Raw genomic sequence first — 283,161 nt, 5'->3', positions numbered from 1 at the left:
ATGTAGCAAGAGCTGGACATAACTGAGTGACTAAACCACCGCCACTACTACCTTGATTAAAGTAGCAGCAGACTTATCTACCATTGCTTTAGAACCATCAATGCAAATGCTAACCCAGTGGAAAAAGCAAATTAACCTTAGTATTATTAGAAAAAAGTTGACCTTATGGGCTCCCTGAAAAAGATTCAGGGATCCTCAGGGGCCCAGGGACTATACTTTTAAACTTCTGTTCTAGATTTATGTGAGAGAAGTAAAGCCCTGCTTGTTTAAGGTACCATTAATTAGGTTTTAAAAAACAAGTTAACTTGTACTTCTAGTTTTCAAATTTTGTTCTGCAGACTTGCCAAAGAGTCGGCAGTAACACAAGAGATACTCTTATTTTTAAAAAATCCTCTCTTTTTTCCAGAGTTATTGAGATATAATTGAAAATTATGAAACTTTAAATAGAGATAAAATTGAAAATATAGGTAGAAATTGTATATATTTAAGGTGTATAATGTGATGTTTTGATACACACACACACACACACACGCACATTGTGAAATGATAACCACAATGAAGCTAAAATACCCATCACCTCACGTAGTTACCGTTTCTTTTTTGTGTGTGTGTGTGTCTTGGGGAGAGAAGAACACTTAAGATCTATTCTTTGAGAAAAATTTCAAGTATACAATACAGTATTATTAATTACACTCACCATGCTGTACCTTAGATCTCTAGAACTTTTTCCTTTTCTTCCTTTTTTTGCCATTTCCTCTTCCGAGGGATCTTCCTGACCCAGGGATTGAACCCGGGTTTCATGCATTGCAGATGGTATTCCACACTGCAGGGGGATTCTTTACTGACTGAAACATGAGAATTTTAAAATTATACTGCTGCTGCTGCTGCTAAGTCGCTTCAGTCGTGTCCGACTCTGTGCGACTCCATAGACGGCAGCCCACTAGGCTCCCCCGACTCTGGGATTCTCCAGGCAAGAACACTGGAGTGGGTTGCCATTTCCTTCTCCAATGTATGAAAGTGAAAAGTGAAAGTAAAGTCGTGTCTGACTCCTAGCGACCCCATGGACTGCAGCCTACCAGGCTCCTCCGTCCATGGGATTTTCCAGGCAAGAGTACTGGAGTGGGGTGCCATAAATTTATACTAGTTGACTTCAAATTCTGAGATAGGATAAGTATTAGAAGTTAGGAAACAACCAGTTTTCAGTGGCTTAAGTGTTTGCTGTTAATTAAGACCCAGAAATCACTTCTCTACCCACCATTGCTGCTCTGTTAAATAATACAGAACCTTGATATGTACTAGACTAGAGGAAACCATGGGCTTCCCCAGTGCTCAGTGGTAAAGAATCCGCCTGCAATGCAGGAGCTACAGGAGATGCAGGTTTGCTCCCTGGGTCAGCAAGATCCCCTGGAGAAGGGCGTGGCAACCCATGCCAGTATTCTTGCCTGGAGAATCCCATGGACAGAAGAGCCTGGCAGGCTACAGTCCATAGGTCTGCAGAGTTTTACATGACTGAGAATACATGCACAGAGTAAACCATATCACAGAACACAACCCCATCTGTAATAGAAACCACTATTTGCCATTAGGAGGAAAAAATGAGGTAAATTTATGTATGAAAGTGGAATCATCCTCAGGATATACCAAGTGAAAAGACCATGGTACAGAGCCATTCTTTAATTCTGCTTGCTTTTCTCTTTGCTATACCCATATATAATATTTCCTTTTAAAACATGCCTCATAGTCTCAGTACCTTCGTGTTGTGCTCAAAAATAGGGTAGCATGTCCTTCTCAGGCAATGTTGCTTAGAAATCAGCACAGTGTGCTCTCCTGTACCTCTCCTCCCTCATTCCAAATTGTTGCAAAGACAGAGAATATTCAGTCCACAAGTGGGGACAGTGGAAAGAACACCAGCTTCGGAGTCAGTTCAGACCTGTGTCTGCAACAGAGCTGAAATCTTGAGCAAGTAAGTCCCTTAATTTTCCTGATTCTGAATTTTCTCTTTTGGCATATGGCGATGAAAATATGTATATCTCATATTTACGCTGGGGATTAAAATAAAAGCGTATAAGCATCCAGCATAATGCTAGGTGCATAATAAGTGCTTTGTAAATGAGAGTTATCATTAATTTAGTTCCATGTCTATGGGAGTCATTTAGATTTTTAGAAGATCTGCTTTCCCAGTTTTCCTTCAATAAGTACGCTCTTAACACCTCAGCCTCTGCTGATAAGATGCTATGGAAAGTTAAGTAATTATGAGTGTCCTTCTGGTTCTTTTAGCACTTTTTAAGAGGAATGGGAGGGTGGGTGAGATAGGGATATAGGCTTAAGAGACACAACATAGTATGTATAAGTTGCTCAGTCGTGTCAGAATCTTTGAGACCCCATGAACTATACAGTCCATGGAATTCTCTAGGCCAGAATATTGGTAGCCTTTCCCTTCTCCAGGGGATCTTCCAACACAGTATGTATAAAATAAATAAGCGACAAGGATATATTGTACAGCACAGGGAAATATAGCCATTATTTTACAATAAGTTTAAATGGGGTAGAGTCTATAAAAATATTGAATCACTATTGTATACTTGAAAATATATAATACTGTAAATTAACTGTGGGCTTCCCTGATAGTTCAGATGATAAAGAATCTGCCTGCAATGTAGGAGACCCTGAGTTGGGAAGATCCTTTGGAGAAGAGAATGGCTACCCACTCCTGTACTCTTGCCTGGAGAATCCCATGGACAGAGGAGGCTGGCGGGTTACAGTCCATGGTGACTACACTAAAAAAAAAAAAGGAGAAAGAAAAGCAAAATTCCCTATTTCCATTTTTCATGACTAGAGAGTCGTTTAAAAAAGAATGAACTGTGTCCTTTTGGTTTCAAAATGGAGTTTACCTTTCTTTAGATGCTTTTGTGTGTTCAAGATTAAATGTATTACTGTATAAGTTGAGTGTTATATATAATATTCTTTATTATATAGAAGCCTAACTAGAAAAATAACCATAATTTAAAACAGTTCAATAGTATGGACTGAAAGCTGAAATCTGGGATAATGTCTATATTGGATTCTCTTCAGTTCAGTTCAGTTCAGTCGCTCAGTCGTGTCCGACTCTTTGAGACCCCATGAATTGCAGCACGCCAGGCCTCCCTGTCCATCACCAACTCCCAGAGTTCACTCAAACTCATGTCTATCAAGTCCGTGATGCCATCCAGCCATCTCATCCTCTGTCATCCCCCTCTCCTCCTGCCCCCAATCCCTCCCAGGGTCAGTCTTGTCCAGTGAGTCAGCTCTTCTCATGAGGTGGCCAAAGTACTAGAGATTATCTTATTGATGTAAATTACATTGTAGGAATGTAGCCTTTTCATCTTTTTAAGGTTTTTGTTTCTTTGTTTTCAGCTCCTTCGGTCTGACATGGCAGAAAAACCAATATGTCCCTCCACACAAATATCTGATGAAGAAGATACAGTTGAGTATCTCTTTCAAAGAGAACTGTTCGTTGTGTACTTTAACAAGATTGTGTATTTTCAAAATATTAATTCAGTAAACTAATATAGACCTAGCTGATAAAGGCTTGTCTTTCTTATTTTGGGGCATGAATTAACTTTGATGCTGATTGGGCTCAATCATTCCTCTATCAGTGGACATTTAGGTTGCTTCCATGTCCTGGCTATTGTAAACAGTGCAATGAACATTGGGGTGCATATATCCTTTCAGATCATGTTTTTCTCTGGATATAGGCCCAGGAGTGGGATTGCCGGGTCATATGGTGTTCTATTTCTAGTTTTTTAAGGAGCCTGCACACTGTTCTCCGTAGTAGCCATATTGATGTACATTCCCACCAGCAGTATTGGAGGGTTCCCTTCCCTCCACACCCTCTCCAGCATTTATCATTTGTGGATTTTTTGATGATAGTCATTCTGGCTGGCATGAGGTGATATCTCATTGTATTTTTGATTTGCATTTCTCTAATAATTAGCACTGTTGAACATCTTTTCGTGTGCCTCTTGGCCATCTGTATGTCTTCCTTGGAGAAATGTCTGTTTAGGTCTGCCTGTTTTTGGACTGGGTTGTTTGTTTTGATTCTGTTAAACATCACAAGCTCTTTGTAAATTTTGGAGACTAATCCATTGTCAGTCATATCATTTGCAAATATTTTCTTCCAATCTGCGAGTTGTCTTTTTGTTTTGTTTATTGTTTCCTTTGCTGTGTAAAAGTCCTTGAGTTTAGGTAGGTCCCATTTTTTTTTTTTTTTTTTGCTTTTATTTTCATTATTCTGGGAGAGCAATCAAAAAAGATATTGCTGTAATTTATGTAAGAGAATGTTCTGCCTATGTTTTCCTCTAGGAGTTTTACAGTGTCCAGTCTCACATTTAAAGTCTTTAATCCCTTTTGAGCTTACTTTTGTGTATGGTGTTAAAGAATGATAAAAATTCATTTTTTTACATGTAGCTGTCCAGTTTTCCCAGCACCATTTATTGAAGAGACTGTCTTTCCTACATTGTGTAGTATTGCCTCTTTTGTCATAGATTGTGAAGCTGTGAAAGTCGCTGAACTGTGTCCGACTCTTTGAGACCCAGGAATTCTCCAGGCTAGAATACTGAAGTGGGTGGCCTTTCCCTTCTCCAGGGGATCTTCCCAACCCAGGGATTTAATCCAGGCCTCCCGCATTGCAGGAGGATTCTTTATCAGCTGAGCCACAAGGAAAGCCCAAGAATATTGGAGTGGGTAGCCTATCCCTTCTCCAGAGGATCTTCCCAACCCAGGAATAAAACCAGGGTCTCCTGCATTGCAGGCGGATTCTTAACCAACTGAGCTCTCAGGGAAGTCTTGTCACAAATTAATTGACCATTAATCTATGACCAGGTGCATGGGTTTATTTCTGGGTTCTGATTGGAGTTAAATATCAATGAAGGTTTAAGTAATTGTTGTATACTCTTGCATCTGCAGACTTCTAATGTATTTATTTAATTTATTTATTTGGCTGCAGTGGGTCTTAGCTGCAGCAGGTAGGATCTTTAGTTGTAGCATGTGGGATCTAGTTCCCCAACCAGGGATTAAACCCAGGCCCCCTGCATTGGGAGCATGTAGTCTTAGCCACTGGACCCCCAGGGAAGTCTTGCAGACATTTTTAGTAGTGCAAAAGACTATTCCAGTTCTTTTGGGGGGAGGGCTCTGTTTTTAAATTAATTTTTCAGTGCAGTTCAATTCAGTCACTCAGTTGTGTCCGACTCTGCAGCCCCATGAATCACAGCACGTCAGGCCTCCTTGTCCATCACCAACTCCCAGAGTTCACTCAGACTCAACGTCCATCGAGTCAGTGATGCCATCCAGCCATCTCATCCTCTGTCGTCCCCTTCTCCTCCTGCCCCCAATCCCTCCCAGCATCAGAGTCTTTTCCAATGAGTCAACTCTTCACATGAGGTGGCCAAAGTACTGGAGTTTCAGCTTTAGCATCATTCCTTCCAAAGAACACCCAGGACTGATCTCCTTTAGAATGGACTGGTTGGATCTCCTTTGCAGTCCAAGGGACTCTCAAGAGTCTTCTCCAACACCACAGTTCAAAAGCATCAATTCTTCGGTGCTCAGCTTTCTTCACAGTCCAACTCTCACATCCATACATGACCACTGGAAAAACCATAGCCTTGACTAGATGGACCTTTGTTGGCAAAGTAATATCTCTGCTTTTCAATATGCTATCTAGGTTGGTCATAACTTTCCTTCCAAGGAGTAAGCATCTTTTAATTTCATGGCTGCAAACACCATCTGCAGTGATTCTGGAGCCCCCCAAAAATAAAGTCTGACACTGTTTCCACTGTTTCCCCATCTATTTCTCATGAAGTGATGGGACCAGGTGCCATGATATTCTGAATGTTGAGCTTTAAGCCAATTTTTCACTCTCTTCTTTCACTTTCATCAAGAGGCTTTTTAGTTCCTCTTCACTTTCTGCCATAAGGGTGGTGTCATCTGCATATCTGAGGTTATTGATATTTCTCCCAACAATCTGATTCCAGCTTGTGCTTCTTCCAGCCCAGTGTTTCTCATGATGTACTCTGCATATAAGTTAAATAAGCAGGGTGACAGTATACAGCCTTGATGTACTCCTTTTCCTATTTGGAACCAGTTAGGTACTGATAATAAATAATTTTTAAATGAAGTTATTTTAGAAAATGGCACGGTGGCTGCTTTTTAATTACTTTACCGAGTGGGAAATTGAACCAAGTTTAATTTTAAGATGAGCCTCTCTACTAGGGAAAACATAGTACCTCACTTAAAAGTTTGCACTAAAAGAGAGTAGCACGTCTGAATGAGTGAAAAATGGGTTTTAGAACTGTCTTTGGCAGGAGGAGAGGGGGACGACAGAGGATGAGACGGTTGGATGGCATCACCGACTCAATGGAGATGAGTTTGGGTGGATTCCAGGAGTTGGTGATGGACAGGGAGGCCTGGCATGCTGTAGTTCATGGGGTTGCAAAGAGTCGGACGCAACTGAGTGACTGAACTGAACTGAACTTGGTCAAAACATCTAATAGATCCATGAGTACTGAGCTACGTTAAGTAGTGGTTGCTTATGTGTGAATAATGGTTCTGTTGATGTTTTCCTCCAAACATGCATGTTTTTCCTAGATCTTAGTTTAAATCAAACTATCATATTTGTTTACACTGTTGTCATCTTGGATTGAGGTATGGTGCACAGAGCTTCTCCATACGGTGTACCAGATCGGGGTGTTGGGTGCAGTGGTCTGAGGCCAGGAACTCTAATCCTCTGCATTTGGCCCCCTTAGGCAAGCAAAACTAGACTAAGCACAAAAGAAGAGGACATCTTATTTGATTACCTAGATTCCATCTTACTTTTCCTGGAGACCCTAGTGGGCTTTGCTGTTGTCAAAACTGACTATTGTCAGAGTCCTATCTCAGTGAGTAAACCACTGGCTTATGCCCATTCCATTTTATCTTTGGCCTCTCTGATGCATTAAATCACAGTGAGTGCTCCTTTGTTAACATGTCATTAAAACAATAACATTTTAGAATAGGCGGATCCCCAAGGTCAATTAGTCAAACTTTAATCTGATATATAAATGTTTGCTACAAACACTTTAACAAGTAACCTTTCGACCTTTTTTTGAACCCCTTACAATTGGCAACTTAGTTTATTCTCCCTTTTGAAATTAAAAATACCATTCTCACATTATTAAAAGAAAAATTCAAACAGTAGGAAAGAGAAAATTCTCTTCTCAATCTAGCTTTTTACAGGCAATAACTAGTCTAATCTTTTGACAACTTTTTATGTCAGTACGTACAGATCAGTCTTATTCTTTTTAACAGCTCTATCCTTGTACTGTTGTAAACACTTTTCTTCAATAACCAGTCCCCTATTGGTAGCTATAAGGTAATTTCTGGTTTTGTTTTTGTTTTCTGTTATTCTATACAATACTGCTTTGAATATGCTTCTACATACCTTTTTATGTACATGATGAAATATTTTCCTAGAGATAAAATTGTTGCATCAGATAGTATACGCCATTTAAATTGATAGTAATTATCAAAATGCTCTATAAAGTTATGTTTACACTCCAGCCACCAACATATGAAGATGCCTGGTGCTTCTCTCTTAAATAGGAATTCAAGGCTCAAGTAGATCCATTTAATTTTTGCATAAATTTAATTATGAGAAAATCTTTCTCATATATTGTACAAAATTAGTCCTTTGGAATTTGTCCCCTTTGCCATTCCCTTGAATGCCACAAAATAATGTAATCCTTTTTCCATAGGACAGTCTTCATGTGTTTTCAGATCTGTCCCTCTAAAATGCTTCTTTTGCTCACCTTCAAATATTCAGTTTATTACATAGTTTTTTAGAAATTGAGGTATCATTGACATATACTATTGGATTAGTTTTGAGTGCGCAACATAATGATTTGATGTTGTATATGTTATATACGTTAGTCGCTCAGTCGTGTCCGACTCTTTTCGACCCCATGGACTGTAGCCCACTAGGCTCTGGGATTCTCCAGGCAAGAATACTGGAGTGGATCGCCGTTCCCTTCTCCAGAGGATCTTCCCGACCCAGGGATTGAACCCTGATCTTCATTGCAGGCAGATTCTTAACCCTTTGAGCTACAGGGAAGTCCTTATTGCAGGACAGCTACCATAATAGGTTAGTTAGCATCCATTACCACATGCTGTTCCATCTCTTCTCTTCTCACATAATGTTTTAAATTCTGTTATTCACCTAGTCAGTCTCCTTTGGATTCCTGTCTTCATTTCCCTCTCTCTCCTCTCTTTCCCCTTTTCTTCCTCTCATTCTTGCTTCCTCTTTTCCTTCTTTCTTCTCGACCCTTTCCTTCCAGGCTGTTTACAATGAGCACCAAAAATGCACCAGAAACTATGCAAAATGTGAGATGATGTGCAGTGTTCTAGTGCCCTGCTTAGACAGAAGATGAATTTCCAAAGACAGTTCCGGCAGAGATAAGTTCACTGCCCATCCTTTATCTGGATACACTGGCCACCCTAGGGTTTTTTTCTCTACAGTTATATTACAATGTTAAATTTTTACTGTTATAATCATCTGAGTTTCTTGCTGCTTCTTCCTCTTTATGCTTTTATCAAACTTCACTTGCCATTAAGCCATGGATTGTAAATGCAACATGATGTGTTTAATTCTTTTGGATTTTTTCATAGTTTTCTCATCTGTCACAATATTTTTATAGTTGACTCTATATTGAATCTTTTTTCTGTTTTCCTGTCTGGTCATTCTTCATCTTCTTTTTAGGCTTCTCTTTTCACCTTCTGAGAGTGGGCATTTTCCCATGTCTCATTCTTGTTCTTTTTTATCTTTTTTCAAGCCTCCATTGTGCTCAAATATATATAATTGCCTTCAGGGCATTTCTATATTTTCTTTAGAATTAAAATGTCAAAATTCAAACTTACCTTGTTCTCACACAAAAATGTACTAACTTCGCTTTCTGATTTTCCTATTACTGGTCATAGTATCGGAGAAGGCAATGGCAACCCACTCCAGGACTCTTATTGGTCAAGTTCTTTTGATTTTTTTTCCCCAGAAAGCCTCTTCGTTTTCTATATTTTTCATTCACACTAGTAATTTTATTACCATTCACTTTAGAAAAATGGATTTATTTCTGGCTGCATTGCCGTCTTCATCACTACACATGGGCTTCCTCTAGCTGCGGGGAGCTGGGGCTGCTCACCAGCTGTGGTGCATGAGCTTCTCATTGTGGTGGTTTCTCTTGTTGTAGAGCACAGGCTCTAGGCACAGGGCTTCGGTAGATGCAATGCACAGGCTCAGTAGTTTAAAAGCATAAAGAGGAAGAAATAGTTTAAAAGCATGAAGAGGAAGAAGCAAGTGGCATACGGGCTTAGCTGCCCTGAGGCATGCGGGATATTCCTTGACCAGGGATCGATCCTGTGTCCCCTGCATTGGTGGGTGGATTCTTAATCACCAGACCACAAGGGAAGCCCTACCACTCACTTTTATAAGGGAAGGTCTTCCCAACCCACGGCTCTAGTTTCCTCTCCAGTCCACTTTGCATGCTAGTGCCTCATTCATCTTTTTGAAATGTTTCTTCCTTCTCTTATTCTCTGACTCCAACCTCCAGCCACTGCCCATTACTAATTCGATAAAATCCATATTCCTTAGCCTCATATCCAAAGACTCCCTATTGTTAGGGCCCTTTTTATATTTTAAGTCTTCCAATTTAAGTCTTTTTCTTCAGTTTTCCCAATTTAAGTCTTTTCCTTAAGGTAGGCAAGTTCTTTACAACACAAGGACAAATAGTACATTGTTCATTTGCCATATTTCTCTCCTGCTCATAATATCTACTTCCTCTGTACAAATCTTATCCTATTTTCAAGAGCCAACCTGTCAACTTTTAAAATTATTTTTAACTACTCCACGTTAACAGTCATCTGTCGCACAGAGTCGGACACGACTGAAGCGACTTAGCAGCAGCAGCAGCATCCTTCTTCCAATTCCAATATTTTTAAATTGACTTTTCTAAAATTTTGGTACTTAGTGTGATATTGATAAATATTTTAATTTTTTCTGCATGGCTTTTATTCTCCTTGAAATTATCTGCTCTTCATAAATAAAACTCTCTGACTTATAGAACATTAGAGTGTGAAAGAATTTTAAGCTCACCTGGTCAAATGTTCTTATTGTATAGAACAGAAAACAGGCATCAGTGACTGTCCCAAAGGCTCACAATGACTAATGACTTTTTTAATTCAGCTACCTTTCCCCATATGACTGGGGAAAAAGCTCATTGATTACAGGGTAAACATCAGGGCTTCTCAGAGCTTGTAGAGTCCTTTGTAATTTATAGACTTTGCATGCGGTATCCCATTTTCTAGATGTAGTCTGTATGTCCTTGCTATCATGAGAGATTAAAATGATGTATGGTTAGCATTTCAGTTTCACTTGAACGCATATGAAATAATCCTTTTCATGGTAGGTTAAACCTTATATTTTCATATACTTACTTTATGTATACCTTATATACCTTCTTAATTTGCTTTACTGTGGATGATGCAAAGGTGAAATCAGGAAAGAGATTTACATGGTCATAAATGCCCAATTAGTAGAACCTGAAGTATTGAAGTTTTCTATATAAATTATATCAGAATTTTATAAAAAATATATATTATAAAAAAGAACTTTCAGCCTAACAGAAGACATTTTGTTAAGTAATTATGATGATTCAGAACTTTGCGTGTTCTATTTGTTCTGTGAGTAAAACCTCAGTGCTAATAAGGCCAAGGTTTCTGTCTTTTCCTGATAAGAAAATGGGCTGTGTTTTGTTCTATGGACATTTTGATCTGGTACCTCCCTGAATTGCAGTTTTTAAAAATGAGTGAACCCTATCACAAGGGAGTCTAGGACAGAGAGGACAGTAGAGCATCCAAATCTGTTATTGTTTCATATCACCTTCAGGTTTTATGGGTCAGAATGTTCTCTTTGAATAGAGAACTCAGAATTTGCCACATATATTAAACCCCACTAAGAGCACAAATAGTAACAAATTAAAATTTTTTCTTATTTGATTGTATTTTCAGTTTAGTATTGCTCAATATGCTCTCTTTAAATATGAAAATCCCTATGGAATTTTTATTAATTAATCCTTGGTTGATTAGGACTGGGTCCTATCCATACCCTTCATTGTTCATTTAGGATCCCATGGACGGAGGAGCCTGGTAGGCTGCAGTCCATGGGGTCGCTAAGAGTCGAACACGACTGAGCGACTTCACTTTCACGCATTGGAGAAGGAAATGGCAACCCAGTCCAGTGTTCTTGCCTGGAGAATCCCAGGGATGGGGGAGCCTGGTGGGCTGCAGTCTATGGGGTTGCACAGAGTCGGACACGACTGAAGTGACTTAGCAGCAGCAATTCAACTAAAGCTGAGCGCTAAAGTATTGTTACTTTTGAACTGTGGTGTTGGAGAAGACTCTTGAGAGTCCCTTAGACTGCAAGGAGATCCAACCAGTCCATCCTAAAGAAAATCAGTCCTAAATATTCATTGAAAGGACTGATGCTGAAGCTGAAACTCCAATATTTTGGCTACTGATGTGAAGAACTGATTCATTGGAAAAGACCCTGGTGTTGGGAAAGATTGAAAGCAGGAGGAGAAGGGGACACTAGAGGATGAGATGGTTGGATGGCATCACTGATGCAATTAACATGAGTTTGAGTAGGCTCCAGGAATTAGTTTTGGACAGGGAAAGCCTAGTATGCTGCAGTCCATGGGGTCACAAAGAGTCGGGCATGGCTGAACGACTGAACTGAGCTGAATTGAATTCAGCTAACAACTTTTGTGTATCATCATCTTTTGTGTATCCAAAATTACCTATTGGGAATTCCCTGGTGGTCCAGTAGTTAAGAATCCACACTTCCAATGCAAGGGGTATGGGTCCAATCCCTGGTCAGGAAACAAGATCCCACATGCCAAGTGATGTGGCCAAAAATAAAATAAAATAGCCCATCACTTAATCCGTTATATCCATCTTTTTCTGTCGATTCTTAAACATGTTCATCATAGTTATAGTGTTTATCTGCCAATTCCTCATTGTGTGGGTGTTTCTATTGATTGTGTTTGTCCTTGGCTGTGAGAGATTCTTTTCTGCTTCTTCATATCTAGTAATTTTGATTATACATTGTAGAAAGTCTAAATTCTATTATTATATTTCTCTAAAGAGTAGTGAATTTGTTTTAGCAGTTAGATTACTAGCAAGTCATTTGGACCCTGTTGAGTCACAGTATTCTTTGTAAAGGTGGATTTACCTTTGTTGTACCCTTCGACTTGGGAGTAACTGTTTAACTTAGAACATAATCCTTGATCCTATAGCAAGTCCTTTTACAAATTTAAATTAAAAATTCAAAGTGTTTATCTAAAGTGTTGATCAAACTTGTCTAACTGGAAAGAAGCTAAAACTCCAAACTCTGTCCCCTTGTGTCTTCCCAGTACCACTGCTAAGATACCAGCTCATCGTTTTTAGAATACCACTTCCTCTCTCAGTTTCTACTGGGCTCTTTACAGTCACGCCTGCACATATGGAGTGAGACTCAGCCAAGTGTTCTAAAGTCTGCAAATTTGGGTCTCCCCATGCTGTGGCTTGCTCTTCCAAGATTTCTTTCTCTGTATCCTGGTATTTTGGCAGCTCCAAATTCTAACCTGAGATTTCCCAGCTCAAAATTGTTGCTCTCTGCTTGAGCGCTACGTTTCAAGTTTCTCATTTACTGGGGAGTTGCTTCATGGGAGTACGTGGATAAATCTAGTTTCACCTATTATTCTAACTTGTTTCCACAATTTGATTTATTCTTGTTTCTGCCTCCTTTTCTTTCTGTTCCAGTGCCTTCAAACGGTTGTTCTCGTTGTTAATGCAAGGAAAGCTAAAATGCTGTTAAGTTACTCTGCTATCACCAAAAGTTAGGCATGTACACACAATTTTATATTTTACTCTTTAAAGAGTTTCATGTATTTTTCAATTTATTAAAGCATTTTTATAAATATCTGTAATGACTGAAGAATGCCCCAGTGTGTATGTGAATAAATATATTATCATTTACTTGGATATTCTATTACAAGGAGTCATATATTTAGATGTTAGAGAGCTACAGCAAACACTTTTCTGCATAAAGCATTTGTGAAAATTTCTAGTTGTTTGGGAGACAGATTTCCAGGGCTGAGACTAGTATAGATTAATAAGCCTTCTTTGAATTATTTTCCACTTTTAAAAATAATCAGTTGGTAAATTTATGTATAATAAAGTATAATAAATACATTATTAATGGATTTCTGAGTTTCTAGGTTTGTGGATTCCTTTAACAACTTGATACAACACAAGTTCTCAGAGGCATATCACAAATATGAAGTCAAAGTTTTTAGTTACTTTTTTAAAAATTCAAATACAGTTTGATTTCCTTGCATGTATTAACATATACTGGATCTCCTGAATATATTACCAAACTGAAATAGAATGAAACAATGTTGTTTTCTTTTTTCCACAAAAATAATTTATTATTGTAGAGTAACATACTGGGCTTTCTTGTGGTATGTCTTTAATTTCCTACTTTTAAACTTGGAAACATAGTCTATTTGTGTGTGAACAGAGATAGTCATTATTTATAAAAATAATGACAAAAATCTATATTTCTGGTTGTGATCTCTCTTCTTATAAATTTACTTCATTTGCATTTTGTCTGAAGTATGATAATCAAAAGATATTTAATCATTTGAATGATCATATGAAATGATATCATTTCTCAAATAATCATTTCCATTTCTTTGACATATTAATATAGTCATTGTCAAGTGATATCTTCTATCTAATCAAGATATTGTTTTTTTCTTTAAGCAAAAAGAAGATAATATACGTTGCTTAAATATGCATGGCCATTTTGGTTTCGATTGTTTGGCTCATCAGCTGGTGGACAGATCTGTTCAGCAGGGATTCGTTTTTAATATTCTTTGTGTGGGTAAGTGCCAAACCCCTCCCATGAATTATTTCTTAATTGTTCATTTCAAATTATTTTAAGCGGCATAACACTGGTGCTGTTTCTTTAAGACTATGTCTTTGTATTTGTATTGGTTTGCATTTTCTTAGCAGTGTTAGTTCGACATTTTTTCTCTAAGTGTTTCAGTGCTCTTCAAAATCTAATATACCTTTGTGTATTTTATCTTTCCGTATTATGTTAATGATGGATGGAGTCAGAAGTGTCATATATATTTCAAGGATATTCTAGTCTTTGAAGTATTTGGGACCATTCTAGGGAGGGGACCATACTAGGGAGGGGACAGGGTGTCATTTCACAGATATCTTTTGCCCCTATGATGTATCTGTTTCCATACAGGGGAAACTGGAATTGGAAAATCAACTTTGATTGACACACTGTTCAATACTAATTTGAAAGACAAAAAATCTTCACATTTTTACTCAAGTGTTGGACTTAAAATTCAGACATATGAACTCCAGGAAAACAATGTTCAGTTGAAATTAACTGTTGTGAAAACAGTGGGCTATGGTGATCAAATAAACAAGGAAGCCAGGTGGGTGTTTTCTTATTTTAATTTTAAAAGTTATTATTTCAAGGAATTTGCTTTTTTTCTCCATATATTAAAAAGTAATATTCTTCTAGAATATATGTAAAATTGAATCACTTTGCTGTATAGTGGAAATTAGAACAACACTATAAATCAACTATACTTCAATTAAAAAATAATAAAGTGGGTTTATTATAGATGGCATGTAGTTGGATTTTTTTTTTTAATCCATTCAGCCACTCTTTGTCTTTTGATCGGGGAGTTTACTCCTTTCAAATGGGCTTCCCTGGTAGCTCAGCTGTTAAAAAATCTGCCTATAATACAGGAGACCTCGGTTTGATTCCTGGGTTGGGAAGATCCCCTGGAGAAGGGAAAGGCAACTCACGTCAGTATTCCGGCCTGGAGAATTCAGGGTCTCAAAGAGTCAGATGCGACTTTCACTTTTCATTCTTTTCAAATAATTATATATAGTATATACTCTATAGTATATAGTAATACATGTGAGTAATTATTCACAAGGAATGACTTACTATTATTATTTTGCCATATGTTTTCTATCTTGTAGTTCCCTTGTTGCTCATTTCCTCTTTTTAGTTTCTTTGTATTTTGTTGATTTTTGTAGTGATGTGTTTTCTTCCTTTCTCTTTTTCTTTTATGTATCTTTTATAGGCACTTTCTTTGTGGTTATCATGAGGTTTATATAAAGCATTTTATAACAGTTTATTTAAGCTTATAACAACTTCAATCACTTGCACAATTTTACAGTTTTACGTGTTCTTCACTTTTGATATCAAACTTCATATTTTTATGTTATTCATCCATTAAAAGATTTTATTTATACTTTTTTCTTTTTACTTCGATGTTACAGGTAAAAGTGATTAACATACCTTTTTCATTATAGTGTTACAATATTCCCTATTTGTCTATATTTACCTTTATTGACCTCTACCATTGAGTTTTATACTCCTGTGTGCTTTTGTGTTACTATAACGAGTCCACTTGCTTCAACCTGAATAACTCCCCTTAGCGTTTCTTTTCAGGTAGATCTAGTGGCATTTCTTTTAAGGCAAATTTAGTGGTGATGAACTTCCTCAGTATTGATTTGTCTGGGAAGCATTTTTTTTTTCTTTCATTTCTAAAAGGCAGTTGGTAGGTTTTTTTCTTTATATCACTTTGACTATATTATCCCGTTCTTTTCTAGCCTGCCAATTTTATGCTGAGAAATTGGCTCATTGTCTTATGGGGGCTCCCTTATATGTGATGAGTTGCTTTTCTGTTGCTGCTGGCAAAATTTACTTTTTGTCCTTGACTTTTTAAAAGAAATTTTATTGGAGTGTAGCTGTTTTACAACGATGCCTTTGTGTCTATTGTGCAGCAAAGTGAATCAGCCACACACATCCATGTGCTGTGTGCTCATTTGCTCAGTCATGTCTGACTCTTTCCGATCCATGGACGGGCAGCCCACCAGGTTCCTCTGTTCATGGAATTTTCCAGGCAAGAATACTGGAGTGGATTGCCATTTCCTACTCCAACGCGTATATACACCCCCTCTTTTCTGGATTTCCTTCCTATTTAGGTCACCACAGAGCACTGAAGAGGGTTCCCTGTGCTAGACAGTAGGTTCTCATTAGTTATCCATTTTAGACATAGCAGTGTATATATGTCCATCTCAATCTCCCAGTTCATCCCACCCCTCCATTTCCCCCCTTGGTGTCCATATATTTGTTCTCTATGTCTGTGTCTCTATTTCTGATTTGCAAATAAATTCATCTGTACCATTTTTCTAGATTCCAAATATATGTGTTAATACACAATATTTGTTTTTCTCTTTCTGACTTACTTCACTGTATGACAGTCTCTAGGTCCATCCACTCCTCTGCAATTGGCACAATTTGTTTCTTTTTATGGCTGAGTAATGTTCCATTATATATATATATGGCACATCTTTACCCATTCCTCTGTTGATGAACATTTAGGTGGCTTCCATGTCTTGACTATTGTATATAGTGCTGCAGTGAACACTGGGGTGCGTGTATCTTTTGGAATTATGGTTTTCTCTGGGTATATGCCCAGGAGTGGGATTGTTGGGTCATATGGTAGTTCTATTTTTAGATTTTTAAAGCAACCTCCATACTATTCTCCATACTGGCTGTATCAATTTACATTCCCTCCAACAGTATAAGGGGATTCCCTTTTTTCCACACCCTATCCAGAATTCATTGCTTATAGATTTTTAAATGATGGCCATTCTGACCGGTGTAAGGTGATACCTCATTGATTTGCATTTCTCTAATAATTAGTGATGCTGAGCATCTTTTCATGTGTTTTTGATCATCTGTATGTATTCTTTGGAGAAATGTTTACTTAGTTCTTCCACCCATTTTTTGATTGGGTCGTTTGTTGTTTTGATATTGAGTTACATGAGCTGTTTGCATGTTTTGGAGATTGACCCCTTGTCAGATGCTTCATTTGCAAATATTTTCTCCCATTCTGAGAGTTCTATTTTTTCGTCTTGTTTATGGTTTCCTTCGCTGTGCAAAAGTTTTTAAGTTTAATTAGGTCCTCTTTGTTTATTTTCATTACTTTAGTTGGTGGGTCTAAAAAGATCTTGCTGCAATTTCTGTCAAAGAGTGTTCTGCCTATGTTTTCCTCTGAGAGTTTTATAGTGTCTGACTTACACTTAAGAATGCATTGAGCTGTATACCCACCACCTCAGCTGGGACCTTGAACAGTTGTATCACATCCAAAAATTATCTTGTGGTTTAGTCAGTTTATCTTTGTGCTGATACCATGCTGTAGTAATTAGTTCAGCTTCACAGTAAGTCCTAATATAGGAAGAATATATCTTCTTCATTTTTTTTTCCAGTATGTCTTGAGCATTCTTGGTTCTTTGCACTTATATATATGTATACATACAAAACACTTGGATTCTAATTGGGGCTTCATTGAACTGAGAGAGCATTTTGCCTTTTCTGTAAATAGTGGGTCCTTACAAAATTATTCATTTTTGACTGTGCAGTATCTTCCTTGCTGCTCATGGGCTTTCACTAGTTGTGACAAGTGGGGGTTACTCTTCCTTGTGGGTCACAGGCTTCTTGTGGTGGTGGCTTCTCTTGTGGTGGAGCATGGGCTCTAGGCATGTGGGCTCAGTAGTCACAACACTCGGACTCAATAGTTGCAGAACCCTGGCCCTAGAGTGTGGGCTCACCAGTGCACAAGGTTAGCTGACCCTCAGCGTGTGGAATCTCCCTTGATCAGGAATCTAACCCTTGTCTCCTGCATTGGTAAGCAGATTCTTCACCACTGTACCACCAGTCAAGTCCAATAATGGGCCTTCTTATTGGTTTATAATTGTTATCTTTGTAAGGACATGTTATGAATATTTTAATTGCTGTGGCAAGCTAGTGAGTGCACATATTCACTATATAGTAAATGATAAAATCACAGATGTCAGATGATATTAATCTGTTATGTTAAATGTTTGAATAATCTTTTTTTTTCCCAGCTACCAGCCAATTGTTGACTACCTAGATGCTCAGTTTGAGTCCTATCTTCAAGAAGAATTGAAAATTAAACGTTCCTTAGGTGACTACCATGATTCCCGCGTCCATGTGTGCCTTTACTTCATTTCACCTACAGGACATTCTCTGAAGTCTCTTGATATATTAACCATGAAGAACATTGACAGCAAGGTGCGTTTGGTAAATCCATCAGCCTATCAAGATTTGATACTTATTTTGAAACAATACAAATCTTGAACTTCCCTAGTGGTCCAGTAGTTAAGAATCCATCTGTGGGTGCAGAGGACATGGATTTGATTTCTAGTCCGGGAAGATCCCATATGCCATGGGGTAACTAAGCCCGTGTGCCACAACTCCTGAACCTAAGAAACAGTGCAGATCTTGAAGGCATTTGCACACAAGAACTTGACTTCCCCAGTGGCTCAGATGGTAAAGAGTCTGCCTTCAGTGTGGAAGACCAGCTTCGATTCCTGGGTTGGGAAGATCCCCTGGAGCAGGAAATGACAACCCACTCTAGTATCCTTACCTGGAAAATTCTGTGGATGGAGGAGCCTAGCAGGCTACAGTCCATGGGGTCACAAAGAGTCAGACACAACTGAGTGACTTCACATATATATCATTTTTTCTGTTAATCTTTAAAGCATTTGTGTTAGTTTTCTACAGATACCATTACAAAATGTCACTTAGTGATTTAACAATAGAAAGTGGTTTAAACAATAGACATTTATTTTCTTACAGTTCCAGAAAGTGTCACCAAGTTTTTTTTTTTTCTGAAACCTCTCAGTTCAGGAAGTAGATGGCCACTTTCTCACTGTCATCTCACATGATCTTTTGTTTGTACACACATGTGATGTCTCTGTGTGTCCAAGTTTCCCGTTTTTATGAGGACACTGGTGGAACTGGGTTAATGCTATTTTAATGGCCTTAGATGATGCAAATGAATGATAAGTAGAAGGAAAAAGTTGATCTGTTCTACAATGTTGATGTAAAGTCTCTTCTGACATTTAATACTCAATTGAATAAGAAATTAAATTGATCACACTTCATTTTGCTACTTACATTTTACCAAACCCAGATGCATTGGAAGTGTAAGAAAATTTGAGAAGAGAAAAAACTGAGCCTTCTAAACCTGATTTCTGATTAAAGTTTAATCTTCAAAAATACTGATGATTTTGGAAAGCAATTTTATGAAGAAGTCATGAAGCTAGGGGTTATTTGGTTACAAAAACGTGTTGTCAGATATTGTGAGGTTTTCACTGTAAAAATAACATTTAATAATTAATTCTCAATGGTGAGTTTTTCTTTTTTTCTTTCTTAATAGGTGAACATTATACCAGTGATTGCCAAAGCAGATGCAATTTCTAAAAGTGATTTACAGACATTTAAGTGTAAGATAATGAATGAATTGATTAGTAATGGCATCCAGATATATCAGTTCCAAACAGATGATGAAACTAGCAGTCACATGAACTCCTCGATGAATGTAAGCCTCTAACTATTGAATCTCAATTCTATTTGACGGGGGGAATGAAAATATAATTTATAAGTAACCTTATTAGCAATACAGAAGAAATTGGAAAACACCCTGATGGTGGGAAAGATTGAGGGCAAGAGAAGGGGGCAACAGAGGGTGAGATGATTGGATGGCATCACTGACTCAGTAAACATGAATTTGAGCAAACTCCGGGAGCTAGTGAAGGGAAAGAGTCGGACATGACTTAGCAGCTGAACAACAATGTTAGTGATATACTGTCACTTTTATCTGGCAAAGAGGCTATAAATACGGTATATTTCCCCAAAATCCAGTGTGGGAAAATGGTTCTTTTTCTTGATTTTGAAAAATATTTGCTGAGAATCAATTATTTTAAGAAGCATTTTATTCTTTAAAAAATCCTTTTAGAAAGATATAGTTCACGTACCATATGACTCACCCATGAAAGTATACAATTTAATGATTTTTAGTCTGTTCACAATGTGTGCAACCACCTCCACAACCAAACTGAGAACATTTTCATTATATAATAGAAATAGAAATATTATCTCAAAAAGAAGCCCCATACTCTTTAGCTTTTCTCCCCTACTGCCTGTCAGCCTTCCTCTCCACCAGCCCTAGGAAACCACTAATCAACATCTTTCTCTTCAGATCCTTCTGTTCTGGATATCATATGAATGGAATTATATAGTATTTGGTCTTTTCATGCTTTAATTGGCTCTTAGTATGTCTTCTCAGGGGAAAAATTTACTCAGATCCTTTGTGCATTTTTAAATGAGCTCTTTTTTTTTTTATAATTGAGTTGTTAGAGCTCTTTATGTATTCCAGATACCAGTTGCTTATGAGATATATGATTTGCAATTATTTCCCCCTAATCTATTAGTCATTCTTTCGTTTTATTTCTGGTGTCCTTTGAAACATGAGCTTTTAAAAAATATTGATGAAGTCTAATTTATTTATTTTAGTTGTTACTTGTGCTTTTGATGTCATTTCTAAGACTGTTTTGTCAAATCCAAGGTAATAAAGATTTTCTTATGTTTCCTTCTTAGAGGTTTTAAAATTGTGGTAAAATATACATTGAATGAAGTTTACCAACTTAAACTTTTAATTTTTTTTAATTAAAAATTTTTTTAATGTTTTTAATGTGGACCATTTAAAAAGTCTTTACTGAATTTGTTATGGTTTTATGAAGTCATTACTGAATTTGTTACGGTTCTGTTTTATGTTTTGGTTTTTTTGGGCTGTGAGGCATGTGGGATCTTAGCTCCATGACCTGGGGTCAAACTTGCAACCCCTGCTTTCGAAGGCAAAGTCTTAACCACTGGAATGCCAGGGAAGTCCCCAGCCTAAATCTTTTCGAAGTTCACAGTTGAGTGGCATTATCTGTTCATAGTATAGTTACTATCATCGCCACCAACTATATCCACAGAACTTTCTTCATCTTGAAAAACTGAGGCTCTGCAATAAATAATAATTCTCTGTCATTCCTTCCATCAACTTTATGAATTTGACTACTCAAAGTACTTCTAGTAGATAGAATTATAATATAATATTTGTCCTTATATAATATTTGTCAATATAATATTTGTCCTTTCCTACCCGTAAAAATATTTCTTTGAGTCTCTGCTTTCAATTCCCTTGGGCCAATTCTTGTCTGTGCCAAGAAGTGGAGTTGCTGGCTTGTATGATAATTGTAGGTTTAATTTCTTGAGGAACCGCCATACTTTTTTCCATAGTGGCTTCACTTATTTTTGCATTCCCACAAAAAGTGCACAAGGTTTCCAGTTTATCCACGTTCATACCAACACTTGTTATTTTCTATTCTTTTTTAAATGATAGCTTATCTTAATGGATATGAGTTGCTATTGCACTGTGGTGTTTTTTTTGTGTGTATAGTCATCTTTATTATAGTTTGTGAGTACTGACATGGATTTCTTTATTAAGACATGTAGATTGTTATGGGCAGCTGCTTTCTACTTTTACTTGAGAATGGTAAAGAAGCCAATATTAGTGTCATTACATCAAGTTTTCACCTGATAGGAAACCTGAACAGGTCTCTTGGGTCTTCTAGGTCACTGTTATACTGTCCCCAGACCTGCCTGCACCCAAGTGTCTCTGGAATTCCCTATACATTTCGAAAGGCACTTTGGCAACAGAACACTATTTCTCTGCTTGTTTTTAAGGTGCAATTCCTGGGTTAAATATTGTGCATATAGATCTCATAATTGCCCAGGCTTATCTTCTAAATAATGCATTACTCATTTTACTAATCTCCCTGCCAAACAAAGGACCCCAAAGCATTGTGTTAATCTCAAAGAAGTCAGGTGAGGCTCTTCTCTCCTCAAATCAAGTTATTTGAAATCCCAAATGAAATGCTGGTGCCAAAGCGCAAAACAGTAGCCTTTCCTGAAAAGCTGCATTATAATTTAAAAAAAAAATTATTTATATATTTCTCTGTTGGCCGTGCTGGATCTTCATGTTGCAGCCAATGAGCTCGAGGTGCTTCAGTAGTTGTGGCACAAGGGGCTTTGTTGCTCCGTGGCATGTGGGGTCTTCCTTGACCAGGAGTCAACCCTATCCCTTGCATTGGCGGGAAGATTCTTTACCACTGGACCACCAGGGAAGACCTGCCCTTTTTAAAAAATGGGTTGTTTGCTTTGATATTGAGTTGTATGAGCTGTTCATATATTTTAGGTAGTAACTCCTAATTAGACATGTCATTTCCAAATATTTTCTTCCATTCCGTAGGTTGACTTTTCATTTTTTGACAGTTTCTTTTACTGTGCGAAAGGTTTTGAGTTAAATTAGGTCCCATTTGTTTAGTTTTGCTTTTGTATCTTTTGCCTGAGAAGAAAGATCTAAAAACTATTGTGACCACTTATGTCAGTGTTCTGCCTAGAGTTTTCTTTTAGGAGTTTCATGGTTTCTGGTCTTACATTTAGGTCTTTAACTCATTTTGTATTTATCTTTGTATATCTTATGAGAAAAATTCAAACTTCATTCCTTTACATATTAACTGGGTAGTTATCATGTAGTTATCCCAGCACCACTTATTGAAGAGAGACTGTCTTTTCCCATCGTACATTTTCCCCTCTGTTGTCGTAGATTAATTGGCCATGTGTGTGTAATTTTATTTCTGGGTTCTCTGTTCTGTTCCACTGATCTGTGTGTCTCTTTGTGCTAGTACCATACTATGTTGTTACTGTAGTTTTATAGTATAGTCTGAAATTAAAAGTGTGATACTTACAGTTTTATTCTTTTTTCCTCAAGATTGCTTTGGCTATCTGAGCTCTTTTGCAATACCATACAATTTTATTTTGTATTATGTAACAATTCCATTAGTTTTATGGAAAATGTCATGTGTGTTTTGATAGGGATTACATTAAATCTGTAGATTACTCTGAATAGTATGAACATTTTAACTTTATTAATTCTTCCAATCCATGAACATGGTATGTTTTTTCACTAATTTGTGTCATCTTCATATCCTTCATTAGTGTCTGATATTTTTCAGAATATTGGTTTTTCATCTTGTCTTTTAAGCCAAATTCTAGGTATTTTATTCATTTTGATGCAATTTTAAATGGATTGTTTTCTTGATTTCTCTTTTTGATAGTTCGTTATTAGTAAATAGAAAAGCAACATGTAGAAATTTGTGTGTTAACCTTTATTCTTCAACTTTATTGAATTCATTTTTCATTTTTAGTGATTTTTTTGGTAGAGACTTAAAGTTTTCTGTATATAGTATCATATCATTGGCAAATACTGGCGGTTTTACTTTTTCCCTTCCAACTTGGATACCTTTTATTTATTTTTGTTGTCTGACTGCTGTGGCTTAGACTTCTAATATTATGTTAAATAGAAGTGGGATCTCACACAAATACTTGCAGAAATTAATCTGCACGTATTTAATGCTAAGTCATAAAATCTGAGGCAGGATAAATCACTTGTTTGAATAAACTTATTATGTATTCTTGTCTCTGTTATTTCCATAACAGAAATAAGAGTAGCAGAGTAAGTCATATTGGTATAAGAAAATATGATGAAATTCATTTTTACTTTCTAGAGCCTCTTACCTTTTGCTGTAGTAGGAAGTACGGATGAAGTGAAAGTTGGAAAAAGGACAGTCAGAGGACGTCAGTACCCCTGGGGAATTTTACAAGGTAAGCATAACAAACCTCCATAAGAAGGCTTGCTCTGGAGTGATTATGCTTAAATACATATAATTTTAAAATTATGTAAAATATAACTATAAATATATAACACAAAATATTTTAACTTGAATCAATATCGGTAACTCTCATTAAACAGCAAATTAACAGTTACTGATAAGGAGCACAGATTCTGTTTCATTTGAGATAGTGATTATTTTGACTATAATTTATTCTCATGGGGATTTTAAATTCAGAAACTGAGCAGAACCTTCTCATTTACCTCAGTCTGCCATATGCAGATTATCTCTGTGGTGCTAAACCATCATATTCAGAATGCTGAAAAGTTCTTTGAACAAAAGAACTTTGAACAATATGGAAGCATAAATATTGGTACTTGAAACATGTTATAAAAGTTCATTGCTACCCAATTCATAAAGCACTTTTAAGTGGTTACTAGTAAAAGGGATGGTAAACTATTTCAAAAATAAAGTAATATAATTTATTTTTGGATAAATTATACCTAGACATTTATATTCAGAGAAGGCAATGGCATCCCACTCCAGTACTCTTGCCTGGAAAATCTCATGGACGGAGGAGCCTGGAAGGCTGCAGTCCATGGGGTCGCTGAGGGTTAGACATGACTGAGAGACTTCACTTTCACTTTTCACTTTCATGCATTGGAGAAGGAAATGGCAACCCACTCCAGTGTTCTTGCCTGGAGAATCCCAGGGACGGGGGAGCCTGCTGGGCTGCCGTCTATGGGGTTGCACAGAGTCGGATATGACTGAAGTGACTTAGCAGCAGTAGGAGACATTTATATTAGTTATATAGCATCATGATAAATTAGAATATTGTCATAACAGTCATTTATTGTCTGATTCATATACTTGTGATACTAATTATTGAGGACTGGATTCTCTTTATCTGTAGAGATAATGTTCCAAATGTTATTTTCAATTAATGTATTATAAATTTTTCAATTTATTAAGTGTACATAAAGACAACATATTTTAATGAATATTATATTTGGTTACAATATCATACCCAATAACCAAAATATTGTGATCAGTCTTTTGGATATGACAGGCACAGGAGAGGGCCATGTGGATTTATTGAGTGATTTTGAAAAGTGACTAATTCATTCTCATACATATGGTATACAAATATGATTTAATAACTACATCATGTACAATTGTTAAGGCCTTTAAGTTAGCAGAATTTAATTAAATTACTTAGTTTAGTGAAATTATCTTCTTTAAAAGAAGATCATTTATAGTTTATTTATAGACCAGGAAATTTGCTTTAAGTTTGTTAACCAGAGACTAAATAGGAAACAGTGAAATAATATGTTACATTATATTAGTATATAGCATCAGTTCATCAGTTCATTTGAAAAATACTAAATTATTTAAAAAAACTTATGCTATATAAGGAGAAGGCAATGGCAACCCACTCCAGTACTCTTACCTGGAAAATCCCATGGACGGAGGATTCTGGTGGGCGGCAGTCCATGGGGTCCCTGGGAGTCGGACACGACTGAGCAACTTCACTTTCACTTTTCACTTTCATGCATTGGAGAAAGAAATGGCAACCCACTCCAGTGTTCTTGCCTGGAGAATCCCAGGGACAGGGGAGCCTGGTGGGCTGCTGTCTGTGGGGTCGCACAGAGTCGGACACGACTGAAATGACTTAGCAGCAGCATGCTACATAAGTTTCAAAACCACAAAATTGAAAGACTCTTGCTCCTTGGAAGAAGAGCTATGACCAACCTAGACAGCATATTAAAAAGCAGAGATATCACTTTGCTGACAAAAGTCCATATAGTCAAAGCTATGTATACATTCCATACATTCCATTAGTCATGTATGGATGTGAGAGTTGGGCCATAAAGAAGACTGAATGCCAAAGAATTGATGCTTTCAAATTGTGGTGTTGGAGAGGACTCTCAAGAGTTCCTTGGACTACAAGGAGATCAAATCAGTTAATTCTAAAGGAAATCAGTCCTGAATATTCATTGGAAGGACTAATGCTGAAGCTGAAGCTCCAATATTTTGGCTATGTGATGAGAAGAGCCAACTCATTGAGAAGAGTCTTTTCCTCATTGGAAAAGACCCTGATGTTGGGAAAGATTGAAAGCAGGAGGACAGGGGACAACAGAGGATGAGATGGTTGTATGGCATCACCAATTCAATGGACATGAGTTTGAGCAAGTTCCGGGAGATGGTGAAGGACAGAGAGGCCTGGTATGCTGCAATCCATGGGGTCCCAAAGAGTCAGACACAACTGAGCGACTGAACTGAACTGATGCTATATGCTAATATAATGTAACATATTATTTCACTGTTTCCTATTTAGTTTCTGGCTAATAAGTTTAAAGCAAATTTCCTGGTCTATAAGTAAACTATACTTATAATTGACATGTACCATGTAAGCATAGTTGCATGGTTAAAAGATTTATAGCTATTATTCAGAATGCTCTAAGCTCATTCAAGAATACTTATTGAGTGATAAGGATTGATAATAAGCTTTGTGGCTTTATTATTTTTCTGCCTAGTGGAAAATGAAAACCACTGTGACTTTGTTAAGCTCCGGGATATCCTTCTTTGTACAAATATGGAAGACTTGAAAGAACAGACTCACGCTTGGCACTATGAACGTTACAGGCGCAACAGACTTCACGTAATGGGATTTACTGATATGGGTCCAAATAACCAGCCAGTTAGGTGAGTGGAGATTTCTCTTGAACAAGATGAGAGGTGACTTGGAAATCCCCTACAACCGTGAGATGTGATTATTTTGGAATGAGAATAGCTCTGCTTCTCATGTTCTGGGCCAACTGAATCTTGTGGTTTTTCATTATCTTCAGACGTCAATGGAGGGTTAGTAGGAGCAACATAATGCAAGGGCTCATTTATATGCCTCCAATATGTACATGTCCCTGGAGGAGGGCATGGCAACCCACTTCATTATTCTTGCCTGGAGAGTCCCATGGACGGACATGACTAAGCAATTAAGCACACACAATATGTACTTGTCCTGAAACCCTCCATGTTAATCCCAAAGAGAGAATTTTTTATAGGCAAAATTTGGGAGGGAGGACTGTAGGGTGTGTACTCTTCCCTTATTGGTTGGTGGTGAGGTAACAAGATGGTGTTCAATCATCAGCCTTCTGGTTACAGCCAGTCTGGGGTCCATATGCTTGTGCTCAGCCTGAAGTTATCATCCTCCACCTGGGTAGGCGCCATGGTTCCTGTAGAACTCAGAGATCTGTTCCGGTGTCTTGGCTGTTGTGAATAGTGCTGCTATGAGCACAGGGGTCCAGGTATCTTTTTAAATTATAGTTTTGTTCTGGCATATGCCCAAGAATGGGATTGCTGGATCATATAGCAACACTATTTTCAGTTTTTAGGGGGAGTGTCTATACTGTTTTCCATAGTGGCTCTTCCACTTTACATTTCCACCAGCAGTGAAGTTTTGGTTTTTTTTGCTCACACCCTCTCCAGCATTTGTTATTTGTAGATTTTTTCATAATGGCCTTTCTGACTGATGTGAGGTGGCACCCCATTATAGTTTTGATTTGCATTTCTCTAATAATTAGAAATGAAAGTGAAAGTGAAGTTGCTCAGTCATGTTCGACTCTTTGCGACCCCATGGACTAACCTATCAAGCTCCTCTGTCCATGGGATTTTCCAGGCAATAGCACTGGAGTGAATTGCCATTTCTTTCTCCAGCGGATCTTCCCGACCCAGGGATTGAACCCAGGTCTCCCACATTGTAGACAGATGCTTTACCGTCTGAGCCACCAAATGCTGAGCATCTTTTCGTGTGCCTAATGGCTATCTGTATATCTTTTTTGGAGAAATGTTTATTTAGGTCTTCTGCTTGTATTTCATTTGGGTTGTTTGGTATTTTGTTTTCAAGTTATAGGAGTTGTTTATATTGGGTTGGCCAAAAAGTTCATTTGGGTTTTTCCATACAATGTTACATATTATTAATATACAATATATATTTTTATATGTTTATTTATATTAACATTTTAATATAAGAGCACACACATCTCTTTTTAGTTTTCAAGAGATCTATGAAGCCAAAAGGCAGGAGCTCTTGGAGCAATGTCAGAAGGAAGAAGAAGAGCTGAAACAGAAGTTTATGCAGCGAGTAAAGGAGAAAGAAACAGCATTTAAAGAAGCTGAAAAAGAGGCAAGTCCTGCTAGTTTGATATAATCCATATTCGAGTTTAGGTGTCCTATTAAATTGAGGGTTTTCATCTCAAGAGTTTAGATGATTTTGTTAAAGGATACTTTCTATTCTTCAAAAAGTAGCTATTTACCATGTAAGTTTTGGATGCAGCCTTTAAAAAAATGATTGCCTGTAATCTTATTTTTCCTAGAGCATTTGGACAATCAGCTTTTTTGAATTTTTTTAAACTGAAGTATAAATTGACTCACAATATTATATCAGTTTTGGGTATACAACATTGAGTCAATATTTTTATATATTAAATACCTCTGTCGATGAGGAGGGCATGGCATCCCACTCAATATTCTTGCCTGGAGAATCCCATGGACAGAGGAGCCTGGCGGGCTATAGTTCAGAGGGTTACACAGAATCAGACACGACTGAAGCGACTTAGCATGCATGCATGCACCATTTATCAGCAGAGAAAGTTATTACAATATTATTCACTATATTCTGTATGCCATACATTACATCCCCATGACTTATTATTTTATAACTGGAAGTTTGTATCCTTTAATCTTCTTCACCTATTTCATTCATCCCTCTCCTCTGGCAACCACCAGTTTGTTCTCTGTATCTGTGAGTGTGTTTCTGTTCCGTTATGTTTATTCATTTGAATTGTTTTCTTTAGATTCTCTGTATAAGTGAAATCATATGGTGTTTATCCTTCTCTTTCTTATCTATTATCTACCTCTGACTTATTTTACTTAGCATAATACCCTCCAGGTCCTTTCATGTTGTCTCAAAAGGCAAGGTCTCTCTCTCTTTTTCTTTTTTTTAAATGGGTAATGTTCCATTGTATGTATGTATATGTATACATATAGCATATTTAAGTAAAAAGTTTTCTCAGTGATTTTGCTATTGTTTATAAGTACCACAGTCTCACATCCCCAGCCTTTCCAGTCATTCTTCTTGCCCTTGTATGTAGATGCTCATTTGCCCTCGGGTCTGAAAATGTATTTACGAGCATATGACTCCAGCAGAGATACTTATTGAGACTACTATTAAGATCAAGTGCTATTCTAATGATTAGGGTAGGTTTGATAATCAGAAAGAAAAGAAACATGTTCCTGGGGATGTGCCCCCATAGGGTGCTTTAAGTCACAACTGCGGGTTTGTTTCACAGCTACAGGACAAGTTTGAACATCTTAAGAAGATGCAACAAGAGGAGACAACGAGACTTGAAGAGGAGAGGAGACAATTGGAAGAAGAAATCCTAGCATTTTATAAAATGAAGGCCTCCTCTGGAACCTTGCAGAGTCAGGTGTGTACCAGTATAAAGAAGGACAAAGAGCGTAAGAAATAATCCTTTGCCACTCTGTGTGTGGTAGAGCCCTTTCACTCTCTCGCTCATCCTTCTGTAAGATTTTCCTCATAGCACTTAATTCTGATTGAAATTATGCTAAGTTTTAAAATTTGTTTGCTGTGTATTTCCTCTCCCTAGAAGGTGAGCTCCTTGAGAACACATACCTTGATCATCTTGTTAGATGCTCTATCATCAGGGTTTAGAACTAGAGTAGCCGAGAATTCGTGCTCAATAAATATTTGCTAAAATGAGAGAAGATCAAAGATGTATGTAGCACAGTGTAAAAGTGTTGATTTGTGGAAATTCTCTTACCATAGCCCTACCTGTGACTCTGGTGACCAAGTATATGTATTATTTCATATCTAATAGAAGTAGGGGATTTGTTGGCATGCAGTATTACAAAAAGCGAATACTTATGCTCATATTCCTTATAAAATTCTACTGATAAGAATTTCTTAATAGTTTTTATTAAATAAAATGCTGTTTCTGATTATAACTCTTATACTTTTATGTTAGACCTTGTAAAACTAATATTGGAATAAAACTTGAGACGTGAAAGAGAGTCAGAGAATAATGGGAAACCAAGAGTAACATTTGGATGATAATATTATGCCTTACATACTAACATTTACTTAAAACTAAAGTTATCAAAGTTTTAGAAAATAAAGTAGATTTTTAAAACCATTTCCAGAGTTTCCTTCTGATATATATCCTGAATTTTCTGCATTTACAATGTCAGTTCATCTGATTGTGTGGCTGAACTTCACCGTGACTTATTCAGCAAAAGTACTACCCTTGAGGGTCTGTGTATATCTACTCCGAAATTTTTCTCATATTCCTGAAAGAATAAAAAATTTTTCTGTTGTAATTTTTTTTGCTGCTTTCATTTCAAAGGCAGCATTTTTTTCAGGGCATCAGGATATTGTGATTTAGGTTGGAAAGGGAAAACCTGAAATATTGAAAAAGTTGAGAAACCATGAAGAAAGAAATATCAATACATCAAAGCAATGTTAAAAAAAAAAGCAATGTTAGAAAATAAACAAAGCGTGGTATCATTGATTTAAGGGACATGGGGTAAAGAAAAAGGAAAAAAAAAAAGACATCTGAAGACAGCAAAAATATCAGGCTTTTTGGATGCCCATATTGTTCTTGGCTGCTTATGGGAACTTCTCCAGCCCCAAGGTAAACACTCCTGTCACTCATTGAAAGTGAGAGTGCTGACAAGACTTTTCAGAGCCCCTTTTATGTCCTTGTTCCTCAGAGAGTAAATAAATGGATTCAGCATTGGCGTGACCACAGTGTACATCACAGAGGCTATTGCGCTGGTTCTGGAATTTTGGGTAGTGGCAGAACTGAGGTACACCCCAAGACCTGTGCCATAAAACAAGCAAACGACTGAAAGATGAGACCCACAGGTGGAAAATGCCTTATACTTCCCCCTTGCTGATGTAATCCTCAGTATGGAGGAGATAATCCGAGAATAAGAAACAACAATGCCAGAGAGGGGAATAATGCCCATGAGCACAGTGGCAAAATACATCTCTATGACACTGAGAAGATTGTCAGAACAGGCAAGTTGGATAACCTGATTGATTTCACAGAAGAAATGGGGGATCTCCAAGTCAGTACAAAAGGACAGCCGCAACACCAGCAAAACGCGTAGCAAAGAGTCCAGGACACTCAATATCCAAGATGCCAGCAATAGCAAGCCACAGAGCTGGGGGTTCATCTTGATTGTGTAGCGCAGTGGATGGCAGATGGCTACGAACCGGTCATAGGCCATCGCAGAGAGGAGGAAAATGTCCAGTTCTGCAAAAAGGATGAAAAAATACAGCTGAGTGAGGCAGCCTTCATAGGTGATGTCTTTGTTCTGGATGTAGAGGTTCAGCAGCATCTTTGGGATGGTGGTAGAGGTGAAACAGATGTCTGAAAAAGACAGATTGGAGAGGAAGAAGTACATGGGTGTGTGGAGGTGGGAGTCATAGATGGTGGTCAGAATGATGAGCAGGTTTCCAGCAATAGTTATCAGGTACATGGAGAGGAAAAGCCAAAAGAGGAGAGGCTGCAACTCTGCCTCACCTGACAGTCCAAGGAGAAGAAACCCTGAAAACTGTGTGTGATTTTCCTGTTCCATATAGCAGGTGTGACTGTCTTGAAAGAGGCAATAAAAAAATACAAACAAATAAACATTATCAACCAATTGAACTACTACTGATTATATTTCTCATATCATATGCTGCTGCTGCTGCTGCTAAGTAGCTTCAGTCATGTCCGACTCTGTGCGACCCCATAGATGGCAGCCCACCAGGCTTCCCCGTCCCTGGGATTCTCCAGGCAAGAACACTGGAGTGGATTGCCATTTCCTTCTCCAATGCATGAAAGTGAAAAGTGAAAGTGAAGTCTCTCAGTCGTGTCCGACTCTCTGCGACCCCATGGACTGCAGCCTACCAGGCTCCTCCGTCCATGGGATTTTCCAGGCAAGAGTACTGGAGTGGGGTGCCATTGCCTTCTCTGCTCATATCATATAAATACAGTTAATATTACAGTTTACACATAATATAAATACATTCCTATGTTTTGTTAATGGATCAGAGTCAGTATAGCCCAAAAGTTCAGAGGATTAAAAACGTAGCCAATCTCCTGCCACTGTCCCCACTTCAGCATGCAAACTAGCCGTTCAACGAACGGCTATATTCCTCAAAGCCAGTGTTATTTCTACCATTTCTCTGAGATAGAATTATGTAGCTCCTTGCTCTTCATTGTCACTCATGTACTCACAGCATTAGCATCATCTGGAAAGCTTGTTAGAAATGCAGAATTATATAAGAAAACTTAGGGATTTCCCTGATGGACCAGGGGCTAAAACTCTGTGCTCCCAGTGCAGGAAGCCCAGGTTTGATCCCTAGTCAAGCAACTAGATTCCACATGCTGCAGCTAAGACCTGGCACAGCCAAATTTTAAAAAAAAAAAAAAATCTTTTTTTTTTTAAAGAAAACTTTTATGAAACTCATGGCTATTAAGAATGCAGCCATGGTTCTAACCAACTTGTTCGTCAATTCATTTGATCCTCATAGTGCTACGAGGTAGGCAAATTGCTGCTTACTGGCTGCTTAAAGCAACAGTGGCTCATCAGTAAAGAATCTGCCTGCAAAGCAAGAGACCTGGGTTCAACCTGTGAGTTGGGAAGAGCCCCCGGAGGAGGGCATGGCAACCCACTCCAGTATTCTTGCCTGGAAAATCCCATGGACAGAGGAGCCTGGGGGGCTACAGTCCATGGGGTCGCAAAGAGTCAGACATGACTGAGGTGGCTAACACAAAGCAACACCAGTGTATTTTCTTACAGTTCCAGAGTCTATACTTTTGAAATCAGTTTCACTGAGCTGAAGTCAAGGTGTTGGCATGGTTGGCTCCTTCTGGAGGCTTTATCGTGGAGTCTGTCTTTTCCAGATTCTGGAGGCTGTCTGGATTCTTTGATCCTTTTGTTCACATTACTCCAACCTCTTGTTTCCATCATCTCATGGTCTTCTGTCTCTTTGAGCTTCTGCCTCCTTTATAAGGAACGCTATGATTAAAATAAGTCCACCCAGATGAGCCTAACCCTAACCCTGCCTCTCGGACCTCCCTCCCACTCCCCTTATTCCACCCCTCTAGGTCATCACAGAGAAGCCAGCCGAGCTTCCTGTGCTTTATACCAGGTTCCCACTAGCTATCTATTTTACACATGGCAGTGTATATACGTCAATCCTAATCTCCCAGTTCGTCCCACCCTCCCCTTCTGCCCCTGTGTCTACATGTCTGTTCTGGACATCTGTGTCTCTATTCCTGCCTTGGAAATAAATGCATCTGTACCATTTTTCCAGATTCCACATATATGCATTGATACACTGCGTTTGTTTCTCTCTTTCTGACTTACTTCACTCTGTATGAGACTCTAGGTCCATCCACGTCTCTACCAATGGTCCTATTTCATTCCTTTTAGGGGCTGAGTAATATTCCATTGTGTATACACACCACATCTTCTTTATCCATTCATCTGTCGATGGACATTAGGTTGTTTCCGTGTTCTGGCTCTTGTAAACAGTGCTGCAATGAAACAGCCAAGACATGGAAACATCCCTGGTTCTGAAGTCTGGTTTCCCCACCATGAACAAATATTCAGAAAGAACTGGCTTATTCTTCTGCACTGTGTCTCTCAGATATTTCAGTTACTTCCCCACTACTTCTGTCCCATCTCTGTGGTCCCTCTATCATCTCTTCCTCTGAAATGCCAGGAGACTAGCATGTCTCCAGCACAATTATTGCATTGGCCCCAGAGAGATCTTTCTACAATGTAAACCTACTCATGTATCATAGTTTCCTTTCTCCAGATATTGGACGTGTTTTGTATTAAATTTAGAAATACCCTAATTGTATAACAGGGCATTTACTGATTTTTGTCTTGCCAAGCCAATTTCATCTTTTATTGTTCTTTATCTCCCCCACATTGTTCTCCAAGCATTTAGGATTATTTTTCATATCGTAAGTATGCAATGCACTTCTTAAAAATTGTGATAAAACTCACATAACATAAAATTCACGACTGTGATCATTTGAAAGTATACAATTCCATGGCACTTAGTATAGTCACAGTGTTGTATGAACATCACCAGTATTTAGTTCCAGAAATTTTTTGCTATCCTAAAAGAAAACCTTGTACCCATCAAGCAGTCACTCACCGTTTACCTTTCCTCTAATCTCTGGCAACCACTAATCTACCTTCTGTCTCTACATATTTGTCTATCCTGGATATTTCATGTAAATAAAACCACACAATACGCAGCCTTTTGTGTCTGGCTTCTTTCACTTATTATTACTCCACATTTTTACACCCCAATTTCTTCTGCCAGGAGAGCTCATACCTTGAAAATTCCAATTCCTCCATCAAGACTCATTCCAACATTTTTCTCAGGGTGCATACTCTGATTTACCCTAGGTCTTTATTGCCGCCCCCCACCCCTGCTCCCTAACAGAGCTGAACAGTTTTTATTGCACTCTGTCAACACTGTTTTGCCTACTGTGAGATTTTTTTAAAAAAATATTTATTTATCTGGCTGTACTGGGTATTAGGGGTGACATGCAGGATCTTTTCTTTTCTTTTTTTTTTTTTAGTTGCAGCATGTGAACTCTTAGTGGTGTCATGTGGGATCTAGTTTCTTGACCATGGATTGAACCCAGGCCCCCTGCATTAGGAGTGTGGAGTCTTAACCGCTGGACCACCAGGGAAGCCCCATATGCCCCTTTTAAAGAGATGGTAGCTGTCTGGCTCCAGCTACTTTTTGCCCAGTGGGAATATGGTCCTCCAGGTGTCTAATCTTTCAAACTGTCTAGAGAAACCATAAATCTAGGCTGTATATGAACCTTACCCCAATTTGGTAGGGAAGTCCTTATCATGGGATATTACTTTTAGTTTTTTGGTCTTAGTCCCCTCTTTGATGGAAGGAGTAACATCTTATCCCTTCCTTTATTCCAGAACACTGTTAAATGTTCAATTTAGAGTAATCCTTGCTAATTATTTCCTGAATGAAAGAGTTTGAATAGAAATTGTTGATAGTGGAAGATAAGAGAAACAGAAACAAAAGGGAAAGCTGAAGTGGATATGGAAGATAAACAGGAGAAAATTTGGGAGAGGAGGGAAGGGGCAGCCCATGCAACTGAACGAAAAGCCAAAGCAGATAAACCATATTAAGAAACAATAGGCCACAGTTGATGCTAAAACTGTTTCCAGGTTCTTAAAACTGGAAAGTCTTGGTTTTGCTGAACTTTTATTTCTTTATCTCTGTTAGGAACCTTGAAAGTTGATACCATTAATAGGGATCCTCCTTCCATAGCTCATTTATCTCATTTTTTTCTGCACTTACAAGGATTCTCTGGCTTCCCAAGTTGTATCACTAGAGTCAACTTACACTGACTCCTTTTCCGTTTCTCCTGTGAACAATTGTTAAAAGAAGCTCTGCCCCCAGGAAGGGCAGGGAGACAAAATCACTCATGAGATCTCTGGAAGATACAGTTGTGCTTCCTCTATCACTGATTAAGTCAAATTGCCAAAGATGTACCAAAAAAGAAACCTATTACAGCTTCGGAAGTTTCCAGGATCAAAGTCTCATTGTGCCTCATTAAATAAATTGTTACATTGTTACTCTGTTCTCTGAGGACTAGAATTATCTAGAAGCTAAGGAGCTAAATAAAAGTTGATTTTGTTTTGGCAGTCATGCCTCTTGGGACTAGCTATGGATCTCAATGTGTGTCTTCCAATCAAGTTTAGGATTATTCCCTTAGATGTGATCTGTAGGGAGCAGGGTATAAGGATGGTCCCCTTTATATCTCAGTGTAGTTAACTCATTATAGACCTAAAGCAAAGGGTTGGAGAAAGTCTGCTGAGCTCCCTAGGCTTTGACCAAGAAATTTGAAAATGATCAAAAAATGTAAAAATTACAAAGCTTCATTGTTTCTCTGCACAAAACATTATTATTGTTATTTCTAAACAGTTATCTGGACCTTTGCTGTTCCTTCAACTAAAAGATTTTATAACCATTGTTATCAGTAATCATTGTTTATACTTCATTTATCTTATTATATTACCTACATAAATTTAATAAAAATGAAATTTCTTATTACAGTCTAAATATAGACTCTCTTCAGTGTCTAATGTACATTTTTCATGTAAATGTCTAGTGTATTAATACATTTTCCATCAATCATTCTCAGCAAATCAAAATAGTCCACCAAATGGAAATGGGTCTTTAAATACTTGCCCATTTAGGGACATTTACTTGCTTTTTAAGTTTTCTTTATGACAATATTGATTGATTTTAAGTATGTCATTTTAGAACTATGGTAACTATATCTTTAGAACTATATCTTGCTCAGTTTTTAAAGATATTTCCTTGATCATATTATAAATGATCATCTATTCCACGATATTCAGTTCAATTCAGTTCAGTTCAGTCACTCAGTCGTGTCTGACTCTTTGCAACCCATGGACTGCAGCACGCCAGGCTTCCCTGTCCATCACCAACTCCCAGAGTTTACGCAAACTCATGTCCATTGAGTCAGTGATGCCATCCAACCATCCCATCCTCTGTCGTCCCCTTCTCCCACCTTCAATCTTTCCCAGCGCCAGGGTCTTCGCATCAGGTAGCCAGAGTATTGGAGTTTCAGCTTCAGCATCAGTCCTTCCAATGAATATTCAAGACTGATGTCCTTTAGGATTGACTGGCTGGATCTCCTTGCAGTCCAAGGGACTCTCAAGAGTCTTCTCCAACACCACAGTTCAAAAGCTCAAAATTTTTATGCTGTCAAATTTTTATTTTTTGTGCCATATTTTTATATATCTATCTGCATAAAATGCTTAAATAATGAGTGGAAAAATGTTATTTCTGTCTACAATAGTTTTATGTCAGGTGCCAGGTTACTCTTTCAAACAAACTTCAGAATCATCTAGCCTTGTTGCAGGAAAAATACTATGGGTTTATCCAATACTCGATTAAACTTCAAATTTAATTTGCAAACAATCGACATATTTATTGTATTCAGAATTCCATCCCAATAACAAGAATTTGCCTTTAGGTATCTCAGCCTCTTTTGGGATAAGCTTTCCTGTAGTTTGTAGATTATGCTAATTTACTGATAATAGTATTTTGATATATTTTAGGTTTACTTCCATTAAGGTATTTCCCCTATTATCTGATATATTAGGAAAACTTCTGATATTTCTGTATTTTTGAAGTATCATGTTAGTTTTCAGGATTTTTTTTCTTGATTTTAAGATTATTTGCAAAATTCAACTTTATACTAATAATGTGTGTTAGTATTTCAGTCTTGTCTGCCTCTTTGCAGTCCCATGGACTGTAGCTTGCCAGGCTCTTCTGCTCATGGAATTCTCCAAGCAAGAATACTGGAGTAGGTTGCCATCTCCTTCTCCAGGGGATCTTCCCAGCCCAGGGATCAAACCTGGGCCTCCCACATTGCATGCAGATTCTTTACCATCTGAACCACCAGACTTTTATAAAACCTATTTCACTTTTAGGTCTTATTGCATTGATTTGACTTTCCAGTGCACTATGAAAATTTATGGCAGGAGTTGGGAATTCTTGATGGCAAATTGAAGATGGTGATGTTTAAAGACCCTGACCTCATTTCCTTCCATGGGTACGCCAAAACTGCAACTATTTACAAAGCAACTAACTATGAGAACAATCTCCATGATAACAAGAACAACAATATTCCTTTAGACTAGTAGAAAAGATCTTCTACAGCTAAAGATATAAAGAAAGAACTACAGTGAGTCAAGTAGGCAGAACAGAGATGGAGCCCCACCCACCAGAGGCCAGCTGCTGTAGGACCCTCCTGAGCCCTGGTCACCCAAGACCTGGCCCCAATCACCAAAAACTCAGGACCAGCCACACCCACCAGCAGGCTGACAGTAGCCCTGCAGCCATCATGTCAAGACTTGGCTTACCCATTAGCAGGCAGGAATGAGACTACCCTGAGGCATAGCCCCACCAACCAGTGGCTGGCAGCCTTGGCACAAGACAGCCTGACAACCAACTAGACCTGCCATGCCCACAATGGACAGCTCACTACAACAGGAGGACTCATGCAGCCCACACAGAGGGCATCTCTAAACCATGTAGCTCTGGTGACCTGAAGGGAGTGGACTACTGGACCCCATAGGATATTTCCTACATAAGGCCACTTCTCCAAGATCAGGAAATATAACTAAACTACCAAATACATAGGAATAAAAACAACAAATTATGCAAAATGAGATAATGGAGACATATGCTCCAAATGAAGAAACAAGATTAAACCCCAGAAGAACTAAACTAATTGAAGTGGAAACAAGTGATCTACCCAATAAAGAATTTAAGGTAATGATCGTAAAGATACTCAAAGAACTTGGTGAAGGGATGAATAGAGTGAGAAGTTAGCAGTTTTTAATAAAGAGTTAGAAAATATAAAGAAACAAGGAGAACTGAAGAATACAATAACTGAAATAAAAATACACTAGAAAGAATCAACAGTAGATTAGATGATACGAAGAACAGACACACAAACTGGAAGACAGAATAGTGGAAATCACTATAGCTAAATAGAAAAAGAAATTTAATGAGAAGAGTTCAAGAGACCTCTGAAACAACAGTAAGTGTACTAACATGTTCTTATCATAGGGATTCCAGAAGAGAAGAGGAAAGGCAGAGGACATATTTGAAGACATAATAGCAGTAAACTACACTAACCTGGGAAAGGAAACAGATGTCTAGGTCTAGGAAGTACAAAGAGTCCCAGACAGAATCATCACAAAGAGGGCCACACCAAGACATCTTGTAATTGAAATAGCAAAAATTAAATATAAAGACAAAATATTAAAAGCAGCAAAGAGTAAGAAACGAATCGCCAGTCTATGTTCGATACAGGATACAGGATGCTTGGGGCTGGTGCATGGGGATGATCCAGAGAGATGATATGGGGTGGGAGGTGGGAAGGGGGTTCAGGATTGGGAACTCATGCACACCTGTGGCAGATTTATGTCAATGTATGGCAAAACCAATACAGTATTGTAAAGTAAAATAAAGTAAAAATAAAAATTAAATACATACATAAATAAATAAAAGCAGCAAAGGAAAAGCAACAAGTTGCATACAAGGGAACTCCTATAAGGCTATCAGCTGACTTTTTGGCAGGAAGTCTGCAAGCCAGAAAGGAGTGATGTGATATATTTAAAGTGGTAAAAAAGAGGAAAACCTACAACTAAGAATACTCTACTCAGTGAGGCTTTCACTTAGATTTGAAAGTGAGATAAAAATTTTACAGACAAGAAAAGCCTAGAAAAGTTCCAGCACTATGAAATCAGCTTTACAAGCAACCCTAAGCAGAAAAGAAAAGTCACAGCTAGACATGGGAAAAGTATGAAAGGAAAAAAATCTCATTGGTAAAGGCAAATATACAGTAAAGATAGTAGATCAACCACTTATAAATCAAGTAGGAAGGTTAAAAGGCAAACATAGTAAAGTCATCTATATCCACAGTAGGTAGATATTAAGGGATATGCAAAACAAAAGGATGTAAAATATGATGTCACAAACAGTAAACACAGGCAGAGGGACTAAAAATGTAATGTTCTAAAAGACATTTGAAGTTAAGCAATTAGCAATTTAACATAATTATTTTTATAAGTTGCTTATATATATATGTAGCTTGCTACATATAAACTTTATAATAAACACAAACTATACTCCAGTACTCTTGCCTAGAAAATCCCATGGATGGAGGAGCCTGGTAGGCTGCAGTCCATGGGGTCGCAAAGAGTCGGACACGACTGAGCGACTTCACTTTCACTTTTCACTTTCATGCATTGGAGAAGGAAATGGCAACCCACTCCAGTATTCTTGCCTGGAGAATCCCAGGGACAGGGGAGCCTGGTGGGCTGCCGTCTATGGGGTCGCACAGAGTCGGACACGACTGAAGTGACTTAGCAGCAAATAGATGTATTAGATACACACACAAAAAGAAAAGAAACCAAACATGGTAACAAAGATAGTTGTCAAATCGCAGGGAAGAGAACAAAGAAAAAGAAAGGAATGAAAGAGAACCACAGTTCAGTTCAGTCGCTCAGTCGTGTCCGACTCTTTGCAACGCCATGAATTACAGCACGCCAGGCCTCCCTGTCCATCACCTACTTCTGGAGTTCACTCACACTCACGTCCATCCAGTCAGTGATGCCATCCAGCCATCTCATCCTCTGTCGTCCCCTTCTTCTCCTGCCCCCAATCCCTCCCAGCATCAGAGTCTTTTCCAATGAGTCAACTCTTCACATGAGGTGGCCAAAGTACTGGAGCTTCAGCTTCAGCATCATTCCCTCCAAAGAAATATCAGGGCTGATCTCCTTCAGAATGGACTGGTTGGATCTCCTTGCAGTCCTAGGGACTCTCAAGACTCTTCTCCAACATCACAGTTTAAAAGCATCAATTCTTCGGCGCTCAGCCTTCTTCACAGTCCAACTCTCACATCCATACATGACCACAGGAAAAACCATAGCCTTGACTAGATGGTCCTTAGTTGGCAAAGTAATGTCTCTGCTTTTGAATATGCTATCTAGGTTGGTCATAACTTTTCTTCCAAGGAGTAAGTGTCTTTTAATTTCATGGCTGCAATCACCATCTGCAGTGATTTTGGAGCCCAAAAAAATAAAGTCTGACACTGTTTCCACTGCTTCCCCATCTATTTCCCATGAAGTGATGGGACCGGATGCCATGATCTTCGTTTTCTGAATGTTGAGCTTTAAGCCAACTTTTTCACTCTCCTTTTCACTTTCATCAAGAGGCTTTTAGCTCCTCTTCACTTCTGCCATAAGGGTGGTGTCATCTGCATATCTGAGGTTATTGATATTTCTCCCAGCAATCTTGATTCCAGCTTGTGTTTCTTCCAGTCCAGCATTTCTCATGATGTACTCTGCATATAAGTTAAATAAGCAGGGTGACAATATACAGCCTTGACGTACTCCTTTACCTATCAATAGTTACTCTAAAATCAAATGGACTAATTGCATCAATCAAAAGACATACAGTGACCAAATGGATACAGAAACAATACTCAAATACATGCTGTCAACAAAAGACTCACTTCAGATCCAAAGACACACACAGACTGAAAGCGGAATCTGTTCTCCATTGATTTCTATGTCTATCTTCACACTAAACTACAATGTCTTGATTTTTGCACATTTAGAGTAAGTTTTGAAGTCAAGTAGTATGAGACTTTCTCTTGTTTTCTTTCAAAACTCTTTCTGCTTTTATAGGTTCTTTGCATTGTTATATAAATATTACATAATGGTCAATTTCTATCAAGCAGTCCTAACAAATTTTAATTTGGATTTTACAGCATCCACAGAGCAGTTTAGGCAGACTTGCTCTGTATCGGGTCATTTCCCATGAGCTCTAAAATATTGCTTACTTCTAACATCAATTCATAATGTAGGTGAAATTTCCTGAGTTTATCAATAAAGAACTGAAGACCAAAATGTTTTACTTCCTGTCATTAAGGAAATATTCAACAGGGAGGTGTAAACTTGAGTATGCAGAGACTGAGCTACCAAGTCCCACATTTGACCACCTAATGTCAGACCTGAGGTGTGGAACGGTCCTTGGTAGAGAAGGTCTCAAAATACCTCCATCTGACTCTAACAGTAGACCACAATCTTGATATTCAAAGTGGTAAACAGAAGAGGACCAGCAGCACCAATATCAACTCAGAACTAGTTCCAAATATAGAATCTCTGGGCTTGCTTAAGCAGAATCTGCATTTGAACAAGATTCCCAAGTGATTCGTATACACATTAATGCTAGAGACATTTTGGTCTAAAATACTATTTCTCAAAATGTTGACTTTTGTGTTGGATAATTCTTATTTAAAGTTAGTTAATTGTTTTATTTTTTGGCTGTGCTGGGTCTTTGTTGCCGTGCACCGGCTTATTGAAATAGCTTCTCTTGTTGTGGAGCCCTGGTCTAGCATGCAGACTCGGCAGTTGTAGTGCATGGGCTTAGCTGCTCTGTGGCATGTGGGATCTTAGTTTCCCAGCCACGGATTGAACCCATGTCTCCTACTTTGGCAGGCAGATTCTTAACTGCTGGACCACCAGGGAAGTCCTTGGAAAATTCTTTGTGATAGGAACACCTTGTGCAGTATAGGATGTTGAGCAGCATTCCTTGCCTTAATCCAACAAATGGCAGTAGTACTTTCCCACTTGTGACAACTAAAATTTCTCCCCAAAATGCCAAGGGTGCCTGCAGGCAAAAATACCAGAGTTGAGAACCACTGGCTTTGAGCATGAGAACGAAAAATAACATAATGGGGCTCCAGTCAGACCTCATCCTTTAGTAACTTAAGGAAGATTACTTCACCCATCTAAGCCCAACTTCTGAAAATATAGAATGATATTCAAACAGTATGGACTCAGAGAGTGGGCTTTAGTAAAAATTAAATGAGACAATTTGTATGAGAATCTTAAGTTCAGTTTCTGGTGCATAAAAAGATCCAAATATATATATATATATATATATATATATATATATATATATACACACACACACAAACTAATGTTTTCTGAATGGCTGAATTTAACTCAGATGACCATTATATCTACTAATGTGGGAAGAATCCCTTAGAAGAAATGGAGTAGCCATCATAGTCCACAAGAGTCCAAAATGTAGTACTTGGATGCAATCTTAAAAATGACAGAATGATCTCTGTTTGTTTCCAAGGCAAACCATTCAATATCACAGTAATCCAAGTCTATGCCCTGACAAGTAATGCTGAAGAAGCTGAAGCTGAAAGGTTCCATGAAGACCTACAAGACCTTCTAGAACTAATACCCAAAAAGATGTTCTTTTCATTATAGGGGACTGGAATGCAAAAGTAGGAAGTCAAGAAACAGCTGGAATAACAGAAAAATTTGGCCTTGGAGTACAAAACTAAGCAGGACAAAGACTAATAGAGTTTTGCCAAGAGAACATCCTGGTCATAGCAAACATCCTCTTCCAACAACACAAGGGAAGACTCTACACATGGACATCACCAGATGGTCAATACCGAAATCAGATTGAATATATTCTTTGCAGCCAAGATGGAGAAGCTCTATACAGTCAGCAAAAACAGACCAGGAGCTGACTGTGGCTCAGATCATGAGCTCCTTATTGCCAAATTCAGACTTAAATTGAAGAAAGTAGGGAAAACCACTAAATCATTCAGGTATGACCTAAATCAAATCCCTTATGATTATACAGTGGAAGTGACAAGTAGATTCAAGGGATTTGATCTGATAGATAGAGTGCCTGGAAAACTATGGACAGAGGTTTATGACATTGTATGGAGGCAGTGATCAAGACCATCTCAAAGAAAAAGAAATGCAAAAAGGCAAAATGGTTGTCTGAGGAGGCCTTACAGATTGCTGAGAAAAGAGAAGCTAAAGGCAAAGGAGAAAAGGAAAGACATACCTATTTGAATGCAGAGTTCCAAAGAATAGCAAGAAGAGATAAGAAAGCCTTCCTCAGCAATCAATGCAAAGAAATGGAGGAAAACAACAGAATGGGAAAGACGAGATCTCTTCAAGACAATTAGAGATACCAAGGGAACATTTCACGCAAAGATGGGCTCGATAAAGGACAGAAATGGTATGGACCTAAAAGAAGCAGAAGATATTAAGAAGAGGTGGCAAGAATACATGGAAGAATTGTACAAAAAAGATCTTCACGACCCAGATAATCACGATGGTGTGATCACTCATCTAGAGCCAGACATCCTGGAATGTGAAGTCAAGTGGGCCTTAGAAAGCATCACTGTAAACAAAGCTAGTGGAGGTGATGGAATTTCAGTGGAGCTATTTCAAATCCTGAAAGATGATGTTGTGAAAGTGCTGCACTCAATATGCCAGCAAATTTGGAAAACTCAGCAGTGGCCACAGGACTGGAAAAGATCAATTTTCATTCCAATCCCAAAGAAAGGCAATGCCAAAAAATGTTAAAACTACCACACAATTGCACTCATCTCACATGTTAGCAAAGCAATGCTCAAAATTCTCCAAGCCAGGCTTCAACAGTATGTGAGCTGTGAACTTCCAGATGTTCAAGCTGGATTTAGGAAAGGCAGAGGAACCAGAGATCAAATTGCCAGCATCCGTTGGATCACAGAAAAAGCAAGAGGGTTCCAGAAAAACATCTATTTCTGCTTTATTGACTATGCCAAAGCCTTTGACTGTGTGGATCATGACAAACTGTGGAAAATTCTGAAAGAAATGGGAGTACCAGACCACCTTACCTGCCTCCTGAGAAATCTGTATGCAGGTCAATAAGCAACAGTTAGAACTGGACATGGAACAACAGACTAGTTCCAAATCGGGAAAGGAGTACGTCAAGGCTTTATATCATCACCCTGCTTATTTAACTTATATGCAGAGTACATCATGTGAGATGCTGGACTGGATGAAGCACAAGCTGGAATCAAGATTGCTGGGAGAAACATCAATAACCTCAGATATGCAGATGACACCAACCTTATGGCAGAAAGCAAAGAACTAAAGAGCCTCTTGATGAAAGTGAAAGAGGAGAGTGAAAAAGTTGCCTTAAAACTCAACATTCAGAAAACTAAGATCATGGCATCCGGTCCCATCACTTCATGGCAAATAGTTGGGAAAACAATGGAAACAGTGGCAGACTTTATTTTCTTGGGCTCCAAAAATCACTGCAGATGGTGACTGCAGCCATGAAATTAAAATATGCTTGCTCTTTGGAAGGGAAGCTATGACCAACCTAGACAGCATATTAAAAAGCAGAGACATTACTTTGCCAAAAAAGGTACGTCTAGTCAAAACTATAGTTTTTCCAGTGGTCACGTATAGATGTGAGAGTTGGACTATAAAGAAAGCTGAGTGCTGAAGAATTGATGTTTTTTAACTGTGGTGTTGGAGAAGACTCTTGAGAGTCCTTTAGACTGCAATGAGATCCAACCAGTCCATCTTAAAGGAAATCAGTCCTGAATATTCATTGGAAGGACTGATGCTGAAGCTGAAACTCCAATACTCTGGCTACCTGATGCGAAGAACTGACTCATTGGAAAAGACCCCAATGCTGGGAAAGATTGAAGGTGGGAGGAGAAGGGGACGACAGAGGATGGGATGGTTGGATGGCATCACTGACTCAATGGACATGAGTTTGAGTAAACTCTGAGAGTTGGTGATAGACAGGGAAGCCTGGCGTGCAGCAGTTCATGGGGTTGCAAAGAGTAGGACATGACTGAGCGACTGAACTGAACTGAACTAAATGTTTTCTAAATGGAGGGCCAAATGACAGATCTTAATCTGTGTTGAAAGCATAAAACTCCTGATTGACTTATCAAAGGCATCAGGAAGCTAATGGCTAGTACTTATGGTTTTATTTCAAAGGAAAACATCTCTCACCCTTGTGAGAAATTCTTACCTGAGAGAAAAACCAAACTAGCCCAGAGCCTAGAGATTATTTACTAGGTAGACTGATTAATGGATCATTAATTTATTTAGTATGTTAGAAGTATCCTTTGTACAGGATGCTTGGGGCTGGTGCATGGGGATGATCCAGAGAGATGATATGGGGTGGGAGGTGGGGGGGGGGCTCATGATTGGGAACTCATGTATACCCATGGTGGATTCATGTCAATGTATGGCAAAACCAATACAGTATTGTAAAGTAAAATAAAGTAAAAATTAAAAAAAAAAAAAGACAGCTTCAGTGTCTCCAGACTAGTTTCTCAGCCTCTTCTATCATGAGTAACTTGATTCTGTGTAATTACCTTTAAAAAAAGATGTACACCTGAAACTAATATGTTATAAATCAACTATTTCAATTAAAAAATAAAAATGAAGAAAAAAAAAGAAGTATCCTTTGGACTCAGAAATGTAAGAATCATTGCAACATTTAAATAATGGTAATGCAAGTCCTTTCAGAGGGGAATAAAGAAGGGAACAAAGGTGTAAAGTGGTTCCAATAAAATTATATCTGAAGCATTTTGCATTGAAGAGGAATAGCAAAATAGAGTATTAGGTGTGGAGGCCTGTGCAGTGAACTGAAAACATTTAAAAATATTTACTATGGGGTGTATTTGAGCATGTTCTGTATATATTAGAAATCCAAGACCATAATATAACTTTGCAACAACAGTTCTTAAGATGAATCTTTCGCATTGGTAGCACGCTGAATATTCACATGAAAAAACATCGTATTTAATATGAAAAAGAGTATGCTAAAGAGCCTTACTTTACAATCATTTTATTACCTATTTGTGAAAGTGATGGACACATTTGAGAGGTAGAATAAAAAATTTGGCCTCATTTCATCATCATCTTCATCCACAGGAAGGAATTACACTAAGCTTTTTACATATGTCACCTAAATCAGTACATAGATACCACTATCCCCATCATTTGAGTAAAGATTCCTGTGTTGAGAAGATCCCCTGGAGAAGGGATAGGCTACCCACCCCACTATTCTTGGGCTTCCCTGGTGGCTCAGCTGGTAAAGAATCCGCCTGCAATGTGGGAGACCTGGTTTCAATCCTTGGGTTGGGAAGATCCCCTGGAGAAGGGAAAGGCTACCCACTCCTGTATTCTGGCCTGGAGAATTCCATGGACTATATAGTCCATGGGGTCACAAAGAGTCGGACACGACTGAGCCACTTTCACTTCACTTTCACTCACATTTTAAAAGATTTTCTTGGCTCTCTATAGACCAACAGCTAATACATGGTTGATTTGATATTCTAAAGATGGTTTACTGATCTCAAAGTTTTGCATTTAAAACCATTTAGAAAGTCTTTTGCCATTTCATCTTTTACAATCCCCAGTATTGCATGTTGTAATTTTCTGTTGTAAATTGAGGGTTGATTCCCTTTGCTCATTTTTCTAGTGGCATGTTCAATTGATAAGATGTCTTAACATTGTGAGGTATCATTCCTTTCCCTTGAGGATAATTTCTTTTTCCTGCTTTAGTAGTTATTCTGCATGTCAAGGGGTTATAATGGGATTAGAATGCTGCCAGAACCAAAGGAGCTTTCTCCCTGTTACAATCTCTCAGAAATCTCCTGAGCATTTTGGATCTTTCTTTTCACAATAGGTAGTAAAATGATTGTATGTCTTTGTCTTTTCCCTCTCTCTGTTTTTGAAATGCTTCTTTTGTTTCCTTAAATATAAGACACAAACTGGTCATATAAATATGGAACCCCATGGCCATGTTAGCTTTCCAAATGGAATTGGGTTACTGTTTCTATATTCTTCAGGGTAAAAATAATCAGATGTCCACAGCTTCCCTTGTATCATTTATTTCCTAATCATTGTGGCAGAGGTGAGAAGATCCTGGTAATAACATGACCCCAGGAAATCATAAAGCGGTAACACGCTCTGTGTGTGTATGTGTTGTACGTTGGTTGTGTGTGTGCCCTTGTGTTTTGTGGGGCATGAGCAGTTCTCAGGGCAGTGGTACCCAGCCCATAAGCTCCAAAATCTGACCTTTAGTACAGATGCCAAAATGTTAACCGACAGATGGAAATAAGAGCATCATCACCACCCACAGGATTCCTTGGAAACAATATTGATGAAGTATGAGGGGTGGCATATGAATGAGGGCTCCCTGTGTCTTGAAGTTTCACTGCAGCAGAAAAGTCACCTGTTTTCTCCACATCCTCTGACAATATCTTTCATCACATTCCCTCTTGTTTCCTCTCAGCACACTGGCCTCATTTTGAGTTTTGGATATCTGAAACAAGCCCCCTTTTCAGAGTTTTTGCTAAGTCTCTCTCCCTTGTGAAAGTGTTAGTAGCTCAGTCGTGTCTGACTCTTTAATCCCATGGACTGTAGTCCTCTGTCCCTGGGATTCTCCAGGCAAGAATACTGGAGCAAGTTGCCATTTCCTCCTCCAGAGGAAACCCCAGCTCTCCGCATTGCAGGCAGGGTCTTTAACATCTGAGCCACAAGGGAAGCCCCTCTTGTCCTTGTAGGGCAACCATTTACCCCAGAAAACCTCATGTCTTATATTTAGTCTTCCTTGAGTTCCCTATTTTTATTTGCAGGGCTTTTTGAATTCCTATTAAAAAATAACACCCTTTCCACTATTTTTATATCTACTCTTTTTTTCTTCTTGACAGGTGATAGTACCTGTCACCATCTGACATGATATATAATATTTACTTACTTATATTTTCACTATCATTATATTCTAGGGAATTTTTCTCTCAGTGCCTATACCTTTTGCCTAGAAGATAGTTGGTACTCAGCATTTATTTCTCAAATTCATGAAAGCATTTCTCATTAAACTTTGCAATATATGACCTCTTTGGGGAAAATCTGAGTGTGGGATAGGAATCCCTTGTCAGAGAAGTCATGGGAGATCCCTTGAAGAGCATTCATGCCTGCTTGCTTAGTTGTTCAGTCATGTCCGACTCTTTGCAACCCCATGGACTGTAGCTCACCCGCTCCTCTGTCCATGGAGATTCTCCAGGCGAGAATACTGGAGTAGGTTGCCATTTCCTCCTCCAGAGAAACTTCCCAGCCCAGGGACTGAACCCATGTCTCCTGTCTCCTGTACTGCAGGCAGATTCTTTACCTGCTGGGCCATCCGGGAAGCCCTTAAAGAGGATAAGATCTGTATAAATAAATATGTTGATTTCTTGACTGCCTAATATAAATAGTAGCAATTCAAATGTATTAGCAATGTCTATTTGTGCGAAAATTAGTCATTACTTTTTGTTTCTTGGTCGTCACCACCACCATATGGTACCAGGCAACATCACATAATTTTCAAGATTTCTTCTGGGGCTATCAAAGGAACCAGAACTGCAGTCCCTCCTATTTGAGCTTTTTTTCCTCCATGTACATAATCACTGTGTTGGAGATTTGCTTAACATCCCAGCCATCAGTGCAGACTCCCACCTCCACACACCCACATGCTTCTACCTCTCTTATCTGCCCCTTGTAGCAATCTGTTTTTTCACCACCACAATTCCAAAGGTGCTAGTGAATATACAGAGACAGACAAAAGTTATAACCTATGAAAGTTACATCAGCCAGATGTATCTTTACATATACTTTGCACTAGTGGATATCTTTCTTCTGACTCTGATGGGCTATAACCACTTGTTAGTCATCTGCCACTCCCTGCGCTAAGTGATCATCATGGACAAGTCATCTTGCATCAAGCAGGATATCATTATACCTTTATTATCAATGAAATTGTACGCTGTAGTCTCTCCTGTGTTCTGAGTCTGTAGTCAGAGGTCAGTCTCTACACTGTTTTTAAGGCTCATCCATACTGTGTGTGGCTGAATGCTCTTCCAATTTATTATCAGTTTACTACATTCCTATGGGCTTTCCCTGGTGGCTCAGAGGTTAAACTGTCTGCCTGGAATGCGGGAGACCCTGGTTCTATCCCTGGGTTGGGAAGATCCCCTGGAGAAGGAAATGGCAACCCACTCCAGTACTCTGGCCAGGAGAATCCCATGGAGGGAGGAGCCTGGTAGGCTACAGTCCATGGAGTCGCAAAGAGTCGGACACGACTGAGCGACTTCATTCACTCACTCACTCACATTCCTATATTTAGGTTAATCTTCTATTTACAGTAAAATGACTTTATTATGTCAATTAATTAAAATCAGTTCCATTGTTTCTATGTCTATATATAGCAGTTGGCTTTCTGTCTAGTTAAAAGAGATATTTTCCACACTATAAAGTGAGAATCAGCTACGTGTGCTCCAGATGCTACCCTTAGCTATGCACCACGCATGTTTCCTTTTTATCTAAATTATTGGAGTTCAGTTCAGTTCAGTCGCTCAGCCGTGTCTGACTCTTTGCGACCCCATGAATCACAGCACGCCAGGCCTCCCTGTCCATCACCAACTCCTGGAGTTCACTCACACTCACATCCATCGAGCTGGTGATGCCATCCAGCCATCTCATCCTCTGTCGTCCCCTTCTCCTCCTGCCCCCAATCCCTCCCAGCATCAGAGTCTTTTCCAATGAGTCAACTCTTCGCATGAGGTGGCCAAAGTACTGGAGCTTCAGCTTTAACATCATTCCTTCCAAAGAAATCCCAGGACTGATCTCCTTCAGAATGGACTGGTTGGATCTCCTTGCAGTCCTAGGGACTCTCAAGACTCTTCTCCAACACCACAGTTCAAAAGCATCAATTCTTCGGCTCTCAGCCTTCTTCACAGTCCAACTCTCACATCCATACATGACCACAGGAAAAACCATAGCCTTGACTAGACGGACCTTAGTCGGCAAAGTAATGTCTCTGCTTTTGAATATGCTATCTAGGTTGGTCATAACTTTTCTTCCAAGGAGTAAGTGTCTTTTAATTTCATGGCTGCAATCACCATCTGCAGTGATTTTAGAGCCCAGAAAAATAAAGTCTGACACTGTTTCCACTGTTTCCCCATCTATTTGCCATGAAGTGATGGGACCAGATGCCATGATCTTCGTTTTCTGAATGTTGAGCTTTAAGCCAACTTTTTCACTCTCCTCTTTCACTTTCATCAAGACGCTTTTTAGTTCCTCTTCACTTTCTGCCATAAGGGTGGTCAAAACTACAGTGAGATATCTCCTCACACTGGTCAGAACGGCCATCATCAAAAAATCTACAAATAATAAATGCTGGAGAGGGTGGAGAGAAAAGGGAACCCTCTTGCATTATTGATGGGAATGTAACAGCCACTATGGAGAATACTACAGAAGTTCCTTAAAAAACCAAGACTAGAACTACAATATCCCTACTGGGCATACACCTTGCTGCTGCTGCTGCTGCTGCTGCTATACCTTGAGAAAACTACAGTTCAAAAAGGCACATACACCCCAGTGTTCACTGCAGCACTATTTACAATAGCCGGGACATGCAAGCAACCTTAATGCCTATCAACAGAGGAATGGGTAAAGAAGATGTGGTACAGATATACAAAGGAATATTACTCAGCCTGCTGCAACAAAAACAGAAATGAGTTGTTGTTTTTTTTTCCTCCTGAAAAACAAGGAAAATAAAGAGAACAGTGAACAGGCTAGAGAAGAAACATAAAATGGCCTGGAAGAGCTAACCAATCTAAGTTTTATTTTAACAGTTACTAATCTGTAGTGTGTATAACTAGATTTGTCCATCTCAAACCTTACCTCCTATCATCCCTAGTATTATATAAATTACCTCCTGCACCTGGTATTTCCTCTCCCTCACTCTCTAGCAGATCACCACTTATAGCTGTTTGCATTTCAGAAAGAAGGTTGCAGGCCAATAGGCCAGAGGTGAATGGACCCAATTACGGGGCTGTTGGACCCAAGTACCAGGCCACACGATTCCAAAAGTGACTGCTTTATAATAATGCCTGCAGAATGCAAAACCTTCACCACCTTGTTCCTTATCACATACCCTGGACTACAAGTTTCCACCTATAAAACCCCATGTACTTCCCCAGGAAGGAGGACACAGTTCTTGAGGTGCTAGCCTATCACGTCTCTCTTTTGCCAGGCAAAATAAAACTACTCTCTTCTATTTCCTCCAAACTCTATCTACATATTTCTATTTGGCCTCAGTAGACAGGTAGCCAAGATTTTTGGCAGCAAGCTATCAAAAGGAACAAAATTGGGTCCTTTGCAGAGACATAGATGGACCTAGAGACTGTCGTAAAGAGTGAAATAAGTCAGAAAGAGAAAAACAAATACTGTATATTAACACGTGTGTGGAATCAAGAAAAGTGGTACAGAGGAACCTATTTACAAAGCAGAAATAGAGACACAGATGTAGAGAACAAATGTATGGCTACTGAGAGGGGTGGGAGGAATTGGGAGATTAGGAATGACAAGGATACACTGCTATGCACGGAATAGATAATTAATAAGAGCCTGCTATATCGTGTGGGGAACTCGACTTGATGCTTTGTGGTGATGGGAAGGCAATCCAGAGGGGCGGGGATATATGCATACATATGGCTGATTCACTTCACTGTACTGCAGAAACTAAACGCTGTGAAGCAACTATCAACAATAAAAAAAGATCCTAGATGAGTCATCCAACATTTCATTTTTTCTTTTTAATTAATTTACTAGAGTATGCTGTGCTTAGTCACTCAGTCATGTCCGACTCTTTGCAACCCCATGGACTGTAGCCCACCAGGCTCCTTTGTCCATGGGGATTCTCTAGGCAAGAATACTGGAGTAGGCTGCCATGCCCTCCTCCAGGGGATCTTTCCAACCCAGGGATCGAACCCAGGTCTTCATAATGACATAAAATAAACTGCAAATATTTAAAATATACAGGCAATAGAAGAAGTAGAGGACTTTCTTGGGATGGTGTCAACAAGAAAACAGTAAGGAATTTTCTACCATCTGTCCCCACCCAGAAACAGCAAATTGATAATGATATAATTAAGATAATGATATCCATAATTATAACTACTATATATATGTATTTATATAATTTTGGTACATGAAAGAAAATGGCCATACCAATATGGAAGCCCAGATTTATCTATCATGAAAGGCTTAAAAAAAGTTGATTTACAATGTTGTGTTGGTTTCAAGTGTACAGAAAAGTGATTCAGTTATACATATATGTGTATATATATTTTTTATTTCAGATTATTTTCTCTTATAGGTTATTACAAAATATTGAGTATAGTTCCCTGTGCTAAACAGTAAGTCCTTGTTGGTCATCTACTTAATATATAGTAGTGTGTGCATGCGGAGAAGGCAATGGCACCCCACTCCAGTCCTCTTGCCTGGAAAATCCCATGGACGGAGGAGCCTGGAAGGCTGTAGTCCATGGAGTCGCTGAGGGTTGGACACGACTGAGCGACTTCTTCACTTTTCACTTTCATGCATTGGAGAAGGAAATGGCAACCCACTCCAGTGTTCTTGCCTGGAGAATCCCAGGGATGGGGGAGCCTGGTGGGCTGCCATCTATGGGATCACACAGAGTCAAACACGACTGATGCGATTTAGCAGCAGCAGCAGCAGCAGCAGCAGCAGTGTGTGTATGTTAATCTCAAACTTCTAATTTATCCCTCCCTTTTCCCCTTTGGTAACTATAAGTTTGTTTTCTATGTCTGTGAGTCTATTTCTGTTCTATATGGAAGTTCGTTTTTATCATTTTCTTAGATTCCAAATATAGGCAATATTATATGATTTGTCTTTCTCTGTCTGGCTTACTCCACTTATCATGAGAAGCTACTGAGTTGGGAATTCTGGGTACCATTTCTACATTCTTAGAGACAAGATAATACATCTGGCTGGTGTGAGTTGTATTTGTTGTTGTTGCTCAGTTGCCCAGTTGTGTCTGACTCTTTTCGACCCCATGGATGGCAGCACGGCAGGCCTCCCGGTCCCTCGCCACCTCCCAAGTTTGCCCAAGTTCATGTCCATTGCATCAGTGATGCCATCCAGTCATCTCATCCTCTGATACGATCTTATCTTTCGGCCCTCAATCTTTCCCAGCATCAGGGACTTTTCCAATGAGTCAGCTGTTCACATCTGATGACCAAAATACTGAAGCTTCGGCTTCAGCATCAGCCTTTCCAATGAATATTCAGGGTTGATTTCCCTTAAAATTTACTGGTTTGATCTCCTTGCTGTCCAAGGGACTTTTAGAAGTCTCATCCAGCACCACATTTCGAAGGCATCAATTCTTTGGCATTCTGCCTTCTTTATGGTCCAGCTCTCACAACCGAACGTGACCACTGGAAAGACCATAGCCTTGACTATATGGACCTTTGTCAGCAGAGTAACGTCTCTGCATTTCAACACACTGTCTAGGTTTGTCATAGCTTTCCTGCCAAGAAGCAATCGTCTTCTGATTTCTGAACTTCTGGAGTTGTATTTACTCCTCACCTAATCAGTAAACCTGGGAATGGAAAAGGCATGGTAGTAACAGCCCAGAAGACCATGGTTAGATGTGTGCGTGTGTTTGGGTGTTTGTGCACCTTGTGGGATGAGAAGGCAGAGTTGTTGTTGAGTTGCTAAGTTGTGTCAGACTCTTTGAGACCCCTGGACTGTAGCCCACCCGGCTGCTCTGTCCGTGGGATTTCGCAGGCAAGAATACTGGAGTGGGTTGCCATGTCTTTCTCCAGGGGATCTTCCCGGATTAGGGATTGAACTCGGGTCTCCTGTATGTGGCCTCATAATTCCAAGGTGACTCTTACATTATTGACACCATAAATAAACCAATAGGTGGTACTAAAGAGCCAATCAATTCAGGGGAGGCCCTTGCAACAAAATTAAAAGTGTGGAAGCGGACCATAGTGTGGATGAGGGATTTCCTCTGACTTCCTTTTAGCAGCAGCAGGGACGCCACCTGGTTCCTCAAATTTTTCTAACACCATCTCTCATCATGCACCTTCTTGCTCACACCTCTCTGACATACCTCGTTCCTTTGGAGCCTTGATTTTTCTGAAACGAGCACCTTTCTCAGAGATGTTGTGCTGGCCATTGCTGCATTGAAGCATACACTTCAGATAACTTCCTGGATCCAACCCTATCTTCTTTGAGATCTGTGTTCAAATGTGGGACTTCCCAGGGGGGTCTAGTGGTTGAGACTCAGCGATGCCACTGCAGGGGGCACTGGTTCCATCCCTAGTCGGGGAACTAAGATTCCGTATGCCTCACAGTGTGGCCAAAAAACAACAGAAAAAAGTCACCTTGTTTGCTGGTGTTACCTAAACACTCAGTAAAAAAAAACAAAAAACAAACAAACAAAAAAACCCCCCACACTCCTTGTCTACTGCCTCCTTTATAACTGATTTCTTCATCCTGGCAGCGCTCACCGTCTGACGTTATATGTAGTGTGATAATTAGTTAGTGTGATAATTTCTAGGTCAATCATATTTCCTTGATTTTTAAATAGCGTTTGTAGGTATGTGCCTCTGCTTTCTGCTTAGAATTCAGGTTACAAATAGCAGAAACCTCCTTAACTAAGCTTTGAAGTCTTCTCTTCTTAACAACTCAGCAGGCAGGCTGTTAGAATCCTTTCTTTTGTTTTCCAGAAGGTGGCGCTACAGCCCGCTTGTATTTTCCCCCTTGGCCTGAGCGCCCTCTGTCTACTAGGGCTCACTCTAGCGGAGGTGCCTGGGAGCCGGCCTCAGAGTACAAGGAGGTATGGGTTTAGCCCTTGGGGTTCTTGGGGTTCTTGGGGTGCCCACAGTTTGTAGGGGTTTCCTTGGGTGAGGTTCTCCAACTGGTTCATGGGCAGAGTTCTTGCGGAAGTACTGGAGCGGACAGCAGGAAACGAACCATTAAAGCCCGGGTTCTTATGTTTCCTCCCATGTTCCCCTCTCTCCCCCTAGTTATGGAGATCCCTCCTCAGAAACCTGGGTACTGCTGGAGAGAAATGGGTTTCTCCAGTTGGAAGGTGCGCAGCTAGGAATGGGAGGCAGTCACTCACCCCTCGCGCTTGCCACCCACTCTGTGAGAGGGGTCAAGGCTTTCCACTTCCTTTGCCTGAGGGGGGCAACCCTGCTGCTGTGAAAAGCTCAACCCTGGTGGAGTCGCCCTGGGGAGACCGGCCGCCTTGGCGAGTTCCTTCCTCTCGCCTCCAGCCTCATCCTTACCTTGATCTAAGGACATGCTGACGGCCCCTCCAGGCAGTCTGGACTTCCACAAAAGTCTCTCCAGAAGAGTCTTTTGGTCTCTTCCCAGTTTGCCATCTCCAGGCTTCACCCTTCCACCCCCTGCCCCCTTGTGACCAGTGGAGATAGAGGAGATTTGTATCTCCCTTGGATCTGCAGCCCTTACTGAGGTCCTATTTGTTAATTTTCAGATACACAGGTGGGTTAGAAACCTCCTGGGCTCCTTGATGGAGTGTGCAGAGGCACTTTTGTTCCCTTATGGATGTCTACTTAGTTGTTTGAAAAGGGAGAGGAGGGACTTCCCTGGTGGTCCAGTGGCTGAGACTCCGAGCTCCCTATGCAGGTGGACTGGGTTTGATCTCTGGTCAGGGAAATAGATCCTACATGCCACAACTAAGAGTTTGCATGCTGCAACTTAGACCTGGCGCAGCCAAATAAATAAACCTTTTTTAAAAAAGGAGGAAGGGGACAGGGAGAGAAAAGAGCAACTTAACCCACCGGCTATATGCCATCATCACACCATCTGTCTGTGCTGATATTTCTAACTCCAATCCATTACCACGTAGATTATTCTAACCACCCCCCAACCTTGCTTATCCTTAAATTCCCACTCTGACATTGAGAAACTCAACTCCCATTATCCACCATGTATGTACGCCTATCGTTCATTTCCAATGAGCATGTGCAACAGTATCAGAATTATTAACCAGCACTAGGGCACAGTGCTTGTATGCAGTTATCTGTGGCTTAGTCTTATAGATTCCGTCATTTCCACAGTCTGATACATTAGTACATTTCATTCCCCAACCCTCTACAGTGAGGCTGTCTCGTATTTTGTCATAGTTTGACTCTCTTGTCACATGCTGCAGTGTAAGATAAACGAGACTGGGAGGTTCCAAAAACTTTCTTCTAGACAGCATGTCACAGGACCATGCTTTCTGGTGAGCCTCTGTCTCCTTCTTTTTGTCCCCTTCCCTGTCCCTCAGCACTTACTGTTACGCTCTGTCAGCTGGCCCCTCCTTCAGGCTATTTTAGTACTTCCCAGTGCTTACTTAAGGCTGCAAACCTCTGCTCTAAGAAGTTTGATCTTCAAGACCATATTTAGGAAGCAGGGCTGAGGGAAAAGGGACCAACTGTCTTCATGATTCAGGGATCAGAACCAAAGAAGAGCCCACAAGCCAGGAAGACCACTACAACCAGAACTGGTCTTTATTGAGGTGTCAGGGTGCAGCAACACCATGAAGGAGCAGAGCCCGAGGACTAGAACACAGAGGCAGCGTTTAAGGGTTTCTTAGACTTGCAGCCTGGGTCTCTGGGCTAGGAGAAAGGCAGCGTGTGAGGGGCTGCTCACGAGGACTTCAGGAAGTTCCTATATTTCTCCAGGAAAGAGGCAGACAGGGTATCGAGCTCTTGCCGAAACTCCTGCAGAACCCTGTCCTGCTCCTGTTGCTCCCCCGACAGCTGCTTCTTGTAATAGTTGATGTAGAAGCTCACCCAGTCGTTCACCACAGTCACCATGGCTTCTTCGGAGATGGCAGGATCACTGAAGACCTGGAGGGGACATAGGGTGGGGTGGGGGTGGGGGGGCGATCAGAATTTGGCACAGGAGACCCGGCTCAGACATGTGACTCAGGAATAACCACAAACTCTGACCTCCTTTTTTCTCTGATTTGTATTCCCTGTCTCTCATGGTTCCCGTCTAATCCACCATTACCCTCCCCGCTCCAAGTTATTCTCCTTTTTCTGTCCTCGCCCACCTCCCAACACTTCAGGCCTGTCCTCTGAAACAGCACCAGGCTTACCTGCTGATTTAGCAGGATGTTGAATTCCTTTATTCCTTTGGAAATGAGATCCTTATTGGTCTGAATAAGGGCCATCTGCATGGTTAGAGAAAGAGATGAAATTTAAGTATCCTTTTCTCCCAATCTCCTCACTCCCCCCCCCCCCCCCCCCCCCCCCCGAGGATCCCTGGTGCCCTGCAGGGTCACTTCCCCTGCACCACCTTTCTGGCCCTGAACTGCCCTGAGATCACATTTCTCCCCGGCTGGCTCACCTTCAAGTCCAACGGTGCTGTGTAGGTCTCAGCCACACTTTTCAGGCTCTGGCTGTCCCTCTGTGCCAAGCTAGATGTAGACAAGGGGTTCGGTGTCAACCAAAGAGGGAAACGCCCTGCATTTCGGTCCTGAGGGAGGGTGATATGTCAACCAGGGGAGGGGAAGGAGGGAGAGGTTTCCCTGAAATTAGGAAGATAGCAAAGCCAAGAGAAGAGATAAGTGGGGAGACCCAGAAAACCACACCAGGGACAGCCTTGCCTTCCCCGCCACATCCCAGAAACCAGGTTCCAAAGGCTAACAAAATTAACAGTGACTGATCCCCCACTGCAAGACAAGAACTTTAAAAATCATCCCCCTATAAGTGATGGCAATTATTCTTCCAATTTGTAAATGATATATTCATAGCAGCTAACATTACAGTTATGATTTGTGTGAGGCATTGTTTCAAGCAGTATTAAGGTATTTTTTCTTGGGAGTTCCCTGGAGGCCTAGTGGTTAGGATTCAGGGCTTTCAATGCTGTGGCCTAGGTTCAATCCCTGGTCAAGGAACTGAGATTCTGCAAGCCACACAGCATGGCATTAAAAAAAAAAAAAATGAACACCTCACAAAGTATGTATTCTTATAAAAGCTTCCATTAGTCCAGTTCCAATAACAGTCATAATTTTGCAGATGAGCCATTTGTAAGATGGGAGGACTGGACGCTACCAGGCTGAGTTCCACTGGAATGGACACACATTATTCTTATTCTCTACCATATCATCAGGTACTTGACAAAGCAAAAATACCCTTTTTCATCTTTAAAAATATTTTCCTAATGTTTTCCATTTTAATAGATTTTTTCAAATTTCTAAATCACCGTATACTAATTGAAATAAATGAAACATTATAAAAATACACACTGAAAAAGTGGATCATTTTTGCTCCTTCCCCCAACAAAGTAGCCAGGATTAAAGAGATATGTATTTTCTGTCACATCTTTCTCCATTCAAAAACCAATGTTCAGGGACTTCCCTGGTGGTCCAGTGGTTAAGACTTTGCCTTCCAATGCAGGGGTTGTGGACTTCATCCCTGGTTCAATCTTTGGTGGGGGAGCTAACATCCCATATGTCTGGAGGCCAAAAAATGAAAATATAAAACAGAAGCAATTCAAAAACAATAACAAATTCAATAAAGATTTTAAAAATGGTCCACATAAAAAAATCTTAAAAACAAAAACCAATGTTGATATGCTTTTTGTTTATTCCATTATCTTAATTAACATACAGCAAAATTAACTTCCTTTTGGTATACAATGTATGGATTTTAATATATAGATTCATGTAACTACTACCACAATCAGGATACAGAACATTTCCATCACCCTCAAAACTCCTTCCTGCTACCCCCACTCTGATCTCTGGTGGTGTTTTAGTCGCTAGGTTATGTCCGACTCTTGTGACCCCATGGACTGTAGCCCACCAGGCTCCTCTGTCCATGGAATTTTTTAGGCAAGAATACTGGAGTGGGTTGCCATTCCCTTCTCCTGGGGATCTTCCCAACCCAGGCATCAAACCCAGGTCTCCTGCATTGCAGGCAGATTCTTTACTGATTGAGCTATGTGGTAGTCCCCTCTTATCCCTAAACCCTGCCAACCACTGATCTGTTTGCCATCACTACAGTTCAGTGTTTTTGAGGATGTCAGTGCAGGAGACCCACGTTCGATCCCTGGGTCGGGAAGATCTACTGGAGAAGGGAATGGCTACCCACTCTAGTACTCTTGCCTGGAGAATCCCATGGACAGAGGAGCCTGGCAGGCTACAGTCCATAGGGTTGCAGAGTTGGATATGACTGAGCGACTAACACACACTATGATGGAATCATATAGCGTGTAACCTTTGAGACTGTCTTTTTTCACTCAGAATAATGCCCTTAAGCTCCATACAAGTTGTTGCAAGTAACAGTGAGTTAGTTGTTCCATTCCATTGCTAAAGTGTGTACTGCAAGGATGCACTAGATCTTGTTTATTCATTGACCCACTGGAGGCTATTTGGATTGTTTGCAGTTATTGGTAAGCATCAATAGAATAGCTATAAATAGTTGTGTACAGGTTTTTGCGTGAATGTGTTTTTATTTATTTAGGGTAGAAAGGATTTTTTGCCACAAAGAGGAATAATCGCAATGCAACCTGACAAAGAACATGTATAGAGAATTTAAAATTAACTCTGATAATTCAATAATAAGATAATGCAGCCTTTTAAATGGCCAAAAGATTGGAACAGGCACTTCACAAAAAAGATATGCAAATAGCCAATAAGCACATAAAGAGATATTCAACTCACCAGGGAAATGCAAATAAAAGCTACAATGTGATACCACTACATACCAACTACAATGACTAAAAGTTTAAAAGACTGATTAAGTGTTGGTAAGGATCTGAGAGAACTAGAATTCTCATACATCGCAAGTGGGAGTGTAAAATGAAAAGTCTGAAAGATAATTTGGCAATGTCTTATAAAGTTCAGCATACACTGACCACATAACCCAGCAATCCCACTCCAAATAGAGTTAATAAGAAATGACCATACAAGTCTACAAAAGTACTTACATGCAAGTGCAAATGTTCATAGCAGCTTTATCACAATAACTCAAAACTGGAGACAACCCAAATGTCTAATAATCAGTGAGTACATATACAAATTGTGCCATAGTCATACAGTGGACTACTACTCAGCAAGAAAAAGAAACAGACTAATCGACAGACTACTCAGCAAGAAAAAGAAACATGCTGCACTCATGACAACATGGATGAATCTCAAAATCATTAGGCTGAGCAAAAGAAGCCAAGCATAGGAGACATATACAGTGGAATTCCATTTCTACGAAATTCTAGAATAAGCAAAAGTAATCTATAGTGGCAGAAAGCATTGTCCGTGGTTATCTGTGGCCAGAATACAAGAGTGGAGCTTAAAATGCAAATGTGCCGAAGGGAACTTTTTTAGATAGAAATACATATCTTCACTATGATGAGTGTTCTCATACACTGTTAGTAGGAGTGGCTTAGTAGCTCCAAGGCATGTGGGATCTTCCTGAATCAGGGATCAAAATGTTTCCCCCGCAGCAGATTCTTTACCACTGAGCCACCAGGGAAGCTCCAGTATGGCTTTTTTAGAGGGATAATTTAACAATACTTGTTCAAATTAAAAAACACATAGGCCAGGGAGGGGAGAGTGAGACGAATCAAAATAGTATCATTGACATATACACACTACCATTTGTAAAACAGATAGCTAGTAGGAAGCTGCAGTATAGCACAGGGTGCCCAGCTGAATGCTCTGTGATGACCTAGAAGGTGGGAGGGAGAATTAAGAGGGAGGGGATATACGTGTACCTATAGCTGATTCACATTGTTGTACAGCAGAAACTAACACAACATTTTAAAGTAATTATGGGGAATATTTATAGAAACTGGCACATTCATACCAAGCCATGACTTGCAACTATTAAAATAATGAGATAGCTACACATGTGCTGATATGAAAGGTATCGAAGTGTTAAATGAACTACAGTTAGAGCAGGCTACATCAGGCTGAAAGTATGGCAGTGGGCATTAAACATTAAACTATATTTCTCTCTCTCTCTCAAATGGCAAACAATGCTTACTTCTGGGCATTGACTGGTATTCGTTGAAAATGGAAAGAGGGATAAATGTCAAGGGAGAATTTGACCTTCTCCATCTATATTATCGTTTGAATTATTTTATAGTAAGAATGTATCCTTCCATTATTTTTATAATACTTAAAAAGAATACAAAATAGGGAATTCCTTCACGGTCCAGTGGTTAGGACTCTGCACTTTCACTGCAAACAGCCCAGGTTCCATCCCTGGTTGGGGAACTAAGACCCCATAAGCCATGTGGCCAGCCAAAAAAGAAAAAAAGATGATGTAGTTCTAAAACCATTAGCCTCCAGTTGGACTCCTGACTCAGAGCCCAGAAGACTAGCAGCTTCTTACTAAATAACTGTTGAATGACTAGGTGAACACTTGACGCTTTTCAGCTCTGTCTTCATCTGTTTGATGAAGCCCCATCAAACTCCAGTTTGGGTATGCAAACTCCAGTTTCCTTGTTCAAATTAGAAATAAAATAATACCTACAAGGGCTACTGAGAAAATAAATTCATTCATTTCACAAAAAGGTAGTTGGCGCCTGATCTGTGTTAGGCCCTGGGACAAAGACAAAGTTCAGTGCCAAAGACAAAGTTCTTCTCCCCTGGGAGTTTATATTCTAGCGGGGGCAGTGAGAGGATGAATCAGTAAACGGTAAAGTCTGAGCAATGGAACAGGGCCTAATCTACAGAGCTCTGTGGGTCATGACAAGAAGTTTATATTTTATTTTATCTATTTATTTGGAAGGCTGAAGGGCAGAAATTTTCCAGTGGAGGGTCAGAGACACCAGAAGGAAAACAAACAAAAAACCCACAAACCAACCATAAGGGAAGCTTAACGGGGCCTCAGCGATCATTTGGTTCAGGTTCTCAATACGCATGCATTCATTGATTCATAAATATCGTTCAGGCACCTACTATGTGTTGGGTACTAGGAACAGGAGTAAAATATAGTCTCTGGCTTCACAGCAGAGAAGTCACCTGAGGCCTAGAGGGGACATTGACTTGCCCAAGGCCACACAGCTAAAAATCCTGTGGCTGCATTGGGTCGCAACGCAATTCCCTAGGGACGCCCTCTTCCCTTGTCCCTATAACCGGAAGTCGCGGGTCACAGCAAAACCAGTACCTCCAGGGTCTGGCGAGTCAAAGGGCTCCCGCGGCCCCAGACAAGATGCTATAAAGAACCAGGACAAGGAACGACCAGCCCCGGGAGGTCGAGGCAGGGCCGGGAGGCTGGAAAGGAACCATGTCGCTGGTTGAAAGCAGACGCAGAAACAGGAGGCCCTTTCGCGGAGGAAGATTGTCCCTCTGCAGCCGCCGTAGTGGAGCCGGAAGTGTCCTGTGGCCACGTTTCCCATCGTGCAGGGCTGAGGGAGGGTTTCAGGATGGCTGATGTCTTGTGCTCCGAGCAATTCGGCTCCGGGGCGGCCCGGGGCTGCCGTGCCGCCCCCGACGGGAGCCTGCAGTGGGAGGCCTGGGGGCGCAGCTGGTGGGGGTTCTCCGGAGCCTTCACAGCGAAACCCGGAGGACGAGATGGGGGCGGAGGGGTGGCTCCCGGGACTGCCTCCCCACCTCTCTCCCGGCTGTTGGCCGTGTTCCTGCCTCAGGGCTTCCCCGATAGCGTCAGCCCGGACTACCTGCCCTACCAGCTGTGGGATTCCGTGCAGGTCAGCCTGGCCGACTGGGGAAAGGAGAGACGCGTAGCCGGGGCAGGGGAGACAGAGCGCCACCTGTCCCTTCCCACTTACAGACTGGACACTGAGACCCAGAGACGAGCTGTGACACGTCCCAGGCCACACATCCCGGTGATGTGGGGCTGACGGTAGATCTCAGACCTCCATGCACCTGCGTTTACTCCTCACCCCACTTATTTTCTTCTCCAGGCCTTTGCTTCCAGCCTCTCGGGCTCCCTGGCCACCCACGCAGTCTTGCTGGGCATAGGGGTAGGGGACGCAAAAGCTTCTGTTTCAGCTGCCACGGCCACCTGGCTCGTGAAAGGTGAGCTGGGCCCCTGGAGTCTCACCGACCTCTCGTCTCAGCCCTGCCATCATCTCTGTCCTCTTTTTCCTTCGACGGGGAAGCCGAACCCCTCCTTTTCCCTTCTCCTAGTGTTTTGACATCTAACTCTGAGCTGTGATGAGTATGTTTATGCATTTCTGTCTGATTAAATCCAGAAGCCAAGTCTCCCCGGTTCCTTGAAGAGTGCCTTGTACCGTTAAAAAGCAAAAATCAACTGAGTAAAACATTTGTGTTGTCTCTGTTGACAACTGGTGAATAACACAAGGCAGGAATACCCTTATCCCGCCCACCAGCCTTGAAGCTGCACTTTGTTCCACATACATGCTGTTCAGTGTCCCTTAATCATCGAGCCCAGATCCCTAAGCAAAACGTTCCCCTCCCCTTTACTCCTCATCTGTGGAGGACTACCTACAAGTTCAATTACTGAATAAAACTGCCAACTGCCTGGGGTGTGGGAAATTAGTTAATTCTAGAAAAAAAACAATTTTGTAATAGGTCCTGAGTAGCAGAGAGGCAATTTGGGTAAGAATGAAAGGTGTTTTGGATCCTCTGGGAAAGTAGATGATCTATAAATAATAACTATGGTAACCATCTGTTAAATGTATACTGCTTTTTGAAAAACCATTGGGTGGGGGTGGGTGGGGCGTGCACAGAGATACAGTTTGGTGCCATGCCCTCTAGAGAGTGAAGCAGAAAAGAAGGGGGGAACTGTTTTCCATGAGGAGGGCCCTTGGTTGTCTCTTCCATCCTTTGTCTTTCACTGTTGTTAAATCAGACCCAAGGCTCATTGCTCCTACCGTCAGCCTGCCGACAGCTCTGGTGAGCCTCCCTGGATCTTTTGAAGAATCTAGAGGCTCCTGCTTGTACCCTTAGCATTAACCAAACTGTCCAAATGTGAGTCATCTCTGGAAAGAAGCTCTTTCTCTGAGAGTACATGTCAGTGGAAAAGTGGTGGTGATCTGTGGCTCTTGTTTGAGTTGTCTCTTCTTTTAATAATATTAATAATAGTTCCTGCACGGTACTTTTTATGTACCAGTCTTTGTTTGTTTGTTTGTTTTTTTTTAATTTTGGCTGTGCTGGCTTTTCATTGAGATGAAGGCTTTCTCTAGTTGCCGAGCACAGACTCCAGAGCTTGAGGGCTCAGTGGGTGCAGCTCACAGGCTTAGGTTTGTGGGATACCAGTTCTCTGACCAGGAATCAAATTTGTGTCCCCTGCATTTGAAGGCAGAATCTTAACTGCTGGACCACCAGGGAAGTCTCAGTATACCAGTCTTTAAATGTATTGATTCAGCATTCACAATAGCTCTGAGATGGGTGTTGTCATTGTGTCCAATTTGTAGATGGGGAAACAGACATAGAACAGTAACTTGCCCAGGGTCACAGCCAGTAAGCGGTGGGGCTTGGATTTGAACCCAGGAGTTTTAGTTGTAGGGTACGTTTTCATACCTCCACACCGTTTAGTTTGGATCTTTTCTATTGCACTCCTGTTGCTTAAGTGTTTGGAATACAGTGGGTGCTGGGGTCAGTAGTTTCGTGTCAATTCTAAGCACTCTAGTCTAATCACCAACATATTTATATATGTCTTCAGCTCAGGCAGGTTATTAAGAAAAGACAAGACCATTTTAAGACGAAAAAATATTCCCTTACTATAAAGCCTGTTGTTGATATTAAAAGAAGCCAAATTCATTAGAAAGGATGTTACATACTTGTTTCCATCAAACATGAGAAATTTGCATGCAGAGCTTTACATAAAAAACTCCCTTGGAATTTTTTGATACGGTCATTTTTAGTTACAGGTCTCTTTATGGAACATAATGTTAACTGTCTTAACTAGTGATATTAATACTACAAGCAGCCAGTATTTTGACAGCCTGCTGTGTGCCAGTCATTTTGCACACTGACATGTAATATATAGCTTAATCTCTGCAACAGCCATACTGGGTAGATGCTGTTACGAATTCCTTTTCCAGAGGGAGAAGCTGAGGCACAGAGAGGTTTAGCAATTTGCCTATGGTCACAGGGCCAAGATTTGGACCCACACTGACTGACTCCTGTGTCCTACATTTTTAAAAAATTGAAGGATAATTGTTTTATGGAATTTTGTTTTCTTCTGTTGAACATCAACATGAATCAGCCATAGGTGTACATATGTCATCTCCTACTCTTTTTTTTTTTTAGCAGCTGTTTTTTAAAAAATCATTTATTTTTGGCTGTGCTGGGTCTTTGCTGCTGGCAGACTTTTCTCTAGTTGCGGCAAGCGGGGGCTACTCTCTAGTTCTGGTGCACAGACTTCTCTTTTTGCAGAGCATGGACTCTAGGCACACAGGCTCAGTAATGGGATCTTTCCAGACCAGGGATCAAACCTATGTCTCCTGCACTGGGAGGTGGTTTCTTTGCCACCGAGCCACCAGGGAAGCCCCTGTGTCCCACTCTTAACCGCCACACTCTTTTGCCAGTTAGAGTTTTCAGAGGGAGCCAAGTACAATTTGTGGACAGCTGATCCCTTACTAGGATTCAGAAGCTTTTAGATCTTGCAGCTCAGCCAATTGTAAGTGAGGCAAAGAGGACCAGGTGGGAACTAAGTTTCCTAGAGTGGTGTACAGTGCAGACTTTGAAAGACAGCGAGGATGTGTGTCATTATTGTACCCCAGAGCCAGCCTCCACAGCTGACAAGGGCTTCGCAGATGGCCTCCAAGAGAGTAGTCCCCTTGTCAGGTGTGTATGTCCTTCATCATGGTGGCTGTCTGCTTTTGAGCCTGGAACCATGACTCTCTGGTTCACTGTGGTCCGCTATACCCTGCCACACATATACCTCCCGGCCAGACCCTCACGTAGTGCCTGGCACACAGTGGGGAGCCAGTAAGCCCTTGTGCAAATGAAAGTCTAGTGGATTCCAGAAATTTCTCTGACTCACCCCAGCCTGAGGAAGCCTCTCCTTCTGCCCTATACTCCCAGCTCTCTTGTCCCCAACCTGCAGTTCAAATCCTTTTCATTTATTTATACTCTAATGACCGTCTGTGAACCCACTGCCCAACCTAATAGCTAGAATATCAACAATAACCTCTGAACTTTCCACAGAGCGTTTCCTGCTTTTATTAAAAAAATAGCTTTACCATATTGGTATATATACCTCGACACTATAGTGTTTAGTTTCAGTTGCGTTCAAGCTTTATGAAGAGCGTTTGTTCAGTCACTAAGTTGTGTTTGACTCTCTGCGATCCCGTAGACTGTAGCACACAGGCCTCCCTGTCCTTCACCATCTCCCAGAGTTTGCTCAGACTCATGTCTGTTGAGTCAGTGATGCCATCCTCTGTTGCCCCCTTCTACTCCTGTCTTCAATCTTTCCCAGCATCAGGGTCTTTTCTTTTACGAAAGCATCAGGGATTTTTTTCTTTTACGAACAGCATACTGTGCTGTATGTAGTCTTCATGACTGACTTTTTCATATAGGATGATGATACCAGGATCCATCCATGCTGAGTGAGTAGTTGTGGTCCATTGGGTTTTCAAAGCTGTCTAATATGCCCCTGAGTAAATGAGCCAGAATTCATTTATGCATTCTCCTATTGGTGAGCATTCGGTGTCTCAGTTTTTAGCTGTTATAAACAGTGCTGCAAAGAATCCTTCTGGTCCATGTCTCTTGATGTGTATGGGTACCTAGTTCTCTGGGGTACGTGCTGAGGGGCTACTAAGTCTAGGCACTTCTGACTCCATCATGCAGCTAGAACTTATTAAACCGGACTAAGCTCCCAAAGACAGTGACCCAAGATGGAAAGCCATCTTGGTGCCAGGCCCCACAGCACCCAAGGCTCTTGCTTGTTCCTTACCATTGCCTCTTTCCCCCAGATTCAACTGGTATGCTGGGCCGCATCGTCTTTGCCTGGTGGATGGGGTGAGTTTTTCTTCCTGATCCAGAGTCATGTCTGTCTCAGCCCTGGCTGTGTTTTCAGCTCCCCCTCTTTCCTACCCATCTCCAAGGGAGGGGAAATTTAGCAGGTACATCAGAGCTAATGAGTGTAATGAGTACCCAGTACAGGTGCCTTCCCGGGGTCACCAAGCAGTGAAGCCACAGAGCCACTGCCGGGATGAGATCTGCCTTTAAGAGCACTGATTGGCCCCTCTGCTGGCCATCATGGGAAAAACAGAGAGTCAGGATGCTCTGAGCATCCTTTGCTGGTTTGTTAAAAGAGATGCCTGGGTGGGACAGTGCTCAGCTCAAAAGGAATGACCCTCTTGCAGTGTAGTGGCCTAGACACGTGGTTGAATTGTGGAGAGTGGGCTTGGGGAGGTCATCAGAATCCCTGTCCCACGTGGGATACATGTCACCATCTATCCAGAAGGGACTGAGGGCCTTGTGCTGCCTGCTTCCTCTTCCGGTCAGTACTGGAGGACCTCAGGAATGATTTAATATCTGCCATCAGTCGTGGTTGTGAGGTGCAGTGAGCTAGTGTATCTAAAGTGCTTAGCATGTAATCAGTGCTCAGCAAACGCCAGCTGCAATTACCAACCCAAACTGGGTCTCACCAGCTCTCTGTATATCCTCTCTAATCCTTCTAACAACTGTGTAGAGTAGGATTGAATGTGTACCTTGTCCAGACGTAAAATAGACCAGGTCACAGAGCCTGTAACTGGTGAGATGGGATTTGAACCTAAAGCCTATGCTTTTTTGAGGCATCGGAGCCCCTGTGTTCTAGTCCTGCCTTTGTCATGTATTAGTTCCCTCAGGAGTTCCCCATGTGCACCCCATGCCTTACCCAGGAATGCTCTTTTTCTGTCTAGATTTCAAATTCAGGGTCAGTGTTAATGCTGTAAAGTCTGAGCTCGCCCGAGGGCTATAATGTCTCCTGCCACTGGGATCTTGGAGAAGGGGTCCCTGGGGGTTTGTACAAGGGTCCAGGAGTCACTCCACCTGCAGAAGAGGGAACCGTCCATGGTATCGCAAAATAGAGATGTTCTAGGCTGGGTGTCAGAGCCTGGCTCTTTCTCTTGGCCGTTCCATCCCCATTCTCCATGTGATCCGAGGGAAGTTGTACCCCTCTCCAGGCTAGTTGTCTGTAACACGCAGGGTAGCGTTTACGCTAAATGTAGTGCTTACAGAATATGCGGGCTTATTGCTGGGTACCCTCTGAAGCAGGAGGAAGAGAGGAGGGCAGATAGCAGAGGAACCCAAGGATGGCCTCTCTCCCGGGAGGGTCAGGGGATGGGGAGCAGCCACGGGACAATCAGTTTTTTCCTTCAGTGCCTCATGGGTTAGTAAGGGGGAAATGTGAGTGACTACTGAATGTGAGTAACCACTGAAGGTCCTCCCTGCTGATGGTGGCATTTCAGGCAGCAGTGACAGGGTGTGGGGACAGAAGTCTGGCTGGGGTGTGGGTTCTTCTTCTGAGCCCTTTGGACCTTCCCAAGTCCTGAGGATGGCCGCACGGCCCACAGGATGTTTTCCCCTTAAATCCAAATTGTTGACCAATGTCTTCTCCTCCACAGGAGCAAGATGGACTGTAATGCCAAGCAGTGGAGGTGAGAAGGGGCTGGAACTGAGGAGAGGGGAGTCTTCTAGCATGAAGGTCTCTGACCTCTGACCCCTTATCCCTTCCCCAGGCTTTTTGCTGACATCCTCAACGACATCGCCATGTTCCTCGAGATAATGGCTCCCATCTTGCCCTTCTGTTTCACCGTAACTGTCTGCATCAGCAACCTGGCCAAGGTACCCATCTTGGGGCACCCCATACCCAAGATTCCTGCCCTGGTGGTGCTTTGTGGGGGCTCACTCGGAGCCCCGAGGGCAGCCCAGCCTGGGCCCTGTGTTCAAGGCACTTATAGAAGAGTGAAAAAGTTAAGATATTTCTTCTCAGACCCAGCGGTATATTCTGATCCTCCTCTCCAGCCAGACTCCCTCTAGAGTCTGAGATGGTCTAAGGTGGTGTCTGGAGCTGGGGGTGGGTAAGGGACCTCTGAGCAAGAGATAGAACAGGGGATCCATTGTCAACACCGTGGGACCAGTCCTCTAGCCACCTTTCATTCTTTCCATGAAATATTTAGAGTGCCTGCTGCATGTTTGGCACAGAATACAGGCCCTGCCATCTTTGAAAGAAAGCTGCTGCTGCTGCTGCTAAGTCGCTTCAGTCGTGTCCGACTCTGTGCGAGCCTATAGACGGCAGCCCACCAGGCTCTGCCGTCCCTGGGATTCTCCAGGCAAGAGCGCTGGAGTGGGTTGCCATTGCCTTCTCCAATGCATGAAAGTGAAGTCACTCAGTCGTGTCCAACTCTTAGCAACCTCATGGACCACAGCCTACCAGGCTCCTCCGTCCATGGGATTTTCCAGGCAAGAGTACTGGAGTGGGTTGCCATTGCCTTCTCCATGAAAGAAAGCTACACGTAATTAAATATTTATTGAATGATAGCTATAGGTATTCCAGATGAGAAGTATAGGGGCTGCAGGAGGGTTCAGCAGGGACTCTGGCCTGCTCAGGGGATGTAGGAAGGTCTTCCCTGAGAGTGGGCCCTGAAGAATGAGTGTGAGTTGCAGGGTGAGCGTTCTGGGCAGAAAGAGCAGTGGCAAGACAGAGCGCAGACCAGATAGCGGGGCTGCAGGGGCAAGTGGGGTGAATCTGGGCTCCTCCTCTCTGCCAGGCTGCTCATCCTGGTGGTTTCTTCAGGTTGGCCTCATCCGAAGACAGAACCTGAGGCCCATCCTGTCTTCCCCACAGAGTTAAGTACCAGGCGCAGAGTAAAGAGTCAGGAAGACACGTAATTGATCTCCCTGGCAATCCAGTGATTAAGATTCCACACTTCCACCACAGGAGGCTTGGTGTTCGATCCCTGGTTAGGGAGGTTCTACATGACTTGTGGTGTGGCAAAAAAAAAAAAAAAAGATCTAAGATCTATCTACAAAGGCCCAACCATCCCTTCAAAATCAGGTGTGTTATTCCACATGGCACGACTGACATTTAGGAGCTGACAGCTCTTCAAGGTGGAGGCTGCTGAGCTCCCTGGCCCAGGACTGAACGCTGTGAGCACCCCGCCCCCTCGAGGGCAGGAAACCCTAGAGGAAAAACAGATTGTGACCTCTGCTGAAATATTACATTGAGCTCTGCTCTGAGGGCCTCAGTCTCTTCATCTGTTAAATAAGGGACTCCAGCACGGCTGTGAGTTTCCCCCTCCCCTCTTCCCACCCCTCTTCAGAGTTCCAGTCTCCAGTGACCAGTGGCACCTCCATCCCCCAGATGCAGCAACCAGAAGCCTGCCTGTCATCCATGCCTTCGCCTCCTCCCCCTGTCACCCTCCCACCTGTCACCCTCACCTAAGCCTGCATTCAAGACTGTATTTTCCCCTCTTAAATCTCTCCAGTCCTTTTATGATGCATTCCCATGTCACCTGGTGGGTCCTTGTTGCTTAAAAAAAAGCACAGTAATTTCATGAGGTCATCTCCCTGAATCTTTTCTCACCCCTCTTCAGTCCTCAGAGCAACCCCATAGTCCTTATTAGAGTGGAAATCAAATCAGGTCACCGCCCTGCCTGTTGCTCTTGGTATAAAGACCTTAATGAGGCTTTTGCAGTTCTGTGTGATCAGGTCCCCACCCATCACCGCAGCCTCCTTTCATACCACATTCCTCTTACCTTTGAACAGATGATGACCATGTCATCACTGGTTTATTTATCTGATGATTTCTAAGTTTCAGGAGGGTAGCAGTTGTATCTGAAGTCTACCACAGCACCGAAATGTTTATCTGACACCTAAGATATTTGACAAATGAGTGAAAGCCTTCAGTGGTCCTACTCGATGAGCTCTCCCATCTCAGAGGGAGAGCCCTAGGTGGTCAGGGCCACTGGTGTGGGTTTTGAACTGGCCGGGAAGGCTTGGCTAGGCCTCGACTGGGGCAGGAAGAAAATGGAGTTAGTTCCAGGCAGGGAGAATGTAAGCGCCAAGTTGCAAGCCAGACTGGGCCTGGGAGCTGGACCTGGAGCTCCGCCAGGGGAGGAGGCAGCTAAAGCAGACACTGGAGGCTGGGGAAGTTCTGGATTAAGAATGGCCTTCGGTCTCCACCTTGGGGGAAGAAAGTGAGTTTCTTGGAGCTGGGTCCACAGGGTGGCGCGGCAGGCACACCTTCAGTTTTCTCCTGGAACAAGACAGGGGAGGTGGGCCTAGTGGAAATGCGGGGTGAGAATGGACAGCATTCAGGGTTTCAGTGTGGGGTGGCCTGAGGCCTACATTTTTCAAACTGGTTTGAGCCATTTGTTTGCTCATCCCCAGAAACGCTTGCGTTGTCGCAGCTCACAGCCCCTCTGACTTTAACTCCCCCTTTCCCCACCTAGTGCCTCGTGGGTGTGGCTGGTGGGGCCACTCGGGCTGCGCTGACCATGCATCAGGCCCGGAGAAACAACATGGCCGACGTGTCAGCCAAGGATGGCAGCCAGGTGAGAGCTGGAATCCGAGGGAAGGGGCGGGGTGCACGGAGGGAAAGGGCGGGGCACAGTGTGGGAACAGGAAGTGACGCAGCTGAGGGCTTCGGGGGAGCGCTGGGAGACAGGTGGGAGGAAGCGTCGGTGAGTCTTCGGACAGGTCATCAGGTGTGAGGGCTCGGACTCTGTGGCAACAAGTCCAGGCCCTGCCTGCTGCCCTGTGGCCAGGAGTGAGTCCCTGCCATGGACCTCGTCCTCTTTAAGCAGAGCCTCACCCTGTGAGCTACGTGTTCTGACCACGTGAGGCCCACATGTTAAAGCTCCTGGCAAGTTAGAAAGTGAGGTGCCTAGAGTCACTGGCCTGAGGCCTCTGCTTGGCAGTGTAGCAGGCCCTTCCCGCCCAGCCCCTGGCCTGACCAGAGGAGCCTGGAGTGGGGATGGGGACATTCCTACGGCCAAACCCTTAAGGAATGGGATCTCTCTGTACTCCTGTGCTAAGTACTTGTGTGAATCCTTTAACTCACACCAAGCCTCTAAGATAGATACTATTACTGTCTCTGTTTTACAGGTGTGGAAAGTGAGGCCCAGGGAGGTCACAAGTATGACACGGTTTTGACACTGAAGCCATTTAGAAATATTTATTCTCGGGACTTCCCTGGTGGTCCAGTGGTTAAGACTCTGCACTATTACAGGGGGCGTGGGTTCGATCCCTGGACAGGGAACTCAGCTTCCACATGCCAGTGGGGTTGGGGGTGGGGGTGGAGGAGGGAGTCGGGGGTGTGTGGCAAAAAAAAAAAAGAAACCTCTGTTCTCTCCAGTCCTACTTTCTGGCCATCTCTTATATTATTCTGTGAAATAGAACTTCGTTTTTTAAAATATTTAAACTAACTCTTTTTAATATTAGTACAAGTTCTTTTTTTTTTTTTTGCCATGCTGTGCAGTGTTTGGGATCTTAGTTCCCTGACCAGGAATTGAACCTGTGCCCCTTACATTGGAAGCAGAGTCTTAACCACTAGACCACCAGGGAAGTCCCAACACAATTTAATATTTTTTAAGCATTAACCATGTGCCAAGTATTTCACTTGTCTGAACTCATGAAATCCTTACAATGGATTCATGCAGGGTGTCATTGTTGCTACTCTACAGCAGAGGCAAAAAAGACCCAGAAAGGTTGATTCTCTCTGGGTCCCCCTGGGCTTGTCCCTTCTCTCAAGAAATGGTTGAACGAGTTCTTCCCCATTGTCTCTTCCAAGGTTGTTAGGGAGTGAGTACACCAGGCCCTGCTTTTTAGGATCTCCCTGCCCCGTGCTTGCTGTCTTGCCTGCTCTCTTTCCAACTTCCAGCCCCTTCCACCCTCAGGCCTATTTTCCAGGGCCCCAGGGCTTCCTCAGTTCACAGAGGCGGTAAGGTCACTGGGGCACCCGAGGCCGGTGCTCAGCCCAGGACCAGGCCCCTGCTTTCTGAAGCTGTTGCTTTGCTGCCCACTCCATGTGGCTGCTGGAGATGACTGTTCCCACCCCGTGGAGGGCCCTCTGTTCCTGAGCTCCCAAGGCCCCTGATCCCCAGTTTACACCCACAGCCCACCCCTCTGCACCAGGACCACCTATCCCAGGGACCCCAATAGGCAGGAACCCCAGTTCAGACTTCTCCCTCCTGATGAGTCGGGGGTCATGGCCATGGGTCTTTTCCCCTAAGGTAGGCTCACTCAGGCCACCTTCGGCCATCAGTGGGGTCTGATAACATTGATTCTCCAGGGAGGTTGGGATTTTGTGCATTTCTTCCTAGGTGGTTCGTTGACCCCTTTGCAGAAGTGTCTGCCTGTTATTGCATACCGAGGGGCGGGGGGGATCGGCCTCTTTTTGTTGGCCACACCATGCAGCATGTAGATTCTTAGTTCCCTGACTAGGCATTGAACCCACGGCTCCTACAGTGTAAGCATGGAGTCCTAACCACTGGACCGCCAGGGAAATCCCAGATCGGCCTTTTTAAACCACCAAATAAAGTCTTTCTACTCTGTGGATGCTTACTTGCCTGAGTGTAGGGCTACACAAGTGATGTTTGCAAAACAAAGAAATGTTCCACGGGCATTGCATCTAGCTGGACAGAGAAGCAGATTGTATCTCAAAGGATGGCTCACTCATCGAAAATGTTAAAAATTTCCTAGGCACCCATATCGGTGTAGGGAGCGTCTGGGGCAGGGAGGACTATGGTGAAAGGCACTCAGGGATGTTCAGTCTGGCCTGGAGGGGAGCCCTGCAGCTCCAAACCCCTCTGCCATTTTCCAGGAGACACTGGTAAACCTGGCAGGGCTCCTGGTCAGCCTCTTGATGCTGCCCCTGGTGTCCGATAGCCCCAGGTAAGCCGGGATCCAAGGCAGGGAGGAGGCGCCCAGCTGGGCCTCTGCTCCCACAGACCACCTCATTCTCTCGCCCCAGCTTAAGCCTCGGCTGTTTCTTCTTCCTCACTGCCCTGCACATCTACGCCAACTACCGAGCGGTCCGGGCCCTTGTCATAGAGACCTTGAATGAACAGCGGCTCTGGCTGGTCCTGAGGCACTTCCTTCAGCGGGGAGAGGTACTGGGCCCCACATCAGCCAATCGGATGGAGCCACTGTGGACAGGTGACCCAACCCCTTGGGCTCAAGTCTTATGTCTCCTAGCTCCTTCCTCTGCCTGGGCATCCTGACTCCAGCTTCCCACAGGTTTCTGGTCGTCTGTGTCTCTATCCTTGGGGGCCCCCCTACACTGTGTGACGTCCAGGTGAGTGTCCCAACGTCTCCCACCCATCACCGCTGTCACCTTCCCGCCATGTGCTCCTGGTTCTTTTTGTTTTTAAAATAATTTTATTTATTTTTGGCTGTGCTTGGTTTTTTGGTCGTTGCTGCATGGGCTTTTCCCTAGTTGCAGAGAGCAGGGGCTACTCTCTAGTTGCAGTGCGGGGGCTTCTCATTGTGGTGGCTTCTCTTGTTGCAGAGCACAGACTCTAGGATTCGAGGGTGTCAGTAGTAGCGGCACTTGGGCTTAGCAGTTGCAACTCCCAGGCTCTAGAGCACAGGCTCAGTAGTTGTGGCGCACAGGCTTAGCTGCCCCATGGCATGTGAGCTCTTCCTGGATCAGGGATCGAACCCATGTTTCCTGCATTGGCAGGCGGATTCTTTACCACTCATCCACCAGGGAAGCCTGTGCTCCTTGCTCTGATTATCACTGGCCTCCCCTGACCAAGCCCTACCTCTCTGGTTCTTCATTTCCATTGGCGGTGGAGGGGGCGGGGGTGTCACTGTGGGTGCTTGAGGGCAGGCAGTGTATAACACGACTATGTGGGATCTTAGTTCCCTGACCAGGGATTGAACCCATGCTCCTTGTAGTAGCACTAGAGAAATCCCAGATCGGCCTTTCTGAACCACCAAATAAAGTAGTTCTGCTCTGTGGATGTTTACTTGCCTGAGTGTAGGGCTACTCAAGTGACTCTTGTAAGACAAAGAAGACACGTTTGTTGATGTGTTTGTTGGATGCGGGAAGAAAGGACGGGTTGATGTGGGGGAGGGTAACAGCTGAGGGGCGGATGGGAAAGAGGTGCAGGACAGTTTGGGTTAACGATTAGGTGGCTGTGCAGTGACTGGATGGTCGTGCCTGCTTTGTCTTCTCCCCCACCACCGACTGCACACTCTTGTTTCCTTCAGTGTCTCTGAGCTGCAGCACCTGGTTGAGGGGCACCAAGAACCCTACCTCCTTCACTGGGACCAGTCACGAAGTAAGTGTGCTGTGTTCTCCCAGCTTCAGACTCACCCTCCTGGGCTCAGCCTCTCATTCCTCTAGCCCCTGGGCCCCAAGCTCTGGATACATGCTGGACAGTTTGGAGTCTGCCTGCTGTCCTCAAGGGAGCTTGAAGCTGAGATTGAATCCATTCAAATTATATAGCTGCATGCCCCTATAGAGTTCCCTTGACCACTCTGTAAAGTGGAGCTAGTAATACCTGCCTTATTATCTGCAGGGTGTTTGTGAGGATCAAAAAAGGCAATTATATAAAAGCACTTTTACATTGCAGCACACACAAATGAGATTGTGACCTTTGGTTCTCCCTGAGGAACCTCTTTCATCTCCTATTCAGGTCACCTCTTGAGGAAGCAGGCACTAAAGTTTAATGGTCTGCTGGTAGTATGTTAAAAGATGCTTATTCTCACTAACTATTAAAGACATACAAAATAAGCCCACCTCAGGGAGCTGCCTTGAAGTCGTATCTTGGAAATTGGGCATTTTAGCTTGGTCAGAGCACTGGGGAGCGACAGGAGATGAAGTTGGAAAGGAAAGGGTGGGAGCTGGCCTTTCATGCCTGGCCAAGGCCTTTGGGCCAGACAGGGATGAAGCAGGCTGGTAGGCCTGAGAGAGTTTTGGAGTTGGCCCCTCCCTTGTACCAGTCTGTCCCTGGGTCTCTCCAGACCAGGTACAGGTTGTCCTGAGTCCGATGGCAGGACCTGAGGCCGTTCTAAGGGCTGCCACTCACGGGCTGGTGCTTGGAGCCCTGCGGGGAGATGGACCCCTCCCAGAAGAGCTGGAGGAACTGAGGAACCAAGTACGGGCAGGTAAATGCCTCACAGTCCAGGCTTCTTCTGACTAAAGCAGGGTGGAGAGGGGAAGGAGCCTTTTTCTGCTTGGGACACCTAGGAGCTTCTGGTTCTTCACCCCTGTCCAGGTCCTGAGAAAGAGAGCTGGGTTGTTGTCAGGGAGACACACCAAGTGCTGGACAAGCTCTTCCCAAAGTTCTTGAAAGGTAACATCCTTCTGCTCCACGGCTCCTGGACCTACTCCCCAGAGGCCCTGCCTAGCCCCATCCCTACCCCTCTATTTGGGAGGTGGAAGACCTGGATTTCTCTCTGTGATCTCAAGTCTGGGTCTCAGTTTCCCTGTCTGCAGGACGGGGAGGTTAGGACGGTCTGTGAGGCACTCAGTGTTGACAGACTATGGAAGCCCAGTTGGCACTGGAGAGCAGGAGTGGGGTGGTGGGTTCGGAGGGAGGGGGAAGGCTCACAAATTACCGATGATGATCTTTCATTTAGCCCCTACTCCATTCTAGCCCTTTTCTCTGCACTGCTTAATGAATCTATACGGCAACCAGATGAGGTTTTAGCCTCATTTTACACCAGAGATCACCCCGCAGAGGCAAGGGGATCCTGAGCAGTACACCCAGCCCTTGCTGCGCCTTACCCCTCTCCTCAGGGTTAGCCCAGAGTCTCACCACCCCTCTTCCCTCTCCCCAGGTCTACAGGATGCGGGCTGGAGCACTGAGAAGCACCAGCTAGAGGTGGATGAGTGGAGGGCCACGTGGCTCCTGTGCCCAGAAAAGAAGGTCTTGTGAGCAGCCCCGCTGGAGGCCCAGGTCTCAGGACAGGGGCCTGGAACAAGGACACTCTGGCTGCAGCAGGACTAAGCAAGGCAGCTTTATTTGTTCTTAGGGAAACCACAGTGGCCAGCTGGCCGAGGCCTCACAGGGTGTGGCTACCAGTCAAATGGACTGGGCCCAAGGCAGAAACAAGGCAGAGAGTAGGGGTCCTGGGGGCTCCCTGCTACTCTCTGGCCCCAGGCCCTTCTCACTGCAGCTGGCTCCCCATGCCCAGTCACCTCAAGGCTGTGACTCAGGGTATCCGACACAGTGAGCCTCAGGCATAAAAGCCCCAGAGGAACGTGGCCACGGCCATCATGAGCAGAGCATTGAGGTTGACCACGCGGGCCCAGCGTGGGTCCTCACTGATGTCCTCCAGCCGCCTGGCTGCAGCAGCTGTCTCCTCCTGGGTAGGGCGTGGGGGACTGCCCGCCCCACCCCTGCTCACGCCACAGAACCAGAGCAGGCACTGCCGAAACAGGCCTGGCCTTGGGGGCGGGGGCGCTGGGAGAAGATGAGGCCTGACAGTGAGTCTGAGGACACTCGGCTCCCACGGCGCCCCCGCTCCAACTCCCGGGGGCAGTGCCTTACCCTCCATCTCCACTGCGTGCTCAGGGCGCCCGTTCTGCACAGGGGCTGCGGTCGGACCTTCTGGCTCCTCAGCATCCAGGTCCTCCCTCTCCTCCTTGCTGTGCCGGAGACTGAAAACCAGGCGGTGGAGCTGGGGAAGGAGGGAGCAGGGGCCGAGTGGGAGTGCCGTCCCCACACCCTGCCCAGAGCAGGAGGTCTCCTGTCCATACCAGCACTCCCTCGTGTCTCTGTCCAGCCTGCACAGCAGCCCGGGACCACCTTCCATGGCTGCCCTCAGGCTAAACCCAAGCTCCTCAACTAAGTGTTCAAAAACTTTTGGCCCTGCTCTGCCCTCGGCTTCATCACCCCCATGTCCCCCGTCTACACTCACAATTCAGTTCTAGTACTTAGTCTTCCAGTCCTGCCAACACGGTGTTCCTCCCTGTGGGTGTTTGCTACGAAGGCTTCCTCTTGCTGCCTTTGCCCCTTCTGCACCTGTGGAGTCCTACCCCTCCTTCTGGGCCCCAATCAGCTCTGCTCTGGGGCACCCACCTTCCCGCAGCACAAAACCAAGCCCTTTGGGGGCTTTTGGGGTAGTACTCGGTCCCTCCCAGCCACCACCGAGGCCAAAACTCTGGGGGGCCCCAGATCTTCAGGCCACCTCAAAACCACCTCAAATAAACTTGATTTGAATCAAAACATTGTGCTTGCTTTGCAAGTAAAGCTTCAACCTGGACGCCTTGGTCTGTCCTCACCAAACCTCCTTACAGACATTCAGGTCCTCCCCACTGGGAGTCGTGGGAAGCAGACTGCAGTCTCAGGGTGGAGAGGGTCCACACCCACCCACGGGAGGCCTGCACTTACGTGTTTGCGTGGGATGGGTGGTGTGCACAGCGAGACCACGAGGGTGAGGAGGCCGGAGCAGACGAAGAGCAGGATGGCGAAGTAGAGGTAGTGGACGCGGCAGAGAAGCGCGGGGCAGGCCGAGGGGCGTACGCAGCTCCCAGAGCCGAAGGAGAACTCGGGAACCAGGCGTGCCAGACCCATCAGCAGGCCCCCGATCAGTCCCCAGAAGGCGCCCTGCGGGGCCGGAGAGCGCGTCAGCCTCCTCGGGCGTCCAAGTCCGGCCCCAGCGCCCGATGTGCACACACGCTCACCTTCTCGTTGACGCGGGGCACGAAGAGTGCCAACACGAAGACGGCCGACACCGGTGGCGCCAGGTAGCTGGAGACCGCCTGGATGTAATCGAAGAGCTGCCCGCCCTGTGCCGCCTGCACCACGGGCAGCCAGGCCACTGACACGGCCACGATGAACACCACCCAGAGCCTGCGGTGGGCGGCCATCAGGAGGTTTCACCCAGGACCCGGTCTCCCCCGTCCCTACTGCCCCTCCCCAGGGGCCGAGTCGTGGGGCCGGAGATGGAAAACCCAGGCCCACCGTCCTACTAGCAGCAGCTCGCGGTCGCCCGCGCGGGGCCGCAGGCGCGTGTAGATGTCCATGGTGAAGAGTGTGCTGCTGCTGTTGAAGATGGAGGCCAGCGAGGACATGAGCGCCGCCAGCATGACCGCCAGCATGAGTCCGCGCAGACCTGCGGGCGGACTGGAGCCGTGAGCCTGCGGTCGCGAGGGGGCGCCCGGAGGGTGCGGGCCGGGCGAGGGGTGACGCCTCACACTGGCGCCTGTGGGCATGGGGGGCAACCGGGGACCGCCCTCACCATTGGGCATGAGCTTCACGACGAGCCGCGGGTAGGCGATGTTGGAGCAGCCCACCTCGGTGCCGCACACGCGCTTACACACCTCGGGCACCACGCACGCCACCTCGTCTGCGGGAAGAAGGGCACCACGTGGCTAGGGCGGGGCGGGGTCTGGAACTTCGGATCGCCTAAGTGGGGACCGGGAATCCCAGCGGAGAGATGGGATCCCCAGGTGGAAGGCGGGACTGGGTGGCCCAAATCTTCGGACGGGAAGGGAAATGGGAGACGGGCACTTGTATCCTCCACTAAGAAAGGGGCTGGATGGGGCTCAGGATTCGGGGGCGGGGCGGGGTTGCTGACGTTACCCGGGTAAAGAACGCGGCTGATCATTCCCGGCATGACCATGAGGAACATGGGCATCAGCTTCAAGTAGCCACACAGGATGCATCCCGCCTTGATGTGGGTGAGATTTTTCCCAGCCAGGCAGCGCTGCACTATGACCTGCGACGAGGTGCTTTCAAACGGTCTGCGTCCAGTCCCGGGTAACTCGCCGTCTCTCTGGCCTTGCCCCAAGTCGCCTCTCTAATCCGGGCCCCGCCGCTGGCCCCTCGAGGCGGACAATTCAGTTCCAAGAACAGACCTTGCCCCTTGGATCCGCCTCCATCTGGGTAGGTCTATTTGGCAGGCCTCCCGCCCGCCCCCCACCTCGGACCACGCCTTCCACCTGGCTTCCCAGGTGGGTTCAGGCTCCACCCATCTCAGCTCCGCACCCCCGCAGGTTCTATCCGGGCCTCTCATCCCGCCTCAGCACCGACCCCTCACCTGGTCGCTGCACCAGTACCAGCTGGATACGATAGTAAGCCCCAGAAGCAGCGCGGGCCATGGCAGGTCCCCCGTCACAGGGTCCCGGAGCAGGTGATAGGAGTCCGGCCGGGGTCGATAGCAGGAGCTGGAGATGTTGCCCACGGCCGGGTCCTCGGATACCGTCAGGGACGTCACTGCCCGCAAGTATTTGTCGAAAAGCCCCGAATACCCTCCCACCTCGTGGAAGGCTGTGAGGGCAAGGCCGTCAGGGGACCCGGCGCCCGCGACAAGGCCCTCCCTCGGACCACCCCGGCCCAGACGCGGGATGTCCCTGCTCCCGGGAAGAGAGCTCTGAGAGCTGCGCCCTCCGCGCCCCTCCCCCATGGGCTGAGCCCGTACCGTAACCCATGAGGACGAAGGCCCCCGCGAGAATGACGAAGGTCTGCACCGTGTCCGTGTACATCAGCGCCGCCAGCCCTCCTGCAACCGGCCTGGGTCAGGGGGCACAGCCCAGACAGGCTGTCTCTAGTACATAGACTGTCTTTGCGGGAACTGGAAAAGGGTTCCCCTTTTCCAATTAATTTTCCTGGAGGGCAGATTTCAAAATGATGGCCCATTCCCCGAGCTCCTGCACTCTGACGTCAGGAGGCAGGGCTGGGTGAGCACAGTGGGGCTGAGTTTGGGGCTTCACGGATGCCAGGTGCACCCCGTGTAGGACCTCCACTACAGGCCCTCCTCTAAGTCCAGGTTTTCTCGTCTGTGTAACAGAAGGAGGTGATCCTGTAAGCTCCAGTTCTCAGTTCCATCCCATCCCGAGGGGCCGGGCTGTACAGTGGGCCTTGGCACCAGGCCCCGCCCACTCTGGGCCAGCGTCAGGCCTCAGACCCTACCCCGGGCTCCCTGGGCCAGCACTGGGATTGGTGAGTTATCCTGGAGTCTGGCCAAGTCCACTCTCCCCTCCCAGACGTTAATAAAAACTTAAATCTTCCTTGCTGTCCAGGCCCAAGAGGGGCTGGGAGCTATGAACTTTCGGACCAATGCAAGGAACGTGGGGACGGAAGGAGGGGGAGGGAGAGGGAGACTGTAGAGGATTGGGCTGGGGGAGGTGTAGTTTGCTTTCCAGAGATTTAGATCCTTCTGCTCACATCACACTTAACTTCTCCAGCCCTCTACCTTTGGTGACTCCTCTAAGCCCCGCCCACTCTCCACATCCCTAGGACGGTTTTCTTCCCTAAGCCCCGCCTACAGTCCCTGCCCCTAGCGCGGCTCCCTGCCCTAAGACCCCGCCCCCGCCACCTGTCACAGTGTAGATCATGGTGATGCCCAGGAGCGCGATGACGGAGGCATAGATGTTCCAGCCCAGAGCCTGTTGAATGAATACTGCCCCGGAGAACATGTCCACCTTGGGAGAAGGAGCGAGCGCGCAGGTCAGGATCCAGGGGCCAGGGTGGGGACCCAGATCCACCTCCTGCCGAGAATCAGTACCCAAAACTTTTGGGTCACTTTTGGGCCAAACTTTTGGCCACACCTCAAAAGCGCCCTCATTTTTTGATACCTCCCACTATGGTTGTAGCCTCAGAAACCGATTCCTTCCAGGCCCTGCCTCCATTACGGTTGTTACAGCGATTGTTCCTCAACTGGGGCTTTCTAGAGACCTCCACTGGGTGGTCCCACCCGTCCAGGGGCCCGTTCCGCCCACCACGCGTGCTTACCGAAATCTTGGTGAAGATGTACAGAAAAAGCGAGAGCACGGACAAGTAGAGGCGGATACGATGGCCGCCGAAGCGCTTGCGCAGGTACTGTGGCATGGTGATGACGCCCGCGGTCAGGTACACCGGCACGAAGAGCCAGCCAAGTAGCAGGACCACGAACAGCGCCTGCAGGCACAGCGCGACATCGGAGGGTGACTCCCCGCCCGAGATCCTGCTCTGAGCCCGTCCTCGCCCACAAGGGGTCTAAAGAACCTTCCTGTCTTGGGGAACATGCTACTCCAAGGCAAGGTTGCACCAGGGCCCCAGAGGACACAAATGCAGACAATGACCTTGGGCTCTGGGCCTTCTGGATAAGCTCTTGATACTTCGCTGGGCCCTTAACTACAGCCTTTCTTGCCTCCCCAGGCCATGACCCCTGGCCATCTCTCCCAAGATGACCCCTAGACTCCTCCTCCTCCCACCCCCAGCACCTGAATCCAAGTACAGACCCTTCAGCCCAACCCCAGCCTCTGCCTCCCTTCTCCTCTCCACCCACCCAAACCTGTCCTTCAAGGCTCAGCTCAGAGGCCTCCTCCTCCAGGAAGTCCTGAGCTCAAAGCCCTGATCTTTCCAAGTCTCCGAGGCAAGCCTCAGTCCCAGAGCTTCCTCTCCTGCCCTTTTCTGCGAGGGGCTTTCATTTGGCTTAAAGATGCTCACAGGCCACCGCTTTGGAGAGCGTCAGAAGAAGCCCTGTACCAACTTTGAGACTGTTCACCCCATTTCAGAGAGGAGTAAATCGAGGCCAATGAGGGTGTGGCTGGTTTAGGCTCACATAGCAAAAGCGAATCAAACCACCTGCTGTATCCTAGTATTGAACACTATCATTCGTGTGATCAGTTTTATTTACAGCCATACTATGATCAACTTTGTCATAACAACACTGCTTACTAACAGACTTGTTCCTATGAATTCAAGCATCTTACCCTCAATGCTGATATGATCAGCTAATACACCTCTAGACCTACCCTTGCCCTGATCCTAGGATCTCCCACCTGCTTCTGCCTCCAAGCTGGCTGCCTGAGCATCACTTGAAGGCTAGCCCCACGGCACAGTTGGGAAGTCCCAACTCTGGTCTCACACCTCCACCTGGAGCCTCTCCAGGTGTGACCCTTCCAGGTGTTTCCGGGGTGAGGGGGCGGTTATTGGCCAAAAGGAGGGACTCACATTCCACTCAAATCCAGCCACCGCCAGGCCGCTCGCTGCACCGGTCCCTGCCAGGCCCACGAAGTGGCCACTGCCAATGTTGCTGGCGAAGAGAGAGGCTCCAACCTGGGTGGCCAGTGGTGGGGGTGAGCCAGGCTGTTTCTCCAGGCCTCCTCCCGCTCCACAGCCCCGCCTCTCTCACCGGCCACCACACCATGTTCCGTCCCGCCAGGAAGTAGCCGCCGACGGTGCCTCTGTTGGTTCTGCACATGGACTGGGGGTTGGGAAGGAGGAGAGGCCTGGGTTCGGGGCACATCTTTGGACCTCATTAGCCTCCTCAACACATTCCTCAGCCTTGTTCCAGGCTGAATATTAACCAGCGTGCGGCTCCCCTGATGATTCCCCCCGACCCCACCCCCAGCCTCCTCCCAAGACACAGATCCACCCGGGCCCTAACCCAGCATCTAGCTCCCCAAGCCAGAGTGTGGCTAGATGGGGCCTGACTTTCCTGTGGGCCCTGGATACGGGTTTCTGCTCAGCCACCTGTTATGTAGACAGGGGAATAGAGACCTCATTTAGAATGCTGTCCTGATGAAAAGCCGCTGACCCCTTAAAACTAGTCCAGCCCCAAAGTGGGCAGACAAAGCATGAATGAGTGTGGCCTGGGCCGCCCTGAAGCTATCAAAAGAAGAATTACTTGTCCCACACCAGGTTTCTCCCTCAAAGATCCAGGCATCCTTCCCCTGCCACACACAGGGCTCCCTGAGACTTCCCCCCAGGCTCCAGAAGTGGCGCCCTAGCAGCATCTTCCAGCGTCTCACCCACAAGCCGACACCAATGACCAGCAGAAAATAAGCAGCGATGACTAGGATGTCAGCAGGATTGTCAATTAGAGCCTTCTGTTCCCCCAGCACTGGTGCTGAGCCTGCCTCTGTGTGCTCCTCCATTCTGCCCATGGTCTGCCCCTCAGGGCACTAGCCCCTGGATTCCCCCCTGGGAAGGATTAATGGTTACCCTGGGGGCAGTGAGCCGACAAGTTCCCCTGCTACCCGGCTTTGTTTAGCTGAATCAGGCCTCACAGAGGCTGAGGCTGTGGTCCTGGGGAGCTGGACACTTTCAAATTCAAGGGTATTCCCCTTCCTGGGCCTTAGCCCCTGCCTATTCTCCAGAGACTTGGGCTCAAAATGACTTCTTTCACTGGCTAAAAATGCCTATCCTTCAGCTTTGACCTAGGGAACCTGGCTGAGCTAGCCCCCCAGTTCAAACTAATTCAGAGGAATCATTTTCTTTTCTAAAAAATTGATTAAAAAATAATTTTATTTATTTATTTTCAGCTGTGCTGGGTCTTCGTTGCTGTGCAGACTTTTCTCTAGTTGCAGCAAGCAAGGGCTATTCTTTGTTGTGGTGCGCAGGCTTCTTGCGTCGGCTTCTCTTGTTGCAGAGCAGGGGCTCCAGGGTACTTGAGCTTTGGTAGTTGCGGTGTGTGGGCTCACTAATTGCAGCTCCCAGGCTCTAGAGCGCAGGCTCAGTAATGGTGGCGCACAGACTTAGTTGCTCCATGGCATGTGGGATCTTCCTGGACCAGGGATCCAACCTGTGTTTCCTGCATTGGCAGGCAGATTCTTTACCACTGAGCCTTTTTCTTTCTTTTTGAAATATTTATTTTTTTGGTTGTGTCATGGGATCTTCAGTTTTCCTTGCAGCATGTAGGATCTTCAGTTACAGCATTCGGGATCTAGTTCCTTGACCAGGGATCAAACCCAAGCCCTGAGTCCTGCCCCACTGGACTGCGAGGGAAGTCCCAAGGAATTATTTTCGGACTCAAATCTGACAGTGTCACTCCCCTGCTCAGGAAACCTCCAGAGCTCTCCATCACACCCGGGAGGAGGCAGGAGCCTCTTATCCAAAGGCTTAAGGCCTGCCACGCCCCGACCCCTGCCCACCCTTCTCCTCCATCCTCTACACCAAACCCAGAATGAAATCACATTCCTTCCCATGCCCTTGCCCTCCCCAGCCCCTGGATTCTCATACCCTCTGAACTTTTCTATAAGCTGTGCCTTCTGCCTGGGACACCCCCCTGCCTCCCAAATGGCCAGCCCCTACTCAGCCTTCAGTGCTCAGCCCACGGCATCTCTTCAGGAAAGACTTCTCTGACTTTCCTGACACAGTTCTGAGCACATTGTGTGGACCTTGCCTGGATCCAGATCTGTCTCCCCAATAGACCAGCGACTCCCTCAAGAGCAGGAGATGATTGGATTCATCCCTGGAGTCCCATTGCTCAGCACAGGGCTGGAGGCGAGAAGGGAATGGTTTGATAAATAGATACCTGCTGCTCTTTCTAGAAGAATTGACCAGACTTGGGTGTCTGATTATGGTAGTAGGGTTCATGGTGGAAATGAGAACAGAGAATAATATTTTAGGGGAAGGTGGTGAGTTGTTTAAGGAATGCCTTCATCATGGTCCCTTCAAAAACAGACTCTAAGACGAGAATTGGGGTGCAAGAACTGTATTGGGGAGCCGATCACAGTCAGGGCTGTGAAGGAATGAGGAGGAGAGACAAAGAAAGGAGAAAGTCAGTAAAGATGTGTTAATGAAAAGGTTACCACTATGGGACTTCCCTGGTGGTCCAGTGGCCAAGACTCTGAGCTCCCAATGCAGGGGATCTGGGTTCAATTCCTGGTCAGGGAACTAGATCCTGCATGCCACAACTAAGACCCAGTGCAACCAAATAAATAATTAACAAATAAAATATTTTTTAAAGAAGTTACCACTTTGACAATCCCAGTGGGGACCCTCTGAGACACTATGGGGAACTCATCTCAGAATTGACCCCCAGGAACCACAGAGCTGGGAGAATTATTCACCATTCCCTATCTCTAACTGGCTGGAGGTTCTGAGGTTACAGAATCCCACCCACCCACCCAGGCCCTCCTCCAGACAAAAACTCAGGAAGCATCTGGGGACACTGAGGGTCTGGGAAGTGTCTGCATATGACTTCCCAGATGGGCCAGGTGGATACAGGTAGGGCACCCACAGCATCTGCTTCAGCAGGTGATGAATTTGAAGTGTCTGGCCAAGTGGTCCAGTGGGTAAGAATCCACCTTGCAATGCAGAGGACTTAGGTTCCATTCCTGGTCAAGATCCCACCTGGTCGGGTGGCATAAGATCCCACATGCCACGGGACAGCAAAGCCCGAGCACCACAACTAGAGAGAAGCTCATGCGCCACAACCAAGCCCCGACACAGCCAAATAAAATAATTTTTAAAAGTGAAGGGTCAGGAAGAAATCTAGGGGCAAGTATCAGAGGACACATTAGGGTTGTAGGCACTTAAAATTAGATCTCTGTGGCTTCCCTGGTGGCTCAGTGATAAAGACTCCACCGGCAATGCAGGAGCCGCTGGAGACGTGAGTTCAGTCCCTGGGTAGGGAAGATCCCCTGGAGGAGGGCATGGCAACCCATGCCAGTATTCTTGCCAGGAGAATCCCATGGGCAGAGGAGCCTGGAAGGCTACAGTCCATGGGGTCGCAGAGAGTCACAGACTGAAGTGACTGAGTACGCACACACCTGCGCTCATCAGAGCCTGCAGAGCGCTGCGTGACGTGGCACCTTGTTCCTCTCTGACCACATCTCCTATGACTCTCCCCTGCTCGCTCTAATCAACCACATTGGCCTTCTTTCCTTTCTTCCAATACACCAAGCTCATTACTACCTCCTGGCCTTTGCACTTGCTCTTTCCTCTGCCTGGGGTGCTCTCCTCAGGCTCTTTGCTCAGCCTTCAGAGTCTCAACGTAGATATTACATATTCACAGAGGCCTTCTCTGATGCTGTGGTTCCTGTACCTCCTTCCCCACCTTGTCTTAGTTCTCTATTTTTTTCCTTCTCACCTTTCCTCCTTCCCTTCCTTCTTCATTCCTTCTTTCATTAGCAAACATTTTTCAAGTACTTACCACCTGCTAGCCAAAAAAACATCTATTTCTGCTCTATTGACTATGCCAAAGCCTTTGACTGTGTGGATCACAATAAACTCTGGAAAATTCTGAAAGAGATGAGAATACAGACCACCTGACCTGCCTCTTGAGAAACGTATATGCAGGTCAGGAAGCAACAGTTAGAACTGGACATGGAACAACAGACTGGTTCCAAATAGGAAAAGGAGTACATCAAGGCTGTATATTGTCACCCTGCTCATTTAACTTATATGCAGAGTACATCATGAGAAATGCTGGGCTGGAAGAAGCACAAGCTGGAATCAAGATTGCCGGGAGAAATATCAATAACCTCAGATATGCAGATGACACCACCCTTATGGCAGAAAGTGAAGAGGAACTAAAGAGCCTCTTGATGAAAGTGAAAGAGGAGAGTGAAAAAGTTGGCTTAAAGCTCAACATTCAGAAAACGAAGATCATGGCATCTGGTCCCATCACTTCATGGGAAATAGATGGGGAAACAGTGGAAACAGTGTCAGACTTTATTTTTGGGGGCTCCAAAATCACTGCAGATGGTGACTGCAGCCATGAAATTAAAAGACGCTTACTCCTTGGAAGAAAAGTTATGACCAACCTAGATAGCATATTCAAAAGCAGAGACATTATTTTTCCAACAAAGGTCCGTCTAGTCAAGGTTATGGTTTTTCCAGTGGTTATATATGGATGTGAGAGTTGGACTGTGAAGAAAGCTGAGCACCGAAGAATTGATGCTTTTGAACTGTAGTGTTGGAGAAGACTCTTGAGAGTCCCTTGGACTGCAAGGAGATCCAACCAGTCCATTCTGAAGGAGATCAGTCCTGGGATTTCTTTGGAGGGAATGATGCTAAAGCTGAAACTCCAGTACTTTGGCCACCTCATGCCAAGAGTTGACTCATTGGAAAAGACTCTGATGCTGGGAGGGAATGGGGGCAGGAGGAGAAGGGGACGACCGAGGATGAGATGGCTGGATGGCATCACTGACTCGATGGACGTGAGTCTGAGTGAACTCTGGGAGTTGGTGATGGACAGGGAACCCTGGTGTGCTGCGATTCATGGGGTCGCAAAGAGTCAGACACAACTGAGCAACTGAACTGAAATGAGACAGCAACTTGGATACTGGACAGATAACAGCAGAACAAATGTGTCATTTGACAGACAAGCTCCCAGGAGCTTGCCTTCATTTCAGAAATAAACAAGCATGGGACTTCCCTGGTGGCTCAGTGCTTGAGAATCCACTTTCCAAGGCAGGGGGCAAGGATTCCATTCCCTGGTCGGGTAACTAAGAGCCCACATGCCTAGGAGAACCTAAGCCTACTTGCTGCAACTACAGAGGCCAGCAAAAAAAATAAATAAATGAACAAGCAACAAATACCTGTTTGCATTAGTGATAAGTGAGGGACTAGGGAGGTGCTATGGGTGGAAACTAGGAAAAAGAACCAGCTTTACCTAGGCCATCAGGGGAGTTTCTGTACTTTATCACACTTGTCATTGCGGTTTTGTTCCCCCCCCCCCCCACAATCTGTCTCTCCTACGAGACCAGGAGTCCAAGGAACATGTTTCTCAGCACCCAGCATGGACCCTAGCACAATACGTAGTCAACGAACTCTTGGGAAATGAATGGCTCAAGACTAGGAGGCAGTTACAAGCCAAGGGATGGACAGCACTCTCCAGGGAGGATTTGTGAAAGAGGAAGAGCCGGAGGCTTAGGAAGATCCAGGAGGGGAGCTTCAGAAAGGAAAGAATCTGGGGAAGGTGGTTTGCCCAAAGCCAAGGCAGAGAACCTCACCTTTGGCTCTTGCCCACACCATAGCTGTTCTCCTTGGCTGTTAGCCCCTCTTTGAGCTGGAAGGGCCTTTGGGGATCCATTGTTTCTAGCCTCAAAGGTCCCTGTAGTTAGAGCAGGAATCTAGGCTTCCTTCCTAGGGAACTGTAGGGTCTAAGATACTGGGCTTAGAAAGACCACTGGTGTTTGGGGATTCAGATACAGCCTGAACCTCTCCACACCTAAGAACCCCTGGTCTCACCCTTCTCTGCAGGGCTTGGTTCGTGTGTCACCTCCTCCAGGAAGCCCTCCTTGACTTCCAAGCTGAGTTAGAAGCCTCTTTCTAGTTCATACAGCTCCCAGTTTCCCTCAGTCAGTGCCCTGACCACACTAAGTGCCATCTTCTGCCTAAAGCAGATGTTCTAAGTCAATACTAGTATGAGAGAAGCTGAAATTTAATGCTCAGATCCAAAGGGTGGGAATAAATTGGCACTTTTGAATGGAGCCCCATCTCTGAGGGTCTTTTAAGGAAGAGGGTGGGACTGCCTTGGTGGCCAGGTGGTTAAAACGGCACTTCCAATGCAGGGGGTGCAAGTTCGATCCCTGGTGGGGGAGCTAAGATCCCACATGCCGCGCAGTGTGGCCAAAAAGTAAAAAAAATTAAATTATTAAAGGAGGGGGGAAATCTGGAGACCAGACAAGGTGCCAAGGGTGAAGGGAGTGGGTACAGATTAACTGCTTATTTCAAGAGTACAGGGAACCGAAGGGTGGGACAGGAAGGTTTGATGGGGCTCCGCTTGAATTCCCATCCCGGCTGGCGGGCAGCCATCCATACAATCCTGCGCACTTGGCCGACCTTTCCAGCCTCAGGCTCATCTGAAGGGCTGAGGCTGCAGGTCCGGCTCCCGCCGCAATGCGGCGGCCAGAGCAGTACAAGGGGCGGGGCGTCGCGACGCGAGCCACTCCCGCGCAGAGACACAGAACCGATGTGACGTGGAATGTGTGTTTATGTAGATAGAAAAAAGTGCACAGAACAGTGAGGGGCGGGGGCAGAGGGACGTCTTGGCCAGGCCTTGGATTCGTGAGAATTGCAAGGGCCCTCCTCCAGTCGGGGGGCTCCCTCAAGGCTGGGAACAAAGTGAAGGGCTCACGTGGGATCGGTCAGTGTTCGGACCCACTTTGGGAGGCGCGTGGCCTTAAGGGTTTTCTGACTCGCCCACGGAGTACGTACAGTACCTTCGGGGCCAGTCCCTCCAGTGGGGTGGGGCCTCAAGAAGCCGGGCTGGTGGAGCCCGAAGCTCCAACAGCAAGGCCTTGGGGTCTGGAAAGCCAGGTCTTTCGAGGTGGGGCGAAGGGCGAGGTCTTTGGGGCTGCGCTCTCCGGGAGGGGCGAGCCCGGCAGGCGGTCAGCCGAAGAGCTTGAGGAAGCAGGGCTGGCAGTAGGGCTTGCCCGCGCGCTCCTGGAAGGAGCCCTTGGTGAGCGGGCGCAGGCAGAAGGTGCAGGTGAAGTGGTCCGGGTGGAAGCGGCGGCCCAGGGCCGACACGCATCGGCCAGTCACCGGGAGGCCACACGTGGCGCACAGAGACCCGCGCCGCGCGTGGAAATGGTTCTCGCACAGCGGGCGGCCCTCGTGCTCGAAAAAGCTGCCTCCCGAGAAGGGCGCGAAACATTCCTGAGGAAAGGCAACCACGAAAGGATGGGTCAGGGCCAACCTCCAGACCAAAAAATCCTCTTTTGGAACTGAATAGCCCCCAGAGACTCCCGCAGCCCCTCTCATCTCCAGCGAGCGTGAAGCCCCGCCTCCCCCGGGCCCCGCTCCGAATATTAACCCCGCCCCGACTCCTAGTCCCGCCCCCACTGGCCCCTCCCTCCAAGGTCCCGCCCCCCGTAAGTCGCGTACCCGGCAGACGAAACAGTCCGGATGCCAGAGCGCACTGAGCGCCGAGATGTAGTTGTCCAGAATGGGGCCTTGGCAACCTTGGCAGCGCGGCGCGAATAGCTGTAGGAAGTCCCGGCGGCAGTAGGGGCGGCCCTCCCGCTCGTGGAAACCTAGGAGCGGGAACAGAGTAAGGAGGAAGAAGGGTGCGAGGTGGCCCCGGGAGCCCACAAAGATCTGAGACTGGGGGGCCGGAAGCGGCGCAGTGAGAGGACGCAGTCCGTGGAGAGGGACAGGGTCTGGGTTGGGGGCAGAGCGGGAGCGAGTGGGATGGGAAACCGCAGATGGGATAGGCCTTGTCCAGGAGAGAGCAGGAGAAAAATCAGGCCCGCGAGGATTTCGGAAGTCCAGTGGGCGGGCCCAAAGGGAGCGGAGCGGGATGTCCAGCGGACCCGCGGCTTTCAAGATGGGAGTCAAGCTCTCACCTTCATCTCCGAAGGGCTCCCCGCAACTAACGCAGCAGAAATGCTCCGGGTGCCAGTGGGTGCCCAAGGCAGTAACCATCTTCTGCGGGGAATGAAAGGGAACACTCAGCGTGCCCTCCCCCCATTTCCTCTCCCCTTCCTCTTCCACCCTGAACCTAAATGAGTGGCTTGAAGTATGAGTTGAAGCTGCGGGAGACCTAAGCAGGAACTTGGGAATCAAAGAGCGCGGAGTCGAAAGAGCTGCGGAAGAGAACCCTGGAAGCGCCTGGGGTGGGGATGGGAATCGCGTAAGTGGATGAGGCTCATCCCACTGGCTCCTTGGGTGAAACAGAGGCGGGGCTTGTGGTCCAGGCGGGGCTCACGTGTCGGATGGGTTGATTGCAGAGGCCACATCGCGGAGAGAAGCGCTCGAAGTAGCACTCAGGACAGAAGGGAGCTCCATCCTTCTCGAAGAAGCTGCTGCCTCCCAGGGCGGTGGAACAGCCACCGCAAACGAAGTGCTCAGGGTGCCAAGCACGGCCAAGCGCAGTCACCACCTGCGAGTTGGGGGTTGAGGCGGGGATCAGAGTGGCCCTGGGGCTGCCAGATGTCCAGTGAGCCAAGGTTTACGTGGCACTTTTCACATCTTATCTCTGAGAAGTCAGGATGAAGTATCGAATGTCCAAGTAACTCAATCCCAAAGCGATGGAGATTTAAGCCGGCTTCCAGCACAGTACCTAGGGCCCACCATACTTTTTGTAGGCCACAAAAATGTTGTAATTTCTTTTAAAATTAGAAGAAAAAAAATTGCTAGAAGAAAATGACTAAATATGTAATATTAATGTATTCATCTTCACTCCAACTGCCATAAAATGCAATTTATATATTTTTTAGTGGAGGAAAGGGCCCATGAAGGTGAAAGTGCTTAGAAAATTCATAATGTCACCCTGCTCTGCTGAGATTGGAAATTCTCACCAAAATGGATGGCGGTAGGGCACTTTATCTAGCAGGAGGATCTAGATCAACCACTGGGCACAGTTGCCCATAACATCTGCTCAGTCAATAAGCCAAGAACTGGAGCTCCCAAACCAGACTGGTGGAGGAGAAACAGTCTTTGTGGGTCCTGAAGAGATGGTGGGTGGAGCCAATGAGGCTTTTGTGAAGATTAAATGAGAGGGGGGACTTCCCCCGTGGTGCAGTGGATAAGAATCTGCCTGCCAATGTAGGGGACACAGGTTTGATCCCTGCTCTAGGAAGATCCCACATACCTCAGAGCAACTTAGCCTGAGCACCACAACGACTGAGCACATGCTGTAAAGCCTATGAGCCTCAACTACTGAGCCCATGGGCTGCAACTACTGCAGTTCTTGTGCCTAGAGCCTGAGCTCTGCAACAAGAGAAGCCACCTCAATAAGAAGCCTGCACACCACAACTAGACAGTAGCCTGAATCTCTGCAAGGAGAGAAAGCCCACGCACAGCAATGAAGACCTAGTGCAACCAGAAATGAAATAAATTGATTAATTAAAAAGTTACATGGGGGTTTGTAAAGGAGCTAGCATAATGTCTGGCACACAGTAGGACTAGAATAAATAAAACCTGGGTTGGAATCCTTACTCTGCTACTCACTTGCTGTCTGACTCGCAGCTTCAATTTCCTCATCCGCAAAATATGAATAACAATAATACCCACTGGCTCTCAGTGAAATGAGTCTATAGGTCTCTGGGCTTCCCAGGTGGCGCTAGTGGTAAAAACTTGTCTGCCAAAGTAGAAGATATAAGAGATGCAGGTTTGATTCCTGGGTGGGGAAGATCCCCTGGAGGAGGGCATGGCAACCCACTCCAGTACACTTGCTTGGAGAATCCCATGGACAGAGGAGCCTAGTGGGCTACAGTCCATAGGATCGCAAAGAGTTGGACATGACTGAAGTGACTTGGCACACATGGGTCTCTACCCCCTTACTTGCAGAACTTCACTTACTTGCCCAGCAATGGGTTTATTGCAGGAGCCACAGAGGCCCTTGGCCTGGGTGGGAACGCCACGGCGGCTGAGGTCAGACTGAAGCAGCCCCAGCATGGTGTCCAGGCTGCCTTTGCTGGTAGGCCCTGGTGGGGAGGGGGCGTCCTCACTCATGGAGCTTGGCACTGGTGGTGGGGTGGGCCCTGAGGCTGGCAGCTGCAGTTGTGAGGACAGGAGAGTTGAGTCAGCAAGGCAGCATGTGTGAGAAGGTCTCAGATGGGTTGAGAGCCATAAATCCACAGCGGTCCACCCCGCACTCCCTGAGTGACTCACATGGTTCTGGACACGGAAGTCAGAGAGTGAGGCCATCAGTCTATCTAGCTCCAGGGTGGCTGAGGTGGCTGAAGGCTTTGGGAGAACAGGGGAGGGGCTGGGAGGGCTGTGAAGAACACAACTTGTGTCAGCTCAGAGTCTCAGGGTAATGCTTCCTCCAGTAACTCCAGCATCCAGAACTGACTACCTCTTTCCCAACCCTGCCAGCTATGCCAGACTCACGGGCTGGGCCTTTTCTTGTCCTCAGACTGGTCCTCCTTCTGCTCCGCTGCTGTCTCCTTGCTAGATGGGAACTGAGACATTATTTCATCTGCAGAGAGGAGAGAAGGGCACTGGGCATGGGGCCATGTGCTAGCCTCCTTCCCAGTTACGGCTCGCATCCCTTTAGCTGCTACCCTGGGAAGTCTATGGGCTTCCTTAGTGACTTGGACAGTAAAGAATCCATCTGCAAGGCAGGAGACCCTGGTTCAATCCTTGGGTCAGGAATATCCCCTGGAGAAGGGAATGGCTACCCCCCTTAGTCTCTGCCCAGCCCTGCCCCGCCCCCTATTCCATCAAGGCCTGTCCCAGTAACCCTGGTACCTGTTATGTTGAACTGAGTAGCGTTAAGTTCCTGAAGCAACCTGTCTAGCTCACAGAGCCCCGTGCCCAAGACACCGCAGGAAGAGGAGAATGGAGGGGTGGCAGGGGCTGCAGGCTTCGGGGACCGAGGCTTGCATACCGTGCTGGGAAAGAGGGTGGGAGCTTGGGTTCAGGGGTGGGGAATACAAGCCTGAGTCTCAATTGGCCACCCCATCCCCCCATACCCAGTCTTCTCACCTGTACAGATGGTCTTTGTCCCCAGAGGCTCCTGAAGATTCCCCAGGCCCCATCTATAGAGAAGGACATGTGTGTGGGATGATACGCCCGTACTCTGCCCTACTCAGGCCCAGGTTTCCTTTCCTTTCACCAAACCTGGCCCGAGTGGTTGTCCCTCTCCCCAGCATCTGAGCTCACCTGTGTCAGAGGAGACGTGAGGGGCTCTGGGGGCCGCTCTTTTAGAGCCCCTGACCTTGGCATGTGTGAGGTTGTGGTCTCCAGGTCAGAGAGCAGGGCATCTGCAGGGAGAGGCCGTCAAGGTGAGAGGTTGAGAGGTCAAGGTTAAGGCAGAGACAGGGCCTTAAGAGATCAGAGAATAAGTGTTCTAAGTGGGCAGTGTCTGAGGAGGACAGAAGCCAGTATTAAGAGTAGAGGTCAAGAATCAGAAGAAATTCAAGGCAGACCATGGCAGAGATGTGGAAGGGCAGCGCGGACTATTTACGGTCACAACATCCCACATGGCTTATCCTGAGAGTCATTTACAAGCTCAGCTACCTGACTCTTTAATTCTCTGAATCTTCGGTAATGCAGTCAAAATTGGCTCTTTACTGGAGGCAAATTTGGCTCCACCCCAAATTGCTCAATTGGCTGTATGCCTGACACCTGCTTTCTGATTGGATGCTCTTTCTGACACACCCCCTACACCTAAACAGGCCCCTCCCAGCCCTGGCCCTTCTCCAGATGCCACTGGGCTCCGCCCTATGCACCTCATTGGTGAGTCTGTTGGGACCTGCTTTCTGATTGGTTTTTTCTTCAGTACCAGTGCCCGTTACTCATTCTGAGCAGCACCCCCTACCGCAGGGTGCTGGAACTCCTTCTCTCCCACAGAGCGCACAGCCTTCCCGCCCCAGTTCCAAAAGACAGGGAGGATGAGATGCGTGAGTCCTCCTCTCTGCCCCAAGTCGGAGGGACAGACAGCAACCCCCCTCGACCCCAACACACACAACCCAACTCCCCCCGTCTCCATCCCCAGATCCAGAACCTTTGAACTCTTTACCTTTCAGAATTTAGAAGTCCCTGCCCCTTTACTCTGCATCTCTGAGCGCCTTGATGGAACCCTTAACCTCTCTCGCTGGCATCTCGGCACTCATCTATTATATTTACTTTCTGCCCCAGGACCTGACCCTACCATACTTAAGGGCCCTTAACTCTTTCGTTCCCCAAACCCTAGGGCAAACCCATTTTCTTCTCCAGAACTTACTGTCATTGTCTCCTTTCCCGACTACTTTCCCAGTCCCTGGACCCAAGGTCCTTTTAACTCCTCCCTTCCCAGAGCTCCCAAGCCCAGGCGCCTGCAGGCTCTGCACCTCCCAGCCCATCCGTATGCAGCCAGCGACGGGGGAGCAAAGTGAAGGAAGAAGGGAGGGAGCGACCAGTCTGGCAAAGGCAGGAAGGGAGCGGCAGGAAGGGGGACGTGGAGTCGGAAAGGAGGCGCCGGCAGAGACCAGAAGCGAGAAGACCGGGAGGCAGGGATGGAGAGATGCCGGGAGTGCTAGGGGGCCCCAGGATGGGGAAGCGGGTTCAAGCAGTGGTGAGGGGCTTGGGGACAAGGGGACCCGGACCCCACTCACCCAGGTCCTCCATGACGGGGCGCGGGCAGAACGCGCGGGGCGAGCAGGGCGGGGGCCGTGTCCGGTGGGGGCGGGGGGCGGGGGACGTCCGGGAGCAGGAGGCCCAGCCGTGACCATGTAAGGAAGCCGGGACCCGCTGGGATAAGGCTGGAGGGGGGACGGCGGGGGGGGTGAGAACGGGAGAACCCGGGGTGGGGGCCTGTAAGGGAGGGAGGGCCCCGGCCCACCCAGGCCCAGCCTGCCTGCCTGCTGCGCAGACGGCCACACCCCAGCCTTGGCCTCAGCTGTAGGGAGCCCCAGGCGGCCAGAGTCGGAGTAAGAGAAGTGGCTCTTCCAGAAAAAGCCCGGGATCCTCTGCTCAGTGAGACTCTTGGACACGGACTGAGGCCCCCAAGCCCACCTCCCCCCATCCCCAAAGTTAGTACCTTGAGTCCTAGACAGAACTCCTCTCCCACCCCCTGCTATTCCCAGAAGATTGCTCTAGACAGAATTTTGGAGTTGGAGGCGGTGGTGATGTTCTAAGGATCTGTCAGGTCCCAGGTTCAGAGATCTTTCCTAAGAGACTGTGACAATGACATAAACAGAGATCCCAAAAGGCACACAAACTTGATACAAAGAACTCTCCGAGAGACAGAGATGATGAACCCATCCACAGACTCTAAGCCATAGAGTTGGAAACAGACATACAGACACAGGTAAACAGAACTTGAGGCCCAAGTCCCACGCAGACTCAGGAGAAATGCTTCCAGGCAGCCAGACCTCAGCCAACTGTCCTCTGCACTGAGATGACCCAGACCTGTCCCCCAAGAGCCTTTTCCCAAGATACTGATGAATATAGAGAAGAAAGCAAGACAGACTCCGGCCACAAAGGAACAAGAGGCTTCCCTGGACTGAGAAATCAAGTTGGAAATGAGAAACTAGAGATAGGTGTGGACAGACACAGCAGTGGAGCAGACAGACTGTGGGTCTCAACTCAGACACAGGTCGACTGAGCACTGGAATGGCAACTCGGGGGCTTTTAAAAAAATAGATACGGGGGGAGGGGGCTCCGCTGGAAAGGAGAGGACATACGTATCCTTATGGCTGATATGCGTTGTATGGCAGAAACCAACACAGCATTGTAAAGCAATTATCCACTAATTAAAAATAAATTAAAAAAAATACTGATGCCCAAGGCACTCTCCCCTCAGTCCAATTCAGTTAGAAAGGGCCCGGGCATCACCACTTTTAAAAAAGTTTTCTGGGAAATTCCCTGGTGGTCCAGTGGTTAGGACTCCAAGCTTCCGCTGCAGGGGGCACAGATTGGACCTCTCGTCAGGGAACTGAGATTCCCACGAGCCGTGCCAGGCAGCCAAAAAGAAAGAAAGAAAGAAAAGCTGGAGAGAGAAATGAGTAAGTCCTTAAATAAATATTTATATATTCCATTAAAAAAAAAGCTCTCTGGGTGATTGTAAAGGACATCATGAGAACAAAGACCTGGATACTCTCAGAGGCAGCAAGGGGCCCCGTTGGCTTCCCAGAAGTTAGTGGACAGCCCCAGTCCAGGCCCTGTCCTCAAAGTCAGGGGTCAACGCCACCTAAGTGGTCAATGATCTGAGAGCCAGGTTGATGGAGACCCTGCCTGGGCAAACAAAGCAATGCCAGCCTAGGGTTCCAGCTCCCTCTGGGTATGACTAGTGGCCTCAGGGACTTGAAGAACACAATAGGTCTTCCCTCAGAACAGCAGGACGCTTGGTCCAAGAGATGAGAATGGACCCAGAGACAGAAGGTCCAAGATAGGTGATGGGTGATGAAACGATAGTGCCAAGGTCTTGGACATCCATCCCCACCCACACATCCCCTCAGCCCCGATCCAGGTCTGTGTCCAGCTGTGTGGCTGTCTGAGCAATGAAGTAGCCTGAGCAGGAAGCAGGCTTCCCCTGGGGCCCAAAACCACATCCTCAGGAGCAGCCTGGCAACTGCAGCATATCCCAGGGCTCCAGGAACCTGCACATTGTTACTTATTAAACTCCTACATGCCAGGGGTAGTCTGTACTGAGACACAATTGTTGTTGTTTAATTGCTAAGTCATGTCTGACTCTCTACAAGCTCCACCAGGGTCCTCTGACCATGGGATTTCCCAGGCAAGAATACTGGAGTGGGCTCTCATTTCCTTCTCCAGGGGACCTTCCAGACCCCAGGACTGAACCTGCGTCTCCTGCACGAGCAGCAGGTTCTTTACCGCTGCACCGCCAGGGAAGCCCACTGAGACACAGACACCTGGACACAACCCTGCTGGATGGGTTAAGACGTGCGGGTACTCCCACAGGAAAGGAAGCAGAGACACCACACAACAGGGGGAGCCGACTCCAAAGCTTTTAATTTCAACTCCATAAAGCTGGGCCAGGCCAAGTGCCTGGGGCCCTGGGCTGTTCTCCACCTCAAGGGCCCCATGCCCAGACCCTGGCCTTGGCTTCTCACTCCTGAGTCTTCAGATACCCGGGCTCCAGGTCCATCCTCTCATGGGCCCTCGACAGTGACTCCTTCTGCTCAGCCTCCTCTCGTTGAGAGAGACCTCCTCCTAGCTAACTCATCCCTGGGTCTCCTCCCAGGGTACATCAGTCTAGGTTGGGACCTTTGCCCCCCGATTCCACCCCCATCACCACAGCCAGTAAGGCCTCCGTCAGGGGCCCAGCCTCCTCGCCGGCTGCTTCCACAAGCCCCACCAGAGCCAGGGCCCGCTTCCGGGGGCACTGCCCCGGCCCCAGGGTCCAGCGTGCGCAGTGGGCAGCCAGCCGTGGCCGGCCCAGGCGGAACACCTCCCCCACTGACTCTGGGCCACCCTGGGGTCCCAGGTGGATGCGGCCCACAGCTTCTTCCAGCTCCTCCTCCAGCCCTGGCAGCAGGAAACGGCCAGCGGCCTCAAGAGCCTCCTCGGCTTCGGAGCCCAGCAGGGGCTGGCCTGGCGGAGGGACAGGCCCCAGGGCAGCCCCACAGCCCCGGCAGCCATGCAGGTGATGCAGGATGGGCCAGGCTGCGCTGGGCGACAGGCCCCGGAGGGGCACTAGGTCCATCTGGGCTTCGGCAAAGCTGCCAGCCAGCAGGGCCCGGAAGAAGGGGGAGGCAGTGGCTGAGGCGGCTCGCTGGGCAGGGAGCCGGAGGCCTGAGTCCAGCAGGAAGTGGAGGTCGGGAGCTGGCATGGGGGCTGGGCCCAGCAAAGGTTCATAGAGGCAAGGGGACGGTGGGTCTAGGTCCAAGGGGATTGCAGGTAGGACAGCTGGGCTCCCCGTGGGAGACACCAGGCCTTGGAGGCAGGAAAGGGAATCTGCGGCAAAAAAGAGGAAGAGCGGGTGCGGAGCGGGTCGAGTAAGCGCCGAGAGGAGGAGCCGGAGGCCGCCCTGGTCCAGAAGTAGCCGCCGCCACAGAGAGGGCTTCCTTTGAGGGAAAAAGAGAATCTTTAGAAGCTGGAAAAGGGCAGCGCTGGAGAACAGCAATCTTGCGCCCCCTGCCCCTGCGAGGTACCCACGTCTCCCTCACCGACAGATGAAGGGCAGGGTCAGGGCGCAGGCCACACGGTCCTCCGGGCTCCCAGAGAGCAGCAGGTGGGTGAGGGCCCCCACTCCGAAGGGCGACTCAGCCTGCACTGTCAGGTTCTGCAGCAGCATTTCACCTGCGCGGGCGGGCGGAGCAGGTCAGGTTGGCAGCTGGGGTGGGGGTAGGGGTGGGCAAGAGAGGCCCCTGGGTCCCTGAGAGGAAGGAGGGGGTGGCCTCAGGGCAAGGCAGAGGGTGATGACCGCAGGCCCTGGAGGGATGGCAACCCAACACTAGGAACTGGAAGGTTAAGGGCCAGAACAGGAAGTGGGATGGTCAGGGAATGACTCTGGGCCCTCAAGGGCCAAAACAGGGCACAGAGGACTGGGCAGTCCCTGGCAGGGTTGGAAGGGGACTTTCAGAGGATGTGAGCCTGGGAAGACGTGGTGCCTGAGCTGCCCAGTGGAGTCAAGGACAGAAGTTAGGAATACGGGGAAATGAGAAGAGACTGAGGAAGGAGAGGCAGATTCTAAACTGTTTGGGCCAAGCCTGGTGCTGGGGTCCCTGGGCCCCAATACACAGAGGTTGAAGAACTATGTGTGGGGGCAATGGAGAAGAGAATCCTTCCCGGCCGCCACTTGGTGGCTGTTGTTCCCAGGGATGGCGGTGAGAGAGCAGGTGAGGCGCAGTGGGAGGGGAAGGGTGAGAAGGGCGCAGGACCCACCCAGCTCCCGGTGCTGGTGCTGGCTGCGGCGGGCTGGCCGGGTGCGCAGCGCCGGCCAGTCGTCGGGGGCGACGCCGAGCACCAGCCAGGCGCGCAGTAGCGCCGCCCCGTAGCTGCGCACGAAGGCCTCCAGGCAGGCGGGGTTGCAGGTGAGCCGTGCCAGGATGCGCAGCGCGCGGGGGCTCGGCGGGCCCGGCGCGCCCGTCACGTAGGCCAGCAGGCCGCACAGGGCCGGGCCGGTCACCAGCGCCCCGCTGGGGTCGGGAGCCTGGGAGAAGCGCGACAGCAACAGCAGCGCCGGCCCCTCGCGGCCCCAGGGCTCCTCGGCGGCAGAGGCGGTGGGGCTGCGGCCAGGCGGGCGCAGGGCGCGGGGCGTCCGCAGCGAGGTGGGGCTGGTCAGATCTGCCGGTTCTGGCGGCGGCGGACAGCACTCCGGGGACCAGTCGGGAGAGATGTCTCCCGGGCCTGCAGCATAACCCTCGGAGATCAGCCAGGACCTGCAGTGGGGAGAAAGGATAAGGAACCTAGAGCCGAGGGGAGGGAGCAGGTCAAACGAGCGGTACTCCAAGAGGTGACTGAGGCCAGAAGAGAAGGCAGCCTGAGGGGGACAGGGGAAAAAGGGAATCCCAACACCCACCCACCCAGCCCCCATCCAGCAATTCCTGACTGCCTATTGGCTAGTGTATGCTAAGCGCGTTTCAGGTACTACAGAGAAGCAAAAGCAAAAAAAGATCAAGACCTTCTAGAGTTTCTATTCAGCGTGGTGTGAAGTGATATGCGTGCAGAAAAAATAAAAGGGAATAGAAACACAGGGTGGGGGGCTGAGCTTTCCAGGTGGTAAGGAAAGAGCTGATGTTTTAAATCAAGTCCCCATGAATATAAGATCTAATCAAGGCATCTCAGAGGAGTGCCCTGAGCACAAGGAACAGTAACCAAAGAGGCCCAGCACGCGGGCATGCACGCACGCAGGCTAAGTCCCTTCAGTCGTGTCTCTTTGCGACACTATGGGCCACAGCCTGCCAGGCTCCTCTGTCCATGGGATTCTCCAGGTGAGAATACTGGAGTGGTTGGCCACGCCCTCCTCCAGGGGATCTTCCTGACCCAGGGATTGAACCCAGGTCTCTTGCATCTCTTGCACTGGCAGGTGGGTTGTTTATCACTGTGCCATCTGCAGAGAGCCAAGGTCAAACAAAGGTGGCTCCAAGAGAGAAGAGGTGTATTTGGGGTCTGGAAGGCAGCCATGTTCAGTGAGAACAAGGTATTAGGAGTCAGAATCAAAGTCTTACAAAGACAGAATGGGTGGGGGCAGGGTGAGTGAGGGTAGTGAAGAGGCCTCACCCCACAGCATCAGGTGGGAACTCACTGGAGGCTTCGGAAGCTTCCGGCCTCTGCCCGCTCTGGGGTCCTCTCCTCAGGGAAGTCCCAGGAAGCAGCTTCTCTTCCCTCTTCTTCCTCATCACCAGCCTCACCACACAGCTGCCCAGCCAGGAGAGGTACCAATCCCAGAGCTTGAAGCCGGCCCAGGGCCCCTGTATCATACAAGAAGCCCACAAGGGCAGCCACCACACGAGGGTGCCAGGCGCTGGCACGGGGATCCCGCAGCAAGCCCATCAACAGCTCCAATCCCCCAGCATCTCGCAGCCGGGCCCGGTTGATAGCCTCCCGGCACAGCAGACACACAGCCCGCACCAGGGGCTGCTGGGAGGCTGGGCTTGCCCCGTTGAGGCCCCGGCGCCGCCGGAGTTCACCCAACAGCACCTCCACGCCCCCAGCATTGCCCAGGGCAGGCCGCACCAGGCCCTGGGCACACAAGTTGGCGAGGATCAAGATGGTAGCCTCACGCACGGCTCTTTTGGGATGGGAGGCCAGGCCGACCAGTGGGCCGAGTCCCCCACCCAGACTGAGCTGCTCAGCACAGGCCCGGGAGCAGCCCCGACTCAGCTCCAGGAGGGCACGGACCAAGGCCAAGGTCAGTGCAGGATCTGGCGCTGCAGCCAGAAGTTCAGCCAGTGGGCGCACCGCTCCCTGCTGGGCCAGGGCCAGGCGGTGCTGGGGTGAGTCCGCCAGGTTGCGGAGGGCACGGACCACACTCTGGCGGCACTGGGAGTCCTGGAAGGCCGTCAGGCTCTCCACGAGCAGGGGAACAGCACCTTGGGGTGAGGGAGGAGATGGAGGGTGAGTGAGGACAGACCCCTGCCCCCCCATCCCTTCTTTCATCCCCAAGCCCCAGCTGGCTCCACCCTCAAAGCCTGCTCACCAGCACAGTGGATGTCCCCGCAACTCTCAGGTTCCATGGCTAAGTTCCCCAGAGCACGGGCGGTTCGGTTCTGGATGCTGTCTGTCTTCACACACTGAAGAATAGTCACTGCAAGAGAGTTTGGCCTCTTGAGGGTTCTACTCCTTCTTGTTTCTCTCCTTAACCACCTCAAGAATGTGGCCTCAGGACAGGAAGCTCAGGGCCGGTGCACTGGGATGACCCTGAGGGATGGGATGGGGAGGGAGGTGGGAGGGGAGTTCAGGATGGGGGACGCATGTACATCCATGGCTGATTCATGTCAATGTATGGCAAAAACCACTACAATACTGTAAAGTAATTAGCCTCCAATTAAAATAAGTAAATTTTTTAAAAAAGAATGTGGCCTCAGAGAGTCAGGGAAGGCCTCCAGAACAGGCCTAACACTTGCGGGATCTGGAAGGTTCGATAGGTAGGTGTTTGCTAGGTGGATGGTGGATGGGAGTGTTAAGGGACATTTCGGGTTTGGTAGCACCCTTTGCAAAGGTCCAAAAATGAGATCTAGTGTTTATGTTATGACTTCACGAAGCGCCTTGTCAGGTCAAGAGATGAGGACTTGAATGTGAGGGCACTGGGAGCCATACAGGGTTCTAAGAATGGACATGACATGATCTAAACTGGCAGTCATGAGAATGGATTACAGGGGGAAACAGTAAGGCAGAGGGAGCAACCCAGAAGCTGTCGCAACAGCAAGAAGATGGGCTGACCCAGATACCAGCACAGCCCAGCACAGTCTCTGGGCATGTGATGGAAGAAGGCAAAGCAGTGGCATGGATTCAGGAGACATTTAAAGTACAGAACAGTGAATGAATGATGGGGTTATACACTAACAACAAAATGTGTGTTTATTGAGGACTTAATGCGCCAGGCCCCTTGTCAAATACATTATGGTCCAGATACATTTTATGAAAACTGAAAATAATGTTTTACTTTATCAAAAAAAATAAAGATTTCATAAAAATAGGCCTAAGTTTATAGCTGGCAGGCAATGAAGAAGAACGCTGTGTTCACAATGTTGCCACTAGAAGGCGCCAATTTAGCCGGTAAACAGAAAAGCTTGCTATCTTCTGGGTTTGTTCTTATTTGAAAAACTGAAATGAAGATAATGCACAATATTATATAAGTTGTGTGCTCTGTTGCTCAGTTGTGTCTGACTCCTTGTGACCCCAGGGACTGCAGCCTGACAGGCTCCTCTGTGCATGGGATTTTCCAGGCAAGGATACTAGAGTGGGTGGCTAGTTCCTCCTCCAGGGGATTTTCTGGGCCTAGGGATTGAACACACATCTCCTGCATTTGGGAGGCAGATTCTTTACCAGTGAGCCACCTGAGAAGCACTATTGTATAAGTTACAAATGTACACTGTATAAGTTACAGATGCACAATATCAGTTCAGTTCAGTTCAGTATAGTGATTCCCAAATTTTAAAGGTTACATTCCATTTGTAGTTATAACACTGGCTTAGGATTTGTTCTAGTTTTTGGCTGTGCCTGGAGGCTTGCAGTTCCCTGACCAGGTATGGAACCTGGGTCCCAGCAGTGAAAGCACCAAGTCCTAACCATTAGACCACCAGGGATTTCCAGGATTTGTTCTTAACGTGCTAGTTTTTAATAACTGGGAGTACCAGTTGAGTACCTGTGCTCCATCTTTGTATTTTATTTTCTCCCTATTCCAATTTTTTAAGGTAGTTATTATTACTCCATTTTATAATCCTAGTCTCTGATGGGTCTAGCTGACTGCAGAGCCCACTTTCTGAAGCACTACACCTGAAGTCTAGCTCATCAAATGGGATTTCAGAGCTCTGCACAAGGCTAGACACAGCAGGCACTGAGTGCCTGCTATGAACATGAAGACTAAGAATCATTTCAAAGTCACCAAATAACCTCTTGGCCTCCATTATCACTTCATGGGAAATAGATGGGGAAACAGCGTCAGACTTTATTTTTGGGGGCTCCAAAATCACTGCAGATGGTGACTGCAGCCATGAAATTAAAAGACGCTTACTCCTTGGAAGAAAAGTTATGACCAACCTAGATAGCATATTCAAAAGTAGAGACATTACTTTGCCGACTAAGGTGCGTCTAGTCAAGGCTATGGTTTTTCCAGTAGTCATGTATGGATGTGAGAGTTGGACTGTGAAGAAAGCTGAGCGCCGAAGAATTGATGCTTTTGAACTATGGTGTTGGAGAAGACTCTTGAGAGCCCCTTGGATCGCAAGGAGATCCAACCAGTCCATTCTAAAGGAGATCAGCCCTGGGATTTCTTTGGAAGGAATGATGCTAAAGCTGAAACTCCAGTACTTTGGCCACCTCATGGGAAGAGTTGACTCATTGGAAAAGACTCTGATGCTGGGAGGGATTGGGGGCAGAAGGGGACGACAGAGGATGAGATGGCTGGATGGCATCACGGACTCGATGGACGCGAGTCTGAGTGAACTCCAGGAGTTGGTGATGGACAGGGAGGCCTGGCGTGCTGCGATTCATGGGGTCGCAGAGTCGGACACGACTGAGCGACTGAACTGAACTGAACTGAGCCCAGATGCGAGAGAGGTGATCCTTAAGCAATACTCAGGTAATTAGCTGAATTATCGGATCTAGGAGGGCTAGCATATAATTTCTAGAAAGCGAAGTGACGTCACGTATCTCAACAACAAGAAAACGGAGGGCGCTGCACCGTCCTAAAGCACAATCCTTCAGGTTGCAGCACAAAGAACTCGAGACTCCGCCCAGGTCCAGACAGAAGTATGGGTGGAAACCTTCTAGGAAGTGAGGGCGGAGCACTTACCCAATGGGAGAATGCCTCCGAGTCTGCGCACTTCAGCTCGGCACGCCCCTTCAGTACAGCAGTTGGCTAGGATGCTGAGCGCCAAGTCCAGCGTCTTGCGCAGGCGCGCTGGTGGCGAGGGTGTCGCTGGTGACGCAGAAGAGGGGGCGGAGCCCGGTGAAGGGGCGGGGCCAGAAGAAGCCGCTGACTCGACCGACGAGGGGGCGGAGCCTGCGCCACCCTGGGACGGGGCGGGACCCGCTGTAGCCGCTCGCCGTAGCAGCGCGAGAAGGGGGCGGAGCCCGCCGCGTGCCCGGAAGCGCTCTATTCCCCCGGCTGCCTTGACGTGGCGCGTACGGAGGGCTAAGAGCGCACGGCCCAAGGGTGTCTCGCTGGTAGCTGTGTCCTTTCCCCCACCTAGACCCTCCCCGGCCGCCGCCGTGAGCTGCGCGAGGCAGAACGAGAGCGAGTCCGTGGGGGTTGACTTCGCAGCCGCCATCTTGGCTCAGGCCTAAGGCTCCGCCCCTCTCCTCGCAGCTCGTCCAAGGGAGCGGAACTGGAAAAGAGGGGCGTGGCCAGGCACCGCCTCTCTGACGCTTGTTAAATAGCGCCGCCGCTGTTCTGCAGGTTGGAAGTTGTAGTTCTCGATCCTGGTGCTCTGACTTGCACAGTCGCAGAAAAAAATGTGGAGAGTAGTGGTTATCTATCTAATCGTTGTGAGAAACCTAGAGGCGCGTGCGGTGCATGCTGGGATATGTAGTCTGCGCCAAGTTTAACACGTCTAGCTTAGGATCGATGGGAAACTAAAGGGCCTCAGGTGGACCAGTACCTCCGACCTTGGAGTCTCAGTAAGGTGCTACTCCAGGTGACGTGTCTACTCCGCCCCCAGCGTGTCCTTGGCAACGACAGCTCGGTTTGCCGCCCCCCAGCCGTGGCCGGGGCACTGAAGTCTGCGCCGATGGGGTCTGAACCTCGAGCCAAAAGGAAAGGGTCAAGTTCCTGATAGCGCCTGCAGATGGGACCAGTTGCTCCGCCAGGTGAACGAGAGGGTTAAACCCACAGAGACCGTTTGCTGCCACTTCCTAGAATGGCACGAGCTAGTGGACATTTCCGTTTCCGGTGCCGGATTCCTGGGTCCCGAGAGTCTTCAGCTCTGGTTGTGCTTGTGAGTTGAGTGATTGGTATCTAGGAAACGGGACGCTCTTCCGGCTATGGAGTCGCCGGCTCTAGAAACGGCACGGGAGGACTCCGACGGCGCCGCGCAGCGGGGGAACCGGTTGTCTGGATCCCAGGAAATCCCAAGGTCCGCTTTTGTTTGCGGAGTTGTTTCACGCAAGCGACCTTGGTGTCGCCGGGGCAGCCGGCCGCCTGGGAAATGATGCTGGGCCTGCGGTACCTAGGTAGGTCAGTCTCTGGCCCTGGGGAGAAAGAAACTCCTGCCAAGACCAACTCTCCTGCGGTCCCTGGAGCCTTCGAGTGCCAGCGGTGTGGATTGACTACCTCCCCGATCTCAATCCACCAAAGCAGCCACGGCGGTGATAAACCCTACTGCTGTCTCCAGTGTAGCAAAAGCTTCCGACGGGGCTCAGATCTGGTTAAGCAGCACGGGGTACACACCGGCGAGAAACCGTCCCCCTGTCCCCAGTGTGACTGTTGCTTCAGCCTGAGCTCTAACCTCATGCGACACCATCACTCTCACTCAGGCCTCCGGCCTCATAAGTGTCTGGCGTGCGAGGAGCCTGTTATTGGCCGCAGCTCGGACACCGGCGGGGCCACATGGGCGAGAAGCCTGACAGCTGTGCCGAATGTGGCAAGACTTCCTGTGTTAGCTTCAGCCTGATCCAGCACCAGCGCACGCGCACGTGGGAGAAGCCCTACAGCTGCGGGGGACTGCGGCAAGCGCTTCAGCCTCAGCTCCAACCTGGCGCAGCACCAGCGCTCCCACACCTGTGAGAAGCCCTGCCTCTGTGTCTGGTGTGGTGACCGCTTTGGGTGCAGCTCTTATCTGCTCAAGCACCAGCGATCGCACGCGGAGGAGGAGCAAGAACTTCACCCACAACTCCGACTGCCTAAGGCACCGACTCACCTACAGTGGAGAGTGACCCTTCAAGTGTCCTGAGTGTGGGCGTGGCTTTAAAGAGCGCACCCAGTTCACCAAGCACCAGCAAGTCCATGTGGGCGAACAACCCTGCCCAGAATGTGGCAAAACCTCTCCCACAAATCCAAGCTTCTTAAATACAGTGCTCGCACACGGGCAAGAAACAAGTGCACCAAACTCAGCTGCAGCAAGAGTTTTGTAGACAGTTCAAATCTGCTGCCGCACCAACACTCCTGGGCCAGAAACCTTGGGCTTTGAGCCAGTGTGACAGGAGCTTCCGCCAGAGCTCTCCCCTGCTCATCCACCGGGTGGCGCACCGCGGAGAGAAGCCCTCTGTCTGCTGGGGGCAAGGCCTTTGCCCCCAGGTCCATACCTGGGCCAGCACAGCGGACGCACCAGGGTGGAAGCCCCTGCCAACACTCCTGGCTTAAGTTGCAGCCCAAACTTCAGCTCTGACTTTGGTGCAGTCCTTCAGGAGACTGAGGGGACCAGGATTTCTCAGCAGGCCTCTTCTGCTCCTCTGGGGCTGCTGATGTGTGGGCTGAATCAGGGAAGCCCAGGCTGGAGGAATTGGGACAGAAAAGTGGGGTTGGGCATGTTCTCTGAGGCCCTGGAGATGGGACTCGAGAGGGAGGGAGAGTTTGGGGATGGACTGAACTGGCCAGGTTGCTTCAAGATGCAAAGCACCTTAGGCAGCCGCTGATCAGATCCCTTCACAGGTCCAGGGAGTGAGGGGGCGAATTACACAGGAGTTGTGGCCCCCTCCGCTTAGGAGATTGGGGCCAGATGCCAGGCAAACCCCTGTGAGGAAGACAGTGGAGAAGAAGGAGGTCAGGGAGGGCCTCACCCCCAGAGGGGACCAGAAGGAACGGTGTATCCTAGCACAGGGCTCAGAGAGGTTGAACTGGGGACCATTAGGTGAGCTCAGGGGTGTATGATCCCTTTGAAAGACAGCTGTCTACAAAGTGAAGCTGGTGGGGCCCAGGACCAAAGCAACAGACCAGGAAGCTTGGTGGCATTTCTAGGCGGGGGCAAAAGAGGTTGGTCATCTGCCCCTTCCTCTCCTTTAGCCTCTTCCCTCGAAGGTTTCCCAGGTTCTTTCTCTGACCCGTCAAAGAGGAGGAAATGATGACAATCTAGTGTGTCCAGACACTGGGGACTGCACACAGCACTGTAGTCTGACCACTGGGGTGGGCTGCCTATGTAAACAAATGTGTTTCTGTTGGTAAAACAGTCTATGGGAGCCAGAGGGAGGCTTCTCGAAGCACAGCACAATGTGCGCCCAGAGCAGAGGCTAAGCTGTGGGGCTCTGCTCTCCTCCTTGTAGCCGGCAGTATTCCTGGGAGGGGCACAGAACGTAGCCCTTTTAAGGTTGGGGGAGGCCTAGTGCCTGCCCCAAGGAATCATGAGACCCATGCCTCTGGTGCCTTGTCCCGAAATCTTGCCTCTTAGCAGCTCGGTGCTTGTAGAACTGTACCGCAGAGAATAAGGGCCAAAGGGAAGGGATGTGAGCTTCTAGCACAGAGTATCTCTTCCTAACTGTATGACCTTGGACAAGTCTGCCTCTTCTGAGCTTCAGTTTCTTCATTTGTAAAACTGAGGGTGATGGTTGCCTCCCAGGACGGTAGTAAGCTCCCATGGGATCACTGACTTGAAACACCTGGGTCAAGGAGGTAACTCGGCAAAACTCGGCTGCCAACTCTGCTTCCAGCAGATCACCCTGTCAGTGGGGGTGTCAGTCTGCAGGCATCACACCAGTGCACTTTTTGCCTCCTCCTGAAGGTTACAGAAATGAGGGAGATGGCCCCAGCCCCGGGGTAGTGTGGTGTCATGAAGGAGATGGACTCGAACCCAGTGCTGGCGCTGGAGAAAGGGCGTCACCTGCAGCGAGTCTAAGAGTCTTCATGAAGGTGCATCTAATGGATGCCACTTGCCTCCTCAATCTGGGTCTGTGATGAAGGGAAGGGTTCTGGAATGTTCCTTGTTGCCGACAGCATTTCAAAGAGCACAAGCCAGGGTTTGAGCGAGAGGCCTGAGCCGGGCACATCCATAGTGAGCGCTCAATAAATGGATGTTATGATCAGCTCCTGTTTTCCTCTTACTCGTGACCTTGAGGCTTCAGCTTCCTCAAATCTGGATTCTGTTCTCTGCCAAGTTGTAGGTGCAGATGGTCGTGAGGTTCATGGAGGAGATGGGCATGGGAGGGGGATCTGTTTGCAAAATCCCTTTCTGTCAACTGAAGCTGGTTCTCACTTTAATGTAAGTAGCCCTGCGCTCCATCCTCTCAGTTGTAGAAACGTTCTGCCTGGAGCAGGGAGGCAGACCGGACCTTGGAAACAGGAACTGGGGTTTATTCAGCATTCACTGTGCCCTGAGCTGGGAGGGAGGCAGTGATAATGCCCAGGCATGTCACCAGTGTTCAGGGCAGAGATGGCAAACACGTTAGCTTTGGCCTTCATGGTGTGTTTTTTTTTTGTGTGTGTGTGTGTGTGTGTGAACTATTGAGCCAACTTTGTGTGTGTGTGTGTACACATATGCGCACTTTTGCAGCGTGAGGGATCTTAGTTCCCTGACCAGGGATCGAACCCATGCCCTCAGCAGGGAAAGCAGGAAGTCCTAATCATTGGACCGCCAGGGAATCCCCATGAGCCAACATTTAAATCGGGAGACTTCACATCACAATCTAGATATCTGGTTTGGGGAGAGGGGAGAGGATCAGAAAATTCAGCAACACTGGTTCTCTCCAGCAACAGCTATTGACAGGGCTGAGTAATGTCTGCCTGGGACATGGACAGTCCACACTGCTCCCTGTATCCCTGAATCAGTGTGTTTCATTTGTATTACTTGCCTAACTGCTACAGAAAGGCATTTGGGGGTGACCTACATTTTCATGAGTGACCAAGACTCTTCATGCAGTGGAGGCAGTTTCTCTTTTTGTCACCCCTTCCTGCCCCCTCCCCCAATCATTTTTTCTCCTCTTCCCTCCTCTCCTGAATCCCCTGTCTCCCCATCTGAGATATCACCTTCCAATATTGACGCTCCTTTCCATATCTGCGAGGGAGTAGGGACAGAGCTTACAGATTCGGCAAGGCAAGGCAAACCCATGTGCCTTGGTCAGAGGGTGAGTACTGGACCCTGGGAGCCTCGGGGGGAGTTGCCCCGGCAGACATCCCTGGAAAGGCTATTTTGGGAAGCAAGAAAGTGTGGAGACACCCAGTGGGCTCAGAGGGAGGGGGAGTCAGTAATACCATTTCCCCTGGGCTGGCTCTGCTTCTGCTTAGTTCTGGACATGAGCTCGGACTCCATCCAGTTCTGTCTCTGATCTCATCCACTCCTGGGACCCAGGTTCCACCTCTGAGCCTGATGGGCGGTACAGAGGCTGGTGCTATGTACTGGGTGTGCCATAGGCTGGCAGCGAGAGTCCCGCCCACCTAGAAGCTCCACAGTGGCTGGTAAGTGCTTTGGACATGCGCTAGGGATGGGAACAGCACCGTAGCCGCAAGCCACAACCCCTCCTTCCCTCCCTTAGCTAGTCACACTCCGGGAGGACAGGAACTCCATGTCTGCTGAGTCCCCGCATCCCAGATGGGACAGGGGCAGATCAACTTTAGGAAGGGCTGATCACTGCCCAGGTGATTTGCCGACTTTCTTCCGTAGGATTCAGGATACCCTGGCCCTTTCTCTTATTTCCTCCCAGTTCAAAATGCTAACATCGCTCTATATTCCTAAATAATGTGTATTTTCTAAAAACAAGGACATTATCAAAGTCTGGAAATTATCCATGCTCCGGTACTATCATCTAATGAACGGACCTTATTACACCAGTGATTCCAGTAATAGACTGTATAGCAAATGAAACAAAAGCGCGCGATTGGGACGCCCAGGAGAGCGAGCCCTGGCCAAGGTGATATGGCTTAACGTGGTGCGGTGACATCTACAAATCTCTCGCTTGAGGAGAAACCGCTCCTAGCTGTTTCCTTTCACATTCTAATTAGGGACTGGGATGCCGTTTCTCCGCGATTCTTTGTGTTGCGTTCATTGCTCTGACCGTTTCAGCAGGTCTTGGGAAGGTTGGGGGACAGGTGGGGCGTTTTGGGGGGAGGTGCTAAGCAAGCAGGGCGGCCTTGGGTGGAGCGCCCCCTGCCGGAAGCTGAGTAAGGATGCCCGAGGCCCTCCGCATCCGGGTCTCGGGGTTTTTGGGGCTAGGGGGTCAACGCACCTCGTTTTCCCAGGGCACCTTGCGGACTACATTTCCCAGCAGGCCCGGCGGAGGCTGCCGGCCTTGAGAGTTGGCGGCGCGCCTCGCAGCCTTCGCCTCCCGCTCGCCTCTGGGTTCTGCCATGTGGAGTGGGGGCCCTTGCTACTCAGCGGGTGGCTTTCCTTGAGCTGGGGTCGAACAACCCTAGCTCATTGCACCCTCGGGAGTCATGCAGGAGACACGTGGGTGCGGGGTCTCCGTGGATAAGAGCTGGCGACGATCAGCCTCTCGGGCAGCCGTCTCTTCCCGGAGCAGGGGGGCGACTCTGAACACTCGCCTCCGCCGAGCCCCATTGATGCTGCGCGCCTTGAACCCTGAAAGCCCATGGATGTTATCAGAGGCGGGACGAGCACCTCCACGGCCCTTTTCAGCTTCCCACCCTCCATTCTCTTCCTGGAGTTTAGTTATTCCATTAGCTCATCTCCCAGTAGTCCCTCAAGCAACTCCAGCTACCCCCGCCTTATAATCCGGGCATCTACTACCGTTCCAGATGTTCAAGCTGGTTTTAGAAAAGGCAGAGGAACCAGAGATCAAATTGCCAACATCTGCTGGATCATGGAAAAAGCAAGAGAGTTCCAGAAAAACATCTATTTCTGCTTTATTGACTATGCCAAAGCCTTTGACTGTGTGGATCACAATAAACTGTGGAAAATTCTGAAAGAGGTGGGAATACCAGACCACCTGACCTGCCTCTTGAGAAACCTGTATGCAGGTCAGGAAGCAGCAGTTAGAACTGGACATGGAACAACAGACTGGTTCCAAATAGGAAAGGAGTACGTCAAGGCTGTATATTGTCACCCTGCTTATTTAACTTATATGCAGAGTACATCATGAGAAACGCTGGGCTGGAAGAAACACAAGGTGGAATCAAGATTGCAGGGAGAAATATCAGTCACCTCAGATATGCAGATGACACCACCCTTATGGCAGAAAGTGAAGAGCTAAAAAGCCTCTTGATGAAAGTGAAAGAGGAGAGTAAAAAAGCTGGCTTAAAGCTCAACATTCAGAAAACGAAGATCATGGCATCTGGTCCCATCACTTCATGGGAAATAGATGGGGAAACAGTGGAAACAGTGTCAGACTTTATTTTTGGGGGCTCCAAAATCACTGCAGATGGTGACTGCAGCCATGAAATTAAAAGACGCTTACTCCTTGGAAGAAAAGTTATGATCAACCTAGATAGCATATTCAAAAGCACAGACGTTACTTTGCTGACTAAGGTCCACTAGTCAAGGCTATAGTTTTTCCAGTAGTCATGTATGGATGTGAGAGTTGGACTGTGAAGAAGGCTGAGCGCCGAAGAATTGATGCTTTTGAACTGTGGTGTTGGAGAAGACTCTTGAGAGTCCCTTGGACTGCAAGGAGATCCAACCAGTCCATTCTGAAGTAGATCAGCCATGGGATTTCTGCTGAAGCTGAAACTCCAGTACTTTGGCCACCTCATGCGAAGACTTGACTGAACTGAGAAGTTAAAGATTTAAGGAACGTTGTAAAGTTAGCATATTTTACTATAGCTTATCAGTTCAGTTCAGTCACTCAGTCGTGTCCGACTCTTTGCGATCCCATGAATTGCAGCACGCCAGGCCTCCCTGTCCATCACCAACTCCCGGAGTTCACTCAGACTCACGTCCATTGAGTCAGTGATGCCATCCAGCCATCTCATCCTGGGTCGTCCCCTTTCCTCCTGCCCCCAATTTCTCCCAGCATCAGAGTCTTTTCCAGTGAGTCAACTCTTTGCATGAGGTGGCCAAAGAACTGGAGCTTCAGCTTTAGCATCATTCCTTCCAAAGAAATCCCAGGGTTGATCTCCTTCAGAATGGACTGGTTGGATCTTCTTGCAGTCCAAGGGACCCTCAAGAGTCTTCTTCAATACCACAGTTCAAACGCATCAATTCTTCGGTGTTCAGCCTTCCTCACAGTCTAACTCTCACATCCATACATGACCACAGGAAAAACCATAGCCTTGACTAGATGGACCTTAGTCGGTAAAGTAACGTCTCTGCTTTTGAATATACTATCTAGGTTGGTCATAACTTTTCTTCCAAGGAGTAAGCGTCTTTTAATTTCATGGCTGCAGTCACCGTCTGCAGTGATTTTGGAGCCCAAAACAATCAAGTCTGACACTGTTTCCACTGTTTCCCCATCTATTTCCCATGAAGTGATGGGACCAGATGCCATGATCTTCGTTTTCTGAATGTTGAGCTTTAAGCCAGCTTTTTCACTCTCCTTTTCACTTTCATCAAGAGGCTTTTTAGTTCCTCTTCACTTTCTGCCATAAGGGTGGTGTCATCTGCATATCTGAGGTGACTGATATTTCTCCCTGCAATCTTGATTCCACCTTGTGTTTCTTTCAGTCCAGCATTTCTCATGATGTACTCTGCATAGAAGTTAAATAAGCAGGGTGATAACATACAGCCTTGATGTACTCCTTTCCCGATTTGGAACCAGTCTGTTGTTCCATGTCCAGTTCTAACTGCTGCTTCCTGACCTGCATACATATTCCTCAAGAGGCAGGTCAGGTGGTCTGTATTCCCATCTCTTTCAGAATTTTCCACAGTTTATTGTGATCCACACAGTCAAAAGCCTTGGCATAGTCAATAAAGCAGAAATAGATGTTTTCTGGAACTCTCTTGCTTTTCCATGATCCAGCAGATGTTGGCAATTTGATCTCTGGTTCCTCTGCCTTTTCTAAAACCAGCTGGAACATCAGGGAGTTCACGGTTCATGTATTGCTGAAGTCTGGCTTGGAAAATTTTGAGCATTACTTTACTAGCATGTGAGATGAGTGCAATTGTGCAGTGGTTTGAGCATTCTTTGGCATTGCCTTTCTTTGGAATTGGAATGAAAACTGACCTTTTCCAGTCCTGTGGCCACTGCTGAGTTTTCCAAACTTGCTGGCATATTGAGGGCAGCACTTTCACAGCATCATCTTTCAGGATTTGAAACAGCTCAACTGGAATTCCATCACCTACACTTGCTTTGTTCGTAGTGATGCTTTCTAAGGCCCACTTGACTTCACATTCCAGGATGTCTGGCTCTAGGTGAGTGATCACACCATCGTGATTATCTGGGTCGTGAAGATCTTTTTTGTACAGTTCTTCTGTGTATTCTTGCCACCTCGTCTTAATATCTTCTGCTTCTGTTAGGTCCATACCATTTCTGTCCTTTATCGAGCCCATCTTTGCATGAAATGTTCCCTTGGTATCTCTAATTTTCTTGAGGAGATCTCTAGTCTTTCTCATTCTGTTCTTTCCCTCTATTTCTTTGCATTGATTGCTGAGGAAGGCTTTCTTATCTCTTCTTGCTATTCTCTGGAACTCTGCATTCAGATGCTTATATCGTTCCTTTTCTCCTTTGCTTTTCGCCTCTCTTCTTTTCACAGCTATTTGTAAGGCCTCCCCAGACAGCCATTTTGCTTTTTTACATTTCTTTTCCATGGAGATGGTCTTGATCCCTGTCTCCTGTACAATGTCACGAACCTCATTCCATAGTTCATCAGGCACTCTATCTATGAGATCTAGACCCTTAAATCTATTTCTCACTTCCACTGTATAATCATAAGGCATTTGATTTAGGTCATACCTGAATGGTCTAGCGGTTTTCCCTACTTTCTTCAATTTAAGTCTGAATTTGGCAATAAGGAGTTCATGATCTGAGCCACAGTCAGCTCCTGGTCTTGTTTCTGTTGACTGTATAGAGCTTCTCCATCTTTGGCTGCAAAGAATATAATCAATCTGATTTCGGTGTTGACCATCTGGTGATGTCCATGTGTAGAGTCTTCATAGCAAACACTATAGCTTATAGAAGTTAGGAATTTTTAGAGACACTATAGCTAGAAGCATTTTTAAGAGATAGTGAGCTCAGGATGTTAGGGGCAAACAAGGCTTAGGAAGATAAGTAGTAAACTGAGGAATGTATCATGAGTAACAATGTAATCACAAGTTAACTATAGGACACATTAGAAGAGGTAGATAATAGATGATAAGGCTGATTCCGAGAGAATCATTGAAGCAGGAACTCTGAAGAGCAACAATGATTTATGGAGACAATAAATCTGGAAGAGGGGAACTGAAAATGTCAAACCTCTGGCCTAATGTTTTTGTAAAAGTATAAAAGAGAATCTTAAACTTGGAATAAACAGGCAGTCCATAGAAAAATGAGAGGCTGTCTCATTCGCTGACACCGTTCAGCTCTTCAGGCTGAATCTCTGGCTGCTGGAGTTGGACTCCGGCAGACACTTACTCCTTGGAAGGAAAGTTTTGACCAACTTAGATAGCATATTAAAAAGCAAAGACATTACTTTGCCATCAAAGGTCCGTCTAGTCAAGGCTATGGTTTTCCAGTGGTCATGTATGGATGTGAGAGTTGGAATATAAAGAAAGCTGAATGCCGAAGAATTGATGCTTTTGAACTGTGGTGTTGGAGAAGACTCTTGAGAGTCCCTTGGACTGCAAGGAGATCCAACCAGTCCATCTTAAAGGAGATCAGTCCTGGGTGTTCATTGAAAGGACTGATGTTGAGGCTAAAACTCCAATATTTTGGCCACCTGATGCAAAGAGCTGACTCATTGGAAAAGACCTTGATGCTGGGAAAGATTGAAGGCAGGAGGAGAAGGGCATGATAGAGGGTGAGATGGTTGGATGGCATCATCGACTCAATCGACATGGGTTTGGGTGGACTCCAGGAGTTGGTGATGGACAGGGAGGCCTGGCGTGCTGCGGTTCATGGGGTCACAGAGTCGGACATGACTGAGCGACTGAACTGAACTGAACTGAACTACTGTTCCTAAGGTCTCCAGCCGGGTACCGCCTTCACCCACCACACCCCTCACACCGACCTAAACACCCGCCTTCTGGCAGGACCTGCTTTCTCAACTTTCCACAAGGCCACTGGGTACCCTCAGCCGGGAGACAACCATTTAGATTTAGACTATTTGGTGAAGTTAAATTTTATCATCATGTGGCCTTGAATCCAGCTACTGAGAGCTGTGCACACCCAAGTTCAGGACCATGATCTTAGTTTCTTAATACCCTGGACCTGTGGCTCAGAAGGGAAGCACTGCAGTGAGGGCCAATATATACTCCTTTAGTTCAAAGGTTCTCAACCTTATGTGTGTGTTAGTCGCTCAGCTGTGTCCAGTTCTTTGCGACCCATGGTCTCCCGTCAGCCTCCTCTGTCCATGGGATTTCCCAGGCAATAATACTGGAGTGGGTTACCATTTCCTTCTCCAGGGGATCGTCCCGACCCAGGGATCGAACATGGGTCTCTGCACTGTCGGCAGATTCTTTACGGTCTGAGTCACCTGTGTGTCATTGTGATCTCTCGGTGCAATGTACGCAAAAGAATTTTGCAAAACTTCTGGGTAATTCTATTGTGCAGCCAGAGTTGAGACCACTGCTTTATCTCCTAGGGCAGATGGGTGGGGCCTGGGATGGCCAGAAGCACTGGGCCAGGCACCTCCAGCTGGGAGCAGCCTCCACCCTTTATCCCAGTGTGGTTCACAAATCACTGTTCACATTTTGTAGGTGTCCCAGGCTGTGCGAAAAGGAAGCTCTGCCCTGTAGTAAGAAATATATTTGACAGCTTTATGTAAGGCAATTGGGAGGAAGGCCAAGTAGGAAACAAACTAATCCCAGCAAGGGGGAAGGAAAGCCTGAGCTAGATGGGGAATGTAATGAGTTTGTCAAAAAGTTCAATCAGTTTTTTCTGTAAGATGGTACAGAAAATCCCTAATGATCTTTTGGCCAACCCAATAGGAGGAGACAGCTGGGATAGTCACAAAGTAACGGATTAAGGTGGCTAACTAGATCAAAGTTCTTGCAAACCTGTAACACTTTTTATTGTCAGAAGAGCTGACTGCACTGGCTATGTCCCTGCTGACTCAGGAGCATTCCCAGCGCTGCTGAGCTTTACCTAGGGCTCCCAAGACCATGAACAGACTAGGGTCATCAAGCTAGGCTCAGGCTCAGACATGAGCAAATTGAACTGCAGCCATTCATATTTTTATAAGAAAATCTGCCTTATGAAGACCAAAGGCCCTTGCCTACATGGGGCATCAGCTGTGCTCCTGACGATGATTCCTATGTGAGCTTCAAAAAATAAGCTCTGTGCATGGTGTGAAGATGCTCATTTCAGCATTTTCTATAGTAGTGACATATTTCAATAATAAAAGAGATGAATAAAATGTGGTCTTTTAAATGAAAGAATTGTAAGTAGCCATTAAAATATCGTGATGAAAGAATATGAATGAGCCAGAAAATGTTCATGAGTTAAAAAAACAGAGTGCACAAGGACTTCCCTGGTGGGGAAGATTCTGTGCTCCGAATGCAGGGGACTCAGGTTTGATCCCTGGTGAGAAAACTAGATCCCACAGGCCACAACTAAAGATCCCACATGCAGCAAGGAAGAGTAAAGATTCCTAGGGCTGCTGCTAAGACCTGGTACAGCTGAATTAAAAATAAAAGGAGTGCACATATCCTTTTAGGAGAGCAAACTTGGACTCATCTCTTGCTTGGGGTGGTTTTCTCTTGTTCAGTAGCTAAACTGTGATTGTAGAGTAGTCTAAATATGCAGGTGTGTTGGCAAAGCCTGAATAAGCCTGCTGAGTGCTAAACGTGCTGAAGAAAATGTGGAGGTATTAGTCTTAGAATTGGTGGACTTATGGACAAAAGGAAGTTTCTATTTCAAAAGTGTCCTAATGAGACAGGCATTTGTAGCAGAGGAATTAGGAGGAAGCTCTCTTGAGCCAGACCCTTTGGGTCCCAGTTCTGCCATTTATCATAGGAATGATCCACTGGCAAGGTTAAGACCTTTCAGTGCCTCAGTTTAGTCATCTGTAAAGTGGGAAAGCCTCTCTCTCGGTTAATTGTCAGAACAGCCCCTGGCCCATAGTAAGTACTCACTATTTTATTTTATTACTTAAAAAAATACATGTTTATTTATTTGGCTGAGCCGGACATGGGATCTTTGATCTTTGTTGCACTTGTGGTACATGTGGTACATTTTATTTTTTTTTTAGCTGCGGCGTGTGTAATCTTTATTTGCAGCACGCGAACTCTTAGTTGTGGCATGTGGGATCGAGATCTCTCACTCTGCATCGAGCCCCTCCCCCCTGCATGGGAAATGTGAAGGCTTAGCCACTGGACCACTATGGAAGTCCCGAGGTCTAACATCATTTTGAGATCGAAAAGGAACAACTTCTCTCTGGTCCCTCAAACTTCACAGTTTATAGAAGGATTTGGAGAGGCGGTAGGCAAAGGTAAGTTACTGAAACCGTGTCTTCTTGGTATGGACAAACATAATACTAAACGATGTCTCAACATCAGTGATAAATGACTTCCCTTATGTTTTATACAAATTATTTGTTGGTTTTCCTAACAATGTGCTGTTAGCATAAAAAAAAAAAAAATGTCCAGTTAGCCAGTGAGAATTCAGACTGCAAAGAAATACTTCATTGCATTGCCCATCTCATTTCCAGGCTTACTAGCCGAGCCCTTGATTCCTCTTTCTCCCGTAGCTCTGCAGCTGCAACTCAAGTGCCTTCAGGCACCACATCCTTTTTATTTTATTGATTTATTGTTTTGGCTGCGCTGGGTCTTCAGAGCGGTGCTCCGGCTTTCTCTAGTTGCAGTGCTCAGGGGCTTCTCTAGTTGTGAGGTGCGGGCTTAGTTGCCCCACAGCATGCGGGATCTTAGTTCTCCAACCAGGGATCGAACCCATGTCCGCTGCATTGGAAGGCAGATTCTTGACCACTTGACCACCAGGGAAGTCCCCAACCTTTTTGTTCTACTCAGGGAAGATTTCTCAAGTCCATCCTTTCCTTGCTGTTGCCAGTACTACTACCTTACATGCCTATTGTTGTCATCACCTGCCCGGATTATTGCAGAAGACTCCTCATCAGCCTCCCCTGCCTCTAGTCCTTGCGTTCTAGTTCATCATCTGTATAATCCACCAATGATAGTGCTCCCTTAAACCCCAGGCTCCAACATCAAATCTGATGTCACTCCCCTGCTTCAAAGCATCTGTGTCCTAAGCCCCACCCCCAGCGTGGCCTGCACAAGAGTCAAATGCTCCAGCACGAACATCAGAGATCCTCACCCTAGCTCTGCCCTATCTCTGCAGCTTTACTGGCTATGGCTTTTCATGCTTTTGTACTTATTTTATTTCTGACTTCCCAGAATGCCCTTCCCCCTTTTCTATCACCTGAAGTCCTAATTATATGAGCCCCAGCTCCACTGAAAGTTTTCCCAAACTCTCCTATCACACTCGATGTGGCGTCTGCTTCAGCGGCATTAGATTTCATCACGACATCAGGTCACTTGTGTGACTCCCCCAGAGTCTCTGGCCTAGTGTGTGACACAGTAGGCGCTCAATAAATATTAACTGAATCAAGGAATCACTTCTGGTTGCTCAGGTTTTTTAATGCTAAGACTCAGGTTCTTTCTCTCTTTTTCACTGGCTGCACTGGGTCTTAGTTGCGGCAGGCAGGATCTGTTTAACTGTTGCACATGAACTCTCAGTTGTGGCAAATCAAATCTGTAGAATGTAGAATCCAGCTCCCCAGTCGGGGCTCAAACTCAAGCCCCCTGCATTGGAAGCTCACAGTCTTAGCCACTGGACCACCAGAGAAGTCCCCAAACTCAGATTCTTTTATCCTTGTCTTCTTTCCAATGTGGACACACTTGGCAAGTTAACCAAAGTGACCAAGGAAGTGACCACACCCAATTTAAGTCTTCCCAGTGGCTTTGCCTGCCAGTCAATGAGATCGTGGTTATTTCTGTAGCAATAACATAGAAAAGCAACTAAACAATGCTTTTTATTTGGGTCCAGTGCCTTTCCCCCACACATCTGTGTTTAGTTGCTCAGTCGTGTCTGACTCTTAGTGACCCTGTGGACTATAGCCCACCAGGCTCCTCTGTCCATGGAATTTTTCAGGCAAGAATACTGGTGTGGATTGCCATTTCCTCCTCCAGGGGATATTCCCAACCCAGGGATCAAACCCACGTCTCCTGTGTCTTCTGCACTGCAGGCAAGTTCTTTACTCACTGGGCCATCCAGGAAGCCCAGAATCTGTAGTAATGAGATTATCACAAATTGCCAGGATGGTCTCATCAGTTTCTGCAATAGGTGTACTTGAGCATGTGCGCCACAAGAGGGCGACAACAGCAGAGGATGCTAGCAGCCCTTGGGCCATTGGCCAAGCACCAGGCAGAAGAGCTCTTAGTGGGATCGTCCAGGGTGAGACTAAGGGATGGGAATCCCCAGGGAATTGTTTGGTGATGACCAGCAAAACTCTGAGGGGAGAGAGAGGCACCTAGGACCTTTTCGGGTAAAAATACTACATTTTTGTTTCTACCAAGAGCCATAATCTTGAGTAGGGAGGAGGTTTAAGATTTGGACTGCCTGTGGACAAAGAAATCAAGTAATTGTAACTGAAATAAGGCCCTGTCTTTTCAGTAGCAATTCCAAAGTCCGATTGGGAAAAAGCAACTGTAGGAAGAATTCCATTATAGCTCAGTGAGGGCCCCAGAATAATTTAGCAATACTATATATAACATTTAACTGTTCAACAAGTTACTAAAACTTCCTCTGTTACATTACTTAAACTTCACTGAGATCATCTAAGGTACAAATTATTATACAGTATACACCTGAAAAAAACCTGAGATTCAAAAGGACACTTCATTCATTCTACAAATATTTATTAAAGGCCTACTGTGTGCCAATCACGGGGTCTAGAGTATTGAGCAAAATTACTTCCCTCCAACTAAGAAAAGCACGGCTTATTGTACTTTAAATGTCCCCTTACCAAAATAAGAGGCACAGTAGAGCAAGCTGCCTGGAGAGAAAGACCTCTTGCCAGTCAGGCCTCATTTTAAATATAGAAACCCCCAAAAATAGCCACCCATGCAAGGGACTCAACAGGTGATTGGCAGGAACAGAGGGGAGGGGAACCGAGGCCTCACTGAAGGAGAAGGAAAGGACAGTGCCCTTGTCCCCAGCTTCTGCCACCGACATGGCTTTGCCTCTGAAGTCCTTGAGTCGGGGCTTGGCCAGTGCGGCCAAGGGAGAGCATGGCGGGACAGGAGGTGAGTGCAGCTGGGGCCTGACCCTGTGGCTTCCTGACCTTGTCCCTCGGTTCCCCCCCAATCCCCTGCCCCTGGGGCCTTCCAGGGTCCTGGCGACCCCCCTATCTCTCTCTCACCCCTGCCTTCCTCCCCCGCCCTCCGCTGCAGCCCGCACCTGGCGCTTCCTGACTTTCGCGCTGGCGCTCCCGAGCGTGGCCCTCTGCACGCTCAACTCCTGGCTCCACTCGGGCCACCGCGAGCGCCCGGAGTTCATCCCCTACCATCACCTCCGCATCCGCACCAAGGTACACCGACACCCTTGCGGACGCGAGCGGGCGGGTGAGTCAGGGGATGGGGGACCCCCAAACTGACATCTCGCTCCCCTTCCCTCTCTCTCCGCAGCCCTTCTCCTGGGGAGACGGCAACCACACTTTTTTCCACAATCCCCGGGTCAACCCTCTGCCCACGGGCTATGAAAAGCCTTGAGGCTTGGCTGATGCCTCCAGATACAATAAAATTGTGGAAGCTGTGTGTCCGCGGCTCCTTGGGGACCACGGGGCGGGGCTAGTTCGAGCTGGGCGCATGCGCACAGTGCAGCGGGTGCTCCACGTGCTCTTCCGGAGATCCTGACTCCCCAGGGACTCGCAAGAGCATCCTTGATGGACAGGTAGGAGATAGCCCCTCCCCTTTCACCTATTCATGGTTAGGGCTCTAGGTTGTAAAAGGCTTTCGCATACGCTGATTTCTCATGATAACCCTGGGAGCAAGGCATAATTTCGGTTCTCTCTTCTCCAGAGGAGGAATTTGAGATGCTCAGAGATTAAATGACTGAAATTCAGGCGGCTCACAGAGGCCCGGTGGAACTCAGGGCTGCAGGCCCTGAAGTACCACAGGTTGCCTGACACGCCCTTAGGGCCTCTCTGAGTTCCCGCTGTGTGGAGACAACAGTGATTTCAAACACTGTCTACAGCCCCATGTGAGAGGCTTCTTGAGCTAATTCCGGACTTGGAATATTTCAGTCATGCTCTACACCACCGTTCACTGGTCTTCTGTATTATTTGGGGGAAGTTAGATGCTCCCTTTCTGGAAGTCTGATTCTCCTAGCTTCTGGGGACCCCGTTCAAGGGTTCAAGCTCTGGATATTTCATTCACCTTCTAGGACAGTCAGCTCACTTGTCATTACCAGGGAGCCTGAGCGGAAACCCATGACCAACACATACACACACACACACGCACACACGCACACACACAGAACTACTTTTGGCCTCCTCTCCTAACACTGCTTACAGTGCACTTATGCTCACAGGTCCCAGTCAACTGAGAGAGTAAGAAACATCTCTACCCACGAACAGCCCCACCCTTCTAAAACAGCGCTGCTGCTGCTGCTAAGTCACTTCAGTCATGTCCAACTCTGTGTGACCCCATAGACGGCAGCACACCAGGCTCCCCCATCCCTGGGATTCTCCAGGCAAGAACACTGGAGTGGGCTGCCATTTCCTTCTCCAATGCACAAAAGTGAAAAGTGAAAGTGAAGTCACTCAGTCGTGTCCGACTCTTAGCGACCCCATGGGCTGCAGAACAGCACTGAGGTTCCTGAATTAGAGCTCTTCCTTACAGCATAGTTATCATATAAGCATCCTCATTTAATGTGACAGTTCTTATACATAAGAGAATTCACGCTGGCATCATGCCCGCTTCTGTGAAAAGTGGGTCATCACTGAAGAAGTCTGGTGGATATGGGAAAACACAAAAATCTTTTGACCCCTTGGGAAGATGTCTTGGTACCTGGTAAGCTGCTCGGGCCTGTCCCCGCAGATTGGTAGGTGAAGCCAAGGTCAGCCAATGGAAATAGAAATAAATGGGAAAGTGGATTATTCGGACAGAAGTGGACCTGGAGCCTCACTGTGGATATCTTCCCCATTGAATGCAGCAGTGTCTTCAGGCTTGTTATCCATCATTTCTTTGTACTGACGTTTGAAGAAGCCACACTATGAAGGGAAATAAATCAGAAAATCTGGATAAGAGGGCAGAATGGGAAGTTGGGAGTAGGAGGAAGCTGAGACAGAAGGGAACTAAGTAGCCTTGTATTTGTGTGTTAGGATACTTATGTGAACAACAGCTACCACCGATTGAGTGTTTGCTGTGTGCCGAGCTCTGATCTGTACACATCATTCATAGATTCTGCATACGCTGGCCTCATGTCTCTGTTGTTTCAGCCATTCTGTGATATAGGCATTATTATCATTTCAAAAATTAGGAAACAGGCTCAGAGAGGTTGGGCAACTTGCCTGACATTAAACAAGGAGTAAGAGCCTGACTCCATTGTCTGAGTTCTTCCCTCTATACGATCCTGTCTGTGGGAGGGCAGGGCCGGATGCTGGTGGTCTCAGGAGTGAGATGAAAACACTCACCTTGTACAGTAAGGCTGTGATGAGGGCCAGGAGCAGCAGTCCTCCCATGGAGCTGCTCACAAGGAGGGGCATGGGGCTGTAGACCTCATACTCTTCTAGCACCATCTCTACCTGATTTGGGGATTTCAGGGTCAGAAAGTATCAGGCCTCCCACATTCCCTTTTTTTTTTTTGACTGCATCATACAGCATGTGGGATCTTAGCTCCCCGACCAGGGACTGAACCCTCTCCCACTGCATCCTTGCATTGGAAGTGTGGAGTTTTGACCACTGGACCACCAGGGAAGTTCCTCAGTTTCCCAGTCCTTAACTCCCTTCCTTCTTTCATCAGGCTCTGCCTCAAGAGGTGACATACAGAAGCTCTCATGGGCTTAGGGACGATTGTCCCATCCAGGGGCCTCCATCCATTCTTCTTCTCTCCAAACTTGCAAGCCCTTCCCCGCCCCTCAACCACTCAGCATCACAGATTTAGCATCCAGAGCTCCCTGACCAGCCCGGCCACTGCCTACCACATGGTCACTACCTGGGCTCTCAAAAATGCCTCCTGTCCTGAAATCTGGGTGTACACAGATCTGTTGAATGTGACTTCAGCCATACTCACGACCAACGTCTTCTTCTGCAGCAACTGCAAAAGAAAAGGGGAGATCTGGGAACTAGCTCTATAGGGGGTAGGGGGGCACGCAGGCAGCTCAGGGATAGAGAAACACCCTGGCTTGAGGGGGGCAGACACTTCAAGCCCCATCTGAGTCAAGGAAGGACGTACCTGGCTGGCCCAGCCAAAGCTGAGGTTGCCCTTCAGGATGAAGTCAAGTTCCTCCTGGACGCCGAAGGAAGGGATGTCACAGCGGAACCTCAGGCAGTCAGCGATGGAGCAGTCCTGGGAACAGGAGAGGAGTGAAGTTGGAGAGGATCTTCACTTAAGCAGGAACCACAAGAGAGAATGGAATCTAGCTGATTTGGGGATGAGGAATAGATAAACCATCAGAGGACATAAACATGGCTCTGAAGCTTAGCAGTCTATTTCCTGGGAGCCTCCAGTGCCCAGCTGGTCCAGCAGTGGGACCTTTCTCACCAGCACGAGACTGCTTGGCATCTGGGTCTGGAAGTCCGGCTGCTGGGGAGGTTCCCTCTCTGACACACAGGGGAGACTCTAGGGAAAGAGAGAAATAGCTACAGGATGATCCGCTGGTTGGAGGGTATGGGCATTGTGGGATCAGACTCTGGGGAGTGGTGAAAGGCAGGCAGGCACCTGTGAAGGGGCCACCAACACCACATCCCACACGACCACACCGTTCAGCAGGACGGGGACCCAGAAATGAACGCTGATGGCCAGTTCACGCTGACTCAGGTTATTCACCTGCAGAAAACAGAGACAAAACATGACTGTGGTCCCTGGAGCATCCCAAGTCCCACCGCTTTCCTGGCTCCAGCTTCCAGCTCTTCTCCATCCTTCCCCCACCGGCTCCCTACATCCCCACGGTAGGGACAGACGTGGGCACTCCCTGGTCTCGCACGCGGTATCGATGCTCAGCTTCTTTTCTGCTCTTCTGGTCCGAAGCTGAAAAATTGAAGTACTTGGTGGATTCTTCTTGCCTGGAGAGAGAGAGGGCTTATGGGTGAAAAACAGCCCGGGGACCATCCTTGGTTGCACGTGCTGGGGAAGGGGCCCAGCATGTGACCCAGGGGATCGGTGATGGTCCCCACGGGCCTGTGCGGCCTCAACTTTAGCCTGTCAGGGAACTAGATCTCACAAGTGCAACTGAAAGATCCTGCATGTCACAACTAAGACCCAGTGCAGCCAAATAAACAAATATTTAAAAGGAGGGTATAACAATAACCGTATCCTAGACCTAGTAGGAGGATTGGGCTTCCCTGGTGGCTCAGATGGTAAAGGACCTGCTGGCAGTGCAGAAGACCCCTGGCTTGGGAAGATCCCCTGGAGAAGGGAATGGCTACCCGCTCCAGTATTCTTGCCTGGAGAATTCCATGGACAGAGGAGCCTGGTGGGCTACAGTCCTTGGGGGCTCACAGAGTTGGACATAACTAAGCGACTAACATTGCCATTAATAGAAGGGTTAAATTATGTAAATACATGTAAAGTACTTCAAACAAGGCCTGGCATGTCATAAGTATATAAAAGTAAGCTCTTATTGTGAGTTTTAGTGCTTTCCCATGGACAGAAGGGGAAATTCACACATAGAGTTTGGAAGGGCAATGACACTGCTTGACCCCCCTCTCTAGTTCCCCTAAAAATTGGTACATCAGCAGCAGCAGCAAACTCTGTCCCACGGCAATATTATAAGCTTATGGCCAACTCTAAAGTCTCTGGAGTTTAGCCAGGTAGGTGAGGCTCTTTGTCTTGCTTCCGGCCTGGCCCGTCGCTGCTCCCTCCACCATTTTCAGAGCCCAGAGCAGCAGCCCTTCACCTGCCTTTCCTGTGGCCTGCTGAGGCTTGTGCTCTTACAAACCATCCCTACAGTTTCGCACATCTCTGCTCTCCCCTGAGTTTTGAGAAAACCTGACCTTTCTCTGCTCTGTGTGGTGACAGACCATATCCTGTTGGCGACAAGCTCCCCACTTCAGAGTATTCAGAAAAGCCTCAGTTCTTAATCTAGTAGATCCAGTCCAGCGTCTTTGTGTTTGGCACAAAGGCTAGAGTTGGCTTCATGTTAAAGGAAGTCTGCACCTTGGAGAGAGAAGAGAGGATGCACAGGGGTGGCAAGGTGTGTGTGTGTCCCACCAGCAGGTCAGTTCATCAGAGGAGAATTATGGGATATGGTGGTGCAGTGGATAAGAATCCGCCTGCCCACGCAAGGGACATCCCTGGTCTGGGATGATCCCATATGCTTTGGGGCAACTAAGCCCGAGCACCACAATTATTGGGCCTGCCCTCTCGAGCTCGTGAAGTACAACGACTGAAGCCTGCACGCTCTAGGGCCTGTGAGCCCCTGTGTGTCAGCTACTGAAGCCCATTTGTCTGTGCTCTGCAACAAGAGAAGCCGCAGCATCTAGAGAGTAGCCCCTGATGTCCAAAACTAGAGAAAGCCTGCAGGCAGCAGTGAAGACCCAGTGCAGACAAAAAGAAATAAAAAGCAAATAAATATAGCAGTAAAAAAAAAAAAAAGAATTATGGGACATGGTGTGCTTAACTCAGCTGTGCTGGACTCTTTTCGACCCTATGGATCATATCCCACCAGGCTCCTCTGTCCATGAGATTCTCCAGGCAAGATTACTGGAGTGGGTAGCTGTTCCCTTCTCCAGGGGATCTTCCCAACCCAGGGATCAAATCCTGGTCTCGTGCATTGCAGGTAGATTCTTTACCGTCTGAGCCACCAGGGAAGCTATGGTGCTATGCTGTAAGTACATGGCTGATCAACAAGAATTCTCATGTGAGAAATCAGAGGGGCTAGCTTAAATATTCATCCTCAAAAGTGCAGGCTGGCTTGCAGGAGGAGGTACTAGGTTTGGAAGAAGGTCCAAGGGGAGGACAGGGATTAAGTACCTGCTGATCACTGTGTAGACAGCATATTTCACTGGGAGCTCCAGCTGGGAGGTAGTCTTGTTGGATGTAGGTTTATTATTTTCACTGGAAGGAGAGAAGGGTGCCTGGTTGGGAAGGTATCCAGGAAGAGTCTCCAGCTAGAGCATGGAACAGGAGAGAGAGGGACACACCCTACCTGGCCTGAGCTCACCTGCTTATGTTGGCTCTGAGATGAAACTTATCTCCTAGGGTGGCCTTGTAGGAGACATCAAATGTGACTATGAAGATGCCCTGAGGGAAAAGAAAGAAGGGTTGGGGATGGGGAAGGCCGTGGTGGAGAGAGGGAAGGAAAGGGGGTCAGGAAGAGGGAGAAGAGCAATGAGAATTGGGGGGAGCTCTGACCATAATGCCCTCGCGGAAGATGGGGTGGTTGATGCTGCAGCTGCTGCTCCTCAGGCCCTCGTTGCCGGTGGGCAGTGCCTCACATGCCAGGCGCAGGGGACGCTGACCAGGTTGCTTCAGAGGAGAAGGAATTTTTAAAAACTTAGCCACATGCATATACAGGCCTGATGCAAAACAGTGGGGGCATTGCAAAGCTGTAGGGGAAGCTCTCAGTAAATGGTTCTGGGAAAGCTGGCCCATACAAAACAAGCAAACACATGAACAAGCAAACACTGGATCCCTACCTCACTCCATACATTAGAATAAATCCCAACTGAATGAAAGACTTAAATGTAAAACGCAAATTATAAATCTCTTAGAAGATAACAGAGGGGAAGGTCTTTATAACCATAGAGTAAGGAAGTACTTCTTAAATATGATACACATATAAAATACTAAATACAAAGGAAAAGTTTGATAAAAATCAACCACAATCAAATTAAGGCCATCTAGGGAAGGAAAGCCAGTTAATGCTAGAGGAAATCAACCCTGAATATTCACTGGAAGGACTGATGCTGAAGCTCCAATACTTGGGGCACCTGGTATGACAAGCCGACTCATTTGGAAAAGACCCTGATGCTGGGAAAGCAGAAGGGGGTAGAAGAGGATGAGATGGTTAGATAGCATCACCAAGTCAACAGACATGAATTTGAGCAAACTTCCAGAGATAGTGGAGGACAGAGAAGCCTGGTGTGCTGCAGTCCACGGGGTCACAGAGTCAGACACGCTGCAGTGACTGAGATGTAGAGAACAAACGTGGTCACCAGTGGGGAGAAGAATGAAGGGAGGAGCAAACAGATCAGGTGTCAGAGGTGCAGACTACTGCTTATAAAATAAATAAGATGCAAGGATATATTATGTAGCACAGGGAATATAAGCAGTGTTTTATAACAATTTTAAATTGAATGTAATCTATAAAATACTGAATTGTTATCTTGTACACCTGAAATTGATATCAGATTGTAAATCCACAGTACTTTAAAAGTTTCAGAAAAAAGGAACATACAAGATATTTCCTCACGGCAGAACACGAGGAGCCTCTTGAAAATGAAAGAGGAGAATGAAAAGGCTGGCTTAAAACTCAACATTCAAAAAACAAAGATCATGGCATTTGATCCCATTACTTCATGGCAAACAGAAGGGGAAACAATGGAAACAGTGACAGACTTTATTTTCTTGGGCTCCAAAATCACTGCAGATGGTGATGCAGCCACAAAATTAAAAGACACTTGTTCCTTGGAAGAAAAGCTATGACCAACCTAGACAGCATATTAAAAAGCAGAGACGTTGTTTTGCTGACAAAGGTCCATATAGTCAAAGCTATTCTTTTTCCAGTAGTCATGTATAGATGTAAGAGTTGGACCATAAAGAAAGTGGAGTGCCGAAGTATTGATGCTTTTAAACTGTGTTGTTAGAGAAGACTCTTGAGAGTCCCTTGTACTGCAAGGAGATCAAACTAGTTAATCTTAAAGGAAATCAGTCCTTAATATTCATTGGAAGGACTGATGCTGAAGCTCCAATACTTTGGCCATCTGATGTGAAGAACTGACTCATTGGAAAAGACCCTGATGCTGGGAAATATTGAAGGCAGGAGGAGAAGGGGATGGTTAGATGGCATTACTGACTCAATAGACATGAGTTTGAGCAAGCTCTAGGAGTTGGTGATGGACAGGGAAGCCTGGTGTGCTGCAGTCCATGGGGTTACAAAGAGTCGGATACAACTGAATGACTGAACTGAACTGAACTGAACTGAACACGTTTCCATTTATATAAAGTTCAAATATTGGCAAAACTCAACAGCATAATCTAGGGATATATTTATGAGTGGTAAAGAAATTCAAGGAATTGAGTATTATAAGGCAGAATAGTGATTACCTTTGCAGAGAGTATGAGGTTAGGATGAGGAAAGTTATATAAAGGGCTTCTGGAGGTGCTAGAAGTGTTTTATTTCTTTTCTTTTCCTTCTTTTTCTTTTTATTCATCTTTGGACTTTGCCACGCGGGATGTAGGATCTTAGTTCCCCGACCAGGGATTGATCCCCTGCCCCCGCATTGGCAGCGCAGAGTCTTAACCACTGGACCACCAGGAAAATCCTCCCCATCTTTTAAATTTATTATTATTTTAAAAAATCCTTTGCAGTGCTTTATTTCTTCATCTAGATGTTAATTGCATAGATTTTTGCTTAATATTTTGTTATTAAACTATACATATGCCCTGTGCACTTCTCTCTTTGTGTGTGTTGTATATTTCATCATAGAAAAAATGAAAGGAACCTATTATAACCCGGAGCAGGAGAGAGGTCCCAGCCACTGAAGCCCGAGGGAGCTGTTTACCTGGATTGCTAACGTGCGTCGATAGGACAGCCCTGCTGGGTAGTGGAAGCTGATCACCGTGCCATAGGAATCCTCGCCCTCATTGGACACCACCACTGTCACATTGAGCTCCAGGGAGCTCCCCACCACCAGGGTCTCCAGCCTGAACAGGAAGGACAAGATTGGGAGAGAGACTCCAGGGAAATAGGTTGGAATTGTTTCAGGAGTGGGGGCAGGGCTGTGGGAACGCATGAGCTACGTGCTGATGACCATCCAATCCAAAGCACTTCTTTGTTAGAAGGAGAGGCAAAGGGAAACACAGGGACTTCCCATCGCATGAGGATGGGAGCCTCCAAAGCTTTAGTGTATGGCTATGAAAGGAGACAGAGCTCACTCACCCTGAGAAGCTCAGGCTGACACTGAGGTCCCCTTCACAAAGGTGATCTTGCCCACAGTTCTTCTCAAAGGGGAGCTGCAGCAAAACAGTACATTCTCTTCCCATCCGTGTCTCAATCCATCCCCAGTCTCATTAGGAACACCCGTCAACACTGAGCATCACTGAGCGCCCACCCTGTGCCAGACGCTGTCCTAGCACTCACTGTCCTAGACTCTGGCAAGGAGGTGGGGCAGACAGTGTGAGAGGGGCAGTTAGAACATAAGAGAAAGAGAAGACAAGATCCTTGGCTTCAAAGAATGTAACGTTTAGTTGAGGAGTCAAATTCAACTGGAACAAGCATTCAGCACACATTATTAACAGTCGCTAATGAGACAAGTTCTGCACTCGGAAGGTGGCAACTGCAGGTGAATCAGACATGGTGGTGCTTACATTCAAGGAACCTACAATCCCTGAGGGGTCCACAGAAGTGGAGGCAGATGGCTATCAGTCCAGTCACGTGGTATTTGGCCGGGTATCACCATGACACAGTAGGAGGCCAGAGAAGAAGTAACAGGTGCTGAGCAGTGGTTTTCAAAAGAGAAGGAGATAAGACTGGGCTCTAGGGATGAGAGGAGATCTTTGAGGTGGAGAGAAGATGTTTTTCCAAATAAGAAATATGACACGCAGGAAAGATATAGAAATCAACTGCCAAACCATGTCTTCATCTGTTTATTACGCTGCCCTTACTAGGAACACTATGAGCAATTACAGGTACCTGTAGTCACTTGACAGGGCCTCTTCTTGAAAACAGAAAGGAACTGCAACATGAAAAAGAAAGACAGACAACATGGACAAAGACATAGAGGTAGAAATGAGAAAAGCTGGGGGACTTCCCCCGCAGTCTAATGGTCGAGACTCCATGCCTCCTGTTAGATAACACAGGGGGCTCAGCTTGGTGCTCTGTTGCTCTGTGATGACCTAGAGGGGTGGGATGGGAGGGCTGGAAGAAGGCTCAAGAGAGAGGGGATATATGTATATTTATAGCCGATTCATGTTATACAGCAGAGATCAACACAACACTGGAAAGCAATTATCCTCCAATTTCAAAAGTTGCATCTGACTGGAGACGGTCGTGAAGTCACTCAGAAAAAGACAGACACCACCTGATATCACTTATATGTGGGGTTTAAAATATGACCGGAATGAACCTATGAGACAGAAACAGAATCAAGATTATAGAGAACAGACTGGTAGTTGCCAAGGGGGAGAGAAAGGAGAGGGTTGCACTGGGAGTTTGGGATTAACAGATGCAAATTGGTATATACAGAATGAATAAACACCAAAGTCCTACTGCATAGCACAGGGAGCTATACTCAACATCCTGTGATAAACCATAGCGGGAAAGAAGATGAAAAACATGTGCATGTATGTATAACTGAGTCGCTTTGCTATGCAGCAGAAATTAACACAACATTGTAATTCTACTATGTGTGTGTGTGCGTGCTAAGACACTTCAGTCGTGTCACACCCTTTGTGACCCCATGGACTGTGGTCCTCCAGGCTCCTCTGTCCAAGGGATTCTCCAGGCAAGAATATTGGAGTGGGGTGTCTTGCCCCCCTCCAAGGGATCTTCTCAACCCAGGGATTGAACCCTCGTCTTCCACATCTCCTGCACTGGCAGGCAGGTTCTTTACCACCAGAGCCACCTGGGAAGCCCAATTCAACTATACCTCAAAAAAAAAAAAAAAAAAAAGATCCTGTACTCTGCTGCAGGGGGTGCAGGTTTGATCCCTGGTCAGGGAACCAAGATCCCATGGGCCAAGTGACACAGTCGAAATTAAAAAAAATTGATAAATAAATTAAAATGTGGGTTTAAAAAAATAAAAGAAATAGTTCGAAGGGTCTGCAGAATGAGAACCAGAGAGTTTATGTTGGGGCAAAGTGGATAATCAGCCGAGATGTGGGTAGGGCTCCAAGCTGGGCCAGGCTGTGAGAATGGGGCGGAAGCATGTTAGATGTGATGTGGTTTCGTGGGCACCTGGGAGCCAGCCTAGGTTCTTCAGCACACAGAGACACAGCAAGAGTCAGCACGTCCCTGGGACTTCCTAGGAAGACTCACGGAGGCCGTGAAGAGGTCCTGGGAGCCCACAGCCAGCACGGGGCGGAGGTTCTGAGATGAGGCGATGGGTTCCCCAACCAGGGAGAAGTTGAGTCGCAGGATAATGGGGTTCACTATGTCCTCCACACAGTCCTGGAGAAGAAGGGGCTTTAAAGAACCTGCTTTCCTCCTCCTTACCGGCTACCCTGGTGGGATTTCTCCTCCACCACATCCACGCCGTGGAAACCCGATTCCCCAGCCTCAACTTTCTCCTCTCCTGCCCCAGACTCCCCGCCTTTCCTGCCTCATTCAGGAGGGAGTGGAGGTGTCAGAGGCTGGCCCTGGGCTCCTTCCTCCCTCTCCCAGAGCCCACAGTCCTCACTGGTAAAAGCAGCTTCATGGAGTCACAGTGCTCTCCCAGCCCCAGGGTTTTTCTTCGAGTCAAAGTCCAGTTATCGGTCTCATCAAAAACAGCACGAGAAATCAGCCGACCTGGATCCAACGCCAGATCGTATGTGACAGAGCTTTGGACGTCACCTGAAGCAGAAGGGACGGAAGACGAAAAGTGAGAGAAACGTGAAGGTTCTGTTTTCATTTTTTCATGCAATGGAGATTTGCTGAGCACTTTCTGTGGGCCACGAACTGTACCAGGTGCTGGGATACAGGTGGAGAAGATGGATAAATATGGTCCCTGCCCTCCTGAGCTCGCAGCCTAGAAATGGAGATCAGCGTGAAGGACATAACATCACAGCTTGATCCCTGCAAGGGCCAGATCCTCAGTGGTACCAGAGAGGGCTTGCTAACTCAGATCTGGCGATCAGAGATGCCTTCCAGGTTGGACCTTGTCTGAGCTCTAACCTAGAGGATGAGCAGGAGTCAGGTGAAAAGTGGGGAGGGGAAAATCCCATATCTGGGGAACAGTGGCTAAGACCAGAAGGGAGAGGGAGGCTGGTACATTAATTAAAAATTATACTGAGGAGGGCTTCCTGGGTAGATTAGTGGTGAAGAATCTGCCTGTCAATGCAGGACACACAGGTTTGATCCCTGATCTTGGAAGATCCCACATGCTTTGGAGCAACTGACCTCATTGGCTACAATTTCGGAAGCCCTTGCGCCCTAAAGCCTATGTTCCACACCAAGAGCAGCCTCTACACTGCAGCTAGAGAAAAACCCACGCAGCAAGGAAGACCCAGCACAGCCAAATATAAATTAAAAAATTTTAAGTGTATGGATGGAATTCCCTTGCAGACCAGTGGCTAGACTCCATGCTTTCACTGCCGGGGGCCAGGAGTTTGACCCCTGATCAGAGAACTAAGATCTAGCAAGACCCTTGGTGTGGCCAGAAAAAAAAAAAGGAGGGGGAGTGCTTGGAGTAAGGGAGGCTGGAGAGGCAGAGGGGCCAAATCATCGGTGTCACAGTGGGCAAGAGTTTTAGTCTTTATAAATACAACATGGGTGAGGAGTGGTGAACTGTGTTCAGGACCAATCAAGGTAACTACACCTGGTGTAGAGTGGGTGGGAGGGAGCAAGAATAGCTGTGGACACAGCTCAAAGAGGGTGGGATGGAGAAGCCTTGTCCTCTGGGAAGGTGGAAAAGAGGGCAGACCTCCCATGAATCCTGGAGAAGGAACCTAAAGGCCTGGGTGTGGGAAGAGGAAGGGAGAAGGGCAGTTGGGTGGACGTGGAGGTGAGATCTGGGTTCCTGGCTCCATTTGGCGCTGAGGAGAGGGCTGGGTAGGGCGCCTCTGGGAGGTAAGGGTCTGCTCTACCAGGAGGAAGCTCACCTAGGTGATCCTGTGAGCTTTTGTGGATGGTGAGACAGACTGTGGCTTGCCCAGCTTCCACGGTGGTGGTCAGCTCATCCCAGCACTGATACACAGCCTTTGTCACCTCCGGGGGTGTGAATTTCATAGTCACATTCACCTTCAGCACTGGCAGGGTCCTGAGGGTACATGAGGGGCTGAGGACCGGCTTCTGGCCTCCGGCAGGGAAAACGAGGGAGGGGGCAGCTTGGTGAATCAGACACAAGGGGCAGGCAAGTGAGGGGGGTTGTCACCTGAGCAGTAGTGCGTGCCCCCGGGCCCCCACAGCAAGATCCACCAGTCCATCCTGCGTGAGGTCCTGACCCCCACTCAGCGAATGCCCGAAATACTGGAGCTCCAGGGAGAGCTGGGAGCCTGCGATCCGCTGGCCGGAGAGAGGAAAAAAAAGTGCAAGTCAGGGGAAGGGGATGGGAAAGGTTTGAGAAGGAAAATTTGGAAAGGACACTGAGTAGAGTAGTTGAAGAGAAGGGAGGGGACATCCCTGGTGGTCCAGTGATTAAGATTCCATGCTTCCAGTAAAGGGGGCACAGGTTTGATCCCTGGGTGGGGAACTAACATCCCACATGTCACAGGGCACAGCCAAAAAATAAAATAATAATAAAAAATAAAATTTTAAAAAAGGAGAAGAGTGGAGAGCAAACAAAATGAGGTCCCCAGGGTCCCCAGACAGAGATCGGAGCACTTTTGGTCCAATGAGGACCTTGAGGATGCAAATTAATGACAAAATCAAAGCATCATGAAGAGAGCATAACAGATTCATTTACTCGTCCTCTGTAAGTTCATTCATAAATATTGGAGGAATGGACAGCTTAGTGCTGTCCTCGAGTTATCTTTACATGAAGTCAATGGAATTTGCTCATCCTTTTATGTTTCACAGAAGGAAATCAAGGTTCACAGAGGCTAAGTCAGTCACTTGCATAAAGCCACACAGACCACAGGGCTGGTCAGGCGTTTGACCTGGGGCCTGTGATCTCTTAACCACTAAGCTGCCCACACAGTTTGAAGTCTGTTTGGAGTCAAAGGAGAGAAGAGAGAGCATTTGCGCTTAGCTGGGCCAGGAGCAATTCAGGGAAATAAACCACTAAAAGGAGCAGAGGAATGGTCACTGCTGAGACTGGGACAGGAGGTGGCACCAGGTGAACCTAAGACATGGGAAAGGAGGTGAAGGCTGGGGGGCCTCACCTGGCTGTGGGAGGGGCTGATGCCCAGTTCTGAGGTTCCATGGAACAGGTAGACAGCACCCCGGTTCTCCTGCTCTCCCGGGGCCCCAACGGCCACATCCGCCAGCCTGTCCCCATTCACATCCCCCAGCGCGGTCAGGGCTGCCCCAAAGCGGCCCCAGGGGTGGCCCGGCTCCCCTCGCAGGACAGCATCACACTTCCACTTAGTCCTCTGCAGAATGAGAATGGTGTCAGGGCTCACCCACACCCAGACCCCACCCAGCCCGGGTCTCATCAGCTACTCACCCCCCGGGGAAAGGGGCACACGGACACCTGGCCCCCCTGGGTCTGCTCGTAGAAATGAGGGGCCCCGATGAGGACCAGGTCAGAGCTACTATCTCCATTCACGTCCACAGAGCAGAGGGAGGCCCCGAAGTAGGAGCCGATCTGGAGGGCAGAGTCAGGAGTCACCCTGTTTGCCCGCTGCCAGGGGCATACCCTGGGCCAAGTCCCGCCTCTCCCCAGACACCAACACCTCCCCCAGAGGCCCTGCACCCCTTCCTCTCCTCCTTCTCTGCCCCTGGAGACCCCCTCCACACTCAACCTGGGTCCCTGTGACTTCAGCCTTCGGCCTCCATTGCCTGGACACCTGGGTGAAGAGGACCACCTTCCCGGTGTGCTGATGGCGGGGGGCCCCCAGGATCAGGCTCTGGACCCCCTTCCAGAGGGCCAGCTCTGTGGAGTAACCTGAAGGGACCAGGGTCAGCACCAAGGCTTCCCCACCCCTGTCCCCTCATCCCCCACCCCCGGGCCCCTGTCCTTCCCAGGCAGCCCATCTCCTGCCCAGCCCCCAACCACAGCCTTGTCTCACCCAGGTAAGAGTCCCTCATGTCCACATGCTCCTGGGACATGTTGATGAAGGTGGGGTTCTTATTTTGGGGGTACAGGAAAGCACCTCCAGACCAGCTGAAGCTCCCCACAGCCCCCAGAACTGGTCCATCCTGGGAGAAAAGAAAGGATTCCAGGGTGAGCAGGTGGGAAGAAGACAGCCTATTCTGAAGAAATGCCTGCCGCTGACTCCGCCACTCATCTGGAAGTCTCTCTTGTCATTTCTAGCTCTCATCAGCAGCCTCGTGTCCCTGACTCCTACATCTCTCAGTCCATCCCCACTGCCACTGCCAGAGTCACCCCAGCGCCTCTCAGCCACTGTCCTTTCTGCCTCCTCGCTTGTTCTCCTCTGCTTCATCTACTGTCCCAGAGCTGGGCTTTTTAAACCCAAATGTGAGGCCACTACCCTGCTGGCAAACCAAAGAGACTTCCTGTCATCAAACCCCCGAGGGTGGCACTTAGTAGCCTTCGCAATCAAGTCTATGGAGTTACCCGGTGTTCCAGAACACACCAACCCTCTGACCTGGACACTCCTCTCTCCTTTTTCTGGGACTCAGCTCCTCTCTCTGGAGGAGTCAACCTCAAAGTTACGTCTGTGAGATGTTCCTGGCTCCCTCAGAAAGTACTAGGCATTTCCTCTTCTGAATACTTTGTTTATTGCCTTTTCAAACTCTTGATTATGGCTAATTTAGGACATATACAAAAGTCAAAAGGAACGTGTAATGAACCCATTAGTACCCGTGACCTAGCATCACTGATTACCTCATGACAAACCTTGTTCCATTTCTCGGTCCCCCTCAATTGCCCTCAAAATTATTCTGGGTAAGGGGCTTCCCTGGTGGTCTAGGAGCTAAGACTCTGCACTCCAAATGCAGGGAGCCAGGGTTCATTCCCTGGTCAGGGAATGAGATCCTACCTGCCACAGCTGAGACCTGGTGCAGCCAAATAAATATATCAATAAAAATTATTCTGGATAATATCCTTCTGAATATTTTGAACATGTACTTCCTTTCAGACCGCTGTCTGTCTCTATCATTATTTTGAACTGAACTGATCGTCACTTCTCTGGTCTTCGTGGTCTGGTCTTTCTCAACTCTCCAGCTCTCTCTCAACTCTCCAGCTCTCTCTCCATGCTGCCCCTAGCTCCCCTGGCTCCGGCTGCGCTGGCCCTTCTCTCACTCTAGCGTAGGAACCCCATTCCTGCCTCAGGACCTTTGCACCTGCTGTTTCCTCTACCTGGAGCAATTTCTCCCTAGATATTTCCAGGCCTCACCCTTGCTCATCATTCAGCCTCCGTGGTTATTCCTTAGCCCTCCTCTGATCACCTCTCTTCTTCTACTGCAGTGCTTAGTACCATCTGAAAGTCTTTCATTTCTTCGTTTTTTTATCATCCCCTCCCACTAGTTACACATTCCAGGAAAGCAGGGACCTCAGCTATCCCATTCTCTGCTGTGCTTCTAGCACCTATATTCATTGCCTGCGTGTCTCTCCCAGACTAGACAGTGAGCTTGAGGGTTGAGTCCGCTTTCTTATTTATTCTGAGTCCCGGCTCCCAGCCCCAGGCTGGTGCCTGAGACTCTTAATCAAGCACACGCTCCACGCACCATTGTGAGGATGGAACTGAAGCCTTCTTGAGACATCTCACGCTGGAAGGAGCTACTTGTCCCCGACTGCGTTCCTGTGGGGGAAATGGGTCATTTAGGCTCCCAGAGACCTAGAGACAGTGAGGATTCAGAGCAGAGAGAGGAGAATGTGGTTTGGGGCTTGAGTTCTGGGTAACGATTTGGGGCGAGCTGGAGTAGGGATCCAGAAAGAGGACTCTTGGACTGCAAGGAGATGGAACCAGTCAATCCTAAAGGAAATCAACCCTGAATGTGCACTGGAAGGCCTGATGCTGAAGCTCCAGTACTTTGGCCACCTATGTGAAAAGCCGACTCATTGGAAAAGACCCTGATGCTGGGAAAGATGGAAGGTGGGAGGAGAAGGGGGCGACAGAGGATGAGATGGTTGCATGGCATCACCGACTCACTGGACATGAGTTTGAGCAAGCTCCGGGAGACAGTGAAGGACAGGCAAGCCTGGAGTGCTGCAGTCCATGGGGTCGCAAAGAGTCGGACACAATGGAACTACTGAACAACAACATGAGTAGGGACAGATCCTGGGGACTGTGGGGGACAACTGGATCTCGGCTCTTTCAGTTCCGACACCCAAACTCACTCCCCATTTACCCTCAACAGCAAAGATCTTCTCCTGAAGCCGCTTTAGGATGCTGCTGAGTGCTGCAAAGTTGTCCACCTTGAACACGTGGTCCTCCGAAGGCATGGAGCCAATGATGTTCAACTCCTGCCTGGCAGCGGGTGCCTGGAAAGCATCTCCCACCTGCAGCAGAGAGGCACATGAGGAGGAGGGGCCCGCCAGCCCTTCTGCCTGGGGGAGGTGAAGGCTGAGTCTGGGGGAGCCAGGAGCAAAGGACGCACCCCAATAGCGTAACGGATGATGTTGGCTTTCTCTGCCTCGGGGATGACGTCGGTGTATTTCAGGGGGTCTTTAAATTTCTCCCCGTCTGTGATGACAATGATGATTTTCCTGGCACTCTTACGGGCCCCATTCTTACTGTGAAATAGTTCTCTCCTGTCAAGGAAGAAAGAGGGGGTAACTCTACTGAGATTCTGGGAAGCAATCATTTGCAGCACTAGAAGCTCCTCTGGAGAGACTGGGGAGGCCTGGTACCCTGAGACTCAGGCATGTTAAGTCATGGCTTCATAACATTACTGACAAAAATTACTGGCCCCAGCACCTAAGCCATTTTCGTCCTGGGCCACCTGGCCTCCAGTATTGGGCAGGCACGTGGTGGTATGTAGAGAGCGAGAATGGATGAGGGATGGGGAAGAGAAAGGAGCTGAGTGGGGAGAAAAGCACAAAGAAGACACTTGGCAATAATTCCTGAGTCCCTTCCAGGGAGGTAAAGAGGAGCTGCATTTTTTTTTTTTTTAATTAAAATCCACAGCCGTTTATCTCAGACTTCTTGGGCAGAAGCACTGCGCTCATGTCATCTCGTTTAATCCTTCCAACCAAGTTGTGAATTTATCCTCATTTGACAGTTTTCCAAGACTTAGAAAAAGCCGATTACTCCAACGGTGACCCAGGTAGCAAGCCGGGAGCCAGGATGGGAACCGAGAAGCAAACCCAAGTGGGCTCAGAGTCCAGCCAATCCAAAGCCAGGCAAAGGGGAAAGGAGTCTGGCCCTCGCCCTGGCTCAGGGGATTGCAACCAGTGAGGGGACCAGAAACACTCCAGGAAGACTCTGCCTACGGCCTCCTCGCTTCCCCGTGAGCCCTTTCTCCAGATCCTCGACCCAGCGCCAGACAGTGGCAGGGAAGCATTTTATCTGCAGGTAGCAGGGGTCGGAGCTTACACCACTCTCAGGATACCGGTGGCTGTGAATGTCAGACCATTCAGCTGGGCGATGGGATCCACCAGGCTCCGAGAGCTCCGGATGGTCCGAAATTGGTTGAAGGTGAAGTGGGTCTTCATAAGGTTTGAATATTGCATCAGCGAGAACTGTGAAGGCCAAGAAAAGGGCCCTGGTGTTCAGGAGTTGTTTTTGTGTGTGTGTGTGTTTTTAGTAAGCTTTAAATTTTTGAATAATTTTGCACTTACAAACCATGTTCCATGTGATTTTGAGGCCTGACAAGTATATACTGAAACCCAGAAAAAGAAAACTGGGAAATCAAAGCTAAATATTGCTTCTTTCATGGTTTACAAAGAATAACCTTGCCAACTACCATATTTGTTAAATTTAGATTAAAAAAATTTTTATAATATACAAAATCAATTTGAAGTCTGTATTTCCTTGTTTCTCAAGAATTTATGGACTTCCTAGGTGGCTCAGTGGTAAAGAATCCACCTGCCAAAGCAGGAGACTCAGGAGACGTGGGTTTGATCCCTAGGTTGGGAAGATCCCCTGGAAAGGGAATGGTAACCCACTCTAGTATTCTTGCCTGGGAAATCCCAAGGACAGAGGGGCAACAAGAATTTATACACACACACACATATATATATACACACACACTGGTTACTGGGAAATAAAATAATAAGAAAAAGAAATCATGAGTTATATGGAAAACATGATAAAGAAATAATCAATTATTTGGCCAAGTTACCTTCAGTCAAATTTCACAGCAAAATTATTTTATATTCCTTTCAATGTATTTAAATAGCAAAAACCTATTTCCTGTGGCGCATGGGGACATAGTAAATGTGATGGGGAAACCTCCTCCCAGGTCAGGTCTCCAATTGGCCCTGCATGGGAACCATGCCTTGACCTTGGACCCTAGCTTCCTCAAGGCACAGGCCTATTGATCCAGCCCCCAGTGATGCCAGGCAGCCTCCCAAGTTGACCTTCCCAGAGGTAGACCCTCCCCCACCCCACTCCCCAGGTCTCAGAGGGCCTAGTCTTCACCTGCGTGTTGGTGCGCTTGAACAGGTCCATCACAGCTCTGACAAAGTTCTTCATCCGTTTAAAGTCGGTTTGGTCAATGCTGCCGGAGCCATCAATCAAGAAGGCGATGTCCATCTCTTGATTTGGACACTCTGTCCAGAGGGAGAGAGGAATCAGAAACATATGTTTGCGGGGACTTCCCAGGTCGTCCAGTGGCTAAGAATCCTGCCTGCCAATGCAGGGGACATGAGTTTGATTCCCGATCCGGGAAGATTCCATATGCCTCGGGGCAACTAAGCTGTGCACCACAGCTACTAAGCCCATGCACCCTAGGGCCTGTGCTCTGCAACAAGAAAAACCACTGCAGTGACAAGCCCGCACACCACAACGGAGAGAAGCAGCTGCTTGCTGCAGCTAGAGAGAGCCCGCGCGCAGCAAGCTTGCTGCAGCTAGAGAGAGCCCGCGCGCAGCAACAACGGCCCAGCTTAGTCAAAAGTAAAGAAATACATGTGTGGGTCCCAGCCACTTCCTGGGGCCCAGAAGCCCTTTCTGCTCCACAGAGTTGGGGAGCCATTCTTGGCACAGGGACCAATCCCCACACTATCCACAGAGGAGGTCCAAATTTGCTGTCTCAGCCCCTTTCCCTTTAGCAGAGTCCCTGTTTCTCCCCTCCTCCCACAAGGCTTACAGAAGGGGAGAAAGAAGTAGAGTATGGGGGCCGGGTGGGCTCCTCACTCTGTTAGTCAACAAATTTTTATTGATTACACATGTCAGGGATACTGCGGCCTGCGTGCATGTGTGTGTGTGTGTGTGTGTGTGCACACGCGCGCTAAGTCGCTTCAGTTGTGTCCAACTCTTTGTGATCCTATGGACTGAATGTAGCCCACCAGGCTCCTCTGTCCATGGTATTTCCCAGGCAAGATACTTAAACATTGCCATTTCCTCCTCCAGGCGACATTCCGGACTCAAGGATCGAAACCCTGTCTCCTGCTTGGCAGATGGATTCTTTACCATGTAGCCATCTGGCCGCCCATACAGAATTATGGCAAGGATGAAAACAATGAGCATGTCAGCGCTCCTCCCTCCATTTGTCCACCCTCTCCTTCCCATGCTGTGTGCTAGACAGTACAGGGAGCTCCGCTCAGTGCTCTGTGATAACCTAGAGGGGTGGGATGAGGGGGCGGGAGGGAGGCGCAGGAGGGGGGGATATATGATTACGTGTAACCGACTCACTTTGTAGTACAGCAGAAACTAACACAACAGTGTAAAGGAGTCCTACTCCAATTTGAAAACGGAATGAATATGTACGTAAAGTACTTAAGACAGGGCTTGGTGCCCCATAAGGGCTAGTTGTTATCACCATCATCACCATTTACCAGGCATTTTTCTGTGCCCAAGGACACACCTGGAACAGATGCTAAGGTGTGCTCCCAAGACCTGTCCCCCATCAGGATGGACGTGCTCATTCCCAGCTGTAGGGAGTTGGCTGTCAATGGCTCCCAGTGGAGTTCCTCCCTAGGTGTCACCCTACTCAAAAGGGAGGTGTCTTGCCCAAGGTTACCCTTTCTGCTCCAGGGGGCAACCTGTACCCAGCCATGCTCCAAGCTCCTGGTGGGGCGACTGAGGCCTCTCCCTGTCTACCCTGTCCATCTCTCAGTCCTGCTTTCCTCATACTCTCATGGGGGTTGCTCCTGAGAATATTTTCAAGGGAGCCGCAGAGCCCGTCTCTAGGGAAATCGGATTGAAGACCAAAGTTTTATAAAAAATCTCATTCCTGCCCTTGCGGAGTCCACACAGTAGAAGAGAGACACAGCATATGCGTATGAAGAAATAAGACATTTCAGGCTGTCCCCAAACTTATGTAGGGGGTTGTGGTCTCGGTGCAAAACCCAGCTGATGCCTCTACCAGCACCCCACATCCTGTGTTGGTCTCGGGGTGCTGGGAGGTCAGGCCACCACATTGAGGTGTGAGGCTGAGCTGCGGCAGCCGGCCTCAAGTCACTGAAGCAAAAATGCCTTCTCCCAGCTCCTCACTCCTCCCCCACCCTGCCTGCTCAACCAGTATCACCAGTGCTGAGAAGAAATGGAAGAATAGAAGGTCACTTTCCTCCCTGCTTTCTAGTCTTCCTAGGAAATCCAGCCATCCACATGGCAGGCTGAGCGTGTGCTCAGGTGCTCCCAAGCTGGGTAGCTGGTGTTCTCTGTAACCATATCTTGTGCTCGTACCCACTTTTTTAGCTCCATGACAAAATCACCCTCCCTCTCCACATGCTCTCTCAGACCAGGCCTGTGGCCAGTGCCCTTGCAATGTCACTTCTGTTTCTTGCTGTTTTTATTGTATCCCACAGCAGGCACCTGGCTGAAGGTGATTGCCTTCTGAAAAAAGAACCAAGACAATCAGGCAAGGTTGGTTCAAGCTCTGGGCTCTGCCACTTCCTAAAGTGGAAACTCATCTCTCTGAGCCTCAGTCTTCTCATCTATAAAACGGGGATCATCCTGGCCTCCACGAGGATCTCATGAGGACCTAGAAGGGGATGCACACCCAGCACCCAGTACCCAGCACTGCCTGGCGCACAGTCTTTCCATATCTATTCAAACCTGCCTTATCTGCACCAGTTTTACACATGTATGTCCCATTTTCATCAGACATCACATCTCAGGAGCCCCAGAAACATCTAAGAGAAGACATTTACCACTTAGTGTTCAAAGCTACCTCTCCTGCCCTGCTGCACAGACATCCCCGGTGGGGCCTGGGACTCACTAGAGTCTTTGCCACTCTCCCTGTCCCCTCTGTAGACTCTGCTCTCACAACTTTGTCTGGGGGCTATTTCTGCTGCTGCTTCACTTCTGGCTAAAAGCCCACGAAGTCTGGGTTTGTATTTTCTCTGGGCCAAAACACATGCCTTGGGACTCCCCTGGTGGTCCAATGGTTAAGAATCTGCCTGCCAATGCAGGGAACATGGGTTTGATCCCTGGTCAGGGCAGTAAGACCCACATGCTGTGGGGCAACTAAGCCTGTGTGCCACAGCTACTGAGCCCAAGCTCTACAGCCCATGCTCCGCAACAAGAGAAGTCACTGAAGGGAGAAGCCCACACACCACAACTAGAGAGTGACCCCTACTCACTGCAGCTAGAGAAAGCCTGTGTAGCAATGAAGACCCAGTACAGCTATGAATAAACAGATAAGTAAACAACAACAACAAAACATGTGCCTTGTGCAGTCCCTGGCTCTCCCTGGGGGCCCATTTTTTCCTTTGATGCCACACACGGGGTTGTTTATCTCCTTCCTGTGCCTTCCTCCTGGTCCAAACAGATAATCTTCAGTTAGAAAATTAGTCATAAAGGCAATCACATACACATGCCAGGCTGGAGTCTAAGCACTTAGATACGTATATTAAATCTTTTAAATCCTAATAGCCACCTCAATTATTGAGTTCCATTTTACCAATGAGGAAACTGAGGCCCAGGGAATGTAGCCACTTGCCCAAGGACACAGAAGATGAACTTGTAAAGACTGACCCTCAGAGGACTTCGCTGGTGGCCCAATGGTTAAGAATCTGCCTTGAAATATAGGATATTTGAGTTCGATCCCTGGTCTGGGAAGATTCCACATGCCTCAGATCAATTAAGCCCATACACCACAATTAGTGAAGCTCATACGCTCTAGAGCCTGGGAGCTGCAACTACTGAGCCCGTGTGTGCTCTAGAGCATGTGCTCTGAAACAAGAGAAGCCCCCACAGTGAGAAGCCCTCCCACTGCAGCTAGAGAAGTAGCCCCTGCTCATCACAACTAGAGAAAGTCTGTGTGCAGCAATGAAGACTCAGCACAGCCATAAATTTTTAAAAAAGAAAAAAAAAAAAAAAGAGGAAAGAAAGAAAAAAAAAAAAAAAAGAAAAGACTGACTCTCAGAGAGAGAGACAGCTGCAGGGCCCGCCTAGGCACCATTCTCTGCGGGAGACATCAGTGCTGGCAAAACTGTGCCTCACACTCGCCATGATCGGGTCCTTTTCTGCCCTTGTAAGGGGAAGTGTGAGTTTGGGGGTATCTTGGCAGACTAGCAGAATGCCCCAGGACTGCCTCCCTCTTGGATTCTCGGATCTATGGTCCTCACCTCACGTTTTCACCACCCAAAACCCTTCCTCTGGAAACCAGGAGGCACCCCAACACCTGTTGGCTGATGTGGGACCCTCATGCCTCCTGCAGCAGCACCCCGAGGCTCCTTCCTGCCCCGTCAGTCATCACAGCTCCCCAGCTTAGGGGGTCCTGCTGTGACTACTCTTCCTGTTGGGCCAGACTGTGCCCCCAGCCCCTGCTGAGCTTGCCGAGCCCTCTGGGAGGGGGCTTGGGGCACAAGAGGCCCAGGAAAACAAAGACCCAGAAGGTGGGGACCCAAGTTTCATGCTCTGCTCGCATGAGTGGTTCCAATACGTGCTCCACCCAGAACTGGCGTCTCTGGGGGACCTACCTGGTAGGGCAGTGGGGATGGTCCGGATGACCTGCAGGTGGGAGCCCAGCAGGAGGCAAGTGCCTTTTATGTACATGTTATCCCCACAGGCTTTGTGCACAGTCGGGCCGCAGGCCTGGGGGCAGAGGCCCGTGTGGGTGAGGGGACCCCCAGAACACTCCCCCTCCTTTTCCCTCCGCCCCAGCCTCCTCTCCCTCAACCCCGTCAACCTCTTTCTCCCTCAAGACCCTCCAGGGACCCAGAAACACTCACCAACAGCTGGGAGAGATGGGTGGAGGCCGCCAGGGACAGGCCCAGGGACATGTCCACAGCCTCTGAGGGGGCTGAGAGGGCAGACACACAGGGTTACACCCATGGGTATGCCTTCACTTGGGGGGGCAGTCCGGGCTGGAGGCTGAGGAGGGGGCAGTCCTGTGTAGGAGGTTGAAGGACCCAATCCCTGGGGCGAGTCACTCACTGTTCAGCGAGATGGGCTGACACCGACGGGTGGCAGGCATGCAGTCGTACAAACGTCCTGTTTTGTTGACTGTGACCACCTCCAAGGGGGCTCCCACCACGAGTCTGGAGGTACAACCAGGACAGACAGCGGCAGGAGGGGTGGGGGCATGGGGCGCTTTGGGTGAAGAAGTGTCATGGGGAAGTGAGATTTCACGATGGGAGCCCTCGGCCTTGGCCTGTGTGAGGCTACTCAAAATCAGGGCCTGAGTCTAACCCACAGAGGCTGAAAGGCCATGCTGGGCTTTCTGTTTGTCTGTTTGGGTACATGTGTGCGTATATAAATATACATGTATTTGTATATGCAAATAGTTTTGGAGATTGTGTGTGCGTGTTTTAACATTCACTCAGAATAAAACTATTCAGAACAAAAAATAGCATTTCCCAACCACAAGTCAGTGCAGTTTGTCTCCTAAGAGCCCTCATTCTGAGAGAGCCATTATTCCAAAAAATAGGTCACCTCAAGTTAAATGGAAAAATGTTCTGAAGCCAATAGATAATTCTGTAATTAATTGGACTATTTATTTATTTACAATTACAATTTTATTTATTTATGTGGCTGCTCCGGGTCTTTGTTGCAGCAATGTGGGATCTAGTTCCCTGATCAGGGATTGAACCTGGGCCCCCTGCATTGGGAGCATGAAAGTCTTAGCCACTGGACCACAAGGAAATTCCCAAATTGGATAATTTAAATATGATAAACAATTTAATTTAAAGCAGCTGTATCAGAAACTGCTTCATATCATTTCTATTCATTTATAAATGCAACTGTTTATTTGCAAAACACCTTGAGAGGGGAGAATTTTTTAATTTCTCATTGAGAAAAATGTTCTCATTACCAACAAGCTCGCTATTCAGGTGAGGGAACTAGACAAATACTAATATATTTTAACTGATTAGCCATGCAAGATTTGTTGAACTGGCCTTTAAAGATTCATTCTAGAGGACCATTCCCTTATGGAAACCTGAAATCCTTGTTTGTCTAAGACTTGAGGATGACACTGAATCAGGTGGTTGGAGATGTAGCCATTTGGTGTCTTCTGGCACAATCGGGTAAATAAACTTTTAGTTTTAAACTATTGACCTACAAGGGTTTTTTTTTTTTTTACCCCAACCCATTCCTTACATGTCAGCTCAACCTTTTCATTATCACTCAGCAGAAACCAGGAAAAACAGTAGCTTTGTAGCAATCAGAATGTCATCCAATATATATTATATACTTGGTTGGAAAGTCACTCAGTTGTGTCCGACTCTTTGCGACCCCATGGACTAAAGCACTGGTGAACAGCAGACAATCAAGAGTTTCATTTTTGAAAAAAATAGGGCCTGAACACAAATTGACGGTAAGTGGGACAGAAGCTGTTGGATTTGTTGGGTGTTGTGTGGTCGTGTGGGGCTCCAGGGAAGCCAATGGGGGGAAGTGGTGGAGAGATTCTACACCTTGTTCTAGGTGGTTGTTACCTGGATACACATATGTGGAAAATTTATTGAGTTGGACCTTCTAGATTCGTGCATATCAATCTCTGTGTTATATTTCAAAACAAAGAAAATAAAACTCTAGGGCCTGACATCTGCTTCCATGTCCTCAGCCTGCCAGTCGAGGGAGAAGGAAGGGATGTACATTTGGGACTCAGTGACCTCTGTGTGCTCTGTCTTGGCTAACTGAAACTTCCTGTGCTCTCAGGGTCATTGCCAGTGCCACCGCCTCCGTGAAGTCCTCCTGGAGTTCTCTCCTGGGTTTGATGTCTCCCTTCCTGTGGCTCCCAGACTTTGGTTATGCTTGCATCACACTGTGACTTCAACTCCTTGGGTCCCGGTCTCTGGGACCCAAGAATGTGCCCTTCTGGAGGCAGCGTGGATACATAATTTGCCGATCCCAATGCAAAATAAAATTATGAGGCCTCCCTCCTGTTCTTGGAAAAAAGACTTTATCTCCCTTTCTTCTACAGGCCCTCCCTCTCTGCTGTCCTGGTGTTTCCTATTTGCTATTTAGTGTCACACTCCTTCATACACCAGGAATACAGCACAGATCCTTAGAGGCTGGGCAAGCCAGGTACAGCAGACCCTAACCTCGCCCGCCTCATGCAGGTGTGGTGGACAGGTTTGTAGCCCATGCTGCCCTTCCTCCAGGTGGTAGCAATCAGAATGCCAGCCTGCAGGCCAAGGGGGCGGAGTTGGGGAAAGTGGGCGGGGCCTACCTAGATCTGTCAAACTGGACCACGCTCTGGCCAAAGCTGGCTATGTCCTCTCGGAAGACCAGGGGCTCCTCCACATCCAAGTTGAATCCGTGATAAGAAGCCAGGCCTGAGGAATATGGGGAGGTGGGGAGAACAGTCAGAGAAGCCCCTTCTCCTTTGAACCCCTGACTTCTCGGGGTCATGACACCCACCACGCTCAGCCTTGCTTCCCCATCTGCCCGAGAGAAAGGCATTCTTATTATCGCCACCTGTGTGGTTCCCATGTCTCCTCCTCCCTTAAAAATAGTCTAATCACAATACAGAGGGCAACCATCCAGAGAAATGCCCCTCACCCACAGTCTGAAATTAGGCCAGTCACCTCCTGGTAGGTTAGATAGAGCAGGAATATCCCTTAAAGATAAAGTGACCGTACAATATATTGTCTAAACTTGGACCTTCCAAGAGGGGAGGGGGCACCATTAATAATTACACCAGGAACATTGGTACTGGCTCCAGGCAACTAGGGTGTGTGGTCATCCCACTTAAAACTGTCCTACTGCATCTTCCCATTAGGCTTAGGAAACAGACTTAGAATTCTGTGATTTATTACTTGTCATTTTGTATTCTCCGTGTCCTCGTTCCTGGTGCCAGGCTCTAGGAGGACAAGGACAGCTCCACCTGCCTTGTCTTGGTGCCTGGAACAGTGCCCAGCCCTTAGCAGGTGACTCTAGCATTTACTGAATGACTCTGAACCACACAGCTGGTCACTGGCACAACCAGGATTCCAACTCACTCTCCCGATTCTTTACTCATCCCAGTGGCTAAGCTAGAAAGCCCCAGGGGAAGACACTTTACATTTCAAGAGCTTTTCCCAATCCCTTCTCTCCTAACCAATCACCTTTCCTCTCCATTCCTCCAAGAAGCCTGGTTGTCTCTGGATGGAGGCGCTGACTCCAACCCCAAGAGTAGGAAAGCTTTAAGGAGACCAGGCATCAGGCCAGGCAGTGACAAGGAGGGTCCAGACACCTGAACCCTGGGGCTCTGGGCAGAGGCCAGATGTTTAGGATGCTGGTCCTTACTGGGTCCACATGCAAGGAAACCTCACGTCCGACATCTTTCTCACAAAGATTGATTCTATTCCTAGTCTGGAAGCAGCCCCTGTGATCTGACAGGTAGAGGATACCAAGAGACTCAGACCCAGATGCCTCAGGGGCCAGGCAGGTGACATCAAAGAGTGAAGTGGGCGGGTCTGAGCCCCAGGTGGTAAAGGCGGCATCCATTCCCAGACTCTGGTACCCAGAGCAGCCAGACCTTCCCATTTCTCAAGAGAAGCTGGAAAGACTCAGGAGATGTGCAGGACCAAGGAAGTGCTGTCTAAACTAAAGTCTTGCCATCTCTTGTGGATGGTGTGGCCTCCCCTCCCAGGGGCCCTGGGGCAGACGCCCCTCACTCCCAGCACCCACCCCAGGGCCCCCAGGAAAGGAAGGGAGAGAGAAGCCATGGGCAACCTGGAGAGCAGCTCACCTTCCACCCAAGCATAACCCGTGAACCCACATCCCTCAGCTTTGCCCAGCTCCTGCCCCTCCCCAGATTCCAGGCCATTCCTCCCACCACACCAGACTGGACAGGAGTCCTCTCCTTTTCCTTCAGCTCCTCCTGCCTGCCCTACCAGGCAGAGACCACCGCTCCCCCAACCCACAGAAGGCCTCTCACAGCCCCGAGGACCCCCACTCACCAGTCAGGAACAGCACAGCTGCAAAGGCCATCCCCAAGCAGCTCATCAGAGAAAAAGAGGAGGGCTGGGCAGCAGAGCACTGGAGGGTGCTCAGTGTCTCCGGGGGAGTTAAAATAACGAGTCAGGGCTTGACGTGGCAGGAGGAAGGCTCGGTGAGGAAGTACTTGGTTATTTACAGAAAGGCGGGGGCAAAGACACCTTGGGGAAAAGGCCCTATACTCCTTCCCATTCTACGTCCATGGAGTTGGCTTCCCTGGCTGCCCCAGACCACCCTCCCCCGGCCCTTGAGACCTGCTTGATGCCAGGGTCCTGGGAGCTCTCTGGGGCCTCAGGAATCAGGCTGCATATGAGTGGAAGAGGCAGGACAGAAGGCCGCAGAAGGCCCCCTGCATGGACATGAGCCTGGAGAGGAGCAGACCACTGCCTGGGTACTTGGGGGGGCTGGAGCATGGCTGAGGGTGTTGTTTAAAGAATCAGAGCCCAGGGACTTCCCTGTGGTCCAGTGGTTAAGACTTCACACTTCAAATGCAGGGAGTGAGGACTTGATCCCTGGTTGATGAACCAAGATCCCACATGCTAGGTGGCACGGTTAAAAAAGACTTAAAAAAAATTTTTTTTTTAAAGAATAAAGAAGCAGAGCCCAGCAAGAGGAGAATGGACAACTAAACTGGTAAATTCCTACAGAGCACTTACTAGTCAGCAATAAAAGAGAACAGACCAAAGATATGGGTAACAACGTGGATGGATTTCAACTTTGTCATAAGTGGAAGAAGACAGACACCAGAACTGTATAATATGAATCCTTTCATAGGAACAGGTGACATTAATCTAGGAAGCTGGAAATCAGAAGAGCAATGGCCTCTCGAGGGGTGGGGATGTCGAACGTGTTAAATTTAACATTCAGCACACAAAATTTTAACATCTGTTTCACTGCTACTGCTGCTGCTGCTGCTGCTGCTAACTCGCTTCAGTCATGTCTGACTCTGTGCGACCCCATACTGGGGAGGGTTAAATACATGGGTGGTTGTTATTTTCTCTGTAGGTTTCTCTCCCTCTCTGGTGTGTTTTCATTGAAGTATAGTTGATCTACAATATTATGTTACTTTCAGGTATAGCAAAATGATTCAGTTATACATACATAGATATCTATTTTTTTAGGTTCTTTTTTCCTTATAAGTTATTATGAAATATTGACTATAGTTCTCTATAGGTCTCTGTTGGTTGGTTAGCTATATTATATATAGTAGGGTGTATATGTTAATCCTGAACTCTTAATTTTATTGCTTCCCCTCCTTTCCCCTTTGGTAACCGAATCTGCGTGTGTGTGCGTGTGTTTGTATTTTGGCCAGGCTGTGTTCCCCATCCAGGAACTGAACTCATGCTTCTGCAAAGAAAGTACCAAATCCTAACCACTAGGTCACCAGGGAACTCCCTGTGTGTGTCTTTAATATTCCACAATAAATGAATATCTCTCAAAAGGTACAATGTGTAAAAGCCCAGGAGGAGACCTAGAAGGTTAAAATATGTGACAAAAATCCCTAACTGGGGCATACTATCTCATGTATATATGTGACAGGCATTTGAAGCACTTAAAATGTAGACTGAATGTCGAGTACAGTAGTACATCCTTTACCTTTGGTTCGATTTCCAAGAAAATAGGAAATAAGAAATTTCAGAAATAATTCTTATGTTTGAAATTGCACCCTTTTCTCCTACCATCTACCGCAACCCGCAAAGGACGTGAATCATCAGTGGTCCAGCATATCTTGCCCATTAGTCACTTACTAATAGTAGCCAGCTCGGTTATCAGATTGATGAGGTATCCCAGGGCTTGGGTTCAAGTGACCTTTTTTTTTTTTTTTACTAAAAATGGCCCCATTGTGCAAGAGGAGTGACACTGGCAATTCAGATGTGCCAAAGAGAAGCTGTAAAGTACTTTTTTAAGTGAAAAGGTGAGCATTCTTGACTAAGTAAAGGAGGAAAAAAAAATCATATGCTGAGGCTGCTAAAACCTACAAGTACACCTCTTCTACCTGCGAAATTGTGAAAAAAGAAAAAAAAATCTGTTAGTTTTGTTGTTGCACCTCCAACTGCAAAAATTACGGCCATGGTGCATGGTAAGTCCCTAGTTAAGAGGAAAAGGCTTTTGAAAAACTCTGCAATTAGGGTCTTCCCTGGTGGTCCGGTGGCTAAGATTCCAATGCTCCCAGTGCAAGTGGCTCGGGTTTAATCCCTGGTCAGGGAACTAGATCCCACATGCCACAACTAAAGACCAGGTGCAGCCAAATAAATTAAATAAATAAAAAGAATTTTAAAAATTGCTTTACCATTATGTTTTCTTTATAAAAGCTATGTTCCAAAAAAATGACTCCAAAAGACTTATAGGAAAGAAATTGGTAAGTGGAAACAAACAAATATAAGTTCTGTTACCGTAGGAGAAAGCATTGTGTGCCTAGTCCCTCAGTCGTGTCCAGCTCTTTGTGAGCCCGGGGACTGTAGCCCACCAGGCTTCTCTGTCCATGGGATTCTCCAGGCAAGAATACTGGAGTGGGTTGCCATTCCCTCTGCAGAGGATCTTCCTGACCCAGGGATCGAATCCAGGTCTCCTGCATTGCAAGCAGATTCTTTATCATGTGAGCTGCAGGGAAGTTCTAAGACAAAGCATTAATATGGGACAAAAGTGATCATGAAGATGAAAAGTGTAAGCCACAATAAAGAAGTTACACTCACCTTTGCAGGATAAGTGACATTGCAGTAAACATTATCACTGGGAATATAAGGCATTAAATCTTAATAATAAGGTATTTTGAGAGAGGGAGGGAGACCATATTCACATAATTTTTATTACAGTAAACTTAAAATTGTTCTGTTTTATTATTAGTTACTGTTGTTAACCTCTGTTTGGATGGCAATAAAATACAGTATTTCATTTGCATTGCATGACAAATGGTTAACATCCTCAGTCATAAGTGGGACTTATGGGACTTCTCTGGTGGTCCAGTGGTTAAGACTTTGCCTGCCAATGAAGGGGGTGAGGGTTCAATCCCTAGTCGGGGAGCTAAGATCCCACATGGCTCGCTGCCAAAAAACCAAAGTATAAAACATAAATAATATTGTAACAAATCCAATAAAGACTTAGAAAATGATCCAAATAAAAAAAATCTAAAAATAAATAAATGAGTTCTTAGAAACCAGTAACAAAGATATTGCTATTCCAAGAAAAATGGAAAAAAAAAAAACAGAAGAAAATGAAATAACACAAATGACTAGTGTGCTTTAAGCATATGTGAAGATGCCTGAGCTCAACAATAACAGAAGAAAAGCAATTTCTTTGTAATATCATACTATCAAAGATTAAAAATCTAATGTTTGGACAGACCCCCATAAACACTGGGCACAAGATTGATGAGGTCCTGTCTATATAGTAGGGGAAACATTGTTAATCTTTTACTGGGCCTAATTTATAAATTAAACTCTATTGCAGGTACGTAAAGTGAAAGTGAAAGTCTGTCAGTGTCTGACTCTTTGCGACCCCATGGACTGTAGTCTGCCAGGCTCCTCTGTCCATTGGATTCTCCAGGCAAAAATACTGGAGTGGGTAGTCGTTCCCTTCTCAGGGAATCTTCCCACCCCAGGAACAGAACCCAGGTCTCCTGCATTGCAGGTGGATTCTTTACCATCTGAACTACCAGGGAGGCCCAACAAGTTATGTAAGCGTAGGAAAAGCTTATAATACAGGTAACTCAGAACTCTACAAGGTTGCAGGCAACCATGGGGGGGGTCTTGGAACAGAACCCCCAGGGATATGAGGAATCCTGTAGAGACAATATCAAATAGTTTTCAAAACAAAAATATTAGCTTTATTTACTTGAGCTGACATTTAACAGTCAGAAGAAATTAATTAGATGCTGAGAAGGGCATTGGTGATGCCCTTGTCGGGAATGGGGCTGAAGATCATGAGTGCTGACTTTGAGGCTTGACTTACTTACTTCCTACAAAGATGGTCAAGGCCAAGTTGAGCAATAGCCTTCTCCCTCTTGTTCTGAGGGGGTCAGTAATAAACAGCTCCCTGTCATCACTTCTGCAGATCTGGGAACTTCTCTCTGTGTTTGGAACCACAAAAATAATTTAATTTTTTTTTAAGTTTTTCAGATGAATTTATTTATTTATTTTTGCCTGTACTGAGTCTTTGTTGCTGCTCAAGGGTTTTTCTAGTTGCTGTGGGCAGGCTTTTCATTTCGGTGACTTGCTGCAGAGCATGTGCAGGCGCTGTCGTTTAGTTGCCCTGCACAGCATGTGAAGTCTTCTGGGACCAAGGATCGAACCTGCGTCCTCTGCATGGGCAGGCAGATTCCTAACCACTGCACCACCAAGGAAGTCCAAAGATGATTTTTTGACAATTCTCCTCAATCCAAAAATCTAAAGTTCTCTTCATTTCCCCTACCTTCACCACACCTCATGTTTTAGAAACATTCTTGAATGTATCGCATTTTATATGTCACCTTTACTTTCAGACTTCTCTTCACAAGCAAGGCTTGAGGTTAATTGACTGTTCCAACAACTGTAAAATTTCCAATTTTGCTTCAATTGTATTCTCACTTGTATCAGCAGAAGTCTTTTGTTTTTCACTCAGTTTTAAACAACAATTAGGGCAACTGGCAAAAAGATAGTCAAGTATTTGTTTGAGTTGCCACCCACACGTTGCCATGGAAGTACTTTCTGCCAGGCCTGATGCTGTGGGTGCTAAGATAGTGAGAGATAAAGATAGTTATGTTACTGAGGCATCTTTTGGAAAGCAACTAAATATGGGGGCTGGTAGCCAGTGGAGCCAACCACGTGATTATATGTTTGGAACTTCCAGCCCCATCCCTCAGCTTCAAGAGGGGAGAAGAGCTGGAGATTGAATTCAATCACCAATGGTTAATGATTTATCCATCATGTCTATGTAATGAGATGGTGAGGTGAAGTCGTTCAGTCGTGTCCGACTCTTTGCGACCCCATGGACTGTAGCCTACCAGGCTCCTCCGTCCATGGGATTCTCCAGGCAAGAATACTGGAGTGGGTTGCCATATCCTTCTCCAGGGGATCTTCCTGACCCAGGGATCAAACCCAGGTCTCCCACATTGGAGGCAGACGCTTTAACCTCTGAGCCAACAGGGAAGTAATGAGATGGTGGCTCAGTGGTAAAGAATCTGCCTGCCAATGCAGGGGACTCGAGAGACATGAGTTCCATCCCTGGGTGGGAAAGATCCCCTGGAGGAGAAAACAGCAACGCACTCCAGTATTCTTGCCTGGACAATCCCATGGACAGAGGAGCCTGGTTGGCTACAGTCCATGGGATTGCAAAGAATCAGACATGACTGAGCAACTGACCACACAAGTCAGCTGACCACATTAGCCTTCTGCTCAAGCAAGACTAGCTGCAAATGAGGGTAAAACTCCAGATACAGAGAACAAACTAATGGTTACCAGCGTGGGGGACATGGGAATGGCAATACAAGGGTGGCAGAGTGGGAGGTATAAACTACTAGTTATAAGGCTGCAAGAATGTATTTTACAACAGCAGGGAATAGAGTCAATATTTTGTAATAGCTGTAAATGGAGTGCAACCTTTAAAAATTGTGTTTTAAAAAAAGTAATAGTTCTTAAATCAAACAGAATATAATACCTATTTTAACTGGTATACAGACGCTCCCAGAAGAATACTTTGAAATCCTCAAATAGCTTCCTTGAAAGTTTTGTTGCAAGAAACTAATAAAATATTGAAGAAATGAGACGTACTTAAAAGACTATGAGATGGATCCTACTGTTCCCCTTTTCCCTCCTTTAATTTTTTTTTTCTTTTGGCCAAGTGGCATGTGGGATCTTAGTTCCCTGACCAGTGATCTAACCCGTGTCCCCTGCTGTGGAAGCATGGAGTCTCAAGCACTGGACCATCCCGGGGAGTCCCTTTCCTCCTTTAATTTGCTATCTCATTCTAATCCTCTATCTGAATTGTCTTTCCATTCTGAAGAGACTACAAGGCCATAAGCAAAAATCCACCAAGCTAATGGTGTTGAAGGAGGGCTCCTATCCAGAGTTGATAAGACCCTGAGATTTTTCTGCTACATTATTCTCTTAAACAGCCAAGTGGGAACTAAAATTAAAAGTAATATGTTTTTAAAATTGCCAGAGATTGGAAGCTGATATTCAGAGGCTGATAGGAATCTTTTTTAGGCCTTCTCCCCTAAACTAAAATAAAGCTATATAGCCAGAGGGAGTAGAGCAAGTTGGGGATAATGTAGTTGGGTGGGCTTATCAAGCTATGATGTCATTTAAGTGAAGTGAAGTGTTTGTCACTCAGTCGTATCTGACTCTTTGCGACCCCATGGACTGTAGCCCACCAGGCTCCTCTGTGCATGGAATTCTCCACCAAGAATACTGGAGTGGGTTACCATTTCCTTCTCCAAGGGATCTTCCCAACCCAGGCATCGAACCCTGGTCTCCTGCATTGCAGGCAGACTCTTTACCGCCTGAGCTAAATCCTTGATAAACTGAAAGAAGCTGTCTTTATCTTACACATCTTTATAAAACTGTGAATGCAACTCTAGAAAACTTTACCATCCCTCAAAGTCTTCTTTTTCATTTTTATTTATTTATTTTTAATTTTTTAGACCTTTTGGCAGTACTGAGTGGTCCATGGGATTTTAATTCCTGGGCCAGGGACTGAATGTGCACCCCCTGCAGTGGAAGTGTGGAGTCTTAATCACTGGACCATCAGGGAAGTCTGTCATCTTTATTTAAATGCTTACAAATACTGTGAAAGATTGGGACACTGGAGACAGAATGTGTCCTACACTCAAGAAAAGAAGGAAAGTTTACATAATAATTACTCTAGGACTTTGATAACAGGGAAATAAATCCCAAGATTTCTTGAAGAAAACTTGGACGTTTTTTCTATGCCTTTGTAATATAAATTTGCGGCCCCATTTTCTCTAGGACCAGATAGCCAATTCTTTGAAATAAAAACTGGGGAGAAACTTCTTATCAGAGAGAGAACAGAATGAAAAAGAGGTAATTAAAAAATCTTTTAAGTGTTTCTCCACAGATACTATTGAAAGGCGTTAGTCATCTCAGCTGGTAATCTTAACTTACTCTATCTGATAGAAAAATGACTTAGATCTCACTTGTTTTATAACTAGTACATTTTATATTCTTATGCCTGTTTCATGACTAAAATATTAAACTGAAACTGCAAGATCTCTCTTTGCATGTCTGTGTGTTCATAAATATCTATGTATATGTGTTGTAGATATATGCTATTTTTCGCCGGCAGTTGGTATTACTAAAATTAATTTGTAAAAGAGCTCTATTTAATTGGTTTAAAAACAAACAAGCACTAACATGAGTTTAAATTTAACAGAAACTTGCCCAAATGACTTTCGAGTTTACATGATCTGGGATTAATCTTGAATAAATAAAAGCTGGTTTATGGTTTTTGGTTAAATTAAAACAAACATGGCTTTAGAGCGATCAACAATGATCAACATGTATCATGTAGACATACAACTTTTATTCCAACCGGATTTATTAATCAAAAAAGTTCATGTTTCTCTGTCACAAAATTTGTCAGCAAGAAAAATAACTTGGTACGACAATATTTGCATAGATAATCTAAACAAATGAACTAAATGGTTGTCAGACAAAAAGTTTCTAGGTGAACTTTTAAAATAGTTTCCCCAAATCTTTATGGTAACCTGAAACCTTAAAGATATGCTAAGCTAAATCAAATGATGGATGCATGCAAAATCGCTTCAGTTGCGTCTCACTCTTTATAACCCTATGGACTATAGCCCACCAGGCTCCTCTGTCTATGGGATTCTCCAGGCAAGAACACTAGAGTGGGTTGCCTTGCCTTCTTCAAGAGGATCTTCCTAGTTCAAAGATGGAACTCCTATGGCTCCTGAATTGGCAGGTGGGTTCTTAACACTAGTGCCACCTGGGAAACTCTAAGTGATGGTTTGTCATTGACTAGATCATTCTCAAGTAAGATAAAATTCTGAAACACTGATTATCGAACACTGGTTTATATACTTTTGGCTTCCTTTTACATAAAAACTTATGATATTTGGATGCCATGCTGAGAACTTTTCTATGAGAAAGCACCTGTTTCTAGAAATTATAAAAAAGTATTTATAAGTCCGCCAATTCACAAAATGCTAACGGAGAAGACAGTTCACGATTGCTTACTTTTTCATTTTCAGTAAAAATTAAAGATTTGTAAAGGTTAGAAAATTTAATATATGTGATTAAAGCTAAAAGAAGCAATAAAGAAAACATCTCTGTATGCAAGAAAAGTAGGATGTGTGTTTTGAGAAAAAAAAAAAAGATTTATGAAAAAGAAATCTTTGAAAAGAGATTTTATGTGTGGTCAGGACTGGCTAAGATTGGAATGAAATAAAGTAAATGTGGCCCAGGTCCACCTTGCTTCTGCCCACTCCTCCTCCCTGGCCCCCACGCGGTCCTACTCCTTGGTGACCTCCTCCCATTTCTGCCTCCTCCCCAGATCACCTTCACGGTCACCTTTCACATCTCCCCCACAGCCACCCTGGGAGACAAGCTGCTTCTTGCCACCAATGCGAGCAGGTGAGCTGGGCCAGGCCCAGGGCAGCACCCGCTCCCTCTCAGTCTCCTCCCCTGGGGGACTTGCCAGCTGGGATCCTCGTCTTCTTCCAGTGAGAATAACAGCCCCAAGCTACCTTCCAGCTGGAGCTGCCCGTGAAGTATGCCGTCTACACTGTGATCAGCAGGTGCCACACCATGACCTCCAAGGGGTCCTTGCCCATCACGCTGTGGGGCCTGGGGAATTCTTTCTCTCCGTAGGAGCTGAACATCGGCCAAGTTTAAGTCTTATCGCCACCCTCTCAATTGGTAGAGGACACTACTAGGAGCACTTATCAATCGAGTGCTTATTGTGGGCTATTGATGATAATAATAATTGTGAAATTATTGTCAATAGAAAGTGAAAGTGAAGTCGCTCAGTCATGTCCGACTCTTTGCAACCCGTGGACTGTAGCCCACCAAGCTCCTCCGTCCATGGGATTTTCCAGGCAAGAATACTGGAGTGGGTTGCCATTTCCTTCTCCTGGGGATCTTCCCAACCCAGGAATCGAACCCAGGTCTCCCACATTGCAGGCAGATGCTTTAACTTCTGCACCACATCCTACATTTATTAGAGGCTGAAGTTCTCAGAAGCCTTTCTTAAAAGCCTCAAGATGAGACTTCCCTGGTGGTCCAGTGGCTAAGACACTGTGTCCCGATGCAGAGAACCCAGGTTGGATCCCTGGTCAGGGAACTAGATCACACATGGTGAGCACCTTCTGCAACGTAGACCTGGTTCAGCCAAATTAATAGATCAGTGTTGTTTAAAAAGCCTCAAGATTGTCCCAGGTCCCCTAAGACACATGAGATGCGACCTTGCTTTCAAGGTTCTTATAGCCTTATTGGGGGAGCAGTGTTACCCTGATACAAGGCAGAACCTCATCAGGGGCTTCCCCGAGGTTCTGTGTCCTGAGGCTGTGTGAGTTTCCAAGGAGGCAGAAAGGGGGTCCCTGGGCCTCCTGTCATGGAGGTGGGGAGGCTTCAGCTACACATTGACAGGTCCGTGGTTTTGGGCTTAACCCTTGGCATCCGGGCAGGATGATTCCTCATCCCAAGAACAGATTGACACCCTGTGGGGCATTTATAACCACCAGAAGGAGATGACCTGCTCGTTGCAGAGGCTGGGGATCAGGGAAAAGTTGGATGAAAGGAAAAGGGCTTTTGTGCTGCCCAGGGAGGGGCGCACATGGTGTGTGACACTAAGGAGTCAAGTCAGAGGCTTGAGCAGACACCTTCCTTCAACAAATACCTTCCTAGCAGCTGCTATGTTCCAGGCAGGGTGCTGTGATGACTTTCTGTAAATTCACTTGTCATTCAGCTAAGAGTTATTGGGCCCCTATTGCGTGTCATCAACACTAGATGCAAACCCCTGCTTTTGTGAGATCTATGCACTCGTGACTTGAAAGAGGCCCAGGTGGCTTAACCCGGGTCCCCCCACCCCGACCGCTGGTCCCACCCACGGGCCTCCTGGGTGACATCCTCCTGCCCAGGGCTTCACACTCTCCTTCAGTCCTGCACACCCCTTCAGCCCAGGCAGGTGCAAGCTGGGAGCCTGCTTGCTGGTGTGTGCACTGGGGTTGTCACACTTGCTTGCAGGGGACCCATAAGCAGGACACACCATGCCTGTGACTCTGTGGCTCAGTGGTATTGTTCAGTTGTGACTCTGGGTGGGGCCACTCAGGGGACAAGCTGAGGTGTCTGGGGGAGCCCTTCTGAGGGTCTAGAATTTGGATAATGCTGGCAAAGGAGTGAGTGGAGCAGAAGTGAGACCAGCCACCCAGGGAGGGGCCAGGCTGGTCACTGGGTCTCCAGATGGGCCTGGGCAGCCTCAGGTGGGGTTCCTACACTGACCCCAGCGATTTTCTTTCTCCTTCCTCCCTCAGCAGGCTGGCTTCTTCAAACGTCAGTGCAAGGAAATAACGAAGGGAGCAAATGGACAGACTGTCCTAGAAATGAAACAGGAGACCGCCAAGTTGTACAAAAAGAAACTATCTCCTGTTGTCATTTGGATCTGCTCTGCCCTGAGAGGTTCCCTGGCCTTCATACTCTCATCCCAGGCAGGCCTGATGGGGAAGAAGCATTCCAAGCAAGGGGAGCTGGGATCAGCCGCTTTCTGCCTTTGGGAGGATGCAGTGTGTTTGCACAAATCACCTTGCCAAGGAAAGGGCATTGGTCTTATCAAGGCTCCAACTGGAAATCCCAGGACAGGATCCTTGCTGTGCAACCTGAGGACTTGACTTGGAATTTCTACCTAGAAATCCATGGATGAGAGCCTCAGTTTCCACTGTCCGTTTGTCTGCTAACCACTGATGACCTCCCAAATACAGTACTGAGCCAGACGCACATCTTCATCCATCTTCAGTGGCTCCCCATCACTTGAAGTGTAACTTCTGAACTCGCCAGCTTGATGTTAGAAATCCAGTTCCCTTTCTAAAAGTCTGGCTTTGGAGCACACAGCATAAGCTTCTCTGTGCCTCTCTGTCACCTTCATTTCCACAGGTGAAAGGAAGCGGTACAGCTGAGAATCTGAGTCCAGATTTCCAGAATTGAGTTGAGAATGAAATGTCTGCATGTTGGAACTCGTGAACATGAACTGGTCAGCATTGGAGGGATGAGTGCCCCTCCCCCAAGAAGGGGCATGGCCTTGATGCCACTTGGGCTCAAACAGCTCCAGAATTTCCCAGAGATTAAAAGAGGCTCAGGGTTGGCCAGCCTGCAGTACCTTCTAAAGTTAGCCCTTCATTCTGACCTCAGACTCCATGCTGGGAACTGCTGGCAGTTTAGTCTTTAGTTCCCCATTTGTCTGGAATCTGTTTGCAGTCCCCATTCTTTGAAGACTGCTAGTTCAACCCTTTCCCCAGTCCCTATCTTTTTTTTTTTTTTTTTTTAAGAATCCTTCTTTTAAAAAAATGGCTATACTGGGTCTTCTAGTTGCAGCAAGTAGGCTTAGTTGCCCCTTGGGAGGTGGGATCTTAGTTCCCTGATCAGGGGTTGAACCCGTGCTCCCTGCCTTGGAAGGCAGATTCTTAACCACTGGACCACCAGAAAAGTCCCCTCCACCAGTTCCTAATCTTTTGACTACTGGTGGTGTCCACAGTTCTAGGTCTTCAGTTACCGTCAGTTTCTGTTAGTGAGCACAAGAGATAAAGACTGATGGGAATCTCAGAAGCCAAAAAGTTGCAAAAAAAAAATGGTGGGAAAGGTCAAGCAGTTTCCTGCCGCCTAACTCAAAGATCCCAGTGTCACAAGGAACACACATAAGATGGTCACAGAATGAGTTAATTTGACAGTAGGTCACCTGCCAAAACATCCAGAAAATTTTTATGCAGTAAGGCAAACTGTTAAATACTGTCTGATCTCCAACCAAGTGACATATCCTTTTAGGTACTCGTGTGGCTCTGAGACACCCAAAGGCTTAGTTAATAAATAAGTACACTTGAGAGAGAGATGCATAGACTCAGCTGTGGCCCAGTATAGGCTCAGCTGTGACCCGATAGCTTGAAGGACTACTTGGACTTTGTCTTGACCTTCCTGACCTCGAGAGTTTTTTAAAGTCCATTTGCGGTTCCTTATAAAAAGTTCCAGCGAAGCAGTCTTAAACTTACATGATCAGTCACTACTGTTTCATTCATTCATTTTTGGCTATGTTGGGCCTTCGTTGCTGCACCCGGGCTTTCTCTAGGTGTGGTACTCGGGTTTCTCACTGTGGTGGCTTCTCTTATTAAGGAGCACCAGCGCTAGGGCATGTAGGCTCCCGGGCTCTAGAGCACAGGCTCAGTAGTTGTGGCGGGATCAAACCCACATCTCCTGTATTGGCAGGCAGATTCTTTACCACTGAGCCTCTTGGGAAGCCCATGGATGCCAAACAAACACCCCAAATGAAGCAGCTGATATATATGAATGTAACCCATGTGGGGTGGGCTTTGTGATGACTGAGATACCTACCTGATGAACATGCCCATTACCTAGGTCATGGTAAATGCTGTGGTTAGAAGGGACCCTTTCACATGGGCACCCCATATAATGCAATTGTTGCAAAACCGAAAAACAGTGCAGGAAGCTTTATTGAATTTCCTGTCTCAGCTTTCCCTCATAGGTCTTACAGATGCAACCAAGTAAAGGGCTCAGGTACCCACAGCGCAGAAAGCCAAGCTGTGACAACAGGCGTTTGCAGCAAGGTAAGGATTTATTGCTTGGGAATGACAGACAAGCCTCGGATCTACTCCAATCTGGTCTTTGAGTTAAAGGTGTTTTTTTTTTTTTCCTAATGTAAGGAACAAAGAGGCTGGGATCGATCATTTCTTATGACATTTCTTTTTTAAAAAATAATTTTAAAAATTTATTTATTTTTGGCTGTGTTGGGTCTTGGTTGCTACACGTTCACTTTCTCTAGTTGTGTGTGAAGCCCTCTCATTTTGGTGACTCCTCTTGTTTCTGAGCAGGCGCTCTAGAGTGCGGGTTTCAAGAACTGAGGCACACGGCTCCGCAGTTTCAGCTCCCAGGCTCTAAAGCACAGGCTCAGCAGTTGTGGCGCCCTGGCTTGATTGCCCCATGGCATGTGGGATCTTCTCAGACCAGGGATCGAACCCGGGTCTCCTGCAGTGGCAGGTTTCTTACCATTGAACCCTTGCGACCCTTCTTAATCATAGCTTTGGAAGTTGGGATGTCTCTGGTGTAGGATTCTCTGGTCAGGAGGTCCATATGACTCGGGAGTCTGTTAGCTTATCTTGCCCTAGAGAAACAACCGGAGTTTGTACATTGATGATTTTATCTACAATAACAATTTAAGTACATGAACGACATTATCGACGGCAGCCAAATTTTAGTCATGTGACTCTGGCTGATTTGTGTTCAGTTAGCACAGAATTGAGGTTCTCTACTAAGTCCTAGAGGGCACGAAACGGGGAATAAAGTTTTGCATTAAGCGATTAATTGGTAAGGGAATTTGGAAGACTCAGTTTCACAGATGGTAATAAAAATATCAAGTTAATTAACAAGAGAATGAGAAGAGGCCAAGGGGAGATTCAAGGGACTTCCCAACAGAGTGAAAAGTTTTAAATGGTTATTAAGAATTAAGATGAATAAGCAAATATTGATAGGAAACAAATGAAGAGGAAACAGAAAGGGGAGAGTCACGAGACTCGTCCCAGCAGAAGGAAATCCTTAGGAGATTTTGGAGAAATTGAAAAAGTCAGCAGCCATCTGGCCTAGAAACATTAAACATAAAATTTTCCATCTGTATTAAATATGTAAGGTCTTATCTACATGGATTTGATTACAGAAACTAACAAAGTATTCTCTAAATAATGAAAAGAGAAAAGAGGGAAAAAGGCAAAAGTCAGATTGCAGAAATGATGATGAGAAACCTGACCAACCGTTGCTTGGTACAGTGGTTAGATGGGTTTATCAGGTTAAAGATTGACAAAAGGGCCTTGGTTCAATCCCTCACCGATGACCAAAAGCCTTTGGCACAAGACTGGGCCAAGTGGTCAGAGGGTGGAGAAGTTTCCAGGGCTCCTTGAGAGGGAAGCCACATCCATTAGTGAAGCCCCTACACAGGCAGCAATTAGATGATGAAGATGTAAGCATGTAATGATTGATAGGATTATGAAAGTTGGAATGCTGAAACAGGCTTTACATAAAGAAGTTGTGTCTCCCTCTGTGGCACTGGATACTATCTTTGGCAGGAGAGCGCTTTCCCGATCTAGTATTGTGGATGAAGTCCTAATGGAGGCTGCAGTTAGGAATGTAAGGCAGACACAAAGTGAGCAAATGCTGTTGGGAAAACGATGCCGATAAACATATACCACACAGGGTTACCACAAACCTTCAATTTTTTAAAAAAACCAACCAAACAAACAAAAAAAACTTTCAATATTTGCAATGCAAAGTGAAGTACAATAATAATAAAACAAAAGGAACGTAGGGTAGAAGTTTGTAGGAGAATTGCTGGGTTTGAACAGTCTTTATAGTGATTACTCTTTTTTTCCCCATTTTTGGCTGTGATGGGTCTTTGTTGCTGCCCCCAGGCTTTTTCTAGTTGCGGTGAGTGGGGGCCACTCTCTAGTTGCGGCTCACAGGCTCTAGAGCACGGGCTCCGTAGTTGTGACGCATGGACTTAGTTGCTCCACAGCATGGGGGATCCTCCCAGAGCAGGGATCAAACCCATGTTCCCGGCCTTAGCAGGTGGAGTCTTAACCGCTGGACCACCAGGGAAGTCTTCTTGTTTAAAAAAAAAAAAAAAATGTATGTGTTTGGCTGTGTCAGGTCTTACTTGCAACAAATGAGATCTTTGTTGAAGTGTGCAGGCTTCTCTGATTGTGGCCTATGGCCTCCAGAGTGTACAGGCCCTGTAGTTTTGGCTGGCAGGTTTAGTTGACCCGCATGTGGGATCTTAGTTCCTCTACCTGGGATTGAACTAGCATCTCCCGAATCGAAGGTGGGTCTTTAACCACTGGACCACCAGGGAACTTTCCAGTTGCATTTCTTATACTTGATTATATTCCAGGGTGGTATTCCCATGTTGAATCTCATGGGAGTATTTCCCCTACCTAGTATCGTGTAAAATAGAAGACATGTAAATCTTCCCTTGAAGCAATGCTAATTGGACATACTAAATGGAAACCGGGAAGATTCCCTGAGCCCAAACATCGTATAATAGAAGCCAGAGTGTGGGTGGGGACAGATTCTCCCTATGATAGCCCTGTGTGAGATAACCCTACATGAAACCTAGCTGGGGCTTATGGCAAAACGCTATGAGCAATGCCTACTGGGACTTAGGCCTAGAGAGTTAAAACAATCTGATGAACGTGGCTGTGCCCAGGACAGTTTCCTCTGCTCAGTTCAGTCGCTCAGTCGTGTCTGACTCTTTGTGACCCCATGGACTGCAGCATGCCAGGCTTCCCTGTCCATCACCAACTCCCAGAGCTTGCTCAAACTCATGTCCGCTGAGACAGTGATACCATCCAACCATCTCGTCCTCTGTCGTTCCCTTCTCCTCCCACCTTTAGTCTTTCCCAGCATCAGGGTCTTTTCCAATGAGTCACTTCTTCACATCAGGTGGCCAAAGTATTGGAGCTTCAGCTACAGCATCAGTCCCTCCAATAAATATTCAGGACTGATGTCCTTCAGGATGGGCTGGTTTGATCTCCTTGCAGTCCAAGGGACTCTCAAGAGTCTTCTCCAACACCACAGTTCAAAAGCATCAATTCTTCAGCACTGAGCTTTCTTTATGTCCAACTCTTATGTCCATACATGACCACTGGACCACAAAACCATAGCTTTGACTAGATGGACCTTTGTTGGCAAAGTAATGTCTCTGCTTTTTAATATGCTGTCTAGTTGGCCATAGCTTTTCATCCAAGGAGCAAGCGTCTTTTGATTTCATGGCTTCTGTCACTATCTGCAGTGATTTTGGAGCAGAAGAATATAAAGTCTGCCACTGTTTCCATTGTTACCCCATCTATTTGCCATGAAGTGATGGGACCGGATGCCATGATCTTAGTTTTTTGAATGTTGAATTTTAAGCCAGCTTTTTCCCTCTCCTCTTTCAATTTCATCAAGAGGCTCTTTAGTTCTTCTCTGCTTTCTTCCACAAGGGTGGTGTCTCTACATATCTGAGATTACTGATATTTTTTCTGGCAATCTTGATTTCAGCTTGTGCTTCATCCAGGCTGGCATTTCGCATGATGTACTCTGCATAAAAGTTAAATAAGCAAGGTGACAATATACAGCCTTGAGGTACTCCTTTCCCAATCTGGAATAGTTTCATAGTGAAATGGAAGTTGCTTATCTGGGGTCAGTTTGGGGGAGAATGCAAGGAAGAAATAGATACTCACCAGCAGGGAGACTTTCCCCCACCCCTCCTGCTCCAGGATTGACTCTGGAACTGTGTGAGGAGCTGATGGATTCCACTGTCACTTGGTCAGTGCCCCATACACAGCCCTCCACTGACAGACAAAGAGCTCTTTGGTTTGTGGGTGTCCATTCCGAGGTAAATGGACAAGATTCTTGTTGGAAGGCTACCAGTCTGATTGAAGAAGGTAAAAAGAGATCAGTGTGGTATGTTGAATTGCATGCTGTTTTCCAGGCAGTGATGGAGGAGTTGACCCATGTTAAAAGTCCCTATGTTTGGGTTTTTGTTTTGTTTTCTTAAATATTTATTTATTTATTTGGCTGTGCCAGGTCTTAGTTGTGGCCTGTGAGATCTAGTTCCCTGACCAGGGATTGAACCCAGGCTCCCTGCACTGGGAGCACAGAGTCTTAGCCACTGGACCATCGTTCAGGTTTTTAATGCCTCAAAGGCAGTGGTCAATGGCCTGTCCATTTGGTCAGGTGGTAGGTTAAAGGAAAGCTGGACTATTAAAGGGATGTTCCTAAGGGGTGGGGAGAAGGCAATGGCACCCCACTCCAGTACTCTTGCCTGGAACATCCCATGGATGGAGGAGCCTGGTAGGCTGCAGTCCATGAGGTCGTGAAGAGTCAGAAATGACTGAGCAACTTCACTTTCACTTTTCACTTTCATGCATTGGAGAAGGAAATGGTAACCCACTCCAGTGTTCTTGCCTGGAGAATCCCAGGGATGGGGGAGCCTGGTGGGCTGCGGTCTATGGGGTCGCACAGAGTCGGACACAACTGAAGCGACTTAGCGGCGGCAGCAGCAGCATAAGGGGTGTGATCCTATGAAAATTGGAGGAATGAATTAAATCAGGATATGTCTATGCCCACTGGAAGAACTACTTTCCAAGTTTGGAAAGTGACTGTAATTGACAAGCAGATATCCCCATGTGACCTCTTGATATGGCCACTGGATCCAGAAATGAGGGGACGTGAGGGCACAGTATCAATGCAGAGATGGGCTGAATCTAGACCTGTTTTTGTGCCTGTTCAGTAACAAAAATTCCAACAAGAAAAATTTAAAGATCTAAATGACTTTATAAAGTGATTCATGAGTCTCTTCCCTTCTAAGTCCTCACTAAAATGGCCAAAATGAAGTTCAATCCCTTCGTGACTTCTGACAGAAGTAAAAACTGAAAAAGGCATTTCAGTGCACCTTCCCACATTCTCAGGAAGATGATGTCTTCTCTCTCTAAGAGCTGAGACAGAAGTACAACGTTCGATCCATACCCATCAGAAAGGATGATGAAGTTCAGGCTATAGAAGGGCACTACAAAAGGCAGCAAATTGGCCAAGTAGTCCAGGTTTACAGGAAGAAATACAACATCTATACTGAACAATGCAGTGGGGGAAGGCCAGTGGCAGGACTGTCCATGTGGGCATTCAGCCCAGCAAGGTGGTTATCACCAGTCTAAAACTGGCAAGGACCACACAAAGATCCTTGAACATAAAGCCAAATCTTGCCAAGGGGCAAAAAAAAAAAAGGGGGGGGGTAAATATAAGGAAGAAACAATTGAAAAGATGCGGGAATAAAGTCACCTTGTCTATAGCTTTCATTAAAAACTGTTAAAATGGAAAAAGATTCATGAATCAGTCAGCATCTCGTCTAGCAATAGAAAGGAGCTCCGTCAAGCTGCAGATAAGAAAAGGTTTCAAAGTCAGAGAGGGAACAGAAAAAAGGAAATTGTCATCAGAAAAAGCCTTGTTTTAGGCAAGGTCATCCTTCTAAGGGGGAACAGAAGGAGTTTATCAGCAGATTTATTCCTAATGCTGACCAGGAAATTCCAGTTTGGCTGGTTAAAGGTTAAATTCCTGAGGAAGATTGAAACTGTAATTAGTTATGTATTAAGTCTTGGTTTGCTGATGTGGGAACCTGACAAAGATGACTCCATTTGGGGACTCCTTTGTATCACACCTTCTAAGGCATAAAATGTCAAAAAGATTGTTCTGTCTACCAGCAAAGGAGACAAGAGACCGCTGATAGTGTTGCGACAACTTCCCTGGTGGGAAGGTGCTAAACATAGCTGGTAAATCAGATGAATGCTGGTAACCCTGGGGACAGCAGGTGGGTCCTGACAAGAATAGACTCTGATTCTGGACTGGGCTTTGCTTACTCGGTGGTAGATGAAAATGCTTGCAGCATTATGAAAGAACTGGAAGAGAAAGTATTGCATCAGTATGGATGGCCAATTGTCATTTCCTCAGACCAAGGAACTCACTCTGGAGCCCATGATGTCCAACAATGAGCAGAGAGATACCCATCTTGGAGTACTAGCTTGACAGAGAATTGGAGCTGGCAATTAAAACATTGGTGATCAGAAATTTCCTGGTGGTCCATGGTTGAAACTTTGCTTTCCAATGCAGGGGGCATGGGTTTAATCCCTGGTCAGGGAGCTGAGATCCCACATGTCTTGTGACCAGAAAACCAAAATATAAAACAGAAGCAATATTGTAACAAATTCAGTAAAGACTTTTAAAATGGCCCGCATCCAAAAAAAATCTTTTAAAAAAGTTGGTTGTCTAAAAACACCTGGTCTCGTCACTTCATGGCAAATAGAAGGGGAAAAGTGGAAGTAGTGAGATTTTCTCTTCTTGGGCTCCAAAATCATTGTGGACAATGACTGCAGCCATGAAATCGAAAGACACCTGCTCCTTGGGAGAAAAGCTATGACAAACCTAAACAGTATTAAAAAGCAGAGACATCGCTTTGCCAATGAAGGTCTGTATAGTCAAAGCTATGGCTTTTTCCAGTAGTCATATACAGATGTGAGAGCTGGGTCATAGAGAAGGCTGAATGCCAAAGAACTGATGCTTTCACATTGCGGTGCTGGAGAAGACTCTTGAGAGTCCCTTGGATAGCAAGGAGATAAAACCAATCAGTCCTGAAGGAGATCAACCCTGAATATTCGTTGGAAGGATTGATGCTGAAGTTCCAATACTTTGACCACCTGATATGAAGAACTGACTCGTTGGAAAAGATCTGATGTTGGGAAAGGCTGAGAGCAGGAGGAGAAGGGGACCACAGAGGATGAGATGTTTGGATGGTATCACCGACTCAATGGACATGAACGAAACTCTGGGAGATAGTGAAGGACAGGGAAACCTGGCATGCTATAGTTCATGGGGTTGCAGAGGGTCAGACACAACTTAGCAACTGAACAGCAACAAAACAGAGTGGAGGGTGGGGATAAAGGCATGAAAAGCTAGCTAACATGCCTTCACCAGCGTGTACTCACATTCAACACGAATATGAGTGGGGCTAAAGTTGCGTCCCCACTGGATAGATTTCTCTGCTCATCCAACACACAGCAAAGCCAGTCTGTTGACACTGCGTTGTGGTGGAGGGAAAGTACAGCATTTATTGCAGGGCATCAAGCAAGGAGAGTGGACAGCTTGTGCTCAAAAGACCTGAACTCCCTAATGGCTTTCAGGGAAGGGTTTTAAAGGCAACAGCTGGGGCGATGGGTGCAGCTCCTGCACTTTCCTCCAACTGGTTGGTTGTGAGGTAGCAGGGTGATGTTTCAGGAATCTTAATCATCAACCTTCTGGTTGCAACCAGCTGGAATCTACATGCTTCTAGTCAGCATGTGGTCACCGTCCTCTACCTGAGTGGATGTCTTAGTTTCTGCAGAACAACTCAAAGATATGTGTCAGACCATTAGGTATATTCCTTGAGGAGAGACAAGGACTCTGTCTTATTACTGAACGATTGTTTTACTGTTGTTGTTGATTTTTAAGATTTATTTATTTGGTTGTACCAGGTCTTAGTCGTGGCATGTGGAATCTTTTAATTGGGGCATGTGGGATCTAGTTCCCTGATCAGGGAGTGAACCCAGGCCCCTTGCATCGGGACCACAGAGTCTTAACCACTGGACCACTAGGAAAGTCCCTAAAATATGATATATATAATGGAATATTATTCAGCCTTTAAAAGGAAGGAAGTTCGGACAGTTGCTACAACATGGGTGAAGCTCAAGGATATTATCCTAAGTGAAATAAGCCCAGTCACAGAAAAGACAAACACTGCTGTGACTCCACTTATGGGAGATACCTACAGTAGTCAGAGCCACAGATACAGAAGGCAGAATGTTGGTTGCCAGGGTCTGGGGAGAGGGGGGTTATGGGGAGTTGTGGTTAAATGGCTATTGAGGTTTGATTTTACAAGATGAAAAGAGTTCTAGAGATGGATGGCGGTAACAGTTGCACAGCAAAGAGCGAGCACTTTGACACCGCTGAACTTTACACTTAAAAACGGCTAGAGGGCAAAATTGACCTTCTGTGCATTTTACCACAATTTAAAATAAAAACAAGACTTCCTGGTGGTCCAGTGGTTAAGAGTCTGTCTGTAGGGGACACAGATTTAGTCCCTGCTCTGGGAAGATTCCACTGGTTGAGGAGCAGCTAAGTCCGTGTGCCACAGCTTCTAGAGCCTGAGTGCCCTAGAGCCCGTGCTCCCCGACGAAGGAAGCCACAGCAAAGAGGCAGCTAGACAGTTGCCCCAGCTCACTGCAATAGAGAATGTCCAGTTGCAGCAACGAAGGCCCAGGGCAGCCAAAAGTTAAAAAATAAAATAAAATCTCAAATGACTATACTTCTCCCTGACGTCACTTTAATATGAAATACCCATCTCTCCTCGCAGCACTGCAAAGATGAACACAGTGGCCATGACTTGATCAGATTCGCAATTCTCTTTCCTTTAGCACCAAATCAAGGTCGAAAGGTGTCTTGTTAACTTCATCCCCTCTCCGGCCTCCCCCCACCCCCGACTCTCTGCCAGCCAAGTGCACATAGACCACCTGCTTCAGGCCAGCACTCCATCAGAAGTGATCCTACATTAGTTAATGTTTTAAAGGAAACATTAATTAACAAGATGAATATTAGTTACAAACAAATGAATCTCATTTTCAGTTACTCAGGTATTCAGTGATACAAATTTAGCAGGCACATCTCCCCCATAAATGCACTGCAGAAAAGCCCAGGGCTGATTCAGACTTTCCACATCAGTGACTTCATCCAAGTATAAAGTGATACGGTTCCTAGGTCACACACGAGTTAGTCATTGCTACCTCACTGTACAGGCTTCCCACGTGGTGCAAGCGGTAAAGAACCCTCCTGCCAGTGCAGGAGAGGCAAGAGACTTGGGTTCAATCCCTGAGTCGGGAAGATTCCCTGGAGTAGGAAATGGCAACCCACTCCAGTATCCTTGCTTGGAAAATTCCGTGGACAGAGTCACTGGTGGGCTAGAGTCCATGGGGTCACAAAGAGTTGGACACAACTGAGTATGCATGCAAGCACCACTGCATATAAAATAGATTAAAAAAACAAGGATTTACTGTACAACTCAGGGAACTATATTCAATATATGGCAATAATCTATATGGAAAAGAATCTAAAAATATATGCTGCTGCTGCTAAGTCGCTTGAGCCGTGTTCGACTCTGTGCAACCCCATAGACGGCAGCCCACCAGGCTCCCCCGCCCCTGGGATTCTCCAGGCAAGAACTCTGGAGTGGGTTACCATTTCCTTCTCCAATGCATGAAAGTGAAAAGCGAAAGTGAAGTCGCTCAGTAGTATCTGACTCTTTGCGACCCCATGGACTGCAGCCTACCAGGCTCCTCCATCCATGGGATTTTCCAGGCAAGAGTACTGGAGTGGGGTGCCATTGCCTTCTCCACTAAATATATATATACCTACATAAATAACTGAATCACTTTGCTGTACATCAGAAGCTCACACACTGTTGTATATCAAATATACTTCCATAAAAAGGAAAAGAAAAGAGCACTAGTCCTGGCTTGTCCTTCCTTAATGAACTGCTTTCGGGCCTTCCAATCCCCTCCCTGGAGTGGTGATACTCACCATGCCAGTCTTGACAAGCTGAGAGGGGCAGCTGCCCACATATCCACCAAGCAGATTGATTCCTTTGCCAGGTATCAAGAGGGCCCATGGTAGAAAGGTATTTCCATCAGGTGCCCATCCCATGACCGGAAACCACAGGAGCAGCAGAAGACTAAAGTCAAGAAGACAGAAACGCAGTAGGAACTGACATGGGGAGGCCTTCCTCTTCTCTGAGAACTACACCTGTGGCCTGAGCCTGGGATGTTAATGTGGCTGCAGCTTTAGGAACTTGAGCAGGAGGAGGAACTTGCCGGGGGAGGCAGCACAGTCAGGTGTGAGGAGATGGATGGGCTGGGTGGGTAATGCCAGACCAGGACCCCACCTTCTCCCCTCTTTCCACGGTGTACATTCCATGCCAGGGAGGGTGCATTTCAACTGGTCCAGCTTGCAGCAGGACGACAGGATTCCAGCGGAGAAGCAATCCACCCATCCCAGTGGGGCATCCCATCACAAACTCTAGTAGATAACACCTCTCTCTGGAGCGATGCGGCTTGGTGGTCCCAGCAGTGCCCCATGATCCATGGTGAGAATCGGGGTGATGTCCATCTCTCATGACTCCCATACACTGAAGGCGTTGGGTGTCTCAGCAGGGTTCTTCAGTTTGGCAGATGGGGTGACAGTCCCTACTGGTTGTTATTCAAATGTATTAAAGGCTGGAACAGTCCTTTAATCACGTGACCAAGGTGGTTTTCAGTTCAGTTCAGTCTCAGTCGTGTCCAGCTCTTTGTGACCCCATGAACCACAGCATGCCAGGCCTCCTTGTCCATCACCAACTCCCGGAGTCCACCCAAACCCATGTCCTTTGAGTCAGTGATGCTATCCAACCATCTCATCCTCTGTCGTCCCCTTCTCCTCCTGCCCTCAATCTTTCCCAGCATCAGGGTCTTTTCAAATGAGTTAGCTCTTTGCATCAGGTGGCCAAAGCTTCAACATCAGTGCTTCCAATGAACACCCAGGACTGATCTCCCTTAGGATGGACTGGTTGGATCTCCTTGTAGTCCAAGGGTACTTGTTAGTAATTTAATCTGCTATTTTAATATTTCATTCTTCCATTTCTACCAACATTTCTGCCTGCAGTTTGTAAAGGAGACAGAACCTTCATTCAGTGTCATGTTCCTTCGCCCAGTCTTACATTTCATGACCTTTGAAATGTGACCCCCATCCCTGCCTACTCAGTGAGGGTACCTGTCCCTGGTACTCAGCCTCTCTAATTCCATAACTTTCTGGTTTATGTGGCCGCCAGGGAAAGCTCGGGTCACATTAGATGCAGTGTCCACACAAACCAAGTCATGTTTAGACCTCACTCAGAGGGAGGGGCCAATATAATCAATTTGCCAATTCCTCACCAGCTGGGAGCTCCCTCCAGTGGATGGCCCCAGGATCCTTTGGTTATTTAAAACATACAAGAAGTGTTGTTTCTGCATTAACCAAGTCAGTGTATTTCAAGGGCAATCCAGCATCATTGACAACACACCATTCCACGCGGGCACCACAACTGATTGTGCGTTGCTAGGGCTCATATCCGGGCTATAGCATCAGCTTCCTGATTGCCAGGGGTGTCAACATCCTCTGAGCCGGGACGTGGAGGACAGTGAGAACTGACTCAGGCTCTTGCAGGCAAACCCAGATGTCTTTCCACATATCCTGACCCCACCAGTGCTTATTCATGATCATCCACCCCCAGCTTCCCATTTTCTAAGCTGTAGGGTGAATTTCTTTAAAACAGTCCAACTGTCAGTGCAAAGTGTTAACATCCAGAGCTCACGAGCTCTCTGAGTTCAGCCCCCTGGTAGCTGTGGTTCATGCCTGTTTCCGTCCAGATGGTGTCAGTGTTGAGCTGAACAGTGACTGTAGACCGGTCACCCCAACCAGTACACCAGGCCTCAGAGGGAATCTCTCCCACTTCCTCCCTACAGGCCACAGGGGCAGAATTAGGGGCAGGGGAGTTTGGAGGGCAGGGTCTCCTCTGCTGCAGAGGGGTAAGACCCTTAGTCAAAGTGGGAGTTAGTGCTACAGCAGACATGGGTAGGTGACACATAGTTATCAACCGGTCCCTCAATAGGAAGGGAGGGTCTTACCATGATTGCTGATCCTTCATGAGAGACTTTACCTGGAGGAACGCTGTGTGCAGTGCTAGGAACTGCTGCTCTCTGCGGGTTTATGGGGTTTGTGCCTCCTTTCAGAACCAGGACCAAAATCCTAGGGGTACTCCCTCTTGCTGTCTCTGTGACTGTCCCCACCTCATACCTTCCAGAGTCACAGAGGCATCTGCCTCCCAGGAAGCCCTGCTTGGGGGACGCCCAGAGCTTTAATCTGCTTCACTAGTGTCTTGCCTTCTCAAAGGCGGCTCATCCCTCTGATCCCCAGTCCCATACGTGCCCTTACTTTCAGTTCAGTTGCTCAGTTGTGTCCGAATCTTTGTGACCCCGTGAACTGCAGCACGCCAGGCTTCCCTGTCCATCACCAACTCCTGGAGCTTGCTCAAATTCATGTCCTTTGAGTCAGTGATGCCGTCCAACCATCTCGTCCTCTATTGTCCCCTTCTCCTCCTGCCTTCAATCCTTCCTTTACCAGGCAGTATAAGAGATGGAAGCACTGTGCCAGGTGGGGAATATAAGTCCTCCAAACCTCAAACCCCCACAAAGTCTTGCACCTCCTTTGTATTCTTAGGGGTTGGAAAGGGTTGCTCCCCATCAATCACAGCTTCTGGGACAGTATGCACCTTACCTGACCAAAGTGAAAGTGAAAGTAACTTATTTGTGTCCTCCTCTTTGCCACCCCATGGACTTTATAGTCCATGGCCCTGGAATTCTCCAGGCCAGAATGCTGAAGGCTTTCCCTCCTCCAGAGGATCTTCCCAACCCAAGGATCGAACCTAGGTCTCCCGTACTACAGGGGTATTCTTTACCAGCTGAGCCACAAGGGAAGCTTACCTGACTAAAGGACTCCCCAAAACTACATGTTGATGCCTGGCCTTGACTTTTCTGTGGGTTCACCACCTATCGTCTTTCTCAAACATGTTCCAGCAGAATCTGCAGAGTGTCCTGAGCAGAGACAAGTCTTCCTCTGTTAATACTCTATCCTCGGTACTTCCCTGTTGGTCCAGTGGATAAGAATCTGCCTGCCAGTGCAGGGGACATGGGTTTGATCCCTAGTCTGGGAAGATCCCACATGCCTTGAGGCAACTAAGCCCATGCACCACAACTACTGAGCCCTCAAGCTACAACGAGAAAAAGCTGTATGCAGCAATGAAGACCTAGCGCAATCAAAAACTTTAAAAATAAGCAATAAAAAGATAGTCTATCATCAGTGTAATGAGCCCATTTTACTAATGTAGGGAAGGAGAACAGGAACAGACCTTGGGCTACCAAAGACATACAGTGAGGCGGTGCAGGCAGCCTTGGGGAGCACTTGAAAGGTGCACTGTGGCCCCTCCTATGTGACATCAAATTGATTTTGAGACTCAGTGGCCAGGGGTCTACTGGACCTCTTATGTGAAGGCCTTTTATCAGTATATGCCTTTATGCACTTTGTGGGCTCCTGTTACTTGCAGCCAAAAGCAACTTTCTGATACAGACGTTAACCTCACAGGTTGGTTTTATAAGCTTCTTGGAAATTACATTACTCGCACATGCTTTTGCTACATCAGCAACTTTGATTTATGCATCTGGGGTTTTTCTGTCTTCTGTATCTTCAGATGAAATTAATTGATCTTAGATGGGGCATATGTTGCAGTCATTCTAAGAAATCTCTGTGGCTCTATGTGAGAGGCCATTATACTTTGTTTGAAAATGACACAACAGCTTTGATAAAATTATGGTCCTACTATGGTAGATGACTATCCAGCAGTCAAGACTTGGAGCTTCCAATTCAAGGGGTGCAGGTTCGATCCCTGGTCAGGGAACTAAGATCCTACGTGCCACTCAGGCAAAAAATAAAATTAGTAAATAAATAAAACTAATTCTTGGTTGCTTAAAAAATCCTTTAAAAATAATGGTATGACTAGACAAAGTTTCATAATGGACAACAACCTAGGAACAAATAGATACCTGATCCAATAAAATCCAATTTTCAGATGCTATATTTCCTAGACACAGTTTAATTTCTCAGCTCACAATCACTCAACCCAGCACTCATACACGTCTATAGTAATGTGAAGTGCAATCTCGCTCAGTATTGATTTTGATGACATTGTTCTAGTTGCACCAATTCTTTTTTATTTTTTAATCACAATATTTATCCCTTGATGAATAATTTTTGAGCCATTGATCCATTTTTGTGATTTGGGGATAGAACACAACACAATGGAAACCATGAAAATTGCACATATAATGAAGGGAAACAATCACACACACAGGAAAATTAAATGAAAATAGCACCATTGCCTGAATGTTAAACTACCGTCCTTGGAGCCCAGGGACAAGCTTTAGGAGCACAATTTTAAGGATATGGCAGGATTTCTGTGAAAGTCACTGGGATCAAATGTGTGAGATGCACGGGTTTAAAATTGTTTCTTGTCTTTTTTTCCCCCCTCTAAACTAGCATTTAGGAAACCTTTGGAGGTTCGTGGCACATTTTGAAAAACAGCACTCTAAAACCCAGTTCTCATAAGGTCTAAATTGGAGCCCAGCTTAATGAATTTCATCATAACTGGTCCTTCTGGAGATCCCCAAACTTCCAAATTCAAAAGGGTTTGGGACCCTATGGTGGATGGGGTGATAATTTGGGGTGGAGGTGAAGGAATGGCTTCCCCTCAAATCACATGGTCAACTGCCTCCCCTTCTGTTTTTCTAATTAAAACATCCACGTGGCCCAAGCACCTTATTGGAGGCAGCAGTAGGATCTGTCCAGTGAATGGCCTGCTGTGTGTTGACTCCCAGCTCGGCACCAGGCACCACATTGACCGTTATGCTGAGATAGGTGGCATTATAATAAGAGTGACCTTATTTGGGGGCAGCAGGTGCCTGAGAGAGGACTTCAAAGTGCCAACGATATGCAAACGATGTCATCTTCAGTACATCCCAGGGTTTGTAAGAAGCATCTGTGTATTGTTTCACAAGCTGGGGAGTTCCGAAGTTACGCTGTGAGTAAGGGGGAACCACCGAGGATGGATGAGGATGTGTGCCAGGTTTAGTACTGTATTTTAGGAAGATCATCGGTGGTTAGTGGAGGAACAGAGACTGGAGCCTGAGGCTTTTGTCCATGGATTTCTAGGTAGAAATTCCAAGTCAAGTCCTCAGGTTGCACAGCAGGGATCCTGTCCTGGGATTTCCAGTTGGAGCCTTGACAAGACCAATGCCTCCTCCCAGGCAAGGTGATTTGTGCAAACACATTGCATCCTCCCAAGGACAGAAAGCAGTTGATCCCAGCTCCCCTCGCTTGGAATGCTTCTTCCCCATCAGGCCTGACTGGGGTGACAGTAACAAGTCTAGGGCATCTCTTAGGGGAGAGCAGGTTCAAAGGAGAACAGGAGGTAGTTTCTTATCGGGCAAAAGTGAGAAGGCCAGGGAACCTCTCTAAGACAATGGGAGGTAGTATCTTATTGGGCAACTTGGGGGTCTCCTGTCTCATTTTCTGGGACAGTCTGTTTGTTTGCTCCTTCCATCATTTCCCTGTACTGACGTTTGAAGAAACCAACCTGTTAGGGAGGAAGGAGAAAAAAAATCAGGAAGTCCAGTGGACGGGAAGAAAAGAGATGATGGAGGGGATCAGTGATCACCATCTCTGGAACCCTATGTTCCAGCACTATACTAGGAACTTTAAATAAACAGTATCATTTAGACTCTGCCATAGTTCTGTGAGCTGGGTAGCACCACCTTCAGAATGAGAAACCAAGACCCATCATGAACCAAACACATGCCGATGGCCAAGGAAAGAATCAGTGGTGGCATCAACATTAAATCCAGGGCTTTCACGTTCTAATTTGCCTTCCAGGGAAACATGTAAAGAGGTGAAGAAGAGCGGAAAAGAAATAGAGACAGATTAGAGGAGGCTTGAGAATCAGACAGAAAGACATGGAGTCCACTGGGGACAGGTGATGTCACCGGCGGCTTCCCTGGTGGCTCAGCAGAAACGAATCCACCAGCAATGCAGGAGATATGGGTTCGATCCCTGGGTTGGAAGGATCCCCTGGGAGAAAAACTTGGCAACCCATCTCAGTATTCTTGCCTGGAAAATCCCGGGGACAGAGGAACCTGGTGAGCTGCAGTCCATGGGGTCGCAAAAGAGTCAAACACGACTTAGCAACTAAACAACAACAGATGTCACGGGGGGAAGGGATCTCTTTAGGAAGAATTGGGGTCACAGGATTGACTCCACGGTGAGCTCTTTCTTACACTGTAGAAAGAGTGGGATCAAATGCTGGTGGTCTCGGGAGTAGGATAAAGACACTCACCTTGTACAGTAGGGCTGTGATGAGGGCCAGGAGCAGCAGTCCTCCCACAGAGCTGCCCACAATGAGGGGGATGGGGTTGTAGATCTCATACTTCTCCAGCACCAGTTCCGTCTGGAGTGGAGATGACCCCATCAGAAAGGCTCAGGACTCCTGAGGCCCCAGACTCCTCCCAGGTCCCCTTGAACTCCCTCCCCTCCTTCATCAGGCTCCGCTCCAAGGGGTGGGATACAGAAGGACTCATGGGCTTAGGAACAACCGTCCTGCCTGGGGCTCTCCATCCATCCTGCCTCTCTCCAGGCTTGCAAGCCCCCCACTCAGCATCATGGATTTAGCAACAGGAACTGTCTGACCAGCCTGGCCACTCCCTGCCACATGGTCACTACCTGAGCTCTCAAAAATATCTCCTGTCCTGGAAGCTGCGAATACACAAGTCTGTTGAAGGTGATTTCAGCCACGCTCACGACCAGCACCTTCTTCTGCTGTGTCTGCAAAAGAGAAGGGGAGAGCTGGGAACTAGCTGTAGTTGGATGGGCAGGAGGGCTCAGGGATAGAGAAACACCCTGGCTTGAGGTAGGCACAGACACGTCAGGCTACACCTGAGTCTGGGAAGGGACTCTGCTCTTAGAATTACACACCTGGCTGACCCAGCGGAAGCTGAGGTTGCCCTTCAGGATGAAGTCAAGTTCCTCCTGGATGCCGAAGGAGGGGATGTCACAGCGGAACCTCAGGCAGTCAGCAATGGAGCAGTCCTGGAGACAGAGAAGTGGCATCAGGCCAGGGAAAGATGGGTTTGAAGGTAGAAGGCAGCGTTCAACTGTCTGATTTGAGAGGAGCTGCCACCCTGGAGCTCAAGCAGGTTGTTCAGCAGACATCCATCTGATATAATACGTATTCCCGAATCAAATCCCTCTGAAGTGTGGCTTCCAGTGGGGGACCGCCCAGGGCCATCTCACCAGGACAGGCTTCTTCTTAAAGTGGGTCAGGAAGTCAGACTCTGTGGGTGCTGTTCTCTCTGAAGAGCACTGAATGGAGGGGTTCTAGGGAAAAGGCACAGGGAGAAAGCATGTGAGGGGTCATCAGGGACTCACGAAGACCGAGGAGTCGAGGCAGGGCCTCCCTGATGGCCCAGTGGTAAAGGATCCGCCCGCCAATGAGGGAGATGCGGGTTCGATCCCTGCATTGGGAAAGATCCCCTGCAGGAGGAAATGGCAACCCACTCCAGGATTCTTGCCTGAAAAATCCCACGGACAGGGGAGCCCGGTGGGCTACAGTCTATGGGGTCGCAAAGAGTAGGACACAAGTGAGCCGTTAAAGAATAACAACAAAAAAGCCACAGGGAGTCCAGGGAGAGGGCGTGAACGGAGCGCCCATAGAGCCTTCTGAGTACCTGGGGGCTGAGGACCTCTATGTCTTTCCACACGGCCACCTGGTTCAGCTCCATGGGCACTGAGATGTCGATGCTGACAGGCAGCTCCCTCTGCCCCAGGTTATTCACCTGCATGGAGGACAGTGAGGGCCAAGATCACGCTGAGCCTCCTGCCCTCCCGGATCTCTGGCTCCTGGGCCCCCCGCCCCAGGCCATGTTCCCAAGTCACCACACGTGCCTGGTATCTGTGCTGGGCCTCCCTGCTGCCCTCCTCCTGTGAGGCCGAGAAGTTGAGGTACTTGGTGGATTGTTCGTGGCTGTGGGGAGAGGAGGCAGGGGCGGATGAGAAGACTTAGGGCCTCCTGAGGAGACTCGGGGTGGGAGTGTGACAGGACGGGTGGTCAGAGGGCCCCGGGGCTGATCGGGAGTGACTTGGGGTAACAGGATGGTTCAGGGAGCCGGGCTGGGCTGCAGGCTGGGTGCAGGCTTCCTGCAGAGGCTATCCAGAGAGGAGACTGCCAGGGCAGCCAGGCAGTGGGGTGGGGTCACAGGAACTGCTGAGAACTCTGTCTGTCCCGGAGGGAGGGGGCCAGGGCCTGCCCTCTCTGTGCCTGGGTCTTCCTTTCAGGCCTCTGTGGACTTGGAGGCCAGATGGGCAGGTGGGACACGACGAAGGTGCAGGGAGATTCAGGCTGATGCTGCTGACAAATGTCTACTGGACTCACCCCTTCTGGCTCCCTAAGGCCTTCCCTGGGGCCCTTCTCTCCTGTTTCCTCAGTTTTTCTTTCTTTCTTCCTTCCTTCCTTTATCCCTCCCCCCCCCACCCCCTCTTTCTTCCTTTCTGCTTGTGAGCTCTTAGTTCCTTGACCAGGGATCAAACCTGCAGCCTTGGCAATGAAACCTCAGAGCCTTAGCCACAGGACCACCAGAGAATTCCCTCCTCAGCTTTTCTGGGCCTGGAGTTTGGAGGTGGTGGGGGGCCCAACATGGACTGTCCACTGGGTATCAGTGTAACCACACCTCAAGGCTGCCCTAGGTCCCCAGCCTGGCCCCTGACCAGGGGCCTGCTCTCATTTCCCTGCCCCCTCCGCTGCCCCACTCCACTCCTTACACACCTGCCCTTCATCTGCACCACAGAAATTCGAACCCCGACTCCTACCCTGAAGTGTCATCCTTCTCTAAGAAGGGCCCCTCCAAAACACCCCAGCTTGTCCTGAGGCCTCTATTAAATGTGGGCTATAACGATAATTACATCATAATTATTGTTATCAATAGCCACAAAAAGCACTCGATTGATTAGTAAGTGCTGCTAGTGGTGTCATCTACTTATTGACAGGGTAGTGATAAAACTTAAATTTGAGGGCCTTCCCTGGTGGTCCAGTGGGTAAGAATCCACCTTCCAATGCAGGGGACACAGGGAACTAAGATCCCACATGCCATGGGGCCACTAAGCCCGTGAGCTGCAACTAGAGGAAGCCTGAGCACTGCAATGAAGACCCAGCACAGCCAAAACAAAACAAAACAAACAAACAAACAAACTCAGCAGAGGTTCAGCTCCTACAGAAAGAGAGAATTCCCTACGCCCCACAGCGTGATGGGCGAGGACCCCTTGGAGGTCGTGGTGTGGCACCTGCTGATCACGGTGTAGACAGCATACTTCACGGGCAGCTCCAGCTGGAAGGTGGTCTTGCTTGTCTTGGGGCTGTTATTCTCACTGGAAAAAGAGGAGGATCCCAGCTGGCAAGTTCCCCAGGGGAGGAGACTGAAAGGGAGCGGGCACTGCCCTGAGCCTGGCCCAGCTCACCTGCTCACATTGGCGACAAGAAGCAGCTTGTCTCCCAGGGTGGCCGTGGGGGAGACGTGAAAGGTGACCGTGAAGGTGATCTGGGGAGGGGGCAGAAATGGGAGGAGGTCACCGAGGAGTGAGACTGCATGGGGCCCGGGGAGGAGCAGTGGGCAGAAGTGAGGCTGACCTGGGCGCCCTCACGGAAGATGAAGTGGCTGACGCTACAGCGGGTGCTTCGTGTGCCCTGGGTCCCGGCGGGGGCGCTGTCACAGGTCAGGCGCAGGGAACGTGACTGCAGATGGTTCTGGGGAAGCACAGATGGACCAAGGCAGCTGAGAACTTGCTGGTGTCCCGACAAAACTCTATACAGAAGTGACAGTTACCTGCAATTTACCTTAAGGTTATGTTTTGTTTTAAATTTTTGGGCTTCCCTAGTGGTCCAGTGGTTGAGAATCTGCCTTGCAATGCAGGGGACATGGGTTTGATCCCTGGTCCTGGAAGATTCCATATGCCTCGGGGCAACTAAGCCCATGCAATACTGAGTCTGTGCTCCGGAGCCCAGAAGCCACAACTGCTGGGCCCTGGCGCCCTAGATCCCATGCTCCACAACAAGAGAAGCCACTGCAACGAGAAGCCCAAGCACCTCAACCAGAGAGTAGCCCCCGATCACCATAACAAGAGAAAAGCCCTCCCACAGCAACGAAGCCCCAGCACAGCCAAACATAAAGAAATTGGTGTGACTTAAATTTTTTTTTTTTAATCCTTAAACACTATCTGGTCAAACTTCATCCTAAGGTAGAAATCCCAGATTTATTGTTAATAGCATTTCCCCTTTTTTTAATTCACAGTTCTTTTTAAAAGATTTGTATTATGAAAATTTCAAATCTCCTCAAAAGTGGAAAGACAAGGTAAATCCACCCCATATCCCCATCACTCAGATTAAATTACCAACATTTTTCTACTCTGTTTTGTTCACCTGTTTTCCACTTTTTCTCCCCTGAATTATTTAAAGCACATTCCTAAGATCACAGGGCTTCCCTGGTGGCTCAGAGGGTAAAGCGTCTGCCTGCAATGCAGGAGACCTGGGTTTAATCCCTGGGTCAGGAAGATCCCCTGGAGAAGGAAATGGCAACCCACTCCAGTACTCTTGCTTGGAGAATTCCATGGACAGAGAAGCCTAATGGACTATAGTCCATGGGATCGCAAAGAGTTGGACACAACTGAGCGACTTCATTTTCTTTCTTTCACTTTCCTAATATCACATACTTTCGATCTGGAAAGACTTCAGTGAATACCACCAACAGATAAGGGTATTTTTTAACATAAGCACAAGACTCAACAAAATTAACAATAACTCCTTAAGATCAGCTGATATCCAAGTCATGTTAAGTCGTTCTAAATTGAATCCAAAAATGTGAATGTTATAGCTCATTTTTAGAAGCAGTATCTGGTACTTCCCTGGTGGTCCAGTGATTGTGACTCTGCACTCCCAACGCAGAGGGCCTGGATTCAATCCCTGGTCAGGGAAGTAGAGCCCATATGCCACTACTGAGAGTTCCCATGCGTCAACTAAGAGATCCCACATGCCACAAATAAGACCCCGCCTAGCCAAGTAAATAAATATTTTCAAAAAGTAAATAAAAGCCGGATCCAAAGAAGGTCCGCACATGGCATCCAGTTGGTGTGTCTAGAAGTACCTCCAGTGACAGGGTGTTCACCCTCACAAGGCAGCCGGAGTTTGTCATTCCTAGACAAACTCCTAGACAAACATTCCTAGAAATACATTCATCACGTATTTCTTCATGCATTGATCAAAGTAAGCTTCCATTGGGAAGACTGGCTTAAGAGACACATGGGAGAACAACCAAGCATACAATGTGGATCTAGTTTAAATGCTGGTTCAAATAAACCACTTAAAAGGATATATTTGAGACAATTAAGGAAATTTGATTATAGTCTAAATACCAAGAAATTATTCATTTCATTGGGTGTGATCAGGGCTATAGGGTCATGTAAGACAGTTCTACTGTCCAGAACAGTGAAACAGGAAGGTGTATGATGATAGGGTGTCTGGGATTGGTTTTAAAATATTTAAACCAAGGGAGGGCAAAAACAGGTGAAACAATGTAGCAAATGCTGATGATTGTTGAATCTGGGCAATAATTTAGGAGGAGGTTTGTTGAACCACTCTCTTCTTTTGTAAATGTTTAACACAATTTTTCATAATAAAATGTTCGTTAAAAATCTCTGTTTGACTCCTTGTGGCCCTGGTTCTGTCTTCTAGAACGGGGATTACCATATGGCAGCCCAGCACCAATTTGTGTAAATAAAGTTTTATTGGAGCACAGCCATGCTCATTCATATACATATTGTCAATGGCTGCTTTCACTTTAGATCAGCAAGAATGAAGACACTGTGTGGCCCACAAGACTGAAATATCTACTCTCTAGTCCGTTATGGATTGGAGAAGGCAATGGCACCCCACTCCAGTACTCTTGCGTGGAAAATCCCATGGACGGAGGAGCCTGGTGGGCTGCAGTCCATGGGGTCGCTAAGAGTTGGACATGGCTGAGCGACTTCACTTTCACTTTTCACTTTCATGCATTGGAGAAGGAAATGGCAACCCACTCCAGTGTTCTTGCCTGGAGAAACCCAGGGACGGGGGAGCCTGGTGGGTTGCTGTCTCTGGGGTCACACAGAGTCGGACACGACTGAAGCAACTTAGCAGCCCTTTATGGATAAAGTATGCCAAGCTCTTATCTACAGTAACCAATAAATCCAACTCACTCTTCTACAGGACAGTATTTTATTTAATTTTTTCTTTTCTATTTTATTTTCTAAGCCACAAGGCTTTTGGAATCTTAGTTTTCCTCGACCAGGGATTGAACTTGGGCCATGGCAGTGAAAATCCTGCACTGTAACCACTGAACCACCAGGGAATCCCCCAGAACAGTGTTTTAAAATATTTGAAGGCTGAGATATGTTCTCCTTTAAAAGAGAAATAGTTATACCATGCATAATACAAAAAAATAGAAGGCAGGGTCCCTGCGGTTCTCACATTAGCATCCTCCTGGGAATTGATTCCTGACTGTCATTCTTAAAATGCCAAGCTCAGAGCTGAACACAGAATGAGTTGAGGCATGACACAGCAAACACAACCACATCCATCTAACCATGATCAGTCCAGCCCTCTTGGCTTTCAAGAATGCTAAACAGATGAAGACCTGCCTGAGCACTGAACCCAACACAGGAGTCTCTGCTGGCCCCTTGCCATCAGCCTTTCCTTCCCCAAAGGGGACAGTACCTGGCCCCCGGTCACACGTCGGTAAGACAACCCTGGAGGGTAGAAGAAGGTGACTGCGGTTCCGTAGGAGTCCTCGCCATCATTCCACACTCTCACTTTCAAGTTCAGCTCCAGGTTACTCCCCACCATCAGGGTCTTTAAGCTAGCATTGGGGCAGAGGAGAGAAGGTGATTCTGTGACTGAGGCTGAAAATGGAGTGGGGGTGAAATGCAGAGCGGGGTAGTGGGGAGAGAGACAGGGACAGTGTGTCTGGGTCCAGAGCCCTGGGTAGAGACATTAGGAAGAGCCAGGGACAGGAGCCCTGGGTTCCAGGAGGGGGCCTGGGGAACCAGGGTGGGTCTAAGGGCTGGACACTCACTCTGAGACCCCAAAAGAGATGCTGAGGTCGTCCTGGCAGACGTGATCCGCACCACAGTTCTTCTCAAAGGGGAGCTGAGAGGGAAGGCAAAGCAGGGTTTTCCCTCAAGATCTAAAGTCCACCCCCTCCAACCCCTCTGGAAAAGGCCAACCCCAGGACTCACAGAGGTTGTGAAGTATCTCTGGGCGTCCACTGCCAGCATAGGCTGGAGGTTTCTTAGGCTAGAGATGGGCTTGCCCACGAGGGAGAAGTTGAGACGCAAGATGATGGGGGTCACCGAGTCCTCCACACAGTCCTGGGGGATGGATACAGGAGGAAGCAAGAAATGCACCCTCACAGCCACCAGCTGGGTCCTGTCTCCTCATTCGTAAAATGCAGTAACAATGGTACCAACCCACAGCCCCTCGTAAACGCTCATCGCTAGGATCTGCATGTGAAACTGCTGCTGTGATTGTCCTTTATGTTGAGTATCCTTCCCCCAGCCTCCCACGGGCTCCCTCACTCTACTCAGGGTCTCCCCAGACTGTTCTCCATAGCCCCCTGAAACCCTCTCTGTTCTCTCTCCAGCTTTATCTCTCTTTCATCACTATTATCTGTTATCTAGGAATATTATCAACATCTATTATCTAGGAATTTGATTTGCTTCTGGTCTTCCCCCATAGCTCCCCGTGGCCATGATTATTTTGTCCTCTGCTGGCTCCCTGGTGTTGGGGACAGGACCTGCCTCAGAGCAGTGGCTGGATAAAAGAATCCCAGCCCAACGCCCCATGGCTCTCCGAAGCAGCCTCAGGCTTCTACCTGAAATCCAGCCATGTAGCCTCCTGCTGATGCAGCCAACCTCATCCATCCTTCACTCCCTCAGTCATTCAGCTAACCTGTGTTAAGCCCCTCCTGCTTTCCACTTGCCATTTGGGGGCGGAGCCAAGGCGAGGACCAGAACACATCCCTGCGTCCCTGCCCAGCCACCACCCCCCACCAGCCTCAGAGTCGCCTCCCTCCCCAGGACCCCTCACCGGAAGGAGCAACCTCACAGCCTCGCAGTGCTGCTTCAGCCCCAGCTCTTGAACACGGGTCAGATTCCGAGTCCTCGTCTCTTGGAAGATGGCACGAGGACTCAGGCGGCCAGGGTCAAGGGTTAAGTCAAATGTCACAATGCTTTGGAGGTTAACTGTAGGGGAAAGTGGGGGATGGAAAAGGCTGAGAGAGAAAGAGGAACTCCCCAAGTGGGAAAGGAGCAAGGGAGGAGACAGGAGCCCTGGGCCTGGGGACTCCCAGGGGCAGGTCATCTTGGATTGGGGGCAAACGACTCACCCAGCTGGTTCTTGGGACTTTGGGAAACATGCAGGCAGACAGTGGCCTTGCCCAGATCTTGGGGAAAGGTCGCCAGTGGCTCACACTCATACACAGACCTGGCGATCTCCGCGGGTGTGATGTGAATGTTCGCCCACATCCTGAGCACAGGTCTGGTCCTGTGGGCAGAACACTGAGCTGAGGACAAGCCTCTGGTTCCGGGATGACAACCAGGGAGGATGGTTAGAGAGGCTGGTGTCCTCGCAGACCTGGGACCACCCAGCGGGTATGTGTTCTCACCTGAGCAGCAATGCGTGCCCCTGGGCCCCCACGGCCAAATCTGCCAGTCCATCCTGGGTGAGGTCCTGACCCCCGCTCAGCGACTGCCCGAAATACTGGAGGCTGGGGGAGAGCTGGGCGCCTGTGACCCGCTGGCCGGAGAGGAAGCAGCAAGTCAGGTTGTTATCGTTTAGTCACTCGGTCGTGTCTGACCCTTTCGCGACCCCATGGGCTACAGCCCACCGGGCTCCTCTGTCCATGGGATTTCCCAGGCAAGAAGAGTGGAACGGGTTGCCATTTCCTTCTCCAGGGGATCTTCCTGACCCGGGGATCCAGCTCGCCTCTCCTGAATTAGCAGGTGAGTTCTTCACCACTGAGCCACCAGGGAAACCCAAGTCAGGTTGAGGGAGAGAAAAGCTGAACAGAAGCAACAAGAGGAACAGGGAAGAGGGGATGAGGGAGACAGAATGAAGGAGTGAGCCGTAAAAAAGAAGTACCTAAAAAGAGGGAGTGGGAGTAGAGAAATAGTGAGTAGAGACAAAAGATTTCTAGGACATAAATGAAGAAGGGAGCTGGAAAGGCTGGGCTGGCGACCTGACTTTCAGTCATTCACTTGGCTAGTTCATCTCGGGTTCCTATTCTGGCTCCTTCACTTATGAGCCATGAGATCTTAAGCTAGGAGTCAGTCTTTCTGTACCTCAGTTTCCTCATCCCTCATCTAGGATGATAACACCTCAGAGCACTAAATGAACTAATTCATGGAGTTCTTAGAACAGCACCTGGCGTATGATCACTACTCAGTAACTTTATCATGGTATCAGGGCTAGAAGGGCCCCTTAGCAGTCACCCCCATGTCCCTCATTCTCCTCCACCCCTTGCCCCTGACAACCAATAATCCACTTTTTGACTCTGTGGATTTACCTATTCTGGGCATTTCATGTAAACAGTATGACACAATATGTGGTCCTTTGATGGATCTAGCTTCTTTGACTAAGCATGTTTTCAGGGTTCATCCATGTGGTAGCATGTTATAGCATGTTGTGTTGACACATGTAACATGCGTCAGTGTTTCATTCTTTTCACGGCTGAATAATATGCCACTGTGTGGGTATACCACATTTTCTTTATCTGTTCATCACGGGATGGGCATTTCGATTATTTCCCCCTTTTGGTTGTTACATATAACACTAATACAAACAAGCACGTGTAATTTTTTTGTGTATGGACCTGTTTTTAATTCTCTTGGGTGGAACTTCCGGGTCACCCAGTAACTCTAGTTTAACCTTCTGAAGAGCTGTTTTCCAAAGTAGCTGCATCATTCTACATTCCCACGTATAGTGGTTGAGTATGCCACATACTTTCACATCCTTATCAACACTTTGTTATCACCTGTCTTTCTGATTTCAGCCATCCTAGTAGGTGTGAAGTGATGTCTCATTGTGGTTTTGACTTCCTGATGACTGATAACTAGTGATGCTGAACATCTTCTTACGTGCAAATTGATCCTTTGTATATCACCTTTGAAGAAAAGTCTTTTCAGATCTTTTGCTTATTTTTTTAATTGAGACTTCCTTAACTTTTGCCCTCCTTTCTCAGCCTCCCTCATCCAGTGAAGGGCTCCTGCCTATGGGTATCTGGTAGGATTACTGATGGCAGGAGACAATAACGTCATGACATCCAGGGAGACGAGGGGGTAGGTGGACAGGCAGGCTGAGGCTCCCAGAACTAAACCGACTGGCAAAGCGAGCCAGATAGAGGTGGAGCACCTGGTCAGAGACAAGAGGTTGGAACCTCCCTCACCACGATTCTTGATCCACTATAAACCTTGACAGGTCAAGGCACTTCTCTTCTCCATGCCCCAGATTTCATCTTTAAAATGTCTTTGCTAATGCCTGGTGTATGTACAGGGTAAAACTGCTAGGGGATTAGAAGACTTGGATGGAGAAAGTATCAAGTCACCATACAAAGTAATGTTAGTCGCTCAGTCATGTACAACTCTTTGTGACCCAGTGGACTATAGCCCACCAGGCTCCTCTGTCCATGGGATTCTCCAGGCAAGAATACTGGAGTGGGTTGCCTTTCCCTTCTCCAGGGGATCTTCCTGACCCAGGGATCAAACCCAGGTCTCTTGCATTGCAGGAAGATTCTTTACCATCTGAGCCACCAAAAATCCGTCTATACAAATTAAAGAATAACCAATGTTTCCATTTCTGAAGCTCCACAGATTTTGCTTGATGCCTACTAGGTGCCCAGTTCTAGGCAAAAGAGGTAAGATGAGGGAAAGAAGAATTTTCCAGGTGGCAGTGTCGAAGACAGAAAGGTGCCAGGAGGAGGTTTTGTGGCAAAAGGGACTGTGACCAAGCCTCACCTGGCTGTGGGAGGGGCTGATGCCCAGTTCTGAGGTTCCGTGGAACAGGTAGACAGCACCCCGGTTCTCCTGCTCTCCCGGGGCCCCAACGGCCACATCCGCCAGCCTGTCCCCATTCACATCCCCCAGCGCGGTCAGGGCTGCCCCAAAGCGGCCCCAGGGGTGGCCCGGCTCCCCTCGCAGGACAGCATCGCACTTCCACTTAGTCCTCTGCAGAATGAGAATGGTGTCAGGTCCTACCCCAGGGACCCCTCCATCCCACAGCCAGACCCCACCCAGCCCGGGTCTCATCAGCTACTCACCCCCTGGGGAAAGGGGCACACGGACACCTGGCCCCCGTGGGTCTGCTCGTAGAAATGAGGGGCCCCGATGAGGACCAGGTCAGAGCTACTATCTCCATTCACGTCCACAGAGCAGAGGGAGGCCCCGAAGTAGGAGCCGATCTGGAGGGCAGAGTCAGGAGTCACCCTGTTTGCCCGCTGCCAGGGGCATACCCTGGGCCAAGTCCCGCCTCTCCCCAGACACCAACACCTCCCCCAGAGGCCCTTCACCCCCTTCCTCTCCTCCTTCTCTGCCCCTGGAGACCCCCTCCACACTCAACCTGGGTCCCTGTGACTTCAGCCTTCAGCCTCCATTGCCCGGACACCTGGGTGAAGAGGACCACCTTCCCGGTGTGCTGATGGCGGGGGGCCCCCAGGATCAGGCTCTGGACCCCCTTCCAAAGGGCCAGCTCTGTGGAGTAACCTGAAGGGGCCAGGGTCAGCACCGAGGCTTCCCCACCCCTGTCCCCTCATCCCCCAACCCCAGGCCCCTATCCTTCCCAGGCAGCCCATCTCCTGCCCAGCCCCCAACCACAGCCTTGTCTCACCCAGGTAAGAGTCCCTCATGTCCACATGCTCCTGGGACATGTTGATGAAGGTGGGGTTCTTATTTTGGGGGTACAGGAAAGCACCTCCAGACCAGCTGAAGCTCCCCACAGCCCCCAGAACTGGTCCATCCTGGGAGGAAAGGATTCCAGGGTGAGCAGGTGGGAAAAAGACAACCTATTCTGAAAAAATGCCTGCCACTGACTCCGCCCCCTCATCAGATATCCACTCTTGCCTTCCCTCCTCCGTCTCTGCCTAACCCTACATCAACGGGCTGAAAGGGGCCCCACTCACAGGCATGAACACACCACTGAAGCCCTCCTGAGACATCTCCAGTTCGAAGGAACTACTGCTTATGGTCTGCGTACCTGAGGAAAGGTATGACACCTAGGTTCTATGGGGGAAAGACAAGCTTTGCCAGGTTCAAGGAGAATCTCAGCTTTAAGAGGATCTCATGTGTGTGCTATGTGCTAGATCGCTTCAGTCATGTCCGACGCTATGGGACTCCATGGACTGTAGCCAGGCTCCTCTGTGCATGGGATTCTCCAGATAAGAATAGTGGAGTGGGTTGCCATGCACTCCTCCAGGGGATCTTCTTGACCCAGGGGTCAAACCCACATCTTCTGTGGCTCCTGCACTGCAGGCGGATTCTTTCCACTGTGCCACTGAGGAAGCCCAAGAGGATCTCATGTTGGAGACTAAATACCCAAAGAGAGGAACTGGCCCATGACAAAGGAGCCCAGGCTCTAGAAGAAAAAAGGATATATAGGTGAGGGCTTCTGAAACGAGTAGTTCCATCTCTGACTTACCCTCAATGGCAAAGATCTTCTCTTTCAGTTGTTTCTGAATGTCTCGCAAAGCGTCAAAGTTCTCCACTTGAAATACATGCTCTTTAGAGGGTGTGGAGGCAATGTCGATTAATTCTTGCAAGGAATTTCTGTATCGAAATGCTGATCCCACCTGTCCCCAGCAAAGACCAACTCAGTGAAAATAATCCGAACTATAACATGCCTGCTGGATGCTGGGCTCCTCCAGTAACCCTGCAAGGTTAATATAATTACAGCCAGCGAACAGGCAAGAAAAATGAGGCTCAGACAGCATGGAGGCTTTTAAGGAAAAGGATGAAAGTCCCCCAGGCTGGGACAAAGCTTTCATCCTGAAGGCAAAAGAAAGCTAAGAGAGCTGGGGGCTTCTGTCCTAAAAGGGAAGGTGCCTTAAGAGGACTTGAAGGGACGAGGTAGAGTAAGGGCATCCCCCCATCCTACCCCAATTGCATATCGGATGATGCCGGCGGCCTCAGCCCGGGGAATGACCTCCTTGTAATCCACCTTTTCTGTTTTCTCCCCATCAGTGATGACAATGAGGATTTTGGAGGCGTCTTTTCGGGCCCCGTAGGCGGCACTGAGCAGTCGATCTCTGTCAGAGAAGATGAGGGTCCAGAGGCCAGTGAACAGAGCCGCTGCTTGGCCCCTGATGCCTTTGTGAGAACGAGGGGATGCTCTGTCCCACCCAGAGGCCCCTGGCTTGGTCAGGAGACCACGGACTGAATTTCAGTGCCCACCTCTCCCTTCCTCACCGAGACAGATAGGGCCCTCAAGGAAGACTCAGATGCTTTAGGGGAGGACCGGAGAGGAGTCAGGACTCACGTGACGAATCGGATGGCTGAGGCCGTGAACGTCCACCCTCCCAGCTGCCAGACGGAATTCAGGAGGTTTAGTGGGTCTGAGCTGGTAGCGAAGTCTTTGAAAGTGAAGTGCTCTTGGAACCGGTCTGAGAACTGCACCAGGGAGAACTGGGAGAACCAAGCAGCGTTGGGGGTCAGGCCGAGGCAAAGCCACCTCGAGGCTCCTCCCACAAGCCTCTCCGGGGCGGGGCGGGGCGGGGCGGGGCGGGGCTACACCCCGGCCTTGCCGCCCTTGAGGGCACACCTGGGAGCTGGGCCGCTGGAACTGGCTCATCACGGCCTTCACGAAGCTCAACATTTTGTTAAAATCTCTGGAGGAGATGCTGCCTGAGCCGTCGATCAGAAAGGCGATGTCCTGATCCTGCCTTGGGCACTCTGGGGGAGGAGATGGCACCAGTCCCCAGAGGGACACTCACAAAGCCCGGGTCTCCTGGCCACAAGATGAGGAGTTTCCCTCCCAGGAGCTGCCCTGACTCCTGCCTAGAACAGGATCCCTCGGTCTCCCAAAGTCTCTAAAGAGGCCACATCTGTGATTCAGCTGCTCACACCTGGTTGATAAAAAAGTGACAATTCGTCCAGTCCAGATGGTGAGATGCTGGGGCCCCGCCTTCTACCTCGACTGTCCGTGCCCCGCCCCCTGGCCTTTCTCCACCTTCTCTCCCACCGTCCCCACTGTCCAGCAATAAAAGGACACTGCTCCAGCCCCTGGCTCGGGGTCAGCACCAAACTACTTTTGTTAAATATTTAAACAAAATCCATCCTCAGAAGAGACAGCTCGGGGACTTCCCTGATGGACCAGTGGTTAAGAATCTGCCTGCCAATACAGGAGACACGGTTAGATCCCTGGTCCTGGAAGATCCCACATGCTGTGGGGCGACTAAGCCTGCACACCGCAGTTACTGAAACCGGTGCATCCTACAGCCCTTGATCCACAAGAGAAGCCACTGAAACTGAGAAGCCTATACACTACAACAGAGGGTAGCACAACCCTCCGCCCCCGCCACGCCCCCGCCACGCCCCCGCCACGCCCCCACCCTCCCCGCCGCCGCCACGTCCCCGCCCGCCACAACTAGAGAAAGTTCTTGAGCAGACACAGGGCAGACAAAAATAACAAATACTAAATCAATATTTTTTTTAAAAAAAGAAGAAGGAGTCCCGCTTGACTTGGCTCTCTGATGGAGATTCCTGTCTAGCCCCTAGCTTCCCCCTTCTGCCCCTGAGGCTTCCCAGCAGAAAGAAGGGTGTCCTGGTGGATGCCCAGGGGCCTAGGAGGTGCTGGGAGGGGCGCCCCAGTCAAGGTCCCGGATGTCAGTCTCCGCAAGGGCCTGAGTGTGAATGTGGAACCAGGAAGGGGCCTTGGTCTGCCCCAGGTGGTGTCTGAGAAGCTTGCTGTTTCACCTCCTTATCCCCCATCCCCATCAGCACAGGGGAAGCCGGGTCCTCAACCTGTCCTCACACACACATGTATACGTATACACATATACCACACACACACAACACAAACATACATACAACATACACAAACACACATACACACTCGTGCACACACATATCAACACACACAAACGTACACAACATGCACAAACATATACACATGCATCACATTTATACACACAAACACACATGCAGACATGCACACAACATGCACAAATACGTATACACATACGCACTCGTACACACACATATCAACACACACAAACACACAACATGCACAAACACACACACACAGACACATGCAAACATACACACAACATGCACAAATACATGTAAACATCACACATACATATACACACAGAGACGAATAAACATACATACAACACACACAAATACATAGATACATTACACACATACACACACATACAAACACACACATACACACATACACACACATAAATATATATATATACACATCACTCTCATACACATACATATGCATATACACACGTACACATATATACACACACACACACATACATGCACACTGCTCAGACTGCCTGTATCCTCATCTCCCTTTCCCAGCCTGCTGCACAAATCAATTGGTTATATACCACAGGGTACAATGGGTGAAAATAAATGTCCTTCACTCTAAAAATTGTAGCAGCTGGCATAAACTGAGCCCTCGCCACTGAGGCACTGTGCTAAACCTTGGCCGTGGACCATCTATGTTATTCACAGTGTCTGGTGTGCTATTATTCCCATCAAACAGACAAGGGCATTGAAGCTCAGAGAGAGAAAGGCCCTAGAAACCCCCTGCACTGGGATAGTGATGAGGCAGGTGTAAAAGCAGGTGGCGACCTCTCCAGGCATGTTTGGAATCACTGTGCCCTCCAGCGAAATTTTTTTTTCCAGATCCCTCTGGTTTATCCACTCTGGTAAGAGTATTCCTGGCCCCACGGCAAGCCCCTGTCAGATGTGTGTAGGTTCCTCAAAGGACTCAGTGGCCCCAAACACTCACCCTGCAGGGCAGCTGGGATCCTCTTGACCTGCTGGAACGGGGAGGCCAGCAGGAAGCAGATCCCAGTCAAGTGCATGTTCTCCCGGCATGCGTGGTGCACAGTGGGGCCACAGGCCTGGGGACAGAGGGGCTTGGTGGGAAGGGCTGTCCCTGCTACTGTCGCACCCTCCCGTCCCAGTACCTCCACCCTCCATGAGACCCCCAGCACCAGAGCCCTAGATCCCCATGCATTCTCTCAGGATGCTCCCGTGACCCAGGGCAACTCACCAGCAGCTGAAAGGGGTCGGTGGTGGCTGCCATGGACAGGCCCAGGGACATGTTCACAGCCTCTGGAGGCACTAGGACACAGGTGTATGCATGGTTACCTTCAGGTCAGAGGAGGCGGGGGCACCTCAACTCTGGGAGATGAGGAGGTCTGACAGGTGAAGGGAGATTTCAGGTCTTGATGGAGCTATGGGGGTGCAGGGGTGGGATGGGAGGGGAGACTGGGAGGGTCAGGAGGCCTGTCTGAGGCTCAGGGTCTGCAGACAGAGCTGAAGCCAGGGAGTGAGTCTCCTGTATTCCCCACAGACCCTCAGAGCATGGGATCCTGAGCCTGGGTGCCAGCCATGGGCAGCCACTCACCCTTCAGGGGGATGGCCTCACACCTGCCCATGCTGTAGTCGCACCAGTAGAGGCCGCCTGTTTGGTTGGCAGCCTTTACCTCCTGGGGGGCTCCAACCACCAGCCTGGGGGGAGAAAAGAACACGGCAGCTAAGATCATGGATGCTGGAGCCAGACTGCCACTTGGCCAGTTTGCTTTCCCTCACTAAGCCTGTTTCCTCAGCTGTAAAGTGGAGATTCATAACAATTTAAATTCCACATGAGAGAGATTTTGGTTTCTTTCATTCTCTAGTGTATGTCTGGCTCCTGAGACATATAGTAATAGGTGCTCAGTAAACATTTGTTGAGTGATGGCTTCCTACATCATATGGTTGCTGTGAGGATGAAATCAGTGCCCATCCACAGGTGCCTGGCACTTAGTGATTGCTCAATTAAAAAATGAAGTTAGCTGTGGTCATTGACATGGCAAGGTAGCCCTTCTTCAGTCCAGTCCTTCATAGCCTTAGGGGAAATTACCATGGTAGACAGAGGAACGGAGAAGGCACTGGCACCCACTCCAGTCCTCTTGCCTGGACAATCCCATGGACGGAGGAGCCTGGAAGGCTGCAGCCCATGGGGTTGCTAAGAGTCGGATACGACTGAGTGTCTTCACTTTCACTTTTCACTTTCATGCATTGGAGAAGGAAATGGCAACCCACTCCAGTGTTCTTGCCTGGAGAATCCCAGGGACGGGGGAGCCTGGTGGGCTGCTGTCTATGGGGCTGCACAGAGTCGGACACAACTGAAGCGACTTAGCAGACAGAGGAAAGTTTGTGAATAGAGGGAGGGATGTGGGGAGAGACCAGTCTTGTGCAGGGAAGGAGTTGATAAAAGCCAGAGGCACCACGCTGTCCTCACCATTGGGCATACTGGACCACACTGTGTCCAAACCCAGGGCTGTCCACACGGAAGGTTGTCGGTTGCTCCATGTCCAAGTTGAAGCAGAGAGAGGACACCGGGGCTGGGAAGGAAGGCGAGGAGATAAGCTTTGAGGAAGGGTCTCCCACCTTCTCCATCTTCCTGGCTCCCAGGCTACCTCCCCCCCCATCCCCTCCAGGCATAATGCCCCAGCATCTCCTGGGCTTCTGGACCCCCAGGCTCAGGCCTCTCTCAGCTCGGTTTGCCTCCTTCAGATGGTCCAGAGATAGCTGTTCCTCCACTAGTCTACTACCAAGTTTCATTTCTCCATTGCACAGAGCAACGCCCAAATAGACCTCTTTCCCCATACCTCCCTCAGGGCTCCCTTGAAGGAGAATTCAGGAAAACTTGGGGCTGAACAGATGTGGCAGACAGAGTACACGATTGACTTCTTCTGCCTACTTGAGACACCTCTGCATTGTCCAGGCAACTGGCCTCTCTTCCAGCATTTTCTCTTGAACACCCCTAAAATTGATTCAGTATCCTCTTGACCTCCACAAACCCCAGATCCTCAACCTGGTATAACTCCAGATCCCTCCCCTAAAGTCTGAGTTCGAAAAGTGCATTCTTGGCTCTCTCCCTAGCTCTACCCCCATCCTCTCCTCCCCATCATGACCCTTGGCTTACCCATCAACAGGAAGAGAAAAACCTGGGTCACCGTCATGATAAGAAGGTCAGACATAGGCATCAGAGCACTTGAGCCCCAAAGGGAAGAGCTGGACCAAAATGCCAAGGAAGCCAGTGAGCAGAGAGAGGCTCAGGAGGCCAGACGTAGAGAGGGAAGTCGTCAGCGTGACTCAGAGGTTGGGGGTGGAGAATACAACTGAAATAAGCAGAGAAAGGTTCAGGCAGCCCACACACACTGTGTCCAGGAGTCTTTCTAAGCAGAGATGATATGACTCGCTTCTCTTGTCTCTGCAACCTAGGCTGGGGTGGATGCAAATCTCCTGCCCCACCCCACCTCTCCCATGTTCCCTTATTGTACAGAAGAAAGTTACCCCCTGACCTTGAAATGTCAGTGAACCAGGGGATGGGAAAGGGTAGATGCCAGGGTGTCTTTAGACCCCTAAGAGAGGCTCTGGGAAGAATCTTCCACTTTGGACCTAGAAACCTCTGGGCCCAGGATTCAAGCCCCTGGACCCTAGGAGGAAGGCAGAGTGGGTATTCATTCATCATTTGTTTATCACTTAGTCAACAAATCGAATTTGAGGCTGATTGTGCGAGCCATCTCTCAGCAGAATGGGAAAACACAAGCCACAAGGCCCCAGCTTTGGTGTCAGTGGAGAAGGCAAACATGTAAACAGCCAAGACATTGCTATGAGAGGAGAAGATACTTATTGGTCACAAAGTATCATATTCAGATTGGAAGGGTGTGAAGTTTCAGGAAAACTTCCTGGAAGAGGTGACACTTGATCTGAGTCTTGCAAGCAACTTAAACAGAAGGGAGCATATTTCAGAAGGAGTGGCCAAATGTAGAAGAGACACAAGATAAGAGGCCTTCTTAGGACATCAGTGGTAGAAACCAGAGAGTAGGAGGTGGGAAGTGGCAAAAGATGTGGTCAGTCGGGGAGGTGGGGGAAGCGGAAGCAGGCCTCAGGCCTGGAAAGCCCCCTTAAGGCCTGTCAGTTTTTTATCTTGAGGACAGAGGAAGGCATAGAAGCAAATTGCAAAGACTGAGATCTTCAAATTTGAGCTTTAGAAAACTAGAAAAAGGGGCTGTGTGGGGCATGGATTCCTTGGGAGCTGGTTGAAGACGGGTTGGTCAGGAGAGAGGTGATGAGGGCTTCTGGGTGAGCTGGTGGCCGTGGGGACGAACTGAAGGCTGACTGGTCCGTAAGGCGTGGACGCTGATGACAGTCCCTGAGCTGGAGGGGGAGGGGTGGGGGGGTGCAGCCAACTTCCGTGTTAAGGGAACCAAAATATGTTGTTCTAAGAGTTTGGGTTTATAAAAAAGAAGGAAATGTCATTTGCAGCAACATGAATGGACCTAGAGATGGTCAGACTGAATGAAAGAAGTCAGACAGAGGAAAGCAAGTATCATGTGCTATCACTCATATAATGGAATCCAAAAAAAAAAAAAAAGGTACAAAGGAACTTAATTGCAAAACAGAAATAGAGTCTCAGATGTAGAAAACAAACTTAGGGTTACCAAGGGTAAAGGAAGGGGTGGGGAGGGATAAACTGGGAGTCTAGGATGGACATATACACACTACCGTATATAAAATAGATAACTAATAAGGGCCTACTGTTTAGCACAGGGAACTCTTCTCAATACTCTGTAATGACCTATGTGGGAAAAGAATCTTTTAAAGAGTAGATATATGTATAACTGATTCACATTGCTGTACAGCCGAAACTAACACAACACTGTCAGTCAACTATATGCCAATACATTTTTGAAAATCATAAAAGCAAATTAAAATTTAAAAATAAAAGTTTGGCCTCTTTCATTGAAAATGACTACTCCCAGAGAGGAAGGTGTGGAGGGGAAGGATAAAGAACAGCTATTTTTCATAGCAAAGCTTGTGAAACAATTTGACTGTGCCTATGAATAACTTTGATAAAAATACAAACTAAAAAAAAATAAAAATTTTTTAAGTTGAAAGAAGTTTAGGTTCTTCTGACCTCTCTCTGACCATTTCCTCCTCTGCAAAACGAGGTGATAATAAAAATACACACTTCCTATTGTTGTTGGGGCAGTTGAGTTAGTAAGTGTGAAAATGCTCAGAAGAGTATTTGTGAACTTTTATTATTGATGGTTAACTTACTGTTCGGAGAAGGCAATGGCACCCCACTCCAGTACTCTTGCCTGGAGAATCCCAGGGACAGGGGAGCCTGGTGGGCTGCCGTCTCTGGGGTCACACAGAGTCAGACATGACTGAAGCGACTTAGCAGCAGCAACTTACTGTTGCATGAGTGATAAGTCACTTCAGTTGTGTCCGACTCTTTGCAACCCAATAGACTGTAGCCTGCCAGGCTCCTCTGTCCATGGGGAGTCTCCAGGTGAGAATACTGGAGTGGGTTGCCATGCCCTCCTCCAGGGGATCTTCTCAATCCAGGGATTAAACCTGCTTCTCTTAGGTCTCCTGCATTGACAGGCGGGCTCTTTACCACTAGCGCCCCCAGGGAAGCCTTAGCTTACTATGCTATGATGATTACTGTGTTAGGTAAGCAGGCTTCCCAAGTGGAGAAGCCGCCACATCATGAAGGGTGTGTGGGCCTGGATCTGGGAGAAAAGCCTGGGCTGGAAACGAGTTCTGGAACCATCAGCAGAAGTGCTGGGTGAGATCCTGATGGGAGTGAAAATGAAGGAGAAAAATGGGCCTGGCCTGGGTCCCAGGAAAACACCCTTGATGGCCACAAGGAGCTGAAGAAGGTTGGGAAGGAAAGTGTCCAAAAAGGAGAAGAGGGACTTCCCTGGAAGTCCAGTGTTTAACGGAAGGTGTGCAGATTCAGTCCCTGATCAGGGAGCCAAGATGCCACATGTCTTGCAGCCAAAAGATCAGAATGTGAACAACAGAAATAGGACTTTCCTGGTGGTCCAATGTTTAAGAATCCTGCCAATGCAGGGGACAACAGGTTCGATCCCTGGTCCGGGAAGATCATGCCGTGGGGCACCTAAGCCCCTTGGGCCACAGCTACTCAAGCCCATGTGCCACAACTACTGAGCTACTGAGCGCGCATGCTCCAGAGCCCGTGATCCACCAAAAGAGAAGCCACCACCCCGAGAAGCGCCTGCACCGCAGCTAGAGAAAAGCCCGCTCAGCAACGAAGACCAAGCACAGCCAATGAATAAATAAATAAACAAATCTTACAAAATAAAACAGAAATAATATTGTAGCAAATTCAACGAAGACTTTTAAAATGGTCCACGTTAACAAAATCTTCAGAAAAGAGAGAGAGAGAGAGGGACACAGCGAAAAAGCAGCCTGGAGAGGAGGAGTGTGAACAACTTCGCAGGCTGCCGTCAAGGGACACGAGCGAGGTGAGAAATGAGAAGTCTCTGAATCTGGCTACAGAGGCTGTTGGTGACCCTGCAGTGAGTGGTCCCAGGGCAAGGGGGAGGGACCGGGGGCAGCAATATCACCCAGAGAGAGGAGCAGCCCTGGGGAGACCTCAGACAAAATATGGCTGGAGAAGGGCCCTGGAATTCTTGGCGATGAAGAAAATTTGAGAGTGAGTGAGTGAGGGTTGTTGTCATTTATTCACTTAGTCGTGTCTGACTCTTGCAACCCCACGGACTGTAGCCCGCCAGGCTCCTCTGTCCATGGGATTTCCCAGGCAAGAATATTGGAGAGAGTAGCCGTTTCCTTCTCCAAGGGGTCTTCCCTACCTAGGGACTGAACCTGAGTCTCCTGCATTGGCACATGGATTCTTTACCACTGAGCCACCAGGGAAGCCCCCTGGAATTTTTTGCCATGAACGAAATTTGAGAGCAAGTGAGCAAGGGTGCGGGGGTTCAATTCCAAGAAGGAAATGGTGGCAGAAAAACCCAACAAAGAGAAAAGAGAAGTGGCCCAGATCCTGAAGATGATAAAAGACAACCGGAAATGACTCAAACCAGAAGTCTGGGAGACTCCGGGCTAGTGTTATGGACAGAGGCCACCAGCCTTCAAAGAAGGCTGGCCTCTTTGAAGTGAGGTAAGTGAGTCCCTCTCCCACTGCCCTGGGACCACTCACTCCAGGGTCACCAACAGCCTCTGTAGCCAGATTCAGAGACTTCTCATTTCTTACCTCACTCTTGAACCTGACCTTACTGTCCCTCTCTTTCCTTAGACATGGATTTCACCCTGGACAGGTGAGGATGGATAAGATAAGAATCCTGGACCAGTAAGACTCCATCCCCTCTCTCACTCTGCTCACATACTTCCATGATGCTTCAGAGAAGAGCCAAGATAAGGTACCTTGCCTTTGGTAAGGAAGACTTGGATCATAAAACTGTAGGACAGAATGCGTCTTTAATTCAACCCACCCATTTTACAGATGAGGGCTATGAGACTCCAGCCAAGACCTTAGGGTGTCTAAAACTCAAAGCCCCATTTCAATGATTCATGACTTTGACATTTCCAGAAAAAAGGATGACCATAAAGGGGATGATATAAGCAAGGAAGGGGTGGGCAGCCCAGTTACTCATCTCTTCAGTGCAGTCAGTCACATCCAGCTTTGTCCACTTGGCTCCCCCAGGGTGTTCAGAGTCCTGGTCAAACTTAGGGCAGGCAGTCAAGGGCAGAGGGGTGGTCTGGGGAGGTTTGAAGAATAGCCAGCCTTCCCACTGCTGACATTTCTGACTCCATAAGTTTCTGCTCTGTCTCTGAGCTCAGAGGGGCTGAAGAAGATTCCAGAAGTATGGTAGGGTAGGAGAGGCTGCATCTGATCTATCATGTATGGGTGGGGGATGGAGGTGGTTGTGGGGAGTGGGTTAGAGAAACCAGGACAAAAGCTGTTTTAATTCAGGTCTGATTTGTCCGAGCTAAGTGGAACTGAATAATCTGCAGTCTGTCTCCTGAGTTTTTTTTTTTTTCCCATGGAAATAAGAGAACAGAAATGTAGTGGGCAGAAACCCTCAGATTTCTCATGTGTTTCTACCCTATGCTCGCCCACAGGGTTTGACCGGATTTTCCATAGTTTCAGTCTTTCCTCTTGCTGCAAACAATCCATCTCACTTCTCTGTCTTCAAAAGAACACCTGTCTACCTCACTCCTGAGTTTTCTCAGAACAGAATTTATTTGAATTCTGTCGTGTGGAAACACACACAGGCACGTAGCTACTCAGGAAGGTGTATTTGTGTGTACATATGCTCAATTGCTCAGCCGTGTCCAACTCTTTGTGACCCCATAGACTATAAGCCCAACAGGCTCCTCTGTGGAATTTTCCAGGCAAGAATACTGGAGTGGGTTGCCACTTCCTACTCTAGGGGACTTCCCAACCCAGGGATCAAACCCACGTCTTCTGTATTAGCAGGCGGATTCACCACTAGCGCCAACTAGGAAGCCCCGTCAGGAAGACGCTTCTCTTCAAAAGCCTCTGGTTCTCCCTACACTCCTGGATCCCTGGGCATGGAGTTCCAGTGTGATGGAAGATTTGGATCAATGGAGGATTTTAGCCAATGCCTGCAAAGCGTGGGACGTAGAAGAGAGAAGCAGGCATAGGGTAGTAACATCTTGGTTGTGCTGGGTCTCCGTTGCTGTGCTTGGGCTTTCTCTAGTTGTGGTGAATGGGGTCTGCCCTTGCTTGTGGTACACAGACTTCTCATTGTGTGGCTTCTCTGTTGCGGAGCTCAGGCTCTGCAGTGTGGACTCAGTAGTTGTGGTGCACAAGCTTAGTTGCTCCACGGCATGTAGGAGCTCCCTGGACCAGGGGTAGAACCCGTGTGCCCTGCATTGGCAGGTGGATTCTTAACCACTGAACCACCAGGGGAGTCCCAGGTAATAACATCTTGATGGCAGAACAAAGGAACTCTGATAATCCTAACATTTCTATCAGTGTGAACTGGACATGGAACAACAGACTGGTTCCAAATAGGAAAAGGAGCACGTCACGGCTGTATATTGTCACCCTGCTTATTTAACTTATAGGCAGAGTACATCATGAGAAATGCTGGGCTGGAAGGAGCACAAGCTGGAATCGATTGCCAGGAGAAATATCAATAACCTCAGATATGCAGATGACACCACCCTTATGGCAGAAAGTGAAGAGGAACTAAAAAGCCTCTTGATGAAAGTGAAGGTGGAGAGTGAAAAAGTTGGTTTAAAGCTCAACATTCAGAAAACAAAGGTCATGGCATCTGGTCTCATCACTTCATGGGAAATAGATGGGGAAAGAATGGAAACAGTGTCAGACTTTATTTGGGGGGGGCTCCAAAATCACCGCAGATGGTGATTGCAGCCATGAAATTAAAAGATGCTTACTCCTTGGAAGAAAAGTTATGACCAACCTAGATACCATATTCAAAAGCAGAGACATTACTTTGCCAACAAAGGTCCGTCTAGTCAAGGCTATGGATTTTCAAGTGGTCGTGTATGGATGTGAGAGTAGGACTGTGAAGAAGGCTAAGCGCTGAAGAATTGATGCTTTTGAACTGTGGTGTTGGAGAAGACTCTTGAGAGTCCCTTGGACTGCAAGGAGATCCAACCAGTCAATTCTGAAGGAGATCAGCCCTGGGATTTCTTTTGGAGGGAATGATGCTAAAGCTGAAACTCCAGTACTTTGGCCACCTCATTGGAAAAGACTCTGATGACTGTGATGCTGGGAGGGATTGGGAGCAGGAGAAGAAGGGGACGACAGAGGATGAGATGGCTGGATGGCATCACTGACTCAATGGACGTGAGTCTGAGTGAACTCTGGGAGTTGGTGATGGACAGGGAGGCCTGGCGTGCTGCAATTCATGGGATCGCTAAGAGTCGGACATGACTGAGCGGCTGAACTGAACTGAACTTTTTTCCCAGTTTTATTGAAATATAATTGACCCATAGCACTGTGTGAGTTTAAGACATACAGTGTAATGATTTGACTACTGTACATCATGAAATGGTGACCATAAGAGGCTTAGTGAACATCTATCATCTCATGTACGTACATCATTAAAGATGTAGAAAAAAATTTTTCCTTGTAGCGAGTACTCTTAGGATTTACTCTCAACAATTTTCATTTATAACATACAGCAGTGTTAATTATATTTATCACATTGTACGTTACATCCCTAAGACTTGGTCCAGTGGTTAAGACTCCACAGTTCCAATGTAGGCGTCACGGGCTCAATCCCTGGTTGGGGAACTAAGATCTCATATGCCCTGCTGCAGGACCAAAAAATAAAATCCCATAATACTTATGTGAAAGTTTGTACCTTTTGACTACCTTCATCTGATTCCCCAGCCCCTACTCCCTGCCTCTAGTAGTAGCCACAAATCTGATCTCTTTTTCTGAGTTTATCTGTTTCTTTTTGGAAGTGTAATTGACCTATAATACTATCCTGCCTGGAACAAAACATAATGATCTGATATTTCTATACATCAAAATAATCACCATGAGAAGTCTAGTTGTCATCTGTCACCATAAGAAGATATTACAAGGTTATTGATTATACCACCCGCACTGTACATTTTACACCCATGACTCGGTTAGTTTGCAACTGGAAGCTCACACCTCTTAATCTTTCTCACCTATTTCTCTCTCTCCCATTTCCTTCCCCTCTGCCAACCACCTGTTTGTCCTCTGTGTTTAGGACTCTGTTACTGTTTAGTTATGTTTGTTCATTTGTTTTTTAGATTCCACATACAAGTGAAATCACCAAGTTTTTGTCTTTGACTTATTTCACTTAACATAATACCTTCTAGGTCCACTGGTGTTGTCACAAATGACAATATTTCATTATTTTTATGGCTAAGTAGCATTCCATTGCAGGGAAGGCAATGGCACCCCACCCCAGTACTCTTGCCTGGAAAATCCAATGGATGGAGGAGCCTGATGGGCTGCAGTCCATGGGGTAGCTAAGAGTCGGATATGACTGAGCGACTTCACTTTCACTTTTCACTTTCATGCATTGGAGAAGGAAATGGCAACCCACTCCAGTATTCTTGCCTGGAGAATCCCAGGGATGGGGGAGCCAGGTGGGCTGCCGTCTATGCGGTCACACAGAGTCGGACACGACGGAAGTGACTTAGCAGCAGCAGCAGCAGCAGCAGCAGCAGCAGCAGCAGCAGCAGCAGGCCACTGGCATTATATACATATATATATATGCCACTTCTTTATCCATAAATCTGTTGGTGGACACAGATTGTTTCTGTATCTTGACTATTGTAGATAATGCTTCAGTGAAAGTAGGGATGCTTTTTTTTTTTAATTAGTGTTTTTGTTTTCTTGAGATAAATACCCAGAAGTGAAATTTCTGGATCACCTAGTAGTTCTGTTTTTAATTTTCTGAGGAACCTCCATAGTGTTTTCCAGGTGTCAATATACCTTCCCACCACCCACAATAAGAGCAAAAACACTGCATGAAGCTCCCTTTTCTCCACATCCTGCTCACCACTTAATTGTTGTCTTTTTAGCAGTAGCCATTCTGACAAGTGGAAAGTGAAATCTCACTGTGGGTTTGATTTGCATTTTCTGATTATTAGTGATGTTGACTATCTTTCCACATGCCAGTATTCCATTTATATATCTCCTTCAGGAAAATGTCTACTTAGGTCTTCTGTGCAGTTTTCCAGTGGATTATTTATACCACTGAGCACTTTCCATCTATTAGTTCACTGAATCTTCACAGCAGTCCGAAGTGAACGGGGCTGCTATTACTCCATTTCACAGATGCAGAAGTGAGGCAGAGAGAAGCTGAGTCATTTGCTAGTGTTTGCCCAGCTAGTACAAGGTGAAGACAGGTTTCAGGATGCTGAAGGTTTCCCCACATTGCTGATAATGTCACTTCCCTTCTCTCTCCCCGACCTCCAGCCTGGGTAGCACTGTTTCACTCAGCCATTCATCCCATACATCAGAGCTGCTCATGTGATTCAGGCTGCAGGTCGGCTGCTGGGGAAGCAAAACACACAGGAAAGAGAGCCAGCCTTCAAAGAGATCATACCCTACAGGGGAGATAGTAGTCTGATGCATTCAAATAGAAGTTTTGCTAGACTTCAGAGTGACCTGGAGAAAGTGGTTAATTCTGCTTCTCAGAAGAAGAAGCTTAGATCAAAAAAAGGAATAATTTGATGTGCCAGGGACTGAAATGGGGACTTTAGACCTCTTCAATGAAGGGATTGTGCTCTTCCAGGAAGTACCCCATCAATGTCTGATGCATGCATGAAGTTAAAGAAAGGCAGTGCTGGGCCTTGCCCAGCATTCCAGTGTTTAAGCCCTCACCTTCCAGTGCAGAGGGTGTGGGTCCAATCACTGGCCAGGGGATGAGATCCTACATGCTTGGTAGCCAAAAAACCAAAACAGAACAATATTATGACAAATTCAACAAAAACTTTTAAAAAATGGTCCACATTAAAAAAAATCATTAAAAAGAAGAAGCGGCAGCACTGATTCTCAGCAAGGGAAAAGGGAATGAGTTCCCTTGAAAAGAATCTGTAGCAGTTCCCCTTCTAGGCTTCCCTTGTGGCTCAGCTGGTAAAGAATCCGCTTGCAATGCAGGGGACCTGGGTTCGATCTCTGGGTTGGGAAGATCCCCTAGAGAAGGGAAAGGTTACCCACTCCAGTATTCTGGCCTGGAGAATTCCATGGACTGTATAGTCCATTGGGTGGCAAAGAGTCGGACATGACTGAGCGACTTTCGCTCATTCACTCACTCTCATCCTCACCCAAACCCTAACCCTAACCCTAGTCACTGCTGCAGCTCAGTTATATGAGAGGAAAATAGCACTGCTTCCCTCTGATGCTGCAGTTGCTATTAGCTGATGGGGAGGGGAGGGTTCCCAGTCTGTCTTCCTTTGTGGAGAATCAAAGGTGATGCCCTCTGGCTGGGAACTGAGAGAAGATGCTCTTTCTCCCTGTCTCGCCAAGGATGGGGATCAGAACTGGAGGAGGCCCTACTGTTGGGTGTGTGGATGGATGAGTAATGGAAGGGCAGGCAATTTGCCCATGGATGGGTGGTCGGGTTGGAGGGTGCACACCAGTGGCATCTGCACAGATTTGAAGTTCATGGACCGAGTGCTCAGCCCAGATCCCCCTGAGGCCTGTCCAGTAATTGGAAAAATCAGAAAGCTGCCTCTGAACAAGCCAGAAGCAGCCTTTCCAGGAAGCAGACTAACTTGAATTTGGGGGCAAACTTGGGATAAAACAGCAATATGTTTAGGCTGAGTTAAGGCTACCGCAATTAAGTGGAGGAATAGAAGGATGTTAGGGGACACAGCAAACACGCACGTGGTGGAGGAGGAAAGTGCCAGAAAGATAAGGATGAGTGAAGAAAGAGGAAGAAGCTGGGCACTCGTGCACTGGCAAAAAAACAAAACAAAACAAAACAAAACAAAACAGAAAGCAAAAGGATTGTCTTTGCTCAAACTTTCACAGCTGACAAGAGATTTTGCTGGAATAAAAACAAAATCTTCATATTTCATTTATAGCAAAATTCTGTGGGGAAAAAAAGGGGGGAAATGAAAACCTGCCATTGGGAAACAAGAAAGAGCAGGAATGAGGTGGTCTAAGTAAGAGGGGTTGGGTCTGAAGTGTCGGTGATAAGCCTTATCTCCTGAATTTCTCTTCAAGAGACCATTGCAACTCCCATCTAGATGCTCCATGGTCAGCCCTCAGTTCCCAGCCATGGCTGCAGCCCACAGAGGTGAGATGGCATGACTGTCTAGTCTGACGGACAGGTAGCAGGCTGGCTTCCTGAACTGGTCCCTCTAGATGATGGGTGAGTTTTTTAAGCCGGTTGCTACAGACTGTGGGGTCAGAGTTCTGTGTCTACCCACTGTCCATTTGTGAATTCAGTCTCTCTGTTTCGGAAATGTGAAGTGGCCACATATAGTAGGGTTTCCCTCGTGGCTCAGGTGGTCAAGTATCCGCCTGCAATGCAGGACAACTGAGTTTGATCCTTGCTGGGGAAGATCTCCTGGAGAAGGGAGTGGCAACCCACTCGTTTTCTTGCCTGGAGATTCCCATGGACAGAGGAGCCTCATGGGCTACAGTCCATGGGGTCGCGACTGAGCAGCTAAGCACACACGCACGCGCATATAGTCAGGTACTATATGAGCCTGAAGAAATGTATTAGAATGCAGGAAAACAGGTTTTACTTACTTTTGGCTGCTTTGTGTCTTCATTGCTGCACGCAGACTTCCTTTGTTTGCGGTGAGCCAGGGCGACTCCGTAGTTGCAGTACGCGGGCTTCTCATTTCTGTGGCTTCTCTTGTTGCACGGCACGCGGGCTTCAGCAGTTGTGGCACACAGGCTTAGTTGCCCTGCAGCATGTGGAATCTTCCTGCAGCAGGGGTGGAACCCGTGTCCCCTGCACTGACAGGCCACTTAACCACTGGACCACCAGGAAAGTCTGGGGAACAGATTTTTTGAGAGCTCTGTCTCCTGGTAGAGAGCTTGAGAACAGGAAGCTGGGTAATCCAGGCCTATTCGTTCATTCACTCAACACATATATTTAGCAATTGTTTGTTCCAGGTTCCAGATCTTGTCCTAAGAAAGTGAGTCTCGTGCCGTGTGGGCAAAGACTGGGACTGAGAGAGAGTATGGGGGAACACAGATACATGCTGATCTGTCCCAGTAGATCATGTTGCGGCCTCAATCCCAATGTAATTACTAATCACATTCCCTTTCAAGTCTTCCCTGGTGACTCAGATAGTAAAGAATCTGCCTGCAATGCAGGAGATCTGAGTTCAATCCCTGGTTTGGAAAGATACCCTGGAGAGGGGAATGACAACACACTCCAGTATCCTTGCCTGGAGAATTCCTTGGACAGAGGAGCCTGTTGGACTATAGTCCATGGGGTTGCAAAGAGTCAGACACGACTGAGCAACGAACACACTTCACTTTCAAAAGGGTCCTAGTTGGTCAGCCTAAATATGGTGCCTTTGAGAAATACGAGGCTGAGAGGGGAGGGCAGGAGCAGATGAGCTACAGAGGTAAGCAGAGGCCAGTGCACGCAGGGCCTCAGAGGTCCCTTTAAATATAACAGGCTTGGCCTCAGAGGCATGAGTGGTCCATGGAGTGAGCTGTCCTGCTTACAGGGCAACTCTGCCAAGCGGTCACCTTGTTTTGTCAAACATTTCCCATTTTTCAAGAGAAACTATAAACCTGAATTTCCGTGAGAAACCTCTCCCTTTTAAAAGGTCAGGAACTAATCAAAAACAAGGAAACAAAACCATGAGTGCTAAATAAAACCTGAAGTCTGGATTTGGCCCAAGGATTGTCAGTTAGAAATCTCTTTTCTAAACTGTAAGTATTAATATCAAGAGCTAGAATTAAGATTGCCAGGAGAAATATCTACAACCTCAGATATGCAGGTGATACTACTCTAATGGCAGGAAGGGAAGAGGAACTAAAGATGAACAACCTCTTGATGAAGGTGAAAAAGGAGAGTAAAAAGCCTGGTTTGAAACTCAGCATCCAGAAAACTAAGATCATGGTATCTGGTCCCATCACTTCATGGCAAATGGATGGGGGAAATGTAGAAGCAGAGACAGCTTTTATTTTCTTGGGCTGCAAAATCACTGTGGACAATGACTACAGCCATGAAATTAAAAGACACTTGCTCCTTGGAAGGAAAGCTATGTCAAACCTAGACAGCGTGTTAAAAAGCAGAGACATCACTCTGCTGACAAAGGTCCATATAGTCAAAGCTATGGTTCTTCTAGTAACCATGTATGTATGTGAGAGTTGGACCATAAAAAAGGCTAAGCAACAAGGAACTGATGCTTTCAAAGTGTGGTGCTGGAGAAGACTCTTGAGAGTCCCTTGGACTGCAAGGAGATAAATCAGTCAATCTTCAAGGAAATCAACCCTGAATATTCCTTTCTTGGAAGGACTGATGCTGAAGCTGAAGCTCCCATATTGTGGCCATCTGATGCGGAGAGCCAACTCACTCGAAAAGACCCTGATGTTGGGAAAGACTGAGGGCAGGAGGAGAAGGGGGCAACAAAGGATGAGATGGTTAGATACCATCACCGACTCAATGGACATGAATTTGAGCAAACTCCGGGAGACACTGGAGGATAGAGGAGCCTGGCATACTGCAGGGGTCACAAAAAGTCAGACTTAGCAACTAAACAACAGCTAAGTAAGAAAAGAAGGGTGGAGGTTGCAGAGATTTATTCTGAACCAAGGGATCCCCGAAAGTAAAACCAAGGACAGACTTTCCCAGGTTTATCTGATTCTTCACCAGAGATTTATGGTCCTGTTTATTAGTAAGTTTGGGGTCATGCTAGGGTAATTTGTCACTAGAAATAATTTACTTTTTAACCCATCATTAAGCTCCTCCTAGCTGGCTGAATTCAACACAAGCTTCCAACTCAAAGAGGCTATGTGGACTTTGAGCCTTGATTGCTTGTCCAAGGACTGCTGCCTGGAGGTACAGAGGCCCTCTCTTTTCCTGGGTCAGTTAAGGACTCTGGAGATCTTGAGGTCTTTTTTCTTTCAATTTAAGGAGGAAGAAAGTCATTTTAAGGGTTCTGAAGTCAGAAAAAGAAATTGTGTAGAACCATTTCAAGGCGGACTTCCCTGGTAGCTCAGGTGAAGAATTTGCCTGCCAATGCAGGAGACATGGGTTCAATCCCTGGGTCCGGAAGATCCCCTGAAAAAGGAAATGGCAACCCACTCCAGTACTTTTGCCTGGGAAGTCCTATGGACAAAGGAGCCTGGAGAGCTAATAGTCCATGGGGTTGCGAAGAGTCGGACATGATTTAATGACTGAATAGCAACAAAGATAGAAAGGGCCATTGTCTTATGGGTCAGTCACCCTTTGATGACATCTTATTGCATTTTGAATAAAACTGAAACTCCTCACTCTGGCTCACAAAGCACATATGCCCAGGGTCCCGTCCACTCTTCCAGCCCTGACTCTGCTGCCCTCTAACTGGAAGACTCCTGCCCCTACTTGAGTCAGGGGTCACCTCCCCCAGGAATCTTCCCTCACCTGTCCTCTGTCCTATCACATCTAGAACAGATGTCCATCTAAGCCATAACTTCCTTGTCTCTCAATGAACTGCATGTACTTGCCATTTTTATCAACCTCCCTCACGCCTGCTGCAGGCTATTCCTCTGAGGCCATCAGGACAGCAAAAGAGAAAAGCTACAGAACCAGACTGTGCCAGGTTTGAATCCCACCTCCATCCCTTCCTTATCTGTATGAAAAGTGAAAGTGTTAGTTGTTCAGTCCCATCCGACCCTTTGTGACCCCATGGACTGTAACCTGCCAGGCTCCTCTGTCCATGGGATTCTCCAGGCTGGAATGCTGGAGTGAGTAGCCATTCTCTTCTCCAGGGGACCTTCCTGACCCAGGGATGGAACTGCAGATTCTTTACCATCTGAGCCACCAGGGAAGCCCCACTTAGCGTATGACCTCAAGCAATTAGGATAATCTTGCAAAGTGAAATTCAGAGTAAATACCAAGATATGGCCACTTAGCAGGACTGGTGTGACAAGTAGGGTGGGTGCTAAGGGCAGAGTGGTGGGCGCTGTATTGGCGAAGGTTGGGAGAAGGGTAGTGGGAGAACTCCCCAGAGGAGGGAAGGCTACCTAGAAACAGGTAACAAAACTTCACCTGTACACACTCGGGAAAGCAAGTGCTATTGCTGCCCTGCCCTGATCCCTGCAGGGCGTGCCAGGGCACGGCTATGCTCCCTTGGTGGATTTCCAACCGGCAGCATCTGCAGCCCTTTCTCTGGCCACCAGAGCCCGCTCTGCCTACATTCAGAGCTGGCTGGAAGTGTCGGGGAATTAACACTTCCTTCTCCACTAACAGCACTCTCAGCCAATAACTACGGGGCATGGTATATCCATTGAGAAAGACCCTGATGCCGGGAAAGATTGGAGGCAGGAAGAGAAGGGGACGACAGAGGACAAGATGGTTGGAAGGCATCACTGATTCAATGGACATGAGTCTGAGCAAACTCTGGGAGACGGTGAAGGACAGAAAAATCCTGGTGTCCTGCAACCCATGAGGTTGCAAAGAATCAGACAAAACTTAGCAACTGAACAACAGCATGGTACATCTGTCTGTGTACCTTCTCTGCACAAGTAGGAAGTGTCGAGGTGGGTGTTCTACTTTATCTCCCAGACCTCCTCAGCCGAGTTACACTCGACAAGCTCATAGTGGTACCTCTGTTGATAATACACCCTTTACTGTCTGCCTTTCCCTCCCAGCTCACGTTCCTTCCCTATTAGTATTCGCTGGGGTCTCTCTTAAATAAGTATCTTTCACTCAATTTTTCTCTTGGGATTGCCTCTCAGATAACTCAGATTTCTGGGAATGTATCTTATAAATTAGCTTACACATACGCAAAAACCACATACATTCAATTTATTAATCCACCATTTTTGTCACTGTGAGATTGGAAATAATATATCTCCCGGGCTTAGGATCCACCCACATAGTAGAATACAGAGCCACTATATAAAAGAATGAGAAAGTACTTTATATTTCGATTAAAAAAACAATGTCAGAGCCATAATCATGAAAAAAGCAAGATGTAGAACAGTATAAATAAAGCATGATGCCATTTGTATCAAAAAAGTTGTGTGTGTGTGTTTGCATATCCCTAGAATCATTGTATAAAAAGAGGAAAAAAAAAAAGAATCTTACCGAAGGAGACCTCCAAACGCATAACCTAGACTACCCTTTACAAGAGACCTGAATGGCTGGGAGATCAGTGTGGAAAGGAGAACATTTTCATCATACACCTTTGCACATTTTTTGACTTTGATGCTACAGACAGGTTCATCTATTCAAAACATAAAAGTGCCATTAAAATAATAAATAAGTGAGCACACAAAGAAAAGTGCACCGTTGTGCACTGAACACATCAGCTCTAGTGTGGAATGGCTCAGCCCCAGCTGCTCGGGCTCCTGCCAGCCTGCAGGCTCACCCGCCAAAGTAGGTCCTACCTCCTTCAGGGGAGAGCGTGGGAGGATTTGTTGGCCTTCCCTTTGTGTTTACCGGCAAGAGCTGCCATCACCTCTGCCCCCAAGGAAGAACCAGTGGCACCTTCAGCCACACACAAGGATGCCCAAGCAACTCGCTTTGGCCCCAGACTTTGTGCCGAAGGCACTTATCTTGGTTCAAGAGTGATCTAAGCCACACACACAACTCACATTCATGAGCGCACGCACACACACACACACACACGCCTGTGCACACAGATGAGAATGGAAACCCACGCAGGTCGCTCCTGAGTGAAACGTCACAGCCCCGATTTCCTAACAGAGGTGTCCACCCAGCAGCCTGGGCACCCACTGTTTGGTTGCATCATGTCCTGTCTGCTGCAAGGGAGGCCACTTGTGGGGAAGGAGCTGCTACTGGGGGGTGGCCGCATCGGGACCAGCTTCAGTCATCATGTCCTTGTACTGTCGTTTGAAGAAGCCGAGCTGTGGAGGCAGAAGCAAGTGAGTGAGGGCACCCAGGCTGGGGGAGGGGGGTGGGTGAAAGCCACGCAGGACAGGCAGGGAGACCGCGGGACCAAGAGATGCAAAGAAAAAACGCGGCGGGGTGTAGGAGAGCCCTGGGGAAAGTGGAACAGGAGGGGCATTGCTATTGGGAAAGGAAAGAAATAGAGAACATAAGAAGGATTACTCCTTATATAGTGATTGTACCAGAGACCATGCTAAGTTCCTAGAGTTATGAAGCCAATGACCTCCACAAAATGGGTATTTTCCTAGTGACTCAGACGGTAAAGAATCTGCCTGCAATACAGGAGACGCAGGTTCAATCCCTGGGTCAGGAAGGAGAAGGAAATGGCCACCCACTCCAGTATTCTTACCTGGAGAATTCCATGGACAGAGAAGCCTGGTGGGCTACGATCCATGGGGTGGCAAAGAGTTGGACACACCGAGCGACATTCACTTACACTTAGTCTCATTGTACGGTTGAAGAAACTGAGGTTCTGTGACACCCCCCACCCCAGGTCACCCAACTGGCAGCAGAAGGGGGAGTTGGCAGTGCTGAGTGAGAAGCAGCGGGGTGGGGAGGGGAGCGGGCAGGAAGAGGGTCCTGGGGGAGTTACCTTGTACAGACCGGCAGAGATGAGGGCCAGGAGCACAAGCCCCCCTACCGAGCTGCCCACGATCAGCGGGACAGGGTTATGTATTTCGTAGGACTCCACCTTGGTCTCTGTCTGGAGCAGGGAGAGGGGGAGGGGTACACCAGAGGAGAAAGACTCTGGGTTTCTGGGGGTTCCCCAGTCAGACCTTGTTGCTCCCTGAACCCCATGCCTAACGCCTCCCTGTCCCCTGTCCCCTCCAGGCCCAGCGCTCACTCCTCCTGCCCACTCTTCTCTCTCCCCCACAAGCCCAGCCTCCTCTCCTGCCTCTAATGGTCGCTCTGTGTCCCAGACACACACCTGGGCCATCACAAACGCATTCTGCCCTGGAAGCAGGGTGAACTCTGACTCATCAAATAAGATCTCTGCTTTGCTCACAACTTGAAGGTGGTTGTGTGAAGTCTGTGGGAGAGAGAGAGGATGGGAGCTGGACCCCTAGGCCCTGAAGGATCATGACTCATGCCCAGCCGAGCCTCGGGCCCCCACAGACCTTGATGTACCAGTCAAATGAGAGGTTGCTCTGGAGGGTGACCTTGAACTCCTCCTGGACACCAAAGGAGGGGATGGCACACTGGATTCTCTGGCAGACGGCAATGGAGCAGTTCTGGGGAAGGGGGGGAAGAGACAGGTGAGCACGAAAGCTGGATGCGGGCCATGCCCTGTGAGCCCAGGCTGCTCAGTTGAGAGGTGGTAGTGAGCACGGGGAAGGGGTGGCCCAGAGTCTGCGTGCAGCCCGAGGTCGGGGCTTAGCCTCACCAGCATCGGGCTCTTCTTAAGCTCCGCCAGGAAGTCAGAGTGACGAGGGGCAACCTCCGTGGTGTGACATCCACTGGACATGTTCTGAGGAAAAGGGACATGGTGAGGAAGGGATTGAAGTGAGGCTCCTGGGTCCACCCTCCAGGTCAGGAGAGGGTCAGGAATGGCTCCACAGTTCAACGAAGAAGCAGAAACGATTTTAGGAAAGACCAGGGGGCTGTGGAGGGAGGAGCTGGGCCCACTCCTCAGAGCCGGCTGGGCTTACCTGGGAGAAGGTGACTTGGGGCTGGGACCACACGGTCACCTTGTTCAGCCGGATGGGGATCCAGAAGACCACACTGATGGGCAGTTTCTTCCGGCCCAGGTTGTTGAACTGTGTGGTGGGGGAAGGGTGGGTATTGGGGCTCTGGCTTTTCCACCCCCACCAGCAACTAGAATCAGGTTCCCCACTCCTGAACATCAGGGGAGTCCTGGGAGGGGGCCCAGGACTGAATAAGGCCTCACAGACCCAAGCACCCTGCCTTCTGATGCTTTCTGAGAGGCAGGAGAGTGTAATGGTTAAACACCTACTCCTGAGCCAAACAGCAGCAGCTCTCCCACTTACTAGGGGTGACACCGGGGGACACGTTCTGTTAAACTCTCTGAGCCCCAGTTTCTTCATCTATAAACTGGGGGAGACCACAGTGCCTCCGTCACAGAGTCATTAGGAAGATGAGACTGCGTGCTCAGTCACTTCAGTCCTATCCGGCTCTTTGTGACCCTATGGACTGTATCCTGCCAGGCTCCTCTATCCATGGGGATTCTCCAGGCAAGAATACTGGAGAGGGTTGCCGTGCCCTCCTCCAGGGGATCTTCCCGACCCAGGGATTGAACCTGGTCTCCTCCACTGCAGACAGATTCTTCACTCTGGAGCCACCGAGAAGCCCCATGTATATACATATGTGTGTGTGTACTTGTGTGATGCATGTGCTTGTGTGTGTGTGGAGTCAGAGCAAGCTTAGAACAGAGCCTGGCCCAAAGCAGGTACCTCATGCGTGTTTCCCATCATTATTATTTTTTGTTTTGACAACACAACATGTGAGATCTTTGTTCCCTGACAAGGACCGAACCGGTGTGCCCTGCAGTGGAAGAGTGCAACTTTTTTAAAAGATTTTTTGACGTGGACCATTTAAAAAAGTCTTTATTGAATTTGTTAAAATACTGCTTCTGATTCACATTTGGGTTTTTTGCCCTGAGGCATGTGGGATCTTAGTTTCCTGTCTAGGGATCAAACTTGTGTCCCATGCAGTCAAAGCACGGAGTCTTAACCACTGGACCCCAGGGAAGTCCCTCCCATTGTTCTTTCCTGTCATCCTGGTTTCCCTCCCCAGGCTCCTTCTCCACTCCCCACCTGATACTGATGCTTCATAACATGTCTGGTCTTCTCTGAGGCTGTGAAGTTGAGATATTTGGTGGAGGCCTCAAGGCTGACGGGAGAAAGAAGGGGCAGGAGGTGACAGAACATCAGGGGAGTCCTGGGAAGGGGTTTCGGGCTAAAGGTGTTAAGGGGAGAACAGGCACACAGGAAACGCAACTGAGAGAGCGAGAGCACGATGGTGTGCAAGGACTGTGTCAGGCGACCTGCATCGTGTGCCAGTTTGGCCCCCCAACACACACACAAATGCACACGTGTGCACACATAACTTCAGACACACACAAGCACACGCGCACAGACTCGCACACAGATGCTCGATGCACCATGTCCAGCCCAGGGGTGAAAGCAGAGCAAAAAGCCCCGGAAGCCAGTACCTGGTGACCACCATGTACACAGCGTATTTCACAGGCAGTTCCAGCTGGAAGTGAGTTTTGTTGTTCCCCGGCATGTTGTTTTCACTGAAGGGAAACAGAGAGCTCTGACCAGCTCTTGAGAATTGAGAATCAGCCTTTCCTTCTCCTATCTCTCCCTCACCCTCTAGCACCAACCAACCACTGAGTCCTGTTCTCTCAGCATCTTAAACACTGTCCTTAAAATCCTAAAGAGGAAATAGAAATTGTAGGGAAGACCAGGGCTGCCCTGTGGAGTTCAGGCCCATCCCAACTCACCTGGATGGATGCCTGGAGCACCTTCTTTTTCTCACTGGTCCCCTGAACTCAAAACCACTCCTGCCCTATTCCCCCGCCCTCCTGGAGAGAGATCTTTCTAGTATGCAAAGGTGATCAAGTCCTGTCCCTCCCAAGCTCAACTGCAAACTCCCTAATAGCGCCTGTCGGTGAGTACATGAAATGGGCCATATCTAACCAAGTCCTTCAACTCTGCCTCCTGGGCTCAAACTTAGCCTGACGTTTGCCGTATCCAGGCATGGCTTGGTTCACACTTTCTTCTCTCTATATTTCTGCTCACCTTCAATTTGTGCCTTTGTTGGGGTTCCCTGGTGGCTCAAATAGTAAAGAATCTGCCTGCAATGCAGGAGACCCGGGTCTGATCCCTGGGTTGGGAAGATCCCCTGGAGAAGGGAATGGCTACCCACTCCAGTATTCTTGGCTGGAGAATTCCATGGACAGAGGAGCCTGGTAGGCTATAGTCCATGGGGTCACAAACAGTTGGACATGACTGAAAGACTAACACTTTCTTTCACTTTTTTTGGCTAACTCACAGCCCAAATGAATCTTCCTCTCTGAACACCAAACTCCCAACAACACTGGACATCATTCATCTCATACTGTATGGTAACCCTCAACTTTCCTGTCCATCCTTGCCACTAAATTATAACCTCCATGAGGCAGGAACCACAGCCATCTTGTCTGTTGCTATCCCATCAGCCTGGGCAACATGCCTAGCATGTGCTGGGTGCTCAGTTGGCGTTTCTTGAGTGAATGAATGAGCTGAAGGGAGAACCAGTGGGGAGAGGGCAATGGTCCACCATCAGCAAGGGGCTGGGACCTCAAAACTGATGATGTGGTGGGAAGCCAGGCATAGCTCACCTGGTAACATTGGCCTTGAGAAGTAGCTTGTTTCCAAAGTAAGTATCAGGGTTCACGTCAAATGTGACATTAAAGGTGATCTGGAAGAGTAAGAAGAGAAGAAACATCCCAGATGTTCATCAGCTGAAGAATGGGTAAATAAAATTGTGGTACATCCGTACAACAGAGTGTTATTCAGCGATAAAAAGAATCAGAGTATTAATACATCTTGCAACATGGGTAACCCTTGAAAGTGTGATGCTCAAAGAAGCCATCATATTGTATGATTCCATTTATATGAAATATCCAGAACGGGTGAATCTCAAGACAGAAAATAGATTAGTGGTTGCCTAGAACTGGGACAGATGGGAAGACGTGGGCTGATGGCCAAAGGGAGCAAGGTGTTTGGGGGGGGGGCGTGGTTATAAAATACTCTAGAACTACCCAGGTTGTCCAGGGGTCAAGAATCTGCCTTGCAATGCAGGGGACTCGAATTCAATACTTGGTCGGGGAATTAAGATCCCACATGCCTTGGAGCAACTAAGCCCAAGTGCTACAACTACTGAGGCTGTGGACCACAACTAGAGAGTTCATGAGCTGCAGCAAAAGATCCTGCATGATGCAGAGAAGACCCCACGTGCTACAGCTAAGACCCAATGCAGCCAAACAAGTAATATTTTAAACATTAAATTAAAAATATAGTACTCTAAAATTGATCACGCTGATGAATGCACAACTTTGTGAACATTTCAAAAGCCACTGGATTGTATACTTTTCTCAATTTATTTATTTATTCATTTTTGACTGCATCAGGTCTTAGGGTGTGTGGGCTCTCTAGCTGTGGCACTTGAGCTTAGATTGCCCAGTGGCATGTGGCATAGGATCTTTGTTCCTAACGCAAGATCAAACCCATGTCCCCTACATTGCAAGTCAGATTCTCAACCACTTGACTGTCAGAGAAGTCCCTGGACCATATACTTTAAATGTTTGTGTTAGTCATTCAGTCGTGTCTGACTCTTTGTGACCCCATGGACTATATAGCCTGTTAGGCTCCTCTGTCCATGGAATTCTCCAGGCAAGAATACTGGAGTGGGTTGCCATTCCCTTCTCCAGGGAATCTTCCCAACCCAGGAATCAAACCCAGGTCTCCTGCATCGCAAGCAGATTCTTTATTGTCTGAGCTGCCAGGGAAGCCCAATGGGTGTAGTGTAATGGTAGATGGATTTTATCTCAGCAAAAGTTTTTTTCAAAAAAAAAAAAAAAAAGGAGAGAGAGAGAAAGAAAGATCTACTTTTAAAAAGAAGAAGAAGAAGGGAATTCCCTGATGGTCCAATGGTTAAGATTTCACATTTTCATTGCCAAGGGCCTGAGTTCAATACCTGGTCTGGGAACTAAAATCTCACAAGCCATGCAGTGTGGGAAAAAGGAGAAGAACTAGGGAAGAATTCAGAAGAAAACAAAGGAGAAAAAGGGAGGAGGAGCCAGCAGTCTGACCTCCGAGTTGTCTGGGAAAATGGGGTGGTTTATGCCGCAGCTTAATCTCCTCAAGATTCCAAACCCTTCGGTGGAGACATCAGACTCACAGGCCAGGCGCCAGAATCGATGTGAGCGCTGGTTCTGGAAGGCCAGGGAGGCAGAGCTGGTGAAGTCAACCGGCAGCCACGGGGCAGGGCAAGCAAAGTCAGATAGAGCCTGAGAAGGGTTTGGCTACCTGGCTGCTTGACACCCTCCGGAAGGACAAGCCAGATGGGTAGAAGAAGGTGACCTGAGTTCTGTAGGAGTCCTCGCCCTCGTTTCTTACAGTCACCGTCACGTTCAAGTCCCGGGGACCACCCACCACCAGGGTGTCCAGGCTGTGGAAGGAAGAAGCCAGGCCATGAGAGGCTGGGGGCTTCCCTGCAGTGAATGTGCTCTGTAGGGAAGGAGGCGCAGACACTGGGAGAGAGAAGATAGTGGATGAGGCGGCAGCAGCTGCTCTGCGCCAGGCTCCCTTGCGGGCCAGGAGGAGAACAGAGCACCAGGTCACGGTGCAGGTTTAGGGGTAAAAACGAGGACAGAGAACTCACCCCATAAAATTGAAGGTAATGCTGAGGTCATCCTGGCAGACGGTGTCATTGCCACAGTTCTTCTCAAAGGGAAGCTGCCAAACACGGAATATGAGAAAAACAAAAGGAAATCGGGACAGGATGTGAAACGAAACAGTAAAGTGAAATCTTGAAATAAAGTAAAAATGTTAGTTGCTCAGTCGTGTCCGACTCTTTGGTACCCCATCCTGCCAGGCTCTTCTTGCCTGTGGGATTCTCCAAGCAAGAATACTGCAGTGGGTTGCCCTTTCCTGCTCCAGGGGATCTTCCCGACTCACCGAGGCTGTGAAGAGTCTCAGAGCATCCACACCCAGCACTGGCCTGAGGCCCCCATAATTGTGCGCGGGCTCCCCCACCAGAGAGAAGTTGAGGCGCAGAGAAATGGGGGTCACTGAGTCCTCCACACAATCCTGAGAGACAGTGGGGGGTTGGTGATCCAGCCTTCTCAGCTTCACAAGCCCACCCCCTGCTTGGCAGACCCAGGAGGGTGGTCACCCCCTGCTCACCAGTAACCGGAGCGTCAGGGTCTCGCATTTCTGACTCAGCCTCAGCGTCTCTACATGTCTGCGTGTGTTGTTCTGTGTGTCATCAAAGATGGCCAGGGAATGGGGGCGACCTGGGTCCAGAGCCAGGTCATAGGTGATAGTGCTCTGGGTATCTCCTGAAGGGGCGGGGAAGAATGGTGGTAAGGAGCCTGGCTTTGGAGTCAGACTGGCAACAGGTGGAGGCCCTGTTCCTCTGCTCCCCAACTGACCAACTTTGGCCACATTAGCTGACCTCTCTGTGTCTCTCAGTTCCTTATTTTAAAAAATTATTTCCGTATTGATTTGTCTGAGCCAGGTCTTAATTGCAGCACACAGGATCTTTTAGTTGTGGAAATAGTGGCAACTTTCGTTTTCCTGGGCTTCAAGATCACTGCAGTCATGAAATTAAAAGACACTTGCTCCTTGGAAGAAAAGTTACGACAAACCTAGAAAGCATATTAAAAAGCAAAGACACCACTCTGCTAACAAAGGTCCATCTAGCCAAAGCTATGATTTTTCCAGTAGTCATGCATGGATGTGAGACTTGGACCATAAAGAAAGCAGAGCACTGAAGAACTGATGCTTTTGAACTGTGGTGCTGGAGAAGACTCTTGACAGTCCCTTGGACTGCAAGGAGAGCCAATCTGTCATTCCTAAAGGAAATCAACCCTGAATATTCATTGGAAGGACTGATGCTGAAGCTGAAGCTCCCACATTTTGGCCACCTGATGCAAAGAACCAACTCATTGGAAAAGACCCTGATGTTGGGAAAGATTGAGGACAGGAGGAGAATGGGGCAACAGAGGATAAGATGTCCAGAGGGCATCACCAACTCAATGGACAGGAATTTGAGCAAACTACGGGAGATGGTGAGAGACGGAAGCTTGGCGTGCTGCAGTTCATGGGGTCACAAAGAGTCAGATACAACTTAGGGACTGAACAACAACATGGGGTCTTTTTGCAGCATGTGGGATCTAATTCCCTGACCAAGGATCAAACCCTGGCCTCTGCATTGGAAGCGCAGTGCCCTAACCACTGGACAGCCAGGAAAGTTCCTCCTTATTGTTAAATTGAAGATAATAATTTTATCTTCCCAACAGTGAAAATAAAATTGTGCCTATGAAGCATTTAGCATAGTGCCGGCCACATAACAAGTGCTCAGTAAATAATAGCTTTTCTGTTACAAGCTAGAAAATTAAGTATATTTTAAAATTATATTGCTTTTCACTTTTTTCTCTTTGTCTTTGTTCTTCAGAAGTTTGTACCTTGGGATGCTACAGTGTCTAGTGTTGTGGGCATTGGTGTAATGTACCGATTTATGGTTCCTTTTATATTTATCTTGCTCTGTCTTGGTAGAGAATCTTGATGTCTTTCACCAGTTTTAGAAAAGTCTTTACCACCATTTCTTTTTTAAAATTCTATTTTATATTGAAGTGTAGATGATTAACAGTGTTGTTTTAGTTTCAAGTATACAGCAAAGTGATTCAGTTATACGTATATATATTTTTCAGCTTCTTTTCCATTATAGGTTAAACAAGATATCGATTAAATATAATTATCTCTGCCATACAGTAAATCCTTGTTTACCTATTTTATATATAGTAATGTATATCTGTTTGTTCTGCTCCTAATCTGCTATTAAATGTATTGAATTCTCAATTCCATTCCATGTGTTTTTCAGTGCTAGTGTTTCCATTTAACTCACAAAATCCAAATTTTTTTAATGAAGTTCTCCATCCTTTCCTCTTTTTTCTTGAAGATATTTTAGTTATATTTTAAATTCTGATTTGATAATTCTAATATCTGAATCATCTGTGGGTCTATATCTATTGTCTGTTGTTTCTCTTGCTTACCCGTCTCAATGGACATTTTCCCAACAGAAGGACCAAGGTGTTTTTCAAGGCCCCACTCAAATTTCTGCTTCCCCAGCAGCTGGATTTCTTTTCAACTCATTAGCTCTCCAGTTGCTCTCTTCCACTGAGTTTCTGGAAGTATTGACCTGGACATGCATGACTTAAAAGTCAGCCAATGACTTGTATGGAATTTCCGTGTAGATTTTGGGGGATCTTCTCTGTAATTCTCTACTCTCCAAGACTTCACTCTCAATTTCTAGCCGTGTTGTTTGCCCCAAACCCTGACTGCTGTCTCCTCAGTCCAGTAAGATTATTGCTAGAAAACTAATTTTATCTCCTCCCCTTGTTTCTCTCTAGAACCACCATTACTCTTTCTAACCCCAAGCACAATGCCACTCAGAATAGAGACAAGGGAGGAAGTCAAGTTAGTTGTGATGGAATACATATCTGAATGCTTTGTGAGTTTGTGTTTAGCCTCATCAACTCAGTCTCCTCTTTGAACAAATTATTGTTGTTGTTTAGTATCTAAGTCATGTCTAACTCTTTGCAACCCCATGGACTATGTAGCTTGCCAAGCTCCTCTGCCCATCTCTCAGTTAAAAAATATATATCTGGTTAGTTCACAGGGTGGGGCCCTTCATTCTATAGGGAACTGAGATTGTAAGGAAGTGCCAGAGACTTACTTCTTTGGTGGTGTTTTCTGGGCCTCCCCACCCATGCCCTAGCAGGGGAACCATCTGCTTACTCCATCCAAGCTTGAAGAAGGCTATCAGAGCCCATCAATGTCCCTAGTCATTTAACCTCTTGAAATTCACCCACCCAGCCTCACCTTCTCCCAGCCGGTCCCATGTGCTCTTGCGAACTTGGAGGCAGACTTTGACCTTCCCAGCAATCTGGCCTTTTACCACTGGGTCACGACATTCATACACATTCCTCTTCACTTCCTTGGGTGTGAACTCCATCGTCGCCTCAACTTTCAGCACAGGCTGTGACCTGGGGGGAAGCCAGAGGGCCATCAGGGGCCATCGTACAGCAGACACACTCCTTAAAAAGAAGATACCTGGTATGTTCTCACCTGAGCAGCAGCACATGCCCCTGAGCCCCGACAGCCAAGTCTACCAGTCCATCCATTGTGAGGTCCTGGCCCCCGCTCAGTGACTGCCCAAAATACTGAAGCCTGGGGGAGATCTGTGAGCCTGTGATCCGCTGACGGTAGAAAAGAGGAGGAGAGAAAGAGGTGGGAAAGAACAGAGACAAGAGTAACTCAGTCTCCCAGGGTGACCCAAGGAGAGATTGTCTGGGCTCCACTCAAGTCACACCTCCCACAATTTCTTAAAAAATTAAGGTAACTATTCAGCTTTAAATCACAACCTTGAGATGATATCAAAAATTTCCATAATTGCTGGGTTTTCCCGGGAAAATAAGAAGCTTCACAGGAAAGAAGAGACAGTATACTATTTGACTCAGCTGAATCTCTTGATTCAGTTGGATCTCTCTTACGTGGTCAGGAAAATGCAAACACTCTGTACTGATGTAACCAAAAGTATCATATAAATTTAATGTTGGGGTGGGATGCAAAGCATGTGAATATCTGAAAAGAGAGGCCTCAAAGAGAGCTCAGGCCTCACCTTCCATAGTAGGAAGTCAATGCAAAAACAAAAATCAAGCAGCAGCAATATAATTGTGTCCTTGGCAAGTATGGAGAATCATTGAAAGAGCTGAAAGTGGTTTCCTCAAAAGGAGGAAAAACAAAGAGGAAATCACAGTGTGGGTAGGAAATTTGTTACTTTTCATAATAAGCTGTTAGGAACAATTTTGACCCTTCAGTCTATGTGGAAAATTAACACCGAAAGGATCAGTTCAGTTCAGTCACTCAGTCGTGTCCGACTCTTTGTAACCCCATGGACTGCCACACACCAGGCTTTCCTGTCCATCACCAACTCCTGAAGCTTACTCAAACTCATGTCCATAGAGTCAATGATGCCATCCAACCATCTCATCCTCTTTCGTCCCCTTCTCCTCCTGCCTTCAATCTTTCCCAGCATCAGGGTCTTTGCCAGTGAGTCAGTTCTTCGCATCGGGCAGCCAAAGTATTGGAGTTTCAGCTTCAGCATCAGTCCTTCTGATGAATATTCAGGACTGATTTCCTTTAGGATGGACTGGTTGGATCTCCTTGCAGTCCAAGGGACTCTCAAGAGTCTTCTCCGACACCACAGTTCAAAAGCATCAATTCTTTGGTGCTCAGTCTTCTTTATAGTCCAATTCTCACATCCATGCATGACTACTGGAAAGATCATAGCTTTGACTATACAGACCTTTGTTGGTGAAGTAATGTCTCTGCTTTTTAATATGCTGTCTAGGTTAGTCATAGCTTTTCTTCCAAGGAGCAAGCATCTTTTAATTTCATGGCTGCAGTCACCATCTGCAGTGATTTTGGAGCCCCTCCCCAAAATAAAGTCTAACTGAAAGGATAACAGCCAAATATATTAAGAAATTTTAAAAGTGACTTTGTCATGTACTTAATGTCGGTGAAGTGTGTACACTTAAAAATGGTTAAGGTGGTGAGTTTTAGGTCATGTTTGTTTTACTGCCATTTTTTAAGTGAATTTGTCAACTGGAAAGAAGAATGAGGAAGTGCAGGATGCTGGAAATGTGCTATATTTTCATCTGGGTGGTGCTTACTCGGGTTCACAGATGTGAAAATTCAACACTTAAGATTTGTGTGTTTACTGAACATACATTATACTGCAAATTTTTTGAGAAAAAATTATTTTATCCTATTGGGAGGAAGCTTTGTTTTGAAATTATATAATATGGTAGTTGAGATATCCACAGGACATTTGCTTGTTGAAATACTGACTACCCCAGGTTCCAGTCATAGAAAAAGAACAAGTAAAAATTACAAACAGTAGAACAATAAGCTTGCATGATCCTTTTTGCATTTATTTTTAATTCCAAAGTCTGTGGTGTGGGAGAGGAGAATGTGAGTGGAGTGGGAGTGTGTGTATGGGCGTGAGTCGATGTGGGTCTATGGGGGTTGTGGGTGGGTCTGAGTGTGGATGTGAGTGGATGTGGGGACGGGTGGGGATGGGTGTATGGGGGTGTGGGTGAGGGTGGGTGAATGTGTGGACCCTCCCCTTACTCTTGTTTTCCTTTCCAGGGCAGAAGGAGCTAGGGCTTTCACTGTTTACTTTAGATCTTTTAACTTATACAAGCATGTAAAGTGTTGTAATAAAAATAAAGTAAAACCAGACCCTTCAAATCCCATTTACACAAAGAAACAACAGATGCCAATGAGAAAAAGGCTTAACTATAATATTTACAAAATTGTGGAAAGAGGTTCCATGACACAGAGGGGAGAACGTGAGGAGTGCTGGGCTGTAAACTAAAGAACGTGTGTCTGCTGAAGCCCTCAAGCCCTAGAAGCCTGTATTCTGCAATAAGAGAAGCCATTTCAATTAGAAGCCCATGCATCGCACCTAGAGAATAACCCCTGCTGGCCACAACTAGAGAAAAACTGGAAAAGCAATGAATATTCAGTGCAGCCATAAATAAATAAGTAAAATTATTTTTTTAAAGGAGTGTGTGAAAAATACTAGGGCTGACATAGCATAATAGTCCATCCACTAGAATGGACAAAATTGATTTATGGTTGAAAATAATTGGAACAGTAGCTTCCTCTAGGATGGAGTGGGGTCAAAAATTGACTGGGAGGGAACAGGTGGGAACTTTCTAAAGTGATGATGTTCAGTACAGTAAATGAAATTGCTCAGTTGGGTCCGACTCTTTGTAACCCCATGGACTGTAGCCTGCCAGGCTTCTCTGTCCATGGAATTTTACAGGCATGTACCTTCATAGAATTATTGGGGGTTGTTTGTTTGGTTTTTGTTTGTCTGGTCATACCACACAGCTTTCAGGGTCTTAGTTCCCCAATCAGGGATTGAACCCAGGCCATGGCAGTGAGAGCACTGAGTCATAACCTCTGGACGGCCAGAGAATTCCCAGGATTGTGGGTTATATTTTTCAAAATTCATCGACTGGCCAAAGATCTGTGCATTTCCTGTCTATACATTTTATCTTAAAATAACGGTAAGCAAATATTAAATTCTAGTTAATGATATACATGGTGAGGCATTTAGGGGTGAAGTTGGACTGGTGTTGCAAATTACTTTGAAATGCATTTTAAAATGTGTTGAACTGATGAACAGGTAGAAAAGGATGACTACAGGATGAAGATATGAAAAAGTAAATTTAGTAAAATATTCATAGTAGATTTTAGCTTATAAATACATGGATGTTCACTGTACATTGAAATTTTTCTTAATAAAATGGACAAATTTTACTGATGCCTGGTGCTCTGTCCATACATGCTTCAGTCATGTCTGACTCTTTGCCACCCTATGGACTGTAGCCCACCAGGCCCTTACATCCATGGGATATTCCAGGTAAGAATACTGGAGTGGGTTGCCATGCCCTCCTGCAAGAGACCTTCCCGACCCAGGGATCAAACCCATGTCTCCTGCATTGGCAGATGTGTTCTTTACTGCTGGAGCCACCTGGGAAGCCCCTGGAGCCCTGACCTCAGATCAATTAACTCAGAACCCTTACTGGCAGGGCCTATGCACCCATTTTTTAAGGACTTCAGGTGATGTTAGTGGGGTTGAACCTTGTGAGGGATTTGGCAGGAGTGATGAAGAAACAGAGAAAGGACATAAGAAAAATTTGGGGGGGGGAAATGCTGGAAAAAAGTCAGAGACCAGAAGACTGGATGGCCTCAGTGGGCTGTAAGGGAGAAAGCCAGACTGTGGGGGTCCCTTTAGACAGTGGGCTTCATCTGGCAGGAAAGAGGAAGCCTCTTCAGGAGGAAACCCGTTGTGGCAATCAACATTTCAAGTGACCAGCCATCAGGATCAGCTACACAATTTGCAGGACTCCATGGGGGGGAAACAATGTAGGATTCCTTATTCGAAAGTTGTTAAGAATTTCAAGATGGCCGGAGCAGAGCATTAATCTAAGCACAGCACCCTCCTGAGAGAGGAGCCCTGAGTGACTACACAGGTCACACACCCGTGAAGCATGCAGTCTTGGTAGAATGACCAACCACAGGGCTTCCTGTGTTGTGAGATTTTCACTGCTAAAATCAGGAGGTTAGTTAGTTACTGTTAGTTGCTCAGTCGTGTCTGACTCTTTGCAACCCCATGGACTGTAGCCCACCAGGCTCCTCTGTCCATGGAATTCCCCAAACAAGAATACTGGAGTGGGTTGCCATTTCCTCCTCCACGGGATCTTCACAAGCTGGGTCTCCTGCATTGCAGACAAATTCTTTACCTTTTGAGCCAACAGGGAAGCCCCAAACCAGGACAGATGTGGGGCAAACCAGGTCTGTTGGTCACCCTATGACGACTGAGATTCAGAGAAGAATGTCTGCATCCTAACACTTCCGGCTCACCATTCATTACCTCTGAGCCTTCATCTTCCCTCCTGTAGAGTGGCAGCAGTGATGCTGGCCCTGTGCACCTCCTCCAGCTGTGGTCAGAATGAATCTTTTTGTGAAGTGTGTATTATTTTTGAAGGTTCTGCAAAGGGCTTGTGGGAGAACTGACCTGGCAGCTGAGGGAATGTTGGTTTGGAAAGGGACGGATGATCCGGCCTCACCTGGCTGTGGGAGGGGCTGATGCCCAGTTCTGAGGTTCCGTGGAACAGGTAGACAGCACCGCGGTTCTCCTGCTCTCCCGGGGCCCCAACGGCCACATCCGCCAGCCTGTCCCCATTCACATCCCCCAGCGCGGTCAGGGCTGCCCCAAAGCGGCCCCAGGGGTGGCCCAGCTCCCCTTGCAGGACAGCATCACACTTCCACTTAGCTCTCTGCAGAACAAAAATAGTGTCAGGTCCTACCCCAGGCAACCCTTCCATCCCACAGCCAGACCCCACCAAGCCCGGGTCTCATCACTACTCACCCCCCGGGGAAAGGGGCACACGGACACCTGGCCCCCTCGCATCTGCTCATAAAAATGGGGGGCCCCGATGAGGACCAGGTCGGGGCTGCCATCTCTGTTGACATCCACGGAGCAGAGGGAGGCCCCAAAGTAGGAGCCAATCTGAAAAAGATAAGGCCAAGATCACATACCTCTTCCCACCTAAAACAGGGCATGAGGGTTTTCTCCCTGTGACGTAAAATCACACCTGCTGAGGAAGGCCCTTTGGAGTGGATGAGATCCTCTCCCTGTTTCATGGTCAATCCTTGTTTCAATGTACTGCCAGCTGAAGAGACTGTTATAGAGTTGATGGGTGGTGGTGAGGATTCACCCCAAACCATGTTCCAGGGAGATGATTAAGGTAGCAAAGAAGCTGGATATGAAAATACAGACAGGGGCTTCCCTGGTAGTCCAGTAGTTAAGAATCCACCTTCCAATGAAGAGAAAGCAGGTTCCATCCCTGGCTGGGGAACCAAGGTCCCACACGCTGTGGGACAACTAAGCCTGAGTACCATAACTACTGAGGCTGCACACCACAACTAGAGAGAAGCCTGCACCTGCGACCAAGAGTCCTCGAGCTGCTATGAAATATTCCATGCACTGCAAATAAGCCCTGGAGCAGCCAAAAATAAAATAAAATTGTTTTAATTAAAAAAAAGAAAATATGGAGAGAAAAGCCTGGAAGACCACATGGGATATCCTTTCAATACGTTGGAAGTCTTTAGGGGGTAAATCAAAGTTGGCAGTCTGGCTAATAGGGAATCAACTGGCTTGGATTAAAAATAACTATTGTTACAGGAATTCTTTTTGCATGATATTGAGAAATAATGTTTACATTTTAAAAGAGTTTTAAAATATGTTCAAAAAATATCAAGATATGTTCTCTGTAAATGGGTAGACTTCATCCATAGAAATCACCTGTTTAGTCATTCATTCAACAAACAAAGGATTGCTCTTTGCTAAGTGTGAGGCTGGGTGGTGGAGACGGTGCCTTCAAGGCTTTTAGTTCAGGAGGTTGGAAGGGAGAACAGTACCAGATAAAAGGGAGATGTATATGGAAATATCTAATTTGTGGGGCAAGTTCAAGGAAGGAAAAGTGCAGATGGCATCAAGACAGTGACTCACTATTGTCTGATTTCTGCCCCACACACCTCTGAGGGCAGCCTCCTGATAGTCCGTGTATGTGCATGCCAGGTCCCTTCAATTGTGTCCGACTCTTTGAGACCCTATGGATTGCAGCTCGCCACGCTCCTCTCTCCATGCAGAGAAGACTCTTGCCTGGATCCCCCAGGAGATCTTAATAGATTCTTGCCTGGATTTCTCAGGCAAGAATACTGGAGTGGGTTGCCATGCCCTCCTCCAGGGGATCTTCTCCACTCAGGGATCGAACCCATGTCTCCTGTGTTTCTTGCACTGCAGGAGGATTCTTTACTTCTGAGCCATCAGGGAAGCCCCACCACCAAGCCCCCGCCTGCTCCCCCATAGTTCAATAAAGGCATTTAAGCTTCATCATAAAGGCAATAGGATTTTTTTTTTTTTTTGCTTTTAGGTCAAGTTTATTGGGTATAATTTCCACATAATAAAATTCAACCTTTTTACTACAGTTGTATGAGTTTTGACAAACACATAAATTCATGTAATTACCACGATGGTCAAGATTCAGGACAGTTTCCTCACCCCCAAAATATTCCCTTTTGCCGTAATCAACCTCTTTCCTCAGTCATCAGCCCCTGGCAACCACTGATCTGTTTTCTGTCCCTATAGTTTTGCCTTTTCCAGAATGTTATATAAAGGGAATTATACAGTAGGTAGCTTTTCAGATCTGGCTTCTTTCAACTAGAGTAAGCATTTGGGATTCATCCATATTGTTGTATGTATCATTAATTTGTTCTGATTTATTTCTGACCAGTATTCCATTGTACAGACATACCACAGTTTGTTTATCCATTCCCCAGTTGAGGGATATTCGGGTTGATTCCAATTTGGGGCATTTATGAATAAAGCCACTAGAAACATTTATATATAGGTTTTCATGTGAATGTCTATTTTTATTTCTCCTGGATAAATACCTAAGAGTGTTATGGCAACTGTATACTGAACTTTATAAGATACTGATGAACTTTTCCAAAGTAGTCATTCTTCCAATGCCATTTTTCCATTCTGACAGCAATGTATGAGTGTTTTAGTTGCCACACATCCTTGCCGGTACTTGATATTGCAAGTTTATTTCTTTTTTATGGTAATCATACTAATAGGTGTGCAGTTGTATCTCACTATGATTTTAATTTGCATTTCTGTGATGATTTAATGATATGGGACATTTTTTCATGTGCTTATTTGCCATTCACATATCTTCTTTCGTTAAGTGTCTGTTCAAATATTCTGCTCATTTTTTAACTGAATTATTTGACTTCTTGTTGTTGAGTTTTGAGAATCCTTTATGTATTCTGGATATGTCTTTTGTCAGATATGTAATTTTATTTCAAATATGTCATTTTTAAAAAGGAAAGAAAATTTTCAAATATTTTCTTCTAGTCTGTAGCTTCTCTGTTCATTCTCTTAATAAACAGAGCAAAACTTTTCTTAGTTATCCTTTTTTTTTCTTTATGGGCCATGTTTTCAGTGTTATATCTAAGAATTCTTCGACTAATACAAGGTCACAAAAATTTTCTCCTAATGTTTTCTTTCACAAGTATAATAGTTTTAGATTTTACACTTAGCTCTATAATCTATTTTGAACTAATCTTAACATGGATCAGTTGACAAGATATGTGTAGAAGGTTTTGTTTTCTTACTATGGGTGTTCAATTGTTTCAGCACCATTGAACTCTCCATTGAATTATCTTTGTGTCTTTATTGACAAGCAACTGACTATATATGTATCAGTTTACTTGAGGCCTATTCTGTTTCTCTGATATTCCTGCCACACTGTTCTGCTTACTGCAACTTTTACAGGAAGTCTTAAAATTCAGGTAGTCTATGAATCTTCCGCTAAATACCTAATAGTATTTACCTAAGATCTTTTTCAAACCTGTTTTGAATATTTACTTTCTTTGATTTTTTCATATAAATCTTAGAACTAGCTCATTAATTCTACAAATAAATTAGAATTTTGATTGGCATTGTGTTGCATCTATAGATCAACTTGAGAAGTAACATCTTAGCAATACTGAGTCTTCCAATCTATGAACACAGTATATCTTTCCATTTATTTAGGTCTTTGATTTCTCTCATCAGTGTTTTGTACATTTCAGGATAAAGATACTATACACATTTTATTAGATTTATACGTAAGTATTTCATGGTCTGGGCTTCCCAGGTGGTACTAATAGTAAAGAACCCACCTGCCAGTGCAGGAGATTCAGGAGACACAGGTTCAATCCCTGAGTTGGGAAGATCCCCAGAGAAGGAAATGGCAACCCGCTCCAGTATTCTTGCCTGGAGAATCCCATGGACAGAGGAGCCTGGCGGGCTACAGTTCATAGGGTCGCAAAGAGTTGGACATGACTGAAGCAACTTAGTGTGCATGCATGCATTTCATGGTCTTTGGTGCTACTGTAAATGATGCTTTTTTTTTTTAATTTAAATTTCCAAATATTCGTTGCAGGCCTAGAAATACAACTGATTTTTACATGTTGATCTTGTATCCTGAGAAATTACTGAAATAACTTATTAGTTACATAATTTTTTTTAATAGATTCTTTGGGACTTCCCAGGCAAACAGCCATGTCCTTGGTAAATAGAGACAGCTTTATTTTTTCCTTTCCATTCTGCATGCTCTTTTTTCTTTTCTTTTTTTTGCCTTATTGCACTGCTATGTCTTCCAGTATGATATCGAATAGGAGTGGTGAAAGTGGATATTCTTGCCTTGTTTCCAATTAGGAAAAATATTCTCTTTTACTTTTAAATATGATGCTAGTTGTAGGTTGCTGTTGTTGTTGTTTTAAATGTTCTTTCTCAGGTTGAGGAAGTTCCTTTTAATTCCTAATTTGCTGGTAACATCACGAAAGCATGTATTTTGTCAAATTCTTTTCCATATCTGTTAAGATTATTACTTTTTTCTTCTCTAGTCTGTTGTTATGGTGAATTACATTGATTTTTTTTTCCCCCAGAATGGCTCTTTTAAATTGAGATAAAATTTACATTACAAAATTAATCATTTTAAAGTATAAAATTTAGTGGGTTCTAGTATATTCACAATGTTATGTAACCATCGCCACCAATTCCAAAACATTTGCACCACCCTAGGAAGAAGCCCTATGTCTGTTAAAAGTCACTCCCAATCTTCCCCCTCCCTTTATATCCAGGCAAACACTAATCTACTTTCTGGCTCAATGACTTTGTCTACTCTGGACATTTCAGGTGAATTAAATCATATAATATGTGGTCTTTTGTGGCTGGCTTTTTAAATTTAGCAAAAAGTTTTCAATGTTTATCCATGTTGTAGCATGTATCAACACTTCGTACTTTTTATGGCTAAATAGTATTCCACTATATGATCTACCCCATTTTGTTTATCTATTCATAAGTTGATGAACATCTAGTTTCCTTCCACATTTTAACTATTATGAATAATGCTGCTGTGAACATTCATGTATAAGCTTTAGTTGGAACAACTGTTTTCATTCTGGGAAAGGGTATACACTTAGGAGCAAAATTTCTGAGTCATATTGTAAATCTAGGGGCTTCCCCAGTGGCTCGGTGGAAAAGAATCCACCTGCCAATGCAGGAGAGACAGATTCAATCCCTGTGTTGAGAAGAACCCCTGAAGGAGATGGTAACCCACTCCAGTATTCTTGCCTGGGAAATCCCATGGACAGAGAAACCTGGCAGGCTACAGTCCATGGGGGGTCACAAAAGAGTCAGGCATGACTGAGCAACTAAATGACTAAACAACAACAATGGTAAATCTATAGTGAACTTAAACTGCCAAACTGTGTCCCATCAGTTCAGTTCAGTTCAGTTCAGTCGCTCAGTCGTGTCCTACTCTTTGCGACCCCATGAATCGCAGCACGCCAGGCCTCCCTGTCCATCACCAACTTCCAGAGTTCACTCAGACTCACATCCATCGAGTCAGTGATGCCATCCAGCCATCTCATCCTCTGTCGTCCCCTTCTTCTCCTGCCCCCAATCCCTCCCAGCATCAGAGTCTTTTCCAATGAGTCAACCGTTCACATGAGGTGGCCAAAGTACTGGAGTTTCAGCTTTAGCATCATTCCTTCCAAAGAAATCCCAGGGTTGATCTCCTTCAGAATGGACTGGTTGGGTCTCCTTGCAGTCCAAGGGACTCTCAAGAGTGTTCTCCAACACCACAGTTCAAAAGCATCTTCTTTGGCGCTCAGCCTTCTTCACAGTCCATAGGAGCTGTATTATTTTACAGTCCCAGCAGCAAAGTATGAAGGTTTCAATTTTTCCACATTCTCACCAACATATGTTAGTTTTCATGTTTTTTTTTCTTTTTAAATAGCCTTTCTACTACTATTTCTACTGTGGTTTTTGACTTACATTTCCCTAACGACTAGTAATGTCAAACATCTTTTCATGTTCTTATTGGCCATTTGTATATCTTATCTGAATAAAAATCTATCTGAATCCTTTGCCCATTTTTAAATGAGGTTGTCCTTTTATTGTTAAATTGTAAAAGTTCTTTATATATTCTAAATACCAGATCTTTATCAGATATATGACTTGGAAATAGTTTCTCGCACTCTTTTCATTTTCTTTACAGTGTAATTTGATGCTCAAAGGTTTTTAATTTAATGAAGTCCAGCTTACCTATTTTATATTTGCTTGTGTTTATGGTGGAATGTTCAAACACTCATTGCCAAATCTAAGGTTACAGAAATTCACCTAAGAATCCCTCTAAGAGGTTTACAGGTTTTATTCTTACATTTAGGTTTTTGATCCTTTTTAAATTAATTTTTGTATATTGTGAAGTAAGGATCCAAATTTATCCATTTGAATGTGGATATCCAGTTAACCCAACATTTTTTTTGAAAATCTTTTTTTCTTTAGTGAATGAACTTGACACCTTTATTGAAAAGCAACTGGTCGTAGTTATATGGGCTTATTTCTGGACTCTCAGTTCTATTCCATTGATCTATATAGGTCTGTCCTTAGCTGTACCATCCTGTCTTGATTACTGTAACTTTAAAGTAAGCCCCAAATCAGAAACTTTGACTCCTCCAAAACTTAATTCTTCTTTTTCAAGATTATTTTGGCTACTATGGGTCTCTTGCATTCTCATATGAACTTTAGAATCAGTTGGCCCATTTCTGCAACATTGTTGAACAAGCCCTATATTCCTGGGATAAACCACACTTGGTCATGATGTATTATTCTTTTTATAGATTGCTGAATTCAAGTTGCTAACACTTTCTTAAAAACAGTTTTTTTAGGGGTGATATGCAAAATATTGAATTCCTAGGACTGCTCAGGCAGCAACCACAGGCTTAGCTGAAGTACATCCTAGAAGTCTTCTGAGTCAGGTCGTATCTGGTGTCATAGTTGCTAGATTATGGCGAAGTTCAAAGAGTACTGGGTGAGGGGACCAGAGTGCATGGTGGGGGTAGGGAGAGAGAAGGGGAAGGATGTCTCAACAAAGCAGCTATTTATTGACAGATATAGAATTATTTCAATATTTTAATAACTAATATGGTTTACTTGTTAGAAAAAGTGAAAGTGTTAATCACTCAGTCATGTCCCGCTCTTTCCGACCCCAAGGATCGAACTCAGGTCTCCCACATTGCAGGCAGATTCTTTACCGTCTGAGCCATGAGGGAAGCTCATCCTGGCTATGGACTGGTCAAATGCCAGTTTTGTGTACAGATAGACTCGTAGAGAGCTCTGGACAGGTCAAGTGTTGGTATTTACTATTATCAGAAAAGTGAGGACACAATATACTCAAATGCAAGTTTGTCCCAAAGTTGGTCCCCCTGCTCTCTAGCTTAAAGTCCTCTGAAATCTGCTTTACAAAACTCTGCCACACCTTATATGTATGACTGAATCCCTTTGCTGTTCACCTGAAACTATAAAATATTGATAATCAGCTCTATTCCAATACAAAATACAAAGTTTAATAAAAAAAAAAAAAACTCTGCCCCATTGGCACCTGGTGATGCCCATCCTGGAAGCCTTTAGTCCCCAGGGTACTTCTGTTGGTACATCCGTGCCCCACACACTCGGCACTCACCTGGCTTCCCTTGATTTCAGCGTTTTTCTCCCAAACACCTGCATTCTGTCTGAATATCACCACCAGGCCAATGTGCTGATATCGAGGTGCTCCCAGAAACAAGTTTTGCACCCAGTTCCGCGAGGTGACTTCGACAGCATAACCTGAAGATGATGAATTAAGAGGAGAAGGTGCTTTCCCTTAGAGAATCTGCCCCCACCAACAGGACTGTCCCGTGAGTAGGGGCAACCGTGAGTGGTTGTGAGACTGGGGTAATTGAACCCGGCACTCTATTCCTCTTCATTTGTTGTTGTTGGTAGTGGTATTATTGTTTAGTCACTAAGTAATATCCAACTGTTTTTGACTCCATGAACTGTAGCCCGCCAGGCTCCTCTGCCCAAGGGATTCTCCAAGCAAGAATACTGGAGTGGGTTGCCATTTCCTTCTCCAGGGGATCTTCCCAACCCAGGGATTGGACCCAAGTCTCCTGCATTGGCAGACAGATTCTTTACCTCTGAGTCACCAGGGAAGCCCATTCCTCTTCATTAGCATAATTAAAATGAAGTTTTGATATTTCTGTCTTTAAAGCTATCCCAAGAGCCTGTGAAAGATCCAAGGACATCTACACTGGTTGAATTATGCCATATCCTGACCTCTTCTTAGAGTAACTCTGCCTTCTCTACTTACCCAAGTAAGCATCATTCATGTCTGAATCTATCCTGCTTGTATTGATGAAGGTGATTTTATCCTTTGATGTATGCAGAAAGGCTCCACCAGCCCAGTCAAAGCTCCCCACAGCACCCAGCAAAGGACCATCCTGGGAAAGAAGGTAGAATAAGATTAAGATATCTAGAGCTTCAGTGCCATCAAAATCCCAATGGCATTTTTCACAGAAATAGAACAAACAATCCTAAAATTGGTATGGAATCACAAAAGATCCCAAATAACCAAAGCATTTTGAGAAAAAGAACAAGTTAGAGGCATCACACCTCCTGGATTCAAACTATATTGCAAAGCTATAGTAATCAAAACAGTATGATATTGTCATAAAAATAGACACATAAGTCAATGGAACAGAATAGAGAGCTGTTTATATATGAATGTATATAAACCCATACATATGTTCTTATGTACTGTGGGCTTCCCTGACAGCTCAGTGGTAAAGAGTCTGCCTGCAATGCAGGAGACGTGGGTTCAATCCCTGAGTTGGGAAGATCCTCTCAAGAAGGAAATGGCAATCCACTCCAGTATTCTTTTCTGGGAAATCTCATGGACAGAGGAGCCTGGTAGGCTAAAGTCCATGGGGTCAAAGAAGAGTAGGACATGACTTAGTGAATTTACAACAAAGGAGAGAATAATATACAGAGGTGAAAGGATAGTCTCTTCAATAAATGGTTTTGGGAAAATTAGACAGCCGCATGCAAAAGAATGAACCTGGACCACTATTTTACACTATTCATAAAGATAAATTCAGAATGGATAAAAGACTTGAACATAAGGTCAGAAACCATAAAACGCCAAGAAGAAAACATAGGTAGTAATCTCCTTGACATCAGTCTTGGCGATGATTGTTTGAACTTAACACCAAAAACAAAATAAGCAGTGAGACTACATTAACTAAAAGCTTCTGCATAGCAAAGGAAACCAACAAAAAAATTAAAAGGTAACCTATAGAGCAGGAGAAAATATTTTCAAATAATATATCATATATCCATATTTGGGTTAATACCCAAAATATATAAAGAACTCATACAACTCAAAAGTTGGTTTTAAAACCTGACTTTAAAATGGGCATTTACTTTATTGTTTTGGGTTCAGGTTTATACGCCCTTTTGTGTTTCCTGTCTAGAGAATATCCTTTAGTATTTGTTGGAGAGCTGGTTTGGTGGTGCTGAATTCTCTCAGCTTTTGCTTGTCTGGAAAGCTTTTGATTTCTCCTTCATATTTGAATGAGATCCTTGCTAGGAACAGTAATCTGGGCTGTAGGTTATTTTCTTTCATCACTTTAAGTATGTCTTGCCATTCCCTCCTGGCCTGAAGAGTTTCTATTGAAAGATCTGCAGTTATCCTTATGGGAATCCCCTTGTGTGTTATTTGTTGTTTTTCCCTTGCTGCTTTTAATATTTGTTCTTTGTGTTTGGTCTTTGTTAATTTGATTAATACATGTCTTGGGGTGTTTCACCTTGGGTTTATCCTGTTTGGAACTCTCTGGTTTTCTTGGACTTGGGTGATTATTTCCTTCCCCATTTTAGGGAAGTTTTCAACTATTATCTCCTCAAGAATTTTCTCATGGTCTTTCTTTTTGTCTTCTTCTTCTGGGACTCCTATAATTTGAATGTTGGAGCATTTCATATTATCCTGGAGGTCTCTGAGGTTGTCCTCATTTCTTTTAATTCGTTTTTCTTTTTCCTCTCTGATTCATTTATTTCTACCATTCTATCTTCTATTTCACTAATCCTATCTTCTGCCTCCGTTATTCTACTATTTGTTGCCTCCAGAGTGTTTCTGATCTCATTTATTGCATTATTCAATATATATTGACTCTTTTTTATTTCTTCCAGGTCCTTGTTAAACCTTTCTTGCACCTTCTCAATCCTTGTCTCCAGGCTATTTATCTGTGATTCCATTTTGATTTCAGGATTTTGGATCATTTTCACTATCAATATTTGGAATTCTGTCTCTGGTAGATTCCCTATCTCCTCCTCTTTGGTTTGGTTTGGTAGGCATTTCTCCTGTTCCTTTACCTGCTGGGTATTCCTCTGTCTCTTCATCTTGGTTATATTGCTGCATTTGGGGTGGCCTTTCTATATTCTGGGAATTTGTGGAGTTCTCTTTATTATGGAGTTTCCTCGCTGTGCGTAAATGGCAACTGGATCCCACTTATCAATAATTACCTTAAACATAAATGGGTTGAATGCCCCAACCAAAAGGCAAAGACTGGCTGAATGGATACAAAAAAAAGATCCCTATATATGCTGCCTACAAGAGACCCACCTCAAAACAACGGACACATACAGACTGAAAGTGAAGGGCTGGAAAAAGATATTCCATGCAAACAGAGACCAAAAGAAAGCAGGAGTAGCAATACTCATCTCCAATAAAATAGACTTTAAAACAAAGGCTGTGAAAAGAGACAAAGAAGGCCACTACATAATGATCAAAGGATCAATCCAAGAAGAAGATATAACAATTATAAATATATATGCACCCAACATAGGAGCACCGTAATATGTAAGACAAATGCTAACAAGCGTGAAAGGGGAAATTAACAATAACACAATAATAGTGGGAGACTTTAATACCCCACTCACACCCATGGACAGATCAACTAAACAGAAAATTAACAAAGAAACGCAAACTTTAAATGATACAATAGACCAGTTAGGCCTAACTGATATCTATAGGACATTTCACCCCAAAACAATGAATTTCACCTTTTTCTCAAGTGCTCATGGAACCTTTTCCAGGATAGATCACATCCTGGGCCATAAATCTAACCTTGATAAATTCAAAAAAAATCGAAATCATTCCAAGTATCTTTTCTGACCATAATGCACTAAGATTAGATCTCAATTACAGGGAAAAAAAACTATTAAAAATCCCAACATATGGAGGCTGAACAACACGCTTCTGAATAACCAACAAATCACAGAAGAAATAAAAAAGAAATCAAATTATGCATAGAAATGAATGAAAATGAAAGCGCAACAACCCAAAACCTGTGGGACACTATAAAAGCAGTGCTTAGAGGAAAGTTCATAGCAATACAGGCATACCTCAAGAAACAAGAAAAAAGTCAAATAAATAACCTAACTCTACACCTAAAGCAACTAGAAAAGGAAGAAATGGAGAACCCCAGAGTTAGTAGAAGGAAAGAAATCTTAAAAATTAGGGCAGAAATAAATGCAAAAGAAACAAAAGAGACCATAGCAAAAATCAACAAAGCCAAAAGCTGGTTCTTTGAAAGGATAAATAAAACTGACAAACCATTAAAGGGAGAAGAATAAAATCAATAAAATTAGAAAAGAAAATGGAGAGATCACAACAGACAACACAGAAATACAAAGGATCATAAGAGACTACTATCAGCAATTATATGCCAATAAAATGGACAATATGGAAGAAATGGACAAATTCTTAGAAAAGTACAACTTTCCAAAACTGAACCAAAACTGAAGAAATAGAAAATCCTAACAGACCCATCACAAGCACAGAAATTGAAACTGTAATCAGAAATCTTCCAGCAAACAAACGCCCAGGTCCAGACGGCTTCACAGCTGAATTCTACCAAAAATTTCAAGAAGAGCTAACACCTATCCTACTGAAACTCTTCCAGAAAATTGCAGAGGAAGGTAAACTTCCAAACTCATTCTATGAGGCCATCATCACCCTAATACCAACACCTGACAAAGACACCACAAAAAAAAGAAAACTACAGGCCAATATCACTGATGAACATAGATGCAAAAATTTTCAACAAAATTCTAGCAATCAGAATCCAACAACACATTAAAAAGATCATACACCATGACCAAGTGGGCTTTATCCCAGGGATGCAAGGATTCTTCAATATCCACAAATCAAACAATGTAATTCACCACATTAACAAATTGAAAATAAAAGCCATATGATTATCTCAATAGATGCAGAGAAGGCCTTGGACAAAATTCAACATCCATTTATGATAAAAACTCTTCAGAAAGCAGGAATAGAAGGAACATACCTCAACATAATAAAAGCTATATATGACAAACCCACAGCAAACATTATCCTTAATGGTGAAAAATTGAAAGCATTTCCCCTGAAGTCAGGAACAAGACAAGGGTGCCCACTTTCACTGCTACTATTCAACATAGTTCTGGAAGTTTTGGCCATAGCAATCAGAGCAGAAAAAGAAATAAAAGGAATCCAAATTGGAAAAGAAGTAAAACTCTCACTGTTTGCAGATGATATGATCCTCTACATAGAAAATCCTAAAGACTCCACCAGAAAATTACTAGAGCTAATCAATGAATATAGTAAAGTTGCAGGATATAAAATCAACACTCAGAAATCCCTTGCGCTCCTATACACCAATAATGAGAAAGTAGAAAAAGAAATTAAGGGAAAAAATTCCATTTACCATTGCAATGAAAAGAATAAAATACTTAGGAATACACCTACCTAAAGAAACTAAAGACCTATATATCGAAAACTATAAAACACTGATGAAAGAAATCAAAGAGGACATTAATAGATGGAGAAATATACCATGTTCATGGATTGGAAGAATCAATATAGTGAAAATGAGTATCCTACCCAAAGCAATCTACAGATTCAATGCAATCCCTCTCAAGCTACCAGCGGTATTTTTCACAGAACTAGAACAAATAATTTCAAGGTTTGTATGGAAATACAAAAAACCTCAAATAGCCAAAAGCAATCTTTAGAAAGAAGAATAGAACTGGAGGAATCAACTTGCCTGACTTCAGGCTCTACTACAAAGCCACAGTCATCAAGACAGTATGGTACTGGCACAAAGACAGAAATATAGATCAATGGAACAAAATAGAAAGCCCAGAGATAAATCCACACACCTATGGACAACTTATCCTTGACAAAGAAGGCAAGAATATACAATGGGGTAAAGACAATCTCTTTAACAAGTGGTGATGGGAAAACTGGTCAACCACTTGTAAAAGAACGAAACTAGATCACTTTCTAACACCACACACACAAATAAACTCAAAATGGATTAAAGATCTAAATGTAAGACCAGAAACTATAAAATTCCTAGAGGAGAACATAGGCAAAACACTCTCCGACATAAATCACAACAGGATCCTCTATGATCCACCTCCCAGAATACTGGAAATAAAAGCAAAAATTAAAAAATGGGATCTAATTAAAATTAAAAGCTTCTGCACAACAAAGGAAACTATAAGTAAGGTGAAAAGGCAGCCTTCTGAATGGGAGAAAACAATAGCAAATGAAGCAACTGACAACTAATCTCAAAAATATATAAGCAACTTATGCAGCTCAACTCCAGAAAAATAAATGACCAATCAAAAAATGGGCCAAAGAACTAAATAGGCATTTCTCCAAAGAAGACATACGGATGGCTAACAAACACATGAAAAGATGCTCAACATCACTCATTATCAGAGAAATGCAAATCAAGACCACAATGAGATACCATTTCACACCAGTCAGAATGGCTGCGATCCAAAAGTCTACAAGCAATAAATGCTGGAGAGGATGTGGAGAAAAGGGAACCCTCTTACACTGTTGGTGGGAATGCAAACTAGTACAGCCACTATGGAGAACAGTGTGGAGATTCCTTTAAAAATTGCAAATAGAGTTGCCTTATGACCCAGCAATCCACTTCTGGGCATACACACTGAGGAAACCAGAATTGAAAGAGACACATGTACCCCAATGTTCACTGCAGCACTGTTTATAATAGCCAGGACATGGAAACAACCTAGATGTTCATCAGCAGATGAATGGATAAGAAAGCTGTGGTATATATACACAATGGAATATTACTCAGCCATTAAAAAGAATACATTTGAATCAGTTCTAATGAGATGGATGAAACTTGAGCCAATTATACAGAGTGAAGTAAGCCAGAAAGAAAAACACCAATACAGTATAGTGACACATATATACAGAATTTAGAATGATGGTAATGATGACCCTGTATGCAAGACAGCAAAAGAGACACAGATGTATAGAACGGACTTTTGGACTCTGAGGGAGAGGGAGAGGGTGGGATGATTTGGGAGAATGGCATTGAAACATGTATACTATCATGTAAGAAACGAAGTGCCAGTCTATGTTCGATACAGGATGCTTGGGGCTGGTGCATGGGGATGATTCAGAGAGATGATATGGGGTGGGAGGTGGGAGAGGGATTCAGGATTAGGAGCTCGTATACACCCGTGGTGGATTCATGTCAATGTATGGCAAAACCAATACAGTATTGTAAAGTAAAATAAAGTAAAAATAAAATTAAAAAAAAAATAAAAAAAATAAAAAATAAAAATGGCAGATCTGAAAAGACATTTTTCTGAAGAAGGCATACAGATGGCTAAGACATACATGAAAAAAATGCTCAACATCACTAATCATCAAGGAAATGCAAACCAAAATCACAATGAGCTATCACTTCACACCTGTTGGAATGGCTGTCATCACAAACAGAAGAAATAAGTGTTGCTGAGGATGTGAAGAAAAAGGAAACATTATATACAGTGGAAGAGTAATTGGTACAGCCACTACGGAAAAGAGTAAGGAGTATCCTCAAATTTTTTAATTAAAACTACTGTGATCCCAGCAATCATACTTCTGGGTAAATATCCAAAAGAAATGAAAATACTAACTTGAAAAGGTATCTGGGACTTCCCTGGTGGTTCAGGGGTTAAGAATCCTCCTGCCAGTGTAGGGGACACAAGTTCAATCCCTGGTCTGGGAAAGTCCCACATACTGTAGAGCAACTAAGCCCATGCACCTCAGGTACCGAAGCCCATGCGCCTAGAGACCATGCTCTGCAACAAGAGTAGCCACTGCAGTGAGAAGCCTGTGCACTGCAACTAGAGAGTAGCCCCCGCTCGCCACAACTAGAGAAAGCCCGTGTGCAGCAGTGAAGACCCAGCACAATCAAACATAAATAAATTAGCTTTTAAATGATACTACTGAACTTGTTTTCAAAGCAGAAACAAACTCACAGACATAGAAAACATATTTATGATTACCAAAGAGGAAAGTGGGAGAAGGGATAAATTAAGAAATTGGGATTTATAGATACACACTACTATATGACCAACCTAAATAGCATATTGAAAAGCAGAGACATTACTTTGCCGACTAAGGTCTGTCTAGTCAAGGCTATGGTTTTCCAGTGGTCATATATGGATGCAAGATTTGGACTGTGAAGAAAGCTGAGCACCAAACAATCGATGCTTTTGAAATGTGGTGTTGGAGAAGACTCTCGAGAGTCCCTTGGACTGCAAGGAGATCCAACCAGTCCATTCTGAAGGAGATCAGTCCTGGGATTTCTTTGGAAGGAATGATGCTGAAGCTGAAACTCCAGTACTTTGGCCACCCCATGCGAAGAGTTGACTCATTGGAAAAGACTCTGATGCTGGGAGGGATTGGGGGCAGGAGGAGAAGGGGACGACCGAGGATGAGATGGCTGGATGGCATCACTGACTCAATGGACGCGAGTCTGAGTGAACTCCGAGAGTTGGTGATGGACAGGGAGGCCTGGCGTGCTGTGATTCATGGGGTCGCAAAGAGTCAGACACAACTGAGCGACTGAACTGAACTGAACTGAACTACTATATATAAAACAGATGAACAACAAGGTCCTACTGTGTAGCACAGGGAACTGTATTCAATATCTTATTATAGGCTATAATGGAAAAGAATATGAAAAGGAATATAAATATATATATATACATATATATATATGAGAGAGAGAGAGAACTGAATCACTTTGCTGTACACCAGAAATCAATACAATACTGTAAATTAGCCATACTTCAATTTTAAAAAAAGAAAAAAGATGTACCTCCCAACAGGTACTCATCACAGAGAATAGCCCCCAAATCTTCGCACCTCTTCTCCCGCTTTGTCTCACCCCTCGACTCCAATTAAACAAAAGACCACTTACGGAGGTGAAGGCAGCACTTAAACCTTCCTGAGACATCTCATATTCAAAGGAACTGGTACTTCCTGTCTGCGTACCTGTGAAGAAAAGTACACTCTACATTAAAGAAAGCAGAAGAACCGAGAACAGGGGCTGGAAACCTTAATGCTATAGCAACCAGACAAAAGCAGCCTCAGATGAGAGCCATACAACCCACTCTCCTTATTTTTACATTTCCTCTGTTATGCTTTTGTTTTTCATTTAAGTTACAGTTAATCTACAATATTAATGTCAGTTTCAGGTGACAGCATAGTGATTCAGTATTTTCACAGATTATCCTCCTTTATAGGTTATTGCAAGATAATGGCTATAATTTATATCTTTGTTGCTTATCTAGCCGTATTGCTGTTGTTCAGTCACTAAGTTGTGTCCAACTCTTTGCACCCCCATAAACTGCACCACAATTTATGGTTTCTCTGTCCTTCACTGTCTCCTGGAGTTTGCTCAAATTCATCTCCATTGAGTCTGTGATGCCCTGCAACCGTCTTATCCTCTGTCACTCCCTTCTCCTGCCCTCAATCTTCCCCAGCCTCAGGGTCTTTCCAATGAGTCAGCTCTTTGCATCAGGTGGTCAAAGTATTAGAGTTTCAGCTTCAGTATCAGTCCTTCTAGTGAATTTTCAGAGTTGATTCCCTTTAGGTTTGATCTCCTTGCTGTCCAAGGGACTCCCAAGAGTCTTCTCCAGCACCACAATTCAAAAGCATCGATTCTTTGGTGCTCAGCCTTCTTTATGATCCAACTCTCACATGACTACTAGAAAAACCATAGCTTTGACTATATGGACCATTGTCGGCATGTGGCCCCTTTTTGATACTTATTTTTATTTATTCGGCTGCACTGGCTCTTCGATATGGATGCAGGATCCAGTTCCCTGACCAGGGATCAAACCTTGACTCCCAGGATTGGGAACATGGAGTCTTAACCACTAGACCACCAGGGAAGGCCGCATATGCCCCTTTCAAAGGGATGGTGGCTCTTTGGTTCCAACTATTTTTTGTCCAGTGGGTATACGGTCCTCAAGGTGTCTAATCTTCCAAATTTTCAAGAGAAACCATAAATCCAGACTGTATGTGAACATTCCCCCAATTTTTAAATTCTTTCCTTAAACAAACATTTATTGAACATGCTTCATGCACCAGGCATTATTCTAAGCACTGGAGATGCAGCAGTGAACCAAAGAGACAAATGTTGGCAACACATCCAAATTTGGGGAAAATACCACATGGGATTTGTCCCCCCCCATACCCTCTAATTTTGCAGCCTGTAGCCAAGACTTGCAAAATTAGATCTTTCTATTTCAAAGAAATGGAGCGAGAGGCCAGAGTTGTTGAGAACTGGAGGAAGAAGACAGTTGATGATGACGGTCAGAATGCCAAGGGTTAGGAGGTCCTTGTTTCTAGAGGGAAATACGTGTTTGGGGGTAAGGGGCTGCCTTTGGAGCTGCTCCAGGACTACAAAACCTTAGCTTACCCTCAATCGCAAAGATCTTTTCCTGAAGCTGGTTCTGAATGGTCTTCAGAGCTTCGAAGTTATTCACCTGGAACACGTGATCAGCAGGCGGCTTAGATGCAATAGTATCGAGCTCCTTTCGAGATTTCTTACTGTTAAAAGCATCTCCCACCTGTTACCAAAAAACAGAGGTCGAATCAGACAGTTTCTGGAAGTAGCACTCTCCTCCCGCAAAGAAAATTCTACAGGAAAAGAATCTGAAAATATCTGTCCAAGGAAGGAATGTACTAGAAGGCCCCAGGGACAGGGCTGCCAGGTACAGTGGAGCAGGTTGTACACTCTACATTCTGTCAAGGGGGAAATTGGGGCTGAAATTCAGCCTTTGGTGCATTTTCTGTGCCATGCCTCCTGGCATGGAACTGACCTCTTTTTAGAAGACAGGGAGCTTTCTCCTTCATATGAAGTTGTTTCCCACTTGGCAAGCCAGGGACCCCAGATGATACATCTTTCTATGTCATACAAAATACTGTAGTAGTTTGATGACACCGATGCTCCCAACCCATTACCCCTTCCTGTATCCAAGCCCTTTCCCCAAAACTTTGCTGTGCCCTCCTCCTCCTAGAAGACTATTCTGCTCCATTCATTGTCTCTGGGCTCTGCCACATGTATTGCTTTAGTTCTCAGATGTTATACAGAGGAGGCTTGAAAAAATGTTATACAGAGGCTGTGATACAGAGGCTTGATAAAATGCTTGCAACATTTCTACTTGCTCTTTTTCTCCTCTGCTTTCACCATGAGAACATGCCCAGGCTAGCCCACTGGAGGAAGAGACACATGGAACAGGAGCATCAAGTTACCCCAGCCCCAGGAGACAAACATAGCAACCCTCAGACATGGAGAGAGCCCAGTCAAGATCAGCAGAGCCACCAACAAGCCTGCAGCTGATTACAGACACGTGAGTGAGTCCAGCTGGGACCAGAAAAACTGCCCAGCCTGACCGACAGACTCACTTACCATTTTAAGCCACTGAATGTTGGGATCATTTGTTATACAGCATCATTGCAACAATAGTTCACTGAGACAGGTGCATCTGTGCTAGCAGAGATTACTCTGGCCCCCTTTATTGATGCTTGCAAGTTCAAAGGAGGGTGTGTTTGAGTAGAAACCCACACAAGTATCAAGTCAGAGAGCCACATTTCCTACCCCAATGACGTAGCGAATGATCCCTTTTCTATCAGCTTCAGGGATGACATCCCTATACTCCAAAGGATCGAGATATTTTTCCCCATCTGTGATGACAATCATGATCTTCAGGGCATGATTCCGGGCTCCACTGCTGCTGTGAAACAGTTCTCTTCTATCCAGGGTAAAGGAGAGAAAAGTCAAATTCAAGCAGACAGAGAGATGCACTTAATACCAGGGGAGGAACATCAGCAGTTACAGATGTAACTGGACTCTGTCTAGAAGGTGCTTGTGCTCCCCTGGGACAAACACTGAACTGTAGGTCCGCCAAGATCTGGAAGGGCAGCAGAAGAACAGGAAAGTGGAAGGAAAAGAAGCCTTCATTGCTTTTATATTCTTTGGCATAGGGTGATTTTTTAAATTGAGTATTATTCCTTCTAAATTAAAAAGTTTCATAGCTTATTTATGCCTTCATCACACCTCTCCTACTGGCTCTCCAGCTCATCTTCCTGTACTTTTGTCTCAACTCCTACCCTTGCCTCTAAACACACACACACACATATATATATAGATCAGAGGGAACTTTCCAAAACAAGATATGGGTACATCTTCCCACTGCTGAAAATGTCAATGGATCCATTGGCTTTTCAGTTGCCTTGCTAACCTGGCCTCAACTGATCTTTCTATACTCCCTCCAGCCTTGCTCTCTCTCCCCCTAACCCCTGCCTTGTTGTTGTTGCTTAGTCGCTCAGTCGTGTCCAGCTCTTTGCAACCCCATGGACCATAGCCCACCAGGTTCCTCTGTCCAGGGATTTCCCAGGCAAGAACACTGGAGTGGGTTGCCATTTCCTTCTCCAGGGGATCTTCCCAACCCAGGGATGGAACCCATGCCTCCTGTGTTGGCAGGTGGATTCTTTACCACTGAGCCTCCAGAGAAGCCCTTACTCTCACCTTTACTCACAATTTGTATGTCATGAACATACCAGGCACAGTCCCTCCTCCACACCTAACTCAAACCGCCCCATCCACTGGAAATACCCTCTACCCCAGCCCTTTCTGAACAATACCCCTTTATCCTGCAAAGCTCAGCCAAAAAAAAAAAAAACAAAAACAAAAAAACAAAAAACAAAAAACCTCCTCCTTTCATCCTAAGCAAAGAGGGAAGAGCTTACACTACTTTGCGGATCCCCGTGGCTGTGTGCGTCCTCCCGAACAGCTGTCCTATTGGCCTCACCAGTAATTCCGGGTCTGAGTTTCTCTTGAAATCATTGAAGGTGAAGTGAGTCCGGAAGTCATCCGAGTACTGCATCAGAGCGAACTGGGAACAGGCACCTGGTGTTAGACTGGAGCAGGCCCCCCTCCTCCCACTTACCTATCTCCCAGAAAGCTCTCCATAAATCCTGAAATACTCCAGGCTCCAAATTCTTCCAAATTCTGCCCCATCCCAGCCCTTCTGCCTCACCAGGAGGACAGCGATTGGCCATCCGTTCCCACTTCTTAGCACTAGAACTTAGCCAGAGATAACATATGGGTTTCATGTCCCACACCAACCCCTATCAATTACTGTGCCTGCTTTACAGAGGGCTGCAAAAAGGCTGAAGCTGCATCCAGTCAGAGCAAGACAGCAAATCATGAAAGAAGATGCTGATCAGCTGGCAATTTGGCACCATCTGGACAGGAAATAGGACAGGACCCACCTTAGGCAGGCTGTTCCCTAACCTACCCATTTGCACTCACCAAGGTTTTGGACTTTTGGAATCGACTCATCACAGTTGAGACAAACTTCTTCATCCGATCAAAGTCTACTGGGTCGATGCTACCAGAGCCATCAATCAAAAAGGCAATGTCACTGTCTTGCTGAGGGCACTCTGGGGGAAAAGGGAAAAGAACTGATTAAGTACAAGAGACTCGGGTTCTTTTTTTTTTTTTTTAATCAGCTGTCTGCTGAGCAATGAGAATGAAAGGTAGACAAGATGACAGCCACGCACTTAACTAAAGAAAAACATGGGACAAAGTGGCGTGGGAAACTTTAGTTCATTCTGCTCAAGGCAGGGAAAGTAGAGTTATCACAGCTACCTCATCAGTTCAGTTCAGTCGCTCAGTCGTGTCCGACTCTTTGCGACCCCATGAATTGCAGCACGCCAGGCCTCCCTGTCCATCACCAACTCCCGGAGTTCACTCAGACTCGCATCCATCGAGTCGGTGATGTCATCCAGCCATCTCATCCTCTGTCGTCCCCTTCTCCTCCTGCCCCCAATCCCTCCCAGCATCAGAGTCTTTTCCAATGAGTCAACTCTTCGCATGAGGTGGCCAAAATACTGGAGTTTCAGCTTTAGCATCATTCCCTCCAAAGAAATCCGAGGGCTGATCTCCTTCAGAATGGACTGGTTGGATCTCCTTGCAGTCCAAAGGACTCTCAAGAGTCTTCTCCAACACCACAGTTCAAAAGCATCAATTCTTTGGTGCTCAGCTTTCTTCACAGTCCAACTCTCACATCCATACATGACTGCTGGAAAAACCATAGCCTTGACTAGACGGAACTTTGTTGGCAAAGTAATGTCTCTGCTTTTGAATATGCTATCTAGGTTGGTCATAACTTTTCTTCCAAGGAGTAAGCGTCTTTTAATTTCATGGCTGCAGTCACTATCTGCAGTGATTTTGGAGCCCAAAAATGAATAAGAAATAATTTGCAGACTTCCCTGGTGGTCCAGTGGTTAAGAATCTGACCTCCCAGTGAAACATGGGTTCGATCCCAGGGGCAGGAAGTTTCCACATGCCGCGGGGCAAGCGAGCCCATACGCCACGACTACTAAGCCCACGTGCGCTAGAGCCCATACTCCGAAACGAGAGAAGCCACTAGAATGAGAAGCCTGAGCCCCACACCTAGAGACTAGCCCTTGCTCGCTGCAGCTAGAAAAACACCCCCAACCAGCAATGAAGACCCAGCACAGCCAAAAATAATTTTCTTAAAAAAGAAGAAAAGCCTGGAATGTTTAAGAGTGAAAATTGAAGAGAAACACTGGAACCCAGTTTCCTCACCCTTCTGCACCAAGATTTGTAAATAATCCCCCAGACTACAAGTCCCCAGCCCAGTCCTGACCAGGGCCCTCCAGTCTCACACTGCTCCTCTGTACCCACCTCTGAGGGCCGCTGGGATCCTCCTGGGTTTCTGGAGTAGATTGGATCCAAACAAGAAGCAGAGGCCATTTGCATAAGTGTTCTCCTTGCAAATTTGGTGCACTGTGGGGCCACAGGCCTAAGGGGCAGGGAAACAGTGGGAAAGACTGTCTCTGCTCTCTGTCCTTTCAACCCAGCATCTCCACCCATCAAGACCCCAGGCCTAGCAGCCTTGGGCCCCCAACTCCTTCCCTTGGAACACTCCCATGACCCAAGGCAACTTACCAGCAGCCGGAAAGGGTTGGCAGCAAACGCAATAGACAAGCCCAGGGACATGTTCACAGCCTCTGGGGGAACTGAGAGGACAGATACACACATGGTCAGCCTTGGGGGATGGAAGGGGCTCTGTAAGAGCTAGATGGGCTTCCCTGGCAGCTCAGTGGTAAAGAGTCTGCCTGCCAAAGCAGGAGACCAGGGTTTGATCCCTGGGTCAGGAAGATCCCCTGGAAGGCTAAATGGCAACATACTCCAGTATGCCTGCATGGGAAATTCCATGGACAGAGGAGCCTGGCAGGCTACAGTCCATGGGGTCTCCAAGAGTTGGACATGACTTAGTGATTAAACAACAAGAGCGGGACAGGAGTCACCTCAACCTGGGAGATTCGGAGGTCTGACAGATCCAAAGAGGCATGTAGGTCATAGAAAGGGACAAGGAGGGGGTTGCCTGACAGTGATTGCATACAGCTCAGAGGCAGAGGAGCTGCCCCCATGAGCCACCCACCACAGACCCCAAGACAAAGGCCTGACAAGTCCAGGTGTGTGCAGAGGTCGATGACTCACCCTGCAGGGGGATGGCCTCACACCTGCCCGTGCTGTAGTCACACTGGTAGAGGCCGCCTGTTTGATTAGCAGCCTTTACCTCCTGGGGGGCTCCAACCACCAGCCTGGAGAGAAAGGGATAAGAGGACATGAGGACAACTGGGGAGGAGACCAACGATGGAAGTTCTGCCACTCAGAGGAAAAGTGGGGAGCCCCCTCACAGGGATTCCCCACCTCCCCCCAGCAGGAAGAAGGCTCAGCAAAGAAAAAATGAGGACGTTCTTTTTTAACCATTGTTTGTTTATTGTGACTATTCTCATAATCCAGTCATTTGCATTTATGGTCCCAAGGGTCACTTCAGTAAGTTCAAGAATTTCTAAATCGTGAAGGTAGATAGTCTACCTCCCTAACTTGAAAGCATGTCCCTCTTCCCGTGTCAGGCAAGGATGCAAGACTGCAGAGTGGAAAGGAACAGAGGCCGTGGAGTTTTACTGTCTGAAATCAAAATTTAGTCCCACCCGTACTTCCTGTGTGACCTTGAAGGACTGAATTAATTACCTTATTATTCTTCAATGTTCTCATCTCTAAAATACAGAGAACAGTAGTACCTACCTCAAAGTTATTATCATGATTAAACAAGTTAGTCCATGCACAGTTCCCAAACAGGAAAATGTCTGGGGACTTCCCTGGCAGTGCAGTGGTTAATATTCTGCACTTCCATGTAGAGGGCATGGGTTCAATTCCTGGTCAGGGAACTGAGATCCTGCCTGCAATATGGCACAGCCAAAAAATTTTTTTCTATTTTTTAAAATAGGAAAATGTTTAATCTTGGAGTGAGAAGAGTCCCTCTAAGGAGGACATAATATATCCAGAAGTCATTTTTAAATGAATACAGAACCCTACAAGTTTTTTATTTTTTTATTTTTTATTTTTGATCATGCCACAAGGCATTTGAGATCCTAGTTCACCAACCAAGGGTCAAACCCATGCCCCCTGCCACAGAAGCTCAGCGTCCTAACCACTGGACTGCCAGGGAAGTCTCCCCAACAGTCATTTAAAATAAATTTCTGTATGTGATCTACTACCAAAAACAAAGTCAAAAAATAAATGATAAACTGGGGGAGGGAGATGAATACCCAGACTATTTCCTCAGTAGTCAGATCTCCTGCAAATCAAGAAGAAAAAAAAAAGAGAGAGAAAAATGGACCACAGATAAGGAGGAGAAAAAGTGTTCACAGAAAAGGAAATAAATCTCTCTTAAAAGAAGAAATGCAATTTAAAACTAAATTGAGATACCATTTCTTCCCTATTTGATTTACAAAAATCATTAAGTTTGCTAACACTTTAGGTTGGCTAACTGGTGGGGAAGTAAGTGTTTGCACAAATTTCTGGCGTGAGTGCGAAGTGTTGCCACCATCATAGAAGGTAATCTGGAAAAATCTATTAAAATTACATATGCACATGTACCCTTGGATCCAGCAATCCTAGTTTTAGGAATTTACTTCCAAAATATACTTGCTCATGTACAAAATGCCAGCATTGTTTATAGAGCAAAAGTTTGGAAACAATCCAATGTCTGCTCAGAAAAGATTTAAATGTAACAAAAAAGTAAAGTACAGTATTTCCAAATAATAGATAATAATAAAAATAGAATATGATGTCAGCATAAAAAAGAACAAGGAAGCTCTTACTTATTCAGTAAAATCAGCAAGCTCTGCTAATTTAAAAAAAAATTGCAAAAGACAGTTTAGAGCAGAAGCTGGCAAATTTTTTTCTCAAAAAACGGCTTTATTTCCATAAATATTATTTTTGTAAAAGTAAATATTTTAGGCTTTGCAGGCTATAAAGTCTGTGTCCCAGCCTCCCTGTTCTGCTACTGTGCTCCAGAGCTGCCATAAATAATAAATGAATAGAGATTGTCTTACTAAGTGAAGTAAGTCAGGAAAAAAAATACAATATCACTCATATGTGGAGTCCAGTTTTTAAAAAAAGGTATAAAAATGAATTTACAAAACAGACGCAGACTCACTGATTTCAAAAACAAACTTACGGTTACCAAAAGGGAAACGTAAGCGGGAGAGATAAGTTCGGAATTTACTATTAACACACATACACTGCTGTATATAAATTCGACAACCAAAACAAGGACCTATGGTATATAGTAGAATGAACTCTACTCAATTTTCTGTAATAACCTATACGGGAAAAGAATCTCAAAAATAATGAATCTATGTACATGTATAACCAAACCACTTTGCTGTACATCTAAAACCAGCACAACATTGTAAATCAGCTATACTCCAATAGAAAATTTAAGTATTAGAAAATAATAATCACAATAACAGTAATAATAATAAATGGCAAGTAGGGGGTGGAGTGGCCAATTGTCAATAAAATGTATTTACAAAAATAGGCAACAGGCTGTTGTTTGAGTACAACATGTGCTATAAATTGTGTGCAGGATGGAGGTTAGAAAACTGCGGTCTGTGCAGTGCAAACACCTCTGAAAGAACACACGTGAAACCGCTTACCAGGAACCCTGCTGGGGAGGGAGCTGGGGGGTGAGAGGGAGGAAGAGGTTTTCTATCACACTCTTTCATATCTTTTGAATTTATTAAAATTTATTAAATTTAATAAATTTATTAAATCTTAATTTATTAAATTAAGAAAAAAAGCAAATCAAGGAAATTTCAATTTTTTTCAGGTATGTTGTCTTTTTTTTTAATTGGAGGATAATTACTTTATATCATTGTGTTGGTTTCTGCCATACATCAACATGAATCAGCCATAGGTATACATATGTCCCCTCCCTCTTAAACCTCCCTGCCACCTCCCAGCATATCCGATCACTCTAGGTTGTCACAGAGCCCCAGTTTGAGTTCCCTGAGTCATACAGCAAATCCCCACTGTCTATTTTACATATGGTAATGCACATGTTTCAGCGTTACTCTCTTAACTGTCCCACTCTAGCCTTCCCTCGCTGTGTCCGGAAGTCTGTTCTTTATGTCTGCATCTCCTTTGCTGCCCTGCAAATAGGTTCATCAGTAATTGTCTCTCTAGATTCCATATATGCATGAGTTAATATAAGATCTGTGTTCCTCTCACTTACTTCACCCTGTATAATAGGCTCTAGGTAATATTCCATTGTATACGTTTACCACATCTTTATCCATTCATCAGTCGATGGACATCTAGCTTGCTTCCACGTCCTAGCTAAGTATGTTAAATCTTGGAGGGAAAGTGTGTGGGCAGGGAGTGCCCCTGCAGCCCTTACCGGGATCCCTGAATCTGGACCACGCTCTGCCCGAAGCCCCTTGCGTTGTTTTGGAAGATGACTGCTTTTTCCGTGTCCAGGTTGAACCCATGACATAAGGCCAAGGCTGGAGGGAGAACAAGGGGGTAGAAGTCAGGAGGTGATATGCAAACAGTTAAGAAAGCAGCCTGGGACTTCCCTAGTGGTCCAGTGGTTAAGACTCTGAGCTTCCAATGCAGGGGCACAAGTTCCATCCCCGGTTGAAGAACTAAGATTCCACATGCCACAGAGCTTGGGCAAAAAATTAAATTAAATTAAAAAATAAGAAAGATTAAAAAAAGAAAGAAAGCAGCCTGCTCTCTTGCCCCAAGCATATTCCTGTCAGGATTCAGCCTAACCCCACGTGGAGATGGGTTCCCCTCAGGTCCCACCCTGGAGCAGAGGTCACCACACTCTTTCTATAAAGGGGAACATGCTAAGTCCCTTCAGTCATGTCCAGTTCTTTGCAACCCCATGGACTATAGCCCACCAGGCTCCTCTGTCCCTGAGATTCTCCAGGCAAGGATACTGGAGTGGGTTGCCAAGCCCTTATTCAAGGGATCTTCCTGAAGCAGGGACCGAATCCATGTCTCTCACATCTCTTGTATTGGCAAGCAAGTTCTTTACCTCTAGTGCCACTTGGGAAGCCTTCTATAAAGGGCTCAATAGCAAATATTTTAGGCTTTGCGGACCAAGAGGCAAATGGAATCTAGTTATGTATGTATTTATATAAGAAAAGAAGGGGTTTCCCTGGTGGCTCAGACAGTAAAGAATCTGTTCACAACGTGGGAGACCCAGATTCAATCCCTGAGTCAGGAAAATCCCCTGGAGAAGGGAATGGCAACCCACTCCAGTATTCTTGCTTGGAAAATTCCATGGACAGAGGAGCCTCTCAGGCTACAGTCCATGGGGTCACAAAGAGTTGGACACAACTAAGCGATTACACTTTCACTTTCACGAAAAGAAAAAATGCATTTTTCATGAAGGAAATTCAAAATAGAATAATTGAGTAAAAGTTCTTTTAATACGACTTTGCTGATGAGACAGATGAAATTTTGCAGGATTTAAAGTTAGTGTTCCTTGTCATGGATTAATACAAATATTCATCTGGATCTCATAGCTCCAAACATTCATCTGGGACCCATGTACAAAAACACATAATGAGTCCTCACATTATGCCCCCAGACCACAGTTTGCTGACTCCTCGCCTTAGAACACCAATATCGGGTATAACGGGAGAAATTTTGATATACTGAGCTATGGGAAGTCATTCTGGCTTCTGTGCAAGATAAGCCACTTCAGTTGTGTCCGACTCTTTGTGATTCCATGGACTGTAGCCCACCAGGCTCCTCTGTCCATGGTATTCTTGCAAGGATACTGGATTGGGTTGCTCTGTCCTCCTCCAGATCTCCCAGTAGGATGTTTGATCCAGGAGACACAGATTTGACCCCTGGTCCGGAAAGGTCCCACATGCTGCAGGGCAGCTACGCCCAGGCGCCGCAGCCACAGGAGCCATGTGCCTTACAGCCGGCGCTCTACCTCAGGAGAAACCACCACAATGAGAATCTCGGGCACCGCAGCTAGAGAGTGGCCCCTGCTTGCCGCAACTAGAGAAAGTCTGCATGCAGCAGTGAAGACCCAGTGCAGTCAAAACTAAATAAAATTTTTAAAATAAAAAACAAAGATGAAATACTTCCTTTCCTGGGATGCCAATGCTGTTCCTGCTTTGATGATAAGACTTCCTTCCCAGGTGCCAAGCCCATACCAACTTTCTGTGTACCTGATGATCTGTTTGGCTTTCATGTCTTTTGAAACCTCAAAAGAATGCATCCCTGACTTGTTTGATGTGCTTTCTTCTGACAAGATATAAAACTATGCCCCAAACCCTGCTTCTCTGGAGCAGTTCCTCCGAATTCTCAGGAGGCTGTCTCCTGGGCTATAGTCCTCAGTTTGACTCAGACAAACAAACAAACCTCTTTTCTTGTTTATTGATTATGTCCATCAACAGGTACATTCAGCCCCTCTCTGAGCCCCACCCTAGGTTCCCACTCCACTGATTTGCCCAACCATAAGTTCCTAAAGACTCCATTAGGTAATTTCCTCCCTGTGCAACTCACAAGCATTTCTTTCCCCTCTTTGGCTCACACACCACAAAACAGACAAAAAAGGAAAACGAACTCGAATCATTTCAGTCAGTCAGTCATTCGACAAACATTTACACCTGGGTCCTTGGAAAAGAGGAGACAAATAGGAGGTGAGATGGAATCCAAGAAAAAGCACTCTGAGAAGAGAAGCCAAGATCTACTGTGCACCCTTCAATATGTCTTTTCACCTCTCTACACCTCAGTTTCCTCATTTGTGAAGACGGGACCAACCAAACCAGGGCATACTCTATGAACCGAGTCATTTATCCAAGCCTCTGTGACCATCCCATTTCAGTCTAGCTCTACTTCATGAATCCCTTCACCTTCCTCCAATCCCCTTTGGCTCTCCCCAGTCTCACTCCTAAGTATTCTGGACACTTTGTCTCCACTCACAAACTCACAAACTCCCCTCCTCCTCCCCAGAGGACCCCCAGCTCCAGGCACACCTGTTAGTAGAAGGATTCTGTGATTCATAGCTGGAAGCAGCAGGAACCGTGAGGCCGCAGGCACCACTGAGCCACTTCAAGGAAGCCACTAAAGCCAGGAAGGACAAAAACAGAGAAGTAGGAGGCAGAAGCCTGTCAGACTCAAAGGAAGAGGGCGGAGGCTCAGTGAGCACACAGTCCCGCCTGACTTTCCTATCCAGGCTGTGTGCACACAGCCTGGGCTTCTTCCCTACCCAGCTCCCTGGCCCAAACCATCAGGGTCCATATCCCAAAGTTATCTTTGTTTGCCCACCTGCTTTTAGAGTTGGCCAAAACGTTATGAAAAACAAAGAATAGACTGAGGACCTACCTCCCAGAACATGTCTCCCTGAAGCACGGTTTGCAAAATGTCCCTCCCTCCCGCCCAAGAAGCTGTCTTCTGGTGTGGCCATCAATAAGGACAACTCAGGTACAGGGACATCTGGTGATTTTTGAATATTATTTTGCTTTAAAAAAATGTCTCAAATGCTTTTGCCCAGGAATTTTCACTTCCAAGAATTTATCTTGGTTCTTTCATGCTGGTCCAGTGGCTAAGACTCTGCACATCTAATGATGCCGAGGGCCCAGGTTTGATCCCTGGTCAGGGGACTAGACCACAGGCCTCAACTAAGGAAACGTGTGCTGCAAGTAAGACACGGCATAGCCAAATAAATAAATGTGTTTTAATTTATTTTAAGTTTATCCTAAGAAATAGCTGAGAAGTACAGTCAAAGACGTCTGCACAAACTGTTTTCAAGGACACAGGAGCATAATTTTCATGAAATATATAGAACCCCAAACCATACCTTGTGTCTATCCGCTAATGCGGTCCCCAAGCCAACCATTTTTCAATCTCTCTCAAATATATTCTCTCTTGCCCTTGTTCTGCTTTAATAACCAGTGCAAAGAAATGTGTGTTAGTCACTCAGCTGTGTCCGACTCTTTGCGACCCCATGGATTGTAGCCCACCAGGCTCCTCTGTCCATGGAATTCTCCAGACAAGAATACTGGAATGAGTGGCCATTCCCTTCTCCAGGAGGTCTTCCTGACCCAGGAATTGAACCCGGGTCTCCTGCATTGCAGGCAGACTCTATCATCTGAGCCACCAGGGAAGCCTACTCTCTGAAAAAAATTCCATTAAAATTCTGAACATTTTGTTTTCAAATTACCTGTTTAAAGATACGAGTGTGGGAGCTTCCCTGGTAGCTCAGCAGCAAAGAACCCATCTGCCCAGGCAAGAGACACAGGTTCGATCACCGACACAGGAAGATCCCACATGACATGGAGCAGCAGTCCTAAGCCCGTGCATCAGGACTACTGAGCCTGGGCTCTAGAGCCAAGGAGTCGCAACTACTGAAGCCTGCATGCCCTACAGCCTGTGCTCTACAACAAAAGAAGCCACTACAATGAGAAGCCTGGGCACTGCAACCAGAGAAAGCCCCGGAAGTGAAAGTCGCTCAGTCGTATCCAGCTTTTTGTGACCCTATGGACTCCTATACAGTCCATGGAATTCTCCAGGCCAGAATACTAGAGTGGGTAGCCTTTTCATTCTCCAGGGGATTTTCCCAACCCAGGGATCAAACCCAGGTCTCCCACATTGCAGGAGGATTCTTTACCAACTGAGCTATCAGGGAAGCCCAGAGAAAGCCCATACACAGCAACAAAGACCCAGCACAGCCAAAAAGAAATTAATTAATTAAATCATTTTTAAAAGATTTTAGATACATGTGTGTAGGAAAACCAAAACATTTACGGCATTTGTTGCCTGATCACAGGACAATGAGTCTGTTCTTCTCTATTGCCACACAGCAAACTACTCCAAATCTTACCAACTTCAAACAGCAACTTCTCTTTTTTAAATTTGTTTAATTGAAATAGAGTTGATTTACATGGACAGCAAAGTGACTCAGTTTTACATACATAGAATAGCTTGCATCTGCTAATCCCAAAGCTCCCAGTCCATTTCCTTCCCCCTACCCACTCCCCATTGGCAACCACAAGTCTGAAATAACATCTCATTGTATCATGGTGCCGTGGATTGTCTAGCCCCAGCACTTCCCACCAGGGAATCTCAGATAACTGCAGTCATGACTGGGGCTGGAGTCCTTGAAGGCTCAGCTGGGCTGGACTTTCAAAATAGATCACTCCCATGGCTGGAAGTTGGTGCTGGCTGTAGGCACGGAGCTTGGTTGGGGCTGTCAGCTGTAGGACCTCCATGTGGCTTCTCTGTGTGGCTTGGGCTACTCACAGCAGAGTGGTTAGACCTCAAGGGTAAATATTCCAAGAGATAAAAATGGAAAGTTTCCAGTCTCTTAAGGCGTTGATCTGGAAACTGTCACAGAGTCACTTCCACCATATTCTATTAGTCAAGTAGTCATAGACCTCAACCTCCAAGAGAGGGAGCACAGATCTCATCTCTCAATGTGTTAAAGAAATTGTGATCAACTTTTAATCTGCCACAGGGTGATTTTCATTTCCTTCTCTATATATTTTCGTACTTAAAACTTTCATACCAAAAAAAGGATGATGCTTGAAATCAGAAAGAAAAGAAAAACACCAATAAATAAATGACACCATGTCTGTACTTTTTAGCAGGAAAAGGAGCTGAGGAAAAACAAATACAGCCATCAGCTCAGGATGAGAAGATACCAGCAAGGGTGTGGGGACATAGTTTAATAAATCAGCTGGGTTTATTTTTGGTGAAAGGCTTTCATACTCTGATTACCACAAGAAGTTGCTCGGCCATCACAGACCCTCCTTTCCCAGAACAGTGGCCAAGGGACCACTTTAAAGGCCAATGGAAAAATCACAGAAAGATTGTCCAACTCCCAGAGCCTTTCTTAATGACCCATCTAGATGTGCACCTGACCAGGTGATCACAGGTGGGCATCTAGCAACATAGGCTTTTATGCATTCCCTCCCACCCATCCCCTTAGTCCTACTCTTGACAAAATCTTAGCTTGGTTCTGCTGTAAACAGACCCTGAGACAAGGATTCGAGTGCAAGTAATTTATTTGAGAGGTGATCTAGGAAACACTGGTGAAGAAATGGGGATGGAAAAGAACCATAAAAGTGGTGAGACAAAACAAGTTCCCTCTGTAGACAATTAGAATTTAATATACTGAGGAAATCTGAAATCCAGAGTAGAACATGCCTCAGAGTTATCCACTTGAGAGAAGGGGGAGATTGCAGGACTTCCCTGGTGGTCCAGAGGTTGACTCTTTACTTTCAATGCAGGGGGTTCAGGCTCCCTTCCTGGTTGGGGAACTAAGATCCCACATGCCCTGGGATGTAGCCAAAAATCTTTTTTTTTTTTAAAAGAGGAGAGGGGACCATATTCTTATCCACAACCCACATCAGCTATTAGTGGAGGACTGCCGTCTGGGAAAGCCTTACTTCTCTAGTGCATCCAACCTGCCCTACCCCAAGACAGAGAAGGCTCCAGGAACCATAGAGAGCCTATAGGCAGGCAGGTGCTGGCAGCTAGAAGCCTGGGCAGCTTGCATGAGAATGATAAGCGCTGATGGGATGTGAATGGCACAATTGCAGCACCTGCTACAGATACTCAGATGCTTTTTCATTAACATTCATCATTATATTAAGTTATATATTTATTTAGTTTATCTACTCTCTGACTCCCCAGCTAGAATGTAAAAGCTCCAGAGAGTAGAGATTCTTGTGTGTCTTGCTAATCACTCTGGTTCGTATGAGTTCTTCCCCCTAGGAAATTGATTTGACCAGGGAGAGAATTCTGGGAAGAGGGCAGAGTAGGAAGCACCAAGAATCCCTCCTCCCCATCGAGATGGCAATTGTGCCAGCAGAATCTTGCTAATGTAATCATTTAGGAGCTCTAGAGTCTAGTCAAAGACCTGTGCTTCACTTCAGTGTATTTCTGCTTTTAGCACCGTAGCAGCTACCAAAGCGTAGTTGCACCAGTTGTGTCCAACTCTTTGAGAACCCATGGACTATAGCCCACCAGGCTCCTCTGTTGATGGGATTCTCCAGACAAGAATACTGGAATGGGTTGCCATTCCCTTCTCCAGGGGTTCTTTCCCACCCAGCGATCAAAACCAGGTCTCCCTCATTGCAGGCAGATTCTTTACTGTCTGAGCCATCAACCCTTCACCAACAACCCTTTGGGCCCTTTGCAAGCTTCCCAGGAGCAGGTTGTGTACAACTATTAGGAGCCAAGGTGAATGATAAGAACCTGTCCATTGATAACGCCGATCATGGAATTCTAATTACCAAAGCTTCAAAACTTGAAATAATTTGAGTGAATGGATGTTCCTAACATCAAATCCATCTAAACAGAAAAGAAGGCACCTTGTTGGGATAGAATAAAAACAACCACCATTTGCCTGGTGATTCACAGGTCACTTTCACAGACATAATCTCTTTTGATACTCACATTCAAACTATGAGTTATTATTAATTATAACTGCCATTTCTCTTGTGAAGAAATTCTTATGTTTGATGCAACCAAATTTATTATTAGCCTTTTCTGTGACTTGCTTAAAAAACCTCCAGAGTTAGATAAACTTATTTTCATCAATATATTCTTCTCATATACCTCTGTTATTTAATTTCTTACTTTGTGTAGAGTTGAATTTTTTTGTGGGCAGTGTGAAATAGGAAATCCAATTTCAGTTTTGTCCATAGTAATAATTTTGTTTCCTCTTTTTTATCTATATATTCTTCTCAAATACTTCTTTTACTTCTGTCATTTAATCTCTTACATTATGTAGAGTTGAGTTTTTTGTGTGCAGTGTGAATAGGAAGCCTAATTTCATTTTTGTCCATATGAACAAAAAATTTCCCAGTTCTTTTTTTAATCTATATATTCTTCTCAAATACTTCTTTTACTTCTGTTACTTAATTTCTTACTTTGTTTAGAGTTGAATTTTTTGTACACAGGTGAAATAGGAAACCCAATTTCATTTTGTCCATATGAACAAATAATTTTCCAGTTCCTTTTTTTTTTTTTTTTTGGCAATGCTGGGTCTTCGTTGTGGCTTGATGCCACAATAGTTGCTGCCTGCGGGCTTAGTTGCCCCACAGCATGTGGGATCTTAGTTCCCTAACCAGCAATCCATCGAATCTTCATCTCTTGCTTTGGAAGGTGGATTCCTAATCACTGGACCACCAGAGATGTCCCTCCAGTTCCACTTATTGAAAAGAGCTTAAAATAAGCTTTTAGAAGGAAATTTGAATTTCCTATATTTGGCAAATTTTTCTTTTACTGTTCATCTATTTTCTATTCAAGTGAATATAATGGAAGATTCCAGTATTATGTATCAACCCTATGCAATTATTTTCTCTGTGAGTCTGAGTAAATTGAGGTATCCAGAACCCACAGCCCAACTCTGTGGAAACCATTTCAAAGAGAAAAAACTTTTCTTGCCTCTCCAAGAGCGAAAACAATTGGCAGGAGGAACATCCAGTCAAAATTCTATTTCCTACAAAAGAGGAAGAAGAGTCAACCGACAAAAGAGTCATCATGTGCAGAAAGTATGAAAACCCAGGACCATTCACTGATAACTTGAACTTAACCTTATTCAGCAAAACCAACATATAAAAGTCTTATTTATTTCTTATTCATCTAAGACTGATTAATTATCTAATTAGAAAAGATAATAGGAAAAACATCATTCATAAACCAAAAGGCTATAAAACACCTAAGCATAAATCTAAAGCAAAATAGGTGAAACTATATATGTACTTTTTTAACTGTTAGTCTTTCCTGAAGGACACAGAAGAATAGAGACAGATGCCATATTCCTGGATGATAAGGCTTCAGTTCAGTTCAGTTGCTCAGTCGTGTCCGACTCTTTGCGACCCCATGAATTGCAGCACGCCAGGCCCCCCTGTCCATCACCAACTCCCAGAGTTCACTCACACTCAGGTCCATTGAGTCAGTGATGCCATCCAGCCATCTCATCCTCTGTCGTCCCCTTCTCCTCCTGCCCCCAATCCCTCCCAGCATCAGAGTCTTTTCCAATGAGTCAGTTCTTCTCATGAGGTGGCCAAAGTACTGGAGTTTCAGCTTTAGCATCATTCCTTCCAAAGAAATCTCAGGGCTGATCTCCTTCAGAATGGACTGGTTGGATCTCCTTGCAGTCCAAGGGACTCTCGAGAGTCTTCTCCAACACCACAGTTCAAAAGCATCAATTCTTCGACGCTCAGCCTTCTTCACAGTCCAACTCTCACATCCGTGCATGACTACTGGAAAAACCATAGCCTTGACTAGACGGACCTTAGTCGGCAAAGTAATGTCTCTGCTTTTGAATATACTACCTAGGTTGGTCATAACTTTTCTTCCAAGGAGCAAGGCTTGGCTGCAGTCACCATCTGCAGTGATTTTGGAGCCCAAAACAATCAAGTCTGACACTGTTTCCACTGTTTCCCCATCTATTTCCCATAAAGTGATGGGACCGGATGCCATGATCTTCGTTTTCTGAATGTTGAGCTTTAGGCCAACTTTTCACTCTCCACTTTCACTTTCATCAAGAGGCTTTTCTGCCATAAGGGTGGTGTCACCTGCATATCTGAGGTGATTGATATTTCTCCCGGCAATCTTGATTCCAGCTTGTGTTTCTTCCAGTCCAGCGTTTCTCATGATGTACTCTGCATAGAAGTTAAATAAGCAGGGTGACAATATACAGCCTTGACATACTCCTTCTCCTATTTGGAACCAGTCTGTTGTTCCATGTCCAGTTCTAACTGTTGCTTCCTGACCTGCATACAGATTTCTCAAGAGGCAGGTCAGGTGGTCTGGTATTTCCATCTCCTTCAGAATTTTCCACAGTTTATTGTGATCCACACAGTCAAAGGCTTTGGCATAGTCAATAAAGCAGAAATAGATGTTTTTCTGGAACTCTCTTGCTTTTTCCATGATCCAGCAGATGTTGGCAATTTGATCTCTGGTTCCTCTGCCTTTTCTAAAACCAGCTTGAACATCAGGAAGTTCACGGTTCACGTATTGCTGAAGCCTGGCTTGGAGAATTTTGAGCATTACTTTACTAGCATGTGAGACGAATGCAATTGTGCGGTAGTTTGAGCATTCTTTGGCATTGCCTTTCTTTGGGATTGGAATGAAAACTGACCTTTTCCAGTCCTGTGGCCACTGCTGAGTTTTCCAAATTTGTTGGCATATTGAGTGCAACACTTTCACAGCATCATCTTTCAGGATTTGAAATAGCTCAACTGGAATTCTATCACCTCCACTAGCTTTGTAGTGATGCTTTCCAAGGCCCACCTGACTTCACATTCCAGGATGTCTGGCTCTAGGTTAGTGATCACACCATCATGATTATCTGGGTCGTGAAGATCTGTTTTGTACAGTTCTTCTGTGTATTCTTGCCACCTCTTCTTAATATCTTCTGCTTCTGTTAGGCCCATACCATTTCTGTCCTTTATCGAGCCCATCTTTTCATGAAATATTCCCTTGGTATCTCCAATTGTCTTGAAGAGATCTCTAGTCTTTCCCATTCTGTTCTTTTCCTCTATTTCTTTGCATTGATCACTGAAGAAGGCTTTCTTATCTCTTCTTGCTATTCTCTGGAACTCTGCATTCAGATGCTTATCTTTCCTTTTCTCCTTTGCTTCTCACCTCTCTTCTTTTCACAGCTATTTGCAAGGCCTCCCCAGACAGCCATTTTGCTTTTTTGCATTTCTTTTCCATGGGGATGGTCTTGATCCCTGTCTCCTGTACAATGTCACGAACCTCATTCCATAGTTCATCAGGCACTCTATCTATCAGATCTAGACCCTGAAATCTATTTCTCACTTCCACTGTATAATCATAAGGGATTTGATTTAGGTCATACCTGAATGGTCTAGCAGTTTTCCCTACTTTCTTCAATTTGAGTCTGAATTTGGTAATAAGGAGTTCATGATCTGAGCCACAGTCAGCTCCTGGTCTTGTTTTTGTTGACTGTAGAGCTTCTCCATCTTTGGCTGCAAAGAATAGAATCAATCTGATTTTGGTGCTGACCATCTGGTGATGTCCATGTGTAGAGTCTTCTCTTGTGTTGTTGGAAGAGGGTGTTTGCTATGACCAGTGCATTTTCTTGGCAAAACTCTATTCGTCTTTGCCCTGCTTCATTCCGCATTCCAAGGCCAAATTTGCCTGTTACTCCAGATGTTTCTTGACTTCCTACTTTTGCATTCCAGTCCCCTATAATGAAAAGGATATCTTTTTTGGGTGTTAGTTCTAAAAGGTCTTGTAGGTCTTCATAAAACCGTTCAACTTCAGCTTCTTCAGCGTTACTGGTTGGGGCATAGACTTGGATAACTGTGATATTGAATGGTCTGCCTTGGAGATGAACAGAGATCATTCTGTCATTTTTGAGGCTGCATCCAAGTACTGCATTTTGGACTCTTTTGTTGACCATGATGGCTACTCCGTTTCTTCTAAGGAATTCCTGCCTGCAGTAGTGGATGTAACGGTCATCTGAGTTAAATTCACCCATTCCAGTCCATTTTAGTTCGCTGATTCCTAGAATGTCGACGTTCACTCTTGCCATCTGTTTGACCACTTCCAACTTGCCTTGATTCACGGACCTGACATTCCAGGTTCCTAATAAGGCTTAATTAACATTATAAAGATATCAGTTCTCCATCAGATTACTCAGCAATTCACTGTAACCTCACCCAACAGGATTATTATCAATTTAATGTGCTAATTCTAAAATTCACCTAGGGACTTCCCTGGTGGTCCAGTGATTAAGGATTCACCTGGCAATGCAGGAGATGCCAGTACAATCACTGGTTGGGGAACTAGGTCCCACATGCCTCCAGGCAACTAAGCCATTGAGCCATAACCACTAAGCCTGCTCACCACAACTACTAGAGTCCATGTGCCACAATGAAAGACTCCACATGACGCAACAGACATCCTGAGTGTCAACACTAAGACCCAGTGCAGCCAAACAAATAAAGAAATTCCTTTTTAAAATAAAAATGTAAATAAATAAAATTCACCTCAAAGAGAAAACACACAAGAATAGCCTAGAAAATTATGAAGCATAACCTATTTACATAACTCTGTGTCATAGCCAAATATGCCCTATCACAGTACTACCCTAAAATCAGATAAGCAGAAGTTAAAGGTATTGGTTCTGGAAGAAAACACATAAGACCGATGGAATGAATGTTGGGTGTTTATATAGAAATCTGATATCCATCAGGCTAACGTGTTTCTCAACGAAAAAGCAAACAAACTTTATTTGATCCCACTTTCCTCACCAACCACTGCCCCAGTTTTTTTTGTTTTTGGTTTTGCTTCCCTTTTGCAAAACAGGTTCCAAAACATGTATCTGTATTTTTTGCTGTGCCTGCCCCTCCCCCTCACCCTTGAACCGGTTCCAATCCAGCGTTTGCTCCACCCCATCTTTCACTGCACCAAAACTGTTTTGACACCAAGGATACCTGATTGACTAGGGAGTGGGTTTGTGATCTTCATCTTAAGGGATTCCGCAGCAGCTTTTGAGCTTCACCCACTCCTTCCTTTTCATACTGTTAGGTAGGTAGAATAGGGGAAAGGAGTCCAAAATGGCGGTGGCTAAAAGACAAGGAAGCTCAAAGGAAGGTCCGAGGACCAGAGTGAAGACTTCAGGTAGAACAAACAGCACTCCTGGCTAAGTCCAATTTGCATAGGGTAGGCCCAGGTGGAGGAAAACACATATAAAAGGAGGAGCCAAAGAGCTTTCTCCCTCTCTTTCTCTCCCGCGTGCGTGTGCTCTTTCTCTCACTCTCTCTCTCTCCCCCTCCCCCAGGCGCTCCTCCACTCTCTTCTCTTCAAGTCTTTGGGTTGGCATGCCCTCACGCTTCAAGGATGGATTCTCCTGCTATCTTCTAAATAAAATAGAGCTGTAACACTGATTTGCCTAAGAGCTATAACACGGTTTGTCCAAGACCTGAGAGCTGTGACACACTGAGGGCTTTAATGTCCATCGCTCCAAATCTTTGTTGTGATGAGACAAAGAACCAAGGAACATTCACTTGCATGACAATACTGTTCATGGGGATCTCAAGGCAAGAATGCTGAAGTGATTTGCCATTCCTTTCTCCATGAATGTGAGAGTTGGACCATAAAAGAAGGCTGAGTGCCAAAGAATTGATGCTTTTGAACTGGGGTGTTGGAGAAGACTCTTTAGAGTCCGTAGGACTGCAAGGAGATCCAACCAGTGCATCATAAAGGAGATCAGTCCTGAATATTCATTGGAAGGATTGATGCTTGTCACGCGAGTGTATGTTCCTTGGTCACAACCCTTGGGTCTTAGACAAAGAGAAGAGAGTGGCGGAGCGCGTAGGGGAGAGAGAGAGGCGGGGGGGTGGGGGGCAGGGAGAGAAAGAGTGCACGCACGCGGGAGAGAAAGAGAAAGAAAGCGCTTTGGCTCCTCCTTTTATATGTTTTTTCCTCCACCTGGGCCTGCCCTATGCAAATTGGGCTTAGCCAGGAGTGCTGTTTGTTCTACCTGAAGCCTTCACTCTGGTCCTCGGACCTTCCTTGTTTTTTTTTAGCCACCGCCATTTTGGACTCCTTTTCCCTATTCTACCTAACATTCCCCCCTCAAGAGATGGGAGGCCCAATTCTTTGGGAATAGGGGCGTCAAGGTCTTTCTGGCTACTTCCTGCTGAACTGGGATGGCGAGGGGTATTGGGCCTCCCCCTCTTGCTAGTCTCAAGCCTCAGAGTCCTTATAGCAGTGTCCATCCAAGGGTGTGATATTTTTCATGGTCGGCTGGAGTTTTATATCTTTGTTGAACTGGCACTGAATGTTGTAGCTTGTTGACCTGGGCAGAGACAAAACAGGTTAGACAATAGACAGTACATGGAATAATCATAAGCATCATCAATATAGCCTAACAAGGACTAGTAGGGGCATTAGTCAATTTTAAATTCTCATCGCCAGGATGGCTCAAGTCCCTCCTTGTTCAGGGATCAGAAGATCTATCTCCTGTCTGTTTTGGAGTACAATCTCTGTCAAGCTGTGTTGGCTATTTAGAGCTATCCTGAGAAATCTTAACCCCAGAAACTAGATTTTGGGGGTGTTCATTAGAATAGTGCTCATTTGCAGTCCTGAATAGGTATCTGAGATCTCCCAGGGGCTCACAGGTGTATTGAGTGTCCTCTTCTGTTTTTTTCCATGGCTTGACTCTTGAGTAGTGAATCCAGGAGTCATGTCCTGGTACCTTGACTGCTGTGGGGGTAGAAAGTATTACAGGGTAGGGGCCCTTCCATGTGGGCTGGAGTTGAGCCTTTGGGGACCCATCTTCCCAGACTTTAATTAGGACTTGAGTTCCTGGAGCATATAGTGGTGACTCCTTAGAATATTTTGGGTCCTGGTTCATATCTCACAAGCGTATATCCTGTTGAAATTGCCCAATGGCCATGATATAAGACTGTAGGGTCTGAACCTCTGGATCTAGGAAGAGGTCATTGACATAAACAAAAGGTCTCCCATATAGCATCTCATAAGGGCTAAGACCAAGCTGTTCCTTAGGGGCAATGCGGGTGCGGAGGAGAGCTATCGGTAAAGCCTCCTTCCATCCCAGGGAGGTCCCCTGGGTTATCTTTTTTATCGATGATTTTAAGAATTGATTGGCTCTTTCTACTTTTCCCAAAGATTGAGGCCTCCAGGCAGAGGAGACAATAAGTAATGGAGATAATAAGTAATGCCCAATGCTTTCGAGACCCCTTGGGTGACCTTAGAAGTAAATGATGTCCCATTGTCACTTTGTAATGACCTGGGCAGACCAAATCTTGGAATGATTTCATGGAGCAGTTTTTTTACCACCTTCTCAGTCTGGGTGGGAAAGCTTCAATCCATCCTGTGAATGTATCTATCATGACTAATAGGTATTTATACCCTTGAGAAACTGGCATCTGGGTGAAGTCCATCTGCCAGTCCTCTCCTGGGTAGGCCCCATGTCGTTGGACGAGCTGGGCCAGCTGGGGTCTTTGAGCTCCTTGGGGGTTGTTTAATTGGCAAGTGGGACAAGAGGAGACCACCCGTCTTATAGTTGTTTGGAAGCCTGTTCCTCTGAAGGACCTTTCTAGTAATCTTTGGAGGGACTTTTCTCCTAAATGAGTAGTGGTATGTAAGGAGTTAACCAACTTCCATTGGAGGTTCCAGGCAGAAAAATGAGTCCCCCCTTTTGGAACCACCTCATTTGATCTTGAAAGCCCTCACTCTTAGCTTTAAGAGTCTCACCTTCAGTATATGAAGGAGTTTCTGGCAAATTAGTCTGTGGAACTAAGGTGCCAACCCCTATTAGGTCATGGTTCTGTAATGCTGCTCTCCTAGCTGCCTGATCAGCTGCTTGGTTCCCTCGTGCCGTTTCTGTGCTCCCTTTTTGGTGTCCTTTACAGTGGGAGTCTGAAACCTTGGTGGGCAGATGGACTTCGACTCCAAGAGTCGAAGAATCTGATCACCATATTTGACTGGGGACTCTCAGGTGGTCAAGTGGCCCCTTTCTTTCCAAATAGCCGCATGTGTATTTAGCACCAGAAAGGCATACTAGGAATCAGTGTAAATGGCTATTCTTTTTCCTTTTCCCAGCTCTAAAGCTCGAGTCAGGGCTATGAGCTCAGCTAATTGGGCTGAAGTACCTGGTGGCAGAGGCTTAGCCTCTGTGGTCTCAAAATTGGAGACTACTGCATACCCGGCTCTTCTTTTCCATCCAAGACAAAGCTGCTTCCATCAGTGTACCAGATTTCCTCAGGATTGGTCAAAGGATCTTCTGACAATCCCTCTTGGGGTTTTGTCCAGTGGTCCAAGGTTTCTAGACAAAAGTGAAAGGGGAGAGAGCCCTCGGGGGTAGGCAGGAGGGTGGCTGGGTTAAGAACCTCACAAGGTGATATAGTGAGGCCTGGATTTTCCATCAGCATTGCTTGATATCTGAGGATTCTTTGATCAGACATCCATAAATGGCCTCTCCCATTTAGGAGTTGTTTTACTTGGTGGCTGGTAAAAAATAGTTAGTTTGTCCCCAAACGAGAGTTTTAAAGCATCTTCTATCATAATTGCAATAGCTGCAAGATTTCAAAGGCAGGGGGTGGGCAGCCTCGGGTAGTTGGATTGAGCTTTTTGGATAAGTAAGCTACAGGCTGGGGCTCAGATCCCAACCTTTGAGTTAACACTCCCAAGGCTATTCCCTCTCTTTCATGGACATAAAGTTGGAATGCTTTTTCTGGGTCTGGCAACCTCAAGGCAGGTGCCTGAGTTAAGGCCTGTTTTAGTGTAGCCTCTGCCTTCTTTTGAGGAGTTCCCCACATCAGTGGGATTGAATCATCTCTTCCCTTTAAGCTTTCATATAAGGGCTGGGCAATTAGACCATAGTTGGTTATCCAGATTCTACAATATACAGTTAGCCCCAGGAAAGCTCACAATTGTTTTTGAGTCATGGGGGAGGGCAACTGGAGGATTCCTTGTACCTGATCAGAGGACAGTCTCCTGGACCCGTGTGTAATCTGAACTCCCAGGTAAGTGACCTTGGTCTCGATCATCTGTGCCTTAGCGCGGGAGACTTTATATCCCCTTTCTGCCAAGAAGTTTAGAACCTGAATTGCATGTTATTGGGCACTTTTCTCATCTGGAGAGCAGATTAGTAGGTTATCTACGTATTGTAATATTTTCCCATTAGGTCCCAGGTCCAGATCTAGGAGATTCCGGCTAAGGGCCTGTCCAAACAGGTGGGGACTATCTCTGAACCCGAGGTAATACTGTCCAAGTCATCTGTTGGTGTTTTTCTCCTGGGGCCTCCCACTGAAAGCAAAAAGATACTAGAATTCTTTAGCCAGTGGTATGCAAAAAAAAAAAAAAAAATGCATCTTTGAGATCCAAGACCACTTCGCACTGGGTGAGATTTCTCCCAAGATTACATAGGGATTGGGTACTATGGGATGGAGGGGGACTACAGCTTCATTTATGATGCAGAGATCTTGATCCACTCACCAGGTTCCATCTTTTTTTTTTACTGAAAGGATTGGGGTGTTACATGGTGAACTGGTGGGGACCAATAGCCCACAAGCAAGGAATTTATTTATTAAAGGCTGCAGTCCCTCCCGAGCCTCTCTTTTGAGAGGGTATTGTTTCCAGTTAGGAAACCGAGTGGGATCTCGGAGGACAATGATGACCAGTTCAGCCTGGTGGGCTCGTCCAGGAATCCCCTTGTCCCACACCTGGGGATTAATTTTGTCTTCCCATAGTTTTTGGTCCCTCTCTATTGAAGGTGTAATGGGTTCTTCAGTAGTAACCAGGAGCTGTAGAGCTCTAGGGGCTGAAAAACTTCCCATCACAAGGGTGGTCCCCAGTTTAGTGAGTATATCTCTTCCCAGTAAGGGAGTAGGACACTCAGGGACCACCAGAAACTGGTGGGAAAATATTTGCCCATCCCAGCAACAAAGAAGTGCTCGGGTGAATCTTTTAGCAGTTGCTTTTCCTGTAGCACCCAAAATGGTACAGGTTTGGGAGAAGTCTCCGGAGTAGGAGATCAAGACAGAGTAGGTAGCCCTTGCGTCAACCAAGAAATTCTCGGACCTACCTGCCACATCCAGTTGCACCCTTGGCTCCGTGCCCCCGTGATGGTTATCTGTGACAGGTGGGCTGGCTGGAGCGGGCCGCTTCAGTCCTCTTGAACCATCGTGAGGGTAGGCTTGGCACTTGACCTTGAGGTTCTTGGGTCCCGAGGGCAGAGTGCGGCCCAATGTCCCAGTTGATGGCATTTGTGGCAAGCCGTTCTAGGAGACTTGTCACGGTTTGGACACTCTTTGGCCCAATGCCCCGCCTGTCTACAGATCAGGCATTTGTCTCATGCCTTGTCCTTCAAGGACTCGGGGTTTGCCATAGGGCTTCTCTGGAGGGCGGCCAGCATCCGGGCATGCCTTGTCTCTTTCTTTCTCTCCTTCTCCTGGGCCTTGGCCTCCTTCTCCTGTTCTCTGTTATAAAAGGTATTGGTGGCTGTCTGGACCATTTCATCTAAAGAGGCAGCAGGGTCCTGCTGTTGTAGCTGTTGTAACTTAATTCTGATATCTGATGCACACTGGGACAGGAATTTATCCTTTAAAATCACCTGTCCCTCGTAAGAGTCTAACTCCAGATTGGTAAACTTTTGGAGTGCCTCTTTTAGCCTTTCCAGAAAGGCAATGGGGTTCTCATTGGGCTAATAGGCTTCCTTCTGTTTCCATGGGTGGACTTCCTTAGGGGTGAGTCTTTCTGAAGCTTATCCTACCCAGAACTGTTGCAACCTGAGAGCCAGGCGTCCCTGGGTCAGGGTGCAAATCTCCAGGCAGGCTGAGGCATGACAGCCTCCTAGAGACTGAATCCCCGAATGGGTCGAGGCGTGACGGCCTCCCGAGAATTGGTCCCTGGGCAGGTCGAGGCGTGATAACCTCCTGGGACCCCTGGGACTAGTGGATCCCCAAGCAGGTTGAGGCGTGACAACCTTTCAAGGACCAGATCCCTAGGCAGGTCAAGGCGTGATGACCTCCTGGGACCCCCAGACTGGAGTTGGGCATCCCCAAGGTCTCCACTGTGACCAGTACTGGGTAGGATTAGGGGGTTGGATATTATAGAGTATTTCCTTCCCAAGGCCAGCTATTTTCTGGTTGTCTCTCCAGAAGATTGTAGAGGCAACCTTGTGGGTCTGGATGGGGCTCAGGCAAAGAGCATGAAACAGGAGGGAAGGGGGCAGAGCACAACCTCTGAAAGAATGACATAGCACAAGGGTATAATGTAAACCAATTAAAATCAGCTGGGTCCAAGATGACAAGTCAAATTCAAGTAAACCTTAATCCCCAGTCTATAAGCCAACAGATACACCCAGAGGTGGCAGGACAGCTCCAAGGAACTGTGAAAAAGATGGAGGAGTGGGTGGTTCCCCAATGGTAGGGATGATCCTCCCACTCCTTAGCATATGAATTCCACCCCCTCACAAAACCTAGCCAGGCCTAATTCCGTGGCCCCAGCCCTTGCCCTTGAAGAGTGGCTTCTCTCTGGATCCTAACAAATCCACCTCTTATCGCTTTGTCTCTCAATGAATTTTTGCAATGAGACATCAGGGCCTGAGTTTCATTAGTTTTGGCCGAGCTTGAGTCCCGGGAGAGAGCTGAAGGACAGGAGGGAAAGCAGTGGGGAAAATGTGCCAAGGAATCCCCTTCATAGCCCGCCAGAAAATTTGCTAAATATCTGACCGGTGCTCACAATTTCATTGGTCTGATCCTTGGCACAGAGAAAGGACAGAAGAACCCCCACCGGCTTGTGTAACAGCTACTGGGGCTCAGCAGATAGCGCCTTTGGGACATGCTGAGGAGTAGCCTCTCCAGAGTCCCTCAGTTGTGCCCCCTGCCACCCGCCTGTTCGTGGGAGGTTTGAGGGAACAAGAAATGAGAGGTTATAAAGGAATTAAGATTTCGTTAGGCATCTCCCTCCAGCCATAAGAGCGAGGACCTCTTACCTTAACCGGAGGTCTTCTGGAATCTGAGACTGGGCCACGTGACCTTTCTGTTGAGCTTGTTTTTCGCTGTCCCAGTTTCCAGCAGGATGGGCCTTCCCCTGCGCTGGGTTTCTTCGCCTTCCGCTTCTAGCGCGGGAGCTTCGCTGAGTTGGGCTCCTGCTGTGCTTGGCCTCTTCTGCGCGGAGGTTGTTTCAGCCAGGTTATATCCGAGTCACGGCACCATAGATGTCATGCAAGCGTATGTTCCTTGGTTCTTTGTCTCGTCACAACAAAGATTTGTAGCGACGGACATTAAAGCCCTCGGCGTGTCACAGCTCTCGGGTCTTGGACAAACCATGTTATAGCTCTTAGGCAAATCAGTGTTACAGCTCTATTTCATTTAGAAGCTAGCAGGAGAATCCATCCTCAAAGCGTGAGGGCATGCCAACCCAAAGACTTGAAGAGAAGAGAGTGGAGGAGCGCGGGGGGAGGGAGAGAGAAAGAGAGAGAGGGAGAGAGAGAGAAAGAGCGCACACAAGTGGGAGAGAAACAGAGAGAGAAAGCGCTTTGGCTCCTCCTTTTATATGTTTTTCCTCCACCTGGGCCTGCCCTATGCAAATTGGGCTTAGCCAGGAGTGCTGTTTGTTCTACTTGAAGTCTTCACTCTGGTCCTCGGACCTTCCTCGTTTTTTTGTTTTTTTGGGGGGGGCCACCGCCATTTTGGACTCCTTTTCCCTGTTCTACCTACCTAACATGCTGAAAGCTGAAGCTACAATATTTTGGCGACCTGATGCAAAGAGCTGACTCATTAGAAAAGACCCTGATGCTGGGAAAGACTGAAGGCAGGAGGAGAAGGGGATGACAGAGGATGAGATGGTTGGCTGGCATCACCGACTCAATGGACATGAGTTTGAGCAAGCTCCAGGAGATGGTGAAGGACAGGGAGGCCTGGTGTGCTGCAGTCCATGAAGTCACAAAGAGTTGGATATGATCGAGGAACTGAACAACAACCACTCCTTCCAGGAACTAATCTGCAAATTGGCCTCTAGGACCCTGTCTGTTCTTCCTTCACCTCCATCGCTCATCCCAGGTTCTTTGACCAATCCCTCCTTCTCTCCCCAACCTTGCAGAAGGATTCCAGAGCTCAGTCCTTGGGCCTCTTTTTTACCTACAATCTGTCCTTAAGTGCCACCTGGTGGCGCAGACAGTAAAGAATCCCCTGGGGGCTTCCCAGGTGGCACTAAAAAAAAACCTGCCTGCCAATGCAGAAGACATAAGAGACACAGGTTTGATCCCTGGGTGGGGAAGATCCCCTGAAGGAGGAAATGGACATGGCAACCCACTCCAGTATTCTTGCCTGGGAAATCCCCACGGACAGAGGAACCTGGTGGGCCACAGTCCATGGGGTCGCAAAAGAGTCAGACACCACTGAGCGTCTAACACACACTGTCCTTAAGTGGGCTCCGGGCTCTAAACATCATCATATGCCGATGTTCCTATGTTTCTGTCTCCATCCCAGACCTCTCCTGAACTCCAGACTCAGGTGGCCAACTGCTTGAGCCCTGTCTAACAAGTCCGGTAAAACAAGTACATCTAGACCTGAACTCCTGATCACTCTTGATCATGCTTCTGCATCTGGGCCCATCTGAGCCTCCAGCAAACAAGACAAGTCTAGGCCAAGGCCGCCAGTAAAGATACAATGAGCCACTGTTAGGTTCAGATAGTTTATTACTTACATAGACAGCAAACATAGGGTGGCTTCCCTGGTGGCTCAGATAGTAAAGAACCTGCCTGCAATGTGGGAGACCTGCATTTGATCCTGGGACAGGAAGATCCCCTGGAGAAGGGAAAGGCAACCCACTTCAGTATTCTTGACTGGAAAATCCCATGAACAGAGGAGCCCGGCAGGCTTTAGTCCATGAAGTTGCAGAGTCGGACACGACTGAGCAACTAACACTTTCAGACAGCAAAACCAATCACTCCATGGTTGTTGTCCCACACATCAAAAAGGATGATACTTCAAAAACAAGGAAGGCTATATCCTAGACTAACAGACGAGCAGTTTTAATCTGGGGCTCTCTTGGCAGGCAGAGGGTGGTGGGTGAGGCAGAAAGCCCATGCGTAGCCACAACCTCGGACATGAGTCATGACGCTTGAGAGAGAGCCCAAGAGAGGAAAGAAGGCAGGCAGGATGTGGCCGCAGAGCAGCTCCTTATCCTCTGTTCAGGGAAGATCACAGATGTCCTGCAGAAACTCAGATGAGCTGTGGTTCAAGCCTTTGCCTGTGTGGCCATATGGTAGTACCAGGTGGCTGGGGCACCATGGTGGAGCTGTTCCCCCACTTTCAACCGACAGCAGCAGTGTCCTTCTAGATAGGAAGGGGTCTGGCATCCTTTGCTGCAGTGCTTGCACCTGTGCAAACATCCCCTCGAGCAACAAAATACAAAGGATCTAAAAATAACTGCTTGCAAGGCTGGGGCAAATTCTGAACAAAAGACAAAAAAAAAAAAAAAAAACCCCAACTGCCACTTCTGAAGAGCTAGGAGCAAAAACGAAGTGTTGGGAGCAAAAGAAAGCAGCGTACTGTGCATGCCCCCTGCACTCAACACCACCAGCTGCTGCTGCTAAGTCACTTCAGTCGTGTCCGATTCTGTGCGACCCCATAGACGGCAGCCCACCAGGCTCCCCCATCCCTGGGATTCTCTAGGCAAGAACACTGGAGTGGGTTGCCATTTCCTTCTCCAATGCATGAAAGTGAAAAGTCAAAGTGAAGTCTCTCAGTCGTGTCCAACTCTTCGCCACCCCATGGACTGCAGCCTACCAGGCTCCTCTGTCCATGGGATTTTTCCAGGCAAGAGTACTGGAGTGGGGTGCCATCGCCTTCTCCAACTCAACACCACCAGAGGGGTGGGCAAAACACCTAAGCCACCCCTCTGGCCTGACCCCTGAACACACCCCTACCCTCATCCCACATAAGAAACCAGCTCACCTGCCCCTCAGGGAGTGAGCAGGGAAAACTGTTGCTTGTTTGCGATCCCTCTTGCGGCCACAGGAGCCCCAATAAAGCTTCGCCTGAGTTTCCTGACTGGCCTCTTCTCAATCTCAGTTGATTGGGGAAGACTGAGAACTCTACTCAGTTGTTCAGACTGAAAATCACAAGGAAATCCTACGGGTCTACCTTCAAACATGTTAAAAAAATGAACTTTTTTTTTTTTTTTAACCAGCTCTCCGTTACCAAAACAGTGGAGGCCACCACCATCCCACCTGCACTGAAGCATTAGACCTTGTCTCTGCCCCACTGGTTCTCTACTTCCTCCAACACCCCAAAGTCAGTTTTCAATGTCACAGCTAGAGAGATCCTTTCAAAAGGATATATTATGATTATAAAAAAGCATATATTATTCCTCTGCTCATAAGCTTACAAAGGCTCCTCACCTCGCTGGTAGCCCAAGCCAGTCCTTTCCATTACCCACCAGGCCCTAAGTCATCTGTCACCCCAGCACCCCCGCTTACCACTCTAAGCTCCTCTCCTTTTCCTTGAGCCCTTGCTCCTCCCCCTGCAGCCACAGTGGCCTCCTTGCTGCTCTTCAAGCACCCCAGACACACTGCTACCTCAAGACCTGCACACTGGCTGTTCCCTCGGATTGGACAATTTTCTCCCAGATATCTGCATGGCTCACTCCATTCTCTTTCAAACAAGTGGGTTTGGTATCACATGACTCTCTATACTCAACTTTACAAATCCTCTTTGCCATATTTCGTCTCCCAAGCTTTTCTGGCTTTGCGCCCGAGAGAATGAAGATAGCAGGGTCTCCATCTCCCATTGCCTCACAAAGCACCCAAGATCGTGGCTCTTCCCTTCCCAACACAACTTCTCAGACTAGTCTCTCCAAGTCTCTCTTCCCTCACCTACTCAGATGATTTATCTCTGTCGAAACCCCTCCAATTTACCTGACATACCACATTCAAAGGAACTGGCCTCACAGGATCTACCCTCCCAAGAAGGTTCTGGCAAGAACCAACAACAGAATATTGTGTTTGGTGGGGGGACTTTCCTGGAGATCCATCCAGCGGCTAAGAGCCTGTGCTCCATTGGGGCCCAGGTTCGATCCCTGGTCAGGGAACTAGATCCCCCATGCCACAACCAAGAGTTGGCATGTTGCAGCTAAAGATCCCATGTGCTGCAACTGAGACCCAGTGCGGGCAAAGAACTAAATGTAAATTTTTTTTAAAAAGAATAGATGGCAACCTCACAGAGATGGGAATTACGAAAAGGTTTTTCAAAAAAAGAATATTTTTTTTTCCATTACACTGAACTGCCAAGGAAAGTTCCACTTGAACATCATCTTCAACAAGTTGGTTGAGCCTTTGATGTCTGGGGCTAGTCTGGGGAGTTAAATTCTAGGTCTATAAGCCTGCAACCTCGAGCAAGTTATTCTCTGGACCCCATTGTCCTCACTCAACTGGGAAATGATGGTAATAATGGTACTCATCCCTTGGGGTTGTTGTGATGATTAAATAAGATAATAGATGTCAACGTGCACCTAGTGAAAATTTAGTCAATATGAGCTGTAATTATTCTACCTGCTGGGTCTTAGGTTTATCATGATATAGCTGTCATGGCCCCAATGACACGTAAAGGGTATATTGGCCACAGAGTTGCCTGTTGCCCAGTTCAAAGCCCAGTTCTGGAATTTTCCACCTGCTCTCTCAGTTGTCCAAGCAGGAAGACAAATGTCTGGCAGATTCTGAGAAAAACTCTTACCATAGGCTTGATGAGAGTCTTGAGCATTTCCACCAAAATCACACTGAGAGCATAGTTGGCCAAAGGTCAGTCGCAGGGCAGGGACAGATGTTCACTGCCGCAGTCCCTGGAATACTTCCTCCACCCTTTTCATCCTTGAAAGCAGAAGTGGCTCAGGACCTGACCTGAGCAAACAGAGGTGAAAACTACTAGTTCTTGAAATTGGTCAGAAAGGAAGTTGTGCTTCAGTCACTGGGGAAGAACCAGGAACTCTGGTTGTGAGGCTTCTTTGGCTTCCAGGGGTGAAGAAAGTGGAGGCAAATGTCAGAGGGCAAAGACTTCCCCAACCCCAAAGGACGGGTCTTTTTTTTTTAATATTTATTTATTTGGCTGCCTCAGGTCTTAATTGCGGCAAGAAGGATCTTCCTTGCATCATGCAGGATCTTTAGCTGTGGCACGCAAGGGCTTTAGTTGCAATGTGCTGGCTTAATTACTCCCTGGCATATGGGATATCAATTCCCAGACCAGGGATCAAACTTGCATCCCCTCCATTGCGAGGTGGATTCTTAACCACTAGACCACGAGGGCAGTCCCAGGACAGGTCTTTTCTGGAGCATGATCACATCAGCTATGTCCCAAGATACCTGACTGTTCAACCCCAAAGAACAACACCTAGGAAGCCACTATAATTGTATTTCTTCCTCCAAGTTGTATGAACTATGCAAACAGTATGGTGGCAATATTAAAGAAAATGAGAAAAAACAATGCAAAGTCCCAGCACCATAATATATCAGCTTTTCTACACAGATACTGTTTACAAGTTTGTCATGATAGGATAGGATTGGTTACATTTCAAGGTTTTGTCATATAACATCTTAGCACAAAGGTTTCATGTAGGTTTAGAGGACTTTATTTTTAAAATTTTAGTAGAGTATAGTTGATTTACAATGCTGTGTTAGTTTCATATGTACAGCAAAGTGATTCAGTAAGCATGTATATATATTTATTATTTTTAGATTCTTTTCTCATATAGGTTATCAAAGAACAGAGTAGAGTTTGCTATGCTATACAGTAGGTCCTTTGTTGGTAGAAAGAAAGTGAAAGTAAGTCATTCAGTCGTGTCCAACTCTTTGCAAGCCCATGGACTAAAGAGGCCATGGAATTCTCCTGGCCAGAATACTGGAGTGGGTAGCCTTTCCCTTCTCCAGGGGATCTTCCCAACCCAGGGATTGAACCCAGGTCTCCCATATTGTAGGCGGATTCTTTACCAGCTGAGCCACAAGGAAAGCACCTTATTGGTTACCTATCTTATATATAGTATTGTGTGTATGTTCATTCCAAGCTCTATAGGACATTTTTTTAATTATTATTTTTTTTAAGTTTTGGTTGCATTGGGTCTCTGTTGCTGTGTGCCGGCCTTCTCTAGTTGCCATTCATGGGCTTCTCATTGCAGCGGCTTCTCTTGTTGTGGAGCATGGGCTCTAGGCACATGGGCTTCAGTAGTTGCTGCCCAGGGACTCAGTAGTAGTGACTCGTGGGCCCCAGACCACCCACACATGGGCTTGTGTGTTATGTGTGTTAGTCGCTCAGTCGTGCCCAACTCTTTGCGACCCCATGGACTGCAGTCCACCAGGTTCCTCTGTCCATGAGATTTTCCAGGCAAGGATACTGGAGGGGTTGCCATTTCCTTCTCCAGGGGATCTTCCCAACCCAGGGATCGAACCCAGGTCTCCTGCACTGCAGGCAAATTCTTTAGCGACTGAGCTACAAGGGAAGCCCATACATGGGCTTAGGCACGTGGAAACTTCCCAAGTGCTAGTTGCTCAGTTATGTCCAACTCTTTGCAACCCCATGGACTGTAGCCCCCCAGGCTCCTCTGTCCATGGGATTCTCCAGGCAAGAATACTGGAATGGGTTGCCATTCCCTTCTTCAGGGGCTCTTCCCAACCAAGGGATCGAACCCGGGTCTCCCGCACTGTGGACAGATTCTTTACTGTCAGAGCCACCTGGGAAGCCCCCAAAGTGCCTTACCCTTCCTTAACTAAATGGGTAGCCTCTTGCCCAAAGCTAGGTCAAGTCTACTCTTAATTTGAATTCTGAGCACAATGATGCAAGGGTAGAAAACTAACATTTGCTTTATTTCTCTCTTGTCAGGACCTCCAAATTCATGATTTCTGTCCTCTGAGTCTGTCTTTCAGCCCTCTCTTACATTCTTTAAGCCACTCTATTTTCTTGAAGGAAATTCCACTCTCTACTTGTTAGCCAGAGTCTGTTTCTGTTATTTTTACCCCAAATGCCCTAACTGATGCACTGCTTAACAAGAACAACCCAAAAAAAATTTTTTAAGATTAAGCTAAATAATGTATGTGAAAAGCTTCGCACAGTGCATGGCATGTAGGATGTGACTGATATGGGTTAATTGTATTAGCTGAGGGTGAGGTTCAACTGCTCTGTGCTGTGCCTAGTTGCTCAGTCATGTCCAACTCTGCAACCCCATGGACTGTAGCCACCAGATTCCTCTGTTCATGGCATTCTCCAGGCAAGACTACTGAAGTGAGTTGCATGCCCTCTTTCAGGGGATCTTCCAAACCCAGGGATCCCAACCTAGGTCTCCCACATTGCAAGCTGATTCTTTACCATCTGACCCACCAAGGAAGCCCCTCAACTGCTGTAATTAGACCCCAAACCTCAGAGACTTAAGTCAGACTGTCCTGCTGACAGTCCAGGGAGATAGAGAGGCCCCACAGTGTTGGAGACTTAGGCTCCATCTAGCAAGTTGCTGTGTTATCCCAAGCTACTGTCCTCATCCACTCCATCGAAGATGGCCCACCACCATGTCTTCCCTCCAGCTGGCAGGAAAAATGGAGGATGCGGTGTGACTCTTTAAGGGTATGACCCAAAAGTTGCACATGACGTTTCCCTTCCCGTTTCATTGGCCAAAACTCAAACACGTGGCAATACACAGTGACAAAGAAGGCTGGGAAATACAGTCTGCATTCTGTGTGATTTAGCCTCATGCTTGGAGAAGGAAATTGCAACCCACTCCAGTATTCTTGCCTGGAGAATCCCATGGACGGAGGAGCTTGGTGGGCTAGAGTCCAAGGGTCGCAGAGTCGGACACGACTAAGTGACTTCACTTGGCTAAAATTTGGAATTGAATTAGTAAAGGAAAAAGAGAAAGACAGATACTAGGAGACAACTAGCTCTCTCTGCCACTTTATCGCTGTTGTTGTCAGTCACAAACTCAAGTCCAACTCTTTTGCGACCCCATGGACTGTTGCCCACCAGGCTCCTCTGTTCATGGGGTTCTCCAGGCAAGAATACTGGAGCAGGTTGTCATTTCCTTCTCCAGGGGATCTTCCTGACCCAGGGGTTGAATGCACATCTCCTGCATGGGCAGACTGATTCTTTACCACTGAGTCACCACAATATCATTACCATTAACTAAGCATCCTCATATGAAACATCTCCAGTTCGTCAAATCCTGGCCTGACCCTTGACCTGATGCTGTATCATTATTGTCACATCCAGCTTCAGGGCCCCCCCTTATTCAGCACTTTACAAGCCTTGGTGTTTGAATAAAGGCTGCATGTATCAATATAAGAGCTTTCCTCTAGAAAAGTTTTGTCTGGCTTAAATAAGATCAGGAAACAGGAAGAAATGGGGGCTTCATGGTTCCAAATGAAGCACAAGGGTTAGAAAACAGGCCTGGAGAGGCCAAGCAAGACAGACACTACTGCCTCCAAGGGGCTCCTCAGCAGAGAAGGGGGCCGTGGTAAAGCTAAATATCACCTCCAGGAATACCTTAAACCTTAGATCCTGAGGACCATAAGCAAGAGATGAACCCATCCTGCACATGAGTGAGATTAGGGGCACCTCCAACCACAAATAAGCAGCCAGGCGCGTGAGAAACCCTCTGACATCTCTCTGATTCTTCCTCCCAGTCTCTCCCCCTGGAGGAGCTACAATCAATCCAAAGAAGGAAAAATAGAAGGAAGAAGAGAATAGATCATAGCCCCAGGCTCTCAAAGTCCCTAGACCAAGAAATAGACCTTACAGGAGATGATGAATTACATACACATCTATCTTCCCCCATACTATTCAGTTAACAAATAGTTCAGTTCAGTCGCTCAGTCGTGTCTGACTCTTTGCGACCCCATGGACTGCAGCACGCCAGGCTTCCCTGTCCATCACCAACTCCCAGAGCTTGCTCAAACTCATGTCCATTGAGTTGGTGATACCATCCGACCATCTCATCCTGTGTTGTCCCCTTCTCCACTTGATGTCTAGTATGTGCCAAATGCTATTCCAAGTTCTGAAGATACACGTGGTTGGGATTGTGTCCAATTCATGCCTCTGTCCCAGGGCCCAATATTACCTTTGACTGGGGCTTAGTAAATAATGTTTGGATAAACGACATCACAATTTGATTTCGTGTTGAACACTTGTGGTTTCCTCCCTGGCGTCCTATTTCCTTCTTCTCAGTAAGTTTTAATTCCTGTTTGAAGGACTGTGTTATTTGGGGACAACTAACTTTACCTCCAGGTCCAAAGGTGAAGCATGTGAACTAAACTAAGAATTTGAGTATTCCAGACCCTGGACATCAATGATTGGCTTAAGTATGGGAATGTGATCTAAGCCAGAGCAATCAAAGCAGATCTGAGGAAAAAGGTGTTTTCGCTCTTTCCAGCGTAATGTAAAACTTGGAACCACTGCAGCCATTTTTACTATTATTTTTTAAAAATCCACCTGAGGATGAATCAACACATCACAGAAATGGAGCCAGATCCCTCTTGAAAATGTGAAACTTTGGATCAAACCTCACCGGAAATCCTCTCTACCTCTGGACTTTCCAGTTGCATGAGTCAATGAACTATTTTCATTCAGTCATTGGGAGTTGAATTTTTCATTTGCAACCAAAATTACCCTAACTGATACAGAGATTTTTAAGTTTTACAAAGTGGAAGCATATCCAGGCAGATATATGACATGGACAGTTTCTACAAGGCAGTCCAAGACAAAACTGAAACAGTGTGTGAGGATCTACATGAGGTATAAAACAGCCCAAGCAAAAAAGCAGAGACCATCAGGGGGCTTTCTTGGACATATTGGGGAGCTCCTGTAGTCCAATATGGCCAAGAAGAGACAGTCCAACCCTCTTGGTGCCTTCTTTAAAACCTTTCAATAATTCCTCTTACCAACAGTTAAAGCCAAAGTCATAGACCCAGACAAGTAAGTCCATAAATAGCTTTTGGATCCATTTCTAATCATTTATAACCCAAGCACAACATATCCATTACTCTTAGTGTGCCGTATATGGTAGCCAACACGCAAGATGGCTGCTAACAATCTTTCTATCCTGATATTCATACCCTTCAGTAGTCCTCCTTCCATGCAGAATCACGGCTGACCTGGGTGACCAATAGAACACAGCAGAATTGAATGTATGTGATCCTCAAAGCATTTCAGCTTCGGTCTTGCTCCCTTGAATGACTCTCTCTGTGGAGGCTGGAGGAAGCCATCCACCAGGCTATGAGGACGCTCAGATTATACTGTAGAGAGACCCTGATGGAGGGGAGCTGGGGCCATCCATCAACAGCCAGGACTGACTCACCCTCAGAGGGAGTCAGTGACTTTGGAAGCAGGTTCTCCAATACCAGTCAAGCCTTCAAAGGACTACAGCCCTGGCTGACATCATCAGACTGAAACCTCACGAGAGAGACTGCTTCGGAACTGCTCCTGCCATCCCTAATTTCCTGGTCCACAGAAATCAGGGGAGACAAGGAATAATTTTTGTTGGTTTGCAGGCAGTGGGGGGAGTGGAGGTTAATAAAGTTTGGGTGTTTTGGTTTTTCTATTTTGGCCACACCACACAGCTTGCAGGACCTTAGTTCCCCTATGAGGGATTTACCTGGGCCACCAGGGTGAAAGCTCTGAGTCATAAGTACTGGACTGCCAGGGAATTTCCAAGTCTTATTTTTTTAGAGCAGTTTTAAGTTTACAGCAAAATTGAGAG

The 283,161-nt window shown here is 46.4% G+C and overlaps 11 protein-coding genes, 2 long non-coding RNA genes and 1 pseudogene across 18 annotated transcripts; 6 read left to right on the top strand and 8 right to left on the bottom strand.

Annotated features, from left to right (window-relative positions):
• The first annotated feature begins 13,869 nt into the window (after positions 1 to 13,869).
• On the top strand, positions 13,870 to 29,658 carry SEPTIN14 (septin 14). The gene is made up of 8 exons (XM_027961392.2): positions 13,870 to 13,984; positions 14,360 to 14,555; positions 18,055 to 18,241; positions 19,392 to 19,553; positions 23,629 to 23,725; positions 26,271 to 26,439; positions 27,784 to 27,916; positions 29,082 to 29,658. Exons 1-8 carry the CDS (start codon positions 13,894 to 13,896, stop codon positions 29,259 to 29,261), a joined length of 1,215 nt encoding a protein of 404 aa, XP_027817193.1. The 5' UTR covers positions 13,870 to 13,893; the 3' UTR covers positions 29,262 to 29,658.
• A 798-nt stretch (positions 29,659 to 30,456) lies between these two features.
• LOC101107252 (olfactory receptor 7A5-like) lies at positions 30,457 to 31,395 on the bottom strand. The gene has a single exon (XM_004021236.4). It carries the CDS (start codon positions 31,393 to 31,395, stop codon positions 30,457 to 30,459), a length of 939 nt encoding a protein of 312 aa, XP_004021285.2.
• A 25,205-nt stretch (positions 31,396 to 56,600) lies between these two features.
• On the bottom strand, positions 56,601 to 57,532 carry AHSP (alpha hemoglobin stabilizing protein). Its single transcript, XM_027961891.3, has 3 exons — positions 57,469 to 57,532; positions 57,218 to 57,292; positions 56,601 to 56,966 (listed from the first exon to the last, which is right to left on the bottom strand). Exons 2-3 carry the CDS (start codon positions 57,290 to 57,292, stop codon positions 56,763 to 56,765), a joined length of 279 nt encoding a protein of 92 aa, XP_027817692.1. The 5' UTR covers positions 57,469 to 57,532; the 3' UTR covers positions 56,601 to 56,762.
• Positions 57,533 to 62,458: 4,926 nt separating this feature from the next.
• Positions 62,459 to 78,174, top strand: RUSF1 (RUS family member 1). The gene is made up of 13 exons (XM_004020932.5): positions 62,459 to 62,778; positions 62,995 to 63,109; positions 66,976 to 67,021; positions 68,614 to 68,646; positions 68,728 to 68,833; positions 71,443 to 71,544; positions 73,815 to 73,885; positions 73,965 to 74,149; positions 74,231 to 74,288; positions 75,209 to 75,279; positions 75,965 to 76,108; positions 76,219 to 76,296; positions 76,784 to 78,174. Exons 1-13 carry the CDS (start codon positions 62,497 to 62,499, stop codon positions 76,879 to 76,881), a joined length of 1,389 nt encoding a protein of 462 aa, XP_004020981.2. The 5' UTR covers positions 62,459 to 62,496; the 3' UTR covers positions 76,882 to 78,174.
• SLC5A2 (solute carrier family 5 member 2) lies at positions 76,940 to 83,827 on the bottom strand. 2 transcript variants are annotated; one of them, XM_027961884.2, is made up of 14 exons: positions 83,688 to 83,827; positions 83,069 to 83,140; positions 82,888 to 82,992; positions 81,685 to 81,849; positions 81,269 to 81,374; positions 80,372 to 80,452; positions 79,991 to 80,220; positions 79,534 to 79,669; positions 79,190 to 79,297; positions 78,913 to 79,063; positions 78,633 to 78,801; positions 78,340 to 78,555; positions 77,497 to 77,626; positions 76,940 to 77,409 (listed from the first exon to the last, which is right to left on the bottom strand). In XM_027961884.2, exons 1-14 carry the CDS (start codon positions 83,820 to 83,822, stop codon positions 77,183 to 77,185), a joined length of 2,031 nt encoding a protein of 676 aa, XP_027817685.1. In that variant the 5' UTR covers positions 83,823 to 83,827; the 3' UTR covers positions 76,940 to 77,182. The 2 variants fall into 2 exon arrangements, with proteins under 2 accessions (XP_027817685.1, XP_027817684.1); XM_027961883.2 differs by having other exon boundaries at positions 76,940 to 77,626.
• A 5,757-nt stretch (positions 83,828 to 89,584) lies between these two features.
• Positions 89,585 to 95,690, bottom strand: TGFB1I1 (transforming growth factor beta 1 induced transcript 1). Of its 4 annotated transcripts, none has more exons than XM_027961885.2 (11): positions 95,285 to 95,690; positions 94,222 to 94,322; positions 94,045 to 94,097; positions 93,808 to 93,950; positions 93,448 to 93,535; positions 93,226 to 93,331; positions 92,914 to 93,108; positions 91,319 to 91,492; positions 90,957 to 91,038; positions 90,496 to 90,644; positions 89,585 to 90,267 (listed from the first exon to the last, which is right to left on the bottom strand). In XM_027961885.2, exons 1-11 carry the CDS (start codon positions 95,400 to 95,402, stop codon positions 90,001 to 90,003), a joined length of 1,476 nt encoding a protein of 491 aa, XP_027817686.1. In that variant the 5' UTR covers positions 95,403 to 95,690; the 3' UTR covers positions 89,585 to 90,000. The 4 variants fall into 4 exon arrangements, with proteins under 4 accessions (XP_027817686.1, XP_027817688.1, XP_027817690.1 ...); XM_027961887.2 differs by having other exon boundaries at positions 94,222 to 94,383; positions 95,655 to 95,690; XM_027961889.2 differs by having other exon boundaries at positions 95,655 to 95,690.
• A 2,305-nt stretch (positions 95,691 to 97,995) lies between these two features.
• Positions 97,996 to 105,462, bottom strand: ARMC5 (armadillo repeat containing 5). Its single transcript, XM_015104180.3, has 6 exons — positions 104,963 to 105,462; positions 102,146 to 102,253; positions 101,252 to 102,038; positions 99,889 to 100,385; positions 99,171 to 99,303; positions 97,996 to 99,068 (listed from the first exon to the last, which is right to left on the bottom strand). Exons 1-6 carry the CDS (start codon positions 105,438 to 105,440, stop codon positions 98,252 to 98,254), a joined length of 2,820 nt encoding a protein of 939 aa, XP_014959666.2. The 5' UTR covers positions 105,441 to 105,462; the 3' UTR covers positions 97,996 to 98,251.
• A 109-nt stretch (positions 105,463 to 105,571) lies between these two features.
• Positions 105,572 to 120,724, top strand: LOC132658567 (uncharacterized). Its single transcript, XR_009598376.1, has 3 exons — positions 105,572 to 110,491; positions 118,344 to 118,555; positions 120,232 to 120,724. It is a non-coding gene; the product is annotated as an uncharacterized LOC132658567 (long non-coding RNA).
• A 566-nt stretch (positions 120,725 to 121,290) lies between these two features.
• LOC101106131 (cytochrome c oxidase subunit 6A2, mitochondrial) lies at positions 121,291 to 121,895 on the top strand. The gene is made up of 3 exons (XM_004020927.5): positions 121,291 to 121,385; positions 121,533 to 121,669; positions 121,767 to 121,895. The coding sequence occupies exons 1-3, from the start codon at positions 121,313 to 121,315 to the stop codon at positions 121,848 to 121,850; spliced, it is 294 nt and encodes a 97-aa protein (XP_004020976.1). The 5' UTR covers positions 121,291 to 121,312; the 3' UTR covers positions 121,851 to 121,895.
• Positions 121,896 to 122,986: 1,091 nt separating this feature from the next.
• ITGAD (integrin subunit alpha D) lies at positions 122,987 to 149,781 on the bottom strand. Of its 2 annotated transcripts, XM_012104407.4 has the most exons (30): positions 149,667 to 149,781; positions 147,953 to 148,058; positions 145,717 to 145,820; positions 145,512 to 145,582; positions 145,260 to 145,374; positions 140,815 to 140,945; positions 139,768 to 139,913; positions 138,830 to 138,983; positions 138,581 to 138,731; positions 137,957 to 138,030; positions 136,336 to 136,465; positions 136,069 to 136,211; positions 135,771 to 135,911; positions 135,487 to 135,696; positions 134,538 to 134,668; positions 134,266 to 134,423; positions 132,864 to 133,018; positions 132,503 to 132,634; positions 130,406 to 130,479; positions 130,029 to 130,170; positions 127,657 to 127,770; positions 127,466 to 127,545; positions 127,276 to 127,359; positions 125,288 to 125,366; positions 125,023 to 125,130; positions 124,846 to 124,923; positions 124,537 to 124,650; positions 124,297 to 124,398; positions 123,776 to 123,886; positions 122,987 to 123,352 (listed from the first exon to the last, which is right to left on the bottom strand). In XM_012104407.4, the coding sequence occupies exons 1-30, from the start codon at positions 149,710 to 149,712 to the stop codon at positions 123,236 to 123,238; spliced, it is 3,501 nt and encodes a 1,166-aa protein (XP_011959797.4). In that variant the 5' UTR covers positions 149,713 to 149,781; the 3' UTR covers positions 122,987 to 123,235. The 2 variants fall into 2 exon arrangements, 1 of the variants encoding a protein (XP_011959797.4); XR_009598375.1 differs by lacking the exons at positions 122,987 to 123,352; positions 123,776 to 123,886 and having other exon boundaries at positions 124,846 to 124,943.
• A 17,426-nt stretch (positions 149,782 to 167,207) lies between these two features.
• On the top strand, positions 167,208 to 167,735 carry LOC101105622 (large ribosomal subunit protein uL24-like; annotated as a pseudogene).
• A 9,904-nt stretch (positions 167,736 to 177,639) lies between these two features.
• On the bottom strand, positions 177,640 to 196,474 carry ITGAX (integrin subunit alpha X). Its single transcript, NM_001305890.1, is given in 30 exon segments — positions 177,640 to 177,738; positions 178,495 to 178,605; positions 178,878 to 178,979; positions 179,130 to 179,243; positions 179,448 to 179,531; positions 179,882 to 179,989; positions 180,099 to 180,177; positions 181,491 to 181,574; positions 181,665 to 181,744; positions 181,834 to 181,950; positions 184,951 to 185,092; positions 185,309 to 185,382; positions 185,472 to 185,603; positions 186,322 to 186,476; positions 186,620 to 186,777; positions 186,899 to 187,029; positions 189,246 to 189,455; positions 189,548 to 189,688; positions 189,847 to 189,989; positions 190,114 to 190,243; positions 190,406 to 190,479; positions 190,921 to 191,071; positions 191,377 to 191,527; positions 191,758 to 191,903; positions 192,040 to 192,170; positions 194,251 to 194,365; positions 194,518 to 194,588; positions 194,875 to 194,978; positions 195,751 to 195,853; positions 196,438 to 196,474. Coding segments are annotated over 30 exon segments (3,477 nt in total).
• A 3,525-nt stretch (positions 196,475 to 199,999) lies between these two features.
• Positions 200,000 to 203,638, top strand: LOC121817906 (uncharacterized). Its single transcript, XR_006058004.2, has 3 exons — positions 200,000 to 200,451; positions 200,587 to 200,724; positions 201,769 to 203,638. It is a non-coding gene; the product is annotated as an uncharacterized LOC121817906 (long non-coding RNA).
• A 9,119-nt stretch (positions 203,639 to 212,757) lies between these two features.
• ITGAM (integrin subunit alpha M) lies at positions 212,758 to 255,961 on the bottom strand (the record flags this gene model as incomplete). Its single annotated transcript, NM_001082593.1, is given in 30 exon segments — positions 212,758 to 212,829; positions 213,465 to 213,575; positions 213,801 to 213,902; positions 213,991 to 214,104; positions 214,257 to 214,340; positions 214,522 to 214,629; positions 215,647 to 215,722; positions 216,045 to 216,128; positions 217,218 to 217,297; positions 218,691 to 218,813; positions 218,908 to 219,049; positions 219,263 to 219,336; positions 219,559 to 219,690; positions 219,787 to 219,941; positions 222,487 to 222,650; positions 222,733 to 222,863; positions 227,313 to 227,522; positions 227,615 to 227,755; positions 234,825 to 234,967; positions 235,491 to 235,620; positions 243,460 to 243,533; positions 244,966 to 245,116; positions 246,148 to 246,301; positions 247,299 to 247,444; positions 247,864 to 247,994; positions 249,265 to 249,382; positions 249,529 to 249,599; positions 250,084 to 250,187; positions 253,337 to 253,442; positions 255,945 to 255,961. Coding segments are annotated over 30 exon segments (3,448 nt in total), but the record flags the coding sequence as incomplete, so codon positions are not given.
• Positions 255,962 to 283,161: the final 27,200 nt, after the last annotated feature.

This window comes from Ovis aries, chromosome 24 (assembly GCF_016772045.2).
Source record: "Ovis aries strain OAR_USU_Benz2616 breed Rambouillet chromosome 24, ARS-UI_Ramb_v3.0, whole genome shotgun sequence".
Lineage (NCBI taxonomy): Eukaryota > Metazoa > Chordata > Mammalia > Artiodactyla > Bovidae > Ovis > Ovis aries.
Note: the sequence above shows the minus strand (reverse complement) of the source record. Positions and strands in the feature narration are given on the sequence as shown.

What these genes read in the sequence shown, in the direction of transcription:
- SEPTIN14 (XM_027961392.2), top strand. Translation starts at nt 13,894, where the DNA reads ATGCATGGCCATTTTGGTTTCGATTGTTTGGCTCATCAGCTGGTGGAC. An exon ending in ACATGAACTCCTCGATGAAT is followed by an intron (nt 19,554 to 23,628) that starts GTAAGCCTCTAA and finishes TTTACTTTCTAG; the next exon opens with AGCCTCTTACCTTTTGCTGT. An exon ending in TTAAAGAAGCTGAAAAAGAG is followed by an intron (nt 27,917 to 29,081) that starts GCAAGTCCTGCT and finishes TTTGTTTCACAG; the next exon opens with CTACAGGACAAGTTTGAACA.
- LOC101107252 (XM_004021236.4), bottom strand. Translation starts at nt 31,395, where the DNA reads ATGGAACAGGAAAATCACACACAGTTTTCAGGGTTTCTTCTCCTTGGA.
- AHSP (XM_027961891.3), bottom strand. Translation starts at nt 57,292, where the DNA reads ATGGCCCTTATTCAGACCAATAAGGATCTCATTTCCAAAGGAATAAAG. An exon ending in ACATCCTGCTAAATCAGCAG is followed by an intron (nt 56,967 to 57,217) that starts GTAAGCCTGGTG and finishes TGTCCCCTCCAG; the next exon opens with GTCTTCAGTGATCCTGCCAT.
- RUSF1 (XM_004020932.5), top strand. Translation starts at nt 62,497, where the DNA reads ATGGCTGATGTCTTGTGCTCCGAGCAATTCGGCTCCGGGGCGGCCCGG. An exon ending in CTGGTGTCCGATAGCCCCAG is followed by an intron (nt 73,886 to 73,964) that starts GTAAGCCGGGAT and finishes CTCTCGCCCCAG; the next exon opens with CTTAAGCCTCGGCTGTTTCT. An exon ending in CTACACTGTGTGACGTCCAG is followed by an intron (nt 74,289 to 75,208) that starts GTGAGTGTCCCA and finishes TGTTTCCTTCAG; the next exon opens with TGTCTCTGAGCTGCAGCACC.
- SLC5A2 (XM_027961883.2), bottom strand. Translation starts at nt 83,822, where the DNA reads ATGGGCAGAATGGAGGAGCACACAGAGGCAGGCTCAGCACCAGTGCTG. An exon ending in GGTACTGGTGCAGCGACCAG is followed by an intron (nt 79,670 to 79,990) that starts GTGAGGGGTCGG and finishes ACCTCGTCGCAG; the next exon opens with GTCATAGTGCAGCGCTGCCT. An exon ending in TGCCCCGCGTCAACGAGAAG is followed by an intron (nt 78,556 to 78,632) that starts GTGAGCGTGTGT and finishes CCGGCCCCGCAG; the next exon opens with GGCGCCTTCTGGGGACTGAT.
- TGFB1I1 (XM_027961885.2), bottom strand. Translation starts at nt 95,402, where the DNA reads ATGGGCTGGGAGGTGCAGAGCCTGCAGGCGCCTGGGCTTGGGAGCTCT. An exon ending in TCACGTCTCCTCTGACACAG is followed by an intron (nt 94,098 to 94,221) that starts GTGAGCTCAGAT and finishes CCTTCTCTATAG; the next exon opens with ATGGGGCCTGGGGAATCTTC. An exon ending in GCAATCAACCCATCCGACAC is followed by an intron (nt 91,039 to 91,318) that starts GTGAGCCCCGCC and finishes CATTCCCCGCAG; the next exon opens with AAGATGGTTACTGCCTTGGG.
- ARMC5 (XM_015104180.3), bottom strand. Translation starts at nt 105,440, where the DNA reads ATGGCGGCTGCGAAGTCAACCCCCACGGACTCGCTCTCGTTCTGCCTC. An exon ending in CGGAGGCATTCTCCCATTGG is followed by an intron (nt 102,254 to 104,962) that starts GTAAGTGCTCCG and finishes ACTCTCTTGCAG; the next exon opens with TGACTATTCTTCAGTGTGTG. An exon ending in GCACCAGCACCGGGAGCTGG is followed by an intron (nt 99,304 to 99,888) that starts GTGGGTCCTGCG and finishes CCGCCCGCGCAG; the next exon opens with GTGAAATGCTGCTGCAGAAC.
- LOC101106131 (XM_004020927.5), top strand. Translation starts at nt 121,313, where the DNA reads ATGGCTTTGCCTCTGAAGTCCTTGAGTCGGGGCTTGGCCAGTGCGGCC. An exon ending in AGAGCATGGCGGGACAGGAG is followed by an intron (nt 121,386 to 121,532) that starts GTGAGTGCAGCT and finishes CCTCCGCTGCAG; the next exon opens with CCCGCACCTGGCGCTTCCTG. An exon ending in ACCTCCGCATCCGCACCAAG is followed by an intron (nt 121,670 to 121,766) that starts GTACACCGACAC and finishes CTCTCTCCGCAG; the next exon opens with CCCTTCTCCTGGGGAGACGG.
- ITGAD (XM_012104407.4), bottom strand. Translation starts at nt 149,712, where the DNA reads ATGAGCTGCTTGGGGATGGCCTTTGCAGCTGTGCTGTTCCTGACTG. An exon ending in ACCGGTATCCTGAGAGTGGT is followed by an intron (nt 138,984 to 139,767) that starts GTAAGCTCCGAC and finishes CTTCCTTGACAG; the next exon opens with GAGAGAACTATTTCACAGTA. An exon ending in GAAGATCTTTGCTGTTGAGG is followed by an intron (nt 138,031 to 138,580) that starts GTAAATGGGGAG and finishes TTTCCCCCACAG; the next exon opens with GAACGCAGTCGGGGACAAGT.